Raw genomic sequence first — 288,358 nt, 5'->3', positions numbered from 1 at the left:
TCCATAAATTAAGGAGTTTGGAAATTTGATGAACCGTAGTTTTCATGAATGATACGGCTCGAGCGTTATAGAAGCAACAAATTCGGGTATGAAGCTGTGCTTCTCAGGCGTATGAACATGTCAGAAAAGAGCGATTCAAGAGATATTCAATGGCTGAGTGTTGATTGATTGGGTGGTAGGAGGTAGGCTGAATTTCTGGGATTTTGTTCGATAATGGCACAGATACCATTTGCTGTCCATTTCTGAACGATGATTAAAATTTTAATTTAATATTAGTTTTTCCTTATTGGAATATAGAAAAAGATTTGATGCAACAGTAACAATCCGTTCCCAGATCGTAACAGATCCGAAAGGTGAGCTTATCATTGTGTCATTTGAATTTTGTAAAGAGCCACTTCCACTGGTCGATGTTAAAAATGTTAAAATGTCGAGAAATGCATTTTAAGTAAAGTCCATAAAAATCAATTGGTGACAATCACTTGCTGATTGAGTTTCGTAAAGCAAACTTTTTTTTTTAAATCAAGATTGGACTATTCGTGAGACTTTGTGCTAAATATCACTTTATGAATTCTATGAAACCGGTTATTACGGCCGGAATGATTTAAAAAAACTGAAATCGAAGTATCGTAGAGATATATCGGTTTCAAATTTTTGCACCGATAGCAATGTTTCTGTACGATCAAGAAAAATCTCTATTTGTAGAATGATTTGCCGAAAATGTTGGCTTCTGAATTATAGGTCGCAAGGCGTTTGACGTTTTCATATATTTTATTATGTTTTGTCTGGGTACTGATCCAACAGGGCACGGTGTGTTCATAAGCGGAGACGGTAAACTGAAATTCTAAGTCCAATTATTTGCATGATGTTTAGATTTGTGAAATCGCTTCTGCTCCTGTGGCTTGAAATGGGCTTCACCTTACGAGTGACCTGAGTGACCTCGTAAGGTGAAGCCCATTTTAAGTCTCAGGAGCGTAAGCGATTTTACAAATCTAAGCATCATGCAAAAGATTGGACTCATCTCATTCTCTGTACAACATTTTTAATCGGTTGTAAGAAAGGTACCCAGCAGAAATTTGGAACAGTTATTAAAAAAGGTTTATTAATGATGGCAATTTGTTTAAGGGTCTAATAGAAAAAAGAGAGAAGACATTCATAAATGGCAGCCCGTCGGTGCTTGTGGAAGTTCCTCTCTTAAATAATATCTCTAAATATCTCATATATAAAACCAAAACATTTTCTTATACTTAAGGTGTGAGCGATGGCCTTCAATAATCGATTTTCAAAAACTTTATAATCAGTTGCATTGCTTACGACTTACTTATTTATTATTTTAGTGCCGCTCTGGCCATAGTGATACAGAAAAGTGTATGGAGTAAGTAACCCGAGCAAAGTCTGAAAACATAATGAGAGCATATAGAAAACACATTTTGATTTCGACATCAAATTGAAATCATAATTTGTTGTCAAATATGAATCATTATGATTGATCAAGATTTTTTTTTATGTACAGGTAATCCCACTTCGTCAGTAGATGGGAATAACCAGCGCGGGGGGGGAACATACATTTTCAGTGCAAAACGTAAACAAACGAGCATAAATTCCAAACAAAAATCCAAGATGGCTGAGTTGGGGATATTGACAAGTCGGATAACCTGTACATAAAAAATCTTGATGATTGACATTACATGGGTAAATGGGATAGGCTTAAATATATTTTGTGCTACCATGCTTCTCCATCCTTCGGACATCTTCGAACCATGGAGTTGTACGGACAAGGAATCAATATTCGACCAACGCCTAACAATATACCTACGCTTTGTCGTCAACAGAGTTTGTTACTGACAAACGCACCTCGCAACAAGGCTTGACCAGAACCCAAACACAATATGACAAGAATCATTTGCCTTGCATGCTCTGATATTTCCGAAAATACGATGCTATTTTATGTAATCAGAGCTAGATTCTCGAATATTTTCATGAATGCAGTAGCTACGATAGCAAAAAAAAACGAAGATTGCTGTAGAGCAGTGGTTGACAACCTTTTCCTTGAGAGATACCCCTTCGAACCTTGGCACTCATTAGGGTACCCCCTTATAATACGATATATATGAAAAGTGGACCTGAAACTTTCCAGTTCAAATTAAGTTTATACCTCAGAGAAACAGACGTCTCACTCAACACATGTTCCATCGTTCACCTTTTTAACGGCTGATTTAATTTTTTGTAGGTGGTCAATCGGCCACCGATGGCGCTTCGATCGATTTTGCTTGTGTTTGAAGTTTGCGCACTACCGCCATCTGGTTGCCGCTTGACCACATACAGTGAATTTAGCATTGGGCGTCAATGTTTCCGTGAAGATTAATTTAATTGCATTTTGTTCTAAGTGAGACGTCTGTTTCTCTGTGTTTATACATCAAGCTTCTTACAAGACTTTGAGGAATTTTAGAGGCTTCCGAGTCACTTGAAAGGAGATTTTCGAGCATCTTGAAAGAACGCTTAAGCCATTTGACAGAATTCCAAGCCTCTTGAAAGGAGGCTTCCGAGCCTCTTGAAAGGAGGCTTCCGAGCCTCTTGAAAGGAGGCTTCCGAGCCTCTTGAAAGAAGGCTTCCGAGCCTCTTGAAAGGAGGCTTCCGAGCCCCTTGAAAGGAGGCTTCCGAGCCTCTTCAAAGGAGGCTTCCGAGCCCTTGAAAGGAGGCCTGAGCCTCTTTAAAGGAGGCTGAGCCTCTTGAAAGGAGGCTTGAGCCTCTTGAAAGGAGGCTTTGAGCCTCTTGAAAGGAGGCTTCGGGCCTCTTGAAAGGAGGCTTGGGCCTCTTGCAAGCAGGCTTCCGGGCCTCTTCAAAGGAGCCTTCTGGGCCTCTTGAAAGGAGGCTTCCGGGCCTCTTGAAAGGAGGCTTCTGGGCCTCTTGAAAGGAGGCTTCCGGGCCTCTTGAAAGGAGGCTTTGGGCCTCTTGAAAGGAGGCTTCCGGGCCTCTTGAAAGGAGGCTTCCGGGCCTCTTGAAAGGAGGCTTCCGGGCCTCTTGAAAGGAGGCTTCCGGGCCTCTTGAAAGGAGGCTTCCGGGCCTCTTGAAAGGAGGCTTCCGGGCCTCTTGAAAGGAGGCTTCCGGGCCTCTTGAAAGGAACCTTCCGGGCCTCTTGAAAAGAGGATTCCGGGCCTCTTGAAAGGAGGCTTCCGAGTCTCTTGAAAGGGGGCTTCGAGCCTATTAGCAATTACTTATTTTTTCTTTTTTTTTTCAGTGGGCGTCTTTAGTTTAGTGTCACTGGTTTATGTTCCAAATAGGACAAAAGCTATCCTTACTTGCCAATTTGTCTAAAAGTTTCAACAAATTCATGATATGATAGATTATTGCCATTTTAGCTTTGTAAAACAAAAACTTTGAATCCATTTGTTTCACAACATTGGAAATATTTCGGCTTTTGCTCTGTTATTGCCAGGTGGTGGTTATCTTATTGGCAAACATTCTGGATTTTAACCTGATCCATTCGGTTTTAATAGAACCTTAAACACAATATATAAGAACAAAACCAGTTGCAGCCGTCACGTTCAAAACAAAACACACAAAAATCTGACACATGCGCAAACTATGCATGCAAATTGTATTAAAAATTAAAAAATATACGCCCTTTATGGAACGAAAGGTCTGAAAACTTGCAGATTTTTAAATGTGCCACAAAACCGTCGGTTTGAATTGATCAATTGATCAGTTCCCTCCAAAGTCCTGATGAATGTTTTAAAGTTTAGGCACTGGTCGATGCAGATTACTCGTGTTCCACAATCAATGCAAATTTTGATTAACAATACTCGCAGGATCTCATCCAATACAGAAAAAATATTCAACTAAAGTCAGCTGAAATTAATTTTTTTACGCATTGGAAAAAAATTTCACACAGTAATGCATCAATTACATCCGATGCACACCACGTTCCTATTTGGTACAGTGTGCTTGGTATTTTTTGGCAAAACGTGTACCATATTGAACGCCAAGATAATTTTGTCAAAACACTCAAAAACAGATCTTACAATTATTGTATAAAAACGTGGCATATACAAATCTGTAAGGTTTTTATACAGAAATTGTATTAAAATAATACAAATCTGTATAATTTCAATACAACGATTGTATTAAAATCTTCCAAAAATTGTATATGCCCAATTATTATACAGTTTCTGTAAGGTTCTTATGCAGAACTGTATTAAAATCTGCCATCTGCTGGTTGGGTGAATAAATAAATTTGAGTCGTATTGTTTTGATCGTCAATTCTCCTTCGTTTATAGTGAAGTATCGTTTTTGAAATAAGTTTTTTTTCAGCTGGTATGATTTCAAGGACAAAGAAAGGTTTTAAACTGTTAAAAGTCATTCGGCTGGCAGCCATCTGACTGAAGGCCCCTTCGTCCGAAAGATCTTTGTTCGAACCAACCACCAAACCAAACATTAGGCCGAGACCCATCGGGCCCGAAGTCGTTTATAGAAAGTGCCATTTTGCCGAATTTGACATGCTTCCGAAAATGTCCTTCAACCGGTCGAAAATATCGCTTGGGCAAAAAAATCGTTTGCATTAACAGCATCGTCTGCATTAACAGCATTGAATTTCCAGCTTTGGAGCAGCTAGGAGCAAACCACCACACTAACCACCTGAAAGTAGACCTAAAATATGTTTCAATACATGATACCAGATCGTTCCGAATCGTTTCTCGAAAAAACTTTGACCATTTGGCCGAATATGCCATTTGACCGAAAATGTGGTTTTACCAAACAACAGTGAATGTGAAAAGTGTGAAGTAATTAATGATAATTCAGATATTATAAATAAGAAAGCAGACATTTCAATTTTTCACTTTTTATTTCTACTTTACCATTTCTTATTTCTTACTTCTCGCTTTTTTAATTTTCATAATTATTCACTTTGCTCACACATTCACTATTGTTCGGTCAGATGACATTTTCAGCCATATGTCCTATTCGGCAGAAGTTATTTACGATCGTATGGCATGTTCGGCCAAATGATTTTTTCGTTTTTAACTAAAAAAATCACACAAATAAAGGAAAAAACAAACAATTTTTTGTCTTTAAGATCTATTCGCCAAATGACCAAATGACATTTTCGGCTGTGTGTCCCTTTCGATCGAATGATTTTCGGCCAAACCGTTTGCGGTCTAACATCCTTTTCGGCCAAACGACTCTCCCCTAATTTAAAGAAACGGGAATCGAATTAAAATAAGGGCATAACGGTACTTAATCAACTTAATAATCTACTTTATTTGGTGAACAACGCTTCGGCTCTCTACTCGTCTTCTCTGCATTTTTGCACTGTAGGGAAGTTTCCGACTGGAAGTAGGTGGCATATTTGAAAATCGATTTTCGCAATCGAAATGATGCCCTTGGAAAAAAAACGCAAATTCAATCGGTCCAAACGTCGAGAAAGTCACTAACCATTCTCCAAACAATTAAGACTGAGAAGGTCAATTACCAAGTGTGAAAAAGGACACATTTTAGGTATATGACATTCGTTCTCTGCTGGTAGAATGGTAGAATGGCAATCCGCCTGAAGCTTTTTATGATGGCTATGATTGTGGCATGGCGTGTTTGAGAACAAAAAAAAAATAAACAAGCCTAATAATTCTACTCATGATTTATAGTTCTCCCTCAAACCTAGGAACTGAGGATGCCCACTCACGTAAATTGTTGGCATGAAATCGTTTTGCAAAAAGAGGAATGATAACCACCCGAGCATACGAAAATAACTCAACGATCGTGATTTGATAGCAAAACAAAATTTAGACATGATTGATATACGACAATATCAATATTTTGCAATAAAAACTGTGATAATTCTTGAAATTCCGAAGGAAGTTTTTGCTGCAGATTTACCTGAAATTTTTTAGGCTCAATTACGAAAGAATTCAAAAATGGCTGCCATAGTCATCACCTTCCGTTTTTGAGGCACAAATCTCAAATAATAGATGATGAACAAATCTGAAAATTGTTCTTTCCAGAAATTCTAAAAGAATGGAATAAATTTGAGTGGATTTAAAGGAAGAATCACAATTGTCTTCTCTCAGGACTTTTATGAACTCTCATTGAACATCGAAAGTTTAAATTTATTGTGGGAGCAATTTTTTTGCCAAAAATGATCACTTACGAAACATTATATCGGAGAATACTATAGAAACAATATTATGGGCACGAAACTTTATATAGGAGATTTTCGAGGCACCTTTATACTGTGGGCATCTTGCAACTGAAGTATCATTTTCGATAGCCCAACTTCGCTTGAATTGCAAGTCATGGCTAATACTGTAATCTTCGGATAAATTTCCACTACGATTTTTCAACCAATTTACAACAGAAACTGGATATTCAACATCGAGGAAAAGTGTCGATAAGCTATTTGTAATTATAGACAAACATTAATTGAACTTTCCTTCTCGGTTCCACAATAACAACGATTTTCTATGGCTGTACTGCCAAGCAGGATTATAATGATTGCAATCTACAATAAAACTGTTCTTCATGCAAGCCTCCCACTGACGCATGCGGCATCCCACCAACGCAGATGAAAGTACTATTGCAGAGTACGCCAGAGGAAAATATTCTTGCGCGTGAGTGTCCCACCACGCAAAATTGCTTTTTGCCCGATACATAATCACATTATTCTTCTTGCCGGCATCTCACTATTGCAGAAAAAACTTTAATTTGCGGGCGTTTCATCCTCTAAATTGTAATTTATCCGAACCACAACTACACTATTCTTCTTGCGGGGCTCCCACGAACACAGATTAAGATGCTTTTGCATGCGGGTGTCCCATCACGCATAATTGTGATCCATCCGAGCTACAATTACACAATTCTGCGGGCGGATCTCCCACCAACGCAGATAAGGAAATTTTTACTTGTTTTAATCCACAATACTTGTTTTAATCCACAATAAAATTATTATTCATGTGGGCGTCCCACCAGCGGAGAGGAAAATACTTTTGCATGCGGATGTAGGGCGTTGCGAGCGTCGCAGAAAAAAATATTCGCGGGCATTCCAGCCATTCGATCCACAATTAAACTCCTATTCTTGCATGGGTCCCACCAACGCAGAAGGAGAAATTTTTACTTGATGGCATCCCACCACACGAAATTGTGATCATTCAAAACCACAATAAAATTGTTCTTCATGTGGGCGCCCCACCAAAGCCTGAGGAAAATTTTCTTGCCTGTGAGTGTCCCACCACGCAAATTTGTTATTGGTCCGATCCATAAACACATTATTCTTGCGGGCGTCTCACCAACGCAGAGACAAAAAAGCTTTTATTTGCGGGCGTTCCACCCTCCAAATTGCAATCCATCCGAACCACAACTATACTATTCTTCTTGTGTGGCGCTTACAAATACAGATAAAGATGCTTTTGCATGCGGGTGTCACATCACGCATAATTGTGATCCATCAGACCCACAATTACACAGTTCTTCGTGCGGATTTCTCACCAACGCAGATAAGGAAACGTTTACTTATCGGCCTCCCACCACACTGAATTGCAATAATTCAAATCCACAATAAAATTATTCTTCATGCCACCAACGGAGAGGAAAATATTCTTGCATGCGGATGTAACACCATGAAGATTGTGATTAGTCCGAAAAATAATTACATTACTCTTGTTGCGGGCATCTCCCAATGCAGAGAAAAAATATGTTCTGACGTTTCATCACTCAGAATTGTGATCCACAAAATCCGATCCACAAGAAATACTCCATTATTTATATGGGTGTCCCACCAACGCAGAAGAAGATACTTTTACATACGGATGTCTCATCACGCATAATTGTGATCCATTCAATTTACCCTTACCCCACTCTTTTTGTGGGTGTCCCACCAACGCAGAAGAAGAAAATTTTCAATATTAGCATTCCACCACAATGACTTGAAATCATTGAAATCCACAATAAATCTATCTTTAATGAAAACGTCCTAGCGACACAGAAGAAAATACTCTTGCATGCTGGTGTCCCACAACGCAGAATCGTAATCCATCCGACTCACAATTACATTATTATTTTAAAGGGCATCCCACCAAGATAGAGGAAGGAACTTTTACATGTGGGAGCCCACCTCACAGAGTTGTGATCTTCCTATCCTTATCCATAATCTCCCCTTTCCTATTTTTGGACGTCCCACCAACGCTGAGGAAGAAAATTGATCAAAACACAATGCACACATGCATCGCACTGCGCAGCACTGCTATCCTTCCATCCAATGGTTCTCTTCTATTGGGTCAATCTGGGAAATGAGGGGTAGGCTTGATTACTGCTTGTACAAACTTTTTATCAGGAAGGAGATTTACTCTTTCAGTTCTGTGGAATTGTGTATGATTTGAAAATGATAGCGAAAGGTTTATGTAGAAAATAAAACACGATTTCAAAAAGCATGTACGATTGAAGAAATATATTGAAAAAAACAAAAAAAAAACAAAACAGGACATGCTGCTCAACATTGTTTTCTTACTATCCTCGGACAGTATAAAGAATCCCATCGTTTATGTTCGACTTTTCGAGGGAGCTCTGCTCGTTTGCCATACTTGTTTATACATATTAATTAAATTATTCACCACAGGCGTGTACTAATTCGTTCCGCTGGATTGGCTTTTCTCGGCGCTGTATGAATACAGCCAATTTGGGCATTGTTTTCAAACAGCCTGCATGCGAGAGCAACTTGCACTTTCTTCAATTCGGAAGAAAAAAATAATCTTCTACTGAGTGCCGCGAAAAGCCAATCGAACGGAACCAATTAGTAAGTGTTTATTTTCTGCGGAAACAAATTCATCAGACAGATTAATTGAATATGACAATTTTCATTTTTATTACTAAATTAAATTTTCATGTGAAAGAATAAAATTAATAACATTTTTTCCACTTCTTGCAAATCTTACGAGAATTCACAGCTCGAATGTTCATAATAGCTTGATCACTGTATTGAAATTGAAACTACGAGATTTTTGATCAAATTTTAATTACAAGATTTTTTGACATAGGATCAGAACATGTCGAATACCAATTTCTAAGACTGCACTTAAACATAAAATAAGATTTTTGATATTATGATCTTCAATAATGTGAACCTATTTTTACCTCTCTCGTTTTTTCGCAAACCGAATTCGCATCAAGCACACCGTGCCCTGGCTCTGGCTGGCGCAAAGATATTGCAAGGGAATTACTTTTATCACATCGACAGGTTAGCCCCTGCTGGAGGGTCGTCTTGCCCGCTAATCGGTCGCGATAACAAACTGACGTACGTCGTCCATAACGGCGACGACAACGCCGACGGAACAATAACGTAAACACGTTCCACTTTTAGCGCTTCGTCGTCGTCTTCGCGCAAAGGAGTGACCGTGCGCTCGCACGCGGGAGCGAAAGAAAGAAAAGACGGAAAAGACTTCTTGTGCAACCCTGCTCGAATAGAGGCAGGCAGCGCGCGGGACGGACGAACGGGTACGGGTTAACTCGCGACTGCTCCTACTACTGCTAGGCGGGTTCCGTTTGGTTAAGACTAAGGAGGCCTGAGGCGAAAAAAAGCAAAACAAAAAAAGAAAGGCGGAGGCGGCCGGACAAGCGGGTGAGATAATGATGGCAATTAGGTGGCGCTTATCCGTGTCCAACAAGCCCGTGGGCATGCGCCCGACCGAATTTCGTCAACGCAACGCGGGCCGTTGTGGAGCGGATCGATCGCGCCACTGATTAATAGGGAGATAATTGATCGGGTAGGCTCCCCTTCCGTTCGCACGGTCCCCGCCATAAGCGCGAGCGCGACCACCGGCGCCTACCGTAGTTGACTGACTGACGTTTATGAACTCATTTTCTATTTTCGTCCCAACCCATCATGGACACGATATTGTTGGTGTTGTTTTTGTTATTGTTGCTGAATGAACTATTGCCATCCGGCCGTATGCATAAATTTCGCGGAGAAAGGGGTCCATAAACAAATTAAAGCACTAATTTTTCCCGTCCGTCAGCCGACCAACCGCAGACGAGTCGCGCACTCAGAGCACATAAGCCGCGACCAGATATATATGACATGCGGGACGAAATTTGCACGGTTTTGTAAAGGGAATTTGCAGCGCGGATCGGACTTTCGTTTTTGAATTATTGTATCTACTCTACATATATAAGAGTATGAGAGTACGGAGGTCGCGGTGGCCTCCGGTTGTGCCAAGACTGCACCGTGCTTGAACAACAACCAGAAGTTGAAAAAAAAAGAACCGTGAAGATGATGCGCCGAGTTAAAAGGGAAAATCGGGGTGAAAATTATTCCAGGGGCAATTACCGGGAATAATAAATGGCTCTCTGCTCAAGCTGGGTCGAGCTGAGCCGTCGTCGTCGTCGTCGTCGTCATGTGGGCGGCTGTCGTCGACGGTGTGGTGCGTTCTCGTCGAACTTATCTACAAGCCAGCATCCAACCTGCGCGACGGATAGACGATGATCACGCTTCGCGCGAGTTGGCGGCCTGCTTAGGTTACGTTTTAAATAATGACAGACAACTGTCGCGCCACTTCTGGCGCAGTGTACTATTGCGTGCGAGCTGGCTGGATAAAAAGGTCCCAGGGGTCACTTGAATAGTTTAATGACCCGGCGATCAGTCTCAAACTGAGGTTATAAATGAAAAGTTTGTAAATTATATCAAACCCACTTAAAAGAAGCCAAGCTGTCGAATTCATCAATAGATTGAAAATGACATATAATCAGTAATTCCAGATGTTATTAGGAAAACCGATTTGAGCATTTTTTCATAAATCTCGAAAGGATCGGTCAAATTTGCACCTTCGTGACTCCTGTTGCGGCCGTCCGTTTGAATCCGTATATTTGTTTGATCCCTAATTATACGGCTCACCTATCTAGCGAAGTAGGATAGTAAACTGTTTTTTTTTTCTCTCGCCCGGGGCCCCAGATCGGGAGTAGAAAGACAAACATCTGTTACCGGCTTGTTTGCTTTGGGTTGATCCTTCGTGTCCTGCGCTGAGCTGGCCTACCTCTCACCACCGACCCCGGCGGGGGTATTTGTGTATATGTTTTCATATCCTACCCGGCGGCTTTTCGGCACGTTCGACGGTAGGTCCGATCCGGTAGTAAAAGAAGTAAAAATCCGGCCATAATAATTTGACACCCGTAGCAAATTAAATACGCCGGCGATAAGAAAACATCGGTAAAACCAACACCGAAAAGCGGAGTGAAATAAGTCACCCATCATCATCTGTCTTATGGGCCTTCGGCCCGAAAGTGGAAATTCCAACTTTTTTTTTGCTACAAGGGGGTTGCCTCTATTATACGGAGGTCCGTACCGGTGATGGGTATGGATGAGTCCCGGCGAAATGGATTTACCATTTCACCGGGGCTTGTAAGCGGCCGGTCTAACAAAGCGGTAATTATTCACAAATGGGTGGCTCTTAGGTGGATTGTTTGAGCCAAGGTTTGGGTACGTTTTTGGAGGATTTGTCGGAAATTGATCACGATTCAGTTCACACAACATGTATCCCTATATAGATTTTTTATAAGCTTTGTTTCCTCAGTTATGAATTCGTGATTTTTAATGCGAATAGAGTAAATCACTAATAGGACACACGACCTAGGTTTATAATGTTAAAAAAAATCTCACAATTATCTCGCATAGTATCGAAAATTAATGATTCGTTTATTCTACCATGTTTAGCCAAATTATAGAATACAAAAAATAGACCCCAAACTTTTGCTTGTCGTTTAACACCACTGTGCCACATTGCGCCCAAAATACCATTTGAAGAGGTGTGCGCCGGACCGTAAATCTTCGGCAGCATTTCTTTGGATTTCTACCAATGCCAAAAGCCATTTGACCGAATACCATTTGGCGAGATAACACGCTAAGCTGAAAGTCACCTAGAGGAATTCCATTCGGTCGAATTAAACGTTTGGCCAACACGGTTATTACGCCGAAAACGGTTTAGCCGAAAATGTTATTTGACCGAAAGCGACATAAGGCCGAAAAAGACACTTGGCCTAACTGCCAATTTGGCCGAAACAATCGTTTGTCCTAACAGATCGTTTAGCCGAACTGGTCGTTTGGCGGAACAGGTTATTTAGCCGAAAAGTTCGTTTGGCCAAAATGATCGTCTGGCATGGCTATATTTTCATTCAATTCCCGGGAGCTTTACTATGATACACCATTTTTTAAGACATATAAAAAAATAAACAAAAATATATGCTCGGGATTTACTCGGACAGTTCTTCGTTTTTCAGAGGTGAGCCAGCCAAGGGCTGAAAGCCTTTTAAATAAAGACAATAAATAAGTTGTTCGGAATTTCCTGAAAGAATTTTCAAGTGTTTTCAAGTATCAAGTGTTTTTTTTAAAAAAAGCTTCCTTAAAAAATCATTCGGAAATTCTTTGAAAACAAATGAAAAGCACTTCGGCACAATAATTTCCAGCATTACCAAAATACCATTTGAAGAGGTGTGTGCCGGTCCGAAAACCGGCGGTTGCGTTTCATTGGATTTTTAGGGGATTTTTTTGTAATGTCTATAGAAAAATCTTTGGGAATTCCATGCCAAATTAATTGAAAGGGTCGTTTGGCCAAAAGTCATGAGGCCAAAAGCCATTTGACCGAATGCCACTTGGAGAGATAATCCGCTAAGCTGAAACTCACCTAGATGAATCCTATTTGGTCGAATTGAGCGTTTGGCCGACACGGTTTTTACGCCGATAAAGGTTTGGCCAAAAAGAGCTTTCAAGCTCTATTCAATATGAATGTCGTAAGAGATGATTCTTCGTCGACTTCCCCTCTTTTAAATAAAAGTGACAAGCAGCTGATTTCTTTGTAGTTTATTACCTCAGAACGATAGAAAACAATGCGAACTTACATTCTGAGGTGATAAACAGCAAAGAAATTCTCTACTTGTCACTTTTATTCAAATGAGGGGAAGTCGACGAAGAGAATTCTCTCTTGCGACATTCGCCCTTTTACCAGATAGAGCTTGATTTGGCCGAAAGCGACATAAGCCCGAAAGGGATACTTGGTCGGTTGTCCTAAAAGGTCATTTGGACGAATTGGTCCTTTGGCCGAAAATGTTATTTGGTCGAACAGATTATTTAGCCGAAAAGTTCGATTGGCCAAAATGATCATCTGGCAGGCAATATTTTAATTCAATTTCCGGAAGCTTTACTATGATACACCATTTTTTTCAGAAATAAAAAAATTATATAAAAATATATGCTCGGGGTTTACTCGGAAAGTTCTTCGTTTTTCAGCGGTGAGCCTGGTTGGCTGAAAGTGCTGCAAGCCTCTTAAATAAAGACAATAATAATAATAATAAGTTCTTCGGAATTTCCTGCAAGAATTTTCAAGTATTTCTTCGGGCGGTTCTTTGAAAGCTCCCTTAAAAAATCATTCGGAATTTCCTTGGACAATTCCTCCAAACGTCCTCGGACAATTCTTCGTAACTCCCTCCTAATTTTTTTAGAAAGCTTCTAGGAATTCACTTGAAAAAATCTTCGGAGTTCCCTCGAAAAATTCATAGGAATTTCCTCGAAAAATATCTAAAAAATTTCCTGCGGAGTATTTTTTGAGTTTTGTTCAAGTTCCTCTGATTTTCCTTGGAATTTAAAAAAAAATCTCCTCGGAAAATTATTAGAGAGAATTTACGAAACATTTCCAAACAATTTATCCGACGAAACTCCGACAACTTAACTGAGGAAATCCCGAAAGTTTTTTGAAGAACTTTCGAGAAAAACTCAAAGATCTTTCAAATTTTGAATTCCGAAGAATTTTTGAAAACTTCCTGGGGAAATTCTTTGGAATTTTCTGGAGAAATATTTAAATTTTTTTTTGTGAGATCCTAAGAACTTTTCACGAAAAGTTTTTCGGAATTTGCTTAAAAATCATTCGTAGCTTTCTTGGAAAACTGCTCGTAGCTTCCTCGGGAAATTCTTTGAGAGTTACAAAGACTTTTTCAAGGAAAAATTTTATGAGAAAATTCCGAAGAAACACCGAAGAATTTCCCGAAGTAATGCGGAAAATTTTCCGAAGAATTTCCAAAGAATTTTCCGAGGAAACTCCAAAGAATTTCCCAAGAAATTATTTTCAAAAAAAAATGAGGAAATTCTTAGAAATTTTTCGGAGTTTCCTCGGAAAATTTTCTCGAAATATCCTTGAAAAATTCTAGAAAATACCTCAGAAAATTCCTAAGGTAATTTTTAGAAATTTCTTCAGAAAAAATCTTTGGAAGTTTCTTGAGAAATTCTTAAAAATTTCCTTGGGAAATTCTTTCATATTTTCCTCGTTAAATTCTTCTCAACTTTCTCAAGAAATTCACTTCAGTCTCCTCGGGAAAATAATATGAGTATCCTCGGACAATACTTTGGAACTGCCTTAGAAAAACCACCAAATTTAAAAAAATAATAAACGGTTATTGATCAGCAGCGTGATTTTAATGTTGATTTTGAACAGCGGTGCGTCAATGCAAACATGTCGGTAGCAGAGACGTGCCAAAAACTTCGGTGCCGGCGGCGCACACCACTACCAAAAATATTGTTTATCCAAACAATAGTGATTGTGAAAAGATTATTAGTGACAAAAGTTTTTTTCAAAGGGCGTCATTTTTTATGTCATTTTTATTATTCCACGCATGCTGCGTCGGAAAAAAAGCTGAAATAATAAAAATGACAGTTGTGTTGCTTCCGTATTGAGTCTTTGAAAACGCAAGTAGAATTAAATTTGGATTCCGGGAGGCTGGTCCATAGAAAGAAAAATTTAGAAGTGGGAGGTGTGGTAGGATAAGTAAGAAATAAGAAGTGAAACATCTCACTTTTTTCTACTCATTTCTCAATCCTTGCTGTAAAAAATGAGAAGTGCGTAGTAAGAAAGGCAAAACGAGAAGTTAGAAATAAAAGTTTCTCACTGATCACAGTAAAAAATGGAAGTGCGAAGTGAGAAGTAAGAAATGAGAAATTCGGTGTGAGAAGTGATTCATCTATCATCCAACTGCCTACTTCTCACTTGTTGCTTCCCAATTCTCTAAGTGAAAGGTGAGAAGTGAGAAGTGAAAAGAAAAAAGTGAAACATCTCACTTTTCATTTGGTGAAAAGTGTGTCGCCTCTCTTAATTGTCACGACTCATTAATTTTGCACTTCTCATTTTTCCCAGCAAGATGTGAGACAACTCACTTCGCAAATCTCACTTCTTATTTCGCACTTCTCGCTTTTCACGATGAGAATTGATAACGGCAAAGTGAGAAATAAGAAATGGGTAATGAAACGTCTCACTTCTCATCCTTTATTTCCCACTTCTCGTTTCTCTTATTTCTCACATTTCTTACTTTCTACTTTCTTTTTCTTTATTATCGAGGCTTACTTTCTACTTCTAAGTTATCATTAGGGAACGTTTATTTGTGACCATTTTCAGACCCCTACCCCCCCCCCCCCCTTCAAGTAAAATCAGTGTGGAACAAAGAAATCGGTGTTGTAATTAAGGGACTAGGCAAAACGACTAGAAGATTGGTACGACATGGTTGGCAAAATTTTTGTTGATGCACTTGGTAACATGTACAAAATATTGGCTGCTTCGAACGTGACCATTCGGGATCCTTTTCATGCAAAGTTGTCAATTCCGATTGGTTTGGATCGCGGCAGGAGTTTGTCCTGCATGACAAACAGAAGTATTTTTTTCTCTCTAGCTCAGGATCAACACTTGGTTGTGCAAATGAGATTCATAGAGTTCATGCTCGGAAATGTCGCTAGAGAGCTTTTTACTCAACGATGCCTTATTTATCAAATCGAAAAAGGGAAAGCAATTTGAAAATAACATCAAAGGAGCGTAAGCCCTTACCCCCTGTCATCACAATTCATCACAAAGTCACAAACAATCTTATACACACCACCCTCCCTCCTCGACAAAGCTCCCTTAATCACTTTTCACTTTTCACATTCACTATTCTTCGGCCAAACGACATTTATACCAATATGACCCGTTTAGGAAACGACATCTACTACAGTCGTATATCCGTTCAGCCTACAGACATTTTCGGCTAAATGGCTTTTCTGCCAAACGACCATTTCGGGCAAACGGCATTTTTTTTTACAAAATGGCCTACTTAGTGCACTTCAAAATAGATACTAGCGTATCTGATAAATGTTTTATCTTCCTGAAGAATACCAAAACCACAGGTCGGAATGTTATGAATTAAAAAAAAAGAGATTTTTGATTCCTTTGCCAGACTGGAAAGCCGTTAGTCCGTGAAAAATATTGAGTGGCCTATAAAGTTCAGGGAAAGTAAAGTAAAATATCAATTAATCAATAAAGTTTTACGCATGCTTTGCCGCGAATAGGGTAAGAAATCCTACCAATGGTGAATCTGTAATCTGTATGCATTCAAATTTAACAAATTGGACCAACATTGTTAGGATTTATTTGTACGCCCATCAATTTGTTGCAGCTCACTTGGAACAGAAGCAAACATCAAATTATGAAAAAACAGCAGCAAATATACTTTTTTTTGGCTTTGTTTACGTGAATTTTAATTCCTAGAACTAGTTCTTTCCTCAAATCCTTGTTCAAAAACGGGTTTCACCTTCTGGCTGCTATTGCTGTCAAAATATGCTGTAAATCAAACAAATCAATTAAAAGCTCATAGACTAAGATTTTTCGCACAAAACGTAGCCTAATTGGATGTGTTTTCTTCTCTTGCTGATAGCCACATTCCAATCATCATTTGTTATCTGATTATGGCGCATGCAAATTACGAATATTTTCAGTTCGAGACATGCGTTTGATGAATGTCATTTCAGTTTCGATTGGCTATGGATGGCTTCATTTCGCCGCAATATGAATGATGACCAGCATTGTTGATTTATGGAAATTTTCAACTGCCAATCAACCGATATGGCATCATTTATCATTGGATGTTTTTATTCTGAAACAGACAAATATGTTTTTATATGTTATTCCGTATGGATAATCCTACTAGAATAAAGATTTTCAATTAGAATCGGATCAACACACTCTACAACATAAACCAAGCGACAATAGGTAACATGAATAAAAACGAGGGAATTTTGTGGGAATTTTCAAAACGGTGCTATTGGTTTTGACCTTACAACTTAGATTAAAATGATTTAGCGATCTAATACAACCGTAGTGACTAGCAGAAATAATGGAATCTAATCTATCATCAGGCCACATTAAGTGGTTTGATTACAGCAAATAATCGCCGTTACGAATTATCAACATTGAAATTCCTTCAATATTGCCTTATATAAATTGGATCTTGAAGTTCTTTAAGTTCTCTTTTTGCTTCCTAATGTGCTCCACAGCCCTTAATGGATTATCAAAATCCACATACCATAATTCATTTTAAAAATTCCAGACAAAACTGATTTTACAGTCACACCGCTCCAAAACACGGCACCGACCAGTGTTATTTTGTCAAAGCAACAAGCAAACAGTGATCTTATCTAAAGCTGCCGTTTTGATTTATTCAAAACCAAATCAATAAGACTTTCTAAGCGGCAAAATGAATTCAAATTCGCCAAACTTGCCCCTGAAACGGAACCCCACCGGCCATCAAATTAACACAACGATGGTGCCGCGGAGGCGTTATCTCACAGTCCTTACCGCTCGCTGGAGCCATCGTTTCACAAAACCCATAACCTTAATTCCCAAGGTGTGAGAAGGCGGAAAAGCCTCGCTCCTCGCCGCGAACCCGCCCGACCAAGCTAGACACCTGTCAAGTGGTTTAGCGCCATCGTTGATCGCTTTTCGGTCGGCTGCCGCCTTTGCCGGCGCCGGTCGCCACCACAACCACCACCGGACTTCCATGCCGGATTACCGGGCCGTGCTGTGTGAGCGATCGAGAGCGCGACTGCTGCCAGCAAGGCCACCGAAGAGGGCCGCCGCACCAAGAGGAGGAAGAGGGTGACTGCGCGAAATTTATGAATGAAAACTAGCCGCCGTCGCCGCCACACCGGCGATTCAAAGTTTCCGAAAGACAACCGGACCACATTGACAATGCAGCAACGTTGACGCCAGCCTAATTCCGCGCCGCCAAAGAAGCCCGTCCGATCGACGTCCAGAAGTTAAATTTATGGGACTAACATTTCTCTACTGCCGTCGTCGGTTGGTCATTTAGCTGATTGTCGCCTGTTCCGTGTAGCTGCCGCCTTTTTCCCCCCTCGGCAGCCATCCAGTTTAATTGCCGACCGACAATCAATCGAACGGCTGCTAATTTATGTATGTTTATGCGCGAAAACCGCGATCGCGAACGGTCCGCGGGAAACGACCATCCCACGAACCCTGCGCGCCGCACGGCGACGACATATTTTATATTTATATCATCATTTTACGATATTTATTTACTCGAACGCTAATTTATTGCGCCATCTAGGCTCCACCGAAACGATCGGCAGCGGCTGGCTGTACCGTACCGTTTTTTTTTTATTTCGCACGGCCCTCGTTCTTCGCTCCACTAAGCTATTGTAATTTATGAGCACGAGCTATTTGTACTGATGGCTCGTCGCCGATCGGCTCGACGGGTTGCGGTGCATCGATTCGAGCGCCTGCCGCGGCCAATTGATTGCGCTGGAACACTGCTGTTTGCCTTTGGCAAATGGCAGCGAGCTCGTTTGAATTGAACATTGTTTTCCGAACGGGAACGACGAGTTGACAGCGGAAATGTGCAATATTTTCCAGTCGAGAATTCGGATGGGATGATTCTTTTTTTCTTTTTCAAGCGGCTCTGATTCGAGTTACGCAATGTCCTCAAGCTTGTGTCGATCGTGATGATATGATCGACCTTGATCGCTCACGACGCCACGTGACGGTGGTGAGACTGATGTGCAGCAGTTAACAGCCGCCTCCGCCGACACTGTCGATCGCCGCCTCCTTCGATCACTGCCGCCATTGACTTCTTTTTTGGCGAATGTTTGTCCGTCCTCAGCGGATTTAGTGCGTAGTTTGCGCCGAGCTGTCAAAAGTAAATAATTACAGTTGACGCCAGCATCATCGCCGCCGGTCGCCACCACCAGCAGCACTGTCGTGGAAACACTATTATCAACCAACCCGGCGGCAGAGTCAACTCCGGCTCTGGCTGGCTGGCTGACTGGCTGGCCGGCTGCCTGGGTGACTTTGGACGATCTATAAATGGATAATTGGTGGCGCCATCTGAAAATGCGTGCTGGTGCGACCTCGCCTGTGTGCGCTACTGGGCGTTTTAGCGGAGGTTTTCGTACGCGATTTGCCAACCTTTCTCCTTGATGGTTGGCAAAGTATCGGCCGAAAATACGCTTGCCGTGGAAACAGCATCAGTATTCCGCCGAGGCGATACTCATCGACAACGAAACAGCCACTAACTGCAGCCAAGTTCGAGGAATGATCCACCTAGTGGAGCATGAATGGCAAAACAGGTCACTGGCTATTGTGTCGTAGTTGAGTTGGTCATCAACATCTCATTTGTGCTGAGTTTTTCTAATTATGTTGTATTTAAAAAAAATGAAATAAAATCAATCAGAACTAATTTTTTGCTAATGATTGAGCTTTCTAATTCGAATTTATTTTGAAATAATTGATCCAACTTTTCAATGTTATAACTACACCAGTTTGTCTTTCTTGGTTCAGTTATTCGTCATTTTGATGCTCCTGCCTGCTATTCCCACCATAGAACGCAACTGAACAACTGTTGGGATTAGTTATTTGAATCCACTGGCACCAATCGGCGAATGCATCAAATTGTCGTTATAGAAACTGTACATTTGCATCAGTGTTAAGGTAGTTAAAGTATATTTTGAAGTTATCAGCGCAGGTCCTTCTATTACTGGGTACACATCGTTGAAATATAGGAGAAAGATAATTGGCCCAAAATGGCTCCCTTGCGGTACACCCGAGGTGTTGAGGAACGCAGCTGAAGTGGAGTTACTGGTGACTACTTGCGACTGACGAACGCTTAGGTTATTAGGAATGGAACCAATTCAAAAATGTGCCATGGAATAAAAACCTCACAAGCTTTCCAATAGCGATTTAATGATTGACTCTGTCGAATACTGCTAGAAGGCCCTGGTCTAAACATACTGCCAGCCACAAAGAAGGTGAAACAGAAAATTGTTGGGATTTGCTTAGGTGTCACTTGCAGTAGAAAGGAAGCCGATCCATCCCAACGAGCTCGATTTTTTTGTTAAACAGTCCAATGACGATAATCCACGGTAGCCATTGATTTATCTCCTATCACCCTTTTTGTGCACTCGGAACATGAATACACTCTTCCTGCAAGATGCAAACACTACAGTTGCAAGTGATTTATCGGATATTTCAGGCAGAGGGATGAAAAAACTATCATACGACTTCTTCGTACCGTTGGAACGCCATCAGGTCCCAATTTCAAATCGATGGAGCGGTATAGCGAAGACTGAATCTTCAGGGTTGTAAACCCCTCTCCCCAGTGACCAGGCAACCCGGGCACCTCATCCCGGACCATTAGACTTCTTCTTCTCAACCGCATCTACAATAAAGTCGGATGGAAGGGGGGACTGGAAGACCCCAACACCTGCCTCAACTGCAAGACCGAGACAACTATGTGGATCGTTGACAGCGTATAGCGGGACTGAGTGGAAAAGATCACGGTTAACCATTTGATATATCCGCCGTGGAACGATTATTAGCTTCTAATGAAACAGTCGAAATATTGATTATTTCGTAATTGCCGGAGCAAGCACCTCGGAAAGCCCTCTCACCGGTTCCCAACACAGGAACAGAACGACTTGGATGACTGGAACAGACTACTAACAATGTAGACACATTTGGCCAAATAGGTCATTTAGCTGAACATGTCGTTTGGCCGAAACAGAAAGAAACAGAAAGAGTCATTTGACGAGTTATTCGGCCGAAAATGTCGTGAACCAGAACAGGTAATTTGGCCGAAAAGTCGTTTAGCCAAAATGGTCGTTTGACAGAAAGGGCATTTAGGCCGAAAATGTCATTTGGTCGAATATGTCATGCGGCCGAAAATATCGATTTGCCGAAAAGGTTTGTTTGGCAGAAACGGCCATCTGGCCGAAAATGTCATTTAGCGGAAGCGGAAGGTCAAGTCGTTTAAGAGAAAACTCAACTCCAAAAAGTCGTTTAACAAAAGATAAGCTAAAGATGAGGAGTGAGAAATAAAGAGTGAGAAGTGAGATGTCTAACTTCTCACTTCGCACTTCTTGTTTTTACAGTAAAACGTCTCACTGTTTACTCCTTTTTTCCCACCTCTCACTTTGAAAAGTTAGAATTGATGAGTAAGAGTAAGGGGGCCCTCCTTAGCCGTGCGGTAAGACGCGCGGCTACAAAGCAAGACCATGCTGAGGGTGGCTGGGTTCGATTCCCGGTGCCAGTCTAGGCAATTTTCGGATTGGAAATAGTCTCGACTTCCCTGAGCATAAAAGTATCATCGTGTTAGCCTCATGATATACGAACGCCAAAACGGTAACTTGGCTAAGAAACCTCGCAGTTAATAACTGTGGAAGTGCTTAATGAACACTAAGTTGCGAGGCGGCTCTATTCCAGTGTGGGGATGTAATGCCAATAAGAAGAAGAAGAAGAGTAAGAGTAAGACGTCTCACTTCTCAGTTTTCACTTCTTACTGATCATTTCTTACTAATCATTTCTCACTTTCCACTTTTCTCACGGTGAGAAGTGAGAAGTACAAAGTGAGATGTTTCACTTCTAACTACAGTCCTAATTCGATTTTGGCAGCAGTCGATTTTTCCAACAAAGCCGATTTTGGCAACACATTTTTACTTTTTATGTTCGAATTTGCCTTTAAATCGAGAAAATCTATTCATCCGCGAAACAAACTGTTTTAATTCCAAAACCAACGTAAAAAAATTCGCATGCAAAAAAGTCACGTGAAAACAATTTTTCAAGAAAAACTCCTAGTCACAGTGTGTCTAGTGTCACAATAAGTGATGAAATGTTAAGTATCATGAAAAACCCAAATCCATTTGATTTTGGCAACGAAAACGTACCGAGCCTGTTGCCAAAATCGAATGGGGTCTGTACTTATTTCTTACTTTACCTCCTTCCAGTGCGAGAAGTGAGAAGTAAGTAGTGAGAAGTGATAAGCGAGACGTGTCACTTACTTACTTTGCATTTCTTGCTCATCACTTTTCATAGTATCAAGTAATAACGTCTCACTTCTCATTTCTCACTTCCCTCTTCGCCATTCTTTTTTCTTACTTTTCACTTTTCAATTATCATCGCTCCATACTTTTCACATTCACTCTTGTTCGGCACAGTGGTTTGTTTGACCAAATGACCCTTTCGGCAGTATAATCTGTTCAGCAAAATAATATTTTCGGCCACATGGCTTTCTCCGTCAAACATTTTCGACTAAGCGGCATTTTCGGCCAAATGACCCATTCGGCCAAACAAGTTTTTCAGCCAAATGACCTGTTCGGTCAAATGACTGTTCGATCAATGACCAAATGACATTTTCGGCCAAATGGTCTTTTCTGCCAAACGACCATCTCCGGCCAAACGGCATTTTCAGCCAAATGACCTATCCGGCCAAATGACATTTTCAGCCATATTACCCGTTCGGGTAAATAACTTTCGGCTAGATGGGTTTCGGCCCTAATGGGTTGTTAGGCCAAATGGCATATTCGGCCAAACGGCTTTCGGTCGAATGACTTTTCGCCAATCGGCCCGTCCTCTAGAAAATAATTGCTCCACTGTGTCGGGCAGCTTAGGGGCTTTCAAAAGAAGATTCCCTTCGACCATATGGATGGACCCAGGCCCGTTCATTTCAAATTCATGTCGACTCCTACCTTGAAGAGAATGAATGCAATCAGCTTTAAATCTACGTCTTAACGCAAAAGTTTGCGCACGCCGATGGGATTCCACGTCAGTAGGAAATATTTGACACGTTCGGAAATATCGTCCGCAGTTACGTTACGAACAACCTTCAGTTTATCCAATGAGACACAAAATGCGTCACATACAGCTGTAACAGCACCCTGAGTTGTCTTTATGGGGCGTTAGTTAATTGGGTTTTCTTTAGTTTGAGGTGCTTTTAATTTGGCCAAACGATAAAATGCTATGTCAAAACCGTATTGACATTTTATTGCTGCTTCTGACGGAATCGATAAATTTTGTTCAATGCAATAGGTAAACAACCGATTGTCCAAACGAACCTATTAGCTAACGGCATTCGCTATTCGGGGTGAGACGGTGCCCTAATTAGCGAACGATCACTGTATGAAAATGGTGTCCCCTAACATATGGGAGTCCTGGGACATGCTCCACCCAACTCCAATATAGTCTTGGTTTTTGTTATTAGTACTTGCGGCCTAGTTCAGCGATGTATACAAATCCCAGCCTGAACATTGATTTGTGATTACATCATCTGATGTTCTATATAATAAATATTTTTTTTCCTTATTAAACAAAGAAATAATCATGAAAAAATCTTTTATTTTCTATAAATGGCTCCTTTATAGAACATATTCTTTTGCCGTTTTTTTTTTGTCTATCACCAATGTCACCTGGCCTTATGGCTTCTTATCCGAGGATGACCTGACACGTTTCAGCCTAAAAAAAGTTAACGGCACTGACTGGAATTGAACCCGGGCCTACTGGGGTGACAGACATGCACGCTTACCTCTCAACCAAAATCAGGCGCCTTTCTGTCGAAATGTTTCTTGATGCATAAAACAGAATGGAAATCTTTATTTTTGCTTGTAAAAATATATTTGTTTTATATAAAATTAGAAAAATTATTTATCGTCACTTTTGGTATATTCATGGAAATTTTGTGTTTAATTGAAGATATTTTGATTTTATTATAGAATATACGTGAAAGGCACAAAACGTGTGACAATTTCCTGATGAAAAAAAAATCAGAGATGTTTTTGAACCAAATCGCGTTTTCAATAAGCAACGATAACAGACACGTGATAGTTTTCATCAATTTACATTCTTCCTGTTTTCTCAGCCTACTCCGAGACAATTTTCACACAAAACACACTTCAAATTGTCACCGATCCGAACTATAGCCCGAGTGCGTATTTCAGTCTAGACAGCGACTTGTTATGATCAAAAATGGTGCTAATTAGAGTAAATTCATGCTGGGACAGTGCCAGCTCAGATTCGTTCTTTTCCAAATGATCTCAAGCCCATTCGATTCCCCATAGCAACTAAAAACAACCGAAAAGGTGCAAAACTCCAAGATCCAGTTTCGTTTCGCGTTGAACGTTTTTTTTTTTCGCTGCTTTTGTTGCGTCTGTCTGCCCATTCGGTCCAAAGCAGCGAACCACAAAGAAAAAAAATCAGCGGTTGGCGGCGGCTCCGGCTCCGCGCCGTGCCGTCGATCTAATTTACATACAATTTGAGAAATGGAGAAGAGGATAAAAGAAGCGAATTGCGCGATTGCTGTTGATCGATCGAACAGTTTCGCGCGGCGAGTATCGTTTTTTTTTCGTTCGTTCGTTGGGTGCTTCGTTGCTTTCGAAGCGAGCCGAAAACAAGGAGGAAGAAAAATGGACATCGGTAAAATACGTTTAAGTGGGGGATCAACAAGAACGTTTGTAGGTTAAGGTGAAGGTTGGTAGTGCGCATTTCATTACGCGCTTCGCATTCTTTCGGCGACGTCATTTCGGCGATCCGTGTAATGTAGAGGGTGGTGAACATTTCTCACTGCATGATGCTAGTGGGCAAGCATTGAGATGCACTTTCGAATCGCCATATTGAACGTTTCACCGAAGATGCGCTATTAAAATTACAAGGTGGCGTACTCTTCCAACCTGGTCCTTAACGAGTGATGATGAGTGAGCGCGCTTCAAGCCGCTTCGGGAGGAAACGATCAATATAAGAAACAACCTTTATCTCGCGCTGTTTACTTGTATTTATCACTTTCTGATCATCGAAATTGAGCCGAATGCGTATATGATCTGATGATAATATCGGGTGGAATGGGTGCGAAAAAGGAAGAACAAGAACAACAGTAACGAGTTCGGTGTAGAACCCGAGGTGTGAGCCAATAAGCTCATTCTCGAACATTTAAACAAATCGGATGATAACATCACGAAATCTAAGCAGCCATGGACTTTTGTTGAATCAGCATATTTTTCTATTACTCATCACTATCCCCTACACTATAAAACTTATTTTTGCTGAATTAAAAAATAGGTTGTGGATATTTGAATGGTTAGTTTTTTTTATCTCGTGCAGAATTCCAATTCGATCAATTGTATCGACAATGAAACTCGTCCTTCTTCAAATGGATGGAGAATTCTCGATGATATATCAGTAAGATATCATGCAAATAGAACCTACTTATTGTTCGTTGGGTTGTAACACAAAATACGAACAGCGACCTAAAATCCTTTCTCTTCGTTGGTGAAGCCCAACCTTTGGCGGAGAGTCCTTGACTTGTCTGTTCCAAATGATTCCTGACTAGATTAATTTACGCGATAACCAACCGACGAATTCCGGATAAACAGAATTTAAGGCCACCGAGCGTCGCCGAGATCCCTATCGAAAGTCGTGTAAATCCCATCGTACCATTCGGTACCCGCAATCGCCACGTACCCACGAATCCGGACCCGTCATAATTGACGTCAATTACCTGACGGGGAGGTGTTATTGTATCACTATCTTCGCCCTAGCCCACGTCGCGTCGCGTCGTCCCCGTCAACAATGACACCGTCGACCAAAACCTGACATTGATTTATCAGTTTTGAGCCCGGCTGTCTTGAGCGCGCGCTCGCGCCCTCCACCTTCACGGATCAATTGTTCGGGTTCGTCCGCCAGACAGGGGAGAGGAAGCCGCGCATTTTGGATCTATCTTGTTCTGAAGCAGGGGGCAAAAAACTGTTCTAAATAATGAGCCCGGCCCGGGACGGCTTCGGTGATGGCTGATACCTGCCGGGATCCAGTTCTAATAGACGAGTTCTCAGACTCCAGCGCCACGGCTCAGACGTTGTTGTCGTCGTTGTCGTCTCGGGGTAATAATATTTCATAGTCGGGCGCAATTTCTGTCGAATCTTGTTGCCATGTAGATTTAGTTACCGCATTTGTTTCACGAGCCATTGGGATGGGACACAGACAAATTAACGAAGCACTGCCGTGGGTGCTGTTATTTTCCGCGACAATATGTAGTTCCGCGATTTTTTATCGAAAAACGTCCCAAGAGCTACATCCGTTTGTCTGTGCTCAAAATAAGACCAATTGTATAATAAAACGATGTAGAACAAGACTTCTCGTTAGTTTAGTATTCATAAAAATGGGCGAATTAGTCGCTCCTTTCATTTGTGTCCCATTCGTCGCTGTCGCCGGCTTTCCAACGGGAAGGTTTCGGCTCATCGCGTCTCCCTCGGAAACAGACATAATATGCGCATCGGATCGGGCATTTAGTGGCGCGCGCTAGGCGAAACCCCTTTTGCGGAGAACAGTACCTACACTGTGGTGGAGTTCGCGGAGCAGTGGTGCCAGCTGCATTATAAATTTTTATTGAAGTTTTCTTAGAGGTGCATATGGATTGAAGGCTTTTCCAGAAGGTTTAGCGTAATGTCATGTCTACTTACCAAGAACAACGTTTTAAACGAAAAAAAATAAATAAATCACTTTACGCAAACAAATTTTCAATACGCCTACGGTATGACATTACATAACAGTGATGCCATATTTGTTTGAATCGAAGCTTTATTTTTCTGGTCTATTTTCTTCACATTAGGTCATATGAATAAAATTGAGTAAATACTCTTTATTCGAATCTTTTTGTGTATTGGTGATAATCTGCGTAAATCTTCATTTTTTCTGACATTTGAATAATCAAGCGTTTTGACGTTTTGGCATTCACATCTGATCTGCCACAAAAATCACTGAAAGAAATTTTAATTGATTGGTAGACAAATACTCATAATCAATCCCCAACAAACAATTTAGGTTGAATAAGCTTGTTTTTTAACTGAACAAGCCAATTTTTAGCAAAGAAAAAAACGTTTATCAGCTTCCAATTTTTCTTGGGTCAATTTACATATCGCCCAATGGATTCTGTTAACCGTAAAGGAACACCAACACCATGCGCAGCACAAGTGCACGAACATTCAAGCAGTGTGTGTGTGATTTCTTTACTTGTTTTTTTTCTGCATATTATTTTCTTCAACATGTTAGCCTAAGACGAGTTTAGTACTTTCCATTTAATTGCACTACGTTTTGTTATCTTTGCAGATACTTTTTTTGATCTCAACTGTGTGACCGTCTTCAGTGTCTCGTACTTGACTCGACTTGGCGACTCGAAGTACGAGACACTGGAGATGGCATCCCAGTTGAGGTCAAAATACGTATCTGCAAAGATAACAAAATGTAGTGGAATTTAATGAAAAGTACTAAACTCATCTTAGACAGCTGACATTCCATTAAAAGAGCTTAAATAATGTTTCTTATGCTTCTCGTGTTTTTAAAGTTTCAAGATTTCTTCTTGTTCCATTCTTAATATCCTACAGGTGCTTTTCAGAAGTTTCTCCAGGATTTGCTCCAAGCTTTCCTTTACGAATTCTCCATGAGAAGGACGAAATTCTGGAGGAATTCCCGGAGACTTAGACAAACTCATGGAGAATTTTTAAACACAATTCCTCCGGGAATGTCAGACAGAACTTCTTGAGAATTTTCAGAAGAAGCTCCTGGAGAAATTTTATGAAAAGTTCCATAAAGAGCTTCTAGAAGAGTTCCAGAAGGAGATCCTGGATGAGTTCAAGAAAGTGTTCTTTTCTGGATGAGTTCCAGCAAGAAGTCTTCGATGAGCTTCAAAAGAAACTTATGAAGAAGTTTAGGAGGAATACGGCTGTAGGAACTCTTACGAGAATCCGGAAGAATTGCTGGAAAAAACCCTGGTGAAATTACTTGATGAATTTTCAGATGAACTGCTGCGGAAATTCCTGAACTGCCGAGAGGAACTCCTGGAGGAACTTCTGGTGAGGCTCCTGAAGAACTCCTGGAGGAGTTCTCTCGGGAACTCCTGGATGAACTACAGAACAACTCCTGGAAGAACATCAAGAAGAATTCCTAGAACAGAATTTCTGAAAAAGAAGCTACACAGAAATTCTCGGAAGAACTACTGGAGGAACTTTCAGAGGAATTCCTGAAAAACTCCTGGAGCCACTCCTGGATGAACTCCTATATGAACTACAAGAGAAACTCCTGTAGCAATTCTAGGTTCTAAACTTCTGCCATGAGTTATTTACTATAAAAAAAGCATCGCATGTTTCTCAACCCGCATGAAATTTGTCATCCAGGTGGGAATCCCCTTCGGTCCAAATATGCCTTAATTGATTTCAATTTCTTCTGTCCAGAACTAAATAATCGTAACAATCGCGATCGTTCTGAGTGCTGTTCAGAGCACGATAAAGCACGCACTAAGTAGAACAAAATATTCCGAAGAATCGCGCAATCGTTCTGTGTGCTGCTCAAAGCACATTGAAATGTGCCTTTTGTTATACGAACCTTGGTTGATCGCGCACTGATTAATTTGCTCACCGACTGCCCGAAAAAGAACAAAACCACCTATCAAAGATGTAACGCGTCCTGAACGAAACGATTTATCGCGCACTCAAAGCCATTTGGCCGAAGGCTACTAGGTAGAAATTTGTTTGGCTGAATATACTATTCTTCTATCGAATTTGATTTCATCGAAAGTGTTTTTTAGCCAAAATGGACATGTGGCCGGAAATTGTTTCACCGAATAAGTCAATTGGCCGAAGTCTTCGTTTGCCACATGGCTGAAAATGTCATTTGGCCGGCTCAAAATGACGTTTGCTACACGGCTGATATGGTCAACCTGTTCAGACAACTTGCCCTTTCTACTGGAAGACCATTTCGGCCAAACGGCATACTCTCCAAATGAACTATTTGGCCAAACGAACTTTTCGGCCGAATGACTGGTAGTCGAATGGCTTTTTCTGCCAAACTGCCATTTCGGCCAAACGGCATTTTTTACCGAATGACTAATTAGGTTAAAGTAATTTTTCAGCCAAACAACTTGTTCGGTAGAACGACATTTTCGGCCAAACTGTTTTCGGTCTAATAACCGTGTAATTCTCGACTAGCCCCGTGGCTGTACCCTCTCAGGGTCGGCGAAACTTGCAGATAGATACTCACCTTACCAACTGTTGGAAGCTTGAATCCTACTCGCAGATCAGTATGCTGCTGGTTTGACGCGTCTGTTCGGAACGATGGCCAACGATGAAAGAGGCAGAGTCATGGCTTGCTGTTCACTGATCGACGACGTTTGTTGTAGCCGTTAAACGGGTCGATGAATCCGTACGCACGCTGAAGATAATTTATCTAAGCCCCACAGATGGATGCTTCGAAGACTTCCCAGTCGCCGAGACGGGACGCAGAGGATGGGAGGAGGCTTATCTTCTTTACTCTGCCGATCCTTACCAGAACTTGTCGTCGTGTTCGGGGAATTACGTGATTACCCTTCCGGACGGGGTTTTCGGGTCATACTTAGGTCGGCTGCTTGCCGATCAAGTCACGTGGAACGGGTTAACATTCGGGTCGTAGGTAGCACAAGGGATGGGGGCTGTCTTCCTCACTCTCCCGAGCCAGAACTGCTCGTCGTGTGTAGAACTTTGGCTGATTCTTTCTGCTGCCGTGTCAGTAACGATCTACTGATTATCAAACTTGGCGTCTCTTCCAAAATGGCGCCCTCTATGTCCACACGGAAGACTATTTCGCTATGGCGCTGAAGCTTCTTTCATAGGCGAGAAACGAGTGGCTTCAGAGCTCAATTAGGGCCTGATTTCGTGGATGGGTAGAAACGTAGTTCAGTGCTCGTTGACGAGAAGAGGACCCAGGGCCAAGCTCGTCTTCCCAACTCAGTTTTTTCCTCCTTTTCCTTCCTCCTTATCTTCTTCCTCCATCGCATGGATGTATGGATGTTTTGATCCCATGGATGTTGCATGGGTGTTTTGATCCCATCGAGATGAGCGGATTTCTTTATAGATACTCTCAGTCGAGGGGTGTTTTTATTTTTTATAGTAGATACAATTTTGAATTCAAAGTTTTTTTTTTAATTGTGTGTCAAATTAAGCAATAAGTCCAAATTAGATTATTTTTTTTTTCAAAGCTGCTCTAGCCCAGATATTTGAATGCTCTCCACTTTGTGAAGGCTTTTGCGCGGTAACGACAATTTTGGCCAAACGCTAAATTCGGCAAAATGGAATTCATCTAGATGACGTGTTATTCTGCCAAATGGCTTTCGGCCAAACAACTCTTTCCCGAACGAGCGAAGCTTGAGGAGGTTTATTGTCTGAAGGACTGTGATAAGCTTCGTTTTTTGTTAAAGAAAACAATTCGCGTGATTTCTTCACGATTGACTTAATTTTCTTATTGAACTACGAGTGATTCCAGTGACGAGTAATTCCAGTTCATAAAACACTGCATCAATGGTAATGGACGATGTTGGGTACTGTTTCGGTGTTTTCAAAACGATGCTTCGTTTTGTTTCAAACTTCGAGGCTTAAAAGTCAACATTTCATGACTTCCATAAAATCTTGATTGAATGGAAGCTACTGAGAAATACGAGTCAATTGTTTCAGATTGAGCAACCGTTTGTGTTCCGTTAACTAATTACTCGACTCTGTAGGAAGAGAGAGGGGTCAGCAACACAATCTGCATCTTCCATACACAAAAGTATTACGAAGAAATTAGGCAAAATTATGTTTGCAAGCCTTTTTCAAACTTTGATGTCCAAAAATTCGAAGACTCGAAGAGTCTGAAAATTTTAAGGGTTCTTTTATCGCAAGTAAATCCATATGAAATATGAAAATATTTCAAAATTGGTTTATGAATGTGGATTTTACCTATTGATGTCCATCCAAATTCTCATAGACAAATGGTCACTGCGTATTCAGCCCTTCTCATGTTATTTTCAACAATATCAGTACTGAAAGACAGCGATTCATCACAAGTTAAAGTTATTTTCTAATGATTGTATCAGTAAATTTCCACACAATTACTCACTCGTCTCAGATGATACGTCCCCTAGCACTCTGGCAACACTGCTGCGAACAGAACTGACAAAGGCGGCTACGACGACGACGACGACGGCGACGAGTAGGCTCCCAAGAGCAATGGAAAAATCTGATTCTATGAATTAAAGATTTATTAACAGATAAACGGGTCTCGCTTGGCTTTACTCTCCGGGGCCTTACCGGTCCCCCTATATAGGAGTCGTCACTCGATCTCGGTTGATCTGACGCGCTTGGTTGGTTCTCGGTACCCGGTACCGAGCCGAACAAGCCGTGACGATGACGACGGAGGGCGAGCGCGCATACCTTCGGTCCCATCGATGAGAAAAATGCGCGCAATGATTCACTGCCGCGGCGCGGCGGCGTGGCTGAGGTTGAGATATGGTGCGGGAGCTGGGCGGGCGGACGTGGGTGGACGAGAAACCTCCGACCAATGGTCGAGCTAGATGTGAATTGAATTATGAATTAGATTGCAGAAGAAGGAGGAAGGATTTTTGCGCTATCGGGCGCTCAAATACTGCGTATTTGCATTCTTCAAGCGACCCCGCGACAGTGTTGCTCTCGCATATATGCGGGTGGCGAGGGCGAAATGGGCAGAACGGTTTGTTTTTTTTTCGAAATTTGTTATCTGCCAGACTCATTTGATAAAAGACAAAATTAATGTTTTGTAAGTTTTGATTTGTTTATCATTGGACACCAAGCCCAAAATATTCAATAGGACTCGTTAAGGGCAAGTTTGACAATTCAATGCGCTAATTTACAACATCCGACAAAATTGCTTTATCAAATCAAAAATTTATATTTTAAATTCGTTGCGAAAAAAGGTTAAGGTTTCGATCACATTTATTTCTTATTTGAGTTAATTGTTTCAAATGTTCATGTAAATATGATTATACTCTTACATTGTACAACCTTGTTGGATAATTTTGCTTTTCGTTTTCCCGCGAAAAAGATGAAAACAGAAAGAATTTTATGAAAAGATTAGAACCAAACTAATCGTTTGTAATTTCCATTCTTCGACAGTTTTTCAATTTCTTGACCTTTTGACATTGTTTATATTATCTTTTCAAAATAAAACTGTACATAAAAATTGATTACTTTAAACTTCTGTTTTGTAAGTTGGCCTATGGAATCGAAAATTCAAAAGTACTGAACGGCACATGAGCCACATCTGATTCCCCCTAACGAGTCCGCGTTGCCCCCGATTCCCCACACACTCTGAAGTCAAGTCAGCTGGACCGAACCGGCTGTTGTTGGCCAGGCCTTTCTGCCTGCTGGCTGCGGCGGCGGTGCGGTGCGGCGTGCTGCGGTACACATTAATTGAGAATGGCGCGATGCGATCATCGCTGCGAAAATAGTGATGACTTCAACGGGCCTGCCTGCACGATATACCGACGACCCCCAGGTCCAGCCACATACACACCAGCGCCGGAGGGCAAAAGCACAGCACACCACTTTCGCACACAATCGGGCGAATTTTGCATCAATTAAAATCAATAATATGCATTATCAATCAATTAGGGTCTAATAAAATGGGGCCCGTTGTTGTGGCCACCGCGCCGTGCCGCCGCCGGGAAGATCTAGGGCGACCGCTCGCTCAGCTGCGCTGGCGGAGCTGCGGCGAGCAGACGCTCGCAATAAATAGCTTGTTCGGGAGGAAACCGCGCCGGCTGTCAATTTGGCGTCTATACCCACATATGTAAATATAGCGAGGATTCCGGGAGCAAACTTTCCACTTGTATAACATGCGGGGTTCATGCGGTGGGTGTCGTATTGGAATGCAAATCAGACATGGGTAGTCAGGTTTGGAATTTACGATGGGAAGCAAGATTTCGATTCGTTGAAAGCTTTGGCAGTTAACGTAAACTGTTTTGCTCACTACGGCGCGGAGTGTCTGCCAAATCATGTTAATTTGGGACTCGTAAAAATTCTCCGCCGGTGTATCGGATTTCCAGCATGTAGTGGAAGCCAGCGGTCGTAAACGAGATTACTGCTCATGATCAATAGACTATGAGCGAGTGCTGAACGTTTTGTTATGTCAGTCTTCAGTCAATTTGCACTGGAAAACCATGCAAATTTGACTTGACTGTTTTAATATCGTTGGTTGTGGAATCTGTTCCATTCTGAAGATCCTTTTTCTTCATTTGAAGAGCTTACAGATTCGGAAGTCGGTATGGAGCTAGAAATGGAACTAACATTGTATGAATGAGTTGCATTTGATGGTAAATGGCTCAATGTGTTCAAAAGTTATGATCGAACCCTTTTCCATCTTCATAGGCCCTACATTTCGACTGGAACTTGGCCTATTTTTCTACTTAGTATTCTATTAGCATTTCCTCAGTCATTAAATGAAAACTTTTCTTTGTCCGCCATAACAAAATACGTCTAGCTACAGACCCCTATCATCGAATTATTAATTCTAAATATTAGGTTAACTTTAGAGCGTGAAAAATCACCCGACTACAGTGCAGCGGGTTCCCATTTTGCTTTTTAGAACTGACGATATGCCACGATAAGTACTGTCTAGAGACGATACAGCAGATTATTTCTTTACGATCAACCAGTCAACCAGTCTTGTTACAACTATAAAAGTATATTATTACTATAAAAGTCGGCGCTCTGAACATTTTCAAATAATTTGAACTTCAAATTCCATCACAGACCTAACTTTTAAATGGCAAAAAAATTCCGACAAAGCGCTGAGAAAGTGATTTTTATAAGCAAAATGTAATTATTCGGTAACGTGGGGCTTGTGAATTCATTGCCATCATTCAATCCATAATATACTGGAAAACATACTGGACCAAGTTATTTGATCAGAGAACAGAAAAAATCATCCTTCTACTTGGATCAATTGGTCGCGTTGGTATGGTTTTGTACTGAACGTGGTTCAGTCTTAACGGTCTCATGTACACTCATTATTCATGTATGTGATAGGAAAACAGGGTGGCAAAAATAAAACATCTCATTCTTCCAAAATATATTTCATTTTAGTAAAACATAGTTAAACTAGAGTTAAACCATTTAATAGAAAATTTCTGCTAACTTTTCTTCTCGGCCGAACTCCGGCTGTGGATGCTACTTCTCGTTGTTGCTCGATTCTCTGCTGTTTCCTGGCTTACATTGCTACTGATGATGTTGGTCTAGTTGTAGTTGCACCCTTCGAATACTGATTACTTTTGAGTTCCGATTACTAGTCGCAGTTAATCAAAATTCAACTACAGGGGTCCTTTGCCTTGCATGATCACCACCCTTCGCTTGGACTTCACAAGAACGATCTGGCAATTGCGTATCAATGAAGTTTCCTTCCATTGCTCATTTCGAAAGAGGTTATTTATTCCGCTCCTTGACACTAGATGCTTACGAAGGTTATAACTTGTTTGCGATGACAGATACAGTACTATTTTTGGAACTTGGGCCATCCTAGATGCATTATGCATTTGGTGTGTTCCTATACTGCCAAAATCGTGCACTTTTTGAACAATTACTGCATGGATATTACGGCCGATTTTGCTTTACCGTTCCCTTGAGCGACGTCATGTGCTTTCAACTTCAATCTATTGCAATCATTGTCCAATATTTGTAGTCAAACTGAGGACTTGCGGTGTTCCATTTAGAACAAAGTGACGCGAGTATTGACGATGGTCCTTGTCTTCGTATCGCTGAGTAAATCTACATAAATAAAGTCACCATAGCTTTCTGCAGTAACCACCATGAACTTTTTCTTCGCTTGCAGCTTGATCTCACTAAGGTCAATATTCACGCTGGAAAAGATTTCCCGATATCTGGTGTTTCGACATCGGAGGCAAGATGTACAACATGTAACTTCTCTGTCAGGCTCTTGCGGAGATATTTCTGTACCACAATTCATTCTCTTTTGTTTAATACTGTATTGGAGTGATTTTCCTTATAATAAAGTGTTCATCACTGACCAATCTCCCTTGAAGATCACTCCACATAAGGTTATTATGCAAGGTAGGACAGCAAATCACCATCAAGCTCTTACTTCCTGTCTGACCAGTTTTTGATTAGGAATCTCATCAAGTTGCCCTGCGTTTGATCCTTTTTGGCTCCCAGCGCCATCTCTTCGAATCTTTCATCCGACATGTTGATAAGTTCCTCTACATTTGTTCTTGCTATTGAGTAAAAAAAACATCTACTTCAGTTTGGTTAAATGTTCTTGACTGGTCTTTCTTTCGGTACCAAATTACATCCTAATCGCTAATGGTTGCGATGGATCATAATATCTCAGTCTGAGTGTTTGGATAATCAATCTCTTTATCTGCTCGAATACATCCGAAGCTTTTTTATTCCACACGTACTGGGCGGCTCAATCTGCTCAACGGAGCACTCTCCTCCGCTGATATCGACATGAGCCGAATCAAATGCACTATCGGTTCATGAATTGTCATTAGCTGCTTCTTATCGGAGGATTGTGCAGCACTGCCGGAATCTTGCTTGGATACCTGACCATTGTGAGAAACCTGTTTCTAAATTTCAGTTGTGGTCTAGCAACGCCTTCTCAACGAGTCACCGCAACCGAATACAATGATGTTGTCTCTTGCGCTTATTTTCACCAACACCAAATTACACTACCAGCTCGTGTGTCGCTTCACTGGTTCCACTACTCATTTCTTCTCAAGGTCAATGATTTTGGCCTTCAGTTCTGGAACATCTGGGATTTTGCTTGACTGGTGTGATGTTTGCATTTAAAAAAAATACTTTTTTCGGATGGTGATAAAAAAAGCTAAGACAGATAAATAATTGCTTTTTATAAATTTCCCATGGAAGGTTCGCCAGGTACTTTTTTACTGTTTGGTTGGTTGAACCGACCTCCCGGCCAAGCATATGCAGCGATGTAGCCACTTTTTCCTTGGTCTTCCTTTTCAGTTTCATTTGAAGCTCCTTGTCGCTCAGGGTCGTCGGCCGACCGGAACCGGTCTTTCTTTCGATGCTCTGATTGTTGTCTAATAGTGCTAAAAATGTTGTAGATGCCGGAACGGACGTATCCGGCCTCCACAAAATCGCACGATGACCGTTTTGGACGCTGCGGTGTGCCGTTCTTTGAACGCGCACACTTCTGAACGAAGTTTCTTCACTGTTTTTGCCATCACGGTTACAGTTCGACTGATAGAGCTGTCAAATTTTGTTTGCTGACTTATTGGTTACTATGATTGATGCTACATGCGAAGTTTCGTCAGTGCGGATGAAGGGAAACCCACGAAAAATCGGCATTTTATCAGTAAGTCAATGCGCTTCTTTGGAGGTATTCAGCATTATGAATTATGATCCATTCCAAAAGTGAGATGAAAATTTTATTTTTTCCACTTTACAACATGCATGGTATATGTCTTCACGAGAGTTGTATCAAAAGTTCTCCTGAAAAACTTTGTGGAAGACACCAAGTTCGTAATTTCATTACTTTTGGAGACTTATTGCCAAAGATGGAAAAAATATTTTTTTTAATCGAGGATGATCAAAACCGTTACATTTTGAACTCTTTTTTTATTACAATGAAACCATAACCCCAAATAGAAGATATAACGGGACTGTTGATAATTTGAAGATATAAGTAAAGTTAGATGTTTGAATGAAAGTTCTGTGTTTATTATCGTTTGAGTACAAAATTTGAGAAGCTGTCGCCGGCGACAACTCGCCTACAGTTTTAACGTGAAAAGTTTTCACAAGAAAATTGCGATCATTATCGTCTGATAATGATTCAGCACAACATTGTTCTTTGCTGTTTATGTCAACATGCTTTGTACATGTTCGACGTACATATAAGGGGCCGCATACACACTCCGACATGTTGTACAACTTTGACTCCGCCCCCAGGAAATTTGGTTCGGTCGAAGTAAAGTCGGACCGTTCAACAGTCGTACAGACTTTACTCCGACCGAAACTAATTTCCCGGGGGCGGAGCCAAAGTTGTACAACACTTCGTCGGAGCGTGTGTGGGGTCCCTAAGCAATAAGCATACAAGCATATGGAGACGCATGGTGAATTGGTTCATCAACTCTTCATGATGGGCGATTGATTTCTGCTTTGCATAGTAGGAAATGACTTTTGATGAAACATTTCTTACATTCGCTTATAACTCTACAGTTCAGGTATTAAAATAAACTTCATTACTTGTACTTTTATATGCATATGAGGTTGACTGCCACAATTTGCCCGTTGTCAAGTTGCTTTTAAATCAAATATGATTTAAAAATTCAATAAAACTGTTATACAGGTATGTTCCGTTTATATCAACAAGGTCCGCGAGTTTCAGTTGATAAAATCGGAACAGTGACAAAATCGGAATGATTTTCTTAGACGATTTTTTAAGCTAAAATTTTGGTAAAAATGATTTATTGCTGGTAAAATGTGAGATTTTCAGGTTCTAACATTTTTAAATGCTTAAGGACTGTCCATAAACCACGTGAACATGCTAGGGTTAGTGAAAAGACATAGGAAATGTATATTGATCATCAATGGTGGTGACTGGTTGAGGTTCCTGACAAGTAAGGCGTGCATCAAAGGAACGTCCACGAATTATGTTACGAAGAAATAACCATTTTCAATCCCTCCTTCATTCATTGTCCCACTTTTTGTACGAAAATTGATATGAGTAGTCACACTTTTAGAAACCCTCTCCTCCGCGTGACGTGATTTATGAAAGTTACCCAAGATAAGGTGGCATCCGTTGATAACATAACAATAAATTTGAAAATATTTGACCTCCTTAACCCTTTCGGGACGGATGGGTCATATATGCACAGCGTTTGAGATTGGATGTGAAAAACTACCGAAGAGAGCTAGGTCTCCAGTATCTTCAGCAAAAATGATCATCAGGATGTCGGCTACCCAGGAAAAATATTGGAGGTCAAGTTTGACTATATGTACCCTGAAGATCTAGATATCCAAAACCTTGGGAAGATTTTGCTTTTGACAGATTGCAGATGAATCTAAAATATTTGGATCCTATACCACATTGTTTAATAAATCTGAACACTCAACCAAGTTTAGTCATCTTGATCGTTGAAACAGTGATCTGTTTTCTGGAAAACGAGATGCTCAAGGTTCTCCAAAACGTTTTCGAATTCAGCCCACGGTATCTACCAAATCAACCAAGGCTTATGCAGAGTTATCATCATCGTCATATACCTAATCCAGTCCAATAGGCACATGCGCATCATTTAAATCCAGTTTTCTCAATGATGGTCAAGGTATTCCAAAACGTTCCCAAGTTCAACCCAAAGTATCTACCGGACAACCAAGGCTTTATGCAATGTTCTCAACATCGATATGTACCTAACATGGTTCAATAAGCATGTGCGCACTATGCAAACTCAATTCTCTTGAATTTGAGATGTTCAAGGTACTCCAAAACATTCTCGAGCTAAGCTCAAAGTATCTACCAAGTCAATCAATCAAAGTTTTTGCAATGTCTTTGGCAATATCCAATAGGAATAATCCCTAGTAGCATTTTGGATTTATGCTTGTTTTATAACACTATCGTAGAGAAAATTATGTTCTTTAAGAGCGTTATAAAACTTAAAATGTGGTTCTGGGATGTAAACACAATTTTCTGGAATACGAGGTGTTCACGGTTAGATCCGGTCCGGTCTAGAATATTTTCGTTTGGGAAACATTCTAGATTCCCTGAACAAAGCGTTCCCTTTGTACTTGACTCACATGATACATACTCATGCAATGGCGGGCATAGGAAAGCTTTCAATTATTAATAACTGAAGAAATGCTAATAGAATACTAAGTTGAAAAGTCAAGCCGGCCTCAGCAAAAGAAGAAGAAGAAGATGTCCAAGGTCCTCCAAAATGATCTTGAGTTAAGATCAAGATATCTTTTAGATGCACAATAACTAAGGAGGTGTTTGTGTCGAACAATTTAGCTGTGGACTTTCTAAGGCGTATAACGGACTTGGATGATTACATAAAACAATACGACTTCCAGAATATTTTAGCCAACCGTAAAGGCCTGCAATGGTTCTAGCTAGCTAATCAGCTAGTGATGATTGAAGTCATATAAGCTAAATGGTTCCACTGGGGAATCATATCTAACATCATTTATAAGTTGGATCATTGGATAGGTCAAACCCGTTTTGAAAATTCGGTAGTGTAATGATCTGAGATCCATAACGTTTTGAAGAGATGTAATAAAGTCGGTTTTGAGATCTGGAACAGAAATTCTTGGAAAATTGTTCGAAAAGACTATCAAAGTAACCGTGAAAATATTTTTGTATGGCATCATTTGTTCCAACGATTCGATATCGAGTCTTAGAATCAGTACTGGAAAAGGTCATGATTGTCATAAGACAGAGAGCAAAGTGCCTTTTTCTATTTCAGGCGACCAAATGAAAAAATCGTGGGTTCTTTGATCAATTTCGCATGAAAGGCAGTCATGAAAGGATGTTGTGCTTTATTTTAAAATTAAAATTTCCAAGTTATTTTAATAGATATATGCGAAGAATAATGACTAATCGATTAACTTATCATACTCTTTTAATTCACCGAGTTGAAAGTGGTTATAAACACAAATATAAAGCAGATATTTCACACTTTCACGCCATGTCACGGAACAAATTTTTTTTGAGATTTTTGTAGCATGCCATGTATGTAGCTTCGCGATTCTATAGATATTGAAAGGGGCAGATATGTAAACATCGCGTGACATCTCTCATTGAATATGAGAAATTCCAGTACTGCTTAGAACATCAACTCATGGAGGGTCCACTGTAGCTTGTAGAAGAATTAAGTGATATCCTACCAGCTCGATGATACTGCTGGAATGTTTGTGATGTTATGCACGGATATATCATTTAGGACTTGGTTGAACGGGTAGATCACATGTTCGGAACTCAAGGACGTTTTGAACAACCGGAAAGGCCTGTGTCCGCTTGTAAAAATAATGAGTGAAATACTATCGGCTAAATGGATCTGCTGGGATGTTCAACGATGCATGGATACATCGTCCAGCGCTTGGTTGATCACATGTTTCGAACTGATTTGAACTCAAGGATGTTATGGAGAAACTAGAAGGCCTATAGTTGCGTGTAAAAGTAATGAGTGAAATCTTATCGGCTCAATGTACCTGCTAAGATGTTCAGCGATGCACGAATACGTCGTTCAGGGCTTGGTTAATCGGGTATATCACATGTTCTGAGCTCCAGGGCGTTTTGGAGACCCTGAAATAGTTTACGTTTATTCAAAACTCGATCAATTTATGTCTTATGATCACTTATATATTTTTGGACATAAATCCCAGCTTAGGAGATTTTGTTTGTAGAAATATTTTCTAATGCATTCGAGGATATGTACTCCAGAACAGTTGGACGGCCTAGTACATCCGAAAAAGTTTCTCAACGATTTTTCGTTTATATCAGAACGCCAAATAACAGTGTAATCCTTCGTCCTGAAGTAATAAAGTGCAAACAAACCCGCATCTTGTCCCTTTTATTCCGATGGGGAGAAGTCGGTAAAGAGAAACCTTGTCTTGTCAGTTACAGCTTTTTTACCGCTAGTACTTAAAGTACTAAATAAAACATTTGGCCAGACACTAACCCAAGTTATTTAATTTTAAAAGCTAAATCTCTAAAAAAAGATTGAATTTTCTTGTTGATAAAAACGGAATAATTTTGTTGACGAAATCGAAGCGTGATAAAATCGGAGCGTGCCAAAATCGGAACGTGATAAAATCGGAACATATCTGTAACTTTTTTATTTTTCAAGTTCCTTAGTCGCATACCCACCAAACAGCCTTTTTTTAAATATTTTATAATATTATATAAAATTTTCTAAAATATACAAAAAAAAATGTAGAAATTAAAATGAAAAAAAAATTGATAAAAAATTCTTTTTAAGGGGATTGCAGCATAAAATTATAAAATTTCCAAAAGTAACGGAATTACGAACTTGGTGTCAAAGTTTTTCAGAAGAACTTCTGCTACAACTTGTTTGAAGAAAAAATCTTATATGTTGCAAATTGGAAAAAAAAATTTCCATCTCATTTTTGGATTACGCTAAATTGAATAATAAAGGTAATATTAAATAAACGCGCTAAAACACGATTTTAGCCAGTGTGCACAGCAGCGAGCATCGGTTTCCTGATTATCAACTTATTTTTTCCCTTCTGATATCCATTGATTGTTACTAGTCGGGCATTGTATAAGTCAATCGATCCGTCAGTTGTCGTTTGTGTATTGTAGGCCCATTTCGAATCTTTATTCTTTATTCTTTATTTGGAGCAGAGAAAAGCCCGCTTGAGTAGAGCAAAATTCCTTCCTTCCAGCGGGCGCAAAACCTCATCTTCTTTTATATCAACATAAATTACAATTTCCAACAGATACAATATTTCTTAAGACTATTACAATTTTACAATTAAAGAATACTTAATTCCTATCCTGACAAACTATCTATCAAAGGGTGTTTGTGTTAGAAGCGGCAAGTATTCGGCAAAACTTTTTCCGAAGATTGGGACGAGAGAGGTGAAAGTCAAATTCAGTAGCACATCGATTGAAGATACGGCTCATGCTAGTAAATGGCTCGTTATGTCCATGATTTGTACGAGCACCCTGGAGGAACAAAAAAGAACTGAACCTAAGCTGACGACGGGGTGATTCGAGCGGTTTTGCCTCAGGAGGCATTTTTGATGTTATAGAATGTTATTATTTTAGCTAGCAAGTCCTCTTGCCAAAAATTACAGCCGTATCACGCTGCTTCGCCTTTTGGGTTTCTCCTTAATCTGTATATTAGAAAAAAGAACGAAGTATTCTTTATTGGAGTTCCTCTAGTAGATCGTCAGTGGTGCTGTTGGAGATGGGAAATTTTTTTCTTAACTTAATTTTCATTTTTTCAATATATTATTTTCTCCCGTAATTCTGACGTAATTCTTTTTTAGGGGTTTATTAAGAAAGTCCTCCGCAAATTGACAAAAGATAAACTTTTCTGGTTTAAAGTTTCGTCTGCTTATTCAAGGATCCACCTAGAATACCTCATGATATTTTTTCAAGAACTCCAGATTTTCATTAAAGTATGTTCCACGAATTTATTGGGCAAATTACTTCATAAACATACTAAACATTTTCATTAGAGGAAAGTCCATAATTTACGTATTAATTCTATCACAATTGGAATTCATTAGAAATTCCATTAGGTATTCGATACTGTTCAGTAAAGGGCCACGCAGAATGGATTCGTTGTCCGATTTCAAAGTTCAAAGGGTTCAGATCCGGCGACCACTCCGAGCTTAAAATGAATCCTGGTTCCGCAATCCAGAGGTTTTGTTTGCATTGTGAGCTGACGTCGAGTCCTGTTTGAGAACCCAATCCGTGGAACCGAAATGACGGGGCACGTCAACACGTCGATTCGACAACGTTCTGTAGAACTAGTTCCCGTTATGCATTTTGGCTGATCTTTACTTCTTCATGGACAAAAACCTGCGAAGTCCGATCATCGGCCCAAACCTCACCTATCCTGATATTTGTCGCCAGGGGATCGTGTCGGCATGGGCTCGTAATCTCTCTGGCAATCAAACTCTGTCGTACTGTTTATTCATGAAAAACTGCTGTACGTTGGAGAGTTTCTCGTTGGTAAACACGAGATTCTGGGCGGTTCTCTTCAGCAATGCCGAGTTTAATTTTTTTAGATGACACTCAACTACAAAAGTGATGCATACATCCACTTAAAATTAAGGCACAATTAGAACAAAGTTACGAGAGGTCGTTCAATAAAGTTTCATGTGCTACGTAATGAAAACTATTTAAGCATACACGCAAAAAAAAGCGTTCCCGAATTCGTGAGCAAGCAAAAGTACACCGTGATTTAATTCATGGTTTCGGGAACACCAGTCACGTTTTCCAAAACGTTCCAGAAAACGTGACTGTATTCCCGAATCCGTGAATATTGTACCCGAAAAAAATACACCGTGAACTCGTTTGTTCACGAATTCATGAACGCTTTTTTTGCGTGTATCAATTCAATTGCCTTATGCAACGTACACACCAGTCAAGCAGTTTGACGAACATTGACTCCACCCCCAAGAAAACGCTTCGGTTGCTGCTTTGTTGGAACGTGTGTGAAGTTGTTCGAACAACCATTTGACAGTTGGCAGCTCGGTTGGAAAAAATTAAAACGTTTTGATTTTGGTTTGAGTTGTCGGGGGTGGAGTCAAGGTTCGCCGAACATGTTTGAGCATTTGTATTGAAGTTGCACAAACCCCCATATATTTTTTGATGGTTGGTGCTCAAGTTGGCACTTCGGTCGTTCGTGTGTGATATTGTTGGTCGAATAAATTGATTGTTCGTGCCGCTGTTGGAAAAACTTGATGGATGTTGGAATAAACGAGAGGTGGAGTCAATGTTGGTCAAACTGCTTGACCGTTTGTACGTTCCATTACCCTGATTCCAAATCCTGCAGGATCGTCAAATGTACAAATTCGGGATGCCGCGCAGTCCTCGTATGCTGGTGCGTACTGCTTGAATGACTTGTTACTGATTGTCTAGAATGCGATAATTCACCTTAGATGGCGATACAGAGGGAATAAGACAAGTCCATTTTCTCAGCTTGTTAATACCCTACACAAAGGGACATTACCGTTAGGGCTTTGTAGCTGGGGCTGATTATATCGGCTGATTGGTGTGTTAATCAGCAACTCGTCGCCTTGATCGATTGGAAACAGTCGAAACACTGTACTCGCTTGGCCAGGCGAGTCCATCTTAATTCTTATCAAGTGGTTTCTATAAATGAAAGAACTCTCAAATTAATACTGGATTGATCTCACCACATCTCTGGATGGCGAATGGTTTTGTTTGCTTTTTCACACGAAACTCCGTTTGGTAACTGAAACGGGGTGGCATTGCGTACCTCGACTCGAAACGAGCAAACATACATACGAAAGGGATCATGTCATACATACGAAAGCAGATGCGCATTGAGGCCCTCTGAACAGCCGGAAAGATTTGATAATTTGCAACTCGAAGCTCCGGTCTAGACTGTAATATAATTCAGTTGTGAATGATAGCATACAAGTAGCTCATAATCACAAAAAAGCTAACTTTATCTACACCTTCCAACCCATCTAATCGATCCACTTTATTACCGAGTCCGTTCTAACCAGGTAGAGGTGCACCGTGAGATCGCACCTCCAGCCGATGGATTCCCTTTCTAGAAAAGGAAACCAAACCCGTCCGGATCGAACCAAAAATCTCCGTAACCAAGTAAGTAGGTGGGTATAGGTTCCGTGTGGACGTGCAAAAATGCGTGCGAAAATGTTTCCACGGAAACCGCGCGCGCAACATCAGCCACTGAGCCGCCACACCGCAGCATGCCTGCTTCGATGGGTGACGATGATGATGATAGGGCCACTGCTGCACGGCACCGGGCACATACGCTGACAGTGTGTGCAGTGCCGGCGGCCGGTTAATGACAAATTCATGTTTGCCCTCACCTTTCCGCACACCGACCGGCGTCCGCGCTCGGCATACAATCGAATCGGCGTGCGATTGTGTGCGCGATTTGCGATCAGGGTGCGCGATATAATACAAGAAAGATCGATTAAGATGATCAACCGCAGTACTTGGAGGGGCGACGGAGGAAAATGAATCGGTGCGGCGGCCGCTGAGATCGGTTCGATTCAGTTCTTCTTTCTTTTATCCCGACGTGCAAAGAAAAAAGAGCAATCGTTTGTGGTGGGGTGGGAATTCTTCACTCGTCCGTCACGGACGGTGGAAAGTATGTAGATGGTGCATATTTTTCAATTTGTTACGTACCGGCTGTCGAGTCGCTAACGGCGGCCGGCCGCCGACGCCCTCGGTCAACCACCACCTTCCACCCGCAGATTTGATTGGTTTCTGGTGTTAGTTTCGGTTCGGGAAGGCCGGGATTGGTACGGCGAACAAAAGCCGGTGGTTTCGTTATATCACGCGGTGCATTGCTGACATTCCGTCCTTGCCATTCCACGGCAATTTGCCATTCGAGGAATTTGAACGAATTTTTCATTGCAGTTCTGATTTTGTAATGATATTTTTTTTTATTGAAAACGGTATAGAAATGTATCCAACATTATTTCAAGTTAGACTGGAAGTGCCATAAACTAGAATTTTAATTCCACCTTGACAGTTTTCATAATTGCGTGCGTTAAAATATATGACATTTTGATTGGAGGCATCTTATCGAGACAAATTTATCTGCCGCCACTTATCGAAATAGATACAGGAAAAGACCATGTTACTGTACTAGGCTAAAAGCGGCGCATAAACTAGGTGACTTTATCACCCGACAAGCTGCGTAGAAAACGTTGAAAACGGACGCCACTCGGCAGACTATATGACATTTTCTCAGCCGCACTTCGATGGCGAATTGCAAATGAATGCGTCGACGCGTCGCCGCGCCGTTGAACTTTAAATTGCTAAAAGTCAAACGCACCGCACCATCATCATCGTCGATGAGCACTGGAGAGCAGTAAAATGCCTAGATGTGGAAAATGATTATGTGTGCAAAATTGCAACTGCAACTGTAACTGCAAAATGCAAGCACTGCTGTGTGCCTCTAATCGAAGTGGGCGCCACTACAGCTGACGCCATTTTTACGATCGCCTGGCGCCCAATGGCGTTTTCAGCCTGGCGCGCTAGAGTGTGCTGCCGCCGCTGTCGACGATTCGGAAAGACAACGGAGGCGAGGTTTTCAAAAGGATTACGACCTACGGTTTAATGTACGGAAATGTACGGACGCTGAGTTCCCTTGTACGACCAGATGCCCCCGCGACCACAGTTCATTGCTTTTCGATCAAAATTTTAATGACCGCGGCCACACGTCGCCGCCTTTGGCGTCGTGCAGTACTAGAATGCTTACTCAAGAAATAATTCACCGCTTTACCGTTTGTTTGTAAGCGAGAAATTTAAATCACTGCTCTTTGATGTTTCGACACTGCTTTCATGTGTTGTGACCGGAGAGGGGGTGGTGAGGTGGTGACCCTTGCGCAGTTGGGGGAATGCCCAACGGTCGCCATTGATGGACCCGTCGTCGTCGAGTCAAGCAGGTCGAACACATAAAAAAATCGCGATGAGCTCAGTGTTAATTGTCGAATAAATGTCGTCGTGCCGTTATGATGAGAGTATAAAAAATGCCGACGTCGCGGTTCGTCCGCTTGTAAAAATACACTCCAATTGCGGGGTTTGCCCTTTCCGTTCCCGTTTGTTTTCGTAACGTGGCGATGATGGCGAGCGCCATGAAATTAGACACTTTCTAACTGTTTGACTCCAGCGCGGCGCGCGCGACATCACCGGGCACCCACGGGAGAAGCGCACTAAGTAGGCCCGCATTGACAAATTCGAGCCAAAACAACAACAGCAATAAAGCGCAAGCCAACATGGGGGAAAGACAAATCAGAAAGTGTGCGTGGAGGTGACTCAAATCGCAGACAAGATTGCAGGGCTGCGCCGTGCCCGTGTGGGATGTTGTTGATTCGCTTCTCCGCGCGCGCGGTCGATTACACTTAACCTAGAAAGTGGCGCTGGAGCGTTTTGTAGAGGTTTCGCGCGAATTCGAATAGTATAGTAGGGTAATTTCAGGATGATGACAACGGCACTGACGGTAGGCAAAGAGGAGGCGTGTCAGGTGTCACCTTCAGTTGCGCTAAAGTGACGGGTTCGATGAGGCGTATTTGTGTCTTCAACCGCTCGATGTCATATTTCATAGCTCTTCAAATTACACAGAAACAAATTCAACACTTTTTATTGCGCTGCTTCTAGCCGGAATGCACGAATGGAAAACACGACTATTACATAGAAACAAGTGCAATGACAATTGTTAACCAGTTGGTAAGGTAAATGTATGACAGGGTCTCATAGCACGAACAGCGTCCAGTCACACCTCACTATTAGATTAATTCTAATAAACAGTTCTCTGATAATACAACATCAGGCATTTGGCACCAATACAACTGATTTCTATTGCTTTCTTTTAGATTCTCTGTAAGTAATGAATTTTAGGAGGAGTGATATAATTTATTATTTTGTATTAATTATTTATTTTTCACAAATTAAGCCAATTTTATTGATTTTGTCGCAGAATTAATAAATTTACTCCAGGTGGCTGCATTTGAATCAACTTTGAGAACATTTCATGTTGTACTTTTCTGCACGAGCGGCTCATTTTCCGCCCAATATCCATAATTTTCCCAGAACTGTCAGATAAATGAGTGGCTGTCAGTTTGCAATGGAAATTCTCGTAATGGACATCCGCTGTTAACCAGTTAGTTTCCGCCGTAAAATTGTGATAGAAATTATCCCATCGAATACAAACGTCAAATAAATGTCAACGCGCTAACAGGTTTCTCGGGCGAACCGAATGTTCGTAAGTGGTTTCTGCAGCAAATGACCGGCACGGTTCCGTTCGAAAGGATTAACAATTGTCACTTTGAAATAAAATCCAATAAAAATGACCAACTTTATGGGTCCAATTATCCATGACGGATCCCGTCCGCTATAAATATTTGAGCCACTGCTACTGCAGCAACAACACGGCACCTGTCAGGCGTATGTCACTTCCTTCGGCGGTGGTGGTGGCGCACATCGCACGCCGCTCCATCAATAGCAACAACAACAACAGCAACCGTGCGACAACGCCGGAACGGGCGCATTCACTTACGTCTGCTCTACGCGATCATAAATAATTAATTTAATGTTTATACTAGCGCTAGACGTTTTGGCCGAATCACTCCGAAAAAACACACGAATTTTCACGCAGAAATCATAAATTACCCGCGAAAGCCAGGGGTGCGCAAAATCGGGCAACTAACTCAATCGCTGACAGCTGCGCAGTGATGCCAGATCACGCGGCGGTGATATTGAGAAATTTTCCGCGAGCACAAACAAGCATTAAGGGATTTGCTCCAGAATATAATCCACGGGATTTAAAAGCGAAAAATGTTTGCATACTTTGAAAATCGACGCAAATTTCCCAGGATCTGGCACGCGAAGTGTCACTTGACCTTACACGCGGCCACGGCCTGCTTCGATGATGCGAAATTATCGCGAATTGGTTGACACATGTGCACGGACGCGGTGGTTATTAAGGCGACACTTCTGGAATTTTTCGTGTTCGGATTTTAATTCGTAGCGTAGCCGTAGCGGATAGACAGCCGGGAAGTAGATCAAGAAAGCTATACTAATGGAGAGGAAACGCAGCAACGTGTGTGGTGTCATCTTCGGCTGGCGGCAAACGATCAGACGATGATTTATGGCACGTCCACTAAACAGAATAATATTTTCTTTCCGATGGTGGAAACGTGTGGAACTTCAGATAGTAAATCATCCGGTCGATCGTTCCCGCAGGTAAGTCCCGATACCGCCGTCGCTGTCGTTGCCGTCTTGAATAGCAGGGACTGCATTCGGCGGCATGACTATCAATCTCCATCCGATTAAGGTCGATGACAGTTGGGCAAACACCGATCGATGCGCTGGTGAGTCCTCTTCATAAAAAACCGCGATGCGACGAAATGCGTTCTAATCTAATCGATCGGTAAACAACACCACGCAGTGCGCACACCTATAGATGCGTCGACGTAGATGTCGCGATGGAATGCGCTCGGTCAACATTACCCACCGGCCGCTGTCAGTCGCCGTACGTCCGCGGCTTCTCACAGCAGGCGGTTGATGATATCGACGATCCAATCAGATCGGTTCATTCAAAGCCTACTGCTTGTATACTATTTATGATGGTGCATTTTTCCACGGGTTATTTACGTTGAAACAAGAGCTGCTTTGTGTCGATCAATGAAGATTGTTTACACCAGCAGCGCGCCAGGGCAGTAGGAATTCGTACACGAACCGGTGTATGTTTGTGTAAACGTATACAAAACATCCGACTGGCAAGATCTAGTAGCCAGGAAGTTCGGTTGTTGTTTGCGCTGACGTCGGCTGATCGGCTGTTTGCCTACTTCTCGGAAGGTTCCTCGGAATAGAGATTTATTTTGTAACCGAAGAAAAGAAGAACTGCATTCTTCTGCGGAGTTAGATCAGACTTGGCGTCGTCGTCTTCTCAGGAACGTGTGTTTGTGGGAACAGGTAGTTGCCGGTGAATGGCTGGCCGGACACGTACATGCAAGATTGAGCGATTCAAGGTAGCCGAGGAAATTTTTCCTCGGTTCATTGTTCTTCAAATTCTTCTTTCGCCCTCGGCTTCTTCAGTTTGCCGCCGCCGCTCGCTGCTGCATTGTTAAGTTGGCCGCTATTGGAACCGAGGGAGGCAGCACGGAAGCGACGAGGCAGATTGGAATTTAAGAATGAACCCTGCCAGACCAATAGCCGCCGGCTTCGATGCCTTGACTAGAAGAAAGAACCGTAGTCGTAATCTTCTTCCCCGCAGTTTCATCTCTTCCCTTAACCCACACACACCTTTTGTATTTACACGACACTTTTATGGCTCCAAAAAAGCATCGAGCTGTTGTGTGAATGGAAATGCGAGGTGAACAACTGCCGGAGATAATCGGAACCGATCGATCCCATGAAAAGCCGTAAAAATTGCTGTGCTTTGAGTCGCCCACCCTGGTGGTAGCCCCTGCGAACGAGACCAAAAGCCATTCCGCTCGTTTCGTCCGTGCCCGCTGCCGTCGTCGTCATCGTTCTCGTAACGAATGAAAATTAATCATATTTCTTAATTTTCCCTTCTCCCTACGCTGATTAACTCGGAACGCCGCCTTCGTGAGCCCATCATGAGGCATTGATTAATTGCGGCCGATATAAATTGAATTTACACCTCGCTTCGTCGGGCTTCGGGGAGCTCGGACGGCTTCTTGAGACGATGACGGATGACTGCGTGAAGAGTGTCCCGTGGTGTGCCGGCAATTATGGATTTTTTTTTAAGAATTACAACGATTCGGGCAATATAAAATAACTCGTTCAAAAGGGGAGCTTAACGGAGGCAGTTGAGGGCAGCCTCCTACGATTTGATCGACCCGGTGAGATGCTCGAGACATTGCGGCAGTAGGCGTTGAGTTAGGGCGTTCGTAAATGAAAAAGTTCGGTTCGAATTTGGATCGTAGTCTGCCGCAATTCGTTTCGGATTTTTTTTCTTATTTCGTGGAAGGAGCCATCAATTAATAAACGCCCAAACGGTTTCAATGAAATCGGAATTTGGAATAACTTTGTTGTCATGAAATCTCAAGACAGTTCTAGGAAATCGATTTGAGTTGGAGCAGATTTAAGTAGTAAATGACAGTTTTGAATATGACAATCTTTGATGAATCAGAGTGCGGAACACTTCAGGAAAAAATATATTTTGAACGGAGGGGATATTTGATTCTGCGTGCCATTATCCCATAATTCCTTTACTTTGTAAAGATGCGAGAGCCAAATCCGCAGACAAGATTCCCGAGGTGTGAGTTGTATTTTAAAGGCGCCATCCGTGTTTTCCTTGTTTGTTTACGAGAAAAGTGACAATCAAGTCATATTTGAAACGCTCTTTATCGCCACGGTTATCTGATCATATGTTTAGTGTAGATTTGTTGTAAAAATAGATTGATTACGTTATTTCAGCTAATGAAAAGTCACTTCCCGTGTGCTTGTTCTACTCATCGTGAGTGCGTTCGTTCATTTGTTTGAAAATCGTATCATGTTTGTAATCACATCGCGTAACTTTTCTGCCTTCTCATCAGAGATGTAGCTAAGGGGTGTGATCGATTACTCTGTCAATATACGTTCAATACGCACATAAATAGTGTTACAGAAAACATACTAATTTAGTGATCTTCTCTCTATTTCCAGAATGTTTATTTGGCAAAACCTTACGTGAACTCGGATCGACATGGTTCGCCGACCTGGGCCCTCCATTCGGCATCATGTACTGCCTCAAATGTGAATGTGTACCGGTAAGTACCGATCACCAGTTGCTCCGTCCAGAAAGCAATCAATTCAATCAGATCCATCCTTTCCCACCTCATCTACTCAGACCTACCCGACTATGAATAGCATATTGCGCCGCTTCTAGACTTACAGTGTGACATGACTTGACCACACAAACAGTGGGACCCGATCGCAACAGCAAAACGGGTTTCAGGTCTCTTGGCCGGTGGTAACGCCATTAACTAGGCTGCAAACGAGCGAAGGTGGCGCCTCGCTTCTTTCGCGACCATAGCACACTGCGATCCTGTCAAAACTGCTGTCCGCCGACGATCAATCACCCCGACCCTGGGCTGCTATGTTTTACTTCTTTTATTTACATTTTTTCGCAAACTAATTGTCGCCACTGTCGTCATGGGGCAGCCATAAACACCCTCCGGAGAGTGGCTAGATAGGCGCCTACCGTATAACCGATTCGTCGTTGAACTCAATGGAGCACAGCGAGACACGAGCTTATCAAAACAACCTGCAATCGCGTTATCTCACCCTGGTTTTTTGTTATCACCAACAACTTCTCTCACAGACAGAGGCTATGACAGCGAAAACGACGACGACGACTACGGCGACGATGCGAAGCAAATAGAAAACAAGAGATTCCATCTACCCGCGGTCGTTTAGCATCGCCTCCCTGACCATCCCCCATCACCAATATTATCCCTGAATCGCGTTAAGTACCGAAGTAATTCACCTTTTTCTAATGCAAATATTGGCATCTGCCATTGTACCACGTCTGCTCCACAGGTGCAGAAAAAGCGACGAATCGTGGCACGTGTCCAGTGCCGGAACATCAAAAACGAGTGCCCGAAGCCGACCTGCGATGAACCGATCCTGCTGCCCGGAAGATGCTGCAAAACCTGTCCCGGGGACGCACACAGTAAGTTGATAAAAAAAAATCTTGTTTTGCACACATCTGATTTATGTATAGTCAAAAAAGGTGGTTCCTCACGCGTAGATGAGATGATTATTACCAAATCAAAGCTCTCGCAAGGACGGGGCTTGTTGAAGAAAGCGAAGATAAGTGAGCCTACGTCAATATAAATGTAGCCAAAATCTGACAATGGATTTGCTTATCTCTGCAGCTCTATTTATGATATTGCGCACGAGTGTTCGTGCAATTATATTTTTCGCTAACCCTCGTGAGCTATGATCGTGAAATTAGATCGCGTTCAGTTGAATGCATGCTAATGAGTTTAAACTTTTTAGTTTTCTTTGGAATGAGGAAATCTCATATCTTGACTAAAATTTGACAGATAAGAATTTTAATAATAAATGAACTGCTTAGCTGAGATATCGGCTGAAATTCGCCAGAAAAATAATAAAAAATGTTGATCGCAACTGAGCGTGTATGTGGGAGCAAATTTAGTTCCCGAGCCCGTCGCGATCCTCAATTTACCCGCAAAAGGCAGTAAAACAGGACAAACATTCACTCAGTATGTCACGCTTTTTTATGAGGGTGGCGCCAGCCGATTATGACCCGCACTCTAATCATAGGCATGGACATACACTTACCTACACACAAACATACACACGCGCCCGCTGAATGGCGCCGCATGGAACTGGAAGCGCGCCGTCCGTCGTCCGCTGCTTGCTTGCTTGCTTGCAAAACCCAGCGGATTCGCGCCTATCGACCGTGGTGCGGGCGACGAGCCGGGTCGCAAATGTGCGTTCGTGCGTACAGTATTTGATCCTTATCGCGCAACAGCGCGCGGAAGCGGGCAGGGCAGGGCAAACGAAGCAAAGCTTTCAATTACCCACAAACGTTTAGATAAACGTCAGTCAGTCAGTCAGTCAATGGACGCTTGAAATGTGTGGTGGTGCACGGTCAAGTGGCGCGATATCGGTTACGTTGCCCATTAACAACGCCTACTGTTGTGAGCAGTCAGTGGGGCCGGATGTCAAAGCACGAAATAAAAATCGAGAATGGCAGGAATCATTCTTAGACTATTGGAAATGAAATGAAGTTTTGAAATGTAACATTCGGGATTTGACTCAGAGGAGCTACACATCAAAACTGGCATCACTGGGATGACTGCCACAATCAAAAATAGATCCATCAATAAAACACTTTGTGTCGATTCTAAGAAAATTTCGCCGTAATTCACTGGAGGACACCTGTGTTCTAAACTCAGCTTTTGTGACAAATAATAAACATACGCTGATTGATGACCTATAGGCTAATAAACATTTGTGTTATTCATGTTTGCCCTTTTTACTGGCTTATATGTTGCTGGGAATAGGGGCTATCGCAAACCAATGTTTAATTGTTTGCTAAACGAATATTTGCACACTCGTGCTGTTATGGAACAGAACCTCGACGGGCTCGAGGAAGCGAATATGGCAATAAGGTGAAAGCGTATGACTATGCGTATTGCCCTTTTAGGAGCTATTCACATACCACGTGGTGGATCAGTTTAGATACACGCCACCCTCAGCGTGGACAACTGCCCATACAAATTTTTAAAATTTTGAATGAATCGTAGACATTTGTCATACTCTCCCACTGCCCTCGAACTATATGGACAGCTCCTTACTTATTTTGCCTGACATCGATGAGCTATTATGAACGATTTGGTAAACTGGCACCACTGGAGTCATGACACCATCAAGTGGTACAGCTCCAGCGATTATTGATAAGAGCGGATTCGGAATATCTACACTTATTAAAACCAAAAATAGCGCAATGTTTCCCGATCGCTAATGGCACAGCACTATAACTCAGATGTTGTCGGATATTGATTTGAAAACGGTTATTAATAGTGCATTTAATTTATTCAGACGATCGTCGAAATATAAAATCTATCGCCACTCCGCTCGATTCATAATTGCAGGCCATAAGGCCATAAATAAGCACATAACATGACTGGATTGTATGAAGTATCGAGTAGCGGTATATGGAAGAAAAAAAGTGTGACATGAGTGTTCGAAAAAAACAGAATGCGCATCAAAATGTTAATGGTAGTTTTTAGCTCCAATGCGTATGAAACCGTGTTGCCAGTTTCGCTACACTCCTCCTCAACAACGATTCCTACTCCGCAAGGCCGCTCAATCGTCGAAGTTTTTCAATCCAAGTACGTGCCACCGAAATTCCAAAGAATTTCCCGAGGAAATTCCAAAGAATTTCCCGAGAAAAACCGAAATTCCAAAGAATTTCCCGAGGAAATTCCAAATTCCAAAGAATTTTCCGAGGAAATTCCAAAGAATTTCCCGAGAAAATTCCAAAGCATTTCTTGAGGAAATTCCAAAGAATCGCCCGAGGAAATTCCAAAGAATTTCCCAAGAAAATTCAAAAGAATTTCCTGAAGAAATTCCAAAGATTTTCCCGAGGAAGTTCCAAAGAATTTCCCGAGGAAATTCCAAAGAATTTCCCGAGGAAATTCCAAAGAATTTCCCGAGAAAAACCGAAATTCCAAAGAATTTCCCGAGGAAATTCCAAATTCCAAAGCATTTCTTGAGGAAATCCCAAAGAATCGTCCGAGGAAATTCCAAAGAATTTCCCAAGAAAATTCAAAAGAATTTCCTGAAGAAATTCCAAAGAATTTCCCGAGGAAATTCCAAAGAATTTCTCGAGGAAATTCCAAAGAATTTCCCGAGGAAATTCCAAAGTATTTCCTGAGGAAATTCCAAAGAATTTCGCATGGAAATTCCAAAGAATTTCCCATGGAAATTCCAAATAATTTCCCATGGAAATTCCAAAGAATTTCCCATGGAAATTCCAAAGAATTTCCCATGGAAATTCCAAAGAATTTCCCATGGAAATTCCAAAGAATTTCCCATGGAAATTCCAAAGAATTTCCCATGGAAATTCCAAAGAATTTCCCATGGAAATTCCAAAGAATTTCCCATGGAAATTCCAAAGAATTTCCCATGGAATTTCCAAAGAATTTTCCATGGAAATTCCAAAAGAAATTCCAAAGAATTTCCCATGGGAATTCCAAAGAACTTCCCATGGAAATTCCAAAGAATTTCCCATGAAAATTCCAAAGAATTTCCCATGAAAATTCCAAAGAATTTCCCATGGAAATTCCGAAGAATTTCTCAAGGAAATTCCAAAGAATTTCCCAAGGAAATTCCAAAGAATTTCCCAAGGAAATTCCAAAGAATTTCCCAAGGAAATTCCAATGAATTTCCAAGGAAATTTCAAAGAATTTCCCATGGAAGTTCCAAAGAATTTCCCAAGGAAACTCCAAAGAATTTTCCAAGTAAATTCCCAAAAATTTCTCAAGGAAATTCCAAAGAGCTTCCCAAAGAAATTCCAAAGAATTTCCCAAGGAAATTACAAAGAATTTCCCAAGTAAATTCCAAAGAATTTCCCAAGGAAATCCCCAAAAAATTCCCAAGGAATTTTCAAAGAATTTCTCAAGGAATTTTTAAAGAATTTCCCAAGGAAATTCCAAAGAATTTCTCAAGGAAATCCCAAGAAATTTCCCAAGGAAATTCCAAAGAATTTCCCAAAGAAATTCAAAAAAATTTCCAAAGGTAATTCCAAAGAATTTCCCAAGGAAATTCCAAACTATTTCCCAAGGAAATTCCAAAGAATTTCCCAACGAAATTCCAAAGAATTTCCCAACGAAATTCCAAAGAATTTCCCAACGAAATTCCAAACAATTTCCCAACGAAATTCCAAAGAATTTCCCAACGAAATTCCAAAAAATTTTCCAACGAAATTCTAAAGAATTTCCCAACGAATTTCCTCGGGAAATTCTTCTGAATTTCCTTGGGAATATCTCCGGAGTTTCCTCGGGAAATTCTTTGGAATTTCCTCGGAAAATTCTTCGGAATTTCGTTGGGAAATTCTTTGGAATTTCGTTGGGAAATTCTTTGGAATTTCGCTGGGAAATTCTTTGGAATTTCTTTGGGAGATTCTTTGGAATTTCTTTGGGAGATTCTTTGGAATTTCTTTGGAAAATTCTTTGGAATTTCCTCGGGAAATTCTTCGGAATTTACTCGGGAAGTTCTTCGGAATTTCTTCGAGAAATTCTTCGGAATTTCCTCGGGAAATTCTTCGGAATTTCCTCGGGAAATTTTTCGGAATTTCCTCGGGAAATTCTTCGGAATTTTCTCGGGAAATTCTTCGGAATTTCCTCGGGAAATTCTTCGGAATTTCCTCGAAAAATTCTTCGGAATTTCCTCGTGAAATTCTTCGGAATTTCCTCGGGAAATTCTTCGGAATTTTCTCAAGAAATTCTTCGGAATTTCCTAGAGAAATTCTTTGGAATTTACTCGAGAAATTCTTCGAAATTTCCTAGGGAAATTCTTTGGAATGTCCTCGCAGATTCTTCGGACTTTCCTCGGGAAATTCTTCGATTTTCCTCGAAATTCTTTGAATTTCCTCGAAATTCTTCGAATTTCCTCGAAATTCTTCGAATTTCCTCGAAATTCTTCGAATTTCCTCGAAATTCTTCGAATTTCCTCGAAATTCTTCGAATTTCCTCGAAATTCTTCGAATTTCCTCGAAATTCTTCGAATTTCCTCGAAATTCTTCGAATTTCCTCGAAATTCTTCGAATTCCTCGAAATTCTTCGAATTTCCTCGGGAAATTCTTCGGAATTTCGAAATTTTCGAATTTCGGAAATTCTTCGGAATTTCCTCGAAATTCTTCGGAATTTCCTCGAAATTCTTCGGAATTTCCTCGAAATTCTTCGAATTCTCGAAATTCTTCGAATTTCCTCGGGAAAATCTTCGAATTTCCTCAGGAAAATCTTCGAATTTCCTCGGGAAATTCTTCGAATTTCTTCGAAAATCTTCGGAATTTCCTCAAGGAAATTCTTGGAATTTCCTCAGGAAATTCTTTGGAATTTCCTCAGGAGATTCTTCGGAATTTCCTCAGGAAATTCTTCGGAATTTCATCTGGAAATTCTTTGAAATTTTCTCGGAAAATTCTTTGAAATTTCCTCGGGAAATTCTTCGGAATTTCCTCGGGAAATTCTTCCGAATTTCCTCGGGAAATTCTTCGGAATTTTCTTGGAAAATTCTTCGAAATTTCACCGGAAAATGCTTTGGAATTTCCTCGGGAAATTCTTCGGTATTTCTCGGATAATTATTCAGAATTTCTTTGGAATTTCCTTTGGAATTCCATCGGGAATATATTCACATATTCGCTCATACTTTTTCTCATCTACTAACTAACTTTTTTTTGTATTTTCATTAGGGAGGCTTTCAGAAAGCTAACTAACTGATTCACTTACTCATTCACTTATATATCCTCTAACTCTTTCACTTTTTAACTCGATCACATTCTTACTCATTCACTCAGCAACTAACATACACACATATTTGCTCTTTATTTCACAAACTAACTTCCTTACCCACTGATATACTTTAACATTAGGTTATTCACTCACTGAATCACTCATTCACATATCCACCCACTATCTCGCAAGCTCTATTAATCACTTACTCACTCACTTTCTCACCTTTTGATTTATTGATCCGTTATCTCTTTTATTCTTACTCATTCATTTGTTCTCTCACTTACTCACTTCCCATTCACTCACTCACTTATTCATTTGCTCACTTCCCCAATCAGTCACTCACTACTTCACACGCTTACTTCCTCACTAAATGATTAACTAGTACTTTTACTTACTCACTTAATCACTCGTTCCCTTCTTTCATTCACTTTTTATCACTGTCCAGCTTTCCTCATCATCTGATTAACTCACCACTCACTCACTTATTCATTGACTTAATTGCTTGCTCACTTACTCCTTCACTCTTTTACTCTCTTACTTACTTACTCATTCACTCACACATTTACTCATGCGCTTACTTAAGCAGTCACTCATTCTCTCATACGATTGTATCTTCATTTATTGATTTACCACGTTCGTTTACTCGTCTATTCATACTCTGATGAACAATAATCTTCCATTCACTCATTCACTTACTCACTCACTCACTCAGCCACGCACGTGGGAAATCTGCATTTTGATCGGACTCTACATACAGTTATATATTTATTATATGGGGTGCACTGGGGTCGCTTTTCACGCAATTGACCTTTCCAGTCAAAAAATTTTATTCGCTCAATCGATTCTTTGGCTTATTTTTATATTTTTTTAATAAGGTCAACTCTCCCAAAGAACCCAGATTTTTTGACGCCTCTAAGTATTTTTAAAATTTAAAACAAAAATCGATAAAGTGCGTTTTTTTTAAGATTGACCCGATTTTGAACGAACATCGGATGCATTTTTCAGGCCTTTTCAAACGTGCAGCACTTTTCCGGGTTTTGTTCTCAATTTAAAAATAATTAAAGGCAACAAAAAATACGGGTTCTTTGGGAAAGTTGACCTTAAATAAACCAAAGAATCGACTAAAACAATAAAACGAAATGCAATTGTTGACGGGAAAGATCAATTTGTTTTTGGTTGTTTTTGGCCCTTGCTTAGACCCAATAAAGCTTTAGGTTTATCGCTCGAAAAAATCTACAAAAAAATCAAGGAAAAATTTAGTTGGTATTGAAAAAGTCGTGGAATTTTAGGTGACCGAAAAATTGATTAAAACCATTCGCGTAAAAAGTGAACTCGGTGTATATAAAGATCATGTTATCCCTAAAACTGGTTTTGTATCACATTAATCAAAAAAACAAAGAAATTTAAGTGGTTTCAACAAATAAAATAGTTTATTGCGGCTAGATTGGCAATATAGCCCTATGTGCGGTAGCGGTGTGGCGCGACGTGAGCCCATCTCTACTTCAATCTACTTTTTTCGAGTTCTGGCTAGCTATTAGCTTGCTCGTTAGATGTCGACAATGCAGAGTAAAACGCGCGACTGTAATACAGACCATTACGGAACTGCCCATGATCTCATAGTTGACGTAACAATCATTCCAATCAATACGGTAATTCAACCGCTGTAATATCCATAGGTGGCACGTTTCAAGCCTCATTAAAGTGTCCACGGATTAAAATGTTTCAGATTTGTGATATTTGTCCCTGAATTAACCCAAATACATGCGAAAGTGCAATGGTTGATACGTCAACTATGAAATCATGGGCAGGGAAGTACTCGGGCTTTTCCTAAATTTTGTTTACGAAAAATAAATTCAAACTGGTTATTAATTATTTCATGAAAGCTTAAAATAGATCAGCATTGCTATTTATAGGTTAAATAAGTTAAAAATAGAAATTTACTTCGTCTACACTTCAAGAAAAGCATGATTGATAACTTTGATGGCATACGTTTTCAAGTGACATGGGAAACCCATCAGACACAACGCAATGCTAATCATGATGTTTCAGTCTCAAAGTATGTACTTGATGTTACTAATTTTGAAACTGTCAAAAATGAGGCTAAACGTAAAAAGTAGTCCCTCTTCGCAGTAGTTTTCGACTGCTATCGAAACAAGTATTTTTTATGTCGTTTGAAGCAAAACACTCTCATTAAAACTTAGATTTCACATATGAAACAATTTTTTAGGCAGTTATAACTCCATTTCAAAAACGAGCAGCCCAAATGGTATATGCAAATTGCTACCAGTATGCGAGCTGACTCATCCCGCGCGTTCGAATTAACTGTAGTTTATCATAAATGTATTATTTACTTTGGACCCACTTTCACTGAACCGGAATCTGTGCTCATCATCGAGCAAATCGCGCCTTCCGGGCGCCATCTAATCCTTTAAGCAAGTGGGGTGCTCGGGGTATTTTTTTGTTATCTAATTTCCGGCTAACAGGTGGCGCCTGTTTTGAATATCGTTTGTCTTGTTTCTTGATAAGCGGTAGCTAATGTGAAAATAAAATAACAGTAAAGTTATTCAAAATTTAAACTTTTTCCACTCGTATGTAAATAAATTTAAACAGAAAAAGATTGATTCAATTGAATCGATTATAGAGATTCAAATCACTATGAAAATTTATTCAATTAGCTCAGACTTAGTCTAAAAGTAGGTTCAAAAAACCTTACTACGTTTGTTTCAAATGGCTTCGGTTTGGAGCAAAACTTGAATCATCTGAATTAGCGCGAGGAAATAGGCCAAGAACGAAGTCGAAGGTGATTGCAGTAGTGTGCAAATCCGTTTCAAGCTCTAATTGATTAGGTTACCATCCGGGTGCTTCACCGATTCGCATGGCGCCTCTGACTGGCGTAGCCAGGACGGGTCAATCAACAGTACCTTGACAAGTCACGAAGCTGTTGTTTTTCGTTGTTCGCTGCTCGTCGGCTGGCGCCAGAGACGCGTCGAGTTGCCTCAACCTGCGACAACAACGCTGCTACACAGTCTGATAACAAATTGGACTGACTGGTGGTTGCAGAGCAACCGCTACGCAGTTGGCAACCGACGACAACGACGGTCGATTGGTCGCGTCTGCACCACGCATCCTCATTTACCCATATTGCCATTGCCGTATTAACTTATTTGTTTCCCGTCGAAAACAAATTGAGTGCTTTTTTTGAAAATTGAAACCTCCAAAGTGCATATCCCCTTGTGAGGTCCAACAGAGCGCCGGGTGCTACGACAAACATGAAGTGACCACCTCCAAATTGCGTCACTATCAGGCGCTATCCGAAATGGCCATAGTGCCATGGCGACGATTGCCCCGTGCAAACAAACAATTAAAACGGTTTTAATTATTTAGTTCAAAAGGCCGGCTTACTGCGGTGAGCGTGGCACGGTGGCCGGCCAAGAATACTTCTTTGAGTGCTCACATGAATGGGGAGGGGGGACAGTGTATCACGCGGAAAGCGCGTCAAAAATGACAGCCCCATCAGCGACTATAAGACGAAGAAGCGACCGATATGACGAGAGACGGGGAAGCGCAAACAGACGAAACCAAAAGGCGAAAAGAAACCGGGCGGATAAAAATAAAATATTTATCTTTGAATGAATCGCACCCCGTTCGGATCAGCTTTTTGAAAACTTTAATTGTTGACCAAATTAAGCGTTCATGGGCGGTGTCGGGGAGGGTCAAAGCTGCGCAAACGGAGGGTGAATGATGATTTTAGGGTGGCAGAGAGAAAGGCTGCCGCCACCTTCCGATTGTATAAATTATTGGGAGCGCGGGCATAAAATGCGGCTTACCACCGCTGTGTCGCGTCGTCTCGCTGAATTCACACCGATTTCAATAAGCTTTCGGCTCGATTCCGAAAAAGAAAGAGCGGAGCTGCGGGGGGAATGTAAACGTGTTGACTGTTGATGTTAGGATAACTCTTGCCCAAACGTGTGAAGTCTTTCTCGGGCCATCCGTCCGTGCAATCATCCATCCATCGCCGTGTGTCTTGATCTTTATAATGTTTTTTTTCGCGCAAATTGTTGGACTTTGTCAGTGAAAAATTTAAATTGATGAAAATAAATTAAACCGTCTGACAGCGTTGAGAAGTATCTCCTTCGCGCCCGAGGGACTCTCGTCAGAAGGAACCGAGCCACATGAAGAAGTCAAATTACGTTTTCTGCTGTTACTGCTTCCTCCTGGTGACCGATGGGTTCTGCCGGTATTGGCTCGCATCGGATTTTGATGTATTATTTATTTTCTCTCGTCAATTTTTGCGAACCAAATGAATCTTCGTCTTCTTGCGATCCTTTTTGGAACATAAGCGACGCACCGAGTGACGAAAGTGACAGCCGCAAACTCGTTGAACTGTGCGCGGAGGAGCAGCCTATGTAGCATGCCGGCTTCGGAAACCATTGGCGACGGCCCCGCCGCCTACGTTTCCGTCATTGTGTCAGGCAATCAGCAAACTCGAACGAAACCGCGACAAAATCTCGTGCTTCGACTTGTCAGTCTGACCAACAACCCATACGGGAATGGAATAAGCGAGGAAATGGGCATTACATAATAGACGTTTTGGGAGAAAAGTCCGCCGAGCTTCATTCATTTTTTTTTGCGAAAACCAACGAGTGAAGTTCAAGTTGAATGTTCGACTCGGCCCGCCGTCAACTTGGTGGGTCCAGTCTCAACTTGAACTGGGCCAACCGGTTCACTAATTTTATCGTTTAACAAATTTTCAGCCAACTAGGCTTCGATTCCGTTCGAAATTGAGGTGGCGCCTTCTTTCGTTAGCGACTGGGTGATCTTAATCAACATTGTTCACTCGCGCCGTCGGGAGCTTAATGTGGCATTTTCAGCTGTCAAAATATGGCGACAAAAGCTACACGAAAGTTGCTGGCCGGCGGCCAAAGCCACAGCATCTCAGATATCATTTTTCTCGCGAAAAATCGTCATTGCCGCACCCTCAACGGGACGCGCTTCCTGCTGCTGCCGCTCGCACAGGAATGCATCATGAGAGCGCGCGCGATATCGCGCTGTCAAAATCTATCAACGTCGGCCGTCATCTTCCCAACACTGATTGTATTATGAGCCGCCAGAGGTGGCTGTTGTTGACTTGGCTGTTTATGACGATTTGCAGAATACTAGGTCGGTCGTTGTCTGTAATTGATTTCATTAGGGGATTCAATTGGATGTGACACATCCCGGGCACGGGAGAGCAGTTGTCGCCACGAGAAGAGCATTTGGGGACGGGCCCGTTTGGAATGTGCAGGCATCAACGGGTTTGCGCTAGTGTTTCAGCCGGTTGGCCACCGCCATCGCATCGCAGTCGTGGTGGTCATTGTCTGGCGATTTGAAAACTGCCGCGCAAGCAAAGGAAGTCATGATTTCATTTGACGATTGCGATTTGAGAAAAGCGCTCCGCAGGCACTGCTTTGAGATAGTCAATGTGCGTAAATGATGAGTAAATCTATTGTTCTCGACAAGTCGTCATGATAATGGCGGATTCCTTTCGATCACGATAGATTATGGGCGGTGTGAAAAATGAAAAATGAGCCAACAATGCAGATGACTAACGTACAGATTTCGTAAGAGATGAAATAATTTAAATCAGTTTCAATTGACCTTTTCCGTCAATCCAGTTTTTTCGATTTTTCATGTTATATTTTTTAAGACAAAATATATTTTGTCGGGAGACACGCTTTGATGCATTTTGAAATTCGTTTAACTAAAGGGACCTTGCGTGGACATATTTTCAAAACTTACTTTTTGAAACCAACTTTTCAAGAGAACTCATATCAAACATATTTAATTGGTCAGAGCAAACTTACTTGAAGCCGAATTGGTTTTATTAGCAGCTACAAGAATGGCTTATTATGTTGCATAATAAATTCGTTCAAAATCATCCAAATTTGAATGATATGCTGCTAATGATGCATGGACTTGTGCAACGAAAAAATCAACTGGGTTGATCTTTATTACGATCTAAGATCTTTACAATCCGTTAAAGTTACGCGAAAAAAGTAAAAAAAAAACATAAACTATTTGAACACCTAATAATCACTCATTTTTTACAGTCCCGCAAAATATAAAAAAAAAATCCGGATTAACTTTCCCAATTTCATAACTTTGAATTTTAGTGATGACGGGATGATAAAAACAAAACATTTCTGTATTTCAAATGATATGCGTATTCAATGCATCTCTGTTTTTCTGAATCTAATACACTCGAAAACAACTGAACCAATCGGCGGAAAAGTTGTATGCGGAGACCCCAGCCCCTACTGAAAAGTATGTTCAAACAAAATTAAATTTTCTTCATTACTCGGGAAATAATTTAGAAAGTCAAATTTGGGATGTAAAGGTTTTTGGAGACAAGAAATAGTTCTGCGGGGGTTCGAGAAGGGGGATGGGCTCTCATATAAATGAAACACAAATTTCTGCATAACTAATTAAGCAAATGGTAACATATTTAACATGTGGTCCATTAGTCGACATTGAAGGGACCATCGACTCATGGAAATATCAAGTTGTGGAATAGAAACTCATTGGAAAGCTGTTTGAAGGGACCATCACAGTAATTCAGAAAATATTTTTTAATATGGCAAAATTAGCTTCCATAAGTCCGTATCGAGTCATAGAACATCGACTCTTCTCCCTATGCCCGCCGTTTAACCCCATCCGTATGTCTTCCTCTCGTTGTTGTCTCCCCAAGGAAATGTGTCTTTGTCCCGTTACAGATGTGAAACATCACCAAGAATGCCAACCATGTGAACAACAGCATTGTAATTAATTAAGCACCCTAAATTCCTTTCCCTTCCTACTGTATTATTGTATTCCCTAACCTCGACCAAACCGCGAGTCTTTCGGTTCCCCAAAACTAACCCTATATATAAGAATCATAAAATGTATAGAAAAATATGATTTCGGCTCCGTAACGCTTCATGGCAAATGAGCCTACCAAATAAACGAAAGATTAAAAAAAAAAAAAAACATCGACTCATGGAGGTTTGACTGTATTACTGTAATGTTCTTTTCCACAGAAATCAAAGTAAAAGACCCCTTCAAAAGCTATTGATCGGAACCGATTATGAAGAAATGGCCATATCGCACTTGATTCTGATCCGAATACAAATCCCAATATATAGTTCCAATAAGCAAGAGCCTTAGTTTGTTTGTACTTATTTATAGTGTTCTGTTTTGAACCAAAACTGATTCTAGGATCCACCACATATTCCCTTTCGGAAAACCCGTGATATCTCCGGGTACCAATGGTCATAGTCAGCTCCATAAATATAGCCAAATCAGATAATAATTGACAATGTCCGAATATATCTAATTACACTCACAATTTGGCTTTTCTCAGTTATTTTGTCCATTCCTTTGAATGTAAAGTTGTAAAGTTGTAAAGTTGTAAATGTCTTAAAAACATTAGAACAGATGGAGACGCATGGTGCATTGCTTTTAAAAAATTGCGCAACACCAGAAGAAGGACTCTAACTTAATAACGACTATTGTGCAATGTGCGACCAAGTAAACCACGAATATGGAAAAATGGCCCAGTGCATGAAATGCACCTGCTGCTTCCACTTCACCTGTGAGAGGGTCACCGATGAAATACACGACGTTTCCTGGAACTGCGAGTTCTGTACAGGCGGCAAGGTTGATAGAGCTGTTGGCGGAAAAAAAACAGCAAGAGAAATTCCGACGTAGAAGTTGTCGATACCAGATTCCAAGAAGACGAAAATTGGATGCAGAAAACAGTCGACGGAAGGCATAGAACAATCCATCCGGATTTACAAGCGGAAATTCGTCCCAATTCGATAGAAAATTCGCATTTGTATATTAGCAACTGTTTTCACTTTGATTGTTGATTCACATTCGTTTATTGATTCATCCTTCAATCAGTGGCTTCTTCATACTATCTGTTCAGTAGAGTTTGTTGTACATTGTTTACGAAGATTCGTAGTTTTTCAGAAACGATTAATGTTTTTGACGTTGGACAACGTCTTACCAGAAGGTACTGGGTGTCAAATCAAAATCTTAAATTGGGGACCATCATGAAATCATGAGAGATTTTAAGCGTTGAAACGCACTCATATTTTGATGGATTTTGAAGATTTTTATATCAATCGACTCAAAAACTCTCCAGCAATTTATAAATTTTATTGAAACTCAAGATTATTTTCAATAAACTATTGAAAATTTCAATTCTTGTCATACCAAGTAAAAATTTCGGAACCAACCAATTCAGTTCAGGCATTCCCAACACGGATATCAGTTCGATGTAAGTTACGGACCTTTTGGTCCACCGCAAGATTTTCTTTGTGAATAAAAGTGACAGTATCCGCCGCGCACGTATTAGGTTGCCAGTCCTGTCTGAAAGTCAAGTCAAGAAAGTACCATGACCAGTTGTACCTGTTCCATCTGCGTAACATTGTTCAGTGGCAGCGGTTCAAACCTGTGCACAGAGATGTCACACAGTGCATGAATTGCTGCGGCTCCGGCCATGATATCTTGACCCCTCAATTCATCAAGTGTGTCTATGGTACATCATCGCCAGAAGCCCAGACATGCAACAAATTGATGTCAAATCTGTGAATTGCGGAGCGAAACATAAGGCCTCCGCTAAGGAATGTCGAAATATGGCCATCTACTCCCCCTGGTTTACAACAGAATGGCGGAGAAAAGCCCGTATCCACCGAAGAAGCGGCACCACTCTACAGTCCTGAACAACTTCTTCCACTGTTCCACCAACTGTAACTCGATTGCGTAGTTGAGCGATTCCAAGCAACAGCATCAAAATTTAAGAAAATTTTTAATTCATGATTTTCTATTGAGTTGAAACTTTGCACAGTTTTTCAATTTCATCTAAATCGTCATTTTTCGATATCAAATCTTCATATTGAGTCACGACTAACTTTTCAAAAGGGTGTATGTGAAAATGGTTCAAAAATATTTAAAAAGCTGCACAGCAAAAACGGAATGTTCGATTGTTATGATTTTTTCAGCAAAGTTAGACAACTAAATGGTGATTCTTAAGAAAATGTGCACAGTAAAAAAAAATTTTGTTTTGCCTTTAAAAATATCATTTTTGTCACAAAAACTCAAATATCTCAAAACCCTATCTTTTTTCGAACGTAATTTTTTTAGGAAAACGGTCCATTATATTAGCTATCTACCATAAAAGTTTGGTGATGGTAAACTAATAAACAAAAAAGTTATGACATTTCAAACATTTCACAATTTTCACATATAGTAAACAACAAAAAATTTCCGTGTATTTTTTTTTCAAGAATCGCAGTTTGATGCTGATTTTATTGTTAAGGGCCTTGCGTGAGTTAAACAAATTGTTTGTATGATATTCCATATTTATGTATTCATCGATATTATGTATATTATATGTATAAATATTATATGTATAAATAAATAAAAATGAATTAATATTATCCTAAGTATTAAATTAAATGTGGCAGTTACACAATGTTGTTATAGAAACTCTAAGAGTTTTGGGTTTGAATTTTGGTATGGGTTATGATATCATGAAAACAGTTTATTAATACTTATTTTTTATTTATTTTTATTCAAATTTTTAAAATATCGAACACTTTTGAATTATTATCAGCACAGTTTGAGTATAGTTTTGCTTTAATTTTATTTTCCGACAATGGAATGAAACAGTGAAATTTTTGGGTTCCTTGGATCGTTTTCGCGTTATTAAATTGCTCGCTGAGCTCTGAAGCCTTTATTTCGTACTCTTCAGTAGTAGTCAAACAAAATGATAATTTGGTTAAATCTTTTTCTTTTCTACGATTTGCCCAATCAAAAAGTTCTTTCGCAGTTTTAATTGGATGCTCACGTTCTTTGGCTAAACTTGCTCTTGTGGCCATGCGCTTTATTGTTCCTCCAATAGCATCACAAGGACCTTTGCCATGTGATGTAGCAAAAATGCCATTCTGCATCAATTCCGTACATTGATTTAAATTGACATAGGCTCGAAAAATTCTTACGATTTTTGTACTGCGACGCTGCTCCATCAGACATGAAATAGATCGTTTTGACTTCTTTATGCTTATCAACGCGTAAAAAGTTAATCATTTTTTCAATGAACAAGTTTACGGATACTGAATCGTGTCTTAAATCTTCGGAAATTATAATAAAACTTAAGTGTTCAATTTGCGTACTTCCATTAAAATAAATAACGAATGGATGAATTGTAGCTTGTTGTACGTTCCAGTGATGGGACTGCACTTCATCTTGCAATACAAAGCTGTAATTTTCAGAAAAATCACAAATGACTAAAAATTCACCATTTTGTAATGTATTTTTCGTATTTTTAAAGCTGGATTGTTCTGTTTTAATGAAATCGTGAGGATTAAACTTTCTAATTTCAAGCAAAAATATGACACAAACTCATCTACAGGTTTTACAATAGTTTCTATGTCACACCTATCCGTGGTCACCCATTGCTCAAATGATAACTGATCAATATATTTTTCTTCAAACTCAGCGAATAAAGTATTTTCCAATGATGAAGAATCTGGACAATCCGAACAAGATCGTAGATAGCAATTTGATGTTGTATTTTCACACAAAAGACTACCAGTTAACATTTTAATATCCTTTGTTAAATTGATTCTTTTCAAACTATGTAAAATAAGATTAATATTCTCATGGGTTGTGCACACACACACATTATGTGTTCCTGAATTGGAAAGAAGCTTACATTGCCTTGGCCGAAGGCTTGCAAATGAGGAAAAACCTATTTTAATATTATCGTGAATTTCCTTGAAGCGTGTGTACGCTTCTTTCAAAGTCGTCATCATTAATCGTTTTTGGATTGCTTGACGCTTTCCATCTTTTTTTTACTGATACATAATCTTTTTGACCAGGCATAGCTCGACTTACTTCATCATCTTCAAAATATTGAACTACTATTTCTTTTGTCTCATCTGTTAATGCAGTACTAGACCTAGTATTTTGGTTGAAAGACAGTTATTCTTCAATTGTTTTGCCTCTTTTACTGTATTTCTATTGGTTTTGAACTCATCAATGGCATCCTGAATAGACCACGAACTTGGCAGCATCGACAAAATCAATAATTTTTCTTTCCTTGTCGTGGCTGCATTCGAGAACCTTTCCTTCATATTTATAATTACCTCATCGTAGTCTGTATTTTCCACATCATCAGGTCCTAATTTGAAGAGGTTTCTTCGTACAGCTTCGTTTATTTCACGGTATTTTTCTCCGGGTAATAAACGTAGTCCATCTTACTCCATTTAATCGGAGTCACTTTTATCCCAGCTATGCCCTCGTTAAAGCGTTCGATGTTGACCTTTTGGATACACTCATCTTCCGATTGATTTGTTGAAACAGATTTCGCTGATGGTACGGTGGCAAGGCTCTCAGCACTTAATACTTCTGGTAATTCCTCAGTTGTTGTCGATACATCTGGCAATTCCTCAGTTGCTGTCGTTTTCGAACTTCCTGCGCTCTGCTCAACCGATGATATACAGATTGCTCTTTTGTCAACGTTTAGACGGCAGGACGTGCAAATGCGTAAATTTGTATTCAATGTGGACATTGGAGCATAACCAGTCGCTTTCAGTTTATCTATGGTGCTTTCGGTGAGATTTCGTAACTCTTTTGAACACTTTTTTCCATCAAACGGCCTACAACAGTTGAGAAAGCGGCTACTCATGTTGTTCGTAATATTTCAATAAACAAAATCACTTTTAAGTTTTTACTGACTAGTTTGGTGTCATTTGCTTGACTGAAGAAAAAAATTACTATAAGATCTTTAACAACCTTAGTAGTAGTAATTTTTTGCTTTTTCGTGAGCATTGTCATGGTATGTACCTATCATGCATTTGTTGTTGTTGGAGATACCCGTTTCCTCCCGATCATAAAGTCTATTCTCTAAGAGGTATATTTTTTGCAGGTAAACTATAGACGTACACGTGTATATAAATCTTTGATTTTGCAGCTTTTGTCTTAAAAATAACATTTCTGATATGTTTCTATCAACGTTATTATCAACAGGTTTCAACACTATTAAAAGAATTTTTCGCCAGTCACGTGCAATGAAAATTATGACACTATCAATACTTTTGATCACAACACTGGATCGTGTCTAAGTTTCTTATAGATGCTATGAATAATTAAATCAAAATATCATGAAAATAACTTGTTTAAACCACGTCCCTTAACAATAAAATCTGCATCAAACTGCAATTCTCGAAATAACTTACACAGAAAAAAATTTTTTTTTACTAAATGTAAAAATTGTGAAATGTTTGAAATGTCATAACTTTTTTGTTTATTAGTTTACCATCACCAAATTTTTATGGTAGATAGCTAATATAATGGACCGTTTTCCCTAAAAAAATTACGTTCGAAAAAAGATAGGGTTTTGAGATATTTGAGTTTTGTGACAAAATGATATTTTTAAAGGCAAAAAAAAAATTTTTTTTACTGTGCACATTTTCTTAAGAATCACCATTTAGTTGTCTAACTTTGCTGAAAAAATCATAACAATCGAACATTCCGTTTTTGCTGTGCAGCTTTTTAAATATTTTTGAACCATTTTCACATACACCCTTTTGAAAAGTTAGTCGTGACTCAATATGAAGATTTGATATCGAAAAATGACGATTTAGATGAAATTGAAAAACTGTGCAAAGTTTCAAATATTTTCGAAATGGTCGCTCAGGATCGACTGACATGCCCCCGTGGAATGCCTCAGTTGCAAAACCCGTATGGGTCAGATCGTGCCACTGGGCATGTTGATCATCGACAACGGCTACTAGAGGATTAAGCTGCTCTCCTAGGCACTATTTAGGATAAATTAAGCTAATTATACACAGTATAAAAATGTTACACCATATATGATGTAACAAAAAGGCTCTGTTCGATTCGACTCATTTTTTCATCACCTTTTAAAATTACAGGCCGTCCTTACTATGGAGCTTGTATTCAATATTGCGTACAAGAAAAAGTTTGATGTAAAGTTGAAGGGTATTGAACATAAAAACATACGTTCAAATATTTCCATATCGTGTAATTTTCAGAATTTTTAACTGTGTATTATTTTTTTTTAATTGGAATCACAAACCAAATCTAATTGAAGAAAAACGCAGCCAGTACAAAGAAAGTATCCTGGGCAATCATTGAGTTAGATGACGCCCAATATTTTCTCTTGTCAATTTTATTATTTCATGCATGCTGCGACGCAGCTAAGCTAAATCAACAAAAATGGCAGTTGTGCGCCGCCTCCGTATCGAGTGGTGTGCCCCTGAAAACGCGAGCACTTCAAAACTTGGATTCCATGAGGAGTGGAAGGTGGCGGAGGCAACAAGGCTACAAGGAACATTGTCAAGCTCGACAACAGCGGGAAGCTTCCCGTCTGACGCACTATAACACAAGCTAAACGCTCACTAGCCGTAAGGTTCAGACCGGTGCGCCGCCACCTGTAGCCGAACAAGCTGGTCAAGGTACACCGAAACGGCTCTTTGCAGAGCCACAGCCACACTCGCAGAAAAATGGGTTTCGCATGGATGGCATCATCAGTAGCAGTCAAATCAGATAGATCCGTTTCCCGCGGAATCTCGAAAAATTGACTCGTGCTCGCGGAAAAGGAGCTTACTAATTAGCTTACTACTATTGGATACCAGCTGCTTTCACCGCACGCATGAGCTATTTTGTTTAAGATTCCGCGGTAAGTGGTTCCATCCCAGCATTAGAGAGAGCTCCTATCCGTGCATCGGCATCGCTGCCCATGATCACATAGTTGACGTATAAGCCAACATGATCAAAACTCAGTTTTTCGCGGATATGGATTCTTCGTACGGTTATACATAAGCTCCATGAAAAAATATGCTTGTTTCATTCGGAAAAAATCGAGTTATGGCGATAATTGTTTTTGAAAAAATGGTCATTTGATCGCTTAAGTTGAAGTACTTCCATTACCTGCTGCAATATGAAGCAATAACCTGCCACATATTTTTTCGACATTCACAATCCACTAATTAAGCACAACATAGGTTTTCGTTTAAGTTTTTCATATTTCAGGACTACTTTATGATTTGGTCGTAACTGATTTTGTAATAAAATTAATATGCAAGTTCCTGCTAAAGCAAGCATTTCTTGTGCCAATCACTATCGAGGTGTAGTTCTGGAAAAAAACGTTCACATTCTTTGGAATCAATAAAATAATGTTTGTTTGCTAAATATTGTAGCGAAAAGTCTTGATTTAAAACAATCGCGATCATTCAAAAGGAAGTCTTATATAAAAGAAGAATGAAAATCCATTAATTATGTAACGAAATAATTAACCATTTTTGTCATACTCTATGTCACACTTTTTTAGAAGCATATCCAAATTTTGTATGGGAAATGATCGGTGCAGGTTTGCTCGTGTTTTCTGTTGGACCTAGAACGATCGCGCGCGCTCTTATTGAAATGTTCGGCTCTGTTGTGCGGGCGAGTAAATTAATAAGAAAGTGAAACCATCGGTGCACTTGAGCGTAAGGATGGTTTGAAAAACATGGTATGCCTTTATTGTAAACTGTGGAATAAAAATAAGGATTAAATTTTGATTCAAGAAGTGTGAATACACTCATATCATTATGATACGTGGGTGTAATCATGCGGGGCTTATTGTACCCGACTATAGCTTCGGAATGCATGCGTTCTTGAAATGGGCTATAGGTGTTGCAATAGAGTAATCTCCTTCTAGCCCCCGAATCAAAGATTTTTGTAATTATATAAATAAAATGGTTGCACGAATATTGTATCCATAATGCCACTACCAGAAAGTTGGAGTTAGATTGTAAAACAACACACACATACAAACACAAATTTTGTATGGGAAATCACACTTATCTAAATTCCTCCTCTAAAGGATAGAAATTTATGGCTATTTTCTAAAAGTGCATATCACAACCAGGGAAGGTCTGCGAATAAGGATACCATAACAATAAGTGAGTGTTGAATGGCTTTTGGTTTGTACCTCAGCTTGATAATATTGGTACTGGGTGCGTGCGTAAATTTTAAAACGGATTTTTTTAATTGCATAACTAGATTCAGACATATCTGTCAGCATTGGATATTTTTGCAGTAAATTACAAATAGAGTTTTTCTTTGATTGCAGAAAAAGATTTAGATATATTAGGGAATACTAAATATTTATATCTGGTGTAAATTTGCTAAATTTTTTGTTGGACGTTTTCGTCACGCACCCTGTACCCTCGAGGACATTTACCTGGAAGAATCCTAATATATTCTATGGCTGTTATTTTAGTTTTTACAATTGCAATGCAATTCTTATTTATGTTTTTCATTACCTTACCCGGACAGAACTGAATTATAAAACATATGGACTTTGATGTAACTTCCGCGCCCATAGTCCGATCTGGCCAATAGGAAACAATGGGACAGGATTCTGCATCGCATGCAACTTGTTGCAAGCAAATCGGATTTTTTTTGTTAATTATTTGTTTATTAAGACTCAGACGTTTCTTAAAACTTTACGGAGCCGAATACATTTAAAATAAAATTATTTATTAATCTTGCGTGAACTCTTCCTTGGTGGAGCACGCTCGGTGGATCCTGACGAAACGAATTGAGCTCAACGCTGGCTTGCCTCTAGCTTCCGTGTCTTTTCCTTCATAACTACCTTGAAGTCGTTTACCAGCTGCGAACAGTTGGGAATTCCGAATGTCCTTTGGATGTATTCGTCATCGATATCCGGTGTCTGCTTTTCTGGCATCTCTTCTTCCTTCTGACTTTTTTCCTCTACTTGATGATCTCCAATAATTTCTTCCTCAAATTCCACGATTTCGTCTTCCGCCAAATCCACTTCCACAGTTTCTGACTTTTTTCAGGTGCGATGCTCATTCCGTGTGCTGGGTTCCGGTTTTTCCTCAAAGAACAGATGTTTTGATGATGTCCTGTCGCTTGGCATAAGAAGCACATGTTCTTTAAACCGTCGTGGAAAACTTTTACGCTTCGGCAGTTAACTTCGATTGATGGAGGCACTTCCTTCTCCATTGCCATGTACATGTCTCTAACACCAGTGCAGACATGGTCCAATCCCAGGTTAGGAGGAAATTTTTCGTGAATGGTGCGATGCACTTTTCCGTACTGGTTTAGAACCGCTGACAGTGCGTTGTCTGATACCTCCGGTGGCAGATCAAACACTCGAAGGTAACGAGTATTACCTCCCGCTACCATCATACACACCTCCACAGTTTTACCACTAATGTATTTGAATTTCCGAGGCTCTGCATTTTTCGAAGAGATTCTAACATCATAGCCTCCGAAGTAAACGTTATGCAAATGCTTCGGTTTTCTGTCAGCTTGTAGATAGCTTCCACATGCGACACATCACATTCCAATTGCTTTACGAACTCAGCAATCTCTACCCACGAGGGTCGAGGTGAATCGATCGAGAAACGGAATTCGACCGTATTAATAAAAACCTCACTCATGACGATCCGTTTCACTTTTGCTTGTGCACAGTATAAAAGTAAACGACCCGACGGTGCGCCTACTGACAGGTGCAAAACAAAGATAACAGGCAAACTATTGAAAAGCAAAACTAATTCCGGCAGAACACATCTGCAATCGCGTGCGTCGTGTACGACCGATGCCGAGCAACTGAATCGGACAAATGAGTGACACTTTTTCTACAGATACTCTGCAAATGTCTTCTATTTCATTTGTGTTGAAAAATCATGAATCTTGATGTGCCGCAAGCTGGATTTCAGAACCATTCAAAAAGTGAATACTTCCCTCGGGGCATCGTGTTCCCAGGGAACCTCCAGAAGTGGACAATGTGCTCAGATGCTCTGAAAATGTGTTCTATTGTATTTGCGTTGCAAAATCATGAATTTTGATGTATCGCAAGCTAGGTTTCAGAATCAATCAAAAAGTGACCACTTCCCTGGGGGCACCAGGTTCCCCGGAAACCTCCGGGAGTGGCTAATGTGCACAGATGCTCTGCAAATGTCTTCTATTATATTTGTGTTGGAAAATCAGGAAGTTTGATGTGTCGCAAGCTGGGTTTCAGAGCCACTCGAAAATGGACCACTTCCCTGGGGGAACCAGGTTCCCAGAACATATGTAACCGGATTTTGGAGGTCCAAAGTTTCCATACCCACTATTGCAAAATAATAAATAAAAACGATTGTATCATTATTGAGAGCATTTACTACTAGTTATCTACGATTTAAAGAAAAATTACATTTCCCGGAAACTTGTATTTTTCAGAAGATTTTCCTTCCACAACCAATAAATCGTCGGAACCAACTACAAATTATTCTTTGGCGCAATAATATAACCACACGCAGTAGCCTGGTTGTTACGCCATGTTATGGGAACAAACATTTCACAAAACGTTTGTTTTATCGCATAAACTGTCGTATGCAAATTTTGGCCCCTTCAATCAAAGGAACGATAATTAATTCCTCGCGGCCTTAAAATAGTTACTAAAATTGTTCATTTATTCAGATTAGTTTATGTATTTTGTTGATTGATATGATAATTCGGTTGAAATTAATAAAAATGCGTTTTCTCAACATCGATAGTGCTGGTTGTTACGTCAACTATGAAATCATGGACAGATCGGTTTTCTTGCTGTTAGTGATTAGGAGGACGCATTAATGATGATAAATTGGTTCTTTTCAGGACCACAATTTTATAAAACAGAAGGTTGCGCCGAGACGAATTTTCTCCAAAGTGTAAATCATAATCGCTTGGCAAAAGCAGAAAGTTTCCATCTGTGGCAGAATCACGGACGAGTACGCGTAGCTGGGAGATGCTGCAAAAGTATATTCGCAAGATGATCTCTCAAGATTCTTATTTGGTTTTGTTGCTGCTAGTGATTGGGAAGGCCCATTATTGAAGATAGTGAAGGCACAACGCCGATTAGTCGGGGCACAAAGAGCCCTAGCACGTTCCCGTTTGATGTTGCGTAGGGTAGCGTTTGTCCATGGTGGTTTTCTTGAATGTTGGCACTTCGATACGGAGGCAATATCACAGTCACTAAGGAAACAATTAAAACGGCTCCGCTGTGTCAATTTCCAAGTCATTTAAGACGTTCCAGTCGAATCGCGATAATTTGCTTAGCAGTAGTTCGAAATCAGTCTTTTGTGAAAATTCAAACAGTCAGCATTCGAACTATCATCAAATCTGACATGATCATTATTTGTGATAGATATTGCCAAAGCAGGAAGACAACTATCGAGAGAAACGACAAATTCATCCTTATTGCTTAGCTTAGCTTGATTGACTGTACACATCGTAGTTGCTAGTCGTGATTGGCCGAGAAACAACAAATATGCACAGCTCACCAATTGAATAGTTGAATAGCAGCCTTCTCAAGATTAGAAAACTATTATCACTGTACATAATTTGGAGTTTCAATAATTCAAGACCAATAACGATGCCGGCCACATCCTCACAATCAACCACGTCCTCACAAAGAAATTACCTACAGAGGCCGAGGAATCCTCTGCATCTCCGTGAGCGCCACGAAAAAGGGATAGTTAATTAGTTGAGAAGGCAATTCATGGAAAGTCACCTTGGTAATCAACTAAATATTTATTGTAGGCAAAGTTATTTTCAAAACACGAAGACGAAAACCGTGTTTCAAATCAATCCAACGCGAAATCAGAATGTTTCGTTTAATAACCTTCTAAAACACGATCGATCCCGCATCAATGAATTGTCTGCTCTTTGATGCAGAAATTAGTTATTTTCACTTCGCATTCTCCCGGACTAACTGCACATTCTCCCGGCATTCCCAGCTCCAGCACGATCGAACTGATTGATTTTCTGCTCTTCGATGCCGGAATGGTTGGCGTTCCTAGCACCAACACGATCGATCCCGCACCAATTAATTTTCTGCACTTCAATGCAGATTTTTTTTTCGCTTCGCATTCTCCCGGACTAGCTAGCGTGCCCAGCACCAACATGATTGAACTGATTGATTTTTTGTTGCTCTTCGATGCAGAAGTTGTTTTACATCGCCTTCTGCCAGACTAGCTGGTGTGCTCAGTATCAACATGGCCGATCTTCGAAAAAATCATCGTTATGCCCACAATTAAATCATTCGAATTGTTAGAGGAAATTCAACTAAATTTTCGAAGAAAAATCATCCTATTTGTTAGGGGAAATTCATTCAAATTTCCACGGGAAATTCATTCGATTTTCTACGCTAAAGTCATTCAAATTTTCTTGGAAAATCTCCCGTTTTTCAATGAACAATTCATCCGAATTTCCAAGGGAAATTTATCCGACTTTCTACAATAATCTTTTCTAAATTTTCACAAGAAATTCAACCGAAATTTCAAGGAAAATTGATCCTAATTCAAATTTCAATGGAAAATTCACACAAATTTCCATGGGAAATTCATCCAAATTTTCACTGGAAATTCATCCGAATTACCCCGAAAATTCGTCGAAATTTGCACGGGAAACTCATCTACATTTGCACAGGAAATTCATCCTTATTTTAAAGAGAAATTAATTCAAAATCACACGGGAAATTCATAAAAATTGATACGAGAAATATATCTAAATGTCCACGGGAAATTCAATCAATTTTCCACGATAAATTCGTCCAATTTTTAATGGAAAATTCGTCCAAATTTCTACGGAAATTTTCTCTGGGCTTTGTGAAAACATCTTTTAAACTTAGATTTAAAACCATTTGTACAATGAAAGATATGTGTAGTCACTTTAAGCTAAGTTTGGTTTAGGAAAAAAATCTGTCCGTGGATCAAGGACAGCATCGATCTTCTCGGAATAGATCACTGAATAGGTACTTAGTATCTCTTAAAAGGTAATCCCTAAATTTTATGTACACCAATCGCAACAGTTCGAGGAATAGAATCTATCGTTTTAAGCAGTAAATGATAAACCCTGACAAATGCTTGTGTGCCTATAGCGTTCGAAAATAATCTTTTCCAACTGCGCAAAACCCGTGCAGTAAAATTTCGGAAAGTATCACAGCAGTTCCCGATAATCCACCTCCCACCCGGCACGTGATCCTGGAGTTCGTCGACCATCTTCAAAGCATTTCTAGAGCTCCGACCGCTCGCCCATCCGGATAATCACACACACTGAATTATTATACATTGTTTCATTTTTACGACCGAAAACCGACGGTAATGGCGATGACAACTATTTACGCGCGGTATACGCGCATACGGTCCTCGTCGCCGTCGTAAAAGCATTTTGCGTGGTGGCGACGACGACGACGAACGCGTATGGGCGGCATTTATGCTCACTTGTCATAAAATCGGGAAACTATTCCCCCCGAAACGGCGGTGTATCAGTTTTTAGAACTCGTTCGTGTCTGCGCGTTTCGCATTCGCAAAAAAATGGATACTGTGCCTATAAATATTTTCTATATTTATCATCACTCACTTACTCACTTGAGATCGGTGCTCTGCGAGCTATTGTCACCGCGCGACGCATGCTACGACGAAATTGCGTTACCTACTACTACAGTATTCGCCTACTAATCCGAAAAAATGAGGTCTTAACATCGGGATTTGCGTCAATAATTTATCTGTCAAACTCTGTATTTGAACGTCTCTCCTGACTTTTCCGAACTAATGATATTTGGTATGTACATCGAACTTTATGTGATCAGAGGGATACTGTAACTGAGTTTTGCGCGTCGTCGTCTACCCAACCGATTCGAGAACCACGCGTTCCATATCTTATTCCCTTATGGCGCACCCAGTCCTGTAAACGGCAATCAATTTAAGACTAAACCGCTCAGGTACCGATCTATTTGAAGGGGCGCCACACGATTTCCTCCCTCTCCTCCGACGCTTAACGACGCCTACGCCGCCGCCGCCGTCGTCGCCCGCGCTCTGCGATCAAAATTGTTTGATAACACATCGCAGCACACCGTGCCACGAACTCGAATTCGGTCGAGGTCGCATCGAGAGAAGGAAAAATGTTATACAGGTCTGTATACTGCCCGATTTGTTTTGTCTCTCCAATCTCCGGTCGAGTCTCGGACGATGAAGTATATCACATGCTTGCAATATAGCGGGTCGATGTAAATAAAAAGCGGTAGGGTATTGGCACTATAATGTGTTTTGCCCGAGAAATTATAATCATAGCCCCAAGTTATTTTTTTTCCGGTAAGATAACGCTTTTCGAACTGGAAGATTAAAATGCGACACCAAGATTTAAATCGAGAATCATCAGTCGCCAAACCGTAATTTGCATTTCGACTTCTCAACTGAATGAAATATAGTATCTGCACCCTACACCATTCGCTATCCAGCTCGACGGCCACATTTCTGTTTATTTAGAATTATATAATGACTCTGGTATACGAGACAACATCTCGTACCAGAGCTTCCCAGTTACGCCCCCATCCCGCTGCTGCTTCGACGGTGATGATAAACTCCCGAAAGATTTAGCAAGTCCAGGGACCAGATCATATTCCGCGGCCTGTTGTCGCGGCTTAGTAGCAGTCAGCAGCGCAGCCTCCTAGCGTAAATATTTTGATTATTCAAAAAAAATATATATTCACAAGAGCAAAGCGGGGACGAGTTGGCTAAGCCCTCGTGATCGCGATCGCAATCGTGTTGATGTCGGACGAGGGAAAAAATCGCAAAATGTTGGATATTCTCAACGAAAGGAAACGATTTGTTTGTTATTCGTTGCGAGAAAAACAGAAACTTGCTGGCGGCTGATGGCTTCTACAACACTGTCTGTGCTCTGGGGATGTCGTTCAACATTAGGCATACGATCGGATTTCTCGAAAAATCTGTTGCCTTTTCTTGCAGCATATTAATGTTATGCTCAACTTTGACTGAGATCATCATGGCTAATCGTTATCGTACTTGAAAGGATGTGCTTCTCTTTTTATCCAACCGCGTGATCATATTGTTGGTATTCTTGAATTCACCTCGTGGCTTGCTTCGATCAAGGCTCACCCCTCTGCAAAATTAGCACGTGATCTTTCTAAGTCTCTAATTCTAGTTGGATCTCGTATCCATTTAATTCGATCATGTTGCAGAGTGGATCTAGTTCTACGCGCGGGACACGCATCCGAGGATGGTGACAGCAAATCGGAATGGTGGTATAAGTCCGACGCACGATCGTGTCTCCTCATTAGCTCCTATGATTTTTTCTACATGCTCGTGTGCGTGGCATTTGAGTGAGAACTTCCGACTGTCTATGAAGCGTCATCTTCGTTTCGACTAAGTCGTCATTGCAAGGAGAACTGTAGTCCGAATGAATATTGCATTGCAATTATTCCAAACAAAATTTGGGAAAACCCGCTCAGACAAAAATGGCGCCCAATTAATTCCATGTCATTCGTTCCACATGGTCAGAATATGGCACCGTTTTATGATCCAATCTTTCGATTTTCAACTATTTTTATGTTTAAATGCTTTTGGCAAATTAAAAAGTGTCAATTATCATATGACGATGGACTTGATTAGGCTTTTCTGTGAATTGAAAACCTGAGAAAGACCTAAAAAAAGCACAATAGACCTGTAAAAAATGTGCTTAAAAAATGAAAACAACGTGCTTTATTCACATCACATATCAGCTCAGAACATCTCACAAATGAAAAATAATCCTTCTCAAGAATAACTCCTTTCTACGATATAGAAGAATAGTCCTTATCTCAAAAACTGATCGCGCCAGGTTTCGGTCCCACAAAGAATAGGGAGACCTCCCTTATTCTCGCGTCCCGTCCATCATCTCCGGCCTAAGGACCGCTGTCTCGGTCTCCTCGTTATCTCGCACACCCGATCAATGGCACGGATTTTCGTTTCCTTTATTGATTCGCCATTGTCCGAAAAACCTCTTTGATCTAGCCTCCCGCTCTAGGAATTCTATTCATACGACCCGAAAAACTAAACTGATTTCAATGCTTTAATGCTCGGCGGTGAGCGCGCGCAAGAAGGGCTTCGAAATCGAAATTTCAACAGAGCACACTATCTGTCACTACAATCCCATTACCCCTGCCCCGTCCGCTTCTCGTCCATATCCTCGACACTTCAGCAAATGAAAACATCAACCCATTGCAAAGCGGGGCCATCCAACCGGCCGCCCGCAACCATGTCTGTTCGGGCGGTTATCAGTCCGCTAGCATCGATGATATTTTTAGCACTCTCGCGCCTGCCTGCCAGCCTGCAGTTGTTGTTTGTATGTCGCGAAAGCAAACATCAACCATCATCATCACCTTCAGCGTCGTCGTCGCCGTTGTCGATAGCGACGTACATTTCATCAGTAGTGGCGGGCGGCTGTCGATGCAAATATTTGCCATTCTCGCTTGCAATCCAAATGCGAAACCGTCTACGCATCTCGGAAACAGGCGCCCGGGCTCCATAATTAGCTTACGTAATTACTTACTGACTTACTTCACGAGGAATGCTCACCCACGTTTTTGTTTTCTTGCTTCGTTCCAGGTCCTGACATCGTCCATGATCTTCCGCATACAGTGATGCCCGAAGAAGAGGAACGCAGCAAACGTAAGATCTCAGCACTGTCAAACCTTCAACCCATCACTGAGTACCCTCTACCTTCTTCCAATCCAACAGATTTCGCTGCTCTCCTGACAGGTCGCACCTCGTCTATCCTGAAACGCGAAGAAATGAAGTCCATGTATTCGACGATCAACCCGCTGAACTTCGTTGCCACCGGCCGATTCGCGTTCCACAAGAAGAACCTCTACTACAGCTTCTACATCTCGGAGAAAGCACCTCGCCCTCGGTCGATCCAGTTCGTCGACAACCAGGGAAACATCCTCGAGGAGCACCAGCTGGTGATACCAGCCGAGGGGCCTTTCAGCGTCTACCAAAACGCAACCGGTAAGATCTGTGGCGTGTGGCGTCGCGTTCCTCGCGACTACAGGCGTCTTCTCCGGGATGACATGATGAACGTCGTACTCATGTGGGGTGACAAACATCAGGCTGAACTTGCGATCGCTGGTCCGATCGGAAAGTATCCAGCCTTGCCCCAAGAACTCTTCAGTTCCCTACTAGAACCAGCACCGGGTACCAACCCGGAACAAATGAATGGAGCTGGCGGTACCGCGATTGTATCCACCAAGAGCGGTGTCACCTCGTCCATCTACCTAACCATCGTACTAAATGGCGTATTCTCTTCCGACGATATCGCCGATGTTCCCCTGAACATTCGACTGGAGATGCAGAACAAGGATCAGGTTGTCCTCGAGGACACACAACGCGTACGGAAGCCGGCGCACGACATCAACGTGATCGAGGTATCCTCCCCTCTCTCTGTAAACGATCTGCGCCTGCTAACTCGCGGAAAACTCACGGTTGTAGTCGAATCCAAGCGCAAACCTGAAGCCTTACGTATCCAGGGGGTGATCCAAACTCGCGTTGCATGCGAAGTATTCCAAACCTTGCTGGCATCCCACAATCCAGATTCACGAACCGACACGAGCGGCCTCGCTTGGATGTACCTCAACAAAGAGGGTTCACTGGTCTACAACGTGCAAACGCACAATCTTCACATGAACCACCACCCAGAGGTCACGCTGATCGATGACAGTGCCAAGCGAAAGACTGAACTCGAGACGTTGAACATCGACTCCAGCTACATTAGCAACACTGTTGACCGCATGGGTCCTCGTGTTCTGGAACCACTGTACTCCGGTGATCTGGCCATTAACGTCGCCAACGACCTCAACCGCAATCTGATCCATGGAAAGTTTGTTACCCGACCGGTTGCAGACGCCCGTGACTCCAACGCTCCTGTTCTGCTAAAGCGCATGAGTAATTCGGCCATACCTTTGCACTCCGTTGGTATGGTTTGGATGGCGGTCGACAACGAATGTAACCTCCACTACGAAGTGACACTGACCGGCGTCCCCAGTTCGTACCACCCGGTGCAGCTCTACCTCGACGAACTCCCCATCGAGGCGCCCAACGCCCCGATCAGCCAGACTTCTCTGGAAGAGTTCACCGGAAACTACCTCGAAGGGTTCGTACTGGCGCTACCGGCGACCGAGCTGGCCAAGCTGGAAACCAGTGTCATCTATTTGGAAATCTTCTCGAAATCGAAAAACGAAACCATCCTGAAGGCGAGAGCAAAATCGATCAAGGTACCGAACCACTGCACCGGCCATCAGTATCACGACAACGACGTGCAGAACAACTCTTTCGCCCCGATGGTTAACAACGACAACACCGTCCCGACGGTGGAAACGAAATGCTACCACTCGTCCCGCTTCTACGACGAAGGGGACATGTGGCACAGCGCCGTCGAGAGCTGCAGCATGTGCTCGTGCGTACACAAGCGCGTCAAGTGCGAACCGATCCGCTGCCCGCCGCTCAAATGTCGCAAGGAGGACGTCGTCCAGAAGCGCGGCGATTGCTGCCCGACCTGCGCAGGTTTGTTCCGCCGTTCGGAAAATTACTTGTCCAAATCAATTCAACCGAATGTTTATTTTACCGCAGGATCCAAGTACTCGGATGACACTCGCCTGGAAACGATACCCCGTGGTTGCAAACTGGGCGATCAGTTTCACGATGCCGGATCCACTTGGCATCCGTACCTGCCGCCGAATGGATACGATACATGCACCGTTTGCACCTGCGATATGGCAACGCTGGAGATCAGCTGCCCGCGAACGCAGTGCCCTCCGCTGAACTGCAGCGACAAGGTGGCCTATCGACCGGACAAGAAGGCCTGCTGCAGGGTGTGCCCCCAGGTGAGATTCAGTGCGAACGCCGCTTGATTATCGGGAAGTTTAATGCATGATTTTTTTTTCGCTTCCTAATTTATGTTCACAGATCATAGAGCGCGTCAAGCCGATTCGCGTCGGCAATCCCGACGAAATGGGTGACCAGGGCAGCAGCAACGGAACGCTTAGATCTCCGCAGACCATCCTGGAGAATGGCGGTTGCAAGTACATGGCGAGTATTTACGAGAACGGACAGGACTTCCATCCGATACTGGCGACGCATGGCGAGCAGAAGTGCATCAAGTGCACATGCAAGGTAATTATTGCTTATGATTGTTTAAAACGAAAAGAAACTCTCAACAAGTAATTCGAGACATGTTACTTAGACTTTGTTTGATTTCTGGGATAGAACTTTCAGCCGTCATCCCGAAACAAAAAGTGCCGTGGTCAAGGTCATCTCCATTGGCTTACATATCACTTTATTGCGCCAAACATTTTTCACATACGCTTCCAAGTTAGCCTTTGTTAAACATCTCGGTTCACTTATAATCAGTTCATTACGAAACCATTTCTATCCACTAGAGCTTGCTGCAAGTGTGGTCATCCAGTCCCGTTTACAATCAATCCATTATGTAACCATCGTAATCCACTTCCAATCAATCCAATGCTTTATTATCTCATCCTCCACGAATAGAAGCATTGTGCTAACGGATATCAATCATTCTATTGTTCAGTGATTTCGATCGGTTATCAGAAGAGTTAACTGATTTTATTTATTTTTTATATTCCACCACCACTCGAAGAGCACTAGGACATATTAACTTTTCATTTATTATTTGTAACGACTTTGGGATTTTGCTCTCCACAGTGTTTTACACGCACGTTTTTTTTTTATTCTGCTGATAAGGCAAATTGTTATCGGAACCATCGGAACAGTTTCAGATCATAGGTCGCTATTTATAGTTATTTGACTCATACCTATCATTTCTGTTTGGAAATTTAACACAGGAAAATGTAGATTATCCATTCAACTAAATAAGCCGACAATGTAGATTGATTGCTACACTATACAATATAGAGTCTTGTCTGGCCATTTGTGGCCAATACTGTATCACAAATACACAGATTTTTGAAAAATAATACAAAATAAACCGATTTCTTTGTGATTTAACGTAAATTAATACAGAATTCACCCATATTATGAGCAGCATTAGCCATACAGATGATTCTGAAATTCAGATTTCTATTTGGCAACCCTGTTACACAATGTTCACGGAACCGCGAAACGACTCACTTTATGGTTCCTTTCACTGAAATCCGCCCTTGCGTGGGAGAAGCCAAAAATAAGTAAAATGCGAAAAAACCGGTGAATACTTTGCCTTTACTCTCGTGTTGAATTTTCACCCACTATGAAGTTTCACCAACTCAAATTTATGTTATTTTCACTTACCCGAGACTTTGTTGAAAACTACTCAAATTTGGCTTCTTCCACGAAACAACACACATTGGGTCGATGCAGCTCTCTACTACCTAATATTGAGCTTAAAATTTGAACTTCCGGAGGCTTCCGAGCCTCTTGAAAGGAGGCTTCCGAGCCTCTTGAAAGGATGCTTCCGAGCCTCTTGAAAGGAGGCTTCCGAGCCTCTTGAAAGGAGGCTTCCGAGCCTCTTGAAAGGAGGCTTCCGAGCCTCTTGAAAGGAGGCTTGGAGCCTCTTGAAAGGAGGCTTCGAGCCTCTTGAAAGGAGGCTTCTGAGCCTCTTGAAAGGAGGCTTCTGAGGCCTCTTGAAAGGAGGCTTCTGAGCCTCTTGAAAGGAGGCTTCTGAGCCTTTGAAAGGAGGCTCTGAGCCTCTTTGAAAGGAGGCTTCTGAGCCTCTTGAAAGGAGGCTTCTGAGGCCTCTTGAAAGGAGGCTTCCTGAGCCTCTTGAAAGGAGGCTGAGGCCTCTTGAAAGGAGGCTGAGCCTCTTGAAAGGAGGCTTTCGAGCCTCTTGAAAGGAGGCTTGAGCCTCTTGAAAGGAGGCTTCTGAGCCTCTTGAAAGGAGGCTCTGAGGCCTCTTGAAAGGAGGCCTGAGCCTTGAAAGGAGGCTTCTGAGCCTCTTGAAAGGGAGGCTGAGCCTCTTGAAAGGAGGCTTGGAGCTCTTGAAAGGAGGCTTCTGAGCCTCTTGAAAGGAGGCCTGAGCCTCTTGAAAGGAGGCTTCTGAGCCTCTTGAAAGGAGGCTTCTGAGCCTCTTGAAAGGAGGCTTCTGAGCCTCTTGAAAGGAGGCCTGAGCCTCTTGAAAGGAGGCTTCTGAGCTCTTGAAAGGAGGCTTCTGAGCCTCTTGAAAGGAGGCTCTGAGCCTCTTGAAAGGAGGCCTGAGCCTCTTGAAAGGAGGCTCTGAGCCTCTTGAAGGAGGCTTCCGGAGCCTCTTGAAAGGAGGCTTCTGAGCCTCTTGAAAGGAGGCTGAGGCCTCTTGGAAAGGAGGCTTCTGAGCCTCTTGAAAGGAGGCTTCTGAGCCTCTTGAAAGGGGAGGCTCTGAGCCTCTTGAAAGGAGGCTTCTGAGCTCTTGAAAGGAGGCTCTGAGCCTCTTGAAAGGAGGCTCTGAGGCCTCTTGAAGGAGGCTTCTGAGCCTCTTGAAAGGAGGCCTGAGCCTCTTGAAAGGAGGCTTCTGAGCCTCTTGAAAGGAGGCTTCCGGAGCCTCTTGAAAGGAGGCTTCTGAGCCTCTTGAAAGGAGGCTCTGAGCCTCTTGAAAGGAGGCTTCCTGAGCTCTTGAAAGGAGGCTCTGAGCCTCTTGAAAGGAGGCTTCCTGAGCCTCTTGAAAGGAGGCTTCTGAGCCTCTTGAAAGGAGGCTGAGCCTCTTGAAAGGAGGCTTCTGAGCCTCTTGAAAGGAGGCTTCCTGAGCCTCTTGAAAGGAGGCTTGAGCCTCTTGAAAGGAGGCTTCTGAGCCTCTTGAAGGAGGCTTCCTGAGCCTCTTGAAAGGAGGCTTCTGAGCCTCTTGAAAGGAGGCTTCTGAGCCTCTTGAAAGGAGGCTTCTGAGCCTCTTGAAAGGAGGCTCTGAGCCTCTTGAAAGGAGGCTCTGAGCCTCTTGAAAGGAGGCTCTGAGGCCTCTTGAAAGGAGGCTTCTGAGCCTCTTGAAAGGAGGCTCTGAGCCTCTTGAAGGAGGCTTCTGAGCCTCTTGAAAGGAGGCCTGAGCCTCTTGAAAGGAGGCTTCTGAGCCTCTTGAAAGGAGGCCTGAGGCCTCTTGAAAGGAGGCCTGAGCCTCTTGAAAGGAGGCTCTGAGCCTCTTGAAAGGAGGCTTCTGAGCCTCTTGAAAGGGAGGCTTCTGAGCCTCTTGAAAGGAGGCCTGAGCCTCTTGAAAGGAGGCTCTGAGCCTCTTGAAAGGAGGCTTCCTGAGCCTCTTGAAAGGAGGTTTCTGAGCCTCTTGAAAGGAGGCTTCTGGAGCCTCTTGAAAGGAGGCTTGAGCCTCTTGAAAGGAGGCTTCTGAGCCTCTTGAAAGGAGGCTTCCTGAGCTCTTGAAAGGAGGCTTCCTGAGCCTCTTGAAAGGAGGCTTCTGAGCCTCTTGAAAGGAGGCTTCCTGAGGCCTCTTGAAAGGAGGCTTCTGAGCCTCTTGAAAGGAGGCTCTGAGCCTCTTGAAGGAGGCTCTGAGCCTCTTGAAGGAGGCTTCCGAGCCTCTTGAAAGGAGGCTCTGAAAGGAGGCTTCTGAGCCTCTTGAAAGGAGGCTCTGAGGCCTCTTGAAAGGAGGCCTGAGCCTCTTGAAAGGAGGCTTCTGAGCCTCTTGAAAGGAGGCTGGAGCCTCTTGAAAGGAGGCTCTGAGCCTCTTGAAAGGAGGCTTCCAGGCCTCTTGAAAGGAGGCTTCTGAGCCTCTTGAAAGGAGGCTTCTGAGCTCTTGAAAGGAGGCTTCTGAGCCTCTTGAAAGGAGGCCTGAGCCTCTTGAAAGGAGGCCTGAGCCTCTTGAAAGGAGGCTTCCTGAGCTCTTGAAAGGAGGCTGAGCCTCTTGAAAGGAGGCTTCCAAGGCCTCTTGAAGGAGGCTTCCGGGCCTCTTGAAGGAGGCTGAGCCTCTTGAAAGGAGGCCTGAGCCTCTTGAAAGGAGGCCTGAGGCCTCTTGAAAGGAGGCTTCCTGAGCCTCTTGAAAGGAGGCTCTGAGCCTCTTGAAAGGAGGCTGAGCCTCTTGAAAGGAGGCTTCCTGAGCTCTTGAAGGAGGCTCTGAGCCTCTTGAAAGGAGGCTTGAGGCCTCTTGAAAGGAGGCCTGAGCCTCTTGAAAGGAGGCCTGAGCCTCTTGAAAGGAGGCTGGAGCCTCTTGAAAGGGAGGCCTGAGCCTCTTGAAGGAGGCTTCTGAGCCTCTTGAAAGGAGGCCTGGAGCCTCTTGAAAGGAGGCCTGAGTCTCTTGAAGGAGGCCTCCGAGCCTCTTGAAAGGAGGCTTCTGAGCCTCTTGAAAGGAGGCCTGAGCCTCTTGAAAGGAGGCTTCTGAGCCTCTTGAAAGGAGGCTTCCTGAGCCTCTTGAAAGGAGGCTTCTGAGCCTCTTGAAAGGAGGCTTCTGAGCCTCTTGAAAGGGAGGCCTGAGCCTCTTGAAAGGAGGCTTCCGAGCATCTTGAAAGGAGGCCTGAGCCTCTTGAAAGGAGGCTTCCTGAGCCTCTTGAAAGGAGGCTTCTGAGCCTCTTGAAAGGAGGCCTGAGCCTCTTGAAAGGAGGCTTCTGAGCCTCTTGAAAGGAGGCCTGAGCCGCTTGAAAGGAGGCTTCCGAGCCTCTTGAAAGGAGGCTTCCGAGCCTCTTGAAAGGAGGCTTCCGAGCCTCTTGAAAGGAGGCTTCCGAGCCTCTTGAAAGGAGGCTTCCGAGCCTCTTGAAAGGAGGCTTCCGAACCTCTTGAAAGGAGGCTTTCGAGCCTCTTGAAAGGAGGCTTTCGAGTGTTCACAACTGATTTGGCTTTGCTTAGATTGGGTGACACAATCTCAATGTGTTCATTAAACTCCTGTCATTTATGAGTATGAAGTCCAACTCACCAAAATTATTGTTGAAAGTCTGCTCTAGGTTCGGTGGAATCCGACAGCCATAAATTGTCTGGTTTTGTGAGTTTGGTCAAAAGAGTTGTTGGTCATTTTTCAGAGCTTCTCGTCAGAGCTACTCGTATTTCACATTCGCAAACTCTGTCAATCGATTTAATCATGTTAATAAGCTTCATGTGGGTTCAAATCTGTGAGGTGCATACCGGTCTTATTACGTCAGTTTCCTTACCCATGGGGATAAAACACAAAGTCAACTTTATTATGTTGGTATCACTGACTGTCGCAAGTCGATCGCGAGCAAGCCGAGGATAACCATATCGCCGGCCGGCTTCGTCCGACCCGGCATCAGCAGCCAGGGAACGCAAGCGACGCGTCCCGAGCAGTCATAGCAATTCGGTGCGCAAATAGTGAATTATAATTTGTAGCGCATCTACATTGGCGATCCTGCCAGTTTAATTATTGGTATATTTGTAGAGTGTTAATCAAAAACTGGTTGTGGATTAAGCTATTCGATGCAAGTTAAAAGCGGAATAGGTAAGATGCTTGTAGAATAGAAAAAGAGTGACAAGAGAATGATTTTTTTTTGTGTTCGGTAATGAAAACCGAATTTAAAAAAAACGTTGTTTTGAATGGTTAAAAAAGGTAAGGAAGTAAGGAAAACCTCCTCATCGGTAATGAAAACCGATGGAAAAGAAACATTTCAAATGGTAATGAAAACCATTTGGGAGATAATGAAAATCTCTTCATCGGTAATGAAAACCGGTGAAAAAAAAAAAGTGGTCATGAAAACCATTCAAGAGAATGGTAATGAAAACCTTTCAGGAGGTAATGAAAACCTTTTGATCGGTATTGAAAACCGACAGAAAAAAAATCGAATGATAATGAAAACTATACGGGGGGAGGTAAGGAAAACCGGTATTGAAAACCGATTAAAAAAATGGACTCATTTAGAACTGTAAAGTGAAAACCATACATGCGGCATTTAGTCCTTAATCGGGTAATATTAACTTAACATTTAACATGTTAAATTTCAATGAAAACTAATCTGGAGAAGAAGGAGAACTCCTGATCGGTAATGTAAGCCGATGGAAAAAATATTTTGAATGGTAATAAAACCCATTTGCAAAATAAAGAATAAAGAAAACCTTTTGATCGGTAAAGACAGCACACACATTGCTATGCTTCTGGTTCCAGCATATAATACACGATGTTATTTTGCTATAGGCGTAAGTTTCTGATACTTGTATTACCGAAAATTAAATTAGTTTCACACTGTACCAACAGGATGGTATTGAAAGCTGGTTTGAAGATTGGGAATCAAACATATTTTTTAGCCATGAAATACGTAGTACATAACGATAAAAGTGGTAAATTCGATCAAAGCGCTCGATGTACAATAATCAGTTCATCCTAGAAAATTGGACCCGCAAAGGTGTTTTGTTAGCAAACGCTGAACTCCAGAGATGTTGGCCGACATGCGTTCCCATTGGAAGGATGGGTGATGCCAGTAAGGTGAGACAGCCGGTAAAGGCTCAAAAAATGGTTGTGTTAGTGAGGATCAGGCTTGTAAAATGTCATCTGCATGTCATTTGACTAATTTGTTCATAACTTTCTTTAGAAGCAAAATTTCTTCCATAATTTTGAATGTACTCATAACGCTTGAGTAGGGTTATATTTTGTCCAAGGGTACATTGCTCTAAGTATAACATCAAAGGCTGGAGAGTGAAAACTCTCCAAAATGTCACGTGTCATTTGACATAATGTCATTTGAATGACATTTTGCCTCCCACGCCCCAGATTACATATTTACAGCAAAGTCTCGTTAGACAAAGTTGTAGGCCCATTTAACCGCTATAAGTTCGTCATACAACATGAATTGATAGCTACCTTCTGAAAAAAGTTCTGGGAAAATTATACAAACGAATGCAAATGACATTTTACAACACTGGTGAGGATCATTCAAAGGAAATTCTCTCGATCGGCACCAAGCGAAAATAGTCTCCTAAAAATATGGTATGGTGTAGTTGAAACCTCTTTTGTTAAATGGTAGGAAGAACTATGTTCATTGGTTATGGAAACCCTAGAGAGGATGACTAATTTGTCTATCCATCATTTATTCAAAATAGCGTCCAATGTTTTTGTTATTATTTCGGTAAATTAATTAATTTATCTATTGTCGGCGTAGCACCAAGTTAGAATTCGGAAGTCGGGACTTCCGAACCGAACTTTCTTCCGAAGTTTTATCTGTCAAACTAGTTGATGCGTTGTTTAGCGCATCTTTAGGCGAATCCAGCGCACTACTTCCGAAGTTGGGAAAATTGCCTGTATCTGGAGAAAAATCCAACTTCGGTATGAAAAGTGGTATAAATTTGCTCCGGATAGACAATAAAGCTTTGAAGGTATCTACTTGCTATTATTCGACATATGATATACAAACAAAAAAAAGGCTCGAAAAAAATTAGCTAATTGCAAGTTTTTGTCGGGAAAAACTAAATGCCGATAAATTAGCACTTACTACATACGTGCCAATGGTCCAAATAAGTAGTTAAATTAGGGTATATATGATGTTGAGTAGAATGGCATTGGCGTTTCACCATCCTGTGGAAACCATTTGTATTCATTCAGCTCAAAATTGTTAAGTCCGTGGTGCGCTGAATATCGAAGCTTCAGATATTGTTGAAATTCACTCGTTGTTCTCTTGTTAGTTAGGTATTCTCTGGTTAAGTCGTACCCAACAAGAAATTTGGGTTGAACAAGCTAGTTTTTTTTAGCTGAAGAATACTATTTTTGGCTAAAATGAGCAAGATTAGCGGTAACCAAATTGATACCCGAAAACAGTGACTGGTACGGAAAAGAGTAACTAAACTAAAATGACAGCGCAGTGCGGGTGATCAAAATACTCGCGCCCGGTAATGATGCTGTGATTTACCCGTTTTCTAAAGTTGGCTGGGTAGACCGAATAGGGTAAACTGGGGTAAAATGCACCCCCGGGGCAAAACGACCTTTTGGATTTCTTGGTGGTGTTTAAGGTGAATCGCGTTGGAGCCCAATTTCAAATCTACATAGCACTTTTGAGGGCACATAACTTGAAAAGTAAACGACAGACAAAAGCAAAAGTAGTTTTCACTTTGCTCACTTGCAGCATACATGAAAAATGGTTTCCAGATGTGCTAACCGCCTAAATATTCACATTTGTGCGAGCAAAAACGCGAGGTGAGATATAGCACGGCCATTGTGGCTGCCATTTTGGACGCCGCCGTAACTCACCTTAAGACATACATTCAAGAATGTTTACTGCTAGATTCGTAGTTCGAGATGCAAACTACATGCGCTGTTGTAAATACTCCTGAAAATCTGCCGAAAATGTCCTTAAAAACGCCAAAGGGTCGTTTTGCCCCAGGGGTGCATATTACCCCAGTTTCCCCTACAAAGTATTTTCGGATAAAAGTTTGTTTCACATTCCAAGCGTCTACAGATAATACTAGGTAGGTGGAGCCGCCATCTTGTTTCATATCTGAACGTCAAAAACGATTGCAATCCGGCTTGTTGACATTTGTATGCGCAATGAATAAACTTAAAGTTCGACAGTTTTTCACTTTGTTGTTCTCTGGTTATAAGGTTGCTAGCTGATAATTGACAAAGAGTTTTATACATTAGTGGGAATGAGATTGTCAATCAATTAATGAAACGTGTCTGTACTTGTCATGTTCAGTGAGAAATATAGTAAATTGGCGAAACATTGGCATTAGATGCCCGACTGGCTTGAAAAGGAATGACAAAGAATGCTCTGAAATTTTCAAGCTCAAAACATCACATGGGTCCGTTCTACCCGGCGAATGGCTTGAAATAAGAACAGCAATGGAGACCTACGAAAACAAAATATCGGATTCGTTGATTAAAGGATAATTATTGGGTTGCATTTAGAAACGCAGAAAGATCCTCAATAAGCATTTATACATCCTAATATTTAATTAATCAATGATAAAAGAATAAAAATAGGAAGAGATGAGTAAATATCTACTGCACTTCGCACACTTCGGATTTTTTTTTTTACATTTGATAATAGTGTTACATATGTCTATAAATTGAACCGCGGATATTTTTTATAGAGGAGAAGGAGGATGTGAGGTGCATACCGGTCTTATTACGTCAGTTTCCTTACCCATGGGGATAAAACACAAAGTCAACTTTATTATGTTGGTATCACTGACTGTCGCAAGTCGATCGCGAGCAAGCCGAGGATAACCATATCGCCGGCCGGCTTCGTCCGACCCGGCATCAGCAGCCAGGGAACGCAAGCGACGCGTCCCGAGCAGTCATAGCAATTCGGTGCGCAAATAGTGAATTATAATTTGTAGCGTATCTACAAAATCGAATTGGCATCTTGGTCATTTGGGTAATGATTTTTCGACACCTTTTCCGTTGGGCGCCATCTATCCCCGTGAAAATCGACTTCTTCTCTGATTTCTCTTTCATTAATCCATCCATTCAAGTAATCAATAATACTCACCGCATTCCGTTTTTTTATTCGTCTCTTCCTTCTGCACCGAACAGGACAGCAACATCAAGTGCGAACGGAAACGGTGCGCCCGGTCGGTGTGCAACCGACAGCACGCCCGCAAAAACGCCATCATCGACGAGTGCTGTCAGTGTTTGAAAACCGGCCGGCATCAGCACGGACGGAGACGCCCCAACCACCAGCAGCAGCACAGCAAACTGACGCAAACGGCCATATCTGTAAAGAGTTGAATTGATTAAGTTTCGCTTTTGTATAGGTGAATGAATGCGTACGAGTGCGAGTATGGTATGATAGGGAAAGGACAATAGTAATTCGTTTTATTGTTTTATTTGAAACGTTTTGTTTACTTCTGACTTCAGTTCATTTCATGTTTACGTGGTATGTGACTAGGGTTTTGACTTAATTTTCATCAAGGTGTATGAAACGGGGTGGCCGTGCACGAGTCAGATTAGAGTGGTAGTGAGTTATTTAGTGATACAAAAGAGATTTGGTCAACCAAATAGAAAAGTTATGAGAGTGTTTGTATTTATTAAGATTAAAAAACTTTCGAACAGTATCAGTAAACTGGAGCGTACGCCAGAGTGTACCACATATCTTGAATGCGTACAAAATTATTTGGAATAAAATTTAGGGCAATCGAATTTGAATTGTTGTTTGAAAAAAAGAAACTGATAATCCTACTAGAAATTACAATGCAGGGTAAATTGGAGGGAATATTCGGGAGGGGAAAAGGGAGAAAGGGGATTAAGAGAAGGAAATTTAGAAATAATTGGAGATTTCTTATTTTAAAGAAATTGTCCAGTTGGAAAACATTTTGTATCAGAGATCACTATTTATATTTTTCTACAAATAGGCTTAGATTTCTAAATTGTAGGTATAGTAGTGCGTAAGAAAGCAAACCAATATTTATTTAAAGGAAAGTTACTGGTCAGCAAATACAGCAGTAAATCATTATAGGTCATTCGCATTTAAACAAATGGAAACACTACGAATTAAGAGCATAGAGGAGATGAATAACGTCGCTTTGAAAGTTGTAAATGCTTGTTAAAACTATCACCCGCAGACGGTTGAATTTGAGATTATTTAAAACATTGATATGTTTACAACATAAGAACCAGAATTCAGAGCTGTCAGTGACATCCAGCTTGAATTCTCCATTGATAGAGATTGATGACAATATACTGTATACCCAAATGGAAGGTAATTTGTGGTAAATGTGTAACAAGGAAGGTGTCAGCAATCTCTATGGCTAATGTAATTCATTTTTGAAGAACAGGAAACCAATTCAATCGATTTCCAAAGGTCTCCCTCGTTTGAAATAACATTGTTTCTAGAAAGACATTCTAGTCACGTGCCCTAGAGATACATCCTGCAATTAAGAGAAGATATAATGTAATGTCAAACACATGGGAAGAGAATGGGAGAGACATCAACTATACAATTAGAAACTTAATCAATTCAGAGGAAATTTAAAACAGAGAAAAAATTGCGCGATCGCTTCTAATATTATTATTCACACATACTTCTGCTAAGCAAAACAGACAAAACTTAGGTCGACAAGAAAAAGCAAACAATTCTTGAACTGTTTTTTTCCTGTTACCACGTACCAAAGAAGACTGATATATTAAATCTTGAAAGTAAAAGAGAAAAAAAAGAAGAAATAAATTTGCTGATGTAAAAAAACACAGAAAACTGAACCATCCTTTGACGCTGAGAAACAAAAAAAACTGTCGAAGCACCAAACCCATTCATACACACTCACAAACATTTCGTCATTTTTTCGGTTTTAGAAACCCCCACCCATACCCAATATATTTCCAAAACAAACTTCGGGAACATCATCAAACAGTATTTTTCACGCTGCTTCAAACGAATTTTACCCAAACTGAACGCAGCTTTGTTCGAGTTCGAGCACCATTAACATTTCTCATTTTAAACAAACAAGAAAAACAAAAACACACGCTTCGATTTGGTCACGCCTCCACACCTGTAACTATACCGCTGAAAACAAAGAAAAGTGGACACGTACGTGAGCAGATAAATGCCAAGCATAAAATACGCTTCCGTTCGGGACGAAGATAGCACACGCGAAGGAAAAGCACAATCAGCGATCATAGAACCAAGCATGCCATAATATTTTTTTAATGTTGATAAATGCATAAATTATTGTAAAACAAACACACGCTAACTTTAAGTAGGTACACCGATACACATTACAACTGTATAAAGAAAGAAGGAACATGTTGGAAGAATGCGCGCCTTTTTCTTGGATCTCCGGAAATCCGAGTTCAAGTTCTATTTTGTATACAGCTAGGTTTGAAATGAATTTTAAATAAGCAATGTATTACTCTTCTAATATATTGAAACAAAGCCACAGCGCCGGTAAGCCGCGATAAACAAAAACACAAAGATCATCGTATAGAGCAGCACAGCATCAAGACCGCAGATAACTCCGCAACACCGCAACAAAGAATCGATTTTATGTATAATACCCAGAGCAAAAGCAAATCAAAGTTTCAGAAGAACGAAAACCAGAAAGGCATCAAATATAAAGCATACTGATATACAGCAACGTATCAATCGTTTATTGTTTCTGTGTGTTTGAAAGAAACTCATTTGCCATCGATATGGCAAGCTGCAAAACACGGCAGACCTTGTGGGCTGGTTACTTTTGTGGAATTCAACAGCAGTGCAACAACAGGCACACAGCGGACAAGTTTTGTCGCCGGCTGTCACAAAAAACCGGATCACGACCGAAGGAATTAACTTGGAAACTCGCGTAACGTGATAGGAAGAATGAAAAGCAATAATGCATAGGTGATGCATAGTGCAATGCATAGTGAGCTAATTCCCGTCGTAGTTGGTAGTGCCTGGTTTTCAAATCTAATTTATACGCTATCCCAACTACTTACTCTAAATAAGTTGTACGTAACACGTATTTTAGAGTTCCTAGTTTTCATTGTCTGCTATTAGCGCATTGAACAAATCATAGTTTATTGAGAATCGGCAAACAAAAACACCCTTCAGAATTTTTAAATTTGTCTTATAAAAATCTGTTTACGTCCATGAGAATTTTCATTCGTCCAGTCTAAAATTCGATGGATTGCTATCAAATAAATCTGTTGGTATTGGTGTGCGATTTCTACAAGTACACCAAATTAGTTTTTTATGCGGTATCATACCGTGTTAAATAAAAATAACAAAAAATTCAACCGTCTAAGACGAGTTAAGTACTCTCCATTTAATTCCACCAATTATTTTCGATATCTTTGCAGATACGTATTTCGACCACAACTGTGTGGTCGTCTTCAGTGTCTCGTACTTGACTCGACTAAAAGAGCTTTAAGTATTTTTCCAAAAAATTCAATTAATATTGGCCTGTTCTGAATATGATATGTGTACATTGTGAAACATAGAATAGAATATGTGTATGGAGCTTGTTAGCGGTTATTCAAGAAACACCTGAAGTGGAGGCATTCAGATCTTTACGCGTATCCAATGATCTTCAGGCCTGTTTTGTAAATGTAATGTACCCATTGTGGTACAAATAACAGAATCTGCATATGGAAAATCTTCGTGGTTATCCAAGAAATCACTGAAGTGAAGGTCATCAGGTCTACAGGCATAACCAATGATCTACAGGCCTGTTTTGTAAATGTAATGTACCCGTTGTGGTACATATGATATAATGTGCGTATGAAAGATCTTCACGGTTATCCAAGAGATCCCTGAAGTGAAGGCCTTCAGATCTACACGCGTAACCAATGATCTACAGGCCTGATTTGTAAATGTAATGTACCCATTGTGGTACATATGATAAAATGTGCGTATGGAAGATCTTCACGGTTATCCGAGAAATCCCTGAAGTGAAGGCCATCAGGTCTACAGGCATAACCAATGATCTACAGGCCTGTTTTGTAAATGTAATGTACCCATTGTGGTACATATAACAGAATCTGCGTATGAAAGCCGTTCGCGGATATCCAAGAAATACCTGAAGTGGAGGCCTTCAGGTCGACACGCGTAACCAACCATACAAAGGCCTGTTCTGAATATGTAATGTACCCATTATGAAGAGAGCATGTATCATATTTGAAACCGGAAAATTGATCTTTAGTTCCGCGTTTAGATCGAAAGGCCGTACTCTAGGAATTTCTTGGATGACCAAGAACATATGCTGTGAACACATTCTGTTCTTTGTATTCGAGAAAGCATGTACCATATTTGAAACCGGAAAACTAATCTTTAGTTACGTGTGTAGATCGAAAGGCCTTGCTTCAGGGATTTCTTGAATGACCAAGAACATATGCTGTGAACGCATTCTGTTCTTTGTACTACAGAGAGCATGTACAATATTTGAAACCGGAAAACTGATCTTCAGTTACGCGTGTGCATCGAAAGGCCTTACTCCAGAGATTTCTTGGATGACCATGAACATATGCTGTGAACGCATTCTGTTCTTTGTACTTCAGAGAGCATGTACCATATTTGAAACCGGAAAATATTTGAAACCGGAAGCACGTACCATATTTGAAACCGGAAAACTAATCCTTAGTTACGCGTGTAGATCAAAAAGCCTTACTCCAAGGATTTTTAGGATGACCAAGAACATATGCAGTGAACGCATTCTGTTCTTTGTACTACAGAGAGCATGTACAATATTTAAAACCGGAAAACTGATCTTCAGTTACGCGTGTAGATCGAAAGGCCTTACTCCATAGATTTCTTGGATGACCATGAACATATGCTGTGAACGCATTCTGTTCTTTATACTACAGAGAGCATGTACAATATTTGAAACCGGAAAACTGATCTTCAGTTGAGCGTGTAGACCGAAAGGCCTTACTCCATAGATTTCTTGGATGACCATGAACATATGCTGTGAACGCATTCTGTTCTTTGTACTACAGAGAGCATGTACCATATTTGAAACCGGAAAATTGATCTTTAGTTACGCGTGTAGATCAAAAGGCCTTACTCCAGGGATTTCTTGGGTGACCAAGAACATTTGCCTTAGAACACATTCTGTTCTTTGTACATCAGAGAGCATGTACCATATTTGAAACCGGAAAACTAATCCTTAGTTACGCGTGTAGAACAAAAAGCCTTACTCCAAGGATTTTTAGGATGACCAAGAACATATGCTGTGAACGCATTCTGTTCTTTGTACTACAGAGAGCATGTACCATATTTGAAAACAGAAAATTGATCTTTAGTTACGCGTGTAGATCGAAAGGCCTTACTCCAGGGATTTCTTGGATGACCAAGAACATATGCTGTGAACGCATTCTGTTCTTTGTACATCAGAGAGCATGTTCCATATTTGAAATCGGAAAATTGATCATCTACGTATCCTTTATCTTTACTACAAGGAGCATGTACCATACTTAAAACAGGACTGCAAATCTTTGTTCCTGTGCTCAAGCCATTTCTTGGATAACTGGATGATTTATCTGTGACTTCATGCAGAATAACTATCATTTCGGTCAATTTTGAAAGTCAAATTTGAAAGTTTATTTCGGTTCCAGTTAACAAAAATTTCCTAGTGCAATCCCATTTCGAACGCATAAAAATGGTTTTGATTGTGCTGGCATTCAGTTAAATGCCTCAGTCTGTCGTTGATTTTGATGACGGTGTTGCGCGTCTTCTACAGCAGTGAACGAACTGGATTTTCCTTCGTCACACGGATAACGTATGAAATTGTGCAAGAAGTCACAGTCGCAAAGTTAAATTTGACTGTATTTCAAGTAAGTAACACCGGAATGTAATTTAAATGAATGCAGATCGTAGTGTACACTTTTTTCTATCTCGACAGATGATTAGTTTATTATGTTAGTTTACGATTCGCGAGTATTTAGTGATTTAGAATTTGATATGACGGATACTAGCGCCATGGACGAATTAGCGCATAACCCTACGGTACAAAAAAACAAAGCGTCCTTTATTGGTGACGGTTCACGGTTAACTGAATATTACATTTCAGATACACTCACTCTCTCATATCGCTTTTTAGTTCACCTTCTTGGTACACAGTGGCGTACTTAGGGAATATTGCTTCCCACAACACTCCTCACCAATATTACGCTAATCTTCCTCTACTAAGGATACCAACCCCATCGCTCCTACAAATTTCAATTGTTTGATGGCACCAATCGGCTTGGTGAGAATATCTGGCATCATTTCCTCTGAGGGGCAGTAAAGTAGCTGGATCACTCCTTTCACGTGAAACATACACGTGTATCGATGTGTTTTGATCGCCGTGTTTGGCGCCCGATCCCGATGAACTCAATGTATACAGCTATAGCTACGGTTGTCCTCGAAGATTTTTGTGGTGTCAAGTTGTTTCAATCCCATTTCTTGGAGTAAACGCCGCCTCTGACAGAGCAAAATATTCTGCCTCCATGCTCGATAAATAAAGGCTGGACTGCTTTCGACTTGTCCGACAAATTGTGGCATCACCGAGCCGGAACAAATATCCAGAGTTAGACTTCCTGTCTGCAGGGTCGCCGTTCCAGTCAGCATCGCAATATCCGCTCAAAACCAAACGCTAGCTTCTTTTGCTGATCAACGTCAGACGGTAATCGCAGGTTTTCATAAGATATCTGACCGTTCTCTTGAGTTCTGTCCAATCAAAATCCATTGGCTTGCTGACTTGCCTACTAAGGATAGACACGCTTGTTGTAATGTCTGGGCGCGTATTAACAGGCTCTCTAAAGCCGTCACTGAGCTTCCGTACAAGTCCGGTAGACTACGGAATATCATGGCAGTTTTCATAGGCTCCTGTTAGCGCTAAACCAACACACGCCAATCTGTCGAATAAGTTTTCGAGCTCAAACAAGTGTTCTTGCATATTGCCACCATCGTTAAAGTCCAAGCAACACACTTTCTTTAATAATGACACTCGCGACGTTGTGGTTGCCTTCTCGTGGTAATCACGGAGCAAATTCCTCGCTTCACTGGCAGTCACAGCATTTTTCACTAAGCTTAACTGGTTGTTGCGCCCAAAACTATCCGTCATGTTCGGTACCGACGACCGCCGTGGTACGACCTAGAGCGACTGAAGCAACCTGATGTCGCCACTGCATACGCGCAGCATCTCGAGGCATCGTTGCCGGAAGAGGGTGAGCTCGATGGGGCCCCTCTTGAGGACTGCTGGAATACAGTCAAAGCAGCCATTAACGACGCAGCGAAGAACAACGTCGGGTATATGGGACGTAGTCGACGGAACGATTGGTTCGACGAAGAGTGCAGACAGATTCTGGAGGAGAAGGACGCAGCGCGGGCGGTCGCACTGCAGCAAGGTACCCGGCAGAACGTGGAACGTTATAGACGGAAGCGAAGACAGCAGACCCGCCTTTTTCAGGAGGAAAAACGCCACCTGGGAGAAGTGGAGTGCGAGGAGATGGAACAGCTGTGTCGTTCTCAAGAAACACGCAAGTTCTATCAGAAGCTCAATCGGCTGGTACCTGGTGCTGGGAATTTGGTTTCATCAGTACCCGCTAAGCTGCGTTGGACGACGGAGGTCCTTCGTAGCTTAGTAGGGATAGCACCTGTCATGCGAACTGGGGTCGTGGGATCAAATCCCACCGAAGGGGCGGTTACCCTCCAATACCTTTTCCGAACTAAATCTATCACATGTTGTACATATGCATAATCAAAGTCAGACCTCGAGTCAGACATAGTAATTAATTTCCACTCCGGGTGGCTTAATACCCGGCATATAGGCAATTAACTTTGAATGTACTGATAGAATGGTTTGCCCTTCAAAACACGAGTTAGTTTAGTCATGAATTCTGAGATGCTTGGATTATTTTAGAAAGCAAGATATCATACGCACATTTCAATAAAAAAAAATACTCACAAGACTCTAGGCAACCTTAAAAATTCTAAAGGATTGATTATTTCTAGACCAACATTTGAAAAGGGCGCTCATAAACAAATCTACTACCTCCGCTTATTTTTGATCGCAACACAAAATGAGCGCCAGATAATCACCTAAGAAAAACATACCTCCAGAATAAAAGCTACTTTGATATTTTTTAAAATACGGCCTCCACGTGGTGGATTGTGGCAATGAATACTTTGATAACACGTGCTATTTGTACTGCAGATAAATTTTCCACATTTAGGAGAGCTTTGGAAAATGATCACGAAAGTTTCCATTTTGTTGGAAGGCACAATATTAAATTCTATTGCCAAATCAAGACTTGTTAGAAATTCATCGCAATCTAAGCACCCTGTGTCTTTTTGATAGTTAATCATTTTTTTATGTTGTCTCCAAGGGGTAACCAACTCTAAACTTTCGACAGTATCCAGAAATACTACCGAAAAACAACGCCAACAAGTCATACAAGCCGTTTTAGGCAACACAATTGTTCAATTGTTTGAAGTTTGAAAACTGTTTGAAGTTTGAAAACTTGATGAAACAGAATCAACTTAACTTGCGCAAGAGATAGGTAACTGATAAAGTTACGTCCATATACGACCAGAAAGCTAGATATGTACAATACTCATGCAAAGTAGCAACAATTCTAGGGGGGCTAACTTGGTTCTAGGTGGGGCTATAGCCCCCCCTAGCTCCCCTGTAGTTACGCCAATGGAGGAACCTGTAGCGTTAGGGTCTGTTCACAAATTACGTAACACTTTTGGGGGGAGGGGGAGTGCCCACTTGCGTTATACTTTGTTACGCTAAAAGGTGGGGGAGGGGGTGGATACTACCAAATGTTACGCATAACGCGAATAAAAATTTATTTTAAAGGTTTTTTTTTAATCACTGATTGAAGTAATTGCTAATATGTCTTAATCAAGACTGTTCACGAGTGCAGTGCGTGTAGTGCAAATATACTATATTAAGGTGAAGGTGGGTTGAGTACCAAAACAAAGCTTTAAAGGTATTGGTACAATAAAAACTGTCATATACTGTAGTAGTATTGGTATCGTATTTATAAAAAACATAAAATATTAGTAGGGTGGTTCAAAAAACGACCCAGCTCCAACACGCTCACTCGATTCCGTCCCATGCTTCGAATGTCCTCCAAAAACCGAATTGATCAAAAACTGGTTGAGCACAAGCCGGTTCAAGTTTGTATGAAAACTAGTTTGGGAAACTAAACCTTTCATTACACTGGCTACAGCGCCTCCCCTCCAAACGCTTTCGAAAAGAGAACCCATATAGCTGAAAGCAACATTCCAAAGACTTCACTGACTTTTGAAAATCGCACCGCAGGAAAGATCCATTGATTACGTAACGCAAAAAATAGCATTTTATACCCCGCTCACCCCCATGTCACACTTTTTGTATGAAGTATCTGCCTCTGGTGCAATAGATATCACAGACAAATTTTGGCTATTTTGTTGAAGCACACGTTTCTGATGCCACACTGATGCCTTCTGAGAAGCCTAATTATCATGCTAAAGACACGCAACCTTGATTGAAATCGACTTCTAACTATTGGAACGACCATTCAATATGCATGGGTCTCCCTTCTCGCCAGCGCCCAATGACGGAGCGCCACAATCAGAATAATTTAAAATTCAACCTCGCCATATCAACTGTCATACAAACTTGAAACGACCTATGCACGGTAAGCCTCTATTCAAACCAGCCCAAACCATCGGATGACACCCAAATTATAAATCATAATCGACTGAGCGTGGCGGAGCAAAATTATTTTTTGAACCACCCTAGTTATTAGTTTGCTGCTGCCGGTGCCGTTGTTTACATTCGCTCCGCGATCAGTTTTTAATCGTTTTTTTCGGGCAAAAATAGCAGTTTATATTAAGTTTTCGGTTTAAACAAGTGACTGATTTCGAAAAGTGATGTTTAATTTGCATTCCATCAACATTTCGGGCTGCTCGTGTGCGGAGAAGTGAGTGAAAAATTGTTTTTTTTTTCAGAAGTAAAGTGCAGTGATGAACCCACCAAATCGCGAACGGCTAATAAATCGGCACGAAACTGCTGATTTATGATATTATTCGAGCTGAAATACATAAAACTCTTTGGATAAACATGTTCATTATCACGGGATGTGAATAAAGATGCTGTGAACAGGTTAGTAATTTGAATATTAAACTTTTATTCGATGCTGTTCGCTGCATTCGAATGTTGGTGGGAGAGGAGTGCGGCAGGTGTGGGGTTGACCCGTGGGAGGTTCGGTGCCATATTGACTGCCATCGTGGTACTCCTCCAACTATGTCCTTAACAATATGATTCACTCTCACGAAATTTTGGCGACACCACATGTGGCGCCAACTCGCGTCCGAAAGGATCGATACACACGTTAATCGAACTACCCAAAATATGACGATCGTTTTACACACACTTCAAAATGTCATCATGAAAAAAAATAGGGATGCTTGATGTTTTTTTGCAAACTTAATCGATTATGTTTAATCGAATGCAATTGGAAAATCAAATGTTGTAGCAGAAGTGTGGTAGGCATATTTTTGTGGAAATGTATAATAAATTTGATATAGCTCGTTGAACTGTATCCGGCGGGACCATGCCGGTGCACCTACTCGCTCTCTGTTTCGCACACCATGTTGCTGTTTACTCATTTGACTGCAACACTTTTGTCAAATGTACTATTGTCGCGCTAATCTTTTCCTAGAATGCTGCGGCGGTCTTACACTCGCAGGCTCGACTGTGAAGGTAAACGTCAAGATAGCCGCCGTGTTAAAAGATAGGCAGAATTTATCCGCTCAAAACAAAACCACGTGCTTTTCGCAAAATGACAACAGTGTTCGATTGTATTAGTGAGAGGCAACCGGAGTCACTGAGTACATGGAGAGTGTTTATCATGGCAAGTGCATACAGTGGGTGAGATTTTCATTGACACTGTTGTGTTTAGTGACCGTTGCGATTACCTGAGAAGCAACCAGCAGGAAGCCGCAGTATTCTATTTTATCTCGAGATGCATAATATATTAACAATATGATTCACTCTCACGAAATTCTGGCGACCCCACATGTGGCGCCACGAAACACGATACACGTTATAATTAAACTACCCAACATATGACGATCGTTATACACACACACTTACGGAGCCGAATTTATTGAATTCAACATTTGGCTAGCAAACATTACCGCTAGGCAATGGTTAAACTCACTGGTATTTTTTAACAGCAAGGAAGTGACCCTGATCAATTTACTTATGTTTTGTTACACTTTTTGAATTTAAATGTAAATTAACAAAAATTCGTAGAGATTTATAGATTTATGATTTATAGATATATAGATGCATAAGAGTTTACAAAATGATTGTTTGATCAAAATATTTTACCTACTTGTGAGATGAGCATTAGGGTGGTTAAAAAAATTGATTTTGATCCACAGTGCTCATCTGATTCTTTACCATGTTCTGAGTTTCCCCTGAAAATTTGAGCTCATTTGGATTAAAACTGATTTAGCACAAGCCGTTTCAAGTTTCAAGGTTTCAAGTTAGTAGTGACGTGGTAAATAATTGACTGTTTTACAACTAAAAGGTTCCGTTTAAGGGAGAAAAAAAAGTTGTTTGGGACCCTCGGTAAATTTTTTCAAATAGTCACGAAATGAAAGCCTAAAGGGTCAAACACAATGGACACGTTTGCGTGTCAGTTTTCCCATGTGTTTGGCCCATAAGAGCTATATTTTCACGTAGTGAAAGTATTAGCGATGCTCATTTTTTTTGTCACACACCGCGTTGAATTATCTTGATTTTATAAAATCAATGATGATTTCTTTTCAAATTAACTCGCATGCATAATCCCATTTTTGAGAATTCCCAAATTGTTATCAATTTGTGAATATAATTTGACAGAGAGAAACGTACTTTTGTGAACAAACTGCCCTATATGAGAGTCTGATATAAATACAATTCAAACATAATTACGTTTGTGGTACAATCTCTCTATATAAATATGAGTTTGCATTTCCTTTGAGGCAATATAACTCACGAACGGGTTGACCGATTTGTACGGGTTTCTCATTAATCGATTCGTCTTGAGGACTGCTGTGTTATAAAATATCACTAAATTTTGAGGATAAAGTTGAGAAATTGTGAAAATACAATTTTGATGCGAGTTGTAAGTTGTTTCCTCGGTCCCTTCAATCTACATACATTTTGGCTTTCTACATCTCGATAACTTCCCTATCTTGAAATCTTTCTATCCCGATGTGTTGTAATTTTTAGGCTACTAGACCATATTTGGACGATAACAATACAGATCAACAATAAGCAATGATATTTGTTTTGTTGTCGTTTTTCATAGCAACAAGCTGTTTTGGATCTAGTACCCATTTAAATTTTCCTTCTATTCCTCGATTTCTCCCTATCTCGATGGTCCCTTCAATATCGAGATGTGGAGAGCGACTGTAGTATAATCCCGAGCATAGTCGGGTACTTTCAACTAGTTTTTCTTGCGAAAGTATCGAAAAATAATCTATTAAATCCCAAAAAATATCTGATATTGGATACGAAATCGAGAAAGCACAATAAAATAGGCGTAATTAAGTTTAGCCGAAATATCTCACCGTAATGCTACGTTTTGAAAGGGCAAGTGAATTGAACAGCTTAGTTTAATGCAATTTACTTGCCAAGAGTTGAACATGTTCAACTTACTGACCGTTCAAGTGAGTTGAGCGGAGGTGTTTGGACGCGTTTAATCCAAGCGACTTGTTCAATTCACTTTCCATGTCTAAATGTATCCAAATAATCATACCCATTATGATAAGCGTAATATAACAAAACGCAATCGGATGAGTGTCATCTTCATGGCTTTCCACTCAAGATACATATTCATTCATAATAAGTTGCAACGCAGGTGTTAAGTTCCAGTAGGAATTTAGGACACCGAAGAGGAAGAAGAATGATGCATTGGAATAATATCGGTAACATTCAGAAAGAATTAATCAAATTTCTTGCTGAAGAAAATGATAGAAATGTTTACAGTGGAACAATCATTTTAATGTTTGCGGAACGGCTTTCACAGTTTGAACGATTGAAACAAAAGTGTACAGTTAAAAGATATTTTAGTTACTAGATAAAGATTGTCGCTTCGGTTCCCTTTGTTCTGCTGTCCGAAACATGTGTGGTACATACCTGTCAAATCGTATGGATTTTCCTTCTTTGACATTTAGCTCCCCTATCCTCGCCAGCAAAAGATGTTCCGGACAGCGACGACAGCGACAATCTTTATCTAGTAACTAAAATATCTTTTGTACAGTTACATACAGTACATTACAGTTAGAAAAAAGTACCTAATTTTAGGTACTTTTTTTCTCTTGCATCTCCCTCCCTCTTCCCTTTGTTGTCATAAAATGAAGAGCAAAACCACTCAACAAGGGCATTAAAGTGTGGGAACCCAACGTTGAGTAATCTCATGTTTACAAAAGTTGAGTGAAATGTACCTAACTTTTGGATAGTTTCTATTTAAAATTAAGTATATTTTACTTAATATTAAGTGAATTTCACTTAATTTCAAGAAAAAACTACTTAATTTTGGGTTCCCGCACTGAATTCCCGATTTGAGTGAAAAGTACCTAATATTAGGTACTTTTTTCTAACCGTGTAGTTTGTCTGCTTTGCACTGCTTCATCGAAATATTTACAGTAGTGTTTGCATTTAAAAAAGTCGATATTCCGGTAATCGATTTATTGAAAAATGTATGGACATCCCCACACTGTAAAATGTCATCGAACAACTGTATGACTACTCACCGGAAGATGGCAGGAGGGTTTTCCAGCACAAGCTAGAAAAAAACATGTTTAGATTCCTCTTTGCTCGCTAGATGATGTTGTTATCACCGGCAAATTGTTCGCCATTTCGTTGTATGGAAAAACTCGAAGTGAATCATATTGTTAATATAATATATTTGCCATTTCCTTCAGCGTCCGATTCTTCCTTTCAGCAACTCCGTTCTGTTGTGGGGTTTGTGGTGTGGTAAACTATTGACGAATACCTTCGGCTTTGAAAAATGCTTCTAATGACTTATTCTTGAATTCTCTGCCATTATCTGAACGAAATATCTTTGGTGGCCGCCCAAAAGCCACGTTTTAGTATAGCAGAGGCCGCTTCTTATTTTCCCTTCAGGATCTTGCAACCGCTAGCGTCGAAGGCGACATTCGCTCCCTTTGCAACAAGCTTTCGAACCGATATAAGGCTTGCTTCCAGAGCCGGTACAGTGTTTCAGAAAGAGTGATGTTGTTCTTGTTACCTGCAGAGTCATAGTATATACGGATCTGTTCACAAATTACGTAACGCAAAAATTCGAGTTTTTGACCCCCTCCCTCCCCTCGTAACAAAAAGTAACATTTTTCGCACCCCCTCCCTCCCCCATATAACGCGTAACTGAGAAAATTTAAAAGCCATTTTTTATCTTTCTCAGAAGCATGTGGGTTTTGGTATTTATTAAACACTGTTAGAATAGAAACGACACATGATTAAAACCAAGGATATCAAGAATGCAGCTACTAAAAACGGAAATAGAATTTGCGACCATGTCCATTCAGATTTCAGTTTGGCGGGACTAAGTGCTTGATTTCGGTAATGACTAAAACTATAACGATAATTAAACCATTTTTATATTGGTTGAAGTGGTTAAGCTAAAATGCAATTGCTTAGAATGAAAACTCTTTGGGTTGCCTCTATTAACTTTGGCTTGGTTTGGAAAATCTAATCACAAAATACAATACCAATGAAAGCGTCGTTCCATAAAATAATATAATCTGTAGAAATCGTAAATATTCATCGTGAGACAATATGTCTCGAAACTTAGCAACAATTATTCGGATAAAATTCGTTGTCTTTTAGGACTCCCAAAAAATACATCAATATAGCTTGCACTGATTAAAAGTAAAAAGCTACAGAGACTAGCAGGAGACAATTATGCGTAGTATGGTAGTGAAGAGGAAAGGTTGATACGAATTCATCGTCTTTGTTTAGAACACTCTTTACTTAGTTTGAACTACACACTATGAATTCGTAAATTATATTTATAATTATATGCACACACCCTGTATAATCGCAACCACACATATCATACAGACTCCATACGCTCTCTATTGTAAACCTCTTACACGATCGTCACAGCAGTTAGTTGAATACAGCACTCGAACCAAGCGCACGCGTCTTTTGCTGTCATCCCGTCGATCGGTCAATCCGAATAAACCAGTACAATTGGTTCTATCCCCGTCGTCGTCGTTTTACTAGTGGCTATTAGCGCATTTGCTTGCCAGTGATTTATGGACTGTTTTTTCTCTAGAAGAATTTCGCCGTGATCATATCACAGACAGTGAAATCAAATTCGTCGCGAGTGAATCACTACACCAAATACATTATATTAACAATATGGTTCACTTCGAGCTTTTCCATACAATGAAATGGCGAATAATTTGCCGGTGATAACAACACCATCTAGCGATCGAAGAGGAATCTAAACATGTTTTCTTCTTGTTTATTCTAGAAAACCTTCCCATTTTACAGTGACAGTCATGCAGTTGAAAAGATGACACTCGGCAGCGAAGGGATGTCCATACTTTTCTGAATAAATCGATCATCAAATGATCGATTTTTTTTCATTCATGATCAGTGTTGCCACATTTAAATCTGTATTTCGGACGAAAAAAACCTTTTTTCATCTATTTAATAATTCAAAAATCTGTATGTGAAATCTGTATGATAAAAATTTGCAAAAAACATACCTGGGTTTAAATGTTTTTTTTTTCTTTATTTGTAAACTTATTCATATTTCAATTAATTTCAAACAATCACATCAATCTTTTCTTCGATTATGTTATGGTGGTTGTACAAGTACATAACTTTACTTTATTTTCGATTCAGTTGAACGACAAACCTTTATGATGCTCGGTGATTTGGGTTTAAAATTGTCTGCAATAAAGTGTGCTTTACAGCCGCTGATAGATTAGGTATAGAATTGGAAAATTGGAGCATTATTTGGTTAAAAAAAGGATTGCGGCATAAGATGCTTTCGCCAAAGTGTATCCATTTTACTTGCTACACAAGATACATGTTCATGCAATTGGTAGACATGGAAAGCCCTTCAAATATTAACTGTGAAAATGATAATAGAATATTAAGTTGAAAAGTAGGCCATGTTCCAGTTGAAATGTAGAGCCCAAGATGAATACAGTACTAGGTGCTGCAATCTGCCAAGTTTGTGGAAGAGAAGAAGGTAGGGGTGAAAAATTAATGTTCAGTGCAAAACAAAAACAAACCGGCCAGAGCCACTGGGAGAGCCACCATACTAAAATCCAAGATGGCTGAATCGTGAATTTGGCAGATTGGAACACCTAGTGGTGTATTCATCTTGGTAGAGCCATTGGAGAAGAAGAAGTTTTTGAGAGAAATGAGTTTTATTCTGCAATATTCAAAATCTGTATAAAATCTGTTGATTTCTGAAAAATCTGTAATCTGTATTTACAGATTCTTGGTTCAAAATTGACTCAAAAATCTGTATCATTACAGAAAAATCTGTATATGTGGCAATACTGTTCATGATATGTATAGAGAAAAATAAATTGTTCTCCTACTGCTCAAACAGTAGAAGCGGTTTTTCATACCAGGAAATGCTTCACGCAAAGTATGGTACAAATAAACATATTTTAGGTAAATTCTAACGAAAGTTCAGTTTGTTCTAGCACCAAACATAAATACGTTTGAAACAAACATAATGTTACATTTGAAGCAAACGAAAACTATTTTTAAATCAAATATGCATTTTAAGTTGCTTCAACCACCGAAATTATTGAATCAAACATGGATATTATTGTTTTGGTTCGACCGCAAAAATGTTTTCCAATATATTACTGCAATATTTATATTCTGGTAGCATTTGACTACCAGATTCCATAATTGCTAACTTTCATATTTCATTTACTCACCTTATTGAACCTGAAAAACATCCTCATCAGCAATTTGGAGCACAGAGAACAGACATTGATGCTCGAACAAAATTTCGTTAAAAACGTGTGTAAAGATTTAAATCGCACCTCAGCGCCTCCAACGCAGGCTGCCCGACATAAAAACTCAATTTCACTATTGTCTATCCGGAATAAATTTATACCGCTTTTTATACCGAAGATGGATTTTTCTCCAGATACAGGCAACTTTCCCAACTTCGGAAGTAGTGCGCTGGATTCGCCTAAAGATGCGCTAAACAACGCATCAATTAGTTTGACAAATATAACTTCGGAAGAAAGTTCGGTTCGGAAGTCCCGACTTCCGAATTCTAACTTGGTGCTACGCCGACAATAAGTGATGGCGTTGGCATACACTTCATAAACAATGTAGTGCTGCCACCTAGGAGCAATTCGGAATGAACACTAGCGCTAAAAAGTAAAACACGGCAAATTTTAACCATATTTATCAGCACACTAGCACCGCGCAACGGAGGCATAACGACATACTTTAAAATGACCAGTACAAACTTTTACACAAGCACGCGAATGAAGATGAACGTCTGTTCTCTGTGTTTGGAGGCAAGAAAAAACTTGCTTCCCTTTCTTTGCTGGAATCCAATCGGACCTGACCCGAAGTTTGTTTACTTTTGCAAGAGCGAGCAAGGGGCTACCCACTAGTGCACGCATAAAACAAACAGGCATTAAATTTAATTTTCAAAATAAATATGTTTGATTCAAACATATTATCAGTTTGTGAACAAACATGAATATTTTTGAATCAAATGGATGAAATTTGTATCCGTGTTTCATAAGGCAAACTTATGGTTTTCAATAAATTTTCTTGTGGCAAAATTTCATAAGGCAAGTTAATGAACTTCGAAAGGTTTTTTTCGGCAGTGTAGGCTTAGCAGCTTCATAATCTTCAGTTAGCGGTGTGCACCGATCCAAAAATCGTCGGCGGCGTCGTCTTCGACGTCAATTGTGTCGCAATGTGTATTTTAATAAGTTGAACAACACCGAAAATATATCAGAAACATTTTAAAGTTTTGGCAGCAACCACAGACGTGATGAGACATATTAGACAATATACTCAAACAAGCTTTGCGTGAATCTGTACGGTAAGCAGTTTAGTATGAACCATTAGTTTTATAATCAAAAACACTAGTAGACCAAGCAATAGATGGAAAGAAAATAAGCATGTGGCAGAGCAGAAGCGCGTGCTTATTGGTCCTATTTTTACGCCTCCTCGACATAGAGCAATGTACCCTTAGACAAAACTGTAGAGTGGGAATCAGTGCTAGAAGTCCGCCATACAACAGTTTTTGGAATTCCACATGTGGAATGAGATATTGGCTGAATACTAAATGATAAGTTCAATCCCTGTTCGCAAATTTCGCGCCTAAATTTTGATGGCAATCCTCATTGTGCCTCAAAATAGATTAAATTTACTGGTTAAATACGCATTAGGACGCGCTTTTATAATTAAATCACTTCAATTTATGAAACTTTGAAAAAGACCAAAAAAACTTTTGTGTTGTTTTTCTTGTACGTAGACGTTCGATAACTGCAAGTCATTTGACTGCAATGCTTTTTAACTGCATTTCGATAGTTGCAACAGTTTTGCAGTTATCGGACCGCTAAACTTCAAACTGATGTCAGACTCAATGACAGCTGCATTGCGCTGCACATTTAGATGCACTTTTATTGCATCTGACGTCGATTGACAACCGTTTGACGTCTAGAATGCGTTGCAGTTATCGAACGGCATTCGATAACTGAAAAGTAAACATTTTGCAGTTATCGAACGGCTACAAAAAAAATATTTATTTCTAGTTCAAAGTAGAGATGCCCATCCGGTTTGATATTGAGCACAAAACATAATGCTACAGTAGCAAACAAATGACGGTTGTCAGAACGACAACATCTCTTATCTGTCAAAAGATACATAGGGATGTCCATAACCGAACGGTGCCCACAACCGAACCTCCTCCCCTAGTGTTACAAAACGAAAAAGAATGGTTCGAAAAGGTAAATTTATTACGTATTTACAAAGTAAATTAACGCTATTTTGTGATTCAGTATTGATTGCTTCCGTATCTTTCGCAACCACCCCCATGAAACGGCTGTCATCCACGAACAACTTGCCTGAAGCCAAAAACATGGTGCTGCAACATGGTGCTGGATCTAAACACTGCCGGTTAAGCAACAAACAGACGAATTCAGAACAGTCGGATGCGTAAGCGGCATGTGCTGCATTCTTAAATTATATTCAACGAGATGTATTGCATTGTTGCGTGATTTTCGACGTGATTAATTGGCGCTTTAGTGTTGCATGAAGAAGAAGCAGAAAGATGATATTTAAAAATTTTCGCACGGAAAACATACGAGGATATTTTTGAAACTCTTCTCTGAAATTCTAGAGGCAATTTAATTTAAAACGGTAAACAGTACGGGGTTGGACTTTTCTTATACTGTGTATTAAGTATGATATCACAGAATAAAAATTGAAATTGAAATATTGTGTTTATTGTGCAGTAGAAAACAAGTCTCACCCCGTACTGCTTACCGTTTTTAATTAAATTGCTTCTAGAATTTCAAGAAGAGTATCAAAAATTTCTCAAAAGGACCTTAGTAACATTTTTTCATGAATTAATTTGAATAGCGCAATCAACAGAACAACATGAAAGCTTTTGATTACAGTACTCAAATTAATTCATGAAAAAAATGTTACTTAGGTCCTTTTGAAAAGTTAAGCGAGATTTCTTCGTATGTTTTCCCGTGCGAATATTTTTGATTATCATCTTTCTGCTTCTTCTTCTTCTTCATGCAACATCAAAGCGCCAATCGCCAATGCTCTCGCGGCGGTATGAACGGAGCTTAAAATAGGAAAGGCAACACTAGCGCCACCCAATCGGTAGACGGCTTCAAGAACTACATCTCATTTCAAGGGGGGTTCGCAACTAATCTTTTATTTTCACTTCTCAAAATGATTGCTAATTTTGGTTTTCGGCACCCAAACATGGTCAGCACCCCTTTTTCCAAGGGAAAATCAAGACAAATCAAAGTTATTTGCCTATTTTAGGTCATTAGCCACGTTGCGAATGTAATTACACCTTTTAAAATTGCTCGTTCTTCAACGTTCCGTTTGATAATATTTTTTCATGGTAATTCACCTTCAAAACTTTTTCCAGAGTTTGTTATTCAAAAAGTTGTCCTTCAAAATTTCACTTCACTTCACAGTTTTTACAAGATTACAGACAATATTTATTCCTATTACCTCCTGGCAAATTCCTTGGGAATGCATCAACTTGTTCTTTATTCACCTTTTGTCCTTTCGTCTTTTTGTCCTTTTTACCTTTTGTTTCTTTCGAGCCTTCCAAATATTGTGGAAATACATTCAAATTCGACATTCCTTGAAATTTGTTTTAATAGGGCCAATAATAGTGTAGTATCCCACACCGCTGTATATCATAAACAATTTGATTCACGAAATCACCCAGAAGTACGTGAAGTATTTTCGTGCTACGTTCGTATATGTTTAAAACGTGTGATCACTTTCAAATTTCAACTGAATTAGAGTAGAGTGGGGCAAGAGTGCGCGTGGGGTAAGAGTACGTTTTCGATTTTTTGAAGTAATAAAAAAAGATAAACTAGCAGCACTGCATCAGTTTGACAGGTATTCTGGCCAACTATTATCATGTGTAATTGTAAACGATTTGAATAAACAACAAGGGAGATATGGAGTTAGATAGCTTTTTGGTCATTTTGCTAAAAATAATTGGATTTCCGCAACTAGTATTTCATTACCATATATACGTTCAATCAGGTGAACATTATACCATTTCGATAACCTATTGTATAAAGTACTTTATGGTACAGAACATCAATCCGGTTGGTTTTCCAAGAAGTCAAAACCATTACTTGAATAACTTTTGGGACTGTGGGGTAAAAGTACGCAGGAACCGGTGGGGCAAGAGTACGCATATGAATCTTCAAGTTATGATGTCAAACCCGTATCTCCGTCCGAAATAAGACTTCTTTCAAAGCGTAAAGATCCACAACTAAGAAAAAAGGGACAGAATTCGAAATTATCACAAGTTTTCAGGATAAGTTGAAGTAATTCGGTGTTAGAAAGGACTTAGCGAACAAAGCACTGAAGCGAAATAATGAAATTGTATTAGGACTTGTTGTACACCTAAACATAGTACGAAAACACAATTTCATCTAAATGATAATTTCATTTAATCAAAAGAAACATTCATAAATTACGCAACGTTTTGCTGGGAGGGGTTGTGAGATGTGTGACGATCCATATAATTTTTAGAGGATTCATACAAATAGTGTAAGATAAGGGGGGGGGGAGGGGTGATGAAATAGCTAAATTTTACGTTACGTGATTGGTAGACTTTCTTTAAGGAAAATGCCTTTGTATACGCCACGCGAAACCTGATATATATTTTTACCTCTGTAGTTTTTTGTATATATAAAAAATAATAGTTTTTCATATGAAAGTGCACATTTTTAGGACCCCTCCCCCTTTAAGAGTTACGTAATCTTTAAACATTCCCTAACATATGCTCATTAAACATCAATTAAATGTTATCAACTCTTATTTGTGTTAATATATACTTAAAGCACATGATTGGATAAATGCGTACTCTTACCCCACCCGATGCGCACTTTTACCCCACCGGTGGGGTAAGAGTGCGTTTTTCACTTGTCTTGCAATAAGTGTTCTACTAAAACGAATCTCAATAATTTCAATATTTTTTCCACTGGGTAACATAAAGGGAGAGTATATGAATCATCGACACTGATTTGATATGCAGAAGCTTGCTTCATAAGGGCCACATGATCGATTGAAAACTAAGTGCGTACTATTGCCCCACTCTACTCTACTTCCCAAAACGCCTCTAAATATTTTTAAAATAAAACCAAAAAATCAATAAATGTGTTGCAGTCAAACGTGCTGCAGAATTGGCCTGATATATGATCAAAACTGGAAAACAGTAAAAAGGTGTGAGAACATAGAGCGAGTATAACGCGAGATGTGAATAAAGAATATTTCCTTCAACAGCAACCTCACAAGATCAAGCTAATTAGCTTTCCCAATGTTTCACCGTGTCATTTTCAATATGGTGCACCTGCGGTACACGTAAAAAAAAGTAATTATTATATTCATTCAATTTGATTCATATTTCTCATAACCTGTACAAATATAAATTTCATTAGATGAGCAATAGCCTTCATAATATATTTGCATGCAATTTATTTAGTGTGTTTATGTATTGTATTTCATATCGCAATGAAAAGTATAAGTTTCGCTTTATGGCAAAAAAGTATATAGTTTAACTTATACTTTCGATTAGTAATGGAATTGAAAACAAACATGGCGATTTCAAGATGTGAGCTGGATGCCGCGCTAATTTTGGTAACTATACCTTGTGATTTTAATAATATAATTTAGTATCTACTAGCTTTTAATCCTGGTGTATTTTATACTTTTTTATTACAGAGAAACTTTACGGACGTACTTATTAATTTTTTGGTTCAATACGGACTCGATCGAGTTTTCCGGTCGATTTTCCTAATTATATCCATTTATGAGCATAAAAAGGTATGACAATAAGATTTATCCTTATTATTTAATTAGGATTAAAATTACAACGACAAAAATTTCTTTTTTCCAGTACACATTTTTCTGAAAATTGTTCTAATGTCCCGTGATCACATATCGGTGATTATGTTGCCGCTATGGACATCAACTCCAGCGGAACTTTTTTCTCTACCAATCCTGTTGCCTGAATGAGACCGAATCGGAGCGGAATCGAACTGCCGAGATCAAATTGTCAACGGATTCGAACGGTAGCAGCATGAAACGACAAGCAGCAGTGGCGTCAGAGGTCTCCAATTGAGCCTGGTGCAATCACATTAGCAAAGCGGAGATCCGATGGAGTTGGTGACTGTGTTCAATAGCATAATCCCCGGTGAACTATTCTGCTCTGACGATGACTAACGGGTGGTTCGACAGGTGGTGCGCCTCCCATTCGTCGGAGTATTGACCGTCAGCAGAAGGATAATTTCAGGCTTCAACGTTAACTCCGGCTAAGATCACGGCAAAATTAATCTGGACAATGTGATATGAGTTTGCCAGCAGTTAAAATGTCTGAAAATCACACATGCAAGGTACAGAGCAAAGAAACAAACAAAATAAAAATGAAAATCTTGTATTACCTCAGATCTCGCTTCGTCTTTCGACTTCTTTTTTAATGTAAAGAATATAAGGTGTATGAACCATTCAACCATTATAATGAAAAGCATAAACAAACTTAATTATTTTGGTTTTATTTGCTTATGAAGTTCATTCCACAATCGTACGGATGTCATTTTTTCATTTAATATTAGGTATTCGCGAACGACATGAAATGTATTAATACAATGTTATGATTATCTTATGACATGCCTCATAACCTTCATTGTGAAACGGTATATAATTTATGAAGAAAATGCAATGGCAAAAATGTATGTGTTTCGCCAAATATATTCGTTATGAAGATTTTTTTTCGTGTATATGGTGCAGAAAGTGTTTTTTTCATTGCAGTTTCTGCTGCTGGGAAAGTGGTAGATCACTATGGCTTCTGTACCGTGGTGAGTATCTAAAGTGTTGAAGCGCGTTAGAGCATCATTACTGGGCGCGAGTATTTTGATCACTCTCACTGTACACGGATAAAATAAAATAAGCTAAAGAGATTAAACTTTAATCAAAAACCATATTCGGTCTATCCACTCATCGCAAGGATTATTTTTGATTTAATCTATTCAAGATTAAAATTGATTTAATCATTGCAAGGGTTTTTTGCTATGATTTTTAAGCAACGGCGTGCATGTTGTTTACATCCAAATCTCGCTTAACTTTTCAAAAGGACCTAAGTAACATTTTTTTCATGAATTAATTTGAGTACTGTAATCAAAAGCTTTCATGTTGTTCTGTTGATTGCGCTATTCAAATTAATTCATGAACAAATGTTACTTAGGTCCTTTTGAAAAGTTAAGCGAGAAATCAATAATGGAAAAAACAATTGAGAATTTTAACCCAGAACCAACATGAAGGTTTCTCAAGTCCGGTTATGGTGGCTTTTGCCGTCACGCCGGTGAAAATTATTTTTGAGAAAAATGGGTTCTGCATGGAATTAAAACCTTGCTGAAGACGTAAATAAAACAAGTGCAAAAATAAGCTCCTTAAGTAGAATTGTGGGGGTGATTACGGTTCGAATTTCGTAGCCGTATCGCGGGATCATCATGAAAAATAAAAAATAAAACACAATTATAATTGCGGCATTGTCAAGGGGAACGACTCTTTCTTCCATGTCGAAAAATGCCGAAAAATACATCATCCGCCAAAAAATACAACTGAATCCCCACAAGCATATGCCGGCCATCTTATTCGATATTATTCGGCTTGAAAAATACATGTGTCATTTCCTTTAGGGATTGCTTTGTCGTTTCGGTTCAACTCCGGAACAAGTGTTTGAATATAACACGATTTTTCTTATTCCCATCGCTGACTGCGCAAAACCGGATCGGGCCGAACGGGACTGGCGTAATCCGACCAATATAAGCAGGAATCATCTGAAAAAAAATGTAAAGAAATTTAGCACCGATTCGATCTACCTTGCTCAAGTCTCAAGTCTCAAGAGTAGCAATGCGAGCTTGTTAATCCTTTCAAAGTTTATATTTCGGAAAATCGTAGCAAAGCTTAAAAAGCAAGCTATGCCAATTTTTTTTTAATAATCCTTGCAACAATTTAAATTTGAAAAAGTATACAAAGGAATAAATATTAAGCTAATTACCTTTCTTCATTTTATCCGTGTACTGTCATTTTAGATTAGTCACACTTTTTCGCATCGGTCACTATTTTCGGTATTTTCGGTTATCATTTCGGTGGCTGCATTCCGTATCGGTGACGTTCGACGTTTGATAGTTCATCAAATAGTAGCGCTGTTATTTGGTCAATTTGGTCACCTGTCACCTGCGCTACTGTTTTAGCAGCGCGTTTAGTAGCGACCGGTAAAGTGTCAAGTAATGATACTGCGCTGACAAACGGTTTATACTCACCACCGGTAATCGTAATCTTATACTACAAAAGTTCAATGTACATAATGAACGCAGTGGTTCATCCCGATCAAAAAATAAATGAAAATTTTATCATCATAGTAACTGATGACATGCCTGGTAACATGTATCCTTGTTCCTTTACAGAAATGAAGCTTAAGATAAATATTCCGTGTATAGTAGAAAATCGAAAATTTGTTTTCAATAAAATGAAATATCTGCAGTTATCAGACGTCGCAACTCATTTCTGATTAGTGCACATGATAGTACATCCATGCGTGCATGATGAGCACTACTAATGAAATATTTCAAATTGTCGCGACTCGCCGCGCAGCGCGAGTGCTCAATCGCGCGGTCCGGTTTGGTGGCGGCCCGACAATAAAATACTGCTGCTTGCTGGTCACTGATTGAAGATCGTTCAGTGGCTACCATTGGCCAATCTCACCAACGGGATATGATAAGAACTGATGCACACGGATAAAAATAAAAAATCTAAAAGGATTAAATTTTAATCTAAAACCATATTCGGTCTATTCACTCATTGCTTAGATTAATTCGACAAAAAGCTTTGAATGATTATTTTAAGTTTAATCCTCGGAATGATTACTCCTTTTTTATCTAATGAAGATTAAAGGTAATTTATTTGTTTCAAAACATTTTTTTACCAAAACAAAAAAAAAGTTTACGTTGAAGAGATCAACATGATGTTAAATGTTTTTATTTATTAATTCATGGTTTGAAATTAAATTTAGACAATGTATTTGATCATTCTGTTTTCTGGGCTTTTACGGTGGACAGAGAATTTGTGAAAAAAAAACGCTCGGTGGCTGTTACTGATATATCAACATCTCTTTCATCAGCACTTCCACTTGCTTCAAATTCTGTGCCGATACCACTAGCTGCCGTACTACCAACATATCCGTTTCTACTGGACGCAGAGCAAAACAGGTTTCGTATAGGGCTGTAGGGCTGATCACTGAATCCCATCCTGGACATTTCTGAAGCTCCAAATCGTGCAATTCAACTTCCGCGCGGTAGAGGTAGTCGCCATTATTGTTTTTGCTGGTGCCGTAGCAGAATCTGACTGACAATTGGAATATGTGGAAGGGCTATATTGATCATTTTTGGAAAAGTTAGAATAAAATAAAACTTACCTATGCCAGCAAGGCTTTTACGCCAGGTGATATATTTAAAAACAGATAGCTTTCGTCGTTCGTGGCGGTCCTTAGCACAAACCGGTTTTTAGTGCCTTGATTTGGCCAAGGAAATTCCCATTTTTTTACGTACTCGTTGTTATCACGAGCAGCTAGCACAGCTTTTTCATGCAATTATGGATGTACAAACAAAACAAAAGCAAAATAATGTATTGGCGGGTGCCAATTTTAGAAAGTTATGGGGGAAAAAATTATAAGAGTCAGAACCATAACTGAAAATGCAAATGACAGCTTTTATTCCAAAAAATCTTTGGAAAAGCTTAATTTGTAATCGCTAGAATGAATAAAAGTGGGAAATGATTAAAAAGGAATAAATCTAGACCAACATTTGAAAAGGGCGTAACAGCCAAAATTTATTCCTTCTGATTCCTCGTCTACATATATTGCTATATATGTAGACAAAAATTCAGAAGGAATAAATTTTGGCTGTTACGCCCTTTTCAAATGTTGGTCTAGAAATAATAAGCTAAATAGCTTTCTCACTTTTCTCCGTGCAGGTATTTTTTTCATTTCTTCTCTTATTTTTTCTAATAAAACTGACATTCTTTTATAATTTACATTTTCACATGTTTATATCTTTATGTATTGTCTATTCGGAACAAAGTTAGTACACTTTTTAAACCGATGTTGGATTTTTCTCCAGATACAGGCAACCCACTTAACTTTGGAAGTAGTGCGCTGGATTCGTCTAAAGATATGCTAAACAACCGGAGGAAAATAAAATAATTTGTAAAACAATTAATTGTATTGTATTTTTATTGTAATATTGGAGTATAATGTATTCTAAATCCTGTTGTATTTCTATTGTAAAACAATAGAAACAGTAATTGAAAACATTTAAAACACAATGTTTTCTATTGTTTTATCGCTCGAAATCATCCCATTGAAGAACCGTAAAATCAATTGTTTTGCTCCGAATTTTGTATGGAAAATTTTCGATTTTTTTATTGTAAAGATACATAACAACCCCCCTTTTTAATTGTAAAAGTCCCATTTACCATTCATTTTATCGTGGAAAACCATTATTTCTCATTTGATTTTGTTGTCAAAATTCCATTATATTCAATGGTAAAAATTATGTTTTAAATGGTGTTGTAACAATAAAATTTATGATATTTTAATGATATTTTTTATCCGGGAAAGCATGTGTAAAAAATCAAACCGAACCACAACGCCATCGACGTCGACATTGCAACTCACAAACTCTGTTTCACATCACGATGGCGCTGGTGTACTCTTGTATGTAAAACGACACTAGCGCGCAGCGGCATTTTTTGGTGATGCTAGCGCTGAGTTTGCACGGGATAACGGCGACATACCAAAGTTATTTCAAAATGAACAGTAAAAAGTTATCACAACATAGCGAGTGCAGCTTCAACGTCTGTTCTCTGTGATCATACCTTCCTAGGATTGGATCGCCCTGCATAGGGGATGCATGATGTATGAGAGAACTGGAATTTTCAATAGTTTAGCGATGATAGGCACTCAAAAGTTTCAATAGTACTGGCAAATTGGTGGAGAGTTTATGAATCGATTAATATATAAATCTTTAAAATCCATTGAAAGATAAAGGACCTATTAATGTTACAAATCTTACATGATTTCGTGACGGTCCCCAATTTTGAAATTTTCATTTTATACCCTGTATCCGAGTCTTCCCCTTTGACGTAGTCTACGTCAAAACAGCTTAATTTAATTAACTTTTCAAATGTTTTCATATTTTCTATAATGTTGATTACAATACTTATCTCGCATTTAGCACCGATCGATGTTTGTTTACTTTGCTCGTTTGGTACTACGTTTGACGGTTCGTTTGGTACTTTCGGCTTCACTCTGCGCGGGTCTCTATCTATAAACAACGTCTCTGGTAAAAGCTATTTGGTTTACCTATCAGATTTTTTTTTTTTGCTCTTTCTGATTCTTGATTCCCAGCGTAGTCCAATGATGCAGATAGATTATTTTCGTCAGCGCATTAAAAATTGTCGTGATCATTATCGGTGTCACTGGTATCGGAATTGATTGAAAGTGCTTGTTCATTCCTAAAAATAATATTTATGATAGATTGCCATATTCTCGTTCGAATCTTTGTTTACAAAAGCAGATAAGTCGTTTTGAAAATTTGGTATTGAGTTATTTTCTGTCGGTGTAGGCAAATGAAATATTTCATGCACGGCACACATTCTTCAAACTGAATGGAGTTGAACCTTTAACTGAACATCTTGTAAAATAAATCCAACTGTCAAAACAATAGTAAACAACACTCGTTTTCCTTGATTACGATAAAAAATATTTTTTTAAAGTTTTTTATAAAACTAGGGAAAAAATCTAGAAATTTAAACAAATTTTTATCAAGTCATGACTCTCGTAAGTTGTGTTTACATAGCAGCACGCAATTTTTGTACTAAGCCTTATTTTTCAGAAACAAAATTCCGTTCAGAACACCTTATCGTTCGACCCATTCAATGAACCCCTGCTGGCCACCGGGGGCTATGACCACACTATTAAGCTGTGGCAACCGTACTCCGGACTGTGCCAGCGAACCTTACAGCACGCGGATTCGGTGAGGTTCCTTGTTTTGTTTAATTAGACGAAAATTCTATGTCCTCATTGAGTACGCGATTTGATCCTTTCAGCAAGTGAATGCTCTGGACATCATTCCCAATGGAAGTATCCTCGCCGCAGGCGGCTATCAGCATATCCGGCTCTACGACATGAACTTCAGTTATCCGGTGGTAAACTTTGAAAGGGTCACAAAGAATGTTACCCGCGTTGGATTTCAAGAAGACGGCAAGTGGATGTTCACCGGTGGGGAAGATTGCCGTGTTCGGATCTGGGACATGAGTTCCCAGAATCCTACCTGTAAGCGAATGTTTGACTGTTTGACACCGGTAAACGCAGTGTGTTTACACCCAAACCAAGTCGAACTAGCAATTGGAAGTCAGGGCGGAAGCGTGTACCTGTGGGACGTGAAATCAGACGTGCACGAGCAGTTAATTCCGGAGGTAGAAGCTTCGATCCAAGACATAGCCATCAGTCCTAATGGACAGTACATGGCGGCGGTGAACAATAAAGGTATTTGCTACATTTGGAGTTTATCTAATACTGCAAATAGCGAGACGCAGCTAACTCAAACGGATCCAAAACTGCGGATAGAGGCCCACAAGAAGTATGCACTACGATGTAAGTTTAGTCCTGATTCAAGCTTATTGGTAACGTGTTCCGGCGATGGAACGGCACGGATTTATCGAACGGATACGTTCCAATTACATGCAGAACTAAAAATCGAAAAGTACTGGATGTGGGATGCGGTGTTTAGTAATGATTCGAAATATTTATTCACTGGTAAGTCAGGAAGTTTACGCGGAATATTTGATGTACGATCGGAACTTTAACTCCGTTATTAATTCTTGCAGCTTCATCTGACGGCCATGCACGTTTATGGAAGATAGAAACCAAAACTATCGAAAGAGAATACCATGGGCACTTGAAAGCAATTACGGCATTAGCTTTCAGAGACGGTTCGGCAAAAACGTAGGACGCCAAGGAATTATAATGTCTGCAAAATAAATTTAAGTCATAACAAACCAATAAATTTACATTAGCATTATAAATGTATTTTGCGATGCAACATTGGAGAAAATGTCCAAACAACTTTAACCGCTGCAAAGCGTCTTATTCCTAATGGTTCTAATTCAAAAGGATTTCTTTCCATCTAATCTCGGGATCTAATCAAAAATAAAGTTTCCATCATGAACTTGTATATAATTCTTTAAGCAGAAAAATGAGAAAAAAAAACCTTAAAATCTATCAGAAACACATTTGTTACACGAATTTACCTCACAGTAACCTCTTGAAGAACTCATTAATTTCGTTACCTCGGAAACCTGCCTCTCCTCCCAACGAGCGCAGTTTACCTCTTCGAGCCGTCTTCCAGCCGTCCACTGGCGATCGCAGCTCGAATGTGTGCAAAATCTTCGTCACTTTATCGAAATTCGGCCCCACCGTCAGTAGCTCGTGCAGCAAGTCCTCCACACAAATGATACCCAAATGGCCAAATTTCTCCTCTACCTGCTTGTTGGAAGCGATCGGAATCTTCTTCGGTCCCTTCTCACCATGTTCCGGCTTGAACAGACCGTACTTATAGACCAACTCCCGAACTGTACCAATATTCGGATATCCCCAAATAATCCATGGCTCGACCATCTTGAGCATCGCGTGTACTCCTTCCGTCAGCTTAAGCAGAACGGCTCTTCGTTTGTACGGCAACCCCAACTTGGCCAGAATATGCATCACCTCCTTGTTGGCGATGTACTTACCGCGATGTCGGAATATCAGAATCAATCGACCATGTTCGATCGCATTGTTCTGCAACTGTACACCGGTTTTCAGGAAATTACGCTTAATGCGCATCGTGTCACGTTCGGCTTTACGGAAATCCGCAATAAACAATTCCGGCTTGCAAAACTTTTTCTTACGGTTCTCCGGCAGTGGCTTCCGGACCCACTGACCGGCATCGCGCTTTATGCGAGCTTTGCGCTGTGCAAGAATGCTGATCTCCTCGGACGGAAGTTTGTTCGGCACGGCATACTTTTCCATCGCTGAATGTTTGTAAAGGGACTTTTTTTTTCAAAAACAACGTAATTTACGGACAGGAAACGATTTTTCGCGGATTCCGACGTAAGTTCCAAACCGAACACGTTTATTTGTTTTGAACAAGAACGCACTGATGTTTTGAAAAATGACGTTTGAGTTTGATATATATATGTCAATTGACAGTTCACTACCTACACGTAAAAATATAACCTTATATGTTATGGCAAAAAACCATTCGAAAATACTTATACTCTTCATTATGCCACCTTACACTGCCAAAAATATCTATATAAGATAGACTTATGCAGGAGTTCATCGAATTCACTCACCCGACGGATTTTGACATTTGAGCGGGTCGTTTTCTCGAACAAAAGTTCATTTTGCATTCATTATGCGACCCGCTCAAACGTCATAATTTCTTGGGGGAGTTCATTTTGCGTTAGTCTATATATGTGTCGCCGTTATAAATTTTTGCAATAGCTCCACCCTAATATAGTCGATATAAAACCACACATAAAATAAATAATTGTTAATTCGAGACCACACATAAAGTTTATTTGGACATATATTTTATTAGTAGTTCGCGTGGAGAATGGTTATGTGTGCGCTGATATACATCATAAGTTAAATCTATGGATTTTTGCCAATAAATATGTGTGGATTTTTAGTAGTGTATGAATGATCTCATATCAAAAAGCTAATAACATTCATAAGTTAATGAAAAGTATAAGTTTCGGAATGTATGTGACTAATGCGATGTATAAGTTTTTTCTTATACATATCATTAAGCGCCTGCTTCGGCAAAAAAGTATTAGAAATCTTAATAATATATAACATTAAATTTTTTTACGTGTATGTCGGTAAGGTAGAGTGAAACACAGTGCGGTGGCGCTTCTGAAGGGGTTTCAACTACACTGAAAACCAAAACTACCCAAAAGTGGGTTTTTGCACTCAAAACCGTGGTTTGGGCCAATAACCCAAATTTGAGTAAAATGACTTTTCTGTCACTAGGTAGTTTGCCTTTAATCCCATGTAAACAATTTACCCAAAGCTGAGTTTAATTTATCCAAAGCGGACCTTAATCAACCCAAAATAGAGAATATTGAATTTACTCAAATTTGGGTTATTGGGCTGAGCAACTTCGGTGAGGTGTTTGAAAAGATATTTTAGTTACTAGATAAAGATTGTCGCTTCGGCTCCCTTTGTTCTGCTGTCCGAAACATGTGTGGTACATATCTGTCAAATCGTATGGATTTTCCTTCTTTGACATTTAGCTCCCCTATCCTCGCCAGCAAAAGATGTTCCGGACAGCGACGACAGCGACAATCTTTATCTAGTAACTAAAATATCTTTTGGTGTTTGCATCTTGCTCTAGTTTTGATAGCAATCATGGGAAAGAAAGGGAAAACTACCCAAATTTGGGTAAATTTTTTCTGCTATATTCTCATAAGTGCGTATATTGAACTCAAAGTTTGGGTTGATTTATCTGTCCGTGTATATAGGCCTTTTCACCCTTTTCACGAGACGTTTGAAAACAGCTCATTTTACCGTCAATTGACAGTTCTTCTATGAAAGTGACAGGGTCGGATTTGAACGGTTTGCTCAGCGGTTGTAAACAAGTGCAGTCCCAGCAGTGTCACATGAAAAGGCCTATAGACACTATCCAGCTTTCCACGCTCGGTAATGGCGGCTTATCGGTGGGTAAAAATCAATTGGTCACTGTACTGTTTGACACTAGCTGGAGGAAAGCCCACTGGCGTTCCTGGGTGAGGGGAAGGTAAAAAAGGCCTTTTCGGCAGTGAGTTTTCCTCCAGCTAGTGTCAAACAGTACAGTGACCGATTCATTTGCACACCGACAAGCCGCCATTACCGGGCATATATATATATTTCCTGAAGGGGAATAAATATATATATATTTCCTGAAGGGGAAAAGTGCGATGAATCGTTTGCGTGGGGTTTCGTTATGAGCAGACCCTTTTAAAGTGACCATTTTGCCCCAATTCCCCTGAAATCACAATTTTTTGCTATGCCTCGAGCTGACGCTGATATTTCTTCAATAATTATAAGTTTCCTGAAGGGAAAAAGTGCGACGAATCGATTCCGCGGGGTTTCGTGCTGGACAGACTACTTTAAAGTTACCATTTTGACCCAATTCCCCTAAAATCACAATATTTCTGTAATGCCTCGAGTTGACGCTGATATTTCTTCAATTAAAATATGTTTTCCGAAGGAAAAAAGTGCGATGAATCGTTTGCGTGGGGTTTCGTGATGAACAGACCCTTTTAAAATGACCATTTTGCCCCAATTCCTCTGAAATCACAAATTTTTTGCTATGCCTCGAGCTGACGCTGATATTTCTTCAATAATTATAAGTTTCCTGAAGGGAAAATGTGCGACGAATCGATTCCGCGGGGTTTCGAGCTGGATAGACTACTTTAAAGTTACCATTTTGACCCAATTCCCCTTAAATTACAATATTTCCGTAATGCCTCGAGCTGACGCTGATATTTCTTCAATAATTTGAAGTATGCTGAAAGGAAAAAGTACGATTAATCGATTGCGCGGGGTTTCATGCTGGGCAGACCTCTTCAAAGTGACCATTTTGCACCAATTCCTAAGAAATCACAATAATTCTGTAATGCCTCGAGTTGACGCTGATATTTCTTCAATAAATATATGTTTCCTGAAAGGAAAAATGGTGATGAACCGATTGCGCGGGGTTTCGTGCTGTGCAGACCACTTTAGAGTGCTCATTTTGCTCCAATTCACAATATTTCTGCTAAACCTCGAACTGACGCTGATATTCCTTCAATAAATATATGTTTCCTGAAGGGAAAAAGTGCGATATGGAAAAGGAAGATATGAATCCCTTTTTGTCAAACACTTCATTAAAGTATTTATTTTAAACTAGAATTAAAGTTAATCACTTTGATTCCTTCTTTCAATTGATAAATTTTCTTGGTTTATGACAAGGTAAGATATGATTCCTTTTTTCAAGGAATGCCTTTGCCCGGCAGAAGACAAGAGATGATATGGTTTTTTTTATTAAATTTAGTCATTCGCTCGGTTTAAGCCAAGGGAATATATGATCTCTTTTTTGAGAGATGCATTTACCTAGGGGAAGGCAAAAGAGGATATGATTATTTTTTTCAATTCACATTTTCTCGATTTAAGACAAGAGGAGATATGATCTCTTCTTCCAAAGAATGCATTTGCCCGGCTGATGCGTCATGACGGTGAGGTACCCAACAAACAACGACAAGCTACAAATAAGCATCTAAGTTGAATTATTGTTTATTTGTGATCTTCAGAGTTGAATAAAATGGTTCCTGAATAATTCGCTAGACAGGTTTCATTTCAGCATTTGATTCAACTAATATTCGACTTGGCCTATTTATTTATTTACCACCTTTATTTGAAGTCGAACTATCGTTTTAGTTTTATCACATTTCAGCACATTGGAGAAGTTTATCAATGTGCTGAACTAATGATTTTCGAAATTCTCTGTTCGACTATGATGTGATGCTCTAAAAGGGTGGTCGAATTGAGTTTGAGTAGTAGATTAATAAGCAAGCATTAGACATTTTTCTTAACCTTTGTCCTTCTTAACCATTGGATTTCACTTTTATCGCACAGTGGAAGAAAACATTATAGGTAATAGGTTATACTTTTTCCGTTTGAAAGAAAATCGCGATGGCTGGAATTGATGATATTTGGACAGGAAAATAATGATTTATTTTCAAGAACACTCAGGCTTTTTATATTCGTGGGGCAATTCATAATTATTTCGTGATACATAATTAATTCCTTAATTAAGGTGTTGGAGATTATAACCAACAAAATTGCTGGAGCAATGAAGAAAATTTATGCAGTTGTTTTAAAGTTGTGCGGAAACGAACACAAACAAATTCATATAAAATCGACCATATTGCATATTTGTTACAGATTCCATATGTACTAGTTGTTTTTCTATATGTAAATAAATTTCGATATGTGTAGTTATTTAATTGCTGCATGTGTGGTATTGATGGCACAATCATATCGCAACCGGTTATTCAGAGATTCCGAGCTGTCGGTGTACAATGCTTACCTACTCAAATATACACACCTTGGTATGCATCTGGCAACACGAAGCGTTTTGCCGACTCAAAGCGCGGGAGAAAGAAGTTTTTACATTCCAATCGCAGTGCTTGTCGAAACAAGTTATATTTTCAATCCGTTAATAAAGTTTTATACAAAAAGTATTCTCGCGTGTGCTTATTCTTTTTGTACCGAATTCCTTACGCTGAATTTCGCTGTGTGGTGTCCCCAGTCCGCCCGTCAGGTTATTGGCCCAGCGGGAAACGGTGCAAAGAAAGAAGTGAAGATCATTTTTTGTTCGAAACAGCTCGTCGTGTTGCTGTTTGTGTGCCCGCGAAAGGCTCGTGTCTCGAGTAGCAAAAACGTTTTGAAAAGTTCGTCCGCGTGTGGAAGTATTGTGAAAAATGGGTGAAGCAAAGTTCGCCATTCCGAAATTAAACGGAACGAACTGGCAGACGTGGAAGATTCGTCTGGAAAGCTTGCTTTCACGAGAGGATCTGTGGCATGTTATTGCCGAAGAAATCCCGGATGAGGATGACATCGACGATGAGTGGAAACGCGAAGATCGTAAAGCGAAAGCTACATTAGTGTTGTTGCTGGAGGACAACCAGCTACCGTTGGTAAAGAACTGTGTGCATGCTCGGGAAGCATTTAATGCGCTTAAAGCTTACCATCAGAAAACTTCGCGTTCCGTTCGAGTGTCCTTACTAAAGAAACTGTGTGCTACCAATCTTCCAGAAAAGGGTGATCTCGAAAAGCACCTTCTGGAGATTGATGAATTGTTCGATCGTTTAAGTGCCGCGGGAACGGAGCTAGACAGTGACACTAAAGTGTGTATGCTCCTTCGTAGTTTGCCTCCATCTTTTGATGGATTAGTGACGGCGCTAGACAGTCGGTCTGATGACGACATATCGCTTGACATGGTGAAATCAAAACTAGCAGATGAATATCACCGACGTTTGGAACGTGATGCTTCCACAGTGAAGGTGGAAAGGGCGATGAAATCGGCAACGAATAGCCAGAGAAGTGATCCGCGCGTATGCCATTTTTGCAACAAATCGGGGCATATTAAACGTAATTGCCGTAAATTCTTGTCGTCGCGCAATGAAAGCGAAAACGTTCCACTGAGAGCCGGGAAAGGTAACGGTGCGAAAGCAAAAGCAGTGCAAGGTGAAGGCAATAGTGTCGCGTTCGGTGCCGGTAATGAAACCGAGAGTGCCGCGTCACGTTCGTGGGTGATTGACAGTGGAGCAAGTGCCCACATGACAAACGATAGATCTTTCTTCGAATCGTTGCGCGAGTTCGATGGCGGTATGATAACGTTGGCTGATGGGAAGAAGACAGCCATTCGCGGCGAAGGTCCTGGTGTGCTGTTCGCGATTGACGGTGACAATAAAGTGAAGAAGATTGAATTCAGCTGCGTCAAGTTTGTGCCTGGACTAGCGACCAGTTTAATTTCGGTCGGGAAGCTTATTGAGAAGAAGCTAGAAGTGCAGTTCAATGGCAGAGGTTGCCAAATCATAAATGCCGACGGATCAGTGGTTGCAACAGGAAGTCGAAGTGGCGGATTGTACAATCTGCGGCTGGCGGAGCGTTCGTTGGCTGCATCTGCAGGATGCCACCGGGAAGACTGCCAACATCAATGGCACCGGCGCCTCGGGCACCGTGATTGGTCTGCCATCGAACGAATAAATAAGGAACAGCTTGCTACAGGTATGAGAATGAGTGATTGTGGCTTGAGAATTGTGTGCGAGTGTTGTTTGGAGGGAAAATCATCCCGATTCCCTTTCCCCGAAATAGTTGAGCGGAAGGCAACTCAGGTGCTTGATATCGTCCACACGGACCTTTGTGGACCGATGTCGAATGTTACACCAAGCGGAAACAGGTATGTTATGAATTTAGTAGATGACTACAGTAGATTTACCGTTACGTATCTGCTGAAAAACAAGTGGGAGGCTACTGGGTCTATTAAAGCATACGTGCGCTGGGTGGAGAATCATTTCGGGAGGAAGCCACGCATCATCCGTTCAGATGGCGGTGGCGAATTTGACAACAAGGAGTTACGCAAGTTCTACGAAACCGAGGGAATCCAGCCCCAGGTCAGCACACCATACACTCCGCAGCAGAACGGAGTGGCCGAGCGGAAGAACAGGAGCCTTTCAGAAATGGCCACATGTATGCTGATTGATGCAGGACTAGAGAAGCGCTTCTGGGGAGAAGCGATACGTACGGCAACGTATTTGCAAAACAGGTTGCCGTCCAGATCAGTGAAGAAGACTCCTTTCGAATTGTGGTGGGGGCGCAAACCAGACTTGGAACATTTGCGCATTTTCGGCAGCGAAGCTTATGTTCATGTACCATCTGTCAAGAGAACCAAGTTGGACAGCAAGGCGAGGAAGCTAACCTTTGTTGGCTACTCAATGGAGCACAAGGGATACAGGTTTTTGGACCGTGAAACCGATCAGATCACCATCAGCCGTGATGCGAGGTTCATCGAACTCAATAACGGGTCGTCGTCGGTTGAGATACCAATGAATGAGCCGAAGCCGACTGGAAAGAAGAAAGTCCCGGAGAAAGCCGACTTCGAGAAACAAGTGGTTCAACGGGAAGATGAAGATGAAATCAGATTGCTGCCGTTCGTCGAGAAGAAGGAAGAAAGTACAGCTAGTAGCAATGACGATGTATCAACCGGTACACGTCGGAAGGTTCGTTCAACAAGGGACGTCATGCCGAAGTATTTTGAAGATTTTGTCGTTGATTACGCAATGGGAACTGCGGCTTGCGCTGTAGAAGAGGCAGCGGATTACTGAGAAGCGATGCAGATGAAAGAGTGGCGGAATGCCATGAAGGACGAGCTAGCATCTCATGCCAAGAACGGAACATGGGGTCTCGTACCAGCACCACCGAACAAGAAAATCATTGGTTCCAGGTGGGTGTTTAAAATTAAACGTGACGAGAACAACCGAATAGTGAAGCATAAAGCCAGGATTGTCGCACAGGGGTTCACCCAGTCATTCGGTGACGATTTTGATGAGGTGTTTGCACCAGTTGTGAGCCATGCGACATTGCGAACATTTCTAGTGGTGGCAGCTAAGCAGAAGCTTATCGTACGTCATCTGGACGTCAAAACGGCGTACCTGTATGGTACTCTAGATGAGGAAGTTTACATGCGACAGCCACCGGGTTACTGTGCAAAAGGTGAAGAGAAACTAGTGTGTAGACTAAAACGCAGCATTTACGGGCTACGCCAGTCAGCTAGATGCTGGAACAGAAGGTTACACGAAGCTTTGGTGAAACGGGAGTTTGTTCAGTCTACAACAGATCCTTGCTTGTATGTGCGAAACAAGAATGGCATTAGAACATATCTTCTTGTTTATGTGGATGATTTTCTTCTCGGATCGCAGAGTGAGGAGGAGATGCGTTTGATTTGCGAAAGTCTAAGCGAAGAGTTCGAGATTACCTGTCTTGGCAACGTCCGACATTTTCTGGGTATGGAAGTTGTAAAGAGAACAGCGGTGTTTACAGTATCAGCCTTTCGAACTACATCAGTAACCTCATTGCGAAGCACGGAATGAGTGAGGCGAAGACAGCAAAATCGCCTATGGACGTCGGTTATCTGAAGCAGAAGAGTGATGAAAAGTTGTTTGATGATGGGACCAAATACCGCAGCCTAGTTGGAGGACTGTTATACCTAGCAGTCAACACGAGACCGGACATAGCAGCTTGTACGGCAATTTTGGGACGGAAAGTGAGTGCACCATGTGAATCGGATTGGACAGCTGCAAGAAGAGTGTTAAGATACCTCAAAGGGACGAAGGATTATCGGTTGCAATTGGGAAGAAATCTTGATGAACCGTTGGCCGGCTATGCAGACGCCGACTGGGCAGGAGACATGGACAGCAGACGTTCGACTACTGGTTTTGTTCTTTCGTTCGGCGGAGGAGTTGTTTCGTGGACTAGCCGCCGACAAGCTAGTGTCACTCTGTCGAGTATGGAGGCTGAGTATGTGGCGTTAAGCGAGACATGTCAAGAGACTTTGTGGATGAGGAAGTTGCTCGGTGACTTCGGTGAAGCTCCGGGTGCACCGACAACGCTGAAGGAGGACAACCAAAGCTGTTTGGCCTTCGTAAGGTCGGAAAGATCGAACCGTCGCTCGAAGCACATCGATACAAGGGAGCGGTTCATTCAAGAGCTCTGTGATCGGAAGGAAGTTGCCTTGGAGTACTGCTCTACTGATGAGATGCTTGCGGATCTCCTTACGAAGCCCCTAGGACCGTTGAAGCATCAAAAGTTCTGTAACATGCTGGGATTCCAGATGAAGAAGTGAGAAGCCTGCGCATTGAGGAGGAGTGTCGGTGTACAATGCTTACCTACTCAAATATACACACCTTGGTATGCATCTGGCAACACGAAGCGTTTTGCCGACTCAAAGCGCGGGAGAAAGAAGTTTTTACATTCCAATCGCAGTGCTTGTCGAAACAAGTTACATTTTCAATCCGGTCATAAAGTTTTATACAAAAAGTATTCTCGCGTGTGCTTATTCTTTTTGTACCGAATTCCTTACGCTGAATTTCGCTGTGTGGTGTCCCCAGTCCGCCCGTCACGAGCAAGGTCGAAAATAAATCCATTAAATTTTCATAAACTTAACGTTTTGACATTATTTTCATATATTTTTCCCCAGTGTTCGATGGTTATGACTGGCTGAACAATGGTTGAAATAAAAATCTTCTACAGTTATTAACAAACTGTAGTTTGACAGATTGACTTGTTGAATAAGAGTCCAATCATGATTCATATTCAGCCATACGATTATTTATGTTTGCGTCGAGGATGCCATAACTTACAAATCAAGGATGGCGCGGATGACAACGTTACCGGCGGATGATCAAATGTCAGCAGTTCGAGACCCGATTTAAGAAAATTTTAAAATGATTATATGAAAATAGCAAATTTCATCAACATACGTGTTCAATAAAGATCTTGATGATGTTGCACTTAAAAATGCTAAAATGCTTATTAAAGATTTAACAAATCAGGTAATAAAGTTGTTTTCCAAAATAAGATGTTGTAGCTGTATAACTTCTCCAAAATTGTGTGAACAAAGCCTGAACAGAAGTTGTGATAAGAAATAGTACAGACATTATTCAACACAGTGCTGAATTGAATCATCACACTGATGTTAGTTAAACTAGTGAATGTTTGTTGGGTAGGATATGAAACATGCATTTATATATTTATATATTTATTAATGAAATATCAGCGTCACCTCGAGTAGTAGTAGTAGTAGAAATATTGTGATTTTTTGGGAAATTGGGGCAAAATAGGCACTTTAAAGTGGTCTATCCAGCACGACATCCCACGCAAACGATTCATCGCACTTTTTCCTTTCAGGAAACATATATTTATTGAAGAAATATCAGCGTCAGCTCGAAGCATTACAGAAATATTGTGATTTAAGGGGAATCGGGGCAAAATTGTCACTTTGAAGTGGTCTGCCCAGCATGAAACCCCGCGCAATCGATTAATCGTACTTTTTCCTTTCAGCAAGCATATATTTATTAAAGAAATATCAGCGTCAACTCGAGGCATTACAGAATTATTGTGATTTCAGAGGAATTGGTGCAAAATGGTCACTTTGAAGAGGTCTTCCCAGCATGAAACCCCGCGCAATCGATTAATCGTACTTTTTCCTTTCAGCATACTTCAAATTATTGAAGAAATATCAGCGTCAGCTCGAGGCATTACAGAAATATTGTAATTTTAGGGGAATTGGGTCAAAATGGTAACTTTAAAGTAGTCTGTCCAGCACGAAACCCCGCGGAATCGATTCGTCGCACTTTTTCCCTTCAGGAAACTTATAATTATTGAAGAAATATCAGCGTCAGCTCGAGGCATAGCAAAAAATTTGTGATTTCAGAGGAATTGGGGCAAAATGGTCATTTTAAAAGGGTCTGTTCATCACGAAACCCCACGCAAACGATTCATCGCAATTTTTTTCTTTCAGGAAACATATTTTAATTGAAGAAATATCAGCGTCAACTCGAGGCATTACAGAAATATTGTGATTTTAGGGGAATTGGGGCAAAATGGTAACTTTAAATTAGACTGCCCAGCACGAAACCCCGCGCAATCGATTCGTCGCACTTTTTCCTTTCAGGAAACTTATAATAATTGAAGAAATATCAGCGTCAACTCGAGGCATAGCAAAAAAATTGTGATTTCAGGGGAATTGGGGCAAAATGGTCACTTTAAAAGGGTCTGCTCATAACGAAACCCCACGCAAACGATTCATCGCACTTTTTCCCTTCAGGAAATATATATTTATTGAAGAAATATCAGCGTAAGCTCGAGGCATTACAGAAATATTGTGATATGAGGGGAATTGGGGCAAAATGAGCACTTCAAAGTGGTCTGACCAGCACGAAACCACGCGCAATCGATTCATCGCACTTTTATCTTCATGTAACCTATAATTATTGAAGAAATATCAGCGTCAGCTCGAGGCATAGCAAAAATTTTGTTGTTTCAGGGGAATTGGGGCAAAATGGTCACTTTAAAAGGGTCTGCCTATCACGAAACCCTACGCAAACGATTCATCGCACTTTTTCCCTTCAGGAAACATATATTTATTGAACAAACATCAGCGTCAGCCTGAGGCATAGTAGAAATATTGTGATTTTTAGTGGAATTGGGGCAAAATGGGCACTTTAAAGTAATCTGCCCAGCACGAAACCCCGCGCAATCGATTCGTCGCACTTTTTCCTTTTAGGAAATTTATAATAATTGAAGAAATATCAGCGTCAGCTCGAGGCATAGCAAAAAAATTGTGATTTCAGGGGAGTTGGGGCAAAATGGTCACTTTAAAAGGGTCTGCTCATAACGAAACCCCACGCAAACGATTCATCGCACTTTTTCCCTTCAGGAAATATATATTTATTGAAGAAATATCAGCGTAAGCTCGAGTCATTACAGAAATATTGTGATATGAGGGGAATTGGGGCAAAATGAGCACTTCAAAGTGGTCTGACCAGCACGAAACCACGCGCAATCGATTCATCGCACTTTTATCTTCATGTAACCTATAATTATTGAAGAAATATCAGCGTCAGCTCGAGGCATAGCAAAAATTTTGTTGTTTCAGGGGAATTGGGGCAAAATGGTCACTTTAAAAGGGTCTGCCTATCACGAAACCCTACGCAAACGATTCATCGCACTTTTTCCCTTCAGGAAACATATATTTTTTGAACAAACATCAGCCTCAGCCTGAGGCATAGTAGAAATATTGTGATATTTAGGGGAATTGGGGCAAAATGGGCACTTTAAAGTAGTCTGCCCAGCACGAAACTCCGCGCAATCGATTCATCGCACTTTTTCCCTTCAGGAAACATGTACTTTCTGGAAATTTTGCAGCGTCAGCTGGAGTAATTGAATTTCGAGCCTTTTGCTTTTGAAAATCCCCAGTGTGCGCTGCTTGGTTAATGGTTCCAAGAACACTCCACGGCCAAGTTCACGAAGACTGATGTGGGTGCACTAAGGTCTAGCCAAAAAAAGGGGTCCTATTGGAGGGGGTGTTGGGGTTATTTGTGGCGGTTAGTGATGAGGGACGATCGATGGTCAGGTTTAAACCATACCTGGATATTTCCTCCTATGTCGCGCAATTCACTTTTTCACAGATCTTCGACTTTAACTTCTTGGTTTTAATTTTCCGGATAGCTAATCGACTCACGTCTTTTTCTAGCAAAAGTTGCAAGCTAATTGCCATTTAGTGATGGTGGTCGTTCGCGCGAAAAGGCTTGGCATTGGGCTTGACCGTTACCTTTTTCCCTCATCACATTTTCGCCCTATCGCTGTCCCCATTACACCACTCACCATGGCCTCCCATGTCCTTGCGTACACCTGGTGTTGAGTAGCGGAAATATCCTATGCTGCTGATGTCGGCACAGTGGGTGTTGATTGGGTCAAGTTTCAATGGATCAATACCTTTCAAGGCATATACAACAAAAACCGAATACAAAAACCACGAAAATCTCAACAATCTTGGATATAAGAGATAAAAGATCAGACGACAATACCTATCAATGTTTTGCTTCAAAATATCATGAGGAGAATAAGTTATGTTATTTGTAAGAAGTGATCAATATCATGTGCCTCTTCTTCTTGTTGTTGTTGGCATTACATCCCCCACTGAGACATTACCGCGTAGTGTTCATTCAGCACTTCCACAGTTATTAACCGCGAGGTTTCTAAACCAAGTTACCATTTTTGCATTAGTATATTATGAGGCTAATACGATGATACTTTTATCCCCAGAGAAGTCGGGACAGTTTTTAAACCGAAAATTGCCTAGACCGGCACCGGGAATTGAACCCAGCCACCCTCAGCATGGTATTGCTTTATAGCTGCGCATCTTGCCGCTAGGCTAAGAAAGGCCTCGATGTTTGCTCTTTCTTATCCATAGCATATCTTGATATTTAAATGATATTCCGGTGCATTTTTTTTTAAATCTCGGGTACTTATTCAAAAGGACGTATGTGATTTTGTAAACAAAGACTCAAACGTCGATTTGTCCAATTTGAAGGCACTCCCACGCAAACCATCACCAAGGACAGGTAGGGGAAGCCTTCGGCTACCTGCTGGCTGTGTTGGTTTGCGTAGGAGTGCCATCAGATTGGACAAATCGGCGTTTGAATCTATGTTCACAAAATCACATACGTTATTTTGAATAAGTACCCGAGAAATATTGTTGCCTGTTCTTTTATCTCTTATATCAATCAAGTTTATATCATGTTTTGTTATTCTGCCCATGGCTTCTGCCAGGGAACCCATAAAATGATCTCCACATGATATTTTAGTGCAAAATATTGATATTGTCGTTTGATCTTTTATCTCCTATATTAATCATTGTCGTATTCCAGCCGAAAACGGCTGAATGGAATCCGCCGTTGAAGAGCGGTGCGACTGTTCGTTTTAAAATTCGACAACAAACTGACGGTGCAATCTTCGTCGTTGTTACTCAACCCGAAGGCGCTACCAACACCATCTCACACTGCGGTGGCAGCAATGCGCTAGCATTGCTATACCCCGCCGCGCAACCTCTCTCAGCCCCTCACAAGCTACCGATTCATTGGCACACGCTTAAATGAAGCAAAGTTCGTCAGAAAATTCAATATGTTGCTCTCCATACTCTCAAATACTCAATCATGCACAGATTCTTTCACGATAGAGATCAGTATTAGTGCATATGCAAAATTGAGAGTTCGAATCAAGTCTAATGTAAAACTTGCTACATTGTACGGTAAATTGTGGCACGCTAAATATGCGATTTCACGATTGGTATATTTGATTGCTTATGTTTAATGTACTATCCGCAATAGCAGAATCATTTCATAGTCTAGAATCACTTATACAAACTAAAATCATTAGCCGCTTACTCTGAATACTACATCTTTCTCCTTCCCTACTCTTTCATCTTTGTAAGAATATGATTTCAATTTAATAAATATTTCATTATACAGAAAAATCATACCCAAATTGCTTCAAAATAAATTAAAACAATTCTTAATATTGTAGTACCATCAACATCTAATTCAAAGAAGAACAAACTGGATATGTTAAGTACCGTCATATTTTTGCTAAAAACTAATAATGATTGTGGGTCACATTTTAATTTTTTTTCGGAATTCTACTAGCTCCTGCACATTTCGGAATATACAAAAAATGCCTCGGAGTCCTGCTCGGTACTCGCAAAGAGCAATCCTCTATAGAACTTGCAAACGTAGTCCTACGTCAACATTCTTAGGAGTTTTACTCACTCTGGAATAAATAAAAAAACGCCTCGGAGTCCATTTGCAAAATGTATTCCTTCATAGAAGCCACAGACTTAATCGTACGTCAACATGTCTCGGAGTTCTACTCGCTCCGGAACGAACAAAATTGTCTCGGAGTCCTGCTCTGCATTCGTGTGGTCTTCTATAGAATACCCAGACGAACATATCTTGGAGTTGCATCGGAGTCCTGCTCTGCATTCGCAAAGTATACTCTTCTATAGAATACACAAACGATGTCCTACCTCAAAATGCCTTGGAGTTCTACTCGCTCCGGAATAACCAAAAATGCTTTGGAGTCCTTCACATTCGCAAAGTGTACTCTTCCATAGAATACACAGTCGTATTCCTACGTCAAAATGCCTCGGATTTTTTACTCGCTTCGGAACACAAAATGGAATAAACACAAATTTTCTCGGAGTCGTGCTCTGTATTCGTATATTGTCCTCTATAGCATACCCAGACGTAGTCCTACGTCAACATGCCTCGGAGTTCTGCTCGCTCCGGAATAAACAAAAATGCCTCGGAGTGCTCCACATTCACAAAGTGTACTCTTGTATAGATTACAAAGACGTAGTCCTATGTCAATATGCTTCGGCGTTCTACTCGCTTCAGAATAAACACGAAAATGCCTCGAAGGTCGGCTCGCATTCACAAAGTGTACTCCACATAATACACAGACGTAGTCCAGCGTCAACATGTCTCGAAGTTCTACTCGCTCCGAAAAAGAACCAAAAAATGTCTCGGGATCTTGAATGCATTCGCAAAGTGTACTCCTCTACAGAATACCCAGATGCAGTCATACGTCAAAATGTCTCTGATGTTTACTCGCTCCGGAATGAACACAAAATGCCTTGGAGTACTGCTTTGCATTTTCAAAGTAAACTTTTTTTGTTGAATACACAGACGTAGCCCTACTTCAACACGCGTCGAAGTTTTACTCGCTCCGGAATAAACACGAAAATTCCTCGAAGGTCTGCTTCGCATTCACAAAATGTACTCTACAGACGTAATCCTACGTCAACATGCCTCGGAGTTCTACTCGCTCCGGAATGAACAAAAATTGTTTCGGACACCTGCTCTGTATTCGCTAAGTGTGGTCCTTTATAGAAAACCCAGACGTAGTCCTACGTAAACATGCCTCGGATTTCCACTCGCTCCGGAATCAACAAAAAAAATGCCTCGGAGTCTGCATTCACAAAGTGTACTTCGCTATAGAATACCCAGATGCAGTCCTAAGTCAAAATGTCTCTCACATTAACAAAAAAATCCTCTGAGTCTGCATTCACAAAGTGTACTTCTCTATAGAATACCCAGATGCAGTCCTAAGTCAAAATGTCTCTGATGTTTACTCGCTCCGGAATGAACACAAAATGCCTTGGAGTCCTGCTTTGCATTTTCAAAGTGTACTCTTCTTTTGAATACACAGACGAACCCCTACTCCAACATGCCTCGGAGTTCTACTCGCTCCGGAATAAACACGAAAATGCCTCGGAGTCCTTCACTGCCAAAAATATTTATATAAGATACTAGTCGACCCGGCAGACGTTGTCCTTCCTGCATAGTAGGCGAAAATGCGTGCTGTGAAGTGCCCATGCAAAATTTCCATACGATACTTAATTTTAGTTTTTCATTGTTTAGTCAACTTTACCCTTGATTTTTGCATGAGGAAATATCATATAAACCCGTCGGAAAGGATTACGAACATATTTGCTGAAGAAATGAAAAAAATCCATCCAGCCGTTTTCGAGTTAAGCGGATACGAACACAAACCATTTCATTTTTATATATAAGAAGATATGTGTCGCCGTTATAAATTTTTGCAATAGCTCCACCCTAATATAATCGATATAGAACCACACATAAATTAAATAATTGCTAATTCGAGACCACACATAAAGTTTATTTGGATATATATTTTATTAGTAGTTCGCGTGGAGAAAGGTTATGTGTGCGCTGATATACATTATAAGTTAAATCTATGGATTTTTGCCAATAAATATGTGTGGATTTTTAATAGTGTTCACATTCGCAAAGTGTACTCTTCTATAGAATACACAACCGTAGTCCTACGTCTACGGAATGAACACAAAATGTCTTGGAATCCTGCTTCGCATTTGCAAAGTAGTCACAGACGTAGTTCGACGTCAACATGCCTCGGAGTTCTAATCGCATTCACAAAATAAAATGCCTTGGAGACCTGCTCGTTCCGGAATAAACAAAAAAAATGCCTCGGAGACCTGCTCGCTCCGGAATAAACAAAAAAAATGCCTCGGAGACCTGCTCGCTCCGGTATCTTTTATTCTATCCTCGGGAGACCTGCTCGCTCCGGGATCATGTTTTATTAAATACTCGAAGACCTGCTCGCTTCGGTATTTTTTTTCTATGATTTCGGAGACCTGCTCGCTCCGAAATCCACAACATGAGAGCATACTTACCATTTAGTAACTAGCACATTAATGGATGTGGCAAGCACCATTTTCATGCGCTAGTTACAAATATAAAACCAAACACTACCGACTGCGACAAACTAAAATCATTAGCCGCTTACTCTGAATACTACAATCATGTCCACATGTTTTGCTATCTAATCAACATTTGGTATTATTAAGCTATTTTCGTCTACTCGGGAACCTCCAGCAAGAATGCCTAACCCGGTCGGTGAATTGATCGCCACGCTTCCTGCTTCTTTTCCCATGCCGGCGAACAATAGTGGTTCCCAAGCTATCGAGAGCAAAGCCAAGCCGACGTACAACTTCTGCCAATTAATGAAACCATTTAAGCTTTCGAGATGGGGTCGTCATCTAGGTACAGTTGAAATTATAAATTATTGAACTTTTATGGGAGTAGTTCATCTTTCAAATGTTGCGTTAGGGTTTTGTAAGTAGTTTCCGCAGTAGTTGAGTTTTTGTATTTAAGTCGGACGTTGTAAAAAAAAAGTTTGCGGAATTGTTCTTGGAACTTTGGCGTTTAAACTACCAATTTGGTTTCGGACAATTTTCGCGAATCCACCTTGCGATTTTTGAGGAATTTTAAGCTGGCCATTGCTTTGCTCTTGCGGCTACAACTCTTACAAGGTGCCAGACAAACTCTTCCACCCTACCGACCGACTTCCACCCTGTCGTCGTATCCCGCCCTGTGGCGTTCGATTTCGTGCCATGTCAGTCACTTTTTCTCTCGTCGTCAGAACAATCAGTTCACAGTTTACAATTCACGAACCGATACATTTCCCCCAAACACTTCTTGCATCTAGTTACTTTGTTGAGATTATGCGATAGCTAACGGTGTAGAATAGTGACGAATGTGATAAAGCATCCAAAATCAACACACAATCGCGTAATCTGGAGTGGTTGTGATTCCAGACAGTGCGAAAGCAGTGAAACCATATTTTTTGTCCATGGGTAACGTACCTCATTTCAGAAGGATGCTAGTCCGCGTCACAATCGAATGAATCGTGTGAAGGAGATGAATTGATTGCACGTCTTGTGGGGTGGGTGGTGACTTGTAGCAAAACAAATCTGTCTGGTATTCGCTGCCGTGGCTGGCCATATAGTTTTGCTTTGTAGTTTTCTTTTAAAACAAGCTATAATATGCATCCAAAATTTCAGAGATAGATTTTACATGTTAATTGCATACCTATACTCGCAAATATTGGAATCTTTTCGTGCTTGGCAGTGCAGCAACATATGCATCGCAGAGAAAAGACATGGTGCGAATATGTTAGCGACGGCAGTTCATGTCGGAGTGTAGCGTAGTCTACGTGAGTTCTCGTCCATCGCTCTACTGGTCGCAACACAAACCGCACTTCGTGGTGAAGATGGAGCTTTTTGAGCATATTTTTGTAGACCATCACTGTATTATACAGTGGGATATGGTTGTATGTCATTCGCAAAAAAAAATTTTGCTAGATTCAATTAGCCAGACTAAACTATTCCCTAGACAGCCTTTCGCCAGAACGCATCATTCCCCAGAATACACCAACTTTTATTTTTGCCTTTCTTGTACACGGACAGAAGGCTATTCACATTGAACCAAAAAATCCGATTGTTCTTTTTATATCATCACATTTTATAGATAATACAACAAAATTTATAAACATAATCATATACCTAGGAGTGCAGATTATTTGGTGATATGCACCGTAGCAACATAATATATAAAAACGATTTGAACGTTTTCGATAAAAACAATCAGTAGCGACGAACCCCCAGCACAGTGAGCACAAACAATGTTGGAATTCTCAGAATTATTCAAAATACGTCAAAATACGGTTTATGTAATCGTGAAAATATTGGCATCCTATATTTTTCTGCTGTCGAGCAGTGTTTGGAATTGGAACGAAATAACTTCTTAAAATCAGTGTAACGTTGTAATTTTGCATAAATCGCTCAAGCACGATTCTTTCCTGCAATCAAGCTGACTTGTTTAGTTTACCAACACTGCTTCGACGTGATCGTGTGTGCTTATTCAAAAACATACAATGCAGCAGGTTGAAATATTGTTAGTAGGGTAGAAGTACTATATTTCGCCACCCTAAACGAACGTTTATTTCTCGAATTGTCGCAAAATGCGGTGTCGGGTCTTTAGCTAGCAAATCTGATTTAAAAATGACGATAAATTATTGCTAATTTATATAAATATGCCGTTTAATTAGCAAGAATTCTGGTTTAATTTTCGCCACACATTTTCAATTTTCGCCACTCCCGGGATCTAGTTTTCGCCACCACTTTCTTGTCCTCTTAAAATGGTGGTTTGAACGGATATTGAATCCACTAACGCCCGGAGCTTGGACAACACGTATTGCGCGCTCACAATATCTGTTTTTTCTGTAATCTGGCGAAAATTAACACAGGATCAAATTTGAGAACTATGAATAGAATTTCGCCAGTGGCGATAATTGAAATCACCAAATTTGATGTGCTAAATTTCGCCACCTTATTTTTAACTAAATTAAGACAAAAACATGAACTTTTTTATATAAAACCGTTACTAATTGTATTTCTGAATAGTTCTTATGATTGTGTACGTATATTGGTCATAATTTTGAAGGTTTGATCAGTTTTTCTGGCATTTGTTTATTTTGGCCTGTTCTTCAAACGGACAAAAATTGCTGTCGATACAACTATTTTTAGATACATTTTCATTAGTAATCATAGTTTTATAATGACTTTGTTTTTAGTTAACGTATGCATGTTTACTGAAGCTTAATGATTGTTTAATACAGTTAGGTAAAATATTGCACTAGAGCGTTAAAAAACTACTTGTTTTACCAAGGTGGCGAAATATAGTACATCTACCCTATTGCTTTTCGCTTAGTAATTATTTTTTAACCACATTTTTGGATCTATTGCTACACTCTGCGAAAGGAAGTCTTTGTGAATGGCAAAAGGATAATCTCCCGATTTTTCCAAAACAAACTCGTCGTGAGTCGTCTGGTATATAAATAGGTACCATTTGGCGGAGGAGATGCTAAGCTTTGGAACGTTGTGTGCGTGCGTGCGTAAACGAAAGAGCGAATGTGAGCGCCTCTCATAAAGTTGAGCGAGTGGGTGGTAGAGCTTTCGTGTTATTCATTCGTTCCGCCAACTGGAGAATAAAATCAACAGTTAGGAAAGAAGCCCGCCTAGTAGTAGCGCACGGAGTGACTGCATCCATCATCAGTTCATTGTAGACAGTCGTGTGGTTCGGTTGACAAAAGCTCGTTGTTTCGCGTGTGGATACGGAATTCAAGTGGTGGGTGGTATGTAATTCTTTCGAGGTTCGGGGGGCATTTATTTTGATACACACACATGTGACAGCTTTTCACGCGACAAGGACGTAGCGACATCAAAACAAAAACTTCGTTGCAGCCGAGCTTGCATTCCATGTTCGCCGCCGTCGGTCGGTGCTTCCGTTTGTTGCAGATGAGCGGAGTGATTCGCGTCGCCTTCGAGTGTTTTTCGCACAAGCAAGCTTGAGTTGGTGTTGGTTCTGCGGTGGTCTGGAAAAAGGATACTTGATAGCACTGAGGGAAAAGCTGACAAAAGTGCCGGTTTTCCAGAGCGGGTGCTGTTCTCGCGGTGTTTTCCAACCGTTGGATTGTTGTATAATCAGTTCGTGAGTTGGAATCGAAAGTGATTGGTCGCAGTTTTTCTCCTTCCGGTGAATAGTGAATCTGCAGTGAAAATTCCTGTCTATGGACTGACCATCTGGGGCGCCAAAGGTGCACCGCATTAATTCGCATATCATCGTGAATAATGTGAACGAAATATGCATGATTAACAATCTGTCCTGCTAGTAGTCAGTGGTGGCGGCGAAGCGAAGTGAAGGTGTGGTTATTAGTGGTGACTTGGTGTCGTGCGTTCAAAGTACCAAACGCGTCATAATTGTCGTCCTGTGAAGCTGGTGAAACACTTCAGGCTTTTCTTTGTGCGTGTGGCAATCCGAACCAGCACTGAAAACAATATTATGGAATTATGTTTGCCGAAAGGAGTTTCCTGAGCTGTTTATATAATACCCTGGTTTTCATGCAGTGTGAGTATAAATATCTTCTTGTTTTTTACATTCACCTCAAATAAGTAATATAGCTGCTATTGATATGTATACATAGTGCGATTGCCAGCGTAGCAGGAAATTGAATAAAACTCTTGTTTAAATGCACGAAGTCTCCTGCAAATGTCATGAGAAAATAATGTGAAAAATGTCGTTACAAAAGGGGCCCTTCTTAGTAAGTTGCGCGGCTACAAAGACCATGCTGAGGTTAACTGGGTCCAATTCCTGATCTGGTCTAGGAAGCTTTCGGCTTGGAAATTGTCTCGTCTTCCCTGGGCATAAAATTATCATCGTGTTAGCCTCATGATATACGAATGCAAAAATGGTAACCTGGCAGTTTAATAACTGTTGAAGTGCCCAATGAACTGCGAAGCTGCGAGGCGGCAATGTCCCAGTGGGGGATGTAATGCCAATGAAGAAGAAGTCGTAACAGAACAAAGAACAGAGCTCCAGCTGGTAAAAAATTATTGTTTTTATTTTCATTTATTCTACGTCACGGAGTATAGACCGTTCCGATAATAATAAATACACTTTGTTTATTGTATAATTCCATTTGTTTGTCAAGTAATTTACTATTTTATGGTTGTATATGGCCTAAAATTTTATTTACTTTCATATAGCATCAAGTGTTCGAGAATATTTATCATGTTATATGAATTTTTACATTGTTTTGAGGATTTTGCACAACATGTTTTTCAGCTATTATTATTTTTTTTCGTAAATATTTCTACTTACTCCATACGATCTGTTTTTAGCACTCATTTCACAAGCATTATAAATTTTGAAAATAAAAAAAATTGCAATCGAATGAGAATTAGAGCAATTTGAAATTAACAGCGACTAGCCTCAAAAAACATTCAAAAAACACTAATATATCACGTGAAAGAGAAGAATGTAATCTATAAGAGGAATCGACGTTTTCATGAAATATCAAGCGCCATTCCAATTGCCGACTATTTCTTAGTATCGAAACGGTCTATACAAAAGACACTCTTGGTAAAACCACACGAATTTTGCATTAAAGATATCTTACCAATTCAATAACAAAACCAATTGGGTATTTTATAATTAACTTAATCGCTCATTTCATATGTAAATAATTATAACGTCAAGTCTTTTATATGGAATCCATACAAGTAGTGTAGCGTTACAACTATTTACATCCAAAATTGAGCAAAAGCACTAAACACTCAAGTTGTATCGAGCTGGAAGAAAAAATATCAACTTAATCAAATCGACTGAATGGAGATTTTTGCTTCAAACATGACCATTTCGTATGAAAATATTTCCCCAGCTGTGCAATCGTGCATTTAAAGATTTCAAATCGTTAGAGTTTCATTCCAAATTTTCGACCACTATTCTAGTTTGAATCTGGAGCAAAATAGAACAAACTAGCTGATTTCCCCAGCAGTGTTCTATATTCACGTTTATCAAATTTTCAATTAAATGAAATCATCATGTTGGCGCCAAGAAAGGCGCCGTAATTGCAAAGTGGATTGATCCGATAAAATGACGGATTCATAAACCAAAACAATTGGAAAATAAAATACTTGAATCTCGTGTTCAATCGTGGTTCAAATCTGCAGAAAATAGAACGGAGCGTTACCCCGGTTTTTTTTTTTGACATTTGGCTGGTATAAAAAATGAATCTAGAACAGCTGCTGGGAAAATGAATGTTCCAGATTCATATTCAAACTGACAGCCCCGAACGATTTGAATCACTGCTGATTTTACTCTTATGTTAATTGTATTGAATGAAACTTGTTGCGAGAACATCAATCGACACCCACAGACATCATCTCACTACAGAGGTCAGCAATTTTTACAGAACCAAGGCTTTCAAAGTTTAAAAAAACATATCGGAGACTCATTCAAAAATATTATAATGGATAAATTGAATGGATATTTGTTTAGAATATTAAAAACAGATCATTTGAAAAAACATATTAAAGTTGTTGATCCGACAGACGTTATCATGCAAACAGAGCCGTAGCGTGGACTGCTAGCGCCCTTGGCGAAACCATGATTTGGCGCCCCTCTTTTGATTATAAAAATGGGAAAATTTAACAACAATTTGACAATTTTAAATGCATCAACAGTAAAATTAGAAGGTTTAGTGGTTTAAAGATGCTTTAAACATCATTCAATACTGTGAAGAGAACAAGAACTTTTGTTCCTGAAGTTCATTTGAATTGCAGAATGTCTATCTAAGATTTGTTTCCATTTGGTGATACTTTTTTTTTCGATTATTTCACAAGTTATTTAAGCGACCTTTCAGAGCCATGCTGGAAGTTCATTAAAAATTTTAAGTTTTTTTCAGAGCCTATGCACTGCTGGGTCTAGTTGGGTCAATAAAATCCAGCTCTGAAATGCGTCGGTCGATTATCGGAATCGTTATCGAACCTATCCGCGTTAAGGAAATTCCAATTCTGGAGTTGGTCTGACGGTATTTTGAAACCACTTCTGGACCTAACAGAGTTAATAAAATTTCACTCTGGGGTGAGATGGTTGAAGGTCAAAGTTTTTACCGGATCTAGTCGGAACAGGGAAATCCATTTTTTGGAGTGGGTTTGTTGGTGGCCGGGAGTTGCCATTGAACCTATTTGGATCAAGTAAAATGTAGCTTTGGACCACTGAACCCAGTTAGGACAAAATAAATAACAAATAACTGTATGGTGTGTTGATTGGTTGGTGGTCGAAATCGCCAACGGATCTGTTTGGATCAAGAAAATATTTGTGTTGATAAAGTTCAACTATGCAGTGGGTTGTTCAATGGTCGGAATTGCCGTCCACCACAGGACCAATATACATTTGATTATAATGAGAAGAAATGTAAAAAAAAACAAAAAAAACGGGGAATTTACCTGAACTATAAATTACACAAAAATCCATACCACTACTTCCGGATATAGGGTAAGACGGTGTAATGCGCCCCACCTGGCCAAAACGTCCCCCTTTGATTTCTAGAAAACTATAACTAACTAAGGGTTTCAGTTGGTACCTATAAATATTTGTAAAACCATCATCCTATGAGAATATGGGAATATTTTTGTATTACTTAATGAAAATATTTGTAAAATACAAAAAGTCACAGTTTTGATGTAACTTTTAATGTTTGTTTGCTGAACATTCTGGAGCGACTCTGGCATACTGTCCGCAAAACTTGCACTGGAACACTCAGTTGGGCAACAAAATTACTTTTCTCAGTGGTTAATATGACATAAAATTGCTTCCATCTTCAAAAATGTAACGATTTTCGAAAAGGGGCTGTCCATAAACCACGTAGACTCTTGAGGGGGAGGGAGGGGTTTCGAAAAAGTCTACGATAGTCTACGAAGGGGGACGGGGGGGTATACCAAAAGTCTACGTAGACCTCGTTTATTTTATACAGCAGTTTTGAGCGGAGTTCACAAGTTTGATTTTTTTTTAGGATTTTCCGTTTTTTTTTGCATGACTTGACCGAAGTAATCTCTTGCGTTTCTCCATAAAAATGTTATGAATTTCACTAAAGTAAAAGTCTGAACTACGGCTTAAAACTATCAAGAATTTTACCAGGAAGTTCTTCTTTGTTGAGGAGAAAAAAGCTCTTTATTATTCTATAAAAATTTTCGAAATTTTTCGACATCCCTCACTTGGATTTTACTGCAGATTCTACTATTTTTATCAGAGGCGTCGCGTCCGCATGTGCAACCTGTGCACTGCACAGGTAGCAATTTTGTCCCTAACATTTAAACTCTCAATAGATTTCTTGTCATTCTTATACAAATACTTGGATTATGTGCATTTGTCATATGTTTAGTACAAATTTAACGATTGAGTATAAATACATAATCGTAAAATATGCACGGAATTTTTACAGGCGACATGTGATATGATATGAGGCAACCGAAATGCTACGATGGGGGCGCGTTATATTTTACTCCACGATACCGAAACGACGACGCACCGCCACATGTTGTCCATCACGTGCACTTTCAGCAGAGAACGGTTTGCCATGCATCATACACGCATTATTTTGTATGTGTGAGTCATCCGCTTTAACCGCAATCGGCGATGTATAGGTAGCCAAAGCGTTCATCGTTTGCAGTGCACGGTTTGGTGCCGATTAGGGATCCTATAATGAGAGATATGCAAATACTTTTCCAGGCGATTTAGCAACGCTGTTACTTTTGTTAGCAAACGCTTCCAGCACTTGCCGCAGCGCAAAATGTTGAAGCTTGTATATGACTTTGCATTTGATAACAATTTGGAATATGTTTGTCTGTGCACTAACAGTGTTCAAATAAGCATTATCACTAAAATAAAAGTGCAATACATGTAGACAAAACGCGATACATAAATTAGATTACTTCTACTCGCGAAAGTAAAACAAATTGTTTATTCGATGAAACTTTTCTTGAAATCTATCTCAATACCTCTCAACCTCGTCTTAAACTGCAACAATAACAACGTTCATTTGGCTCACGTTTTGACAGTTCTCAATGCTCGATTGGCTTACAATGGCCGCTTTCGCATATCTCTCATTATAGGATCCCTAGTGCCGATGCAGAAAAGCACATCGGTTTGGTGCCTAGCGAGTAGGTAACCCATACCGCTTCAAACAGCGCATGCGCGCGATGTGCTTTACTACAGGTGTGGCCCAAACCCTAAAGTAGTATTTGTTCAACGAAAATTCTCTCTTTTAAGAGAGAAACTCTCAGCTGGGTTGCCGAAGATGGCCGAAGGCGACCGAATGTGGCGTCACATCTGACATACTGATACAATTTTTATAACAGACGTGACGTTTCACTCCGCCCGCCCGCTGTGGGTGGCAAAGCGTACATTTTTTCGACTAATATAGACTTAGAGGACTTTGGCCAACACATTTACTGAAGCACATCGGCATGCGCGTTTGGTTGAAGAGCGCGCAATCGGAACAAAATAGAAAAAGAAAAGAAGCGGTGATTGAATGAATTTTCTGCTTTCTCAAAGCGTTCCATGGCGAAAGTCCGGTTCTGAATAAGCACATTGGATCACAAGCGTTTTAATACTTCATATTGATTGGAATTGTGGCTTATGATAATATTTTTTCGCCAAATCCAATATCCAAAAGCTATTCGTATACCATGTGGACAACTTAGCGGGTAGAGGGGTAGGAAAAATGTCCATGGTTTACACAAATTAATGAAAAATTGCATGATCAGATGTGTACGCTGATGTAGGGAAGTACACATCTAAAATTGTTCGACATCTGTCCACGTGGTATGAAAACAGCCCTTCTAAAAAAATATTCATCTATAAAAAAACTTAAATAGAATAATTAATAATTTAGTAACGTTTAGATTACAGATATGTTCGAATTTTATCACGTTCCGATTTTATCAAGCTCCGATTTCGTCAACAAAATTATTCCGTTTTATCCAACAAGTAAATTCAATCATTTTTTTAGAGATTTAGCCTTTAAAATAAACTAACTTGGGTTAGGTTAGTTTTTGGTTAAATGCTGTATTTATAATATTTCAAGCACTAACGGTAATAAGTACGTAGCTAACAATAGAGGATTCTTTTCACCGACTTCCCCTCATCGAAATAAAAGTGATAATATGCGGGTTTGTTTGCCCTTTATTACTTCAGGACGAAGGGTTACATTGTTATGTAGCGGTCTGATATTACTGAAAAATTGTTGAAATACTTTTTCGGATGTTCTAGGCCGTCCAAACTATTCTGGAGCTCCTATCCTCGAATGCATCATGAAATACATCTACAAAAAAATTTTCCTAAGCCGAGATATATGCCTAAAAATATTTATGTGATCATAAGACATAAATAAATCGCCTGCTTTGAGCGTGTTTACAGCGGCACACTAGGAGTTAACTTTCTCAAATCAGTATGGCGAAAGGCTTATTCCAATGTTGTCACTTTTCTGATTTTATCAACAAACTCACGGATCGTGTTGATAAAAACGGCACATATCTTTATAAGCTTCATTGTAGAGAGCCCGTTTTTATGATATGTATGACATGCCAATGAATCGCCTGCTTTGAGCGTGCTTACAGCGGCACACGAGGAGTTAACTTTCGAAAATCAGTATGGCGAAAAGCATCTAAAGTTTAATATCTCGAAAATAAGCAACTTAATCGCCTATAGGCGTAGTAGCAGACATCTTCCTACATAACTGGTACCAAATAGATTTTTGTGAAAAGTTCCTGCTGTTGAGAAAACCTGCGTTAGATGTCTTTCGCCATACAAATTTCTGGCGGTTAACTCATGCTGGCTATTTTTCGTATATACAATAGCGCCTCGATGTGACAGCGAATAGAAAATCAGCCACTACCAATAATTCATTACGAATGTGTATTACCTGTCTAATCATTCTTAATATATTTCAATTTTATGAACACATAATTATTAAGACTTGTTTCATTCTACGAAATAACTGGAATTAAAATTAAAAGATACAGTTTCATTGAATAGGTCTTATATGTCATATTGAAAAGCATTATGATTCCCCAGATTAGTTTGTTTTTTCAATTAACCCACTTTCACTTTAAGTTTAGTTTGAGTTTAATTCGATGAATTAGATGTAGCTTAGAAGCAGATGGACGTAACATATGGGAAACACGGTTGAAGATAGATGGTTCATATTGGATGTGTCATTTCAGGTTCCTTTTTCAGGTCAGGTTTTTCTCAAAATATTTAAATTTGATACGGGAAGCACGAACAATTATCAACTCGTCATAATTTACATCATTGGATGCTTAACTTTTTTTTCTACAACAAATATAATAAAAAAAAAAGTTTCACCGGCGCATGCTTACTCGTAATTTTAATGCTGATACATTGACAGCTACATCAAACTACTGAAACCGAAATACACCGCTCGGTAAACAGGTTGAAGAATTGACCACGCGACGCCTCTGATTTTTATTGTCTTTATTAATGAGGTTTTCGGTCCTAGACTGGTTCACCTCAAAGCAGATTCTGCTAGAATTTCTTTTGATTTTCGAAACTTCTTTGCAAACTGTGGAAATTATGTCGTACTTGAAGTACAACCACGGATTTTTTTTGAATTTACAAAGGAAGCATTTTAGAATATCCCAGAAAAAGTCTTTAGAATGCCCAAAAGATATTCTTTGGAGCTTGTAAAGGGAATTCTCCGAAATTTCCGCTAGTAACCCTTCAGAATATTCACTGGAGATTTTCTGGGAAGTCCTAGATTTTTTTTCTTAATTTCGGTATTTTCGCGAAGAATTGTTTGGACATAAAAGTAAAATTCTTCGAAATGTCCATGGAAAATTCTTCGTAAATTTCTTCGGTAATTATAATGCTAATTCTTTGGAATTATTGATGGAAAATTTTAGAAATTTCTAAATAAATTTTTGAAAACTTTCACAAGAAATTATTTTAATTTCCCACCAAAAACAATTTGAGTTTCCACAAAAAAAAAATTGCAATTTTTGTAAAAAAGCCTTTCTAGTTTTCATGAAAATTTATTCGAATTTTTTACGAGAAGTTCACAAGTTCTCCAGAATTTCCGCCGAAAATTATTCAGAAAATTCTTTGGAATGCCCATAAGATTTATTTAAATTTCCTAAAGAAATTGCTCCAAATTTGCAAGAGAAATTAAAAAATATCGTAGGAAACAATTCTAAATTTCCACGGGAAATATTTCGGAATGTCCGTTTAAACTTAAAATTACCTCGGGAAATAATTCTTAATTTTCACGGAAAATTACTAGGGGTTTTTTAACGGAGAAACTTTTGGAATTTAGAAGAAAAATCTTGGGATTTCAACAGATGATTATTCAGGGGGATATTGCATGGAGCTTTCAAGTAAAGCATAGGAATTATCACGGAGAGTTCTTTGGAGTATTTCAAGGTTATCAATTGGGGAATTTTACGAAATTTCCACGCAAAACATTGTCGGAATTTCAACTCGAAATTTTTCCAAATTCTGAAAATTCTTCGGTTTTCCTAATTTTGAACCGGCGTTGAGAATGATAGGTCAGATGCGTGACAGATTCATCAGTGGCGCGCCGATGCAAAAATGTCGGTGGAGGCGCACACCTCTAGGAGGAATTGAATTCAACAGTAATTAAATTAATTGGCTTTGAGATTTGATTTCAGAAGTTATGGACAGAGGATTAAATTTGATTTTCGTTTTGTTGGATTTTGTTCAGTTTGGTTTTATTATGTTTGAAATACGAACTTTGTTGTAATGTTTACATGGAAATAGAATTGAATAGCTGAATTGCTTGAAACGTGGTTGATTTCCATATTTTTCCAATCACATATGAGGTTTTGTAAAATTTGGAAAAGTCTACGTAGACTTCAAGGGGTGGGGGGAGGGGTTTCGGAAAAGTCTACGAAAGTCTACTAGGGGGGACGGGGGGGTTTGGAAAAGTGAAATTTCGGTCTACGTGGTTTGTGGACAGCCCCAAACATGTTTCACTGGCCAAAACGCCCCAGTGTAGGCAGGACGATATGCCCTTACCAACTGGACACAAGCGCAGCGAGCCTGCAGCAGTTGCTTCCAAATTGTATGGAAAATATTGAAATGTAATTCATACCTGCTTGGATGGACCTATGTTGGTTTTTTAATGTCAAGCGCATAAGGATTTGTAGCCTTTTTATTATGGGATTGATAAAATACTAATGAAGGGCTATGAAACGTCTTTGGTTGAGGTGGGGCGTATTGCCCAGGCACTTTTTAAAATTTTTTTTCACGATTTTTCAAAAAAGCTTTATTACGGGTTATCTGTTATATTTTTATATGACTACTTACGGGCAATGCATTTGCGACTTCCTGGACTACCAAATAACACAAAGTTTGCATAAATTGCGTTGAAAAGTAAAAAGCTATCAAGGAGTTGCCTTAGGGGGGGCATATTATACCGTCTTACCCTAACAAAAAGCACTTCTAAATTTTGTCAATCGGTTTATTATGAATTTAACCTTTAGTAGACATCTTTACTTAAAAAAGCTGAATAAATTCAAACCAATGAATTTGAGTGAGAATTTCCTTTTTTAGTTAATTAAGTTATTTATTTATATCATATATTATTCATTGTATGGCACGGCAAATGCTGGGTAAAGCGTACCATTGGTACTTCGCGTACCTGAAGGAATAAAATAGACCCCATCTCGCGGTCCTTAGCCTCTTACCCAGCAACTCCTATCCCTACCTTCTCGCGGTGCTGGCCGGGATACGAGCAACCTTAGGGAAGATCGGGTAACCAACCCCGGTGGGAACTATGGTCGTATGCTGACAGGGAAGGGGGTTTGCTCCTTCCGGAGGTGCAAATCTTATTGAGCGTCTGTTCTCCATGTCAGGATCGGCTCACAACAGCGTCTGTTCTCCATGTTAGGGGCGGATGATCATCGTCCGAGTGCCAGCGAGGGATTCTAAGTGAAACTGTGCACCATGGTCAACCGTAAATAAGGAGGAATGGTCCTCCGGAAATTTAGGGCGTTTGGTGTCGGGCCCTGCAAGCCAGCCAAAAAAATCATAAGCAACGAACAATCAACAAGAGAGTACGGACCGGAACTATCGGCGAAGACCACTGCGACGAAAAGGGACTAGCGATTGGAAACTCGGTTCGTGGAACTGCAAATCTCTCAACTTCATCGGGAGCACACGCATACTCGCCGATGTGCTCAAGGACCGTGGATTCGGCATCGTAGCGCTGCAGGAGGTTTGTTGGAAGGGATCAATGGTGCGAACGTTTAGAGGTAATCATACCATCTACCAGAGCTGCGGCAACACACACGAGCTGGGAACAGCTTTCATAGTGATGGGCGATATGCAAAGGCGCGTGATCGGGTGGTGGCCGATCAATGAAAGAATGTGCAAGTTGAGGATCAAAGGCCTGATGATGATAAGGACGCATTCTACGCGCAGCTGGAACGTGAGTACGACAGCTGCCCAAGCCACGACGTCAAAATCATCATAGGAGACTTGAACGCTCAGGTTGGCCAAGAGGAGGAGTTTAGACCGACTATTGGAAAGTTCAGCGCTCACCGGCTGACGAACGAAAACGGCCTACGACTAATTGATTTCGCCGCCTCCAAGAATATGGCCATTCGCAGCACCTACTTCCAACACAGCCTCCCGTATCGGTACACCTGGAGATCACCACTGCAGACAGAATCACAAATCGACCACGTTCTGATTGATGGACGGCACTTCTCCGACATTATCGACGTCAGGACATATCGTGGCGCTAACATCGACTCTGACCACTATCTGGTAATGGTTAAACTGCGCCCAAAACTATCCGTCATCAACAATGTTCGGTACCGACGACCGCCGCGGTACGACCTAGAGCGACTGAAGCAACCTGATGTCGCCACTGCATACGCGCAGCATCTCGAGGCAGCGTTGCCGGAAGAGGGTGAGCTCGATGGGGCCCCTCTTGAGGACTGCTGGAATATAGTCAAAGCAGCCATTAACGACGCAGCGGAGAACAACGTCGGGTATATGGGTCGAAGTCGACGGAACGATTGGTTCGACGAAGAGTGCAGACAGATTCTGGAGGAGAAGGACGCAGCGCGGGCGGTCGCGCTGCAGCAAGGTACCCGGCAGAACGTGGAACGTTATAGACGGAAGCGGAGACAGCAGACCCGCATTCTTAGGAGAAGAAACACCCCCTGGAAGAAGCGGAGTTCGAGGAGATGGAACAGCTGTGCCGTTCTCAAGATACACGCAAGTTCTATCAGAAGCTCAACGCATCCCGCAAAGGCTTCGTGCCGCGAGCCGAAATGTGCCGGGATAAGGATGGGAGCATATTGACGGACGAACGTGTGGTGATCGAAAGGTGGAAGCAGCACTACGAGGAACATCTGAATGGCGCTGAGAGTACAGGCAGTGAAAGTCAAGGCAGCGGAGGAGATGACTACGTCAGTTCAGCGGACGATGGAAGCCAACCAGCCCCCACCTTGAGGGAAGTTAAGGATGCCATTCAACAGCTAAAGACCAATAAAGCAGCTGGTAAGGATGGTATCGGAGCTGAGCTCATCAAGATGGGCCCGGAAAAGCTGGCCACTTGCCTGCACAAACTGATAGTCAGAATCTGGGAAACCGAACAGCTACCGGAGGAGTGGAAGGAAGGGTTATATGCCCCATCTACAAGAAAGGCGACAAACTGGAGTGTGAGAACTTTCGAGCGATCACCATCCTTAATGCCGCCTACAAAGTGATATCCCAGATCATCTTCCGTCGTCTGTCACCATTAGTGAACGAGTTCGTGGGAAGTTATCAAGCCGGCTTCGTTGACGGCCGCTCGACAACGGACCAGATCTTTACTGTACGGCAAATCCTTCAAAAATGCCGTGAATACCAGGTCCCAACGCACCATCTGTTCGTTGATTTCAAGGCGGCATACGACAGTATAGACCGCGTAGAGCTATGGAAAATTATGGACGAGAACAGCTTCCCTGCGAAGCTTACCAGACTGATCAAAGCAACGATGGATGGTGTGCAAAACTGTGTGAAGATTTCGGGCGAACACTCCAGTTCGTTCGAATCGCGCCGGGGACTAAGACAAGGTGATGGACTTTCGTGCCTGTTGTTCAACATTGCGCTAGAAGGTGTCATGCGGAGAGCCGGGTGTAACAGCCGGGGTACGATTTTCAATAGATCCAGTCAATTTATTTGCTTCGCGGATGACATGGACATTGTCGGCCGAACATTTGCAAAGGTGGCAGAACTGTACACCCGCCTGAAACGTGAAGCAACAAAAGTTGGACCGGTGGTGAATGCGTCAAAGACAAAGTACATGCTTGTGGGCGGAACCGAGCGCGACAGGGCCCGCCTGGGAAGCAGTGTTACGATAGACGGGGATACCTTCGAGGTGGTCGAGGAATTCGTCTACCTCGGATCCTTGCTAACGGCTGACAACAACGTTAGCCGTGAAATACGAAGGCGCATCATCAGTGGAAGTCGGGCCTACTACGGGCTCCAGAAGAAACTGCGGTCGAAAAAGATTCGCCACCGCACCAAATGTGTCATGTACAAGACGCTTATAAGACCGGTTGTCCTCTACGGACATGAAACATGGACAATGCTCGAGGAGGACTTGCAAGCACTCGAAGTATTCGAGAGACGGGTGCTTAGGACCATCTTTGGCGGTGTGCAAGAAGACGGTGTGTGGCGGCGAAGAATGAATCATGAGCTCGCCCAACTCTACGGCGAACCCAGTATCCAGAAGGTAGCTAAAGCCGGAAGGGTACGATGGGCAGGACATGTTGCAAGAATGCCGGACAGCAACCCTGCAAAGATGGTGTTCGCTTCCGATCCGGCAGGTACGAGACGGCGTGGAGCGCAGCGAGCGAGATGGGCAGACCAGGTGCAGAACGACTTGGCGAGCGTGGGGCGTATCCGAGGATGGAGAGATGCAGCCTCGAACCGTGTATTGTGGCGTCAAATTGTTGATTCAGTGTTATCTGTTTAGATGTTAACTAAATAAATGAAATGAATGAATTATTCATTGTATAGTGTCCTACAGGGTTACCCAATAATCGGACCACAAACCAATAAAGTTTTGAAGCTTAGCAAAGCTGCTAGTTTCGGATAATCCTTTTTAAATTGCGAAAGCTCCATAAAAATGTCCACTTCGTTGTAGCCCTCGTTGTAAGTCTGGCATAAACGAGAAAGAGGTGCAGCTTTTTCCAGGTTTGTCCTTGATCTAGGGATGTAGAATAGATCCAACGTAGACCATGCGTGGGAAACCAAAACTGGAGGTCCCTAATAATGCTGCAGTGAATAGAACCATGTACAAGTCGATGAAGCGTAGACACATCAAGGACGCGCCGACGATCAGTTAATGATGTGATCTGCATGCGACTTATTCTTCTCTGATATGGTTCATAAGGGTAATAGAATTTTCTATACAAAAAACGCTTGAATGTATGCTGCACTGCTTCAATAAGTTCTACATTTCGCGAATAGTCACTGCTATCAAACATTATGGCTCTGGAAATCCCTCGGTGGCCCTAATATGTAATAGCTAAAATTTTAAATAATCCGATTAACACAATGTTGATTAAAATTCATGATTGTCAAATAACTTGTTGAATATTATATTTTTGTTTTTCTCTTTTTTCAACTGACCTCTTGTAACCGGTTTCGGAAGTCCTTGAGAAATCGGATTAGCAGTCAAAACTAAAACAAATCCATATAACATGTTGATGTGGAAAAAAGGCAATATTTTTGGCTTGCTCTAGATTATTCCACATATCTCTCACTTGTCATAAGACATATCTCTACCATTGTACCAACCCTGAACTAAATAAATTTGTCTTTTGCTTATAGCGTAATCCTTGATTTCGGCGCCCCCTTGAGACTGGCGCCCTTGGAGGAGGCCAACCTGGCCAACCGCACGCTACGGCGCTGCCTGCAAAGTAGGCTAGAATGTGCGTGGCCCATGAAAAACAATCCCAACAAACAATTTAAGTCGCGTGCGCCTTTGCAATACATAAAAGTTGTACGCGCGTTGTGGACTGCCAATGCGAAATTCCCATACAAATCTATATTTTAGTTTTTTCACGATTACTTAACTTTACTAATAATTTTTGCATGAGGAAATATCATATAAACCCGTCGGAAACTATATCGAACGTAACTGCTGAAGAAATGAAGAAAACCCATCCAGCCGTTTTCGAGTTATGCGGATACGAACACAGACCATTTCATTTTTATTATATAGATTTCGCAGATATCATACTTGAATGCGATATAACTTCAATTCTCCCCGATTTCGTTAGAACTAGTTTAACTGGTAGTCTCATGTACACTAAAGCCATCAAATGTATAAATTTTAAACTAAATTTATATTAATTAAAGTCAATGCTTTCAGGACTCACCCTGAGATTTTTTAGATTGTTCTCGGGTGCTCGGCAGTTTTCAAATGTATTTCAAACCTTAATCCATTTTTTGGCATTTTACCAGACGCGCTTTGTGATTTTCTAAAGCACAATCCGTTTTCCAGCGTTCTTTCAGACGCACTTTGTAGCAATACAAAGCCACCTTGTGATTTTTTCAAACCATCAAATATTTTAACACATTAGCACATTAACCACATGAATTTAACTCACCTTTTGAAATCAGCGCCAGGATAAAAAAAATAATCTAGTAGGATCGCCAAACTGTGTGGCTCCAAACGTCGTTTGCACGCCACGGAGATCTGACAAGAAGAGGCCGAGTCATGGCTTACTGCTCACCGATTAACACGTTGAGGTTTTAATGTATAATCAAACGCTGATGGTAACTTACTCAAACACAAACCCCACACCACCTTAGGGGAAAATTTCGTTTAGCTGCTTTAGTGTTTAAAAAGGCATTATTGAATAATAAGATAATTGATTTTTTTCAGAAATCAAATTGTCGTTTAAACGGATAAATTCGAAAGCTTAAGCCGTCTGTTTTTCTGGGTGATGATTTTTCCCAACGGTCAATGCCTCTTCTTGGATAAATAGTTTTAGTTCTGAAAAGGACTGTGTGTAATTAATTCTTGAACTCCCTCTCACTTTTCCACCAGGGCCATAGTAAACAATACTCGTATTTAAAAGACTATTATTCTTCCATTTACTTCCACTATTAACTTTTTTTTATGTATCAACAAGCTTGTTGATACATAAAAAAAGTTAATAGTGGAAGTAAATGGAAGAATAATAGTCCTTTAACCTTGTAGCATTTCCCCTAAGACGCTCTAAAATAATTAATCAATACTCGTATGTTTCCATAGCTGGCGGAAACCAAACGTTTCTAATAAATATATTTACAATTGGTTTCGTGCCGCTTCCAATTTTGCTTATTCTTCTTCTATTTCGGACATTTTTGAGGATGGTGTCTTCTGGGATTTTGATGTCCTCCACTGAAAGCCAGACGAATGGCTTCAGCGGCGATTCGGCTGATGAGTCATATTGTTCTCTCTTCCACGGTTGAAGTCCATCCAACTGGGAGCTGCGGTTCGCCTTCTTGATTCGGCTGACCTACGAGCAGTTTGCTCGGTGTTAATGAAGACACAAACTATTTTTATTCCTTTCTTTATTTGGTAGGCACTCTGTGTTTCTTAACCGATACTGTGCCGAGATCTACTGTGGCATTCTGCTGTACAGAATCCACACAGAATCTATTTTTAGATTTCCATTATTCATTATTGTTGTCGTTGCCAGTCCATCTCATCGTGAGTCCATTGTGTCCGTTTGTCCATGTCGTGTATCCGATGATCGTTGCATTGTTCGGTTGCCATTTATCCGGGTAACGTTGGAGGAATGCCTCCGAGAAGAACAAGTTGTCAGTCGTCATCAGGCAGCGGTAAGGCGCGTCTCCCAAACGTCACCGTATGGACTACGGATTTGGCGACTGACGAGGGTTTGGTGGAGGGGTTGGGAATCGAACCCATGACCATTCGCTTGTAAGGCGAACGTGTAGCCAAATACGCTACGGGCCCCCCTTTGACACAAACTATGGGGACAAATACTTTCCATTTCGTATAGCTACGTAATCCTATGTCACATTTGCGTACAACTCGATTGGGCTGCACCTTTGTGTTTTTTTTTTCTTTTTTTTCTAAATGATTAATATTTCAAAAATATAGTAATCCATCTGATTCAGATTTTGGATTTTGTCATTTGAGTCATATTCGAATGAGAAAACAAATTACTCAAACTAAAGTAACTACCGATGAAAATTTATTATTTTCCTCGTTGCTACATATAATATTTTAAAGGAAAAAGGTGTATACTAATTTTAAGTTCTACTAAATATTTCAAGTGTGAACATCTTATCGTTACCATATCATGTATTGTACTCACATTTATGAACTTTTCAGTACTCACATGGTCCTCAGCACTCCTCTTCGGTCATCATGTGTACAAATGTTTCCTCGGTCTACTTTCTAAAAGCATCAATATCTATTGTTACATACTCCACGTGAGTCGTGGAAATATCGAAAAATTCAAAGCATAACTCGGGACTGATTCACGATTTGGGCGTAACTTATTTTGGGCAGCAGGGACTATGTCCAAAGGCTTGACGATCCCTCCCCAGGCCATCGGCATGTTGTTATGTTATGTTAAACTCTTATAAAAAGTTGCATGTATCCGCAAGTAGGCCCCTTGGGGCCCTCCTTAGCCGTGCGGTAAGACGCGCGGCTACAAAGCAAGACCATGCTGAGGGTGGCTGGGTTCGATTCCCGGTGCCGGTCTAGACAATTTTCGGATTGGAAATTGTCTCGACTTCCTTGGGCATAAAAGTATCGTCGTGTTAGCCTCATGATATACGAATGCAGAAATGGTAACTTGGCTTAGAAACCTCGCAGTTAATAACTGTGGAAGTGCTAATTGAACACTAAGCTGCGAGGCGGCAATGTCCCAGTGGGGGATGTAATGCCAATGAAGAAGAAGAAGAGCAAGTAGGCCCCACCAAAGCGACCGTGTGCCGCCCCAAGTGCACAGGCCCAAGTCCTGGTTTCAGGTGGGACACAAAACAGACCTGACACGACGGCCCTCTGACGAGACAGGAGGTTTGCGCCGTCCCGATAAGCCGCCTGGAAAACCAATCATTACGAGCAATATAAGAGATAATACTACTCGATATAACCGGCAAAGACCTAGGTGACGAAAAAAGGATCACGAATGGAAGCTTGGAACATGCAAATGCAAGTCGCTAGGTTTCGCAGGTTGCGACAGGATGATCTACGATGAATTACATCCACGCAACTTTGACGTCGTGGCGCTGCAGGAGATTTGCTGGACAGGACAGAAAGTGCGAAAAAGCGGGCATTGAGCGGCTACCTTCTACCAACACTGTGGCACCACCAACGAGCTTGGAAACGGCTTCATAGTGCTGGGCAAGATGCGCCAACGTGTGATTGGGTGGCAGCCAATTAACGCAAAGATGCGCAAGCTGAGGAATTCTTCAACTATAGCATCATCAATGTGCCCTGCCCAATAAAGGGAGACCCGCTCTGCTAGAGCAGACAGACGATGGATGCCCATTGCGGGACGTCGAAATCGTCATCGGCGACATGAACGCACAGGTAGGAAGGGAGGAAATGTATAAACCGGTCATTGCACCGGATAGTCTGCACACCGGCACCGTATCGAATGATAACAGCCAACGCTGCATAAACTTCGCATCCTCCCGCGGAATGGTAGACCGAAGCACCTTCTTGCCCCGCCAAAATATCCACAAGGTCATATGGAGATCACCTAACCAAGAAACGGAAAACCAAATCGACCACGTTCTAATCGACGGTAAATTCTTCTCCGACACCACGAACGTCCGCACTTATCGCAGTGCGAATATTGAATCCGACCACTATCTCCTTGCAGTATGCATGCGTTGAAAACTCTCGACGGTGTGCAACACGCGTCGAAGCCGAACGCCACGGCTAGACATTTGGCGGCTACAAGACGGTAGACTAGGCGCATTAGCTAGAGGTGGCACTCCCAACGGAAGAGCAGCTAGATACAGCTTCTCAAGAAGATGGCTGGAGAGATATTCGATCCGCCATCAATAGCACCGCAACCGCTGCACTAGGCACGGTGCCCCCGGGTCAGAAAAAACAGCTGGTATGACGGCGAATGTGAGCAGTTAGTAGAAGAGAAGAACGCAGCATGGGCGAGATTGCTGCAACACCGCACGAGGGCGAACGAGGCACGATATAAACGGGCACGGAACAGACAAAACTCGATTTTTCGGAGGAAAAAGCGAAAGCAAGAAGATCGAGACCGTGAAGAGACGGAGCAACTGTACTGCGCTAATGACACACGAAAGTTCTAAGTGCCACAACATGGTATGTGTAAGGACATAAACGGGAACCGTTCGTAAGAAGGCGTGAGGTTATCCAAAAGTGGCAGCAACACTACGAAGAACACCTGAATGTGGCAGACGAAGATGGCGGTATAGTGATGAACCTGGGAGAACGCGCGCAGGACAGAATTTTACCGGCTCCGGAACTCCAGGAAATCCAAGGGGAACTTGGCCGGCTGAAGAACAACTAAGCCCCTGGGGTTGACCAACTACCTGACCAACAAGAGCGCTGCACAGGGTCATTATCAAGATTTTGGAGGAGGAAGTTTTGCCGCAGGAGTCGATGGAAGGTGACGTGTGTCCCATCTACAAAAAGGGCGATAAGCTGGATTGTAGCAAATACCGCGCAATCACATTGCTGAACGCCGCCTACTACTCTCCCAAATTTTATTCCATCGACTAGCACCAATTGCAAGAGAGTTCGTGGGGTAGTACCAGGCGGGTTTTATGGGCGAACGCTCTACCACGGACCAGGTGTTCGCCATTCCAAAAGATATTTTAGTTACCAGGCAGATAAAGATTGTCGCTGTCCGGAACATCTTTGCTAGCGAGAATAGGGGAGCTAAATGTCAAAGAAGGAAAATCCATACGATTTGACAGCTTGGTACCCAACATGTCCCGGACAGCAGAACAAAGGGAACCGAAGCGACAATCTTTATCTAGTAACTAAAATATCTTTTGCCATTCCCTATTGCAACAAACTTAAAAAAAAGGTTAAACTATAAGCTTTGACTTTGTTGAAGACACTTTGCTCCTAAAATATCATCTTCAATGTAAAAATAATTTTTCCCTCATAATTTCCCGGCGGGGTGATCGTGACTGTAATCAAAAAATACAAAACTGCTAGATTTTAATTCAACGAATGTATTAAAAATTTCCGAGACTATTCATGATAAAATATCATACAGCTTTTGCAACGGTATTAACCAGAACTGTATTAAAATCTGCCTTCCGCTGTAGCGATTTCACCTACATACAATGGAATAGTTTTCATTGGATTTCTCTCAAACACTGATATTTTGGTGAATCAATCAAATATATCTTCTCTTCAAAAACGCAATCTTGATACTACTGATGGCTTGAACGTGACACACATGTAGTTCTTCTCCTGCCCCTGATATTTATCTGGCTGTGCAGATTTTATTCGAGAATAATTTTGCAAACGCCTGTGAGTTGATGACTTCGCAAATACGCTTTGCTCACGAATAAATCCCAGAAGATGAAGCAAGTTGATAAGTGGAGAAACCGGTTTTCCATCACAGTAACGTTTGCATTCAATCACTGACAGGCACATTATATTGTTTGAATTAGTCGTTATGTCATGGACATAAAAAAGTCCTTTATTGATGACATAAAAGATAAGTGCCTTGAATTATTAATCAGTATTTCCCCGGATTGAAAGATTTTTTTTTTTCAAATAAGCATTTATTGCGTTGTCTAAAATGAGACATTTGCTTAGGTTAATGTTTCGTTACTTAATTTGGGCTGATGGGCACTTGTCATAAGACTAGCTAAATACCATAAAATTTTATTACATCACTTGATTGAAAATTCACATATACATGTTTTTCGACCTCAACAATTTTCAGTATATTATACTTGACTCGACTTGTAGTGGCTTGAAATGGGATAGTACTAACTCACATTATGACAATATAGTGAAGACTTTGCCATATCCAGGATATTTTTGCAGCATGAGTTAACATTTATATTAGTAAAAGAACGTCCGGTGAAATTAATGCCATATTAATTTTTTTTCCGATTTCCTTTTATTTGTCACAGTAAATTTATGTAACAAAGCACTGTCGCCGATATCATTAAAATAATCTAGCGAATTATCACTTCGATACTAATAGTAACCATTTCACACGCACCCTTGCGAAGGAAGGGAGAAAAGAAACGAAAAACGTACTGCAAAGACTACATACAGAAGCCCAAGCTTAAGTCTCATAATGACGTAAAAAGCTATAAATAAGAATTCATTAAATCTCTGGCAAAGTTTCATTTCTTTACATCAATACTTACTTTTAAAAAAAATATGTGCTATTGATCCTATCATCAATTAAAACCAGTTAATGATTCCGATTTTAGGTTCAACGGAAAGAACGAACAGGATACAATCGAACTTTGCTAGTCATTTTTTGACTTTAATTGAACCAAGCTATTATCCTCATACCAACCGGGTCAAAGAAAACCCAATCATGATGCTAATATGTATTGCTAATTATTATATATCTATCTCAACACCCAATTATTATCAACGCCCCAGAAACACTCACTAGCACAAAATCGGTGCGTTGTTACACCGTGGTTCTTTTGTTTGCGTGTGGACGTATTTCAGGAGCAGGTGCTTCGTACGAAATAACATCGACCATATTAAGGTACCAACTATAGCAGCAATGTAGTTTCTGAGCAGAACATCACCTATGGGATTAGCTTTGGTTTGAGAAACATGGAAACAAGCGAAACCATATTACTACTTAGATGGGTTCTGGCACGGTGTGCATGTGTTGTGAATATCCGTAAGTATTGGGGTATTACCATTCTACGACCTCAATAAATGTTTGCCGTTGATTATTATAAGTCGTAGTCCTACGCTTGATATCAACCCGTATCAAAGCGATTTCATGTTTTGGCAGAATCGCATTTTCTCATACCTTTCCACAAGGGTGCACAAGCTCTAACACTCCCACATTCGCTCGTCATGTGGTGTTTTGCGTTTTCGTTTTGTGGATGGGGAAATCAACTTTACCTCACTTTAATTCATCCGCCAAATTGAATTTCCTCTTTTCCGTCTTAATGCTTGATTATTCATGAAGAGCTTTCCGAGTAATCTCTTACAAACGCGCTGGAAGCGATACCTACCGTTTCCGTTTCAAACGACCAAGGAGCGTTGTAAACGTGACGTTGCGTTGCCCCGTCTGTTTTGATTGTAAACCACGCGCATCAAAATGCAGGGCACCAATCAAATTAAACCTTCGGCTAAACGTAACCGGTTCTGAAACGAGTCTTGATTCCAATTTGCACTGTCAACAACAACGCGTGCGGGCAAACATCGAATGGAGGAATATCTTGTTTGGTTGTTTGTATTTGAAATGACTCACATACGCATCAGTACCTTAGCATACATTCTTGGTTAAATATGTTTCGAAGCTTTCTTGTCTAGTCTAGACGGCTTTGGGTCGAAGAAGGCAAAACGGAACCTGTATCATGTCGGCTTCTTCTTGTGGTTCCCCATTCTAGGTGAAATGGATACTTGAGCAACTCGCTGCCGTTAGATTATTGAATTAAGGTTTCCCCAAATACACGCGACGCGACTAGAGCCGTCGCTTGGCGACTGCCATTCTGTTGGTATGAAAGCGTAAATGAAACATTGCATGGAGTGACGCAGCGATAACGTCGCGGCGGCAGTCTCGTGACATGTGTATGGGTTTTTTTTTCTCCAGTTCGGTGTTATTCGAATCAAGCGTCCAACAACCATTTCTCCATTTGTTATCATCAAAACGAAACAATATCCCTAACATTTTAAATTAGGGGGAAAGACGGCTTTGGCAGGTTTTGTTCTATTATTGGCAGGGGGTTTTTGTCGACCAAATTTTATGAAATTTGGCCACAATATTCTTTGATATGCAAAGAATGTTTTGGCCAAATTTGAGCCTAGTCAGTCATAAAAACCCCTGCCAATAATAGAACAAAACCTGCTAAAGCCGTCATTCCCCCTATTTATCCATTTTGAAAAAAAAATAATGCAACACATCACAGTACTTTATACAAATAGCTGATTTGTATATGTACAAAATGTCATATGCTATTTACTGTGTCATGAGTTCCGTAAGTGAGTTCCGTTCCTACACTAGATGAGGTTAAAAAAGCTGTTAAAGAGCTGAAAAACAATAAAGCTGCGGGGAAGGACCAGCTCCCGGCTGAACTTCTCAAACATGGCAGTGAGCAGCTTTATGAAGTTCTGCACCATATTATGTCGAAAATATGGGAAGACGAGGAAATGCCTGCTAGCTGGTTGGACGGCCTCATTTGCCCTCTCTTTAAGAAAGGGCACAGACTGGAGTGCGCCAATTACCCTCCTTAATTCGGCGTACAAAATTATGTCCCGTATTCTGTTCAACAGATTGAGACCGCTTGAAGAGTCCTTCGTCGGCGAACACCAAGCAGGTTTTCGTGAGGGCCGATCAACGACGGATCAAATGTTTACCCTGAGACAAATCCTTGATAAATTCCGGGAGTACAACTTGCAGACACATCATCTGTTTATTGATTTCAAGGCGGCGTACGATTCAGTGAAACGGAATGAATTATGACAAATTATGCTTGAACATGGTTTTCCGGCGAAACTGATACGGCTGATTCGTATAACGTTGGACGGATCGAAATCAAGCGTAAGGGTTGTGGATGAAATATCGACGTCATTTGTTACCTTAGATGGATTAAAGCAGGGTGATGCACTCTCGAACCTACTGTTCAATATAGCGCTCGAGGGAGCGATTAGGAGAGCTGGTGTGCAAAGAAGCGGTACCACTATCACAAAATCGCATATGCTCCTGGGATTTGCAGACGATATCGATATTATCGGAACTGATCGCCGTGCCGTGGAAGAGGCTTTTGTGCCTTTTAAGAAGGAGACAGCGAGGATTGGACGCACGATCAATACCAGCAAAACGAAGTACATGGTCGCTGGCAATCAACGTGGGTTCATTAGTGGTGGTGGTAGCGAAATGGTGCTGGATGGTGAAAAATTTGAAGTGGTAGAAGAATTTGTGCATCTTGGAACATTAGTGACGTGCGGTAATGATGTTACCCGCGAGGTGAAAAGGCGTATTGCAGCTGCACATAAGGCTTATTATGGACTTCGTAACCAGCTTAAGTCCCGTAGTCTGCAAACGAAAACAAAACTCGCGCTGTATACTACTCTGGTTCTTCCGGTGGCTTTATACGGCCATGAGACATGGGCGTTAAAGGAGGCTGATCGGAGAGCTCTCGGAGTGTTTGAGCGTAAGGTGCGGTATCTGGCGGCGTCGCATGAATCACGAATTGTACCAGGTGTATAAAGGGCTGAATATTATTAAGCTTATACAACACGGCAGACTACGGTGGGCTGGTCACGTTGTTCGTATGCCGGAAGAACGTCAAGCGAAGATAATATTTAGTAGAGAACCCGGAAGAGGCCGCAGGCTTCGTGGAAGGCCGCTTACACGATGGCTTTTTGCAGTTGAAGAGGACCTGAGGGCGCTCAATGTTCAGGGCGACTGGAAGCGATTGGCCCAGGATCGAGTCCAGTGGAGAAGGATACTCCATTCGGCGTAGGTTCATCGAAGAGCTGTAGCCCATCAAGTATCAAGTAAGTAAGAGTTCCGTAAAGATATCTTCGGCGAACAAACTTCAAAACCTCCCTTGGTAAAATAATCCATTAGTGGTTACACAGACTAAAAAACATGATAAAAATGACTCGATTGTGCAAAACATCACTAATATAGAATTATGAATTTTCTTTCAAAACTTGCTAATAAGGAAAATCGTGTGAATGCGCATTTCCATGAATGAAAAACAAGTTTCAAAGCTGCAATTAAAAATTCAAAATTTTCCATGGAGTCAAATATTAACTTTTTTATCGAGGATTCTACTTTTTGTTTTGAGACCAAAGCAGTTGATTATCGGAAAATACGAAATTTGCTTTCTTAGGCTTCGATTAAGAACCTATTTTATCCATTCTTTATTTTTCGAACTTGGTCAAAGATGATTTTTTTTCACTTCCTATCAAAAGTATGTTTTCGCTTTCTAGTAACAAATCAGAAAAAATGAATAAGTACAGAAAAATTAAAAATATCCCGGAAAAAAATTTACTCATCTATTGCGGTTTAAAAGTTTGTATGCTGTGTGGCAAAACACCAACCATCCAACATTCTAATATCATATTCTCGTTAAATCTGACAGCAACCTAATTGGATCGCAACGGGACGCCTTTATCGACCGAATTCATTTCCATTAACACCTCAATGTTGAGTGGCTGCAAATTTCGCATTGCCTATTCTAGGCCGGAGGCACCAATGGTATTCCGTGAATTGGTCGGTGATGGAACTGGATTTAATTGTAATTGCCAGCAAATTGAATTTTCATCGAGAGGAAGAGTGGCACAGAAATGGAAGGCTAATAACAGTTCGTGGTTAACTTTCGGACCGGGAATAATTTTAACTTGGTTCCTTTCAGAAAGGAGTACTGGAGTTCCTTTCAAATATCGTGATAATTGTGTAATGCCCACTTATTGTGCACGATAAAGATTAGTTTACGCTACTTAGGAACGTAATTACAGCGGAAAATTATTCTCTTGCTTTTGTTTTTCTTGCCTTGTTGCGCTCAATGAATGCTTTTCGGGAGTTAATTGAATAGAATCATTAAGCAATTTATTAGAAACTTATATACAATCTTCAACAAAATACAAAATAATAGTATTTTGTTTTCTAGTTTTTTGTCAAAAAAGAATATGACAGCTAAATAAATTAGGGCTTTGATCTCTTAATCTAAAATGGATAAGAAAAAAATGACTTTTCAGTTTTTTGCTAACCTTTCTCCCAAAAGTTAGAATCCTGACCGTCACGGGGCCATGTCGGCACAGAGTCATCTGGCTACAAGGTCACGGTGATCCAACATATTTCCAACCCCTGTACATTCCAGAAAACATACGCCTGCCAATGCAAACCGGATCAAAATTGATCCCATGACAATCTGCAAAGTTGAAAGAGGCAGTTGGTGCTTGCTTTTATAGCTTTGCCGTTAGCACAACCGGCACTTGTGCCTTCAATCGGCTCTGTGTAGAAAAATCAATTTCCATTCAATCACCAACAAAGCGTCGCCTGCCTCCTCGGCTCCGTCCGGGTGGTGAAATGGGTCGAGCATTGCACTTGGAGAGTTAGCAAACGCGGTTCGTATTCGTTGTTCGTGTACCATTGTTTCTGCGCTAGGCTGCATTCTCATCGGGAATCCTTTTTGGGGCCCAGTATCCATTGTTTTTAACTTACTGGAGAGCAATACATATACTGCACCCAACGGTTAAGTAACATGGATGAAATTCTCAAATCGATGACTGTATGGCGGCAGCAGCATTATGAATGGTATCCATTTCCTCTAGCATTGCTTCTGAATCGACCAAGGAGTCAACCTACATATAGCGTAAATTGGAATCCATTCTGTGTTAGACCGTTCGCCCGACAAGGACATTGTTTATGATTGCCAAGTGTTCGGTTTGATTGGTATATGTACGAATGGAGCTCCGTTGGAAGGTGTGGAGTAAGAAGCAGAAGCGACCCTCACAAATAATGGATGTGCGCTTCTGCCCGTTCTTACATCAATCGAAGTTCCGGGAAAGTTTTTTTTTCAGTCAGTAATTGATTTTTCTCATCCGCACCTGGATAACATGACTTGCCTTGTCTCAGTTGATTGCAAAGCACGAAAACCGATACCAACGATATGGTGCTGTTGTCAAAGGTCAACACCATTTTACCGCGGCGCATTTGGATCGCGTGGGTTGCTGCAATCCTCGCTGGCGAGGATGAGTCGGGCAAAGCAGTCATTCATAACGAAGGTAGCTAGATTGTTGCTTGTTTATTTATTATTCCGTGTATAGTAGAAAATCGAAAATTTGTTTTCAATAAAATGAGATATCTGCAGTTATCAGACGTCGCAACTCATTTCTGATTAGTGCGCATGATAGTACATCCATGCGTGCGTGATGCGCACTACTAATGACATAATTCGAATTGTCGTGACTCGCGTCGCAGCGCGAGTGCTCAATCGCGCGGTCCGGTTTGGTGCCGGCCCGACAATACCATCGGGCAACAAATCAAAGCAAACCGATGAGATTCAGATTTCAAAAACCAATGCAATGCAATGGGGAAAGCACGCTCGATGGTGTGGGCTCCCGTGAGCTAAAAATATCTCATGCATGTACATACCTACAATACATACATTTTAATGTAAAAGCGCAACAGTTGTTACCACATACAGTCAATCCTAAAATAGACCGTTCACCGACGTTTAGATAAAAAATATCTAAAATTGATCTAAATTGCAGATGCATTGTTTCCGCGCGCCTTGTTTCAAATTAATGTGTCTATAATGTTAATAATGTGGATCTGGATAGGATGCAGCTAATGACCCTTTCATTTTGGTAATGTGCCTGATCCTTGATTAAAAGACCTATTCAAGGAAGAACAAAACCCGTTTGATTAGGGTGGGTGTACCAAACGTCGCCATACTTAAGAACAACTATTTTTACAAAAATAAATAGAAGGCATGTGGGTGGTGTTGATATGTCAAATGAAAGGTTTTCTTACCTGCTCCTTAGAATAAATGCGAAAACCGCATTAAAGTTTGTGATAGTCCAAAAAATTGCTTAATTCATAATAGGAACGTATGTACCAGTTGTGGCACTATTCATAGTTTAGTTTTCTATTATGACAAATCCCATTGTTCTCTTATGGGATTGACCATGGGACCACTAGTGCAACAACTGGTGCAAAGGACGACAAACATTAAGCAAAATCAATGTTAACAGTTATGTTTGGAGGAAATTAAAGGTGTTATCGTGTCATATTAATAAGGTTCACTAACCAGAACATGTTGCGTGGTGATACGATGGGCTACTTGGCGTATAATGCACTTCAGTGACAACTGGTGATATAACCACGACTGGTACATTTACTTTATGTGTAAATTGAGGATAATAACATTTGAAAATGACCTGTTCGCGATTCTGACCAGTAGCTAAAATTTAAAAATCTTATGAAATGCAATATTCAGAATGAATGTATTCGAGTGGTTATCCGGGGACCAGAAAGGATCTTACATTTCAACTTGTTGTCACATTTTAATCGATTCTGAAGCACCACAAATGCGAAACTTGTTTATTTAAAAGCATTATCATTATTTTTAAATCGTCAATTGGGCTACTATTCAGGTCCTTCATAAAAATTCTTCCCAATTTGCCCCAATTTCCTTGAAAATCACAATACTTCTGCTATGCCTCGAACTGACTCTTCATTATATTTATGCTTCCTGAAAGGAAAAAGTGTGAATAATCAATTGCGCGGTGTTTCGTGCCGTTTTCGTTTTGCCACAATATTTCTGCTATGCCTTGAACTGAAACTGATATTTTTTAAATATATGGCCATTTTTCCCCAATTCCCCAAATTGTAATTGTTCAACTATGCTCTGAACTGCCGCTGACATTGCTTCAATAAATAAACGTTTCTCAAAGGGATTTTTATACATTCTAATCTAACTGCACAGACACGTCAGTAGACAGCCATAGTGATGATAACGTTTGGTATTATAGCGATGAAAGTGACAGGATGAGCGGAAGCGATAGTTATAGCCTATTCAGATTGGGCTATTTATGACTTTGTTAAGTGAGAGGGTATCCAATTATTACGAGGTGTTCAGACTGCAGCAAGATAATATACAGGGTTGAATTCAAGGAGAGTTTTAAAATTTAATTTGCGAAATCAATCATTTGTGTGGCGACAATCGAACATTTTTTTCTGAACAAAGTTTCTTCGAAAAAAAAATATAAAAAAAAATATGAAAAGGGATTTTCGAAGAATATTTGAAGCTCTCATTAAGTATAATGAGCGAAGCTACATTCATTAGTTGGGTGCGCCGTTCTTCGGGGAATCAGACTGTTCCTCAATTTATTTTTAAGTTTAAAAGTATTTTGATTCTGTACTATGATAGAACGGAAATTTGATAGAAAAATTTAGATACTTTTGGGAATTCTCACAAATAAATAAAAAAAGGACGATTGGACCAATTTTCAAGAAATATTATCGAACTAAAATGTATTTCCACCAGTATCTCCATGAATGAAGGGCAATTCAGCAATTTAAATTTTTTTCAAAAATGGAAACTGAACCATTTCGTTCTACTCGACAATCAATGATACAGCTTCTAACAAAATCGAATCGTGTGAATGTGATATAATTTGAACTGGATTTTGAATGAAATAATGCATTACCAATCCATGTTTTATTTAAGGTTATTCTACTTTATATATACATCCCATTCAAATCGTACAGTTGTCCCACGTGAAAATGTTGAAATCCAAAGTATATTAAGCCATTCAAGGAGCAGAATTGAAACAATTTATGAAATCATGTTTATTCATCAAATATATTCGTTTTACAAGCATTCCTACGTTTTAAATTGTCTTCCGCATTGGCCCTTGAACTTTGAAAATTTATTCGATTTGTTCTATTAAATCTAGGTTTAAGTTAAACACTTCATGTTCATTCTAGAGAGCATCTGTTTTTTAAACAATTCATGTTGAATAAGTGAAGAATAAATAATTATCATCATTATTTTTCATCATATAAAATCTCGCTTAACTTTTCAAAAGGACCTAAGTAACATTTTTTTCATGAATTAATTTGAGTAGTGCAATCAAAACCTTTCATGTTTTTCTATTGATTGCGCTATTCAAATTAATTCATGAAAAAAATGTTACTTAGGTCCTTTTGAAAAGTTAAGCGAGAAATGCTTTCTACAAAATCATCACAATCCGAGTTATTCTTCAGCGCTCAGAAGATTTCCATCTAAAGCGCATTTTACACCTCCCGTGAACGTGAACGTGAACAAACTATTTTTCGATAATAACTTCTTGATACACACTCAAATCGTGAGGGAATCATGTTCAAATGAAAGGCAGATGCTACATTTAGTAGTGAGATGCATAAAAACATTAAAAATATCAATAATATCAGATTTATGAGCATTCCACGGTCATGCCTGTGAAATCATCGTGAAATCGTATCTGCGGTGAACTCACCGCAAGTGTAAACGCGACGGTGAACATGAACGTGGAGCTGTGGTGAATTCAAAAATACAAGGAGAAGAGATTGATTTTGATTGGGAGTTCACATCGACCGAGAATGTATACTGTTCTCGTTGAATCGGTTGTCGCTGTCGCCCTCGTATCGGTTTGGTCGGAAGGAAACTAACTCAGTAGTTTCTCATAAATGAATTGTGTTTCTTTTTTATTATTTGGTAATATTATTTTTTCTTTTTAAATATTTTTTATTTTAATACTTCAATCATTCATATATTCAATCGAATTTTTTTTATTTTCATAGATAGTTTACTTCATTCATAAAAAAATAAATTCATTATTTTTCTTTTTCTAGTTCCTTTACTCAATGTTCCATAAACATTTCCACAGTTATTATTTGATGTTTCTATTTCTGTTCCCGTCAATTGCAAGGATATGTGTCTTATGTGGCAAGTACAAAGATACGCTATGTCCAGTGAGTTAAGAATGCCCGAAGATCAAAAAAAAATCCTTAAGGCCGCAACGAAAATCGAGAATACTCCGCCTTTGCTGACAAAGCTAACTTGAAACCATTGTATTTATTTTTTTATTTCATGATTTATATTAAATGTAATTGTTAATTTATATTTTATTAAATTATATTAATTTATACGGGTCTCCAGTTAGCCTTGCGAGCAAAGGCGTAGGATTCCCAACCCAAATGGCGAGTTCGATTCTCGGTCCGGCCTAGAATGTTTGCGGGTTGGAAACATTATCGGCTCCTTTCCAGTGTATAGTGTATCCATTTTACTTGCCACACAAGATACATACTAGAACACTTCTGTATGTAGATATTGTGCATGTTTTGCCCCAATGTTCCATATATCACGAGTTTTCATATTTTTTGTCATATTATTTTTTGAAAATTGCTCTAAAATTGTGTTCATCTCTTCACTGTGGATCCATAGAGGGGCACTAAATATGGTAAAAGTTAGAAATTTATGGAATGTAGGGGTCAAATAGGCATCAAAGTGCATTTTATGCGAACTTTCATGTATTCTGTAAAAATGAATCATATTTACAAATAATTGTTGATATAATTGTCCAAAAATGTTATACAGATATTGATAAATGTTTGTGAAACAATAACTAAAGAACTAAATCATTTCGCAAATGTTTTGTTTTGTGATTTATTGGATAAAACATTTTTAAATACTTTTGAATAGAGCCGATGCCGAACATTTCCAAACCATACCCGATTGCACAACTAGACAAGAGTTATCATATTATTTGAGGGTCGATGTGACAATAGATAGGATGAGATTGGAAATATTCTTTTCTTATGCCTTTTCGCCCAAATTCCTCTATGAAATTATAAAGCTCAGTAATTGTGAGTTAAAAAATTATGGAGTAATATTAATTCAATGATAATTTGTCAATTATACTATGAAAATAACAAATGTTCGTATATTCATTGAAAAAATTGATTCCAGGGGGTTTTTGAGGTCAAACAAGCTCAGAAGCTTGTTTTATATTAAAAATAAATTTTCAAAAATGCGCTTTGATGATTATTTTACCCCAAAATCACTTTAATTTCCAACTTTTACCAATAAAATATGCATAGTTCTTTTTGAGGATCCACGATGAAGAGGAAAATACAATTTTAGTACAATATTTTATAGATAAAAGGACGAAAAAATGAAAAATTTGGATTTATGGGACATTGAAGTAAAACGAGCTCAATAACTACATACAGTAGTATCCCGCGTCTATAAAAAATCACTAACCGAATTTCTTTGAAAATTTCCTTTTGAATAAGCTTTTATTCTCCTCTGTGAGTCGTCCGTGAAAAAAGTTATTCTATTTTGTAAAAAAATATATTTAATGATCTTTGAGACTTGTATGACCCCAAAGTCCTCTATAATTCAATACATTCAATGAAATATATGATTATTCGTTATTTTCATTATATCATTGGCAAATATCATTTGAATTAATAGTATTGTCAGTTTCGCTGGTAACAAAACGCATCGATCACTTTTTTGCACCTTTAAAATCGTCGCCAATATCTTTAATTTAAATGTGTGTTAATGCAAAGCCATTATCATCATTAAAACATGCAAAAAAAAAGTACTCAATTTCTGGAAATAATCTGATTATTGAAATCAAACAATTTTGTTCACAGTTGATCTAACAGATCTTATGGCCATGTTTGCTGGCGACGATTTCGGTGACAATTTGCTTTGCGACGATCTTAAATCGACGCGGCCGAAAAATTCAAATAAAATGCATATTGACGCTTATTAAACAACAAAATCCCTTCAATTTTCAACTTTTACCAGCAAAATATATGTAGGGTAAAACGGCCTATTATGGAGGGGTCAAGCACCGTATCAAAACAAAACTGATTTCAAAAATTCTTTAAAAATTACCTGTTGGTCTTTTCCACATTGCAGTAGTCGAATAGGTTGCTCATTAACTATAGTTTCGTAAATATTACGTCAATTGTGCTTAACTTATGTTGTTTTGTTTTTATCACAAGAAAAACAAACTACCGCAATAAAAGGACGGAGTTGCCTATCGTTGCGAGGCTAGGTCCTATTGTTGCGGTATTGCATGTAATTCTTATGGAAATCGATACCACAACAATAGGACCTTAGCACTATCGCAATAATAGGCTCAAAGGATTCGATTTTTTAATGAAAAATGTTGATTTTTCATAATTTTGAACGGAATTTTGTCGAATAAAAGCTGTTCTAGTCGTTAATTCGATGAGTTTTAGCGTATCCACAATTGTTTTTAATGCTATTATATCTAGAATGGACTATTTTAACACTACCGCAATATTAGGATATACCACAACGATAGGACGTTTTACCCTAGTACCCTTCTGTCGATCCACAGTGAAGAGATAAACACAATCAAGAGCAATGTCCTAAAGACATAATGACAAAAATATGTAAACTCGTGATGTATGGGATATTGGGGCAAAGCGAGCCTCATAACTACATACAGAAGTATTCCACATCCTTGATTCTTAAATTCTTTGGAAAATTCCCTTTTGAATAAGCGCTCCATCTCTTCTGTAAGTTGTCCGTAAAAAAAGTTATTATTTTTTCCTCTTTTGAAACCTTGTGTGCAATGAAGGAAAATATCATTTTTTTGTGTGTTTTTACAACACCATTATTATTGTTCATAAATTATAATTTGTACATTTGCTTATTTATTGAGTCGCTGATTTACTAGGTTTTTAAAATTAATTTATTGATTTATAATTTTTTGATGTTGATATATTAGATTTTTGATTTATTAGTTTTTTTTTAATTTATTAATTCACTGCTCTTAAAAGCATAACTTTCCCATATAGATAGCAAATCTTGTAAATATTGGACAGTTATGCTTGCAGCGGAAGTTTAGTAATTTTTAATTATTAATTGATTAATTCATCATCATTCAAAGTCTTAGCTATATTAGTTATAAATGCTTGGGCATACTTTTTCTACTTTGCCTATTAGGATACTGCTGAATCATTTGATATGCTTCTGAAATGCTTGCGCATCGTCTCTGTCGTTCACGGTGAACAGATTTTCAGAATGCTTTTGCCATTCGAACGTGAACGAGCTCTGTGGAATTTTTTTACCTGAATTCACCAGAGAAAGCTTCTCTCCTCTCTGATATTTACACCATATACGCCATATACACCACAGCGATACAGGGAGAATGAAGAATCTAACAAGATGTGTAGATTGCCTCTCTGACGTTTTCATCCTGCCTGTCAGTCCGCCCTTGTTTTTTTGTACACACATGCTCGTATGCTCTTTGCGTTATGACCGTCCACGAGGTACAAATATGAATAATAATTATTATTCAAAATGTTTGTGATTAGGTGATCTGTTCCATTAATAATAACATGCATATTGAGACTTTCAATAGTAAGCACAACAATTATATACGATACGATATGTTATCAATTGAATTTTATACACCAAAACTTGAGCAAAAATTGGGATTTTTTATTGGCGAACTCTGGTCAAATATTCAAACATTAATTAACACTATTCGAACAAATGAATAATAAATTTTAAAAAATGTAATAAAGAAAAGTATTTAACAAATGTAAGCCAAAAATTATATCTAGCAAAAGTATAAAAAAAAATTCCTCGTCAAATTAAACTTGTTACTACATGTCAAAATGAATCGTTCAAATGGGATAGAATTCACTAGATATTGAGCACTAGAATGAGTAACTAGAATTTGAAGAACTTACTTCTCTTTTCGTACATTCGTATTTTCTTGTGATCATGTGAATTACATGCTTCGTGGGTAGGTTTACCAGAACTACTCAAACTAGCTAGGGTTAAATAAAACCATCATCGACAAAACGCTGCGTTCGCATCCTCACGAGTTCGTGAGTGATTACTTTCCATCTCATTTATTTTTATTTTCGTATCTGTCTGTTCAGTAGATTTGCTTCTTGCAACATTACAAATTGCTTCATATTTCAATTGCATTATCAATTTATTTATCTAATATTAGGCCGATACAAATATTTAAAACCAATTATGTCTCCCCCCTCGGTTTTTTTGCCCAAAAATAATATTTTGAGGGGGCAACAAAAAAAATTCGGGCAATTTTGAGGATTTTCAAAAGATTTTTTAACAAATCCGAGGAGTTTTATTGATTTTTTTTTTCCATTTTAATGTTTATTTTTTATTATCTCCCCCTTAACCTTTCGAAGACCAGTTAAATTAAATATTTGTAACGGCCTTATTTCATTCAACGAATATTTGATAAATTAATATTTATACATTTCGAAGAAAATCATTAAAAATATAGGCCAACATTCTTGTACATAGAAAAATCTAGCAATTCTGTATGGCCCAATTTGTTTATACATTTTGTAATGATCCTGTACAGAATTATATAGATAATTTAACAAAATGTGTTGTTCTCTCCCTTGATGCATACCAGTCGAAAGATAATATTTGGATTCAGGTTAATTGACCACCGGAACTTGTTAATTCAACTTTGAAGGATGCAAAATGTATACATTTGATAGCACAGTTGAAAATTTGCCATTCAAAAATCATTAAGTATATGTAACTACTGACTTTTCATAACAGTCAAGGGCCGAAAACCTCATTAATAAAGACAAAAAAAAAAACTTTTCATAACAAAATTCCCGAATATTTCAACGAAAATTTCGGTTAAAATTAAATAACTTGATCAACATCGTTCCTTAGATTACCCACTCAAATAATTCATAAACATATATGCGACAATATGTTTCATTTTTATTTTCTTCGTTTACTACTGCACACTTACTTGCTGCCTGCATTCGTGGGCAATAATTCAACACTTCCAACTAGACTCGATTGTCCACGACGATGTTCACTGTGAAATTATCGCTCTTTCTCACCTCTTGTTCATGTTCATGTTCACGGGAGGTGTACAGAGGGCTTTAACATGCATTCGACCCTGCTGCGACAGAAAGAGCATGACTGTCAACTACGAAACGAAATGAAAACAGAGAAAATTTTCTCTCTGGCAAAGAGAGCGTGACGCTTGTCAGTTTTGTTTTGTTGAATTTCTCCCTGCATCCCAGTTAGAACGAAAGCTCTCTCGTAATAATTGTTCGTAATAAATTCTTTATGACTCTTTTTAGCGGGTATCTTTTGACAGCGCAAAATGTATGGAATATTACGTAAATAATGACATCATAAAGCGTATTTACCCTGAAACGCCAATTATTATGTAATCTGAATAGGCTATTACAGCACATTTTGATGATGTCAAATTAAAGATTTTCTTTTGATGGCCTGGAAAGGACCAAATGTTCTCTTGGTGGTAGGTCATTTGGCATAAAGTCGTTTGACATAACGCCGTTTTGCATAATGTCGTTTGGTGTAATGGTTGTTTGGCATAACGGTCATTTGGCATAATGGTCATTTCACATAATAGTTGTGTAATCAAACGTTTCGGAACTAATGCAAAATATGTTTATAACTATATAATTATAGTCGCTGATTTTTATGTCTGGTTTTCCCACTTACCGGCGTCTATCATAGTCTGTGATATTAGGGTATAGAATATTAGAATTTAAAATTTTCCTTTAGCTATCCCAACACTTTATGCTATTTCAAGGTTTTTTTTTTAACTTTCTCCTTAAATCGTCAAAACTGTAGATTTAACCAGACCAGTAATTTTCAATATTATTTGAACTATATAGCTGTTGAAAGGAATTCCATAACGCAGCTCAAAACTACTATTGTAACCGAATGATGTCAAAGAAAAAATCTACAGAAAATTTAAATTTGTAAATGGGCCATAATCCCAAACAATACAGTTGGCAAAAAAGTTGCACTTTTTTTAAATTATTTTGAGCAATTAAATAAAATTCATTCAATGAGTGCAAATAATAGATGCATATCTAGGTTTCTGAATGTCACTTCGATCTGTCAAAATAGTGCACTCCGCAGCGACGCAGGCGCACGCATTGAAAATACACCGGCGTGTAATAAAGTGAACAGCATTATAAAAAGCCCACTTGCCGTTTTTCATACAAAATGGTCGACTTTGGAGATCTAGATCTCGATTGCGTGTGATACAATTTTGCTGAAAATTTGACCAGAGCTCAGATATAACTTGAATTTTACCACACCTGGGTTTCGACAATATTGATTCATAGGGTAAAAAATTATTGCGGTAATATCAAATGAATTTTCGGCAGAAATTTATTTTTTAAATATTTTGAATTCTATAGGTTTTAAACTGATGACTTATTCAGCAGAAACAAGTATTTTGGCATTTTTACCCCTTTGAATCAATATGGTCGAAATTTAGGTGTGGTAAAATTCAAGTTATATCTGAGCTCTGGTCAAATTTTCAGCAAAATTGGTTAACACGCAATCGAGATCTAGATCTCCAAAGTTGACTATTTTGTATGAAAAACAGCAAGTGGGCTTTTTATTATGCAGGTCACTGTATACGCCGGTGTATTTGATGTGCGGAGTGCACCATTTTAACGGATCGAAGTAATATTTAGAAAATTAAACATCCTTCTATTAGCTGTACTCACTGAATGAATTTTATGTAATTGTTGAAAATTGTTAAAAATAAAAGAGCAGAGTTTTTGCTAGCTCCAATCGTGATCCTTTATTCGTCGCCTAGGTCTTTGCCGATTATATCGAGTCGCATTCATTCATTTATTTAGTCTACATCTAAACGGATAACACTGAATCAACAATTTGACGCCACAATAGCTTTAGCTACCTTCTGGATACTGGGTTCGCCGTAGAGCTGGGCGAGCTCATGGTTCATTCTTCGCCGCCACACACCGTCTTCTTGCACACCGCCAAAGATGGTCCTAAGCACCCGTGTCTCGAATACTCCGAGTGCTTGCAAGTCCTCCTCGAGCATTGTCCATGTTTCATGTCCGTAGAGGACAACCGGTCTTATTAGCGTCTTGTACATGACACATTTGGTGCGGTGGCGAATCTTTTTTGACAGCAGTTTCTTCTGGAGCCCGTAGTAGGCTCGACTTCCACAGATGATGCGCCTTCGTATTTCACGACTGACATTGTTATCAGCCGTTAGCAAGGATCCGAGGTAGACGAATTCCTCGACCACATCGAAGGTATCCTCGTCTATCGTAACACTGCTTCCCAGGCGGGCCCTATCGCGCTCTGTTCCGCCCACAAGCATGTACTTTGTCTTCGACGCATTCACCACCAGTCGAACTTTTGTTGCTCCACGTTTCAGGCGGAAGTACAATTCTGCCACTTTTGCAAATGATCGACCGACAGTGTCCATGTCATCCGCGAAAGAAATAAATTGACTGGATTTGTTGAAAATTGTACCCCGGCTGTTACACCCGGCTCTCCGCATGACACCTTCTAGCGCAATGTTGAACAACAGGCACGAGAGTTCATCACCTTGTCGTAGTTCCCGGCGGAATTCGAACGAACTGGATTGTCCGCCCGAAATCTTCACACAGTTTTGCACACCATCCACCGTTGCTTTGATCAGTCTGGTAAGCTTCCCAGGGAAGCTGTTCTCGCATAATTCAAGCATAATTTTCCATAGCTCTACGCGGTCTATACCCAAGCAACACGTGCAACATCTTTGAAATTGCTGTTTGTTCCAAATAAATTGCAATGAAGACATTGGCAATACATCGAATCACATTTAAGCAACTTTCCAGTTTCAGAAACACACAATGTTTCATTCCCGTTTAAGTGGCGTTGCAATATACCATGCATCTAACTCCTTGGGTGATTTGGAATTCAATGTGTTTCATATCAGAAACAAAACAGATAAGTTGCAGTATTAATAACTCTTCGGTTCATTGCTGTTACGACAATGTTTCCGATATGTTGCAAAACACTTTGAGCTCAGCTGAGCAGTATTTTATTTTTGACAATCCCCTGCATGTTCCGTATAAGGTACATTGAAGTTACAAATGACTTTGTTGTTTATGTAGTGCACTTGTAGCAGAATCTCCAAATAGAATTGATGGTGTGATGGTTAAAGTAAAGGGTTACAAATCTCAAGGTCCATGGTTCGATTCCTGGTTGGGTTTAAGTTTTTATTTTTATCGTAGCCTCAAGATGTTGCAAATAGGCTCCACCTCTTGCGCTTTTTGTGTCACAAAGGAGTTCCAAATACGACGCGTTGTGCATAACTCAGACCTTTAGTGAGTCACACCACAGTTGTTGTTACTCACTGAGAAACAAGTGGTGTTGCTTGGGTACTGTCGTATGCCGCTTTGAAATCAACGAACAGATGATGCGTTGGGACCTGGTATTCACGGCATTTTTGAAGGATTTGCCGTACAGTAAAGATCTGGTCCGTTGTCGAGCGGACGTCAACGAAGCCGGCTTGATAACTTCCCACGAACTCATTCACTAATGGTGACAGACGACGGAAGATGATCTAGGATATCACTTTGTAGGCGGCATTAAGGATGGTGATCGCTCGAAAGTTCTCACACTCCAGCTTGTCGCCTTTCTTGTAGATGGGGCATATAACCCCTTCCTTCCACTCCTCCGGTAGCTGTTCAGTTTCCCAGATTCTGACTATCAATTTGTGCAGGCAAGTGGCTAGCTTTTCCGGGCCCATCTTGATGAGCTCAGCTCCGATACCATCCTTACCAGCTGCTTTATTGGTCTTTAGCTGTTGGATGGCATCCTTAACTTCCCTCAAGGTGGGGGCTGGTTGGCTTCCATCGTCCGCTGAACTGATGTAGTCATCTCCTCCGCTACCTTGACTTTCACTGCCTGTACTCTCAGCGCCATTCAAATGTTCCTCGTAGTGCTGCTTCCACCTTTCGATCACCACACGTTCGTCCGTCAAGATGCTCCCATCCTTATCCCGGCACATTTCGGCTCGCGGCACGAAGCCTTTGCGGGATGCGTTGAGCTTCTGGTAGAACTTGCGTGTTTCTTGAGAACAGCACAGCTGTTCCATCTCCTCGCACTCCGCTTCTTCCAGGCGGCGTTTCTTCTCCTGAAAAAGGCGGGTCTGCTGTCTCCGCTTCCGTCTATAACGTCCAACGTTCTGCCGGGTACCTTCCTGCAGCGCGAACGCCCGCGCTGCGTCCTTCTCCTCCAGAATCTGTCTGCACTCTTCGTCGAACCAATCGTTCCATCGACTTCGTCCCATATACCCGACGTTGGTCTCCGCTGCGTCGTTAATGGCTGCTTTAACTGTATTCCAGCAGTCCTCAAGAGGGGCCCCATCGAGCTCACCCTCTTCCGGCAACGCTGCCTCGAGATGCTGCGCGTATGCAGTGGCGACATCAGGTTGCTTCAGTCGCTCTAGGTCGTACCGCGGCGGTCGTCGGTACCGAACATTGTTGATGACGGAGAGTTTTGGGCGCAGTTTAACCATCACCAGATAGTGGTCAGAGTCGATGTTAGCGCCATGATATGTCCTGACGTCGATAATGTCGGAGAAGTGCCGTTCATCAATTAGAACGTGGTCGATTTGTGATTCAGTCTGCAGTGGTGATCTCCAGGTGTACCGATACGGAAAGCTGTGTTGGAAGTAGGTGCTGTGAATGGCCATATTTTTGGAGGCAGCGAAATCAATTAGTCGTAGGCCGTTTTCGTTCGTCAGCCGGTGAGCGCTGAACTTCCTAATAGTCGGTCTAAACTCTTCCTCTTGGCCAATCTGAGCGTTCAAATCTCCTATGATGATTTTGACATCGTGGCTTGGGCAGCTCTCGTACTCACGTTCCAGCTGCGCGTAGAATGCGTCCTTATCATCATCAGTGCTTCCGGAGTGTGGGCTATGGACGTTGATTATGCTGAAGTTGAAGAACCGGCCTTTGATCCTCAACCTGCACATTCTCTCGTTGATCGGCCACCACCCGATGACGCGCCTTTGCATGTCGCCCATCACTATGAAAGCTGTTCCCAGCTCGTGTGTGTTGCCGCAGCTCTGGTAGATGGTATGATTACCTCTAAACGTGCGCACCATTGATCCCTTCCAACAAACCTCCTGCAGCGCAACGATGCCGAATCCACGGTCCTTGAGCACATCGGCGAGTATGCGTGTGCTTCCGATGAAGTTGAGAGATTTGCAGTTCCACGAACCGAGTTTCCAATCGCTAGTCCCTTTTCGCCGCAGTGGTCTTCGCCGATGGTTCCGGTCCGTACTCTCTTGTTGGTTATTCGTTGCGTGAGTTTTTTTATTGGCTGGCATGCAGGGCCTGACACCAAACCCCCTAAATTCCCGGTGGACTATGGTGCACAGTTTCACTTAGAGTCCCTCGCTGGCACTCGGACGATGATCAGCCGCTCCTAACATGGAGAACAGACGCTGTTGTGAGCCGATCCTGACATGGAGAACAGACGCTCAATAAGATTTGCACCTCCGGAGAGGAGCAAACCTCCCCTTCCCTGTCAGCATACGACCATAGTTCCCACCGGGGTTGGTTACCCGATCTTCCCTAAGGTTGCTCGTATCCCGGCCAGCACCGCGGGGAGGTAGGGATAGGAGTTGCTGGGTAAGACGCTAAGGACCGCGAGATGGGGTCTATTTTATTCCTTCAGGTACGCGAAGTACCAATGGTACGCTTTACCCAGCATTTGCCGTGCCATCGAGTCGCATTATTTCTTATATTGTTCGCAATTATTGGTTTTCCAGGCGGCTTATTGGGCCTGCGCAAACCTCCTGTCTCGTCGGAGGGCCATCGTGTCAGGGCTGCTTAGCGTCCCACCTAACACCAGGACTAGGGCTTGTGCGCTTTGAGCGGAACACGGTCGCTTTGGTGGGGCCTACTTGCGGATACATGCAGCTTTTTATAGAGGTTTAACAGGGCCCACTGTCAAACCCCACCACATCCTAGGCCCCACCACAACTCGCAGATGGCCTGGGGAGGGATCATCAAGCCCTTGGACATAGTCCCTGCTGCCCCCTTCAACTATAGCATCATCAACGTGCACTGCCCACACGAAGGGAGACCCGACGACGAGAAAGAAGCGTTCTATGCACAGCTAGAGCAGACATACGATGGATGCCCACTGCGGGACGTCAAAATCGTCATCGGTGACATAAACGCTCAGGTAGGAATGAAAGAAATGTATAGACTGGTCATCGGACCGGATAGTCTGCACACCGTATCGAATGACAACGGCCAACGATGCATAAACTTTGCAGCCTCCCGCGGAATGGTAGTCCTAAGCACCTTCTTGCCCCGCAAAAATATCCACAAGGTCACATGGAGATCACCTAACCAAGAAACGGAGAACCAAATCGATCACGTTCTAATCGACGGTTAATTCTTCTCCGACATCACGAACGTCCGCACTTACCGCAGTGCGAATATTGAATCCGATCACTACCTCGTTGCAGTATGCCTGCGCTCAAAACTCTCGACGGTGTACAACACGCGTCGAAGTCGGGCGCCGAGGCTTAACATCGGGCGGCTATAAGACGGTAGACTAACCCAAGACTACGCGCAGCAGCTGGAAGTGGCACTCCCAACGGAAGAGCAGCCAGGCGCTGCGTCTCTTGAAGATGGCTGGAGAGATATTCGATCCGCCATTCGAAGCACCGCAACCGCTGCACTTGGCACGGTGCCCCCGGATCAGAGAAACGACTGGTATGACGGCGAATGTGAGCAGTTAGTAGAAGAGAAAAATGCAGCATGGGCGAGATTGCTGCTACACCGCACGAGATATAAACAGGCGCGGAACAGACAAAACTCGATTTTCCGGAGAAAAAAGCATCAGCAGGAAGATCGAGACCGTAAACAGACGGAGCAACTGTACCGCGCTAATAACACACGAAAGTTCTATGAAAAGTTGAACCGTTCCGCCACGTGCCACAGCCTGATATGTGTAAGGACATAAACGGAAACCTTCTTACGAACGAGCGTGAGGTGATCCAAAGGTGGCGGCAGCACTATGAAGAGCACCTGAATGGCGATGCGGCAGACGAAGATGGCGGTATAGTGATGAACCTGGGGGAACGCGCGCAGGACATAATTCTACCAAGCGGATCGGACTAGTCATCAACACGTCGAAGACGAAGTACATGATAGGAAGAGGTTCAAGAGAAGACAATGTGAGCCACCCACCGCGAGTTTGCATCGGTGGTGACGAAATCGAGGTGGTAGAAGAATTTGTGTACTTGGGCTCACTGGTGACTGCCGAAAATGATACCAGCAGAGAAATTCGGAGACGCATAGTGGTTGGAAATCGTACATACTTTGGACTCCGCAAGACGCTCCGATCGAATAGAGTTCGCCGCCGTACCAAACTGACAATCTACAAAACGCTCATTAGACCGGTAGTCCTCTACGGACACGAGACCTGGACGATGCTCGTGGAGGACCAACGCGCACTTGGAGTTTTCGAAAGGAAAGTGCTGCGTACCATCTATGGTGGGGTGCAGATGGCGGACGGTACGTGGAGGAGGCGAATGAACCACGAGTTGCATCAGCTGTTGGGAGAACCATCCATCGTTCACACCGCGAAAATCGGACGACTGCGGTGGGCTGGGCACGTAGCCAGAATGTCGGACAATAACCCGGTGAAAATGGTTCTCGACAACGATCCGATGGCCCCAGGAAGGCGAGGTGCGCAGCGGGCAAGGTGCATCGATCAGGTGGAAGATGACTGGCGGACCCTCCGTAGACTGCGTGGTTGGCGACGTGTAGCCATGGACCGAGCCGAATGGAGAAGACTCTTATATACCACACAGGCCACTTCGGCCTTAGTCTGAATAAATGAAATGAAATGTAGGGCAACTCTGATGCTAGATTGAGTCTCTCCGTTTCAGTTCCTTGTCCATTTCGACCTTTTATCCCTTTCGATCGACCATTTGTCCTTTCGACCTTTTGTCTTTCGACGTTTTGTCTTTCGACCTTTTGTACCTAACCCAAAATAATAAACGCGCTTTTGCTTCGAGGTGCTTATTCAAAGCCAGACTTTTGTCATGAAACGCTTTGAGAGAACAGAAAATTTATTAAATATATATTTGGGTTAGAATGTCAAAAAATCTATCGAGAGTTTAAATGGTAGGGACAAAATTTGCTACCTGTGCAGTACAAATACGTATTTCGGCCTCAGCTGTAAGGCCGTCTTCAGTGTCTCATACTTGACGACATTACAACGTGGTGGAATTAAATGAAATAGTAAGTAATAAACTCGTCTTACGACAGGTGAAGACAATCTACTAAAGGAGCTTGATGGTTTCTTAGCCACCAATGTAAAATAATTTAAAGTTGATTTATTAGATAGTTTGCTAGTAGATGTGTCAATATTTGAAATGTTTCCGTTTTTACAAGAACCTTCGCTATCCTTTTTTTGCCCCGTCGTACAATCATGCGTCGAATTATTCTGTATAGCCCTTTTAGTAGAGAATGATTTGTTTATCGGCTTTATCAGTCATTTCTACTCAAAGTATGAGGGAGTAGATAATCGAAAGATAATTGAAAATCATCAGATTGAAAGCCGTTCGCTAGGGCGCGAACAAGTATGAAACGATAGAGGGTGAAAGGGAGAAAGAAGACCATCTATTGAACAGCACACAATCGAAGCGTGAATCTTCTTGCCTAACGCCCTGGTTGTGGACGGATTGGTTAGTGGTATGGAAACCACCGTGCCAAGACAGGCAAAAAGATCCAGGCAACGATCTCCCCATGTGCTGTTCTGTTTTACTTCTAGTTCTATCGATCGGCAGGTTTATGCGGAATTCGCACTACCACTCATGAAGGTATGTCCATATCGTGACGTGTTCTTCCATTCATCCGATTTCGATCTTATTGGATAGAACCTCTGTAACGAACCCACTGGGCATATAGGGGGAATGACGGCTTTGGCAGGTTTTGTTCTATTATTGGCAGGGGGGTTTTTTATGACTGACTAGGCTCAAATTTGGCCTAAACGTTCTTTGCATATCAAAGAATATTGTGGCCAAAAATTCTCAAAATTTGGTCGACAAAAACCCCCCTGCCAATAATAGAACAAAACCTGCCAAAGCCGTCTTTCCCCTTACGTGAGTGAGTTCAGTACCGCCCTAGCTGCCAACGTCAAGTGATCTTTGGCAGGATGAAACGATACCAGAACCTGAACGGAAAACAAAGGTACACAGATAGTCACGTGCATTCGAGATATTTTCCAATATAATAGTAAAACGTAGTGAATTCGACAACTAAACTTATCTGCTACTTAACTTAGGCCTAGTTTATGCTTATTGTTAATGAAAAGAAAGGTAAAATAAACTCACATGCAATTGCCTAAGAACATAGTACCTGTATTTAAAAAAATATGTAATTTGATAAAACACTTTTTTTACTAGCTTTTCCTGTTTCAAGGCCAGGTTTCAAAAGATGTAAAATCTTATTTTTACTTTGAAGCATAGATAAAGTTGATTTTGGTTGTCGTTTGCATTTTCCAAAACTGTGCGCCGGTCAAAAATGGTGGCGCACAGCTCTACTCCAGGCCTTCTCTAAAAAGTTTTGTTTTGGAGTGAATATGCACCTTTTACGTAGGGTTAAGGCAGGTATTTTCATCTTTTCGTCATAGTCTCGAAAACCAATAAAAGAGACATTTTTTGATAATCTCATTCGTATCAAATCTTAAGCTCAGGAGATACGTTCTGCTATAGTGGAGCTCTAGCAAATGGATGTTGCTTTCGATGGTTTTAGCCCCTATGACGATGGACGGAAATACCTGCCGTGTCCCTATTATCGAAGTCATCGAAAGCATGGTTTACGCATATTTACAGGATTTACTGTTTATCGGCTCCTGCAAAAACAAAATCCCAAGGTGTCAAATTCTCAATTGAAATGCCATGTGAACTCAACACGTATGTGTGTCGCGAACACGTAGGTTAATGGTCAAAGGATAGATGGTGTCATAACAGTGCGTTAACTATCTGTTGAATATTTTATGGCAGTTTATTTTTCTACACAATGCGATGATGGCTGATAATCCCCAACCGTGTTTGTTCAACTCATTACTTAATCTGTTTACCAAACTGTGGCGTGATTCCATGATTGAATGTTTTTCATCAACTCCACTACGGGAGAAGGGGAAAAAATTTCATGTCACTGTTACTGTAGTTGGTATTTTTTCAGCCGCGCATTACTCAAGAATAGACAGCCCAATTTTGATTTATATTCGTTTTCTCCTTCTGTTTACGAGAAAAAAGGTATGGAGAAAGGAATACTTTGAGAATCAAACCTCAATTTTTCTGATAAATTGGTTTTATTGTACAATTTGCAGAGAATTTTAAAATGTTGATCATCTATATATTAAATCATCCGCGCATCACTCAAAAATAGACATCCCAATTCTCGCTGATTTACCTATATTCGTATTCTTCTTCTATTTACGAAAAAAAAGTTATGGTGAAACTGGAATACTTTAAGAATGAATCCTCAATCTTTTCGATGAAAGGTTTTTTTTTTATTTATTTTTGTGGAATTTTAAAATGTTGACATATATATAAAACAAAGTTGGCATTTGTACGACCCCGCATCACTCAAGAATAGACAGCCCAGTTTATATTTGTTTTCTTAATTTAAGAGGCAAAATGTTATGGTGAAACTGGAATACTTTGAGAATCAAAACTCAATCTTTTCGATAAAATTATATCAAAATATTGATAAATTTTTTTGGCGAGACAAGGTTCGCCGGGTCAGTAAGTTGTTTTATAAAAGGTCGTTTCATTGAAGGAGACAACACATCTGTTAGCTGACAATTAGTGGAAAACACTCCCTGAGGCAGGTAAACCTAAACTGTGGATCTCCATTCTAATATCGAAATCCTATTTTTGAAGACAAGCTTAGCTTACAGACATTAAAATCAAACATATCACATACATCATTCAACAATCAGCTACATCTATATATGATGTACCACGCGCCTCCACGCAGACACAATGTCCATTAGGATGCGTCAAGATTTAAATTATTTTCCAGTTGGTTTTCGAAAGCCTATTGGATCCATGCTGCCGTTCTAATCATAATTGTTCCATATTCCAAAACAGACAATGGAGAAAAGGGTACATGAAATTAGAACCGAAATGTACGATTTATAAATTCTATTTGCTACATTTTTAAATCGTACATTTCGTTTAATCACTAGAAGTGCATTTGAAGGAGAATCAAGATAGTCTCGACGAAAATTTATAAAGTAGAAGACCATCTAAAATGAAGGGAACATAACATACAGAACAAGCAATCAAGGTCTTACAAGTTGTAAACACTCTCATAATCCTTCCATATTTATGGATGCTGGTCGTTGAACAAAAAAAGTTATGCTAATTGGTTCATGGAGAAAATAGCAACAAATCATACCATGCCATAGAACTCAGACCAGCAAGTAGATTGCATCCCATTCATTTTATTCATTGTCTTTGGTTATTCGTACCCGACGACCATCATCGTTCTCCGTCATCGTTGTTGGAAATTGTAACATCTGCGGTGGACTCCGCCTTAATGAATTCATCAACTATTTATTGTCGTTGCGAGCGGACATGCAAATCGCCGTAAGTTCAAGCCGACCACCATTGAAGAGGCTAGCAGAGTCTAATGGGCATAATTTGTGATCCCTGGTTGGAGCTTGTTGGCCGAGCCGAGCGCAACTCAATTGATAGGAGGCGATTAGTCGGATTCACTCAATTGACTACGCTCTCGTATGCCCTCTTCAGACCGAATACGAGAGATTGTTTCCCTCATTGACTGACTGGTGATTATGATGGTTTTCAAGAACTTACATAACTGGATAATAAGATTAACGATAACTTTTTGCCGCTGAAAGTTTAATGAATCTTCCCTTTGAGTCAGGTTTATTTCATCTTGAAAAACCGCGGAAACTTCTCGTGGCTCACCGCTTAGCTCCATATTTCATTAGTTTACTATTATAGTGGATTGAGAGGTAAAACATGAAATAAACGTTTTCTGCAAATTCAACTGATGTTCAAAAATTCAAAGGTCGAAATCGTGATTTTTCGAGTGCTTTGGTTAGACACTAAAAAAATGATACTAAATTTCATTCTATTTACAATTAGCAAATTTCGAATGCCACTTCCTTGTCATTAAAATCTACATAAATAAGAACAAGTTTCGCTATATCGTTAGAGCAACCCCTGCAATCCCTACGTACTGTGTATTCATAAAATGAAACTCGCCCTTGTAAAGTGGTAAAAGTGGAAATGAGCGAAAAACTGGATCCGTCAAACTTTTACCTCAAAGAAGTGCTTATTGGCACAATCCGTTTTGTATGGCATTCAGGTGTGGTGGTGGTAGCGTTGCGGGAAAACTGTTGCAGGGCAAAACCTCCTGGCCAGTATCATCTCTCGCTGGACAAACAAAAGGATCTCGGTTCGTTCTGTCGGTGTCGAAGCAACGTAAGACAGCAGTTCAACCAGCGTTCAAGAGGCAATAATAATGAATGAACCAGAGCTGTCCATCCCGCCCACCACAACAAGTACCTACATAGGGAAAGATAAAGCAACGGAAAAAGGGCAAAAAAGCGCTAGCCGAGCACTTTCTGGTAGGTATGGCTGAGAACCGCAGTTGGCAGGAAAATGCAAAATTGAATTGCAATTTAAACACGTTGCTCCTGAAGTGCAATGCTTTTCAGATGGTTGTGCAGTTTTTCAGAATTTCAGAAAGCACGTCGTCGTAGCCACAGGTGATGCTGAAAGCAGCAAAAACAGAAAAGACTAACCGCTTGAACGACTTTGCTGTTTGATTTTGGAGTGAAGTTGGTGGCAATTGTTATAGGATACCTGGCCACTCATATTTAAAACGAAGTATTCCAAAAAGGCAACAGTGCTATTAGAGATTGTGACATGATTCAATTTCTCGATCAACGGGGAAAACTCGCTTTTGTAACTTACATTTCGTATTCATGCAATGAGCTTGAAGCAGTCAAGCATTGAAAATAATTGGAGCAATGGAATTGGCGGTTTCTAGTGTTAGAGAGAAGCAAAAAGCACACAGCCCCGGTTCTTTATTCCACATCACCCACCCTTGGTTGCCTTGGTCTGAAGATGTTAGGATAGCGACTGCGAAGGTTTTTGCACCCCTGTATCGTATAACTTTCGAAGAGGCGACCATCATCTTATCGCTGATAAGTGCCTTTTCCTCACGTATTGCCCCATGTGCCTAAACAAAACATGATCGACAGCTTTACTGGGCCAAATGATGCTCTTTTATAATAGCTTTGTTCATACCTTACCGGACGCTGATTAATCTTCAGAACCAGAATTATGCATAGGGAGTTTCACGTCACGTAGGTAAGTAGAGGGCCTCAAGTGTTATCTACGATTGCCATTTTTTGAAACGAAAACAAGTTCGGCCAAATGTACTCGTATATGGCGCTCAATCAAGCAAAGCGATAACATTCTGAAGCAAAATACAACAAATCTTCTTTATCTTTCTATATATGCGTTTCCTTTGCGGCAATATAACTCACGAACGACTAGGCCGATTTGCAAGATTTTCTCACTTATCGATACGTCTTGAGATCAGCTGTGTTTATAAATACCATAAGATTGCAAATTTGACGGAGGAAATTGAAAAATCATCACCACTATTGAAGTAGTAGGGTTTCGAACACTTTTACAAAAAAAATCTAATTCTTGCCACATTACGCATTTTCAACCACGTTTATATGACATTTATCTACTTCCAAGTACTTCTTCTTCTTCTCTTCTTCATTTGCATTACATGTCCCACTGGAACATTGCCTCCTAGCAGCTCTTCATTATTAAGCTCTTCCACAGTTATTAGCTGCAAGGTTTCTAAACCATTTGCATATCATAAGGCTCAGGCATTGAAAAAAATCAGATCATGAGTAAAAATCGGATAAATTCATGCCAACTTGATGCTCTACTGCGGTCTAATCGCTGATGCTTTCTAGATCGTTGAAAGTTGGCGTTCGTTGATTCAATGTTTAAAGATCTTCATCGCTCACCAACGGGAGACAACTGAGTGAGGCAAATCACTTGGTAACATAACAATGATTGGTGTTACCACACGCTATTAGAAAAATCTTTTTAGACATTAGGAAAATTAAGTCCGATATAAGAATGGAACTATGATACACTGCATGGGAGGCTTTGATACTTTCTCTCCTCCATCCCAGCTACTTGAAAGCAGAGTGAATAAAGCAGAACACTTGATGTGTTTTGGTTTTATTCTAGTAGAGTGAGCGTAACACAAATGCTCCAATCGTAGCTTCCCTGGATACCATACCAAGTTTGGCTTGGCGAACTCTGTTGCTTGTTGTTTACGCAGCAATGATCGCTCATAATCATTGTTTGGTATCCATCTGAGCAAGGCTGTTCACTCACTGGCATAGGATGCTATGATTCAATTAGATCAATGCTCGTCCACTTCACTCACGCTTTCAATGCCTGATAAGGCTATCACGAATTATGATGACACTTTTGTGCCCAAGGAAGTCGAGAAAATTTCCCACCCGTAAATTTCCTAGACCGGACCGGGAATCGAAACCAACCACCCTCAGCATGGTCTTGCTTTGTGCCTCGCATCGTGCCGCACGGCTGAGGAGGGCTCCAACTTGCAAGTATATATGGAGAATTTATTCTCATTTTCGATAAAATCTTCAAATCGAAATCATTGGATCTGTATCTGGCATTGAGTTGATTTCAAGCCAAACTAGTTTGAAACACATTTTTTTTCTCTTCTCTACTTTTTTCTCGGTAGTTCGCTCACAAACTATTACAGAATTACATCTTCCTGCAGTGAGCCAATTTGGAAGTCCACACATTACATCGAAAATTCATTCAAGATTTTTTACAAATAATACTCCTAGTTCTAGTCCCTCTAGAACCAGATATTTCTTTGAGAATTTCCTTAGTAATAGAATACCAGGTATTTGTTTTTAAGAAAAATATCCCTGCGCTATTTGGAATTCTCTAGCGAATATCTTGAAGAATTTCTGGAGAAATTTCAAAATGAATTTCCCGAGAAATTTCTGAGAGAATTCATGAAGTAAATTCCGCAAAAATTCCTGGATAATTTTTTTGGGAGAATTCCTGGAAGAAAAATTGGGAGGATTTCCAGGGTAAATTCTTTAGGATTCCCCTCAGAATTCCTGCTGGAATTTAGCGAAAAAAAAATCCACAATAGTTTTTGGATGAATTTTTGAGGAACTGTCAGGGATAGTACCTAGATATTTTTTATGGAAATCATGGCAGTTGGAGACTGGTTGGTAGTACTTTTCTATATAAGAGTTTATAACAGAAGTTGTACTGAGCACTATTTATAAGGACTGCTATCGTTTAATGAATTCAATCGTTTCTGGAGAAGCTCCCGTGGGAACTATCGGGAATATTTCATTATATAGTTTCAAAAGGAATTTCCGGCTGTATTCTCAGAAGCATTTCCAGATATATTTTTATAAACATTTTCGGAAGAATGTTTGTAACAATTTATGTATGAATATCCGGAAGAATTTCTGGAAGAACTCTTTCTGAAATTTGCAGAAGAAATTCTAAATCTAAAAAAATCTAAACGGTTTTTAAGTAGAGTTCTTGTCAAAAGTAAAATTCCCAGTAAAATTCTCGAGAGCTGGATAGAAGGTAAGTAGAGGAACTCCTATAGATATAGAGGTATAGAGGAACTCCTTGCGAATTTCGAAATGAATTCAAAGGGAATTTCAGGAGAGGTCTCGAAGTAATTTATATAAAAGTTCTTGTAACTGTGTAATAATCTACTGGAATTCTCGTCTGTATTCCTGGCGGCGCTTCTAAAAGATTTCCCGGGGGAAATTCTAGACCAATTTCTTGAACAAAATTTCGGTGGAATTTTGGGTTGAGCTTTCGGAAAAACTTTTGAACAAATTTCTGGAGGATATCCTGAAATAACTTCCGGAAGAATTCCTTAATTGTTGTTAATAAGAATTCGGAGAGGAATATTCAGATGAATTCCTGTGTGAACTTATGGACGATTTCCTGGAGGAAATACCGGAAGATTCCCTGGAGGAAATTCCGAAGAAATTCCAGGAGGAATTTCCAGAAAAATTCTTTAAGAAACTATTAAAAAAAGGTCTGGAGGAACTTCCAAACGAATTCCTGAAGGAGCTTCCGGAGGAGTTCCTGGAGGAAATTCCAGAGAAATTCTTGATTGATCTTCCAACGGAATTTCTGGCGAAACTTACGGAAGAATACCTGAAGGAACCTTCGGAAGAGCTTCTGTAGGAATCCCTAGAGGAACTTCCGGAAGAAGGAGGAACCTGGAGGAACTTCCGGAGGAATTCCTGGAGGAACATCGCAATTTTATTTTGCATTGACGCCTGTTTGTAGATTAAAGATTATTTATTATATTTATATACGTCCTATTATTTATTCATTTATTTATTTGTTAATTTATTTTATTTTTTTATTTATTCATTTTAATTACTGTATTATATTTTTTATTAACAAATGCTTAGTGTATTCAAATGTTAGTTTTTAAACAACTTTCCGTCAAATTATTCGGATCATTTGCAAAATAGATAGTGAAAGACCTGAGTATAGGGCTAAACGTAATTTAAAAAAACATTCAAAGAAACATGCGATGAAGTAATGATTGAAAATCAGAACGAAAACATCCCAGGACTTTGGAGAATTAAAATTACGGGGAAAACCCAAATATCTTAGGCCATACTACAAGTTATGCAAAAATGTATCCAAACAACAAATAATGCGGAATAGTAAAATTAAGTTCATTCAAGTGAATCTGCAGCACACAAAGGGAGCAACAGCTGTACTTTGCAAGAGATTTGCTGAGAGCAAACTGAATATTGCGTTAGTTCAGGAGCCATGGACGAACAACAGTAAAATCTTAGGTATTCCTACGAGTTCTTCAAAAATAATTTACAAAAATGGACAGCAATCCCCCAGGGCTGCAATTTTGGTGAATGAAAAAGCAAAAAAAATTCCAATCACAGAATTCATTTAACGAGATATTGTTGCGGTAATGATGGAGGTACCGACAATTCGTGGAAAAACGAAAATATTTGTAGCCTCGGCATACTTTCCGGGAGATGCTGATGATGTGCCTCCACCAGAAGTCACCGCTTTTATTTCTTATTGTAGAAAGCAAAATAAAGCTTTCATTATTGGTTGCGATGCAAACGCTCATCACACAGTATGGGCTAGTTCGGATATCAACAAAAGAGGTGAGCACCTATTAGACTACATCGCAAAAAACGAAGTAGACATATGTAACAGGAGAAATAAACCAACCTTTTCAAATGTCATCAGGCAAGAAATTCTTGATTTAACCTTGTGCAGTGAGTCATACACTTTCGGAAAAAATCAAAAATTGGCATGTATCAGATGAAACATCTCTATCTGATCACATGCACATATTATTCGAATATGAGGCTGGAAATCAGCTCATAGAAACCAAAAGAGATCCCAGGAAAACTAACTGGGAATTGAATAACTCAAATTTAATAATAGAGGCGGAAAACGTTAGCACCTCTTTAAACTCTAGTCATGGACTTGAAGGAAGTTCGAAGCAACTTTCCTGCTTGATACTGCAATCTTTTCGAGTCAGCTGCACTGCTAAAGAACTTTCTTCAAATAGAGACGTTCCTTGGTGGAATACCAATCTTCAAAAGATGCGAAAGAAAACCCGGAAACTCTTTAACAGGGCTAAACGCACACAACAGTGGGATCAATACAGAGAATCCCTCACTACTTACAATACAGAAATTCGTAGATCTAAAAGGATAAACTGGAGGCACACTTGTGAAAATATTGAAAGTACTTCAGTTGCTGCCAGACTGCAGAAAGTCCTTGCTAAGGATCACACAAAAGGTCTTGGGACTGGTGACTGGATGATGGTTCTTTTACTAAGACAACTTATGAAACATTAGAAGTAATGATGCAAAAACACTTACCATGTTCTATCATCAATTTACATGAAGACCAGAATGTATCTGTATCGAAAACTAGTGTAAATGAAGCCAGGCGAGATATTCAGCAAACGAATAAGGTCACTGGGATGAATTGCACTAGGAGCGATGCTCGTACTCTGGCCAGTGAAATATTTACTGAACAGAAAGTAGAATGGGCGATTGATTCTTTTGCACCTTTCCTGTACTTTTCCTGTACTACTACAGAAGGGAAAAGAAATCTTAGCACCCATTCTGACTAAGATGTTCCGATCAAGCTTAATATTAGGCTATATACCGACTGCATGGAGGGGAGTGCGTGTCACATTTATCCCAAAAGCTAATAAGAAGGATAAATCATCCCCAAAATCCTTCAGACCAATTAGCTTATCGTCCATCATATTAAAAATAGTGGAAAAACTAATGGATGAGCATATAAAATCATCCTATTTAACGAAAACTCCTCTAAGCGAAAATCAGTTCGCGTATCAGGAGGGAAAATCTTCAGTAACAGCGCTTCACAAGCTAGTTACAAAGTTGGAAATATCTTTTGAAGCAAAAGAAATCTCACTTGCAGTGTTCCTTGACATTGAAGGAGCATTCGATAACACATCTCACAGTTCAATAAAGGATGCTATGTTGAAACGAGGTTTCGATGTATGCATTGTGGATTGGATTGGCGAGAAATATCAGCCAACCTTGGAAGCTCATCAATTAGTGTAAGAGCAGTAAAAGGGTGTCCCCAAGGAGGCTTACTATCACCTCTATTGTGGTCTTTAATCGTTGATGATCTTCTCAAACAACTGGAGGCTCGTGGCTTCGAAGTAGTTGGCTTCGCGGATGATATAGTTATATTGGTGAGAGGAAAATATGACTGTGTTATTTCTAACCGAATGCAAATTGCCCTAAATTTCATTAAACATAAATCCTTCAAAGGCCACAAATTATTCTTTTCCTACTTTAAAATTGAAAGGAGCAGATTTGAAACTTTCAAACTCAGTCAAGCATCTTGGAGTTAGACTAGACAGTAAGCTGAATTGGAACTTACATCTTGAGGAAGCAAGGAAGCAAGCCCAAGTCCTGGTGTTAGGTGGGACGCTAAACAGCCCTGACACGACGGCCCTCCGACGAGACAGGAGGTTTGCACCAGGCCCAATAAGCCGCCTTTAAAAACAACTATTACGAACGACATAGAAGATAATACGACTCGATACAATCGGCAACGACCTGGGCGACGAATAAAGGATCACGATTGGAAGCTTGGAACATGGAACTGCAAGTCACTAGGCTTCGCAGGTTGCGATAGGATAATCTACGATGAATTACATCCCCGCAACTTCGATGTCGTAGCGCTGCAGGAAATCTGCTGGACAGGACAGAAAGTGTGGAAAAGCGGGCATCGAGCGGCTACCTTCTACCAAGGCTGTGGCACCACCAACGAGCTGGGAACCGGCTTCATAGTGCTGGGAAAGATGCGCCAACGCGTGATTGGGTGGCAGCCAATCAACGCAAGGATGTGCAAGCTGAGGATAAAAGGCCGTTTCTTCAACTATAGCATCATCACCGTGCACTGCCCACACGAAGGGAGATCCGACGACGAGAAAGAAGCGTTCTATGCGCAGCTGGAGCAGACATACGATGGATGCCCACTGCGGGACGTCAAAATCGTCATCGGTGACATGAACGTTCAGCTAGGAAGAGTCATCGGACCGGATAGTCTGCATACCGTATCGAACGACAACGGCCAACGATGCATAAACTTTGCAGCCTCCCGCGGAATGGTAGAATGGAAGAATATCCACAAGGCCACATGGAAATCACCTAATCAAGTAACGGAAAACCAAATCGACCACGTTCTAATCGACGGTAAATTCTTCTCCGACATCACGAACGTACGCACTTACCGCAGTGCGAATATTGAATCCGACCACTACCTCGTCGCAGTATGTCTGCGCTCAAAACTCTCGACGGTGATCAACACGCGTCGGAGTCGTCCGCCGCGGCTTAACATTGGGCGGCTACAAGACGGTAGACTAGCCCAAGACTACGCGCAGCAGCTGGAAGTGGCACTCCCAACGGAAGAGCAGCTAGGCGCAGCATCTCTTGAAGATGGCTGGAGAGATATTCGATCCGCCATTGGAAGCACCGCAACCGCTGCACTAGGCACGGTGGCTCCGGATCAGAGAAACGACTGGTATGACGGCGAATGTGAGCAGTTAGTTGAGGAGAAGAATGCAACATGGGCGAGATTGCTGCAACACCGCACGAGGGCGAACGAGGCACGATACAAACGGGCGCGGAACAGACAAAACTCGATTTTCCGGAGGAAAAAGCGCCAGCAGGAAGATCGAGACCGTGAAGAGACGGAGGAACTGTACCGCGCTAATAACGCACGAAAGTTCTATGAGAAGTTGAACCGTTCACGTAAGGGCCACGTGCCACAGCCCGATATGTGTAAGGACATAAACGGGAACCTTCTTACGAACGAGCGTGAGGTGATCCAAAGGTGGCGGCAGCACTACGAAGAGCACCTGAATGGCGATATGGCAGACAACGGTGGCGGTATGGTAATGAACCTAGGAGCACGCGCGCATGACATGCGACTTCCGGCTCCGAATCTCCAGGAAAACCAGGAGGAGATCTGCCGGCTGAAAACAACAAAGCCCCTGGAGTTGACCAACTACCAGGAGAGCTGTTTAAACACGGTGGTGAAGCACTGGCTCGAGCGCTGCACTGGGTGATTACCAAGGTTTGGGAGGATGAGGTTCTGCCGCAGGAGTGGATGGAAGGTGTCGTGTGTCCCATCTACAAAAGGGCGATAAGCTGGATTGTAGCAACTACCGCGCAATCACATTGCTGAACGCCGCCTACAAGGTACTCTCCCAAATTTTATGCCGTCGACTAACACCAATTGCAAGAGAGTTCGTGGGGCAGTACCAGGCGGGATTTATGGGTGAACGCTCTACCACAGACCAGGTGTTCGCCATACGTCAGGTATTGCAGAAATGCCGCGAATACAACGTGCCCACACATCATCTATTTATCGACTTCAAAGCCGCATATGATACAATCGATCGGGACCAGCTATGGCAGCTAATGCACGAAAACGGATTTCCGGATAAACTGATACGGTTGATCAAGGCGACGATGGATCGGGTGATGTGCGTAGTTCGAGTTTCAGGGGCATTCTCGAGTCCCTTCGAAACCCGTAGAGGGTTACGGCAAGGCGATGGTCTTTCGTGTCTGCTATTCAACATCGCTTTGGAGGGAGTAATACGAAGGGCAGGGATTGACACGAGTGGTACGATTTTCACGAAGTCCGTCCAGTTATTTGGTTTCGCCGACGACATAGATATTATGGCACGTAACTTTGAGAAGATGGAGGAAGCCTACATCAGACTGAAGAGGGAAGCCAAGCGGATCGGACTAGTCATCAACACGTCGAAGACGAAGTACATGATAGGAAGAGGCTCAAGAGAGGTCAATGTGAGCCACCCACCACGAGTTTCTATCGGTGGTGACGAAATCGAGGTGGTTGAAGAATTCGTGTACTTGGGCTCACTGGTGACCGCCGATAACGATACCAGCAGAGAAATTCGGAGACGCATAGTGGCTGGAAATCGTACGTACTTTGGACTCCGCAAGACGCTCCGATCGAATAGAGTTCGCCGCCGTACCAAACTGACTATCTACAAAACGCTTATAAGACCGGTAGTTCTCTACGGACACGAGACCTGGACGATGCTCGTGGAGGACCAACGCGCACTGGGAGTCTTCGAAAGGAAAGTGTTGCGTACCATCTATGGTGGGTTGCAGATGGCGGACGGTACGTGGAGGAGGCGAATGAACCACGAGTTGCATCAGCTGTTGGGAGAACCATCCATCGTTCACACCGCGAAAATCGGACGACTGCGATGGGCCGGGCACGTAGCCAGAATGTCGGACAGTAATCCGGTAAAAATGGTTCTCGACAACGATCCGACGGGAACAAGAAGGCGAGGTGCACAGCGGGCAAGGTGGATCGATCAGGTGGAGGACGACTTGCGGACCCTCCGCAGACTGCGTGGTTGGCGAAGTGCAGCCATGAACCGAGCTGAATGGAGAAGTCTTTTATGTGCAGCACAGGCCACTCCGGCCTTAGTCTGATGATAAATAAATAAATCTTGAGGAAGCATTGAGTAAGACTACAAATGTTTTATGGATAAGTAAGGCGACATTCGGTAAAAAGTGGGGACTGAAGCCAAAAATGATTCAATGGATTTCTAGGAGTTCCTAGAGGAACTATCGGAGGAGTTCCTAGAGGAACTTCCGGGAGAATTCCTAGAGAAACTTCCGGAGGAGCTCCTAGAGCAACTTCCGGAGGAGTTTCTAGAGGAACTTTCAGAGGAATTCTTGGAGGAACTTCCGGAGGAACTATTGGAGGAATTTTCGGAGGAACTTCCGGAGGAATTTTTGGAGGAACTTCCGGAGGAATTTTCGGAGAAATTCCTGGAGGAACTTTCGGAGAAATTCCTGGAGGAACTTTCGGAGAAATTCCTGGAGGAACTTTCGGAGAAATTCCTGGACGAACTTCCGGAGGAATTCCTGGAGGAATTCCTGGAGGAACTTCCGGAGGAATTCCTGGAGGAACTTCCAGAGGAATTCCTGGGGGAACTTCCGGAGGAATTCCTGGGGAACTTCCGGAGGAATTCCTGGAGGAACTTCCGGAGGAATTCCTGGAGGAACTTCCGGAGGAATTCCTGGAGGAACTTCCGGAGGAATTCCTGGAGGAACTTCCGGAGGAATTCCTGGAGGAACTTCCGGAGGAATTCCTGGAGGAACTTCCGGAGGAATTCCTGGAGGAACTTCCGGAGGAATTCCTGGAGGAACTTCCGGAGGAATTCCTGGAGGAACTTCCGGAGGAATTCCTGGAGGAACTTCCGTAGGGAATTCTAGACGAACTTCCGGAGGAATTCCTATACGTACTTCCAAAGGAATTTCTAGACGTACTTCCAGAGGAATTTCTAGACGAACTTCCGGAGGAATTTCTAGACGAACTTCCGGAAGAATTCCTAGAGGAACTTCCGGAGGAATTCCTAGAGGAACTTCCGGAGGAATTCCTAGAGGAACTTCCGGAGGAATTCCTAGAGGAACTTCCGGAGGAATTCCTAGAGGAACTTCCGGAGTAATTCCTAGAAGAACTTCCGGAGTAATTCCTAGAGGAACTTCTGGATGAATTCCTAAACGAACTTCCGGAGGAACTCCTAGCCGAACTTCCGTAGGAACTCCTAGAACTTCTGGAGGAATTCCTGGAGGGACTTCCGGAGGAATGCATGGAGGAACTTCCGGAGGAATTCCTGGAGGAACTTTCGGAAGAATTCCTAGAGGAACTTTCGGAGGAATTCCTGGAGGAACTTTCGGAGAAATTCCTGGAGGAACTTTCGGAGAAATTCCTGGAGAAACTTTCGGAGAAATTCCTGGACGAACTTCCGGAGGAATTCCTGGAGGAACTTCCGTAGGAAATCCTAGACGAGCTTCCGGAGGAATTCCTATACGTACTTCCAAAGGAATTTCTAGACGAACTTCCAGAGGAATTCCTAGAAGAACTTCTGGAGGAATTCCTAGAGGAACTTCCGGAGGAATTCTAGAAGAACTTCCGGAGGAATTCCTAGAGGAACTTCTGGAGGAATTCCTAGAGGAACTTCTGGATGAATTCCTAGACGAACTTCCGGAGGAACTCCTAGAACTTCCGGAGGAATGCCTGGAGGAACATACGGAACAGGAACAGGAGGAACATTCCTTGAAGCTGCTGAAGAATTCCGCTGATTTTTTTATACATAAAATTAGCCCACGCCGACCCACGTCGCCGCCGCCGATCACCAACGACACGTAACGCCGCACTGCCGCCGTCGATAAAATTCCGATCAGCACACGAGTCTATTTACAAAACAGCACAGTATCGCTCGCTTTATATCAAGTGTATCACTTTGGATGCTATGAAGGAATCAATGCAAAGAAATAAGGATCCCTGTACAGCATCTGGCTACAGCTTCTTCTGTACCAAAACCCCATTTTTCTTCCAGTCTTCATCAGATTTGACCTCTTTGGGCAGCGTCCATAGTACCTGCTCCATAATAACTCATTAGTTTTCGATAGATTATAGTTCGGAGCACTGGGGGAATGGAGTGGTAGGCCATGGGCTTGGGTACGAAAGTGACCCCGTCGGTAAACATTGAAAGTTTCTGCTGCCTTACTTCCTCCGGATCATCAAACTTGTGATGGGCGGTGAAGAACAGTAGCCCCGGAAGCTGCCGGAAATCCGCCTTGACGTATCTCTGACCGATGCGTTGGGATTCCGCTTAAATGCTTTCACGGCATGCTTTTGATCCTGATCACTAATAGAACATCCATTCTGACTGCATCTCTCCTTCCGCTCAATGCTTAGTTATTCGTAGTAACGTTTAATCACACGACATGCGTTTTGTTTACAAACATCACATTTGATTCTTAAGGGGATACAGAATTGTCAGTGGGATGCATTCGCACCATGTTGACTATAAATCCAAATCTAATCCACATCTAATCCAAATTCAGTTCAAATCCAATACAACTCTAATCCTAATCCAAATCCAAATCCAATTCAAACCCAATACCAATCCAATTCAAATCCGAATCAGATCAAATCCATTCGAAATCCGATCCAAATCCAGATCCAAATTCAATCCAATCCAAATCCAATCCAAATCCACTCCAATAAAATCAAAATCCAATACAAATCCAATCAAAATACAATTTAAATCCAATCCAAGCCTAATCCAAATCAAATCCAAAACCAATTAAAATCCAATCAAAATCCAAACCAAATCTAAATCCAATCAAATCCAATACAAATCCAATCCAAATCCAACCCAAATCCAATCCAAATACAATCCAAATCTAATACAAATCCAATCCGAATCCAATCCAAATCAAATCCAAATCAAATCCAAATCAAATCCAAATCAAATACAAATCAAATCCAAATCAAATCCAAATCCAATCCAAATCCAATCCAAATCCAATCCAAATCCAATCCAAATCCAATCCAAATCCAATCCAAATCCAATCCAAATCCCATCCAAATCCAATTCAAATCGAATCCAAATCTAATCCAAATCAATCCAAATCCAATCCAAATCCAATCCAAATCCAATCCAAATCCAATCCAAATCCAATCCAAATCCAATCCAAATCCAATCCAAATCCAAATCCAATCCAAATCTAATCCAAATCCAATCCAAATACAATCCCAATCCAATTCAATCTAAATCCAATCCAAATCCAATCCAAATCTAATCCAAATCCAATCCACATTCAATTCAAATCCAATCCCAGTCCAACTCAATCCAAATCCAATCCAAATACAATTCAAATCCAATCCAAATCCATTCCAAATCCAATCAAAATCCATTCCAAATCCAATCAAAATCCAATCCAATCCAAATCCAATCCAAACTCAATCCAAATCCAATCACAATCCAATTAAATTTAAATCCAATCCAAATCCAAGACTTTCCGTTTTCCTTTTGCGAACAAAACATCACAAGTCAGTCGAAAAGTCGCTTGGTGCGGTTTAGCTGAACCCCGACCATTTGTGGTGTCTTTCCAGTAATGTTTCAAGAGCACGTGTTGAGAGAACCATAATTCGCCCATATAAAGCCTGTCCACGTTAAATTTCGGACACTTGGATAATGTCCAAGTGATTTGTCTCCATTTCATCAATTTGGACGAGAGTCAAAACATGCTGAAAGCATCACATGGAGTGTAGAGATTCATTTGTTATAAAAATGGATCGTGTCAGTGGTTTGTGAAATTTTTAAAAATTCGCATTGGAAGATGGGTGTCCGAGATTTAATGTGGACAGGCTTTATGTATGTTTCTTCATTCTTCTTCATTGGCATTATATCCCCCACTGGGACATTGCTGCCTCGCAGCTTAGTATTCATTAAGCATTTCCACAGTTATTAACTGCGAGGTTTCTAAGCCAAGTTACCATTTCTGCATTCGTATATCATGAGGCTAACACGATGACTTCTATGCCCAGGGAAGTCATGACAATTTCCAAGCCAAAAATTGTCTAGACCGGCACCGGGAATCGAACCCAGCCACCCTCAGCATGGTCTTGCTTTGTAGCCGCGCACCTTACCAGTAGGCCAAGGAGGGCCCGTATTCATAGTGGCCTTGGTGGTTAATTTCATTATTGAAAGCGATATGGCTTGGTTTACATTATTGAAAGTGATATGGCTTGGTTTACATATGTTGAAGTTTATATACATAATTTAATCGTCTTATAAAGATACATATTCATTGTGAATAGCACAAAGTACCTAAAATAACCAACATTGACTGAGGAACTAGAATCAAACTGCTAAACAGTGCCAACCCCACAATACATACATACCTTGAAATGTGCACAAATCCACGTGATGGCTAAAGTTTCACCTGAAAACGACTACCAGCAACGTCAAGATCCACTTCAACATTTGTTCGAGAGCAGGAAGCGTGCAAAAGGTATAAATTTATTATTCAAATGAAATTGAACATTCCGAAACGATTTAGAGAGAGAATCCTGGTTCGTGTCATCTGACTGACTCTGTACAGCAAAACTGTTCGCATGCCTGGCCCGTACGTGTCGCCTTGCTTAGGATTTTCTTCAGAAAAAATATAATAATGGGACCGGATGTTTTTCGTCTACCTCGGTTGTAATGTCTCTGTCAAGCTTGATAGCCAACGGCAATCTGTTTTCGACGTTCCACCCGGAAGAGACAAATTTGTTTTTTTTTCTGCTTCTAGGATGCTTCGTTTTTCTGTCGCAAGATTAAAAAGGTAGTGAACGGTTTTTTTCCTGCATATAAAATATAACTTCACCTGTACAAAGCGAGTACAGGCGCATTACATCTGCATGGGCGAACTTGATAGCCATTGTAGTAATAAAAGGCTTCATCAAGCTACTGTGAGTAGTTTCTCGCCGAGCTTCAATTTATGGCTACTACCTGTGAGTTGTTATTTTTATTTTCCACTGTTTTGCTTGCAACGAGAAGAAAAATATCGATTTTTGTGGTGTATTACTTGTTCATTGTTCTGGAAAACTGTTTATTACGTGCAAATAAAATGTTACATTTCAATCTTATACATACAGCTGAAGTTGATTTTTATTCTTGGTTTTCTTGGTAATAGGAAAGGCGCATCACGTCAGGTTGGCTACAGAGTACCGTTTTGCTTCGAATTGCCGGACGCTTCGAAATCCGGACACTTCAATTGTTATTTGACTTTATTTACCATCTCAACAAGTATTTCTTGGGTTATCAATGCAGGGAACGATTCTCAGACTTGCAACCATTTTAACAAATGTAAGTAATCCGTGATCTGTGGTAAAAACTTGAAAATTGGTCTTCCTTAGAATGCAGCTTAAGACTCAACATTAGAAAAACTAAGCTCATATTTTCTATATTCTATCATTTGCAAGGGGTATTAGTAATTTATTAACATAGTATGATAGCATTCTTTGTCGTGAATTAGAGAAATTGCTTGGAAATTCATAGCTTTATAATTTTTATTACATTTTCTGAATGTCCGGACTTCGAGGCAAGTTTTTACAATTGCTTCGATTTCCGGACATGCTGAAATGATGTTAAATAACTGTTTATCAGTTAAGTCAATTGAAATCAAATGATTCGTAATGAGCAAGCATAGATAAAATTTCATTATATTTGAGTTGCTACACCCCAAAAGGAACATTGCTTGCTCTCAGCTTATCGATATATGCTTATACACATATTGTAAATTGAATCATTTTATTAATTGCACACAAGTAGCAAAACTTGCCTTCAGTTTCTAGTTAAAGGTCGTCTTCAAAAGTATTTTTTTAATCATTCACATTTTTGTAGAAAAAAAAGAAGTTCGTGAAACTTGCTTTTTTAACAGAATTGTATAAAAAGACACGTTGTGAACGACACCCGTCAAATAAAAAAATCTCAATATTTCTCGGACACGCCCGGATTTATCAATCCGCATGAATTCATTATTTCAATCGCTCCTTTCAATCCTTGATTTCTAATAGCAAACGGAATTCAAAAGACACATAAATACCACTAATGTCTATATTTCGAAGTATATCTTAACAATGATAAATGCAGAATTTTAATTCTCCGATGTTCATCCCATCAAAAACAAAACAAAAATAAAAGGTACATATTTGATTTATTTTCCATATGTGATTTTTTCCACAGTGAGCACGTAGTTTTTTAAAAAGAATCGACGTATTTGGTCCCGTATTTCTTTGTTTCGCGATGAGATGAATATATATTCAGTGAGATGGAAATCGGCACAGTTCCCCCTATCATATTTATTCCTGGTATTATTGATTAGAAAAGAATATTGGTCTCCTGAAGATTCTCATGCTATATTGCAGCTTATCTACGTTGAATTTTAGAGGTAGTTTTGAAGAAAATATTTCATTACCCACAGACACGTCAAATGTCAGAAAAGCGTTGTACCTTGAAAGGGCAGAGGGAGGGGGGGGGTTGAGATTTTATGAAATTATTAGATTTTCAATGTTATATATTGCAGTTAAATGCTCCCACTTGGTTTCAAATGCTGTTTTTTTGGTATTCCTGGACAATCTCGGAGCAGAAACTTCGGATGGTACTCACAACCGGAGGATGCCAGATTTCCATACAAATCTGCATAGAAACCTTACATTACGGATTTATATTAATCGAGAAATATGAATGCTTTATCCTAGTTGTCTTTGAACGGATTAAATTGGCTATTTGAAAGTCGATATAGCCAAAATCGAAGTGTCCGGAAATTCGAAGCAAAATTGTCCGGTATTTGAAGCATCCCTTATACTGTGTCCGGATTTCGAAGCAAGCGATGGTCAACGTTTTCGATTATATTAGCTATTTCGTGCTCACAAAATGTCATTTTCAGTACAGTACATCAAATTTCATAACTTAATCTTGACAGAGTGTGTTATCACTAAGTGTCAAGTACTTAATTCCGTTTGAAATATTGAACTGAAAATTCTGCAGTGCTTAGGTGTCCGGACTTCGAGTCAAAACGGTAGTTACGTTAATCCCGATCGTACGGTAAAGTTAGTGGTCAAGCCGACCATCGCCTACCCCATCCAGTGCGACAAAACCCTTCATTGCTGTGTTGCGAAACACTGCAATGAAGTCAATACAAACCAAAATCTGCTAGAATTTCTAGCAAATATGGGACAGTTATACTTGTAGCGGCAGTCCGAATCCTTAATTTCGTGCCATCTTGTTTTGCACTTATTAGCCTAATTAGTTTTCCAAAATGACCCACCGCAAGGTGGATTAATCTATAGCAGGAGATAGCGCAACGTTGTTTGGTTGTTGATGTATTAGAACAAAACAAGTGATTATTATCGCCCTCGTTAGCCCTACTGTGTTTACATGATGGAATGATAAATGGCTTTCTCCTGACAGGCTGGTAAATGCCATGTTGACAAGCATAATTCAATTTATTCCTTCTTTTTTTTGCAGAAGTGATCCTTGTATGTCTGGGCTATCTAACAGAGTGCAGACTGCAGACTAAATGATAGCGACTACACAGAATGTATAGGAAGTGTCATGCATTAATCTTCTAGTGAAGTAGGCGGCGGAAGTAATTTGATTTATTAGCAGAGATAATGATGCTTAGTAGGCGACGATATGGTGCTGCATCAAATAGCTACTGTGATGCTTATTATAATCAAAGGAGCATTTCATCGATCCATCCACTGTTGTGGTTGCGGTTCAATATAATTCCCCTATAGAATGGTTAATGCCTTGCCTATGGCTGGCCCTTCTGGTAGGCCATAAAAAGAACAAGGCTACTGCACAACCAAGCACAGCTTCTGGAATCATCTCAACCCACATACTGGCCATTTAATGATGGCCCAGCTCAGTCTGATCGATGGCTCTACTGACTGACAACACACAGTGGGGGAGCCGTGGAGGATGACGGCACATTGAGAGTGACCCTTTTCCGCCTGGTCGGTTGCTTTAGTGTGGGATGATGGAGGAGAACTTTTTTTCACGAATCGATCCGGGAGCAAAGTGGATTACTTGGATTGCTTTGTTTGTTTGTGTCAAGAAAAGAATGGCACTTTCTCTAACCAGCCAACACAAAAGACTAAAACGACAATAATGAATTGAGTTTTTCTTGATTCACTGCTTTTCCTCTCGTGTCTCTCTGTTTGCGAGAAACCAGTCATCAATTCGTACGCTGGAAAGCGGAAGGTCAGAGTTGTTTGGAAATGGATTTTCTACAAAAGATGAATGCATGAAGTTAGTTGCAATTACGTAATATTTCTGAGATGCCAGAGTAGTGGTCATATTTCTGGCGCCACACAACTAGCATTAGTTTAAAATTATGTGATGAGTGATGAAATAACTAAATCAGCTTTAAACTTCAATGAGGTCCCCGTGTCGAAACGTCGGATAAATATACATCTTGTTTCAATAATTCAAGACTGCGTAGCCGTCCTTAAAATCGAAGTAAAAAATTATTGTGTCTCGCAAATTCTTGGGGAAAAAACAATTTTAATTGTTTATCTTGGGTTGGTTAAACCTATTTGCTAAATTATTAAGCTCAAGCCAATATCAATGCAAGCCTTGTGATAGAAAGAATCATAAAGTTGAACCCATGCGGTACTTAAAATGCTAGCCCTATGTTGTTAACCTCCAAAATCAATCCCATTTATTCATATTTGCAAAATTTGCATAATCGCATCAAAACATGCTTACCTTCATTTCTCCCAAGGGAGCACAGAACCTTCATCACCTATCGACATACGATGGGTTTGAGCAGTTTTTCTGTTGCCTCAGGAAATTTACATTATTTATTCGCAGAGTGAAACCACTCATCCGCATTCCGGAAGGCACAGAATGCTTCACGGCTCCGTGCATGCCGCGCATCTTTCTTCTGGCATCCCCACCATTTCCTCGGTATTGGATGGCTCATGGCAAGACGACCTTCAGCCGTAAAACACACGAACCAACGACACAAACGCCCACCAGTTTTCCCGAGGCCTTTCTTGTTGCTCTGCCATTTCTGCAGTGTTTTGCGCTTCTGTCTTCATATATCTATAATTTGTACTTAGATTTTTCCATAATGATAGCGAACGGTATCGCTAGACGTCTACCTCGTGGCAATCTCATTACGTCGCACCTCAGGTTAACCACTTGATTCGTTCGGGTGGTAAAAGAGTTTTGTAGGGTGACACCTACGCCATGCATTCCGGGGCACGAGCTTCGCTCGATGGCTCGCAAGGGTGCTTCAGGTTGACGAGATTTTCCAGTGTTGGAATTTCAAATGGCTTAAAGATCTTCATTATCATGCGGAAAGCATACGTTTTTTTTTCACCGAGAAGATTCACACCAAGCAAAATCTAGAAGAAATGCAAATGCGGACAAAAGCTATCACAACTCCATATTTAAACTCAAACTATTTCTTTTTCTTTTTGCTTCACGACAAAACACCGCACTGTCGTATTCTTGGATACTGTGAGTTCGACCAAAAGGATAATATTTTTATTTGTAGCATAATTACTTCAAAATATATTGTTATTTTTTCTTCTTATTATTAGCATTACATCCCTCACTGGGACATCGCTGCCACGCAGCTTAGTGCTCATTTAGCACTTCCACAATTATTAACTGCGAGGTTTCTAGGCCAAGTTACCATTTTTCCATCCGTATCATGAGGCTAACACGATGATACTATATGATACCAGAAACTTTCATCGACCGGACCGGAAATTGAACCCTGCCTCCTTCAACATGGTCCTGTTTTGCAGTCATTACTTACTTACTTACTTACTTCATAATATACAAAGTTTGTGTCTTCACAAAAGTTGTAGCAAAACTAATGCTGAAAAATTTTGTCGAAGACGACAAGTTCGTAATTTCATTACTTTTGAAGATTATGCCAACAAGTTTTTAAACATGTTTACCATACAAGCATACAGGCATATGGAGACGCATGATGCATTGTTTCATCAACTCCTTGTGACTAAACTTTTTGTACAAAAATTAAAGGATCCGCCATCGGAGGTGACAATGGGTCTGGGGGTGAGAATGGGTCATCGCTCTCACCGGCAGTCTGGAGGTCGTTGCGCAAAATTATTCAAAAAGGTCTCTTATATTTTGGTCTTCTTGCCCTCAGATACATTCAATCTATTCTACAAGCATTCTAAGTAGTTGAAACAGTGACCCATTTTCACCCCCATTTGACCCATTGTCACCCCGACCACGGTATTCTGCATATCAGTGAAAGCATATTTGCAACAAGTTATGATCAAAAATAACCTATTTGTCCAAAAGGGCTATTTGTAGGTTCACAGGGTAATGGCAAAGTACGGCCCAGTCAACACAGAATCGTATATGATGCAACATAATATACTCAAAAAAAATCAGGGGGGTCCCGTAGCGTAGTTGGCTACACGTTCGCCTCATAAGCGAATGGTCATGGGTTCGATTCCCAGCCCCTCCACCAAACCCGGTGGCGTTTTGGGGAACGCGCCTCACCGACACGGCTGCCTAATGACGACACGACTGACAAATCTGTTCTTCTCGGAGGCATTCCTCCAACGTACTTCGATTAATGGCAACCGAACAAAGCAACGATCACTGGATTCACCACATGGACAAATGAACACAATGGACTCACGATGATATGGACTGGCAACGACAACAATAACAATAACAATAATTATGGACATCTAAAAATAGATTCTGTGTGGACTCTGTACAGCAGAGTACCACAGTAGATCACGGCACAGTAGCGGTCAAGAACACAAAGTGCCTACCAAATAAATACACGAATAAAAAAAAATATATACTCAAAAATGCAACCCAATCGGGTCGCATGCATAGGTGACGTAGGACTACGTACATAGCTGTATGTAATTAATTTTAGTAGCAGCAACAACCGATGCTAAGTAATGGTATGCCATTGGGACTGCTGCAAACGCCTCCGTTGCTACCCTCTGCCGTGTCTGCTCTAAGCTTGTTCGAACTAAAGATAGAAGCCAAACACGCAAGTTGCTCGATTTGGATGTCTGTGCTTGCGATGCACGTACGTGATTGGTTGGTTTACCTATTTCTCAACTTTTTAACAATTATCGATGGCTAGCTGTATGCACCCGGCATTGCCCGGAATTGACAGTTTGATTCGCAGTTTTTTTACAATCGGAAAATGACAAAACTAATTCGTCAACATCATTATTGGCAGTTTTAACTTTTGTAAACATTGACAGATTTTTCAAGATGGGATCAGACCCACCAGGGGCGTATTACGGGCATACGCTTATTTCTAAAAGAGGAATTGCTTACTTTTAAAGAAGGTATCACATTCACCATTGGCTTATTCCGAGCAGCACTCAGTCAAATAACTATTTCCAATTATGATGGAAATTTAGGGGTTCAGAAGATATACTGAATCGTTCATTATGCCCAACCCCAACTGCTTACCACATACTAAATGCCCCCGCCCCAAACTTTCTACAATTTAGACCTATGTTTTAAGAAGTTATACAAAACTTTCATAACTTTTTATAAATAAGCCCTGTTTCCCTTTCCCTAGGATTCAACCACTCAAGTATAAAAATAAGAATAAGCCGTGCAAGTAACACAGCTGAATCTTAACCACTGTGCAACTGCCCAGCATCTGCTGTGGCAGCCGGTCTCGGAGTCGAGGACCGATCTCGCCCTCCTGTCCGACCCGTACAACGTCTCTGTCTATAACGGCAATTGGGTGGCGGACGGGTCAAGGATGGCGGCTATTTGCACGACGGGGTGGTACCCGATCCAACAGGTAGTACACTCCTCTGAGGGTTTGATTGCGGCCCTTCGATCAACCTGCCTCAAGGCTAGACGAAGGATGCAACGTGCCCGCACCGAAGATGAAAGAGCGGACCGCCGTGAAGTGTTTCGAGCTGCGAAACTGGCCTTCAACAAGGCCATCAAGAGCAGTAAGAGAGCGTGTTTCGACAACCTATGCGAAGGAGCCAACGCGAATCCGTGGGGTGACGCCTACAGGATAGTGATGGCCAAGACCAAAGGGAGCTCTTCGCCCACCGAACGGTCCCTGGATAGGTTGGCGAGGATTTTTGAGGTACTCTTCCCGTCCCGAGCCACAAGTCCCTGACCTCCTGCACCGCATAGCAATATGGGAGCACGCCAAATTGGTGGCTCCGGTGACGAACGAAGAGTTACTCGCGGTGGCCAAATCCCTGGTAACGAACAAAGCTCCAGGGCCTGATGGAGTTCCGAACAGCGCTCTTAAGGCAGCAATCATAGCGAACCCGAACATGTTCAGGCTAGCTATGCAGAGATGCCTAGATGAGTGTAGATTCCTCGAAAAATGGAAAAGACAGAAACTGGTGTTGTTGTCGAAGGCCAGGATCCACAGTGGCTAAAATCGTGTTTCGAGCGCGTTTAATTAATAGTATCTTTATTATGCAATTTAGCGTAATGGTATCTTCGAGACATTTTATCAGTAAGTTTATGCGATTCTTTAGAGGTATTCAGCTTACTGATCAATTCCCCTAAAAGTGAGATGAAAAATTTATTTTTCCATTTCACAACATATAATGTTTGATTGTTCGTAAAAGTTGTAGCAAAAGATCTCCTGAAAAACTTTGCCGAAGACACCAAGTTCGTAATTCCATTACTTTTGGAGACTTTTTACGTTTTATGCGGACAAACCCTTAAAATGTGTTTTTCATCATATCTTTTTCACTTTAATTTATACATTTTGTGCATGTTCTAGAAAGTTTTAGATAATATTAAAATACGCCGTTTGGTGACTATTGTGACTTAAAAACTTTAAAAATAAAAAAGCTATAACAGTTTTATTGGATTTTTTAGTCATATTCAATATAACTACAATTTGACAAGGGGCAAATTGTGGCAGTCAATCTCATACGCATAACAAAGTACAAGTAATGAACTTTAAATTATTACCTGAACTGTAGAGTTGTAAGCGAATGTAAGGAATGTTTCATCAAAAACCATTTCCTACTATTCAAGGTAGAAATCAATCACCCTTCAATGAGTTGATGAACTAATGCACCATGCGTCTCCATGTGCTTGGTTGCTTATACATCGAACATGCTCAAAACTTGTTGGCATAAAAATCAATAAATCTCCAAAAGTAAAGAAATTACGAACTCGGTGTTTTCGACAAAGTTTTTCAGGAGAACTTTTGCTACAACTTTTATGAAGAATCAAACTTTATATGTTGTGAAGTGCAAAACATAAATTTTTAATCTCTCTTAGGGGGATTGTTCATAAGGATGAATACCTCCAAAGTAGCGCGTCAACTTACTGATTAAATGTTTCGAAGACGCCATCACGCTAAATCACATTATAAAGATACTATTAAATAAACGCGCTAAAAACTCGATTTTAGCCACTGTGCAGTGGTGCGTTTGGCGAAAATCGTGTACTTTTTTTTACCGCTTCAGGACAAAAATATGGTGCATCGAATGACGAAAAGTTGTAGTTCCAATTTTTGCCACAGGTGGCGCTGCAAAATGTAACTTCTTTAATAAACGATTTTTAAATATGGTGTCTTTGGCAAAGTTGTTGTGTAATTTATTATGAATTTTATTGCTGAAGACACCGAGTTTCCATCTATCATCGTTTTTGAAATACGGGCGTTTTTTATGGACAGACCCCAAAAAACAGTATTTAAAGATATTTTCGAAACTACCAGTTTCAGGTCAATACAATGTTCTACAAAAATGTATATATAATCAAAATAGACCACTTTCTGGAAGATACCAGGGATTTTTTTTACAAACATCGACGATTAAAGGTCGAAAATAGTGGTATTAGAAGATTTCATATGCAACAGAGGGGCAAATTGGGGCAAAGAAATCCCCACAGGATTTAAAATATCTGGTCTGTAGTTTCATTTTTTTTTTTTTTCTTCCTAAACAATGGAGGGGAATCTGCTCAACAGACATCCTGGGTTGACCAGGAAGTGCTGGGTTAGGGGCCACCTCCAATGAGGGAGGCAGGACTGCATCCCCGACCAGCTAAACCGTTTCCATTGCCGCCAAGCCCATCGTCCCTTCGGTACAACCAGAAAGTAATGCTTTAAAGGGGCCAGTGCATGACGCACCCTCGAGGTTAGCTGCGTGTCCTTGCAGCATCGAACATCGTGACTCGCTTTTTTAGAAGAACACCATGGTATCGTGCCAGCGCATTGCCGGCTTTCCAGGTGGCCTTACCACGCCCTATGTCCTCGGAAGGTGGGCAGGGTTGACTTCGCGCCTGCTTCCCTCTGCACGACTGGTATCAAGAATGATGATGCCGCGTGCACCCCAAATTGACCTTTCTGCGATAGGGCCTATTCGCCAGCACACAGAGGGACTTGCCGACGCGAGGCCTACGCCTGCCCCAGCCTTGACGAGGACCCCTTTCCGTCCTCGGGCTCGGAAACCACCTGGTTGACCGACGAAGCGAAAGCGACGATACCATGTTGTTCTTTGCTCGGCCACTTGTTCGATAAAAGGATCGAGTTCGACCACAGGGCATGACCACCGGTATGACCCATGAAGCCGACTCCGAACACTTGGACCACCTCTTATTTGCGCCTGAACTAGCCATCCTTGAGTCCACGCGCCACCTTCTGTGTAGCTCCGAGACGATTTGGGCGATAGCCGATAAAACGGCGTTCCAGCCAACTTCGTCTTTACACATCCTCCGAACTAGGTTGTCCGGGGTAGTGTCCAGACCACATGTGGCAAGCATGTGGTCACGCACTGCGCGAAAACGTGAGCACACGAACAACACGTGTTCCGCCGTTTCCTCTAAACCTGCGCACACCAAACACTCGGGCGAAGCCGAGCAAGCCAGCTGCTTTACCTGCACTTTGATTTTGCAGCACGCTTAAACGCCGGGTCAGTGATGGGAAATGTCAAAAAAATGTCATGGCATTGCTATTACTAATTTCGTTATAACTTTTTCCAAAAGTCATTTACAGTTCGGATTTTTTGATTAACATGTAGTACTTAAAGGGTCCTAGAACTTTGTCGAACAGATCATTGTTCTAAATACAAAGTGTGAGCCATGAGAGCGACATTAAAAAAATGTCACGGAATGTCATGACATTAATGTCATCTGACACTAATTCGGCTTTCACGCCGCCAATATCATATTTAGAGAAATTACCTATTAGAAAAAGTTTTCGGGTCATTTGAGGGTTACATGTTTAGATGGAAAACATAATTGTAAATGACTTGTGAGAAAAGGTATTAGCAAGTTAGTCCCATGACATCGATATGACATTTCCCGTCACTGCGCCGGGTACATCGAACCTCCCATGGGGTGCTTGCTGTTCACAGCATTGCTGGAACAAATCAAACAATTGGGAGGGTTCGTGCAGCATTGTGCCTTATGTCCCTCCAATCCGCAGCGTCGGCAGAGATTGCTTCTGTCAGGGCCTTTGCAGTCCCATTGCTTGTGCCCCGGTTCCAGGCACTTGAAGCAAACTTCGGGTTGCTCGTATATGCGCACAGGGCATACCGACCATCCCACCTTGACGCTCCCTAACTTGACTACCTTGGAGGCGTCCGCTGCAGATAGCCGAACCAATGCTACCTGCGTCCCTGCCGGACCTTTCCGTAGCCGAACGGCTGCGGTGGGCGTCTCCACTTCACACTGTCGCCGCAGTGCCGTGACGAGCTCTTCGACTTCAGTGATCTCGTCAAGGTCTTTAACCCTTAGATTCACCTCCGTCGTGAGTGCCCTCACCTTGACCGTCTCGCCTAGGACCTCCTCCGCCAACTTTTTGTAGGCGGCGCCCTTTTGCGAGACGCCCCGCTTCAGCTCGAGTATCATCTCGCCCATCCGGGTACGTCTTATTCGACGTACGTCGGCGCCGAGTTCACCGAGCTTGACGTCACTCCTCATCGCCTTCAAAACATCCGAGTACTTAGCCTCGTCCGCCGTGATGACTAGGGCATCGCCCCTGGAGCGATTGGCGCCTACCCTAGACTTCTTGCTACCCTCATTCGCCTGGGCCTTCTTTTCGGCCCTTGACGTCTTCGGTTTCCTCTTGTTCTTGACCATGGTCCAGGAGGCGTCATTCCCCTCTATTTCCCTGGTCTGGTGCGGCTGAGAACTTTCAGCCTGCCGTAACCCCTTACCACCGTCTTGCCTGAGTGGAGGTACCTGACCGGGGTTCAGCTTCCCAGCCCCACTACCCTTGTTCGGGGTAGTAACCCTCCGCGTTTTGGAGCGGCCCCCAGGGAGCTCATCCCCTGGAGACTGTCTCCCCCGTTTTTGTGTCTGCTCCGTTGGAGCAGTCACCCCCGACGTACCCGCAAATACTTGAGCCTCAGTCTGGGTAGACTTTGGCACCACCGTCTTAGCTGGCACGCCTTCGGTCGATTCGACCTTGCCCGAGTCCGCGAATCCTTGGGCCTCAGTCTGGGTAGACCTCGACTTCACCGATTTCACGGGTTTACACTTGGCCGTCCCAACCGCCCTCTCCAGCTTGGCGTCCAGCATCGACTTTCGAAGTTTCTGCAAGCTCCTCTTGAGGTCCTTGCTGATATTATGCTTCGATGACGCAAAGTCGATGATGGCGTCCAGCTGTTCCGTCGCCACCTCGAAGGCCGAAAGCCCATCGCGTTTGCGGTTCATCGCCTCCACAAGCCATGGGCCGTCAATAACCCCTACCGGCGTTTTTATAGCCGAGAGGAAGGTTGAGTGACCCACGCTGGCGCTGCGCACTGAGCTGCCGACTATTGCCTCTGGCCTCCTAGGCGGAGACCTGAACAACCCACCTCTTGCGAAGGGGTTGTCGCCTACACTACTACCACTAATTGAAGAATTGACTTGGTTTTCCATTTTGGTCCCACGAGTTGCTCGGGAAAAGAGGTCCACCACGCCAGAGCCCAGCATAACGCGGTAAGGGACAATTACTGTGGAGGGTGCCCAGGTACCCCACAGGCTCCGTTAAAGGCCTAGCTTATTATTTCACCCCCCTGGCCATGCATCCCCTCGGCACGGGTCGCTTGACGCCTTGGGATTAGGGGTTAGGGACGATGGTCCCGGTCTAACTCGCAGTGGCCATGGGGAGGAGTCGTCAAGCCCTTGGACAAAGTCCCTGCTGCCCAGTGTAGTTTCATATGCGTACAATTATGTCTGTCTCCATGTGTATCCAAACAAGTATTTCTAAATTTCATAAATCGACATTTTCAACTAATATTTATATAATATGCATACCACGCTGTTGAATGTTAATGTCAAAAGAAGTGCAGCGTGAAGCTTTTTTTCTGTTCTCTTCATCCAATACACAATGCAAATCTGACGTCATATGCTAGTAGGGATGTCGTAAAATCCCGAATAATCGATTAGTAACTAATCGATTACTCTTTAATCTTATCGATTATTGAATCGGTCCTTCGTTGGATAGTAATCGATTTAAAATTAATCGATTATCACAACGATGAGTCGATGAATCGAAGTAATCGATTAATTTGCGACTTCTTAGAGATGCCGTTATTTCCAGATTAATCGATTAGTAACTTATCAATTACTCTCGATTCTTCTCGATTATTGAATCTAACAAGTCATGTTTGCAAAAAACATCCCTGGTATCTTTCAGAAAGTGGTCTATTTTGATTATATATACATTTTTGTAGAACATTGTATTGACCTGAAACTGTTAGTTTCGAAAATATTTTTAAATGCTATTTTTTAGGGTCTGTCCATAAAAAACGCCCGTATTTCAAAAACGATGATACATGGACACTCGGTGTCTTCAGCAATAGAATTCACAATAAATTACTCTTCAACTTTGCCATATTTAAAAATAGTTTACTAAAGAAGTTACAATTCGCAGCGCCACCTGTGGCAAAAATTGGAACTACAACTTTTCGTCATTCGATGCGCCATATTTTTGTAAAATTTATTCCCGAAGACACCGATGCCAAAAAATAACACCCTGAAGTGGTAAAAAAAAGTTCACGATTTTCGCCAAACGCACCACTGTGGGAAGCCGCCGGGCAACCCATCGGCGCAATGACCAATCTGCCTTATAGACACAACGGGCAAGTTGCTAGAGAGGATCATCGTCAACAGGCTGACCTGGAACTCAGAGGGTACGAACGGCCTGTCTAGCAACCAGTTCGATTTTCGCAAGGTTAGTCCAGGTCATCCGGGAAGACGAGGAGATTTTCGAGCTACGTGGCACCACAGGAGCCCGCGAACGCATTAGGGTGACTTCGGTTGCCACATGGCACAGCGAATGGAATAACTCTTCTAAAGGTAGGTGGACCCACCGGCTGATACCTAACATATCAAGCTGGGTGGGGAGACCCCATGGGAAGTTCACTTCCATCTGACACAATTCCTGTCAGGCCATGGCTGCTTCCGGCAGTACCTCCACAGGTTTGGGCACGCAGAGAGCCCCGTCTGCCCTGACTGCCCAGGTGCTGAGGAAACTGCAGAGCACATACTGTTCATATGTACTCACGGTGTGTCTATGGGGAGACATTATTTTTCAAAAATCAGTATCTCTGAAACACCCACCACGTGAAAGTAGATGCTCTTCTCTTTCATATAGTGGGTAAACTAAAATGTTCTATCGGGGGATCTAGAACAATTTTAATTTTTTTTGTTTTAATTCCATCGAAATCTCTAATGAAAGCCGAAAAATGTATGGAAAAATGACCCCCGATAGAACATTTTAAAAATGCACCTACGTGAAAGAGGAAAACCTATACTTTCGTGTAGTCAGTGTTTTGGAGATACTGATTTTTTGAAAATAAGCCTCTTCGGACAAACACACCGTGTCCTCGTTTCGACGTCGAAAAAAGAACTAAGCTAGACGTTTGCGGTTGGGGCACAACTCCGGATACCCTTATCCAGAGGATGTGCCAAGCGGTGGATAAGTTTAACGCAGTTTGCCTGACGACAGAATCTGACGCGCCGAGCAGCAGTCGACAAGCATGACTAACTTGTGATTGGTTAGTAAGTGCAAAAACAGGCTGAGCGCGGCGAAGTGAATGAGAGGTTTGCACATGTCGAGGTAAGAGTGTCGCTATCGACACCTCGACGCATGGCAGAGAAGAGTAAAGTGAGCATCCAAGTCAGCCTCACGTGGCATGTTAGAGGTGAGCACCCAAGTCAGCCTCGCATGGCACGTCAGAAATGAGAACCTAAGTAAGTCCCACATGGTGTGTCAGGAGGAGTGTTCGTTTCAAAACGAATGTTTTTTTTTTGTAATTATTTGTTTTAATTTACATTGTTGTATTAGCCATAGAATTAAGTCTATTTGTCTGTGAACAAATTGTAACTCCTTCATTATTTTCAAATCCTCCAACCAAATCATCATGATATTCATTGAATACCACTACCATTCCTCACTGCTGGTGAGAAGTCCACGATCGCTGCTGCTGCTCCAACTGCCGCTTGATACAGTCCATCGTTGGTTGCTCATCCGAGCCACACCCAGGCAAATAGTTCGATCCATTATCTGATCTCTCCAGTGGTAATCAGTTTTTGACACCGGTTCGACTGTACACGGACTCGGCATCAATTCTTCCTGGAGAACTAATAAGGAATTCAGTATTTATTATTACCCTTCCGGTAATCTGTTGTGGACACCGGACTGACTTGCACACGGACGACCTGTTTTCTATGGCCTATTAGTGTTATCCAGTGATACAAATTGATTGCCCACCCCCGAAGAATAAAGGATTGAGTATCCGTCGCCCTCCATTCCCGCACCTTGTGCACCGCACAAGGAGAGGCAGGGTGTGCTAGAGTGAGCGAGCACCCAAATAAGTCTCACATTGGTGTGCTAGAGCGTGAATCAGGTGGTAGGATGAGCATCCAAGGTAGTCTCACACGGTGCGTAAAGGGTGAGCACCCAAGTTAGACTCACATGGTATGTCAGTGGTGAGCATCTAACTAAGATTTATATGGTGCGTCAGAAAGAGTGTCAGGGTGTGTCCGTTGCTTGGGTGGGTTTTGTGGGTCCGGTGTTCCGTCAACCCCACTCCCTGAGTGATGATTTCAGGTGTCTGTTTGCAGATTTGCTTCGTCTATAAAAAACGCCCTCCCCATTTTCCTATGACTATGTTTGACTAAAACCGTCTCCTTGGAACAAAGAATATGAGTTCCAAATTTGGTTGAAATCGGTTAAGGGGCTTAGAAATTAAACTGAGTTGATCGATAAATAAACAATACCCTTCCCCTTCTCCAAAAATCATTACCCCTAACCCCTATCGTCGCCTTTTAAAATAAATGTGTGTTCCAAATACATACATACAAACATTGAATTTTATTTATATACTAGCTATATGTACCCGGCTTTGCTCGGAACTAAAAAGTAAATTATGCAACTAAAAGGTCCAATACTATAGCACGAAACCCACAGAGGTAGATCTATCGCGCATATGTTTCTATGGACCTTCTTCCTTTTCAATAAACATCTTTCAAAAATAGAGAATATGTATACCAAATTTGGTTGGAATTAGTCCTGGGGGTCGGGAGTTACACTGAATTGCTCGTTTTCTAAAGACAATTAATAAGATTACGGCAGTGCTGTCGCCGATGACGGCCGTCAATAATTTTCCACCATTTAATTAATCGCTGCAGACGCCACCGAATACATTTTCTGCAGCGAACATTTCCACTTGTGTGCTGCCGAAGTCAACGACAGAAATAAATTTCCATTGGAACCGAAATCGATGCGATCGTTGCAAATCTATTTTTTGCAGACAGTTACTCGATAATTTCTCACCAGTTACCTCTGCAAACGCCACCGATGGTAATAAATTTTATATAGGGTAAAACGTCCTATCGTTGTGATATTTCCTAATGATGCGGTAGTGTTAAAATATTCCAATCTGGATATAATAACATTAAAAACAATTGTGGATACGCAAAAACTTTTCGAATTAACGACTAGAACAACGTTTGTTTGACAAAATTCCGCCAAAAATGATGAAAAATCAACATTTTTCATTAAAAATTTAAATCCTCTGAGCCTATTATTGCGGTAGTGCTAAGGTCCTATTGTTGTGGTATCGATCTCCATAAGAATTACATGGAATACTGCAACTGACTGACCTTCTAAAAATATCGCAACTATAAGCATAAGTCCTATTATTGCGATAGGGGAATTGTACCGGTTTTGGCCATGTTCCTAATTTGGCCAATTTTGCGAATAATTCCAAAAATAAAGCAATTCGCAAGGGTTTTATTAGTCCCAACAAGAGATATATCCCTCACGCTTCAACGCTGCTTTTAACTGATCGATTATTTTGGAAAAATATGTATTTTTCAAGGTTGGCCAAATTAGGCACTAAGCCAAAACCGATGCATTTCCCCTAGTTTGTTTTTATTGTGCAAAAAAAAACAAAACAACAAAAGTTCAGCACAATTGACTTTATATTTACGAAACTATAGTTAACGAGCATCCTATTCGACAACTGCAATGTGAAAAAAGACCAACAGGTAATATAAAAAAAAATTAAATCAATTTTGCTTTGACACAGTGCTTAACACCTCCATGATAGGTCGTTTTACCCTACGCGAGCAAATATTTTGTCTACATGATCATATCTCATGTACCAATTGTAGATCTAAAGGCCTTAGTTCAGGAATTTCTTAAATAATCACGAACATTTTCTATACGTATATTATATATAATATGAATTTATGTCATTTTGATTTAACACGGTGCATATATACCGCATAAAAAACTAATTTTCTGTACTTGTTGAAATCGCACACCAATACCAACAGATTTATTTTAGAGCAATCCGTCGAAAGTTGGAATGGACGAATGAAAGCTGGACGTAAACAAATTTTCGTAAGACAAATTAAAAAAAAATGAAGAGTATTTTTGATTACTGATAATGATAAACCAAGAGTATTTTTGATTACTAATAAACCATGATTTCATGTTTTTCATGTTCATTGCGCTAATAGTACGCAATGGAAAGTAGGAACTCTAAAATACATGTTACATACAAATTAGTTAGTGTCAGTAGTAGGGCTAACGTTTGAATTAGATTTGAAAACCGATACTGCTTGGTACCAACTAATACGGAAATTAACTCACTGCTAAGTGTTTTTTTTTCGTTTTGCTTTGGATTCAATCCCTGAATATCGTCTATTTCAAAGTTGCTTAAAAGGCTCGATCTACTAGATTTTCTGGTATCACTTCCTTGTCCATTCTGCCAATTTCCTGTGGTTGAGAGCGGCGACATACAAAGATCAGGTTCAAGAATTTAGGGTGTCAATGAAAATTGATTTTTCAGGTACGGAAAAATTTCTAAATCGAAATTTTTGTTTTTGATGCCAAATGTCTTAGAAATGGGAAATTTTTCGTGTTGCAAAACTGTCAAAATTTAGCCGCTTTGGTCAAACACTTAACGAAATCCGACTTAACTTTTGAGCACTACCCGTTTTGAAATTCAATGGTCAATTTTTTTCCCATACATTCTATTGGCATCCTAGCGGAACAGGATAGCCTCTCTTAGTATTACAAGTTTTCGTTATGAATGTCGCCACCTTCGGGTCCATAAATCCTTAACGCAAAGCCGTTATACGATCGATATCCAAGAGCCTACAAAGCAATAGTTAAGCACCACAACGTCTATGAGTACTTATACAGTTTCGAGTCAGCCTAAGAAATTTTGTAAGTGGTTGAGGAAATGATTTACGTTCATTCGAGAGAAGAGAGCACCGATTAATAGCACGACGGAGTTCCTATGAAATTCGTATGTGAGTTCAAGTGAATATTCTATTATTTTCAAAAGAAATTTACAGAAGTGTATGATTTCTAAAATTTACGATTTGTTTTTACAATCGAATTCTGCTTGTACGATTAATCAAAGTACCTAATCGTAAAAGTAAATGGCTGTGAAATAGCAAAAATTAAACATCCTCCTCTTTATTTTATTACCTTTATTGCTTGCACCATTTGTCACCAGCGACGAGAGGTCAGTGCCTGGACAACACTCCGTTGCATAAAATTTCATTACCCAATGTCAACTCTTAGGACTGTTTAATGTTGATCCCTAGCATAGAAAATATGGAAATAAAGCACAAACACTCAAACATTAAGTTTAAGTGAAAAACGAAAATGAACAAGTGCCATAAAATTACACGATCAGCCAATTTTATCATCTTCTCGTTAAAAAGACATCAAAAGGCGTCATATCACCAAACTACTCGACTGAATTGAAACAACGAAAAACCTATTACATCATTGTTGGTGGCACTCTTATCGACAGCCAGTGACCACCTCCAACCTCCCTACTCGAGAATGACACTGTGTTCTTGTTCGGAAGTGCTTCCCACTTTACTCGACCCATTCGTTGAACGTTACATACCGACCGACGTACGTATAGGGATGGCAACCAGCTCGCTTTTATTATCGTCATTATTATTTTCAATCATTGCCTTCTTTTGTTCTAAATCTCCGTGCTCCACCGGATGGAGTGTGGTCGTAGGGCTTCCCGGTATCATACCATCATGTCCTCATCGGGCGCCATTGTGTCGTTGACATCTGTTGTCTTACATCCGTTTTCCATAATTTTTCCACACCACATGCGGTTAGGTAGGTCATGTCGTTTTCCTTTTTTTTTCGTTTTACGTACAGGTAAGAGAATTCGAAAAGTGTTAATATCTCTTCTTACATAACTAATTTAAATCACATCGGCTTCAGTCGACTCCTAAAATTTTCTAATGTTTTCCTTATGTCTAAAATGAGATCATTCTCAAAATATTTCCCTAAGTTTTCCTATACCTGTCATGAAGCATCATCGTGTTGCGAGCAAATCGGAGAAGTGTTAAAAAAGGTGAATTTTTCTATGTATTCTCTATGAAACTAAAAAATTAGCATCACATTTGATAAAAATTCCATGTTTCTTTGTTTCTAGCTTCTTCGCTTTTTTATTCTTCGTTTTGATTTTTTTTGAAAAGTGTTAAATCGTTACTCGCCGTAGGTGGTTTGTCCTGCGTTGCTCCATTTATTACACGACAACAATGTCTATACCACGTTCAATTGCTTTAATTTCTGCTTTTCGCTACTGTGTGGCTAGCGTGGAACGTGGTTAGTGGTTGAACTAAAAGACATAAAATAAGAAAACGTACATATACCAGTGGGAAAAAGGCAAAACCTAAAGAAGCAAAATGTTGGCACACAGAAGAAATTTGCCCCTTAGGGTGCACAGCAGGAGGTGCGTTATGTACCTAGCTTGTGAGTATCTCACTAAAAGCATGCCAGGAAAGTGAAAACAACATGGAAATAAAACAGAAAGTGTTTTCAAAAGCTCGTTGGCTACGGGGTGGGGCTAGGCGAATAAGTAGTAAAGGGAAGATAAAGCTCTTTGTCCTAGAAGGTAGGTGAACTTTGAAGAATACAGTATTTGCCCATGTACATACATTGTACATCAGTTGGGTATTCAAACTTGTCGGGTATTATGGCAGCGAGCTATCTTTAATGTTTACTTAATATGTCGATTTAAGTGGAAAATCACATTTTTCTCTTGAGCATACGATTCATTGGATTGTACAACTAGAGAAGGATATTTATTATCAGTTACACATACCAATAGAGACCAAATTCGCAATCCAACGTTAAAACATATTGTTCGACAGTATGTCATATCTGATTTTGACTTATTATCATGTAGAATTATAACTAAGTTGTCGATACAGAGGGAGGAACTTATCAGCTTTGCTCCTAACAAAATTCCTGGAATAGATGTAATTTATTCCGTTCTATTTGAACATATTTTAATACAAACAAAAATATAGTTTTCGTAGTACTATCTGGTAAACTTGTCCCTTCGTGTTAATCCAGCTTTCCACGTTCGCCATAATGGCGGATGCTATAATAATTTTGACACTAACTGCTTCCCGACACTGAACTGGAATTCTAGTCTAAGCAAACATTGATGTTTGCCGTTACCAATAACATCCAATGCGTTGTTTGTTTATCATCAATAAGAAAAAATGGTGAAGAATGTCTTTTGAAAAATTATATTTATGTTTTTAATACTATTTATATTACTAATTTTTGTTTTGTTATAGATATTGAGGTGTCCTAATACCACTGACTTATGAGGCTCACAAATTAATAGAGTGAACATTCAAATGATTCTCGCTAGTACAACAAACCCTTGAGGACGACCATTGATGCTTCAGTAACACTCATTTCCAGTGTTAAAGTGGACGTTTTTCCATCTTGAAAAAAATATATGTTCCCTTCCGTAATATTAAAATTAAAAGTGTACCTTTTGACTAAAAAATCACTCCAATTGATAAAGATAATTAGCAAAGAACGAGCCGGCTGATCGCAAGGCTAGGATGCATTCGAAGGAAACGAGCTGTACCAGCTGTATATGTCATACTTTTGATTCTAAAACAAAATTTAGGCGAATTGAAACGATATTTAGATGCCATTTAGGGTTATGCTGAATATTAAAAAGACCCAGAATTCAGTGTTCTGTGCCATAAAAATTAAATTTGACCTAGATCGGAGGTCTTCTGTTCTCCGCGGTGTGAGCTACGGCCGAGATTCCGTAGATAAGGCCCTCACAACTTCAAACACGCTTCATCTAATTTCTTGTCAGAAGAAATGCGAATTTACAAATTAAAAGGCAGAAGATAGCACCCAATAGCTTCCCAAACGAATATGGAAATTTTCAATTCAGCGGAAAGACGACGGGTAGCGGCAAGATTTGACAAAAAGTATGTAGGCTAACCAAAAATTTAATTAAATAATAAGACATTTTACAAAACCAATTCGATGTCTAACAAGAAAGGCCTGGCCTGGATTTTTAGATTTAGATTGCATAGTTCTAGTTTTGAGACAAGAACGAAACAAACGGGTATATGTTTTTTAATGCTTCAAACATTTCTTGTTCTTGTATTATTTAGGTAGCATTGTGGAGCTTCATCTACGGAATCCTAGCCATAGCCCAAGCCGCGAAGAGCAAAAGACCTACGATGTTATTAGCACATGAGCAGTGAGTGGCCAATGTGTACCAATATATGTATCTTTTCATGTCCTTTTCATGTGACATCAGTTAGTGTTATTAGAGAACTCCATATCTGGAAGAAAACAAAATTAGTAGAATAGTAGTAGGGCAAAAGACCCAATAGTGGAGGAACTTAGCACGTTCCAACACAAATTTCTCCATAACACCTAATCCAAACTTCATTTCCCTTACCTTTATAGTGCATCCGAAAGCTCATTATCTCTATTTTATACTAAACGTGCCATAATTTCATCAAAATCCGTTATTGTTACCTAAAATCAATCCTCCAATTATTGGTACAGTGTACCAATAGTTGCGGTATGTTGTTATTCGCGTTCCTATAGTTGCGAATCCCATAGGATTTATACGGGATTCGCAACTATTGGAACACTACCGCAACTATTGGTGCAAGGGAAAGAAAAAATAAAGTATTTTAAAGATACTTTACCAGTTTGAATGAGATTCCAGTGTTATTTTTGTTTCCATCGTGTTATGACAGGTCAGGTAATCGATCGGTGATGTGGGTTACTGCGTTTAATTTGTAAATTCCCTGCAAACCGTACTACCGCAACTATAGGAACACCCACGACTATGGGAACTGTTACCCTAATTAATATTTTTCTGAAGACGTTTATCATCATATTTTGCTTGTTGAAATTAACAAACAAAGCATTGGCTGTTATTGGTAACGGCTAATATCAATGTTTGCTTAGACTAAAATTTCAGTTCAGTGTTGGGAAGCAGTTAATGTCAAAATTATTATAGCATCCGCCATTATGGCGAACGTGGAAAGCTGGATAAACATGCTTTTATACGTGTTGTGATTCCTGTAGGCATGTCTATCACTTTAGGATTATTGAATCAAACTAACCGTTTTCCCTAGACGTTCGAGCGTTAGCTTTCTGGTATCATAAGATCTTACTGTGTTGCCTTTGCAGCCACCCAAAAACACTGATTTTCGGCAAACACCAACAAGAAAATACTGACCGAGTTCTTAGGTCACCACAAGCCCTTTGTGTCCAAGAAAATGCACTTATTTTTCAAAAGTGGACCCCAAGAAGCTCGTCCATCTTTTCGCTAAGGTACGTGCGACGTACTTGATATGAAAACTCCCCCAAAATCCCACCGCGAATCAAGTAATTAGGACAATCACAATCAATTAGTCTGCCATTGCTCCACCGAAAATAACACAAGAAACTTGACCATGATAGACAGAGGAAATTACGAGACAGAGATTGGACAACGCGTCTGTTTCAACACGTTATCCTTCTTCACAACGACGATGCAGTCTATCTCAATGAAATGGTGACCAGTGCACGCACTACTGGTGCAGTGGCGGAAATCGGTGAGCCTACTCCTGAGCAAGAATACACTTGTTTATTGATATTGTATTTATCTCAAGTGAAATTTATGCATTTTATTCGAAAAATCCACAAAAAACTCTAGACCGTGATTTTACCTCTCTTACAAAATACCTACTGCCATACTTTTTGCTTTGCTCGCCCATACTCGCGAACAAAGCAAGCGTCAGTAAATGCAGACAGTGGCATTTTTGGGAGGCGCAATTATACTCTTTGATGGTGTATGGAAGATGCTGGTGGCTGCAGCTTGTACTGATACGTAGAGTACCAACAGCAAGCTCTTACATTCTAGAGGTGCTACAGAACCACGTCCTAAGATTCGAGACGGTTGTCAAGAACCCCACGCATATCGACATATAGGGTGCCGCTTGAAAGTTGGTTAGGGGCAGCAGGGACTATGTCCAAGGGCTTGACGATCCCCCAGGCCATCTGCGAGTTGCGGGGTTTGCCTAGGATGTGGTGGGGTTTGACAGTGGGCCCTGTTAAACCTCTATAATGCATGTATCCGCAAGTAGGCCCCACCAAAGCGACCGTGTGCCGCTCAAAGCGCACAAGCCCAAGTCCTGGTGTTAGGTGGGACGCTAAACAGCCCTGACACGACGGCCCTCCGACGAGACAGGAGGTTTGCGCAGGCCCAATAAGCCGCCTGGAAAACCAATCATTACGAACAATGTAAGAGATAATGCGACTCGATATAATCGACAAAGACCTAGGCGACGAATACAAGATCACGATTGGAAACTTGGAACATGGAACAGCAAGTCGCTAGGTTTCGCAGGTTGCGACAGGATAATCTACGATGAATTACATGCATGCATGCATGCGGGATGCATCCCCGCAACTTCGACGTCGTGGCGCTGCAGGAGATTTGCTGGACAGGACAGAAAGTGTGGAAAAGCGGGCATCGAGCGGCTACCTTCTACCAAGGCTGTGGCACCACCAACGAGCTGGGAACCGGCTTCATAGTGCTGGGTAAGATGCGCCAACGCGTGATTGAGTGGCAGCCAATCAACGCAAGGATGTGCAAGCTGAGGATTAAAGGCCGTTTCTTCAACTATAGCATCATCAACGTGCACTGCCCACACGAAGGGAGACCCGACGACGAGAAAGAAGCGTTCTACGCACAGCTGGAGCAGACATACGATGGATGCCCACTACGAGACGTCAAAATCGTTATCGGTGACATGAACGCACAGGTAGGAAGGGAGGAAATGTATAGACCGGTCATCGGACCGGATAGGCTGCACACCGTATCGAATGACAACGACCAACGATGCATAAACTTCGCAGCCTGCCGCGGAATGGTAGTCCGAAGCACCTTCTTTCCCCGCAAAAATATCCACAAGGCCACATGGAGATCACCTAACCAAGAAACGGAAAACCAAATCGACCACGTTCTAATCGTAAATTCTTCTCCGACATCACGAACGTCTGCACTTACCGCAGTGCGAATATTGAATCCGACCACTACCTCGTTGCAGTATGCCTGCGCTCAAAACTCTCGACGGTATACAACACGCGTCGAAGTCGGACGCCGCGGCTTAACATTGGGCGGCTACAAGACGCTAGACTAGCCCAAGAATACGCGCAGCAGCTGGAAGTGGCACTCCCAGCGGAAGAGCAGCTAGGCGCAGCATCTCTTGAAGATGACTGGAGAGATATTCGATCCGCCATTGGTAGCACCGCAACCGCTGCACTTGGCACGGTGCCCCCGGATCAGAGAAACGACTGGTATGACGGCGAATGTGAGCAGTTAGTGGAAGAGAAGAATGCAGCATGGGCGATATTGCTGCAACAACGAGGCACGATATAAACAGGCGCGGAACAGACAAAACTCGATTTTCCGGAGGAAAAAGCGCCAGCAGGAAGATCGAGACCGTGAAGAGACGGAGCAACTGTACCGCGCTAATAACACACGAAAGTTCTATGAGAAGTTAAACCGTTAGCGTAAGGGCCACGTGCCACAACCTGATATGTGTAAGGACATAAACGGGAACCTTCTTACGAACGAGCGTGAGGTGACCCAAAGGTGGCGGCAGCACTACGAAGAACACCTGAATGGCGATGTGGCAGACGAAGATGGCGGTATGGACCTGGGAGAACGCGCGCAGGACATAATCCTACCGGCTCCTACCGAATCTCCAGGAAATCCAGGAGGAGATTGGCCGGCTGAAGAACAACAAAGCCCCTGGGGTTGACCAACTACCAGGAGAGCTATTTAAACACGGTGGTGAGGCACTGGCTACAGCGCTGCACTGGGTCATTACCAAGATTTGGGAGGAGGAAGTTTTGCCGCAGGAGTGGATGGAAGGTGTCGTGTGTCCCATCTACAAAAAGGGCGATAAGCTGGATTGTAGCAACTACCGCGCAATCACATTGCTGAACGCCGTCGACTAGCACCAACTGCAAGGGAGTTCGTGGGGCAGTACCAGGCGGGTTTTATGGGCGAACGCTCCACCACGGACCAGGTGTTCGCCATTCGCCAAGTACTGCAGAAATTCCGCGAATACAACGTGTCCACACATCATCTATTCATCGACTTCAAAGCCGCATATGATACAATCGATCTGGACCAGCTATGGCAGCTAATGCACGAATACGGTTTTCCGGATAAACTGACACGGTTGATCAAAGCGACGATGGATCGGGTGATGTGCGTAGTTCGAGTTTCAGGGGCATCCTCGAGTCCCTTCGAAACTTCGAAAGTCCCTTGGAAATGCTAATATCATCTTCCAAACTTGGACGTACATGTTCATGATAGAATTAGAGGCGAAAGTATAGAATTGATAGTTCCGTTAGGATACGGCAGGCATGAAGAATGTTTTTATAGAAGTCGATTTGAAAGCGAGCGGAGGGCAATATTTGTGATGGCACATATCACACGACCTTCCTTCTGCCAAGCTCCCGTATAAAGGAGGGGGGGAGAATATCAGTGTGGAAGCTGATATATCTCCACTGGCAAAAGGAAGGTGGTTTGCCATCGCGTGCGGAAGGATTTGCTATCGAAGGATTTGCTATCGAGTACTGTCTCCAAATTTCTAATATGACATCAGCATTTAGTCGAATAGGATTTTTATTGCACAGTTCTGTTTTCTCATTGCGTCCGTCTCGTCGCAACCAACTTGGCGTGCCCGGTCGCACCTAATGTCTAGAATCGCTAATTTTGTCGCTGGGCGATCATATACCCCATTCGATGTCCTCACCGTTGCGGACCGAACTTGTCCATCTCTACTTACTTTGGTGGCGATAACTTTCCCCTTCGGCCAACAGTTGCGGGGTAGTTTAGGATCGGAATAATGACGACATCTCCTACGGCGATCGGCTGCACGTGTTCAAACCATTTGCTCCTGCGGGTAATTTCTGGCAGGTAGCTCGTTACCCAGTGCCTCCAGAATTGGTTTGCCAGGATTTGGGATTTTAGCGAGTTCTGTCTGAGAGCTGCACCGCTGTCGTCGAGATCGGATAGCGGTTTTGATCCGTTAGATGAACCAAGTAAAAAGTGGTCTGGTGTCAGCGCTGGTGCCGAGTCGTCGTCTAGCGGTACGTGAGATAGGGGCCGCGAGTTCACGGTGTTCTCAACTTCGGTCAACAAATTCTGAAGTACTTCGTCAGAAGGCCTTACTGACGAACACACTTCAGCTAGGTTATTTTTGACAGTGCGGATCAACCGCTCCCAGATGCCACCCATATGTGGTGTGAGAGGTGGATTGAAGACCCACTCGATTCCGGAACTTCCAAATTCCTTCATGAATTCGCGTTCGTTCATGACTTCGTTGATCTGCATCAATTCTCTATTTGCACCAACAAAGTTTGTGCCGCGGTCGCTGTAGATCTTCTGTGGGGCCATAAGGTTTCGAAAGGCCATAATGCAGGAGTTTGTACTAAGGGAGTGAGCGACTTCCAGGTGGATCGCTCGGATAGTCAGGCACGTTGCAAACATTACCCACCGCTTTTCCACTCTTCTGCCGACTGTGACTTCGATTGGGCCGAAATAGTCAATTCCGACGTGCGTTAATGCTCGTGAGAATGCTGCGAGGCGGGTGGGTGGAAGATCCGCCATGAATGGTGGGTTTGGAACTGCGTGATGGTTTTTGCACTGCTGGCAACCTTTACGCACATGCTTATAACAAACACGCAAGTGAGGGATGCGATACTTCTGCCGGATTTCATTTATTACCGTTTCGTGGTTGTGGTGATGATATTTGCAGTGGAAGTGTGCCACTATCAGGCGGCTGATGTGGTGTTTTTGCGGAAGAATGACTGGGTTCTTGGCATCATCAGTGGCGTAGTGACATGCAGCAATGCGGGTTCGCATGCGCATGATTTCGTTATCGTCTAGCCAGGGTGTCAGCTGATACAATGGGCTAGATTTCGGAACAGTCATCGTGGTTTCGGGTCGTTTGGTTGGATTTTGCAGCGTCGTCATCTCATCGGGATAGGATTCTTGTTGGCAGAGTCGAATGATGGTACGTTCGGCATTGAGGAGTTGCTTCGCCTCAAATAATGGGCCGGTTGCTGCAGGTGTTCCTCGGCTTTTGTTGATGCAATTATCGGTGAATCTGTGGACGTATGCGACAACCTTGCGTAGTCTCTCCCATGTCGAGAAGTTGTTGACGCAGAGCACTGACTCCGGAAGAGTGTGGTGTACCAGGAGCGATGTACGTAATTCATTGTCGGTCGAATCTTTGTGATTGTGCGGTTCCGGCCAGTCATCTTCAGGGCATCGAAGAAAGTCGGGACCATTGAACCACCTGTCTTCAGATGACAATTCTGGAAGACTACTCCACTTGGTGGCGTCATCTGCAGGATTTTGCTTGCCAGGGATCCATCTCCATTCGTGTGCTTTGGATATTTCGAGGATTTCGTTGATCCTGTGGCCGACGTATTGGCTGTATCGCCGATGGTCCGAGTTGATCCAGCAAAGAACGTTTCTGGAATCAGACCAGTACAGTTACGGAGGATCCTGAAGGTTAGCGCCTCTTGGACGGTACGCAGACAGCCGCCGTGCCGTTCTCGCTGGCATCTACCATTGTATGTAGCTGCACTTCGTCGGCTTCCCTTGTAGGGTACTGGGAACTGTAGCACCGGGGAATCTTCACTCGTTCAACTCTTGGGAGCACCTTCAACCAGGTAAGCCATTTTTCAAAGGAGTCGTTGTCGATATGTTCGTCCCATTGTACACCGGATCGCCATATTTGTTGCAGCAGGATCTTTAAATACGACAGAAAATGAGAAATCAGCCTTAGCGGATCGAAGATGGTCATCAAGACACGTAGAACTTCCCGCTTCGTTGGCCTTCGTTCACCTCCTAACAGAGCCGGATCGTAGCGATTCCATCAAACTTTGTAAGTGATAACATCATCGGTCGTGTTCCATCACATGCCTAAAACTTTCTCCGTGGCTAGTGTCATATACATTGTATTAACGATTGACAAAACTCATAACTTAGCAATTTCACCCCAAGCGTTCGGATCAAATTACTTATTTCAATGCTTGTGCAGAGCAAGCACATCGACTCTCCCATGCTCAATAAATTATATTTGTCACACGGATCAATACCCTCACGTTTAACCAGTGTAAGCAAAATTAAACCACTTTGTATATGCGCAATGACGCGAAAATGTAGCAACACATAGCTTGTAATATAAAACACATTTGGACTCTGTAATAAACGTTCTGTACGTAGTTAGCGTTCTTCGGAACCACATCGTTTTGTGATTAGTGATCCTATCTGCCCAGATTTTGGGTTAGGACACTGTTTTAAAAGAAACTCCCTTTAGGGTCAAGCGCAACGGATTGCGCAGTGTAAAAATCGTGCCACGAACCTGCCAAATTAAGAAGAGGCATGATATGGCGACCGGCCAGAGTTAGTGCAGTGCAACAGTTTACCGAGAATGAAGAAAAACAGCCATTAAGAAATTGAAGAGATGGTTTGCGTGGAATTGAGTCGCAATCGTTGCAGCCAGTATTTAAGTGCTAGCACAGAGTTTTAAAACCATCGGCACGGTGCACAACAAAAGAGAGGAAGACAATCCGTACAATGCTAGTGAAATGTGCAAAACAATACAAAATAATTGTATAGTGCTAGTAAAATGCGTGAACGATCATTACGATGCACGAGAAAAATAGTGAAGTGAAAATCAAACTGTTCGATACACGAGAAAGGATATGAAGAGAATGCAGATGCGAAGATCTGCAAGACAATCTGTACAGCAGGCGAGAGGGGTGATGAAGAGAATGCAGATACCAAGATTCGGAAGATAATCTGTACAGCAGACGAGCAAGGCGATGAAGAGAATGCAGATACCAAGATACGGAAGATAATCTGTACAGCAGACGAGCAAGGCGATGAAGAGAATGCAGATGCCAAAAACACCAGCCTGAGACCAGTGGAGTGAAAATACAGCAGCTGGAGTTCTGGAAAATTCAGTAAGGTGAAGTACTCAAACTATTACATCGTGTTATTATTGTTATTATTATAATTATTGTGTATTAAATATTGTACATTTATATTACGATGGAAACCAAATTCAAAAGTAGATCAAAAGGCGAAAATAATATTAACATAGTTGAACACCTAGAACAAAATGAAAATTACCATGATAGTCACGAAATTAAACTTTGGCTAATCCTTGCAATTGTACTTATTCAACTCATTTTAGTCTTGAGAAAAACGTTGAAGAAACGCTGGCAGCGTAAAGGGTATGCCATGGGAAAAGCAGCATCTATCGCAAATATAGCTGATGTATAATATTTAATCTAGCTGAAATATTTATCAATGTCGACTTTACAAGACGACATTGGCTTACTGAACACACTTCTAAATAATTTAAAAAATCCATTAATAAAAATTTCACAGTTACCACTCTTCAGGCTAAATTAAACTACGCAAACGAGTTATATAACCAAATTGAAAGGGGGTTACTAGAAGAAGAAGATACTATACCGGATACGGAATTAACCTTTTTAATTAAAGCATCTCGAAATTCAATATCTGAAATTCGAAATATTCTTAAACTCAAATTTGAACAATTAAACACTAAACCACAAGTCACAATGCCGTTTGATTATAAAGTAGCTACATCTATCGTACAGCCATACGATGGAACGGCTGACGGTATCGATGCTTTTGGATTCCGCAAATCTTTGAAGGATCTAACGGAGGCGAACCAACAAGCAACAGCAGCAAGATTTTTGAAGACACGTCTTACGGGGAAAGCCAGATTGGGTCTACCTGAAAGATTGGCAACGATTGACGATATTATTGCTGACGTTAAAACAAGATGTGAGGATAAAACCACACCGGAGAATATTTTGGCCAAGCTGAAGGCAGTGAAGCAAAAAGACACTGCAGAAAAATTCTGCGACGAGGTGGAAAGACTTACCATAAAATTGAAGGCTGTCTACCTTAATAGTGGAATTCTGATACAGTATCAACAGCAATGTCAACAAAAGCTGGAGTAGATACCTTAATTAATGGTATTGGTTCGGCTGAGACAAAGCTCATTCTTAAAGCAGGTACATTTAAGGACATGAAGGAAGCCACGCAAAAGGTTTTGGAAAATACTGCAAACACTACATGTCAATCTGCTCAATTGTTAACATTCAAAAGCAGACAAACGCAACATAACTACAAAGGCCGCTTCAATAGCAACCGAAACGACACAACTCGTTTCTTTAAAAGAGGTCAGTATAACGCTCAACCAAACTACCATGGAAATAATTTGCAATTTAGGAATAGTTTTCCTCATAATACGAATAACTATTATCAAAATAGAGGACGTGGCGGAAGGTACCATACAAATTCTCGAAGGCAAATCTTTACAACTGATGCAATACGTGTTCATAACACCTCAATTCCAAATTCCATATCCCAAGATGCAGGACCACAATCTCATACACCTCCTGTACCAACCAATTTTCATCAACTGGATCTTTCACGTAATATACAAAGTATTAATAACGATAATTTTTAGATCAACATATGATGCAGGTAAACCCGCATCGTCTAACGTAATTTACTTAACAAATGTAAACGCTGTAAATTTTATTACTTTAGATGTACATATGACCAATTCAAAATGTACATTAATAATTGATAGTGGAGCCGACGTTTCACTTTTTAAAAGTGGGAAAATATCTGTTAACCAACCTATTGATAGAAATATTAAATATAAACTCTCAGGTATAACCAATGGAATATCTGAAACCATTGCCGAAACTACTACTAACTTACGATTCAATGACTGTCTTCAAATAAGTCATAATTTTCAGATAGTTGGTAATGATTTCAATACCAACAGACGGTATTTTGGGACGGGATTTTCTTATCAAACACAGATGTACTATAGACTATGAATATTGGCTATTAAATTTCAATTACCAAAATCATGTTGTTTCAATACCAATCGAGGATAGTTTCCAAAACACCATTATTCTCCCACCGAGGTGTGAAGTAGTACGCAGAATACCAAACTTCAAAGTTACTTCTGATTCTATAGTATTTTCACAGGAAATTTTACCTGGAATATTTTGTGGAAATACAATAGTATCTCCAACGAATGCTATGATAAAATTTATCAACACAACTGACAAACAAGCACAAATACAGAACTTTCAACCCGTTGTCGACGAACTTTGTAATTATGAACAAATCGCGACGAAACCCAATTTAAATAATGAACGAAACCAAAAATTGCTTTCTAAAATAGATTTTTCAAACGTTCCCCACTTTGTACAGAAACCTTTGAAAAATTAATCGAACAAAATTCAGACATCTTCTGTATGTCAGATGAGAAATTGAGCACAAACAATTTTTATACTCAAAATATTCACTTAACGGACCCCGTTCCAGTTTATATCCCGAATTATAAGAATATTTATTCACAAAATGATGAAATAAAAACAAGTTCAAAAAGATGCTGAAGGACGATATTATAGAACCATCAGTATCGTTGTATAATAGTCCAATTTTACTTGTTCCAAAAAAATCGGACAATAATAGCAAAAAAATGGAGACTGGTCGTTGATTTTCGCCAGTTGAATAAAAAAATCTTGGCAGATAAATTTCCATTGCCAAGAATTGATACAATTCTTGATCAATTAGGAAATGCTAAATATTTTACAACACTGGCTCTAATGTCTGATTTCACCAGATTCCATTGGATCCGGAAGCAAAAAAATACACAGCTTTTTCCACTTCATCTGGACACTTCAATTTTAAGCGATTACCTTTCGGGTTAAACATTAGCCCTAATAGCTTCCAGCGAATGATGAACATCGCTATGGCAGGATTATATCCTGATTGTGCCTTTATATATATTGACGATATAATTATTATAGGTTGTTCAGTAAATCATCATCTGAACAATTTACAAAAGGTTTTCGAGCGCTTGAGGTACTATAATCTCAAGCTCAACCCTGAAAAATGCAACTTTTTTCGAAGAGAAGTTCTTTATCTAGGACATCGTATTACAGATAAAGGGATTTTACCAGACAATAGCAAATTCCAAGTCATCAAAGATTTCCCAGTACCTACAAATGCGGATGAAATACGACGATTCGTCGCTTTCTGTAATTATTACAGAAAGTTTGTGCCAAATTTTGCGAATATAGCAAAGCCCTTGAACAATTTATTGAAAAAGGGTGTAAAATTTGCTTGGACACATTTACATCAAAACAGTTTTGAGAAATTAAAACGATTACTGATATCTCCGACAATTTTGCGTTACCCAGACTTTACGAAAGAATTTATCCTTACTACGGATGCTTCTAACGTAGTGTGTGGAGCCATTCTTTCACAACAACATGACAACCATGATTTACCAATCGCCTACGCAAGCAAAAGCTTCACAAAAGGTGAAAGTAACAAACCAACAATTGAAAAAGAGCTAACGGCCATACATTGGGCCATCAATCATTTTAAAAGTTATTTACACGGGAAAAAGTTTATAGTTCGTACGGATCATAAGCCACTAGTATATCTATTCGGCATGAAGAATCCTACTAGCAAATTAACACGAATGCGCTTAGATTTAGCAGAGTTCGATTTTGAAATTGAATATGTTTCAGGCAAAAGTAATGTAGGAGCAGACGCACTTTCGCGCATTCCTTCAAATTCAGATGAACTGAAAAAATTATCAGTTTTAACAGTCAACACTAGGGCAATGGCAAGAAAACAACACAGTTCACAATCAAATAGTAAACTAAGATCAGAAGAACCAAGTAATAAGATTGATCACCTTAATGCTTGGCAAACTGAAAATCCCTCTGAGACCAGGAAGATCCTTAAGCTTGGTTGCGAAGTGCACCGAAACCAAGTAAGATTTAATGTATACAGCCATAATTATACAAAAATATTGGGAAGTATTGAAATTACTCTGAATAACGGAAGTCATGCGCTAGAGTATGCTCTTCTGAAAATTGAAGAGATTTTAATAAAATATAGAAGAGATAAATTGGCCATTTCACTCGAAGATAAACTTTTCAAAGAAATCAGCGCTAGTACATTCAAGGAAATCGCTAACAGAGCCATTTCCAAATGCGAAATAATATTATTCAATCCTCCAAAACTACTGACAACACAGAAAAAAATCAAAGAAGTTCTTCAGAATTTCCATATGACCCCGACGTCAGGTCATATTGGACAGCACAGAATGTATTTGAAAATAAGAGAAGTATACAAATGGAGAAACATGAAAGCAGATGTTGCAAATTTTGTCAAGTCTTGCAATATGTGCAAAATCAATAAAGTTCACCGACATACTAAAGAAAATCAAGTTATTACTACCACACCATCAAAACCTTTCGAAGTTCTTTCAGCGGATACAGTTGGACCGTTCATAAGAACGAGAAACGGTAACCGGTATATTCTAACACTACAATGCAATCTAACCAAATACGTAGTTTGTATTCCAATACCTACAAAAGAAGCAGCAATAATAGCAAAGGCGCTTGTCGAACATTTTATTCTGATTTACGGAAATATTTTGGAATTTAGAACAGATCAAGGCACAGAGTATAACAACGAAGTCCTTGATCAAATTTGCCAACTTTTATCTATAAAACAAAAATTTTCAACAGCGTATCACCCACAGACAATTGGAGCATTGGAAAGAAATCATAGATGCTTGAACGAGTATCTGCGATGTTTTACCAATGATCACAAAGATGACTGGGATGATTGGATTCAATTTTATACATTCAGCTACAACACAACACCCCATATCGAGCACAGTTTTACACCGTTTGAATTAGTATTTGGACATAAAGCAAATTTACCAATTGATTTTCGAAAAACGTCAAACCATGAGCCGATTTATAACCTTGAGGAATATTACAACGAATTAAAATTTAAACTGAATATAACAAACAAATTAGCTAGAGACAATTTGCTAGAGCGAAAAGAAAGTAGACAAAAAGTAGTAAACGAGAAAATTAATCCAATAGATCTGAGAATCGGTGACCACATTTATATTACAAACGAAAATCGTAAAAAATTAGACCCATTCTATCTAGGCCCATATATTGTAAAAGAAATCAACAGCCCAAATTGTACTATTGTTAATGAAAACACAAACAAACAAACAGTAATTCATAAAAATAGAATTGTAAAAGCATAAAGAATAAACTCGCAAAAACAAAAAAAAAAAAGAGAAGAAAATCGAAGAATTGCTAAAATTTTGTCAAAAATAAAATAATTTCATTTCACTTCAATTATTTTTTTTTGTAAAAAGGGGAGGTGTCATATACATTGTATTAACGATTGACAAAACTCATAACTTAGCAATTTCACCCCAAGCGTTCGGATCAAATTACTTATTTCAATGCTTGTGCAGAGCAAGCACATCGACTCTCCCATGCTCAATAAATTATATTTGTCACACGGATCAATACCCTCACGTTTAACCAGTGTAAGCAAAATTAAACCACTTTGTATATGCGCAATGACGCGAAAATGTAGCAACACATAGCTTGTAATATAAAACACATTTGGACTCTGTAATAAACGTTCTGTACGTAGTTAGCGTTCTTCGGAACCACATCGTTTTGTGATTAGTGATCCTATCTGCCCAGATTTTGGGTTAGGACACTGTTTTAAAAGAAACTCCCTTTAGGGTCAAGCGCAACGGATTGCGCAGTGTAAAAATCGTGCCACGAACCTGCCAAATTAAGAAGAGGCATGATACTAGTTCGGAGGACAGATCAAGACATTTCTTCGAAGATTCGAGATGTTCTCCCAGAGATATACATTAAACTGTCCCGAAAAGATAAACAAATACAATAAAAAAAGTTTACAGGCTGATTTACGCCACCACCGCACCGCCAACTGTAGATATATATGTTTTCGGCATGATGTCGAAAATGCCGTTGCCATCAAAAAATATTACGACAAACGCCATCGTCGACGATTTCCGAACCTCTACCAACGAGACATGTGGTTCCAAGGACGTTGGAAACCTAATGCGGCTTCAGGATAGCTTGAAAGAAATTTCATTTATAAGTGCTCTCGAACAGTTGATGTTTCCAAAATCCGTGCCAAAGATAATGTTCCCAAAATCCGTGCCGAAGGTAATTAGCAAGTTGCCAAGTACCTATGGCCGCAAGTTAGAACCACTGAAAGCTGACAAATTGTTAACATGCACACTCTCTAGTGAAGCAATTATGCGAACATTTGCAAGACACCGGTTTAAAGCACCATTTAGTGAATGCATTGCTAGTTCAGCATCTCGGATATTACCTTCGGGCAAACGACTATCGCGAGTGGTTTCGGTACAAGAGGAAGAGGAATATTCTTCTGCTTACTTTCACGATCTTTTTGTCGGACGTCCTGATGGTGGAGCAGTTGCTTGCATCTCCTAAAAATGATGTTGATGTTCGCTATGATAAAAATGTAGCCGCGCCGCCATGAATTTCACTAAAAAAACAAATTTGTGAGAAAGCTTCACATTTTCGTTATCCAATATATTGAACACCTACCAAAGATTTTGTGGTTGAAATGCTAACTGTCGATATATCACGCTGCACTATCCTTAACGAGAAGATAAAAGCGAACGCTTGGTGCATTGTCTCCTAAATAGCGTCTCAGTTTTGCCTCCATTTATTTTCTGGCATTTATGTTATCGAGCACCATATCTCTGCAATTTTTAGATGTATTATGATAATCGATAATTGACGAATTAGATAAAAACTTATTTATACAGTGTAAAATAATACAGCCATTAAAATCTTTTTTTTTTCATCTCCATTTATTCCACAGTGCTATACGTGACGCGTTCCTTCGGTGTTGTCTACGACGAGTACGTCGTCGATCAGGGCAAGAATCTGACGTTGCCATGCAGATCGCAGTTTCCGGTGATGTGGGTGCACGAAGGACGGCGCGATGACTTCCAGCAGCGATTTCAGGTATGTATTGCTTAAGTTCAGGCATATGTGTGTTTATGAATACACCCGATTCTTTTTTACACGGGGGATGCGTTCCGTGTAAAAAAGTTTTCAGTTCAAAATTTGAAAATCCGTTTTATGATTTCTCGACGAATCATGCAAAATGGAGCAACTTTGCCAAAAAATTGTAGGAGATTTTTTTTACACGGCCGTGTAAAAACAGAATCGGGTGTATGCAATTTGACAGATGATTACGCTTGAAACTCTGAAATATTACGTCACAGTCAATACTTCGCATCAAAAGATTAAAACTTATTCAGAGTGGCGACCCTTAATATCCACAAAAACGCCATCCGTAGTAAGTTCATAAGTCATTCTATAAGGTAATAAAAAACGATTTCGCATAGTCAGGCTCCATCTAAATTGAGAAACATGCTAACCATTTCGTTACGAGAAAATAAGCGCACCGAATAGGTGGTGCGGTGGAACATGAAGTGAACGGGCGAACGACTCCCGCGAGAAATTATGATCATAGCGTGTGGCGCACAGATTCCTCAACTTGCGAGGAACCTCGAGGCGAAAATTGTTTCCGACAGAAAATTCCTTTCGCATAGGAGGGTGGTTATCTTCCGACAAAGATTGTGACTTTTGCTATACGTCTAGTCAGTAGGCAGTTGGTTCCGTTTGTGTGAATGTTGAGGTGAAAGAAAACTATAAGATAGGCAACAAAACCGGTGTGAAGACGGTGACAATGGTATACTATACATTCATTCTTTTTCAGTGCGATGCATTGTTCTGTTCTCTCCTGAAGGGAAAAGCGCCAGACATTACAGAACTAGAGAACATTAAAAATTAATTGCAAACTTTGCAGACTTGGGTTAAAAAAACACATCCTAATCGGTGTAGTCATTATAATAAGACAGTATAATAAGACAGGACAGTATTTGTTAAAGTCATAGTTGAGTCTGAATATTAACAGTGTAATTCTTTCAAGACTTCGGCAAATAATGTGAAAATCTCATTTGGTCAATGTAAGCCTATGGCTAACCCAATTCGGGTTTTCAACATAATGCAAAGCATGAAACAAATTTATCCCACGCCACACCCTCAGTATCATATAGGCATCAATCACAAATTATTTAAACATCAGAAAAAAGAACGTCAAATGTTACTTTAATATTCCTAGGAACTGTTGCTTCACTTCTGTCTAACATCCGTTTATATATTAAAGACATCCATTATGAAAGAATTGTCCAACTTCAACATTCCGTTTCATCAGTTCCCATTTATCACTGAGCCAAAAAATGTTTGTTTCCACCTACATGTTTCCGTTGGTATTCATAATGCTCAGTTATGATTGGCCTGTTATCTGAATTGGATTTGTGGTTTGACTTTCATCTCTTGGGAATTTTTTTCCTGTGCCGCACCTGAACTCTAGGCAACAAACAGAGAAACCACAGTAATCCCATTAGGGTTGAACACAAAGCAGAATGGACGATGTGAAAGGATTTCGAGGATTCTTTTCGGATTCTTTCTGAACAGCAGTTCTCAATCCGATTAAAGCATCTACCATTTCAAATATATGTTACAAATAGGACGTTATGCTTCTCGTGTCTCGCAATTAGCCAAAGTCAAACAGTTTTATTCGACCACCACTGCCATAGGGTCCTTCATCAGAGCCACTCCCGAATACATAGTGCTGTCAACGATGAACCGCATGGTCGTTTCTTTTTTGGGGCGCACTAATTGGTAGTAAACAATGACATCCATCAGCGGTTTCCCGGTAAAATGGATATAATGGAAAAGCATTCACAGTTCCTTGCTATTCCTCTCTGGTTTCCTTCGAGGAAAAATATTTACTTTCCCCAACAAAGCGAAGCGGGAGCAGGGGGCGTAGCAATCAAAGAAAGGCGCTTTGTGTGTGAAATATGAGCAGCACACAGAATTCGAGTTTTACTGCAGTTCCTCTCAACAACGGACGGTGTGGCCTCGTGTTTGTGATTGACACACACCGAATGGGGAGCCATGATGGATGGATGTTGGACATTGTTGGTCAAAGGCTGGTTGCTTGTTGACACAACACATAACCGGTGCAAAATTTCAAACAATCTCTGACGTCACTGTTTTAACGGTTCTGGTAATGGTGGGGCACCAGCATTTTTGGCGTAATTGGTTCATTTATAATTTGGCGTCAGCAGTAAGAACTATAATTGGAGGCGTAAGTCAGACAAGTTCAAGTATAACGAAATTTTAGTGCATTGTATCGTCTGTAGTTTTACAACTGATCATAATTCTTCGGATGTTCTCTTAGGAATTACCCTTAGAAAAAATCAGAAAATCCTTTGAAATTCCTTTTAAGGAAGCCACACGGAATTTCTTCAGAAATTTCTGCAGTAATCATTACGGAAATTTTGTTGGAAGAATTTTTCAGGAATTTTATTAAAGAATGAAATAGATACTAAAGGAATTTTGGGAAGATTTTCTGACGGAAATTTTAAAGAAATTTGCAGATGAAATTTCCGAAAGAATTCTCAGTGTATTTTCCGAATTATTTTTATAAGAAATTCTGAATGAATGATTCCAGAAAAGTTTTCAAAGGAATATCCGAAGGTTTGAGACTAATCAAATTTCCAGAGGAATGTCCGAAGAAAATTCTAAAAAAATTGAAAGAATTCCTGAATGATGTTCTAACGAAATTCAGAAAAAAAAATCCAGAAAGTCTTTTGAAAAACCCTGACGTAATTGCTGTAGGCATTTTTTTTTAAAGTTCGAGGGAATTCCTAAACCAATTTCCGCAGAGGTTTCTAGAGCAATTTCAAAAAGCAAAAGCAATTTCTGGAGGAATTCTCCTAAGGGAATTTCGAAGGGTTTCCCTGATACAATTTCCGTAGGCATTGCCGAAGAATTTCAAGATATTCCTTCAAAATCAAGTACAGGGAAACCATTAAAAAAGCCTTAAAAAATACTTGCGTCTTGATAACTTCTTCGAAATATCCTTAACGAATTATTTAAAGAATTTCTTGGTCGAAATTCCTACGGGAAATTCTTCGGCAATACCTATGGAAATTTTTTCAGGGAAACCTCCCGGAACCTCCTTAGAAGAATTCCTACAGATTTTTTTTTGAAATTGCTGTAGAAATTCCTGCGGATGTTGGTTTAGGAATTTCCACAAACTTTTTCGTTAGGATATTCCAGAATGGAATTCCGGCGGAATTATGGGAGCTGAAGGAATGGAACACCTAGAAGTATTTCTGACTTTTTGAAAATTTGCTAAACTTACTTACTTACTTATGGATCCTGTACACCTCCGGTGGTGCAAAGGGCCGACTTGAAAGATCTCCATCCTGAGCGTTGCCCGGCTATCGCTTTAACCTGTTGCCAGGTTAGATTTCGGTCGACTTCTTTTATTTCTTTATTGAGGCTTCGCCGCCATGAGCCTCTGGGAAAAAATTTGCTAAAGGATTAGATTTATTTTCGAAGATTTTTTTAAGAAACTCCTTGAGGAATTTAGTAATCGAATCACCGGAGGAATACCAGGAAGTATGCCTGGAAGAACTATTTTTACGAAAAATGTGTGGAGGACTTTCCTAACGAACTTTTGGATAAAATTATGAAATATCATCTGGATGAATACTGGAGAAATTTCCTGAGCAACTCCTAAAGTAAATTGGAATTCTTGAGAATATCCGAAGAAGTATTATGATGGATCGACTCCAATCCCGATATTATTGTTTTTTTGGCATGAAGTCTTAATTCCAGATTCAAAACAGTGTTTTCTTTTACTACTGTCCGGATTTTCAAAGGAATTCCCTAGAGGAATTCCCAAAGTCATTCCTTTAGATATTCCTGAAGGAATTCTTGCAGGAGTTTCTGGAGTAATTTCCTAATGAATTCCTGTAGAAATCTAAAAATTTATATGAAAAATCCAATAGGTATTTGCTTGAAAATTCCATTTGAAATTTTCTTCGTCCATCAATTCAAAGGAATCTGTGTCAAAAGGTCGAAGGTCAAAAGGTCGAATATGTGTCATAACGTCGAAAATCAAAAGGTCGAAGGACAAAAGGTCGAAAGAACAAAAAGACAAGAAATGAGATGGGCGTTGTGAGTAGTGACAAGTTACATGCAAGATGGAAGCAGTGAACATAGATAAATGAGAAGTGAGAAGTGAAAAGTGAGATGTGAGAAATGAAAAGTGAGAGGTGAGAAGTGGAAAGGAAGAAATAAGAAGTAAAAAGTGACAAGTGTGAAATGTGATTTGAGAAGTGAGGAACGGAGAAGTAAGAAGTAAGATGAAATAAGAAGTGAAAAGGAAGACAGAGGAAAGGAGGAAATATATATAGTAAGAAAGAAAAAGAACAGAAGACGAATAAAGAACAAAGAAAGAAAGAAGAAGGAAAATGGAAGAAGGAAGAAAGAAAGAATGAAGAAAAAAGGAAAATAGAAGAAGGAAGAAAGAAGGAAGAAAGAAGGAAGGAAGGAAGAAAGAAGGAAGGAAGGAAGAAGGAGAGAAGACACAATGAAGCAACACAAAAGAAAGAAGGAGGAAGCGAGTAACAGGAAAAGAGAAGAAAGATGGGAGAAATGAGGATCAAAGAAGAGGAAGAAAGATGGAAGAGAGAAGGAAGAAAGAAGGAGGAAAGAAGGAATGAAGAAGAAAGATGGAAGAAATAAGAAACAAAAGAAGAGAGAAATATGGATGAAATAAGTAAGAAGGAAGAAAGAAAGAAGAAAGACAGAAGGAAGAAAGAAGGATGAAAGAAAGGTGAAAGAAGAAAAGTAAGAAGAATGAAAAAATAAAGAAGGAAGAAAAACAGGAAACAAGAAGGAAGAATAAAGAAAGAAGGAAGAAACAGAGGAGAAAGAAGGATGAAAGGAGGATAAAAGAAAAAGAAAAAAGGAAGAAAAAAGAAAAAAAGGAAAAAAAGGAAAGAAGAGGAAAAAAGAAGGTGTAAAGAAGGAATAAAGACGGAAGAAAGAAAGAAGAAAAACGAAGAACGAAATGAAGAACGAAGAAAGAAAGAAGAAATAAAGAAGGAAGAAAAAAGAAAAATGGAAAAAACAGAAAGAAGAAAAACGGAAGAAAGGAACAAAGAAAGATGAAAGAGGGAAGTAAAAAGAAAAAAGGAAGAGAGAAGCAAAAAAGAAAGAATAAAGAAGGAAAAAAAGGAAGAAAGTAAAATGAAAGAAGGAAGAAAAACAGGAAACAAAAAGGAAGAAAAAAGGCGGGGAAAGAAAAAGAAGAAATAAGGAAGAAAGGAGGAAAAAAGAAGAAGAAAAGGAAGAAATGATGGAAAGAAGGAAAAAAGATGAAGGAAGAAAAAAGGAAAAAAGATAGAAGTTGGAAATAAAGATGAAATGTGGAAGAAAGGAGGAAGAAAGAAGTAAGAAAGAAGAAAGGAGGAAAAAGAATTGAAGGAAGGAAACATATGAAGTCAGAAGGAAAAAGGAAGAAGGAGGAGAATAGAAGGAAAAAAGAAGAAGAAATAAGAAAGAAGGAAGAAAAAAGAGAAACCTTTCGTCCTTTCGACCTTTTGTCCTTCGACCTTTTGACGCAGTTTTTTTGTTTCGACCTTTTGTCCCTTCGACCTTTTGACCCTTCGACCTTTTGTCCTTTCGACCTTTTGACCTTCGACCATTTGTCCTTCGACCTTTTGACCTTCGACCTTTTGTCCTACAACCATTCAAAGCGTGGCACGCTAGGTAGCTTGTTGCGTATCTTCCTTCCCAACATGAGTTCTGCTTGTGATTTTCCTGTAACACTATGGTTAGTTGAATGATATGTGAGCAAATACTGTCGTAGTTCCAATCTCCAATCCTTTCCTAGTTCTTGCGCAATCCTCAGCCTTTTCAATACAGATCTGTTCTGACGTTCGACCTCGCCATCCATTGCCGGCCAATACGGAATAATATTAATGATTCTAATCCCGTTACTTTCACAAAAAACGTTAAAAAAACGACGCATTTTGCGCTAAACCCGTTGTCTACTCGTAGCGTTTCTGGAATCCCATAACGAGAGAAAACAATAGCCAATTCCTTAATAGTATCGGCAGGTGTAATATCCGATAATAATCCGATAATATGTCGACTGTAATAATCGATAATTACAAACAAGTATTGACCTTCCGGCAATGGTCCTGAAAAATCAGCAGCTTCATCTACCCAGGCTTGATTAGGAAGCTCACTCCGTTTGATTGGTTCTAGAGGATTCGGAGCTGATACTAAGGTGCAACCTTTACATAGTTTTACAAACGCCTCAACGTCATGAGGTTTAGGCACCAAACATTTGTTCTTAAATGGCTTTTCATCATATTCACCCCCGGGTGGCCTTTATGTGCAATCTGTAGTACCTTTTGTCGAAGCATCTTAGGAATAACAATGCGATCAACTCTTAGTAAAACAGCATCAATGCAACATAGTTCATTTACTATCACGCGAAATGCTAATGGCAAATCTTGCTTATTTTCAGTTTCAAGAAGAATAATGACTTGAGCGATTTCGGAATCCTTATCACTTTCCTCTCTTCTTTCTTCCCACTTTAAGGCATATGTATTTCCGGCAAAAGCAGCTATCTCGTGGATTGCAATTTCTTCTTCAGGGTCAAATGTTGCAGATGATATCGTTGCTAATCGAGAAAGGCAATCAGCAATATTCTGATTCCCTGGAATGTGCACGACATGGTAATCGAATGCCTGCAGTCGTAATGTCCACCGTTCGATCCTAGCACAAGGTTTAGAACGAGGGGTGAACAAGAACACCAACATTTTACAATCGGTCATGAGGCTTTCCATACAGATACATTTTAAAACGTTCGACACTCCACACTAATTCTAATGCTTCCTTTTCCGTTTTGCCGTGTCGGTCAATGATTTCGACGCAAAAGAAATAACACGGCGATCACGTCCTGAGCTTTCCTGCAATAACACCCCTAACCCCGATGGACTAGCATCAGCTACAACTAACGTCTTGTCGTCTGGATGGTAAAAACCTAATGCTTCGGTTGAAACGAGCTGCCTTTTTATGGTTTGAAAAGCTAATTCATGCACATCTGTCCACTGGAATCTATTCTCCTTTTTAGTGAGGTTCCGTAGATGTTCAGCTAATGATGTAAGGTCCGGAATAAACTTGTTCAAATAGTTTGCAATGTCTTCCGACTCATTAGCAGGTGAACGAAATGAAGAAACAGCATTAATTTTCACATAGGATGGGCTTATACCGGATTCAGACATGCGATGTTTTAAGAACTCAAGTCTGGTAACCCCAAAAGCACATATTTCCCAATTCAAATCAACATCTCTTCCTTTCAGCCTATCAAGAACCAAGGAAAAAATTGAACAATCCAGTGTATTTAATTAAACAATTTGATTATTTGTTTTAAAACTAGAACACTACCTTCATTAGATTACAATCATGGATTTCTTTTGTTTCGCCTTCAATTATGACACCATCAAGGTACCAGAAAGTACCTTCGTATCCTGTAACAATTCCTCCATAATTCGCTGAAAATCTCAGGTGCAGTCACCAGCCCAAAAGGTAATCGCTTGAGCCTAAACAATCCTCGGTTAGTGATGAGATGAAAGTTGTAGCATCTCTTGATTCTTCGCTTAACTCGACTTGATGGAATGCTTCGCGTATGTCTAACTTGCTCCAGATCTTTCCTTTTCCCATTCGCGCGAAATATTCTTTACAGGCATTGGAAAATGTTCTCGAACCACCGCCTGATTAACCCACCGTAAATCAAAACAAATGCTTGGTTCTCCTGAAGCTTTTCCGACAACTACTAGTGGCGATACCCACGTAGCTGGTCCTTTTTTTATCTCTATAATATCACGTGCCAGTAGCTGCTCAAGCTTGCTATTTACTGCAGCTTCTATCGGTATCGGTACTCTGCGGAACGGTTGAAAAACTGGCCTGACATCCGAATCTATTTCGATTGTCGCTTTTACTTCTTTGATTTTAGAAAACGGTTTAAGCTCCGCTTTAACGTAATTTACTTCTACGTCCACTTTTAAAACACCTAATTTCTTGGCTGTTGAATCTTCGATAACGTCTTTTTGAACACCTCTGGCCACGAAAAACTTCGCAACCGTCGATCTGCGCCCAATAGTGACTTCTGCTTCAAAAGTCCCAACAACATCAATAGCTTTTCGCTGCCGTATCCTTATAGAATGCGAGATGATCCTTTAGATGATTTAACAATCTTTACGTTCTTCGTTTTCAATTTCTCCCATGTATCAAATCGCATCAGGTTCGCATCTGCACCTGAATCAATCAACACCTTCACCGATATCCTTCCGATCGTAGACTCCAAGGCATTGCTCTCATTCCCGCCATAAAACACATAATAAACTTTCTCGTCGATGGAACCATTGCTGCCGTAATCTGAAAAAGTGACGTATACGCCATTTTCGAAAAATAGTGTTAACGAGTAGTACTCATCGAGCTCTTTAACAGAAAAATGACAAACATGCATGTTGTAAATTGGCTGTTACGTCACTTTCTCAGATTACGGCAGATTGGACACTGGTTCAAAAGCTCCCAAAACGTGCGTTTTTTAGTTTTCGACCTGAAAACTACATTTTAGAGCCATGATGTCTTCAGAAGAGTTGAAGGATATTTCTTGGGCTTACTTTTGATAAGAAAACATCAATGATCTATTCGCCTTAAAGGGCGGTGTGAAATAAAAAATTTACGCAGATGTACAAAAGCAGTGATTGTCTTCTGCAATGTTATAAAGAATGTGGATTGGAACATCTTTTCTGAAGACATAACTTTTTTTGAAAATGATTTTAGCAGTATGGTTTGTTCTAGAAAGTTGTGCATAATGTCGAAAAACATGTTTGTCTAGAAGACTACTTTGATCTATCTTGAAACCTGTCAAAGTTATTGAGGAATCTTGAGGAAAAATAGTTAATTTTCACATCAAAACACCATGAAAAGCGGCAAGAGGCGGCAAGCCAAACAGCCATCATCTGAAAGATTCGGGTTTAAGCTACCGAATGCACAATGTTTTGTTTTAATTAATGTTTTGTTTTGTTCCACCGAATTCCACTATTATTTTGAATCAACTTAAAATAGTCCTTAATGTACGTCTCGAAACCGTAGTTCATAAGGTACAGTGGGGCAAGTGGGTAAAGGAAATCGTATATTTCATGTTCATCAAGTCATAAAAGTTGAATATAATATTGAAATTGATCATATATATGACATAACGAATCATCTATCCAATCTTTATATGCCTGCGAACAAGATCTTTGAAAAATACTTTTAGGATACAAAATATTTGGAAAACAAAAAAATCGGTTTAAATTTTTCACTTGTCCCACATATGGGGTAAGTGAAAAAATGATTTTAAAAGAGGATTTTTCAATATAGGAACACATTTTCCGTTCATATAGTTCATGCAAATGATAATTATACTGAATAGAGCATAACTGTGATCTGTTGTGATGCTTTTTGACACTTCATGAAAGTCAAAGGGCACTAGAGTGCCTCCATTAAATATTTTTTATGTTTTTATGTTTTCTTTACTTGAACTTTTTGAGATCTAATATCTCATCTCCATTTGTGTCTAACACTACTTTCTATTTCAGGTTTATAGTAAGATAATGAACCTTGGCGATAATGCAGAGAAATTATCTTTGAAATATTCATCAAACCTGGAATCATATTGTGTTTCATTAACAATCCACTTATGATTTCAGTAGAAGAGGCTACATCAACAATAAAATAAATTTTATAAATTTCAACTAAATAAATCATAATTGTTGATATATAGTAGTGAGTCAGTAGTAGTGCGCAATAGTAGTGATTCTTGTATTTAAGCTATACAAATAACATTTTTCCACGAATTATTTATCAAACATGGATTATTTAAAACACTGACACGCTTGGCACTTTGGGTTCCTGATTTAGTATTACAACGTATTACTGTTATAACCAAAAGCCTTCGAATGAGTTTGAAATATTATCATTTGTTTATATACGCTTAATAGAAATTATTAGTGTTTGGCAAAATAGAGAAATGCATTCAGTGTCGGAAAATTTTCACTTGCCCCACCCATGGTAAGAAACAGGCAAAGCAATAAAATATTTTTTTCAAAATTTTTGATGTTCATATTAATATTTTTGTGGCTGGAATTCAAAACTACAAAGAAAGCCAACCTATCAATGCACTAATTGGATGTGTTATCGAAACCAATATAAAAAAATATTTGTATTTATTGACACGCAAAACAACTTGTGCAAAAGATAAACTTGAAAGGTTAATTAACTTTTAGTCTCGCATGTTGAATTGGTTCATTATTTCATGTTTCACTTATTCAACGCATTGATGTGAATGGCCTTGTATGATTGTGAAGTGAAATTGAATAATTTTGTGCTTCATCAGTGAAATACTTGCGTTTTTTTCACTTACCCCATTTACCCACTTACCCCACTGTACCTTACATTGTTGGCGAAGCCATATGAGAAAATGCGAGAATTTTTCGTTGGATTCTTGTTTCAGCTTACGAAGCTTCCTGCGTTCTATAACATCTTGCCATCTTGCTTGAGAGTACGAATCAAGCAGCTCGATAGCCAAGTCATAGACTTTCGGATCAATCGTAACCATAGGCATTTTGTCATGATCCGGTAAACTACGAAAAATTCGTTGGAGCTCAACTTCACCTAGATGAAGCAGCTTTGCACGCTTCATCTTCTGTTCTGTTATATTGAACGCTTCGAAGTAGCATTCGTGAGACCATTTCCAGGCTTCCCATTCTCTGGAAATTTTTCCCTTCCAAATAATATCACACCGGTGGAATTCGTGGATCGGTGGAATTTGACGAGTTTCTTTCATCTGTAACATTTTGTTAATGATATTTTCTTTTAAACATTATTTCTTTCATTCAATACACACCGGATGATGGCTGTTCAAATACATACATATCGAATTACACCAAAGCGCGAATAACATGTTATTCGATCGTAGTGCGGATATAGCATAAGAAACTACGATTTATGATCAATGGTAGTTTTGTATTGGCGCTTGGTTCGATTTAGTATAATCCCGAGCATATGATCATTTCTTTCTAAGAATTCATTCGCCCGGCATTAGGCAACAGAGGATATATGGTTCATTCTTTTAGTTCAAGCATTTGTGTGGTGGAAGACAAGGAAAGATTTGATCCCTTATTTCAAAGGATGCATGTGCAAGGCATAATGCAAAAAAAAATATTAGGGACACGGCAGGTATTTTCGTCTGTTCGTCATAGTCTCGAAAACCAATAAAAGAGACGCTTTTTTGTAAAACTCATATGCACCAAATCGTAAGCTCAGGAGACACGTTCTGATATAGTGGAGTTCTAGCAAATGTACGTTGCTTTCGTTGGTTTTAGCCCCTACGACGATGGACGGAAATACCTGCCGTGTCCCTATTATTATTTATTCAGGCTAAGGCCGAAGTGGCCTGTGCGGTATATAAGAGTCTTCTCCATTCGGCTCGGTCCATGGCTACACGTCGCCAACCACGCAGTCTACGGAGGGTCCGCAAGTCATCTTCCACCTGATCGATCCACCTTGCCCGCTGCGCACCTCGCCTTCTTGTGCCCATTTTCACCGGGTTACTGTCCGACATTCTGGCTACGTGCCCGGCCCATCGCAGTCGTCCGATTTTCGCGGTGTGAACGATGGATGGTTCTCCCAACAGCTGATGCAATTCGTGGTTCATTCGCCTCCTCCACGTACCGTCCGCCATCTGCACCCCACCATAGATGGTACGCAGCACTTTCCTTTCGAAAACTCCAAGTGCGCGTTGGTCCTCCACGAGCATCGTCCAGGTCTCATGTCCGTAGAGGACTACCGGTCTAATTAGCGTTTTGTAGATTGTCAGTTTGGTACGGCGGCGAACTCTATTCGATCGGAGCGTCTTGCAGAGTCCAAAGTACGTACGATTTCCAGCCACTATGCGTCTCCGAATTTCTCTGCTGGTGTCATTTTCGGCAGTCACCCGATGCAAACTCGCGGTGAGTGGCTCACATTGTCTTCTCTTGAACCTCTGCCTATCATGTACTTCGTCTTCGACGTATTGATGATTAGTCCGATCCGCTTAGCTTCCCTCTTCAGTCTGATGTAAGCTTCCTCCATCTTCTCAAAGTTACGTGCCATAATATCTATGTCGTCGGCGAAACCAAATAGCTGGACGGACTTATTGAAAATTGTACCACTCGTGTTAATACCTGCTCTTCGTATTACCCCTTCCAAAGCGATGTTGAATAGCAAACACGAAAGACCATCACCTTGCCGTAACCCTCTGCGGGTTTCGAAGGGACTCGAGAATGCCCCTGAAACTCGAACTACGCACATCACCCGATCCATCGTCGCTTTGATCAATCGTGTCAGTTTATCCGGAAAACCGTGTTCGTGCATTAGCTGCCATAGCTGGTCCCGATCGATTGTATCATATGCGGCTTTGAAGTCGATGAATAGATGATGTGTGGGCACGTTGTATTCGCGGCATTTCTGCAGTACTTGGCGAATGGCGAACACCTGGTCCGTGGTGGAGCGTTCGCCCATAAAACCCGCCTGGTACTGCCCCACGAACTCCCTTGCAGTTGGTGCTAGTCGACGGCATAAAATTTGGGAGAGTACCTTGTAGGCGGCGTTCAGCAATGTGATTGCGCGGTAGTTGCTACAATCCAGCTTATCGCCCTTTTTGTAGATGGGACACACGACACCTTCCATCCACTCCTGCGGCAAAACTTCCTCCTCCCAAATCTTGGTAATGACCCAGTGCAGCGCTCTAGCCAGTGCCTCACCACCGTGTTTAAATAGCTCTCCTGGTAGTTGGTCAACCCCAGGGGCTTTGTTGTTCTTCAGCCGGCCAATCTCCTCCTGGATTTCCTGGAGATCCGGAGCCGGTAGAATTATGTCCTGCGCGCGTTCTCCCAGGTCCATCACCATACCTCCATCTTCGTCTGCCACATCGCCATTCAGGTGCTCTTTGTAGTGTTGCCGCTACCTTTGGATCACCTCACGCTCGTTCGTAAGAAGGTTCCCGTTTATGTCCTTACACATATCAGGCAGTGGCACGTGGCAATTACGAGAACGATTAAACTACTCATAGAACTTTCGTGTGTTATTAGCGCGGTACAGTTGCTCCGCCTATTCACGGTCTCGATCTTCCTACTGGCGCTTTTTCCTCCGGAAAATCGAGTTTCGTCTGTTCCGCGCCTGTTTATATCGTGCCTCGTTCGCCCTCGTGCGGTGTTGCAGCAATCTCGCCCATGCTGCATTCTTCTCTTCCACTAACTGCTCACATTCGCCGTCATACCAGTCGTTTCTCTGATCCGGGGGCACCGTGCCAAGTGCAGCGGTTGCGGTGCTACCAATGGCGGATCGAATATCTCTCCAGCCATCTTCAAGAGACGCTGCGCCTAGCTGCCCTTCCGTTGGGAGTGCCACTTCCAGCTGCTGCGCGTATTCTTGGGCTAGTCTACCGTCTTGTAGCCACCCAATGTTAAGCCGCGGCGTCCGACTTCGACGCGTGTTGTACACCGTCGAGAGTTTTGAGCGCAGGCATACTGCAACGAGGTAGTGGTCGGATTCAATATTCGCACTGCGGTAAGTGCGGACATTCGTGATGTCGGAGAAGAATTTACCGTCGATTAGAACGTGATCGATTTGGTTTTCCGTTTCTTGGTTAGGTGATCTCCATGTGGCCTTGTGGATATTTTTGCGGGGAAGGAAGGTGCTTCGGACTACCATTCCGCGGGAGGCTGCGAAGTTTATGCATCGTTGGCCGTTGTCATTCGATACGGTGTGCAGACTATCCGGTCCGATGACCGGTCTATACATTTCCTCCCTTCCTACCTGTGCGTTCATGTCACCGATGACGATTTTAACGCCCGCAGTGGGCATCCATCGTATGTCTGCTCCAGCTGTGCGTAGAACGCTTCTTTCTCGTCGTCGGGTCTCCCTTCGTGTGGGCAGTGCACGTTGATGATGCTATAGTTGAAGAAACGGCCTTTAATCCTCAGCTTGCACATCCTTGCGTTGATTGGCTGCCACCCAATCACGCGTTGGCGCATCTTTCCCAGCACTATGAAGCCGGTTCCCAGCTCGTTGGTGGTGCCACAGCTTTGGTAGAAGGTAGCCGCTCGATGCCCGCTTTTCCACACTTTCTGTCCTGTCCAGCAAATCTCCTGCAGCGCCACGACGTCGAAGTTGCGGGGATGTAATTCATCGTAGATCATCCTGTCGCAACCTGCGAAACCTAGCGACTTGCAATTCCATGTTCCAAGCTTCCAATCGTGATCCCGTATTCGTCGCCCACGTCTTTGCCGATTATATCGAGTCGCATTATCTCTTATATTGTTCGTAATGATTGGTTTTCTAGGCGGCTTATTGGGCCTGCGCAAACCTCCTGTCTCGTCGGAGGGCCGTCGTGTCAGGGCTGTTTAGCGTCCTACCTAACACCAGGACTTGGGCTTGTGCGCTTTGAGCGGCACACGGTCGCTTTGGTGGGGCCTACTTGCGGATACATGCAGCTGTTTATAGAGGTTTAACAGGGCCCACTGTCAAACCCCACCACATTCTAGGCAAGCCCCACAACTCGCAGATGGCCTGGGGAGGGATCGTCAAGCCCTTGGACATAGTCCCTGCTGCCCTGAAAAAAAGTATAGGGGTGGTTGTACCAATTGTCGCCATACATAAGAACAACTGTTTTTTTTTTAATAATTAAAAGGCATGCGGGTCGACTTTATATATCGATCGAAAGGTTTTACTTCCTGCTCCTTAGAACAGCTGTGAAAACCACAATGAAATTTGTTATAATCCTCGAAATTGATTAACCCATAATAGGAACGCATGCACCAGTTGTGGCACTATTCTTAATTTTGATTACTTATTTGGCAAATCCCATTGCTTTCTTATGGGATTGGCCTAATAGAGGGACCACTAGTGCGACAACTGGTGCAACGGACGTCAAAAATTAAGCAAAATCAATCTTTACAATTCTAGATTGCTTTGAGAATAGGTCGTATGTGCAAAAGAGAGTCTCTCTTTGCTTGCACTCTCTTTCGCTAATAGATAAGCTTATTTTGCATATTTTGCTACATTTTCACTCCAGCACGATAGACAAAGCTATTGTCTTTAGATATCTGCCAAGAAATCCGAAGTAAACTTTAGTATAGTTCTATAATAATCGAAAGAGAATGAAAGTCAAGAGAGCCTCTCTTTTGCACATACGACCTATTCTCAAAGCAATCTAGAATTATGCTTTGCTTGTTTGCGATATATATGCGAAATATAAAGCACTAGTGTGACAACTTGTGCTATAGCCACGACTGGTACATCTAGCCTGGTTCTTTCTTGAAAAGGATGTATTTTTCCTCTCTTGATTTGAAACCAAGTATCGGTTCTGTCTGAGACGAGAAAATATAAGGAAAATAATTAGCTCTTTTAGTGGAATGAAATAAGACGAGTTTAGTACTATTCCATTTAATTTCATCACGTTGCAATCTTCACAGATACGTATTTCGATCTCAACTATAAGGCCGTCTTCACTGTCTCGTACTTGACTCGACTCGTCAAGTCGAGGTCGAAACACGTACTCTAAAGATTACAACGTGCTGAAAATAAATTTAAAAGTTTTTTTTCCACTAAGTGTACACAAAGGCTGTAGGGTCACTCCATACCGAACTTGTAATAAAAGGCCCATATAGTGTTATATAGCAAAAGACTCCGTGCGACAGATTGAAGTGATATCTGTATGAATGAGCGGCTTAAAAAAGCTCGACTATATGATTCCTTTTGAAACATATTTTTCATAACGCATGGAGAATAAGAATCCTTTTCCTGATAAAAGGAAGAAACATTAGAGGTATTCACTAAACGGTGTAGGTTGCTGCGTATATGTTTATAGAAATGTTTCATTTGTGATTTGAAATATGTTCCTTGTGATTGTGTATGAAACATTTTAATAATCAGATACGCAGCTGCTTGTGCTGTTAAGTGAATATTCCTATTAGTGTTTTTTTTTCAAGACGCGTTTATTCTATAGGAATATTGTTCAAATACCCAAAACGCTATTGTTTAATTATATTCCTAAATGATGCAAAAACAAATCCGACCTTGCAGGTGATTCTACGCTCAAAGCATTAACCCATCTAGGTGTAACCCCACTAACCCACATCAGATAGTGGGTTATTTGTTAGACTATGCAAAACAAGATTATTTTCGCACTGTTTGTTGTTTACATATTGATTATAATATATACATTATTCGTATCTTCAATGAAAACTTTCCACGAAGTTTATTTTATTATTGGTAACACGCTTCACCAACGCCGAAAATTTAAAAGCTTTTCCGGAATTTTTACCCTTTTAGCATACTATAGTGCACCACCAGTAGAATCAACGCAAAGGTCCTGACCATAAAACCATAAAACTGGAACCAATTTAGAACGACAACACGATGACGATGGCAGTGGAAATCGTTACGAGCGGCAGTTAAAATTGCTCCACACCATTCGCCATTCGGAGGGAGGGACACGTTCAGCCAGCTCGGGACACTTACCTATCTTGAATCGTGTGGGGAAACCTAGAATAACCTTCTGCCCTATATACCCTTCCTTCGTTCCGGTTGACAAAAATATTAAAAAAGAAAAGGTAGAATGGTGCCGAATGGTGAAAAAAATGACACGTGGGATAAAAATAGAAGCTTAAATTTCAGCAATATTTTTTTTTATTGAATCTGGCCAGCAGCGGTAGAAGCGAAGACGGTTGATTGCACTGATTGAGTTACCATTATGGGATGAGAAACGTTCGCAATCAATCACGGCACCGACCGGGACCAACGTTAATTCCGGGAGCCATTCGGCACTGGTGGTGGTGGTGGCAGGCAGAAGATAAGGCGACATCTCTCGCCATGTGGGTGAGTGTGTATGCATGATAGGTTATGAATTTATTCATGGTCGGCCTCGGTCGGATGGCTTTTCTCTGAAACTAAATCAGGATGCCTTTTTGGTGCTCAAGCATGCGGTGATAGGTGTTGCGCTCTTCCAGCTGCATGCTGTGTGTATGATGATAACAGATTGTGGGTGGATTTTGCTATCGTTTCTCCTACCGGATCCGAATCCGAAATTTATTGACGGTGCTCAGCTGAGAGAAAAAAAATCCACTCATAAATTAAATTAAGGAAATACAGCTCTTCTGAGGTTTCATGGTGAGAAAAAAATGCGGAAAATTAGAATCACAATATGGAGACTGATTGGCGGTTAGGTCAAAACGAAATTGGAGTATTCTTCTCGGATGGTAGCAATGAATAAATTGTTCATAAGCATTCACGATAGCTTTTTTGCACTGGAATATCCATTCATGCAACCCGCAATGATAATTAATTCTCTACATGTGCCATGATGTTGACACAGTTGGCACGGTTGCCGATGGAAATCGTAGCATTTTGAATTGTGACCAGCGAATGCTCAAGGTCAAGTACAATTGTCGAGCGGAAATTATTGTTCTATGTGGATGATCCGCATATATGGGTCATCCAGAAACCACGTGGTTAGAATTTATAGATGCTGGACATTCTAAGATATTAGATGTCTAAAAATAAAAAGTCATTGATTTGCCGTACAAGCACCATCCACAATATATACACCACGCGAGCACGGAGACGCATGGTTGCTCAACACTGTTGGTTGCATGACGAATCAGACATTTCTCGGGTACTTATTCAAAAGGACGTATGTGATTTTGTAAACAAAGATTCAAACGTCGATTTGTCCAATCTGATGGCACTCCCACGCAAACCAACACCACTAACAGGTAGCCGAGGGCTTCCCCTATCTGTCTGTGGTAATGGTTTGCGTGGGAGTGGTATCAGATTGAACAAATCGACGTTTGAATCTTTGTTTACAAAATCACATACGTCCTTTTGAATAAGTACCCGAGATTTTATTTTTTTCAAATTGTTACTTTACAACAGCCTGTCCTAAGTGTCTAATATTTCGATAGGTGCGTCAAGTAAAATTGATTTTTAATGAAAAATATAGAATCAGGGACGTTGAAGACCTCCGCAGTGTAAATCAAGAAAAACAAATTGGTTCGTGATTCACCCTTATAAATGCAAATCGATTATAAGGTTTCGTATTTTGCTTTGATACTAGCACTCTTTAGCTTCTAACAGGTGGTCACTAAATAGCGGGAATGGAAAGAATGGCTCGAGAAACCAGAGAGTGTGGAAGTGCTTATTGAACACTAAGCTGCGAGGCGGCAATGTCCCAGTGGGGGATGTAATGCCAATGAAGAAAGAAGAAAGAAAGAAGAGTGCAAAAGTATGGATGAATACGTAGTCTAAAGTTTCTAATGATTTGTATTGCTTCGAAAATTTTAGTTTTCATGAGATATTTGTACTTTAAAAACAGTGCCAAATGGTGTCGCGCAACGAAAATAGTCGAATAATTGTTACTATACAAAAGTACAAAAATTGGAAAAGTAATGTTTCGGATTCTCTTAGTACTCGTCAAGAGCTTTCTTTTCGTGTATTAGTATCCAAAATCGGAGCAATTTTCATGAAGTTACACTAGGTACAAAAATATGGTGTTGCGTTACGCGAATTCAATTTGCTTCTGAAATAAGGGATAAAAAGCTTTCGGTTTATTGATACAGTATCACAATGGCTTAGAAATTGGTGTCTTTCAAGTAAATTAGGGCTTGTACATGAACAGCGTAACAAAATTGGGGGTGTGTCATTTGGTTTGTAACTGTCCATACTGCAAAAAATGAATTCCCGTACAAAAAGGTTACTGAGTGGTGGGAAATTACAAATGTTTGGTGTTGCGTAGTACTCATTAGGGTCGTCCATTAATAAGAAACGTGAAACTTGAGTTATGTTTTTTATTCGAATGGATTGTGAGGCTTTTTTAAACCTATCTCTTTGCACTCATATGAGTAAACTTAACGAACAGTTTGCTTTCCAACACGATTTCCTTCTACCATGTCACCGTCAAACTTGTTGGTGGATGTATGCATTATTTCATTTTTTTTTTTTTTCAATCATTCATTTATTTGAAAGGCTCATTTGACGTGAACGTAACGCTTCAACGCAACCATGTTTTTCAATACAAATTTTATCTTGATTCTTAAACATATTTTTAGCATCGAGGAGCCGAAAGACTCGTGTTTTTTTTGCATTTAATATTGATTTTCAATATTTTAGTTAATTTTCCTTTCGTTCGCACTCACTAGCTCGCCATTTTTTTCTTTAACCGAGTGCTCGGTCCATAAATTTTTGCTGATATCTTTGCTGAAAAAAATGTTTGTTTATTACAGCACTCAAAGAAGCTGCATATGTCAATTTAGTCGATATTTCAGATTAAGAACTTTAACAGAGATTTGCACAGTCAATATCGGTGAAATAATTTAAGTGTGTTGGTCACCGGCAGTCGAAGATATAATGAATAGCATCATGCAAAAAACTTCACCAAACCACTGCAAGAATAATAGCTTATCGAAAAAGGTCAACAGAGAGTTTCTGAGTGATAAATTGAAAATTTGTTGATTTCCATGTTATGTTAATCAAGATGAACCAGCCTTGGGCTGAAAATCTCGTTAATAAAGACATACAGGGGTTAGACAAAAAGGTTGAGATAGGCAAAATTTTGTCAAAGTTCAAGTCAGTATAACTTTGCATAGAATGATCCGATTTTGATAAAATTGGGATCATCGGACGCGGAAACTCTTCTAGTACACTATCCCCATGCAAAATCGAAGATTGGTCCTTGGCCACCGGAGATGTTTCGGGTTTTCGAAGGGTACGTTTTAGATGCATTTTTCCACTGCTTGTCATTTTATGTGACGTTTACTTTCATCATATTTTATACTTTGTCCAAAATCTAGAACTAATATGCCGACCAATGGTGGCTATAGATCGAGAATCCATCAAAACTACGCAAATTAATGGCCATTTCCGTAAAAACGGTTCCGGGAACAGGATGAATAATGCAAATATTAGTATCTAACTTCATGGCTCTGCGAAACGATAGTGTCCACTGCCACCCTTATAGAAGGTTCCAAGGGCCTTCCAGAAAGAGCCGGTTTTTGCACCATCAGGAACCATGCATAAATGGGTGTCAAAATTCATGTTTTCCCAAGACGCTAAATATAGAATCTATATTAAAGATACATTTTGAGGACTGTAAGACTCTCTGGCCAATTTGTTACAGGTTCCGGGTGTTCTGCGAAAGTGACATTCATTCAGGGTGTATAGCCAATCCCACACCGTTTTCACGAAAATGGCTGTATCTCTGCGTATACCTAATGGATTTTAGACCTGCAGCCAGCATTGGTCAGCATATTAGTTCTAGTTTCTGGGGAACCCATAAAATATGATGGCAGTAAACGTCACATAAAATGACAAGCAGAAGATAAAATGCATTTTTAACATACCCTCAGAAAACCCGGAACATCTCCGGTGGCCAAGAACCTATTTCAGGTTTTGCATGGGAATAGTATACTAGAAGAGTTTCCGCGTCCGATGGTTCCAATTTCATCGGAATCGGATTTTTCTACGCAAAGTTATGCTGATTTGAACTTCGACAAAATTTTGACTATCTCAACCTTTTTGTCTAACCCCTGTATTATATCAGGCAAATAAACTTCGCTTTGACCTGAATACAATAATGAAACAATTATTTTACAGCACGACATAAACACTATTTTCAAAACTTAATAATTATGTTCTGAATAGTGTTGATGAGAGCGTAAAGATTCAAAATGCATATAAGTAGTGCACTCAGGGACGCTTACGCTCTTGTGATAAACGTTGGTTTAGACATGAGACGTAAACCAATCTCTTCGGAAATAAAAAAAAAATTAATGCAGACCACACTCCAAAAGGAACGTATTAAAACACGACAGGAAGATTCCTCTTCAACATTGCTGAGCTTCTTGGGCCATCATCACCTTTCAAAATTGTTAACGTAGAAAAAAGGACCAAATGACATTTTCGATCAAATGGTCCTTTCAGTCCATTTCACCGAAACGACGTGTTGTTTTTCCATTTCACCATTTCACCCAAACGACATTTTCGGCCATACATTATAACCTATTCGTCCAAACGACCATTTAACTAGACCATTTGACTAGACTGCCGTCTGCCGGTTTAGTCAAGTGAATGTTTTGGTGAAACTGTTTCCCATTGTTTAACCGTTTTGTCCAAACGTTCATTTCGGTCAAATACAAATCGGCTTGATGATTTTCGACTTAACGTATTATTCGGACAAATGGCTTTCGCCAAATGATTTTCGGACAAACGACCCTCTTTTTGTTTTTATTAATTTTCCATTGAATTTCGAAGAAATCCTTATGGACAATACAAAGAATTCCCTGTAGAAATCCAAAGAAATTTATTCGAAAATCCGATTATTTTCGTTGAAATGGGATTGTGCAGTAGGCCTTGAGCAGGCAAGAAGTGTTTTCCCAAGCTTGACAAATTTTCGCTATTTCAGTGTGCATATTTGAAAATGAAAATTCACCCGCTATAACCGCTCAAAGTTGAAGAACGTTGCATTCCCAGCCCAGCGCTTTATCAAGTTTTTTGAAAAGAACAGACGCACACAAGTTGGCAATGACAATTTTCTGGATCTCCGCCGTCTTACGCCGACTGAACGTCTGCCGTTCGTCTCAAAACTAGGACAGTCACCGTTGGACAAGAATCCGTCAATGCTGAATTTTAATCGATTGATCGTAAAAATTCGGGGTTGTAAGGAACCAAATTCTCAGGGTATCGTCCGGTAAGTTCATTTTTAAATTACTACTATCAAGACCGGTTACGTTTTGGATTTCAAAGCCATTAGATATAAATATGGTAAATTGAGTAAAAGGCCTGTATTTTAAGTTTGTTTGCTTCAAACATGTTTTACAGCTCATACATTTATTGTAACAATAAGATTCCTACCAGCGCCGTAGCGCGCCAGCCTCTGGAGGGCGCGTACATCAAGAATTCGCTATTAAATAGAAATTTCATTGAATTTTATTCGTTAAGGAATCAATTGATAAAAATCGACTACAGATTTGAGTAAACTGAAGCAAACAAAGATATTATTTATGTCTATACCAACATGCCATATAGATGGCTCTCTCAATACTGTAGAGTAAACAAGCTTTACCAAGCTATGCGGTCACAATACTTCATCTTATTTGGTATGAAAAGGCTATCGGCTGTCAACTGAAAAAATAGAGTTTAATTTATTTGTATGTTTAAGTACAGTTAGAATGGAGTCAAATAACGGTATTAGATATGCATCTTTGCTTATACCTTCAAATATTGTACTAGGCCCCACAAATTTTGTTTAATTCATCCACCCACCACCATCAACTAACCGTAACCGAAGAATCTAGATTACAACATATTTAGATGGTTGTTTCCTCATTTGAAATCACAATTCTTCTAATGTGTGCAGCTTTCTTCCACCCACGAAAATCAACCGCCCAGTTGTTTATATTATTATGCTGGAGACGATAGGCCTTTTTTGTGCATTTCCCTTCTTTTTACTGCTTGTATTTTCGGCAGAGGCTTACTTACAGAGGCAGAGATAACTGCTACCACCCCGAACTTCCTCAACGAACTGGTAATTTTAACAGATTTGGCCAGCTGTCTAACGACTTTGAAGGCAGAAAAATCTCTACACCCGTGGTTATCATTATTAATCAATGATACGAGACGAGCCAGCCTTGGGCTGAAAGTCTCGCAAATAAAGACATAAAAAATAGTAATCAACTTCAGTTCGTATTGCATTACATTGAATTACATCTCATATTGTTATCGTTATTTACATTATTTTGTTGAATGTTTTTTACTTAAATACATCATATATCAAACAAACTAATATTAATACATTTCCTATAAACGTATTCTCTACAATTTGTTCTTTTATACACGTTTTAAAACTATTTTCGAGGATGTTCATTTTTCATAGCACTCATTTGGTTTTCGGGAATGCACATAAGTGTAGTCTATTTCTGAACCAGTTTCATCATGAAAACATTTTCTTCATTTTTTATATATACATAGGCTTGCATTCAGTTCAGTGAATCGGTTACCGATGTACGTATACATGTAGTTAGTGATGCTAAATAACAATGGTTTCATCCATGGTTGAATTAAAAACTGACTATATAGCTCATCAGTCGAATTTGATATTGAATCCTCATTTTTAATCCAATTTTAAAAAAACTTGTGAAAAACTCTTCTCTTTTCTTTTGAATAAACCTGGGAGATAAACGAAAATCGGCTTTTTTCACTCCTCACTCACTTTTCGTGAAAACTTGTAAGCAATTTCAATAAATTGTATTTTGACGGGAGTAATTAAAAAACGTTTACAAGCACGGAAAATATGGAGATGTTGTAAGTAAAAATATGATATAATTTTATCGTCTTATGAGTTTTCGCTTGTTTTTCATCGCTTTTATTTCTTTCTCTTTTTCTTGTTCCAGAGAGCGAGTAATGGCGCTTAAACCTAGGCCTATATATGCACTGATGTACATAAGGATTCGTCATGTTTTCATATCTATCTGAATTTATGCGAATACTTTTGTCAATCAGTGTATAAGCCAGGGCATTAGACTAAAAACTGTGCCCCATCCCAAGACGTCGAGGACCCAAGGAGTGTACATTAATCTTCTTAGCAAAGTCACTCCCAACGATTCGTCAATCATCTTTCCCCCTGAATGTGAAACGGTTGGTACGGTTGTCCCCGTTTCTTCCTTTCGTAGATTCAAAACTCTTTGTTGATCATGTTATTTATTACTAAATAATCTGATTGCCGGGAAGTTATGGATTATCTCCCAAATTCAAGCCTGCACGGTGGGCCTGGCCGTTTTGATACTTGTGTCATATTTATGATATGCTGCAAATATTAATGCAGACAAGAAAATGCTCGGGAATACAACCGACATTTCCAGGATGCTTTTCAATACTGGCTGTGCATGTGCTAAGACAAGACAAGACAAGACAAGACAAATGCGATTATTTTCGTTGAAATGCCGAACTGTTTCCCGTAAAACTTTAAAAAATAAGCAAAAGGTAGAAAGTCTGAACATTTTTAATTAAAATTTCGTTAAATTCACCGTGGAAGTTCCGAAAAATGTACCATAAAAACTTTAAAAAATCCTGTGCAAATTCCAATGAATTTCTCATGAAAATTTCTGAACAATTTGTCGTACCAATGTTTTTGTTGATGTCCACATTTTGAACAATCTCATCTTAGTAGGGAAAGCACCTGTCTAGCGTACTTAGGTCGTGGGATCAGAGCCCACCGAAGGGACAGTTACCTTCCAATACCTTTTCCGAACTAAATCTATCACATACTGTACATATGCATAATCGAGTTTCAGACATAGTAATCTCCGGCGGAAAATCTGAAGAACTTTCTGTGTAAATTTCGAAGAATACTCAATAGAAGCTTTCCGTGGATTTCCCGAACATTTTCATGTAGAAACTTGAAAACATCCTGAAAAAATGCAAAAAAAAAATCTTTAAGAAACGAACGTAAAAAATCTCCGCTCCGATTTACGCCGCCGGCCAAAATTGCTTTCGGCGTAACGCCGAAAACGCCGTCACCGCCAATCAAAATTATGACAAACGCCGAAAATCCTTAAGAAAAGAATAAATGTTTCTCATCTAGCAAGGAAACTGAGAAACAGAGGCGGGGCCTTTTTGGTGACGACCCAACGGAACAGTACGCCTAAGCCGTTGAGTCCATGCGAGGTGCCGAGAGTTTTTTGGCACTGGGTGAGGATGTGCGAAGCGTCATACGTACAAGGGCAGACGAATGGATCCTAGGATTGCAGATCTTCGGTCAATCTGTCTTAGGGCTAGGCCTCTTGGCGTTCAAATCTGCGACACTGGCTCATATGAACAAGGCCATTAGCAGTAAAAGAGAGTGTTTTAATAAGCTATGCCGAACGATACAGATACTCTTCCCGTCCTATTTACCAAGTCTATGACATCCAGTATAGCAAAGCGTGAGTGCAGCCAAAGTGGTATTGGTGAAGAACAAAGAGTTGCTTAGGGTGGCCGAATCCCTAGATACGAACAAAACTCCGGGTCCCGACGGAATGCCAAACCTCCCTATAAATGCAGCGATCGTGGCGAACCCTGACATGTTCGGGACAGGCATGAAGATATGCCTAGACTAGTTTAGTTTCCCTGACAGCTGGAAGAGATAAAAACTAGTGCAGACACAGAAACTAATCCTAGGAAGTCACCCGACGACCCATCAGCGGATTGACCAATCTACCTACTTCCCAGTATTTTTTTAAAATTCTTTATTAAAGTGATTTTTTTAATTAGTTTTAAAGTTTATCACTGCTACTTTCCAGTAGTTGCTTGAGAAGATCACCCTCAATAGGCTGACCCCGTGCACCGAAGCTACAGACGCCCTCTGGCAATCAGTTAGGGTTTCGTATGGGTAGATCCACGGTGGACGCTAACAACTCTGCCGTGAGTACTGCGGAAGTAGCGATCCGACGCAAGCAGAGGGAAACTCGGTTCTGTGTGGACGTCGTTTGACGTCAAGAATGCATTGAACTGCACAAGCTAGGATGTCAGGATGCGCTCTCGTTACTCCGGTTGGGCATACCGGTGGGCCAGTACAACGTTTAGGAAAGTTTTATCCAGAATCATGTACTATTATACGAGACAGTTGTTGGTTAGAGTAGTGCTTCTATCTAGTAGTGCAGGGATCTATCCTGGGCCCAGTGCAATGGAACGCTATGAACGAGACTGTGTTTTAAGACTCCCGACGATAAGATCTTTAGCTTTGCCGACAAATTAACGCTGGAGGCTTACGGTGAGTCGATTGCTGAGGTGAAAAATTGATGGCAGCTCACGCGATCACCATAGTGAAGGAATTGGTGGACTTTAGACAGCTGTACATCATGGTTCAGCATCAGTTGGAGGTAGTTGTTGTGAACCACCGTAAGATGGTACAAGCTCTTGGTGGTGATGATCTACGATAGGTTGAATCGGCTGATACTGAGCGTATCAAGGTGGGTGAGTAGACAACATGTACCCAAGTACGTCAATCTTAGAGCTAGTATGTGGAATCAGAAAGCATGGATGGAGCCAGACAGAGAGGTGCGCTTGGGGGCGTTTCGGGGAACTAGGGCATCATTCAGATGAGTCACCATGCTTAGCGAGTCAGATTGTCGAGAATCAGATGCCAATATGCGGCTGTGCGATGTACAACGTCAGGGCATTCAATTCCATAAAAGAGCATCGCCGATGAATGCAATTCGAGAGTGCTGATAAAGCGTCCGGAGAGAAACAAGAAGAAGATAAATAATGCGCCGTGGTCACGATGAACGAGAAGATCGCGTCCAATAGTGTCAACTTTAAAGCCATCGCACGAGATCTGTGAATGGTAGAAGCACAGAGAAACAGACGTCTCACTCAACACATGTTCCATCGTTCACCTTTTCAACGGAAGATTCAATTTTTTGTAGGTGATCAATCGGCCACCGATGGCGCTTCCATCGATTTAGCTTGTGTTTGACGTTTGCACACTACCGCCATCTGGTTTCCGATTGTCCAATCACAGTGCATTTAGCATTGGGCGATAATGTTTCCGTGACGATGATTTTAATTCCATTTTGTTCTAAGTGAGACGTCTGTTTCTCTGTGGTAGAAGTAAATGCGATCTACAGCAGACACAGCATGATGGAATATGAGATTCCAAACTTTAAAAGCGTCTCAGCGGAATATTGTAAAACGTGCAAACTCTTCTATTGGCTTTTAATGCATAAGTTTTCTTTTTGAATCTTCAGAGTTTTATCAACGCCGAATTTGCTTATGCTTTTGGTGTCCCATGAAGGATAAGGGTTTTCTTGTACTCCCTGTATTTATTTCATCCCAAATTTGTATTAATATAAACGAAATGTTGTAATGGATGTTGCCGCCACCCTTACTGGCATACTCCTCTCCACGGACTTTCCAGTTAGAAAGTCATTGGAAAATGTTATGAGTTTCAAGAAACTTTAGCTGAGAACGACAAGAACTCTATCTGGAAGATCAGTCTATTTGCTGACCTATTCTATTTTCTCTTTTCTCTTCAGAGTGATGGATCACTGCAGATCAGCAACCTGACGGCCAAGGATGGAGGCAAGTACACGTGTTCAGAGCTGGTTCCAACCTTCACCACGGCACTGCTTGACGACTTCCCAGCGATGGATGACAGCAACGGCACTGGTGACGGGCTGTTAGTATTCGGTCCTCGGAACGATACACAAAACAACGGCAGCTTCGTCAACGAAGAGGATGAACCTTCGACGCCGCCAGTGCTGCAAATCGACAGCGCTCCGGATCGGTACGTACAAATCCGACAGTTCAACGTCAAAGTGCGGACGCCTCCGCAAGCAGTGTCCAACTTTTTCGTACGGGCCTCCACCATCATAGCGGTCCTAGTTTGGGAAGTGATGCCCAACCGGACGGGAGGCTACGCCGTTCGGGACTTCACGGCCGAGATGCGTAGGTTTCGATGGAGTGATGAAGAACCCGAGGAACGATGGGAAACGATCGACCCACGGCACATAAGCCCGAATGCGGTGAGTAGAAATAGTTTTGAGTTTGCTTATTTTCCAATCCTAAACTGAATGTTTGACGATTGAATATCCGGAACACGGAACAACAGCGCCAGTTGGAGATCTACCACCTGATCCCGAACACGACGTACGAGTTCAGGATTTGGGCGAACAACGCGCTCGGGGCAGGCGAAGTGGTGACGATCACGGCGACCACCACGCCTGATATGGAAGAGAAAGGTAAGTTGGGACGCCAGTTTGCCGTTTTGAATGCAAAGTTTGCTTTTGTTCTTTTATTATTCTTTTAATTCGGTTCAAATTCAAGACCTGATCCGGCGGATCATGATCGATGCGCAGAACTTTGACACTCGCGTTTGGATCGCAGCAGTCGGCGTCGTCATGGGAACGCTGGTTATCCTGTCGCTCGGGACCTGCATTGTACTGTACAAGGAATGCCGCGAGCCAATCGGTACTACAATGAACTCTAACTGTTGATGATCTATTGTTTCGTTCGTTTGTTTTATTTGGTTTGAGCGTTTGAACACTCGTTCACTTATCGATTGGCTTAGTTTTTTTAAGTAGATGCATTTAAATTATACAAAGGCATCATAATTCTTATTTTTAACACTGTAAAAAAAAGACAATAGATTTAGTGGAATGATTTGTTTAGAAATTGTATTACCCTTTGAACAATTTTCGTTTCGTTTTTACAAATACATTATTTCTATGTAGGTTTGGAATTAGTAGTTTTTAGTAATTTTGGTTAGCATTTTGATTAACTTTTCTATTAATTTCATAGTACATTGCATATTTACAAACACTGTGACAAAGAAAGTAATAGCTTTTCCAGTAAATTACACCAATATGTGCTCTATAAGAAGAGCGCAGACCATCATCGTGACTGGCTTTATTAGATAGAAAAGCAAGCTTTATTAAAATATAGATATATTTACCAAAATTATACAAATAGCAAGTAGTGCCAAAACAAAAGACAATAAAGGTGCCACGTTTGGAAAACAAGGATACAAAGCAAAAGTTGTTTTATGACATTTCCTTAACCTAGCGTAAGCCACCTTTCTTCGGCAGCTTTAGTGAATGTGAATCTTTGTCCGGAGCAGTAGTACTGTTTTAGTCAATAAGCTTTGCGTTCTTTGTCTGTTAGGAGTACACACTGAACAAAAATGCCATATTTTTCTTCTAACTGATTTTTTCCTATATCGCCACTTTTCTGCCTTTCGCTTACGGAATCAAAAACCAATCAATATACAATTGAAACATAAAACCATGCGCCTGAACGGTCGCAAAATCACCGCGTAAACACTTTTACACTGAAAAAAAATTTTCACCCGCCAAATCAAATCAAAACACGTCCCTCACAGAAAAAGAAGAAGAGCTGGACAGTCTGGAGCTGGTGCCGAACATCATCCTCAATCCGGGTTTCTGTGACTCCGATGAGCAAGGCCAGAATCCCTTGTCGCCGCCAGTGCCCCGAACACTGGCATTCCTGCCGGCGGCAACCGTCGGCAGTAACCATCTGAACTCGCACCAGCACCGACGCGGCAGCAGCTACCACAGTCGGTACCACTACGACGACGATGACGATTACGAACCGATGACGTTCAGCCGGCGCATGTCGATCTTCTTCACCGGAAACACGATCAAGCGAATTTGAGTGAAGGTATTCCCGGAGGATTCCGCCAGGAGATTGTACTAAGAATGAGCACGATTGATTGTTCGGCAACCGGAGGGAAGGGTGCTTAGGAGTACTGGCACCGGTGTACCGGTTTGGTGGGCGAGATAGGCAAGAATGGATGGATTTTTTCCGAAATCCATAGGAAAATGGGAAAGATTTTGTCCTTCGGGAAAACGACAAAAAATACGCGTGATGGAGAGTCTTTATTTTTGAATCTTAACTGAGGAACTGAGGAAACACATATGAAATGCATGTGTTTTTTTATATTTAAGTCTGTACCCATGATTGCGTTTCCATCTTGCTTCTGACATATTGTGGTACTTCGGTAATGAAGTTCAAGCTTCCAACCTACGAAGCAATCCTGAGTAGGTCCTTACGTTTGGTATTGATTCAATCGTTTCCTGTAACGTATGTTATTTTGTCTAGGAATACGGGAAATGAAATGTGATAAATCGGATTAGGATATAGATGAAAGAAGTAAAAATGATTGGTACAATAATAATGAAATATTCCCCAAATATTAGAATTGCACTGTTGACTACCAGAATTGCAGGGTAGCTTTTGTAAGAAAACAAAAAAACAATCTCTAAGATCATGGAACTGTTGAAAAAGGAGGGATTGCAATTGTTGAAAAAAAAAATAACGAAACTCAAGAACAGATCTTTTGAGAAACATTGATCAGCTTTTACAGCACTGCTTCGCGAAAAGCAACACGATAATAGAAAAGAAGGTAAGAGTGAGATTACAAAATAAAAATCGTAGGCTAAATAACTCTGCGCTACGTTCGATTAAAATCAAATGTTTCTTCCTTATGACGAGACTCGTTCAGCTTTTATGTTGCATTAGGCTTTATAGGATTCAAAGAATATTGACATTTGTTATAATTGCACCACCGCAAAAAAAAATGTAAATTGCTGAAAAGATGTTAGCTTTAAACAATTTACATTGCTTATCCCGAGCTACATAAAAGAAACAATCTTTTGAACTGAAAGTAATTCTAATTTGGGAAATCAAAAAGGACACCGCGATCGATATCAAAAACCATCAGGCAAACAGCGTTATTGTAAATAGGCTATTAGAAATGGGCGCGTGGAAATGAGCTTCGTCGCAGCACGCCATGCTTCATTATCATCAGCTCCGCCCCCTATCAGTGAAACCACCGAACGAATACGCGACCTGAGCCTACAGCAACAAAAATTTATTAACGGCGTACACCTAGTTGATTACTGACGACATGAGGACTCTGAATTTCGTGATTGCGTGTGGGACAGCAGTCCTACGGGGTGGGAATTGAGTTCCAGTGAGAAGGTGTAACAACAGACAAATAGACACAGCACTTGGAACCATTACTACTTAATCAAAAAGAGGAACTGAACCATTGTTCATATCACTATCACAAATTCAATTTTAACGCGAAACGAAAGTGTTAAGCACAAACTTTGAAAGTTCTATTATCACAAATGTGTTTTTCGTTTCTTTGGTTTTGATAAAATGAATATAGAAGTTAGGGGATAAAGAATCGTAGCCCTATGAATCGGACTTTTTAGCTCCAACCTGGAAGATACTGCGAACAAAAGGGCGAAAGTGAGCAATCGTTAAATTCTAGGAATAGCTTCACAAATGGCTATATAGGGGGTCGTACACTTATTACATAAGCAAAGCACTTATTGGGGAAGGGGAGTCTGTCGTTTTCTTACACATAACATAAATAAAAAATCATTTATAGAAGGAAATCTTAATTAAAAGAAGCGGTCGAAAAACTCATAAAAGTCCCTTACGTGATAAGTGTACGGCCCCTAGTCAGATAGTAAATATTTGGATCAGTCCGTAAATTACAGTACGATAAAGCATTTACACAAGTGTTATATCTGTTTGTCCGTGGAACTAAGTTTGTTTTATTTGTTTTTTATTTCTATTGATTTGAGAGTTCATAATTATTCTATGTTCGGGAAAAAAACTAACGAAAACTGGCTTTCAAAACGGTGTTTTGTGGTAACATTACTAAGTCGCCTGACTTAACTATCTCTCTATGTGAGTGCTTTGCACCAATTGAAGCTCTGGTGCTAAATCAAACCGTGGACTCACAGCGCCCTTGGCGAGACCTTTATTGAGTTTCCCCTCTCAGGATGTCTACTCATATCTAAAAACAAAATTCCCTGATTTTTCCAGGTGTTTTACATTGATTTCCAGGTGAAAACAAATGTGCTGTACATAGATGTTTGCAGCAAAATATTCAATTCAAACAAGTGAATATTACGAAAAACGTTCATCAAAAGAAATTATTGGTGACCTCACAACATTTTTCTCGCAAGTTGATTGAGAAATTCTTTAGGAAATATCTCTAGGAATTGCTCACCCATTCAATCAAAAATTCCTGAAGGAATTATATCGGGAACTCCTTCAGGTAATAATTTGAAAATTCCTCCTGGGATTCTTTCGGAAAATCCTCCAGAAAAGAATTCATAAATTGCTTCAAAAAGAAAATTGTAAGAATTTCATTCAGAGACTCCTTAGGGAGCTCCTTCGAAAATTTCTTGAGAAAATCTTTCGGAAATACCTTCGTAAATTAGATTTCTTCAGATTTTCTTCTAAAATTTCTTCGAGAATTGCTTTAGGATTTTTTCGACAATTTATTTAGAAATCGCTCGGAAATTTCTTTAGGTATTTCTTTGGACTTAAAATTTGGTCATTTCTTTAGAGAACTTTAGAAAACTTCTTAAGGAATTGTTCCGGAAATTTGTAAAATTGCATAAGAAAACCATTTGGGGATTCCTTTGCAACTTTAATTACGGGCTGCTTTAGAAACTTCGTTAGCCATTTTTCTCTGAAATATTTTAAAGAATTCCTTTGGAAACTCCTGTAGCAGTTCCTTTGAAATTTCATTTAATTCATTTGAAAATTCGTTCGGAAATACAGTTGATGCAAAAGTATAAGATTTCTAATGTCGCTCCCGTTCGCGTGACCAACATCTTGTTTGCTTGGACCTAGCAGCCAAAGTACCGATTCTGTAAATGTCAAACCGATGTTGGTGATGAAACCAATCATGCACTACAACATGATGAACAATAAACGGCCATATTTTGGAAAAATAATTTTAATGGTCGACCACAGCGCGACCACAAGCGTTGTAGTACTTATGCTTCTACTGAAAAAGCTTCATAGATTCTTTTGAAATTCCTTGGGATTTTTTAGCGATTCTTTTGGAAATTTCTTTCAGAAAACTTTAGAATACATTTTAAGCAACTGTTCCGGATGTTAAAACGAAAATTCCTTTAGAAATTTATTCGAAAATTCCTTTACGAATTTCTTTGGAAATTTTAACAAATTTCTTCGGAAATTTATTTGTGAATTACTTCTGGATTTCTAAAGGAGATTGTTCTAGATAGTTCATTGGGAATTCCTCCAGTAATTTCTTCGAAAATTACTTTCGACATTTCTAGAAAATTTCTTTTGGCAACTCATTCAGAAATTCTTTTTAAATTTCCATAGAAATTTCTTCGGGAATCTAATCATTATTCGGAAATTCATTAAGTTTTTTTTTATTCCTCTAGGAGTTCCTTTGAAGAACCTATTCCGATTTTCTTCGAGAATTCTTTTGAAAATTCCCCTAGCAAAAATCCTTCACAAATTCCTAACCATTTTTTTAAAAATCCCTTCAGTTTCTCCTTCGGGAATTACGTAAAGAATCCAATCGGAAATTCCATCTGAATTTTTTTGGGGACTCATCTAGGACCTTCCTCCAGGAATAATTTAGAAAATTACGCTCATAATTCGTAAAGAAACTCTTTAAGCGATTGAGAAAATTATTTTGAGCTTTTCAGTGGAATGTCTTCACTTGTCATAAGACGAGTTTGTACAATCCATTGAATTCAACCTATTAATTGTATCTTGACAGATACGTATTTCGACCTCAACAATAAGGCCGTCTTCAGTGTCTCGCACATGACTCGAAAATCGAGTCAAGTTTGAGACATTGAAGACGGCCTTACTGTTAAGGTCGAGATTCGTATCTATCAAGATATAATTAAGTGGTGGAATTTAATGGGATTGTACAAACTCGTCTTATGACAAGTGACTCTTTTAGTGATTTCTTTGAAAAATACTCCAGAGGAAATTTCTTTCAAAATTGGTCCAAAAATTACTTCGAAAGTTCCTCCAGGAATTGCTTTGAAAAATCCTGAGTATTTTTTTTAATTCGTTCCTGAAGAATTTCTGATGGAATTCTCAAAAACAAAAACAGAAATTACAAAGCAATCCCAAAGCTGTTAGGAGAACTTCAAGATGATGTATGTAGTTTCTGTGACATACATGTTGAAGACTCGGAACATCTTTTCTTACAATTAATTGCATATTATTCGGCAACTCGGCCGAACGAAAACCATTTTTTGTTAAATATCTTGGCTGTGCATATGCACAGCATATGTTTCGAAATGGACAAATTGATATGAAATTTGCGAAAAAGAATCCACGTGTCTTGGAGGGACTCGAACCCTCAACCTCCTACTCTCTAGATAGGCGTGATAACCCCTACACAACAAGACCACTTAAAGGTCACGTTTGCGGAAAAGCCATCAGAATCCGAGTACCAACCTCCACCGCGGTTAGCTCTCTTTTTTTTTGCAAATTGAATATCTTTCGGATGCTTGATTTGCCCAATCTCCACATTTGCTTTACTGTTGTATATCCACAGCCAAGCGAGTGCACATTGTTTATTAAACGAGAGGATCTTTTCTTTTTTAAAGAGATTACAATTCTTCAACAGGGGCTGATAGAACCCTCTGAAGTTTGGAGAACAAATCCCAATACGGTAGTAAAGTTCATCAGAACCATAATACCGAATTGGGACAACGCTGTAAGTCAAGGCGATGCGATTGCTCTACATAGCAATAATGCGTCAACTTGACAAAGCTATATCAAATGGGGCATATATCACAATAGATCTAACAAATGGTCGCAGTGATTAAAATACCCAACAAGGAAAAAAAAGAAATTCCTAATTAATTTCCTGAACATAAGTAGAGGTTGTCCACGTGGACAGTTTAGGGGGAGGGGTATGGCGAATGTCCACGGCTCATATCAATTTTTTAAAATTTGTTTGAGCGATTGTCCACGCTGCGGGAGGGGGGTATGTAAAACGTCCACTGATCAAAACCTGTCCACGTGGTATATGGATAGCCCGTAAGGAATGCCTTCGTAAATTCTCCAGGAATTCTTTCGGAAGCCTCTTCAGTGGTTATCAAAATACGAGGAATATTTTTTTTGAATGATTTTGAGGTATATAATCAAATTTACAGATTCAATTCTCTCCGTCAGTGGAGGCCGATAGAAACTGAAATTCGGGAACGGAAGTAGGACGAGGTTGGCCAAAGGCAGCAAAATAAATATTCCATGAATAATTAGAAATTTTCCATAAAAAATTGGAAATAACCAATAAAGAAATCAGGGTACCGTTTTGGCTCAAATCCTGAACATGACTCATATTCCTCATTCATTTAAGCCAAAACGGTATGAGCAATAAATAAATATAAAATTTCCATAAATAATGCTAAATTTCCATAAACAATTGAAAATTTTCCATAAAACTAAAATAAATCAGCATTTTAAAAAGCAAAAATTGCAATTATAAAAGAAGAATTTTCCATGGAGAAATCAAAATGTTCAACGGAAAAAAAATCTAAATTTCCATAAATAAATCAATTTTAGCAATAAACAATTACAAGATTTCCGACAAAATATTTTTATTTTTCAATTAAAAAAAATCAACAAAATAATCAATAAAGAGCAATAAAAATATAAGAAAATTTCCATAAAAAATACAAAAAAGCAATAAAATTGATAAAAATTTCCGTGAACTTCAAACGCTTTTTAAGAAGGGTAAGGTAATATTTGGAAAACTGCTCCGTTTTATTGCCTTTTCATATTTCTTTATGGAAGTTTACATATTTTTATTGTTCTTTATTGATTTTTTCGTGAAAAGTTTTAACTTTTGTGGAAAAAAATATTTTGTGGAGAATTTTGTAATTGTTTGTTGGTAATGTTGATTACTTTATGGAAAATTCTTCTTGTGTAATTTTCAATTTTTGTTTTTAAAGGTGCTAATTAATTTTTGCTTTGTGAGAAATTTTTAAGGGAGAGTTTTTATTTTAGTCGTTTTCCACACCCCACGTAAGGGTGGACATCGCAGCGGAGGTAGACCCGAAGAGGTTGATGACGGTATAGCCTCCAAAAAGAAAAAAATCGGGCGTAATCTATCTTGACAACAAGTTAAGGCGATAGTTAAACATCGCTCAGGATGGAGATCTTTCAATCACTGCAGGACCCATAAGTAAAAATTGATTCAATTAGTTTGGACAGAAGTTTATTCGTACGGTTCTTTGCTAGATCTTTGTCTGAGAAAATCAGACCACCTGAATCGATCGACGAGTATGCTTTGTAGCGACGAGTATGTAAAGTAGCAAGTTCTAGTATCAAGTTCTATGATATAGTAGGCACCCTGCCTCTAAACTGAGAAAAACGAAATGTCCATTTTTTTCCGTTCAGAAAACAATAGAACCGTTTTTTAGAAATATAGACCAAAAGATCGAATATTTAATCCCATTTCCACGTTCTTTGAAACCGATCAACACGAGGTATCGAAGAGATTGATTGGTTTGACATTTAAAGAGATTTACTGGTTTCCAGCTCATTGCATTCAGTCGGTTAATTTGGGTTTTATCAATACATCTAAACTACTCTCGATGATAGACGAGCTCGGCGCTTCTGCCTTATAAGAAGGAGGTCATGGTTTCAATTCCAGGATCGTCCTTTTCCTACTTTGTATTTTTATCTTTTAGTTCTTTCTGTGTGTCAGGTTCTACCAAAAACGATTCCTACTGTTATATCCTTCCACACTAACAATCCCAAAACCTCCCGTGGCACCTATCAGAGGTCGTAGAGTTCTCTGTATCTGTCTTAAGTAGGTGTCCAACTAGCAATGCTTCCTCTTCCTTAGCATTCACAAGGACGTGGCCAGGACATATCTCGACTATTTGAGAGTGCATTGCTTCCATCTAAGAGATAGTGCTTAGTCTCAAATCAATATCTGTAGTAACGGATGAAAGTGATGCTACTCTGATACAATAGTCTTGGCTTGTACCACCTACGAATTTGTGCGAATTGCTCAATGCTAATGCTAACTTCTAAACTACTCTCGATAATCCCTCCAGGAACGAAAATTTGGCCTAAACATTCTTTCTTTGATTTGCATGTTGTTGCCAAATTTCATAAAATTCAGTCAACAAAAGCCACCCTGACAATAATAGAACAAAACCTTCTAAAGCCGTAATTTCCCCTAGTATATGAATCGTGTACAGCAATATAACTCACAGATTTTTCCCTATTCTTTGATGACGGAAAAGGACACAATAAACACCCAACAAACAATTTTAGCTGAACAAGCTAGTTTTTAGCTGAAGAAGCCTATGACATTTAATCGTCTTTCTCTAGCACGCGCGAAAAAAGGATAGGATTTGTTATGGAAACTCATATGTGAATATGTACGTTATGTGGAAGATATTGATTTGAAAAATGTATTGGAGGTAACCACTTTCCCTTCGATGGGACTCGAACCCATGACCCTACAGTACGCTAGACTGGTGCTTTAACCAACTAAGCTACGAAGGACCTCCGTCGGCCTTCGCAACCTAGCGGCTACTGAACGAGCACGAGATTCCCAAATTGGACGCATAGTCAAATCACTCGCAATCCATTTCTCAAGCCAACACTACCACATGTGTATAGTACACGTTTACATTAGAGGAGCGTGAGTATTTAGAATGTCTGGCGGCTGTACACATTCTTCATCAGCAACTGTACTGATCAAGTGAGGTTGTGTAAGCATTTGCCAGTCGGTCGTCAAGCTCAGACCCGACCGCATTGCGTAGGCAAGAGCACGTTGAGCTGAAGAATGTGTATTGTGTATGTATTTTCTTTGGACTTACATTCAAACTTACTTACTTATGGTATTCAAACTCGAGTGGTGCAAACGACCGACTTGGAAGGTCTCGATCCTGAGCGATGTCCAGCTAGTGCTTTCAAGGTTAGATCTCGGCCATCTTCTTTTATTTCTTTATTGAGGTTGTGCACACCGCCATGAGCCTCCAGGTCTGCCTCTCTGCTGAGATATCTCGGTGGGCTCCAGTCCAGTCCTTATGTAATTTAATCGAATTTTCTCGAGAAATCCCAATGAATGTTCCATAGAAGTTCAAATAAATGTCCTCAGGAAATTCGAAAGAACTTCTCGCGAAAAGTCGGAAGAATTTCCTGAGTATTTATCAAGAATTTCCAGAGAAAGTTCGAATAAATTTCTCGAGGCAATAAGAATGAATTTCCCAGGAAATTTGAATGAACTTTCCGAGGAAATTCTAACTTAATTCATGCAGAGAATCAAATTGTTTCCTTGTGGAAATTAAAATGAAATGGAATGAATTTCTAGAGGAAATTGGAATTAGTTTTCCGTAGAAATTCGAATGAATCTGTCGATGAAATTCAAATATATTTCCTTTAAAAAAAATCCAATGATTTTGAAACTTTGAAATAATTTTCCCGGATTGGATGAATTTCTCAAAGAAATTCGATTGAACTTCCTGAGGAAATCCAAATTATTGTCCCAAAGAAATTCGATGAAGATCTGTTGGAAGACATCTGGGTGGCAAATGACACGAAGGTAAAATCAAGTGACTGTGGTTCACAAAAACTACAATCACTGGACAAGATTCCCGGAAACCAAAACTAATTTCACTCGCATTTTCGAGGGACGCAGCAAAGCTGAAATAATGAAAATGACAGTTGTCCGTTTAAACAGGCTGCCAAACAGAACCAATGACTGCACAAGCTACTAATTTCCATTGTTTACCAACAAGGTGATGCCGATCCCTGCCTATACCGAAAATTTGTTAACGGAAAATAGAGCTACGTTTTTATTCATGTTGATAACATGATAGCCGCTCATTTGACAACTGCTGTACCTAGCGGTGAAGTAAAAGCCGAATATTTCTACATCTGTATCGATATTAAGGCTGTGAACCATTCCAGCGATTCGTTTAACTTTTAGTTAAAATTTGACAGTTCGATGGTTATTTCTCCGTGGTTAAAAATAACCCTGCTCCAGAGCATGGTTAGATTTGACAGTTCGGTAGTTAAACTTTGTTCGCGAGAAAATTGGCGCCAAATCCCTTTTGTTCCAAATAACTATCAATCTTACCATTTCTGCATTCGTATATCATGAGGTGATACTTTTATGCCCAGGGAAGTGGAGACAATTTACAATCCGAAAATTGTCTAGACCGGCACCGGGAATCGAACCCAGCCACCCGCAGCATAGTCTTGCTTTGTAGCCGCGCATCTTACCGCACGGCTAAGGAGGGCCCTCAGAATTTCAAAGTGCTCGCGTTTTTGTTGATTTACTTTTGCTGCGTCGCAGCATGCGTGAAATGTATCGAGTGGTGTGCACCCGAAAACGCGAGCACTTTGAAACTTGGATTCCGTCAGGAGTGACCTTAAATTCTGAAAAGTTTAGCAACCGAACGAAGAATATAGCAACCAATAATCAATATGCTACAAGTATTGTCCATCAGAAACTGTGCTAGCAGTTCTCTTTATTAAACCTGTCCCGAGGATCCGTTAAGAATTACTCAGTAAGATGTTTGGATTAACCCGGAGTCAAAAAAAGATCTCATGTTGAGGAGGAGTATTGGATAGCAACCAAATAAAAAACCTAAGTCTATTCAATCGAAGCAATCGTCCAATTAAAAGTTTCAAATAATTTTAAATAGAGAAAATTCTTTCTGGCGGCGAATGATTTTCTTGAGGTTGTTCGAATGAATTTCCAGAATTTTTTTTATAAATTCGAACGATCTCTCAGATGAAATTCGAATGAAAGAGTAAAGTAAATGTAGATGAATTTCCTGAGGTGATTCAAAATAATTTCTATATGGAGTTAAAATAAACTTTTCGAGAAAATTCGAACTGATGGGACGTACTCTAATTACGTAATATGTTTTTCTAGGTTTTTTATGCGACATATTTTTCATTTATATGGATCGTAAGAAAACGACCCCCTATCCCATAAGTGCTTACGTAAAAGTGTATGAACCCTGAGCAAGTTCGAACGAGGAGATTCAAATTAATTCTCTTAGAATTCAAACGAATTTCGAAATCCTGATGAAATTCAAGCGAAAACATGTAAACAAAAAAGTCGAACATGAGGTGGGATGACGCGAAAAAAAGCGCCTGATAGCAACAGACAATGAATAACTGGATTGATCAAAGGTCAATTTGATTTTTTTATTACTGGCTTTACTTTTAATAATCTCAGTTTTGTTCACTTTTTTATTTAGATTACATCTTTATGGTTCTTAATCTTAACCAACCAGAAAGTATTGTCGAAACTTTTTGTGATCTTTAAAAAACTTGAAAGAGGTTTTTGATATGCAATCACGAATCTATGGTTAATTGGTATGTGCGTTTCAATTTGTTATTGTGCATGTTTTTATCATAATTATTTTTGCATTACATTTAGTCTCACTGGAATCTCAATGAACAATGAACAAATTTTTATTGATCTCTAGAAGTGATAACGTGTCCCAGCCAAACGCCTTCTAAAACGACAGTATGAATAATAATAATAATAATAAATCATAAAATTTTGAGTGAGCTACAGTTCGCAAGGAACTTAATATTACGCCACTTTTTATATTAAAAAGTGACCCCCATATTTAGGCAACATTTAACGAAAATATTATGCAACACATGTGAGAAACAATAGAAAAAGAAACACTACTAATTGTAAATAATTACTGACACTATAAAGCTGCTATTGTCCCTCGCTCAATGTGAAACTGTCTACTACTAACTATTCTGGACTGTAATGCTTCTAATTCCGGTGGCAAAAGAAATTAAAATCAATAAAATGGAAAATCCGAGCCTAACCCCATACACCTACAGTAGCTTTATTTCATTCGCTTAAGGCTATGATTTCACTCTGCCAATCCTACATCAAAAATAATAAGCCAAAAGAAAAAATAAGCTCACCGAATTGTAAATTACACGCAAATCTGTCTCCATACTAAATCTAAATATAGAAAACAAAACTGAAAAAACTCTATTGCTTAACAAAACAAACATTTCATATCAGAAAAACACAATTACACCGCACGAGATGAACAGTAGGAAAGAAGTAAGCCGGGAAGCGAAATCGACCGTCGTCTGTATATTGGTACAACATTATTGGAGCAGAAACGGAAACAGAGAAACTTTGAGGTGATGAATGGCAAATCTCTATTTTGTATCGCATTGTAGAATCGAAACGACACAAAACCCATTTATGGTATTTAGTGTAGGGAAATACGAAAGGTAATAATGAAATTTAATCGGCATCGTTCGATCGAGCAAGAAGAGCTGTCTATATACTGCAAAACTATTTTTTGTACAACTGCGAATTAGATAACTATTCAATTGTATAATGATAAATCTAACCGAACCGAACACATAACATGTGCTGCTAGTACTGCTGTAATCTATATTCCACGTGTCTCTCATTTGAAAGCAAAGTAGTGAATGCAAGTAAAGAAAAAAAGCGATAACCAAACCTCAATGTGTTGGCAGTTTAGGGACGAATCAATGAAGTCGTAGATATTTTGGTAGTGAATGAATCAACTATTGGCGTGCCATGAATTTGTACAACCGTGAACTGGAGGTCACGTACTGAAATATGTTATAAATATTAAATATATGTCTTTTACTTTTCCGAAATTAGACTTGTTGAAGTTTATTTAAATTCTTAGAGTAATTTACTACCAGAAAAGTTTCGAATTTATTCATCATAATGGAGAATGGATCTCAATGAATCGGCGTACTGAGGTCATCAGAGTACCTACGCTAAATAAACTGTTCAGAAACATTCTGTTACTTGGACGAGACCTAGAATGAGCTCTGAATAGAATGTTCCTCGTTGACATAGTAAACGGCCTATGGCAACAAATAAAACATCATTCAGAGCTTATTCCAAGCCTCGTCCAATCACAGAATAATTCTTTCTATTTTAAATTAATTCAACATTGGTCCTCTGATTTGATGGGGTTGATGAATTCAATACAAAGATTTACTTTGATCACGAATTAATGTTTCCTGACATTTTGAACAACTCAAATTAAAATAATTTTCAAAACTTCGAACATAGAGCGATGCACGAGATCGCTTAAAACTCGGATTACGTTTAAATTCTTTGTTTCATAAGTGAACTCCAGTTCATCGGTCTGCTGGTTCATTAATTGTTTTAATGCCATTAATATTTTTTCTTAATTCTTCCTTTCAGGCACCAAGCTTATGTTCTTATATTCCAGGTCACTTATCCATCCACATTTGTATATGATATTCACAATCCCACACAATTTATTGCATGTTTCAATTAATAACAATCACGATTTTGATTCTTCAAGCTCTTATTTCGGGATGAACAAACTCACTATCATTAGGTCGCTGCAACAGGTTTGATTCCCGTGAACAAACACAAACACCGGCGAGCAGTCACACTCCGAGAACGATACCAACCACTTCCAACTCCACCACCAATGACATTAATGCTCACATTTTATTAAAAATTGAAATCACTGAAACCGAAATGGAATGCATTGCATGATTGCGCCAGTTGAGCAGAAAGTTGTAAATTAAGCAAATTAATCAGCTCACTCTTCTCCGCAAATTTTCACTCTTTTTTCACTTTTCTTATATTCTCGTTTTGAACTTTTCTCCGAGCTCTCTTAGTCGAAATGAAAGCGTCATGCTTCTTGTTTGTTTAAAAGACAGTATCCCAATCAAGTATCTAATTTCTCTTTTAGAGCCCCGTTTCTTCTTTCTACTTTTTTCCAAAAAATATAGCCCAATGTGTAATAATCTTTCGATTTGTTCTTTCTCTAGGTCTTTCAGAAACAAACGATTTCTTTTGAACCAAAAACCAATCCCAAGGACCACAGTAAATAGCGGTCTCAAATTCCACATACGATAACGAAATTAATTCCAAAGAATCTTAAGCTTCAATAAAGTGATACATATTTGATCAAATTCTATTCCAACATAGAGTAACACCACTAAAGTAAGAACTATAATCAATTGACATAACTGGCGGGAACACAACCTTAATCAATAAGTTTTACTTGAATCGAAGCTATTCTAAATTAGTACCGTTAAGAAACATTTTCCAATATTATTTTTGATAAGCGTCACTTGTGCTGTACAGAACACACTTGAATCCAATATTTATAAAATTTCTTCTATTTCATCCACCTTTGATCAAATTTACTTGTGATAAGCTCTTTAAGCATAAATAAAAGGATATATATTTCAGTGCAAATTAGATTGGTCTTGAATAGAGTAAGATTATTTACGAATCGAACACATTGCGATAGCCATGTTAGATCAGACCAGTAAAATTCGCAATTAAAGCTATGAAAACATCAACATCAGTAGTAGAAGGAAAACTTGGCGATTTTTGTCGCGCAATTGTGGGAATGCATTTCACTTCCTAAACCACTTATCGTAACACATGGACTTATCTTCGCTTCTTATCTAATCTCTATTTCATAAATCATCATCTATTGAACTCATGACGAAGTATTGCTTACATAATATCATGGCTAGCGCTAAACTATTAAAAAATAACTAAACTAAAGGTGAAAATTGAAACCAACTTTTTTTACACGCATCATAACGTTTCTTCAAGTCACTTACGAATGGTGAAAACCGTACAAAAAAAACTACCAAACTAATACCACTAAACCAAAAAACACTACAAATTTTTTGCACCACCATTAATAACTACCAAATACAACACAACAATCGCAACTGGAATGCATCTAAAATGAAAAGAATCGCAAATTAGAACAGGCTCACCAATAATTAAAAAAATCATTCACTCAATAAAATGGAAATAGGAAAAAAGTATTATTATGGACAAGAACATCACATGTAAACGCCAGTGTCTTACATATTTTATTACATTTTCAAATAAAGGCTGTTGATGAATGCGTTTGCGTTGTGCTGTGGTATCGTTGATCTCCATCCGAAAGTGTCCCTCTGGGGGTTTGCCCATAGTTATAATAATCAAGATGTTGGGCTCAGAGCAAGTTAATATTCATGTTATGGTACCATCTACTAAGATTTCGGTACCCAGTGGAATGAAGCAACGCTTTAACATAATTAGAATACTTACATACTTGATGGGCTACAGCTCTTCGATGAACCTACGCCGAATGGAGTATCCTTCTCCACTGGACTTGATCCTGGGCCTGTAGTTACGCATTGCTAAATCTTTCTGAGGCTTTGTACGAGTTTCCGCCACGTCGCATCGGTCGGCTTAACCATCGTAGCATCAGCACAGCCCGTATCGCACTGAGCTTTTGTTCTATTTTAGCACCGATAGAAATACAGTATCCTCCGCTTATCCGGACCTCGCTGGTCCGACGACTCGTTAGTCCGGATCTCGATAATTCGGAATTTTCCGGATTAAAAAGTATCAACACCATTTAAACACATTATGCTGTTTTTCAAGTGCTGTATTTTGTTTTGTCATTTGTTGGATTTGACAGTCGGATTAACGAGAGAAACCTCTGATAGTCCGCCATACATTTTCGGATCAGCGGGGGATACCTGTAATAATTATGAGGCAAGAAAGCACATAGGTAGATCAGACGTCTGGCGGTCGTCACAAGAACCACGAAAAAAAGTCTTGTTGGCGCCGAAGTGCTTGAGCAGCATAGGGGGTACACGACAGATAAATCAACCCAAACTGAGTTCTATAGCACCGATGAGAATATCGCAGGAAAAATTTACCAACTTTGGGTAGTTTTCCTTTCTTCCATGATTGCTATCAAAACTAGCAAGTGATAAACACCTCACTGAGGTTGCTCAGCCCAATAACCCAAATTTGAGTAAATTTAATATTCTCTATTTTGGTGATCAAGGTCCGTTTTGGATAAATTAACTCCAGCTTGGGTAAATTGTTTACATGGGATTAAAGGCAACCACTAGTGCCAGAAAAGTCATTTTACCTAAATTTGGGTTATTGGCCCAAACCACGGTTTTGAGTGCAAACAACCCACTTTTGGGTAGTTTTGGTTTTCAGTGTATGTTTCTTGCGTTGTCTGCTTGTAAATTCATTCAGTTTTGTGAGTTTCTGGAAATATTCACAATGTTATGATGGAATAAAATTTAATTTTGAATTTTAAAAATGATTTTGAATTTAAACAATCGATTTAACGACTTTTTTTTGTTTTTTTGTTTTTGATTTGCTTTTTGTTGATTCCAAGACGTATGCTGTGGGAGATTAGAGAGAAAACTCACAGCATACTCTACCATACCACAAAACGTTCTCGAATCTGTCTTTTGAATACGCAAAAAAGCAAATCAAAATAATTTTATGATATTATATTATATTGAAAATTGCTTATTGCATTTTATACATAATCGCATATTTGTATCATCTTCATTTTTAATTAATTTTCAGTCCATAAATGTCAAATGTTTTAAGTATATCACTGATTAAACAATGGAATTATTTTATTCATACGGCATAAAGCAGGGCGAATATTTTTCTGAATTTTGGTCTACCCTTGATATATCAATTTGAAAGAAATGCAGCAAAAAGTGTTGGTAATTCAACGGCATGTGGTCGAGGCTTAGCTAAATCGCACCAAGCGGCTTTTTGACTGACTTGTGGTATTTCGTTCGCAAAAATAAAACGGACATCATTCCATATCAATTTTAACGTACATTTGTTATAGGATATAAATAAAGTTATGATTGATGGATATCCCACAAGGATATCCATACGATTTGTGATCAATTAAATCTGCTAATCAAAAATTTGAGTAGAAAATGGGTTATTTTATTGGCACAGTGCGATTGCTCGAAACCCCGCCATGTGGAAACACACATATTCTCAACAAATGAATATTCTATTATCGATTAAATTAGATGAATTTCAAGCGACAAATTTATTCCCATTATAAATAACAGTTAGTTTGATTGAAGTTGCACTTATTCGCATGACCCAAATTTTCAGTTTTCACAATAACTTAACAAAATTTAAATGACTTTGCACAATTAAATTACATCCAAACTTTAAAATTTTCGGAGGATTATTGAAATAGCAAATGCAATCGTTTGAGCACGGGGACAGAAAAGTCAAAATTAAACCACTTTAATGCTACTATACGGACAAGTTTCAAAAATAATGTGAGAAAACATCGACAATATTGAAATCAAATTGATGTTGTAAATTAGCGAACCTTTCGATAACAGAAAAGGAAAGCAAATTAATAATTTGAGAAACTGGGTATATATCCATTTTCTATACCTCGAGATAAAAAACTGTTTTTAACAAATTGGTACCAATCTTTGATCCTCTGCGCACATCAACAATTTTTTTGCAAACTACAACCCTAGGGTATCTCCAATGCGAAAACTGGCAGTACTCCATAATCTTCAAAGTACATATGGTTCTCAAACAAACAATTTTTTTTCATATATTCCTCAACAAATTTTTTTGATTTTGTCAGATTGGACGAGGATTCAGAATATATAAAATCTCATTTTGGCCAAAAATGACAACATATTAAATGAGTACTGACCTTTCTAGACAGTTCGAACAAAACTGCAAATTCTTCAATTAGATGTAATAACAATTAACCTCCGTGTTAAACAACACAAAGTTATAGGTTAATTTAAATTTACTGTAATTTTCTGCTCAGTGTTATAATGGAAAATGAAAAAAATTAGGACTGGAGAAGAATGAACTATGATCCGACAGAGGAGAGCTCATGTCAGGCCACCAGGCATTTTTGCTTCTTGAAAGCGAGGCCATCAATGTTAACAGGTTACATCTTTGGTGATTCAATTATTCTTCATCAAAATGTTTGAGATTCAGTAGGTATGCTGAATGCATCGCAGATTTCTCGTCGAAATGTTTGAAAAGATTGTTATTAAATGAAATGCCACTGGTGGAAGTTGAACATTCGAATATATCTATTTGATTAATGTTTATATTAATAAAATAAGCACCAGTTGCGTTGTATAAAATGGAATGGGATTTGTTTTATGCATGTGCTCGCACAACAAGGTTTCCGTTAGACGCTAGTAAAAATAAGTCATACTGCATCACAATATCAACGAATTATGCTTATATCACAGAAATTGAAAAATTAAGATCTGTTACACATTCTCTAAGGACATTTCTGGTTTCATAATATTTTACTGCGAGGTTTTCTGAATCGTTTTAGGACCACAATCTACATAAGATGGGCTCGATTGTTGGTGTCCCCCATTCCGCATCGCGTTTTATATTTACATGATGAATAGTGATAGAATTCTCACTTTTAATTTTTTTTGCCATTGTAATTTCCAAACAGTACTAACGGGATGCGAAAGCAGTATAAAGCGGTATAAAGTGCAAGATTTTTTTAGAAGAAAACTTCGCTTATTTTGGTTCATTCAAATTATTCCTATGTTTCGGAATTAACCCGGAGGAGAAATTAATAATGTCTGAAACCCGATTTATGCATATGCACAACATAGATAGATTTAGCTGATAGTTTAGCTCGAAAGGTATTGAGTAACCAGACATAGTAATTGCTCATTATATTACAAGAAGCCCAGAAACAAAAATCATGAAAAGTACGTTTTCTATCTTTAATCATAAAAATATAAAAAGATATGATGGAACTAATGATTCATCCCACTAATTGCTGTTCTGACTTTCTAACTTTTCGCGATATATTTTATGATGATCGAGAAAGGCATCATACCCGCTAGGTGGATTAATCTGTTTTTTACGATGAATTTCGGATCAGATTGAAAAGGGTCACTTCCCAGTGGGGACCAGGTCCCTGAATGCCACAGAACCTATCCAAAGGAACACCAAAGAACCTCAACTTAGACTCCATTGAGCTCTTCTGAAATCATGAAGTTTGAGCTGTCGTAAGAGGGTTTAGGATAAAAAGTGACCACTTCCCGGGCGAACCAGGTTCCCTGAATGCCACGTTCCCATACACTCTACAGCTCGTTCCGAATTCATGAAGTAAGTCGTCGCAAGAGGATTTCGAATCAAATCGAAAAGGTGTCATCTCTAGAGCGAGGTTCCTGCAGCACAGAACCCGTCTCAACCCAACAAGGAACTTCAAATAGACACTATTGAAATGTCTCGATTTCATCAAGTAGGACACAACAAAAATGAGTTTTAAGACTTTAGCAAGGTCAGTCGGTTTAAGAAAAACACGACCCCGGATTTTTCGGAACCAGTACAATGCCAATCTCTTCCCAGGTTTGAAAACTAGACATCTAACCGGTTCGTTTGGTAAAGTGAGTAGTCAAAATCGGTTTAGAATCAAATGAGTTATGATTTTTTGAAGTCATTTTTAGTGCCTAAACAGTATCAAGGGAAGATGAGGGTTAAGCATCAGTACGTTAGGCGTGAAAATCGTAAGGCATAATGTATGATGGGCATATCAGAGGTTGGGCAAACTTCAAATTTTCCATTCTTTAGTTAGGTTATATGAGATTCTTTTAATCAATTCTTTAATTGAAAATTCTAAAAATAATCATTTCTCGAAACAAATATCCTGAAAATAACATTTTCCCAAGTATCAACAGAAAATGAAAACATTTCTCCGGAATGATATTTCGCCCGAAATGACAATTCCTCAAATATGCCATTCCTCAAAAAAAAATATATTGCTGA

At 40.3% G+C, this 288,358-nt stretch overlaps 5 protein-coding genes across 6 annotated transcripts in view; 4 read left to right on the top strand and 1 right to left on the bottom strand.

Annotated features, from left to right (window-relative positions):
* Positions 1 to 94,870, top strand: part of LOC134207560 (dorsal-ventral patterning protein Sog) — a 100,324-nt gene extending 5,454 nt beyond the window's left edge. Inside the window, exons 2-8 of the mRNA XM_062683268.1 lie at positions 50,763 to 50,866; positions 51,639 to 51,771; positions 80,557 to 80,619; positions 80,689 to 82,509; positions 82,576 to 82,829; positions 82,912 to 83,118; positions 92,330 to 94,870. Coding sequence (XP_062539252.1) covers positions 50,763 to 50,866; positions 51,639 to 51,771; positions 80,557 to 80,619; positions 80,689 to 82,509; positions 82,576 to 82,829; positions 82,912 to 83,118; positions 92,330 to 92,524 — 2,777 coding nt within the window. The 3' untranslated portion in view covers positions 92,525 to 94,870. The remainder of the gene's footprint in view (positions 1 to 50,762; positions 50,867 to 51,638; positions 51,772 to 80,556; positions 80,620 to 80,688; positions 82,510 to 82,575; positions 82,830 to 82,911; positions 83,119 to 92,329) is intronic.
* Positions 94,871 to 120,727: 25,857 nt separating this feature from the next.
* LOC134213982 (protein LST8 homolog) lies at positions 120,728 to 122,130 on the top strand. Its single transcript, XM_062693433.1, has 4 exons — positions 120,728 to 120,883; positions 120,939 to 121,079; positions 121,153 to 121,861; positions 121,933 to 122,130. Exons 1-4 carry the CDS (start codon positions 120,875 to 120,877, stop codon positions 122,052 to 122,054), a joined length of 981 nt encoding a protein of 326 aa, XP_062549417.1. The 5' UTR covers positions 120,728 to 120,874; the 3' UTR covers positions 122,055 to 122,130.
* A 130-nt stretch (positions 122,131 to 122,260) lies between these two features.
* Positions 122,261 to 123,258, bottom strand: LOC134207559 (uncharacterized). The gene has a single exon (XM_062683266.1). It carries the CDS (start codon positions 123,113 to 123,115, stop codon positions 122,357 to 122,359), a length of 759 nt encoding a protein of 252 aa, XP_062539250.1. The 5' UTR covers positions 123,116 to 123,258; the 3' UTR covers positions 122,261 to 122,356.
* Positions 123,259 to 130,763: 7,505 nt separating this feature from the next.
* Positions 130,764 to 131,519, top strand: LOC134207326 (uncharacterized). Its single transcript, XM_062683046.1, has one exon. The coding sequence runs from the start codon at positions 130,764 to 130,766 to the stop codon at positions 131,517 to 131,519; it is 756 nt and encodes a 251-aa protein (XP_062539030.1).
* Positions 131,520 to 142,671: 11,152 nt separating this feature from the next.
* Positions 142,672 to 283,649, top strand: LOC134207554 (uncharacterized). Of its 2 annotated transcripts, none has more exons than XM_062683259.1 (6): positions 142,672 to 143,529; positions 240,209 to 240,354; positions 267,432 to 267,920; positions 268,007 to 268,136; positions 268,222 to 268,365; positions 269,276 to 269,583. In XM_062683259.1, exons 1-6 carry the CDS (start codon positions 143,472 to 143,474, stop codon positions 269,566 to 269,568), a joined length of 1,260 nt encoding a protein of 419 aa, XP_062539243.1. In that variant the 5' UTR covers positions 142,672 to 143,471; the 3' UTR covers positions 269,569 to 269,583. The 2 variants fall into 2 exon arrangements, with proteins under 2 accessions (XP_062539243.1, XP_062539244.1); XM_062683260.1 differs by lacking the exon at positions 269,276 to 269,583 and adding an exon at positions 282,544 to 283,649 and having other exon boundaries at positions 142,673 to 143,529.
* The last annotated feature ends 4,709 nt before the right edge of the window (positions 283,650 to 288,358 follow it).

The sequence above is a fragment of the Armigeres subalbatus genome, chromosome 1, assembly GCF_024139115.2.
Source record: "Armigeres subalbatus isolate Guangzhou_Male chromosome 1, GZ_Asu_2, whole genome shotgun sequence".
In the NCBI taxonomy this organism is placed as follows: Eukaryota; Metazoa; Arthropoda; class Insecta; order Diptera; family Culicidae; genus Armigeres; species Armigeres subalbatus.
Note: the sequence above shows the minus strand (reverse complement) of the source record. Positions and strands in the feature narration are given on the sequence as shown.

What these genes read in the sequence shown, in the direction of transcription:
- LOC134213982 (XM_062693433.1), top strand. An exon ending in CCTTACAGCACGCGGATTCG is followed by an intron (nt 121,080 to 121,152) that starts GTGAGGTTCCTT and finishes TGATCCTTTCAG; the next exon opens with CAAGTGAATGCTCTGGACAT. An exon ending in TTCGAAATATTTATTCACTG is followed by an intron (nt 121,862 to 121,932) that starts GTAAGTCAGGAA and finishes TAATTCTTGCAG; the next exon opens with CTTCATCTGACGGCCATGCA.
- LOC134207326 (XM_062683046.1), top strand. Translation starts at nt 130,764, where the DNA reads ATGAGTGAGGCGAAGACAGCAAAATCGCCTATGGACGTCGGTTATCTG.
- LOC134207559 (XM_062683266.1), bottom strand. Translation starts at nt 123,115, where the DNA reads ATGGAAAAGTATGCCGTGCCGAACAAACTTCCGTCCGAGGAGATCAGC.
- LOC134207554 (XM_062683259.1), top strand. Translation starts at nt 143,472, where the DNA reads ATGTTTGCCGAAAGGAGTTTCCTGAGCTGTTTATATAATACCCTGGTT. An exon ending in GGCACATAAGCCCGAATGCG is followed by an intron (nt 267,921 to 268,006) that starts GTGAGTAGAAAT and finishes ACGGAACAACAG; the next exon opens with CGCCAGTTGGAGATCTACCA. An exon ending in GCCTGATATGGAAGAGAAAG is followed by an intron (nt 268,137 to 268,221) that starts GTAAGTTGGGAC and finishes TTCAAATTCAAG; the next exon opens with ACCTGATCCGGCGGATCATG.